The sequence below is a fragment of the Balaenoptera musculus genome, chromosome 13 (assembly GCF_009873245.2).
Source record: "Balaenoptera musculus isolate JJ_BM4_2016_0621 chromosome 13, mBalMus1.pri.v3, whole genome shotgun sequence".
Taxonomy (NCBI): domain Eukaryota; kingdom Metazoa; phylum Chordata; class Mammalia; order Artiodactyla; family Balaenopteridae; genus Balaenoptera; species Balaenoptera musculus.
Window position 1 is genome coordinate 82,455,970 of NC_045797.1, and position 288,358 is coordinate 82,744,327.

General features: G+C 40.9%; 3 protein-coding genes, 1 long non-coding RNA gene and 2 pseudogenes across 6 annotated transcripts; 1 reads left to right on the forward strand and 5 right to left on the reverse strand.

The window, feature by feature from the left end:
* Positions 1 to 26,069: 26,069 nt before the first annotated feature.
* LOC118906360 lies at positions 26,070 to 26,783 on the reverse strand. The gene is made up of 2 exons (XR_005022477.1): positions 26,597 to 26,783; positions 26,070 to 26,514 (listed from the first exon to the last, which is right to left on the reverse strand). It is a non-coding gene; the product is annotated as an uncharacterized LOC118906360 (long non-coding RNA).
* A 21,460-nt stretch (positions 26,784 to 48,243) lies between these two features.
* ROCK2 (Rho associated coiled-coil containing protein kinase 2) lies at positions 48,244 to 190,759 on the forward strand. Its single transcript, XM_036872594.1, is given in 36 exon segments — positions 48,244 to 48,866; positions 103,935 to 104,016; positions 105,042 to 105,142; positions 120,370 to 120,507; positions 131,967 to 132,227; positions 142,666 to 142,810; positions 145,187 to 145,325; positions 147,724 to 147,815; positions 148,640 to 148,684; positions 148,687 to 148,769; positions 148,771 to 148,799; positions 150,352 to 150,412; positions 151,005 to 151,016; positions 153,115 to 153,203; positions 153,353 to 153,390; positions 153,949 to 154,104; positions 154,199 to 154,290; positions 154,506 to 154,752; positions 155,141 to 155,247; positions 157,925 to 158,084; positions 160,667 to 160,827; positions 161,194 to 161,378; positions 166,722 to 166,791; positions 167,521 to 167,624; positions 167,791 to 167,977; positions 169,969 to 170,062; positions 170,157 to 170,251; positions 171,041 to 171,220; positions 171,733 to 171,901; positions 174,087 to 174,157; positions 175,160 to 175,248; positions 175,685 to 175,763; positions 176,813 to 177,074; positions 177,162 to 177,375; positions 185,988 to 186,085; positions 187,343 to 190,759. Coding segments are annotated over 35 exon segments (4,263 nt in total). The 5' UTR covers positions 48,244 to 48,725; the 3' UTR covers positions 186,073 to 186,085; positions 187,343 to 190,759.
* Positions 137,974 to 138,542, reverse strand: LOC118905694 (annotated as a pseudogene).
* On the reverse strand, positions 180,881 to 185,979 carry LOC118905693 (annotated as a pseudogene). The gene has a single exon (XR_005022322.1). The product of XR_005022322.1 is annotated as a pantothenate kinase 3-like (transcript).
* Positions 190,760 to 191,619: 860 nt separating the features above from the next.
* Positions 191,620 to 203,182, reverse strand: SLC66A3 (solute carrier family 66 member 3). 2 transcript variants are annotated; one of them, XM_036874034.1, is made up of 8 exons: positions 202,947 to 203,182; positions 200,319 to 200,401; positions 200,174 to 200,243; positions 197,623 to 197,680; positions 195,235 to 195,355; positions 194,457 to 194,498; positions 194,201 to 194,377; positions 191,620 to 192,757 (listed from the first exon to the last, which is right to left on the reverse strand). In XM_036874034.1, the coding sequence occupies exons 1-7, from the start codon at positions 203,087 to 203,089 to the stop codon at positions 194,235 to 194,237; spliced, it is 660 nt and encodes a 219-aa protein (XP_036729929.1). In that variant the 5' UTR covers positions 203,090 to 203,182; the 3' UTR covers positions 191,620 to 192,757; positions 194,201 to 194,234. The 2 variants fall into 2 exon arrangements, with proteins under 2 accessions (XP_036729929.1, XP_036729930.1); XM_036874035.1 differs by lacking the exon at positions 194,201 to 194,377.
* Positions 203,183 to 214,383: 11,201 nt separating this feature from the next.
* On the reverse strand, positions 214,384 to 219,837 carry C13H2orf50 (chromosome 13 C2orf50 homolog). The gene is given in 4 exon segments (XM_036872595.1): positions 214,384 to 214,692; positions 216,873 to 216,912; positions 219,597 to 219,633; positions 219,636 to 219,837. Coding segments are annotated over 4 exon segments (588 nt in total).
* Between the last annotated feature and the right edge of the window lie 68,521 nt (positions 219,838 to 288,358).

Consider the following 288,358-nt stretch of genomic DNA (forward strand, 5'->3'; position numbering starts at 1 on the left):
TCCCCCACCCCCCCAACAAGGACCATTATAGTTGGAAAGAAAAGGGGGAGCAGTTAATCGTGGTCTGGAGTCCTGTGTTAGGTCTGGGAAGGGTGTTATCTCTCCTCCACGTGCAGGGACTGGAGGAGATTTTTGCTCTAGAGTGATGGATTATGCCATCTTCCAAAGGCAAGTCTTTGAGTCTTCGATGTGTGCCTTCACCATTTCCTTTGCAATTTTGTGAATTCCCGGGCTTCTCACTCAAGGCCTTAAAACCAAAAACACAGTCCATAACAAATGAATTCTTAAAAATTGTTTATCCCTCACTTCCCTATCCATATGTCGCTGTATCTGATATGGCCTCAGATCCCAGCAAGCTGGGGCTACAAACTAAGGATGTATGTAACTTGTAATGACTCTGTGTCCCCACCTGCCCAATATACAGAAAATCCGAGCTCCTTCCCTGGACTCCCCTCTTCAAGTTCCATATTTACCTAATATTTTCTTACATGATTAACAGTTCTGAAAGATGCATCCTACAGCTAACATCAAAAATTAAAAGACAACTCTTGGAGCATCTCTGGGTCCAGGTCATGACGAGTGGTCTGACGGTCATTGCCTGCCCACGCGCAGGTTGAGTTCTTCCCAGAAGGTGTGTGCTCACCCCATTTCCCCACAGTTGAATTCTTTGCGCTGGTGCCATCGTGCATTGCTGAATCTTAAATGCGGATCTCAGTAACTCTCATCTAAATTTGTCTTCATAATCTTACACTGCACTGCAGCCTTGAGACAAAAATTATTTATATGCCAAAGACTGCCTCTCATATACCAATACATTAAAGTGCCATTAAAATCACCAAATCTCTCAGAATATATCTTAGATTCTTCTAAGTTAAGCAAGATTAATGCAATCAGTTCTTAACTAAAAAGTAATTTTTCCTCAGGCTCCAGAACAGCCATTCATCAAAAGCTCCTGGCTGATTTCCAAGAAAATCGGTTTATTTCCAGTAATAAGTAATTCAATTAAGAGGGAAAAAAAAAAAACAATGAAACTAGGAGTTTAACCAAATAGGAAATGCCAGTCTAGAATCCCAATATGCTGGTCAATTGTGAAGGTGCTCACGAGACCAAGGTTACAAGTTCACGTATGAAGATCACACGTCACCTGGGTGCTTTGCCTGCCTGTCAACAGCAGAAGAGAATTCACAAGAATTTTCAGAGTCGGGATATACTTAAATAAAAATTTTAGCTGTTCACTAAAAAAGAAAGTTATGTAATCAACTGTACAGATAAAAGGATGCTACTATCCATTAATTTTTCTTAAATTGTGGACATCAGCAAATAGCGGTTCTTTTATCCCCACAAAGCTGTTATTCAATCAACAGTACATTTTACAACCTCCAACATCTTAGAATGGGAGAAACACACTTCCCAGGCCCCTCCCAGTTGCGTTCCCTGGTCCATTGAATCAGTTCTCCTCCTCCCTGAGTTTCTTCTACTTTCCCTGACAGGTGAGCAGGGAAACGCAGGTGCTGGTGCTGAAGACCACAGTCAACACCTCGCTCATCACTGCCGCAGGGGGCTCCCTGCCTCTCCCTGCTGTCCCCGCTGCCTGGTCTCGGGCCCTCATGCCCATAGCAACTTAACAAGCTCCAGCCTTAACTGTTTTAGTAGTGGGCCACTCCTTAAGAATTCACTGGGAGAAAGGCATCCACAGTTAAATTTTTAAGAAACCACTGGACAAATTTATCTCATGTGATTTTGGTTCGAATGTTTTCTGACTCACTAACTATATTCTGCTTTTCATTTGAATTGAAATAGTCTTTTTTTTTTTTTCTTTATTTCACATGAAGGGACTGAATCAGAGAGAGGGTAAAAGGCTCAGCTAGGAATAGAATGAATCTAGCTCTTGACCAGTGGTTTGAGCTCCATCTCAGGACAGTTACATCAGAATCCCGGAGGAAAGCTCGGCTCAGACATAGGTATTTTTTAAAAAAGCTCTCTAAGTGATTCTAATGTGAATCCAGGCTGAGAACCAGTGATCTAGTGGAAAAAACATTAGGCTCTGAATCTAGGGACTCGGAGACTCTGTCAGTCACTTGAGCAAGCCACTTACTTCTTTGGGCCCAATTTTCAAAGCTGCAGAATAAAGGTTATGGAATGGAGAATCATTCAGTCCTTTCAGATCTGACACTCATGCTAATGGCAAGTCGTGTACATTGATATCTCAGTACAATGCTGATTAGGATTGCACTTTGGACTAAAATCACCCAAGTAAATCACAACCAAAAAAAGGAACCTCCTATCGCCAAGTGTACCAACTTTTCCCAGACCGCATTCTTTTCCCGAGCTTTGCAGCTTTGATGCCGTAGTCCCATCTCCTTGAATTCCTCCTCCCTAAATGCATCCATGGCATTGCATCCACTAGAAGGCACAAGCAAATACTTAAGTAAGGAATCAAAGGAATTCCGACCAGAGGTGAGGAAGGGAAATGGAAAGGGGCAGAGGAGTGATCACAGAGGAGAATCTCTTTGCGGCAACTGGAGGTGAGAGGCAAGCAAGGGGGCAGAGTCCTAACATCTCCCAGACGTTCAGCAGCATCCCTGGATGTATTGTCAGCAGATGGAACAGGCATGTAGGGAGGAGAGACAGCTTTGGCTGTGAACGTCATATGCCTCGTATTTTGGGTTTTGGTGGTTGTTTGTTTGTTTGTTTTTGTTTTATGGCTGAGCCACGCAGCTTGTGGGATCTTAGTTCCCTGACCAGGGATTGAACCTGGGGCCATGGCAGTGGAAGTGCCGAGTGCTAATAGCTGGACTGCCAGGAAATTCCCAACACTTAGTATTTTGGATCTGTTGAGTCTGAGGCACCAAAGTTTAAATAACTGCATCTTGAAGGGTGGGGTCTTAAGGACTTGAGAGATTCTTCCAGACATTTCACTCATGCTAAAGGCAAACTCTATGATGCTGTTTGCAGATGTCTAATGATAATGGAAAATTAGGCGTGCACTCTGGGAGAGGCCTATCAGGTTGATGGAATCTCCTCTTGCTCTTTTGACCTTCTTGTCAATTCCTTCATCCATGACACACTCACTCACTCATTCATTCATTCATTTATTCATCCCCCTCTCCTCTCAGTTTTCAAAACTCTGTATCTGGAACTCTTTTTTGGCCTTTATTTTCTACTTTGTATTTTGTCACCAGTGGACGTTAGGTGAGTGAATGGAATGAGAAAGTATGAGGGAGGCTACTTGTGACAGGTGCCCCCAGCAGGAAGAGATGGGTAGCAAGGACACGACCAGACCCCCTCCCCGCTTCAAAAAGAGAACATAAAAAACACAAAACAGACATAAAACTCAGTGAACTCTGTGCTCTCCAATGAAAATAACAGTCTTTGGGGGTGGTTAGTACAGGGGCAATAATAATAGCTGGCTTTTTGCTGCATCGTTGATAATAATGATACGTGCACATTCTGTTTGTCAGATGTGCTACTAAAAGCGCTCTGTATATTATGTATGTACATGATCTCTTTTAATCCTCACAACAACCCCAGGAGGTAAGAATTATTTTCTTTTTTTTTTTTGGTGGTGCTATGCACCTTGCAGGATCTTAGTTCTCAGACCAGGGATTGAACCCAGGCCCTCGGCAGTGAAAGCATGGGGTCCTAACCACCGGACTGCCAGGGAATTCCCTATTTTCATTTTATGTTTGAGGAAACTGAGTCTGAGAGGGTAGTTCACTTCTATAAGCTCGCACAACTGGGAATTCAAAGTTGGATCAATTTGACTCGAGGCCCAGACTCACCACTGAGCTGTCCTGCCACTGGCAGCATCGCTGTGGACAGTCCAGGAGGGTAAATGATGCTCTTACTACTGACCCTGATTCCTCCTTTCATTTTCTAGTCTCAGAAGGTGCAAAGATGTGTACTACCATTTGGAAAAGGTCCTCCCCAAATGGTCAGAATTTCAGTGCTTTTCAGCGCTCCATTGGTGAATCTTCAATTACCTGAAAGATTCACTTATATGTAGACTGTATCGCCCATCAGTGAAACAAATGAGGAATTACAGTAGTTTTCTTGAGATCAAACCGCCAGAAATGCACACAGAATACCAGGCATGAATGCACTGTAGTTTTGCACAAGAGAAGGATAACATATTCTGGTTTGTTTCCAAAACCCTGAGAAATCCTGTCCCAATTGTTTTAGCCTTCTGAGCCATGAAATCACTTTGGCCTGTTGGATTCAGAGAATAATCTATGATGACTCAATCCAAAGTCTGTCTCCTGGGCCCCTGTCAAAATTGAGTCACTAATTTTTTCATATATATAAATTGGATGATGTCCCCTGAAAGGCTTCCCTTTTCACCTGTCCCCTCCGCTGTCAGGCCGCTGCTCAGCCCAGGAACAAAATGTCCTGAAAGCATCAGATTAACCTCCTGTTTATTTACGCCTTTCCAACACTATGCCAATAAAGGCACTTGAACGTATAAATTGTAAATTCAGAGGTGGAGTTCAGGGTTTCAGATATGCTGTGCAGTGACCTTCTCTTCTTCTCCCTTAACTTGGCCATCAGGATAGAGCCAAGGGTCAAGGTAATTCATTAGACTTTCATGCTATCTTTTATTTTTGTCCTTCTGAGCCAAGAAAGCAGTATGAGAATGGTTAACAACATCAGTTTGGAATTAGAAGGAGTGTCCTTACATCCCGGCACTGTGCCTTCCACTTGAGCAAGTCACTTTGCTTTTTTGAGCTGAATCTGTACAGGGGGATTATAAGGTCTCCCTGCCATGTCCTTCCTTCTTTCCTGCTATTTTCCTTCCTTAAAAAGCCTTGCCCTGTCAGATGCCAAGGGGAGTACCTACACTTGAAGAGGAGGCTTTTAGTGCAGTATTTCTTTTTTGGCCGTGACGCATGGCTTGTGGGATTGTGGGTTCTTAGTTCTCTGACCAGGGGTTGAACCCGGGCCCCTGGCAGTGAAAGCACCGAGTCCTAATCACTGGACCGCCAGGGAATTCCCTAGTGCAGTATTTCTTATATTGCAAGTTCTCAAGAAATTAGTTATTCTAATTTTTAAGGTGGGCACAGGGGGCTCACAGGAGAACTGAGGGCCCAGCAATGCCCACAAAGGCCCCAGTGCTGCCATCAGGAGGGGGCCTCATGCTTTAACTGGCATAAGTTGGCTTTGGGTTTTGGTCAGTGTAGTGGGTTGACTAGTGTCTCCCCTCAAACTTCATGCCATCTGGACCCTCAGAATGTGAACTTATTTGAAAATAGAGTCTTTGCATATATAATTAGTTAGGTATCTCGAGATGAAATTATCCTGGATTTAGGGCGGGCCCCAAATCCAATGACTGGTGTCCTTTGAGGGACAGGAGAGGACACAGAGAGATGGAGGGCAGAAAGCCACATGAAGACAGAGGCAGAGATTAGAGTGCTGCTGCCACAATCAAGGAACGCCTGGGGCCCCCAAAGTTGGAAGCGGCAAGGAAGGATCCTCCCGTAGAGCCTTCTGAGGGAGTATGACCCTGTTGACACCTTGATTTAGGACTTCCAGCTTCCAGACTGTGTGAGAATTAAATTTGTATTGTTTTAAGCCACCCAGTTTGTGGTAATTTGTTACGACAGCCCTAGGAAACTAATACAGTCAGTCCCTGCTTTTTCACTGGAACATTTTGGCTTTGTCTTCCATTTGCTGTAAAGTTTGACCCATGATCATTTGAACAGCAAATGCTAATGATTAAATGACCTCCTGGTACCTGGGAAGAGCTTTGAGGAAGGAGGGGACAACCTCCCATGACACCCACACAAACACTGCCTACAAAATTAGGACCAAATTTCTTAGCGTGTCCTTCACTATTTGCATGATCTGAGCCAGCCCAATCTTTCCAGGGTCGGTTTAGTAGGAATACGCCTCATCCCACATCAGCGGCATGCAACTGTTCAGCTACCAGAATCTTCCTTGTCCTCTCCCATATCACTGATCCAAATCCCACTCATCCTCAAGTTTTAGGTTATCAGCCACCTCCTCCAGGAAGTACACCTTATTTTATCCTGTATTGGTAAGGATGGATTTTGGTGCAAGTTCAAAAAAACCCAACTCAAACTGATGTCAGCAAGAAGAGGAGTTTATTGTCTCATGTGACTGAAACACCAAAAATAAAAATGGTGTTAGGTAAGGAATATTATGGTGATTCAGGGACTCGTTTATTTCTGTCTCTTCATTCACCGTCTGCCTTCAACCTCATCTGAAGGCTGACTCATCTCATAGGTACTAAATAGCTTTCAGCAGCTCCTGGGGCTTTTTCCTTCACAACCAACAAAAAGAGTCTTCTTTGCAGCATTTCTAGCTGAAAGCTTGATCTTCACTCTGATTGGTCCAGCTTAGAGCACATGGTCACCCCTGAGCCAGTCACTGTGCCCAGGAAAACGGAGTGCACTGATTGGACAAGGTCGTCATGTGTTCAACGTCTGAGGCTGGGCGGGAGCATCCACTTCCCCGGAACCACGTGTCTCCCCAAAGGGAGCAGGAGGAATGGGTGCTGGGAGACAATCCAATGCCCATTAGGGTCACTCCCTCTTCTGTGTGCCTAATAAATTCGTCAGCAGTTCTGTTAAGGCACTGATCGTCCTTTTCGTGCATTTTATTCCATTATCTGTACCCCCAAGAAAAGTCCTTGGGACCGGAGATTGTGTGTTCCTCATACTTAGGTCTCAAGTTAGCCCGTTCAGATGGTTGTTGCCCAATAAAGTTTTGTTGAAGTGAGTTACACGTTTCTAAAAAGTTGTTTTCATACTTTCAAATTCCCAAAGGATCCTGTTACGTTGTTTTCTGCTCATTGATTAATCCCTTTCCCAGTAAGTAAGGCTAATCGCAGCCGCATTAAAAGCTCTCACGTGCTGTAACCTGATACATTTAGAATATTTGAGTCATTTAAAAACTAAGTCGGATGTCCACTGCGTTTTTTGTGTGTGAATGTGTGGACGGTTATAAATAGGCATGGAAAAACACTAGGGCTGTGAAATCAGTTGGCAGGGGCCCTGGATTTGGACCCCCAAATATAGCCTGCTGACAATTTGCCCCAGGCTTTTTTTTTTTCCACATAGTTCATCATTTCAAACATTCTGAGCGACCATGGTGAGTATTTGTTCAAACAGTACATTTTTTCCGCTTTGTCTTTTGGCCAGATATGTGGCTTTTTCTTTCAAAAGGGGTAAGGATCTCAGGCACAGATGAATATATACCCTGGCACTTGGCTATAATACAACTCTTTATAGGCAATCTGTCTTGTCTCCATGGGATTGGTTTAAATCTGGAAGCCTCTGGAAGACCTCCGTGTCACACTTGTGCTCCCACAGCTTCTACTGAGGCAAAGTCCCAGAGGGGGTGGGCCACAGACATTGTTTCCCCTTCAACAGAGCCAGACAGAAAAGGGGTGCTAATGAGTCTCTTGACAGGGGTGAACTCTGGGGACCCTCCCTTTCTGAGCTGCCTGGACCGCCGCAGAATGTCACCGTGCGTGCTGCAGCCCCCTGCCTTTTCCCAGCGTTGTCACACTGTTGTGTCACCTGTATTTCTCTCCCTTGCTCTCCCCTTCTCCAAAGCCCACACAGCTTTCCAAGGCCAGCCTCACTGCCGGATTTGACATGTCTGACTATAGTTAATTCAGCCATTTCCCAACGTAAGGTTGGTCTATGTCCAAGAGGTCCACTGAATCGCAGAGTTTGAGATCAGAACAGACTATTCCATGGGTACCATGTAATTAATGAGGGTTTAGATTCCTAGGCTAGACCATAGAAACCCACGTACCCCTGCTGTGCTAGTGATATCGTGGGTGAGACTTTGGGGTCAGCTTTGGAAAGGAAACAGACCACTGAGTCACCATTGTTTTTTCTGTAGCTCCAGGGGTATTGACTTCTGATTTCAAACAACGTGGGGCAGAGATCTCTGGACCACACAGAGGCCACTGATTAACCTTGCTAATCCTGGTGTCCCTCCCTTGTCAGCCTGGTGGAGAGAATGTGCTGGAAAAAAGGGACAGTGGAAATACGTGATGGATTAAGAGGCTGGACCGGAGCGGCAGGAGAAACCCTCAGAGGCATGCTCCTGTTCTGAATGGGCACAGAAAACTAACACCGTGCCCAGTAGGGCCACGGTCCTCACTCTCAGCTTGGGGGCAACCCCAGCCCACCTGGCCACACATACTCCACTAGCTATTTTCTTTCTGCCCGGAGCTTAGAGTAGCCTGAGTCCATACCAGCTCTCACTGAGTCAGACCCCACCTACCCTCTGCTCCCATGGGAGGGACCCTGGTACTCATGTGGCTTCAGCCAGGGCCCTGGGCTCTGCTCTCTGCAAACACAGCCCAGAGGCCGCAAGGGCAGGGCAGGGTCTGCTCGGGAAAGGGAGCTCCAAGGGGCTGCAGCACAGCCTTGGGCCCACTGTGGTCATCTGTCAAAATGTGGTGGCAGCAGCTCTGAGAATTGTGTATCTTGGTCAGAGTTTCATCTTTCAGCAGCATAGAACTTTGCAACAAAGGACACCAGCTTTGCCAAAGACTCAGTCACTGCTCCCGTGCTGGAGAGGAGAGGGATCAGAGGAGATCTCTGGGCAGGAACAACTTTATTACTATTATTACCTTTAATAATTCTAATAATAGAGTTACTATTGTACTTTTTATTCCCCAGAATATTTTCACCTATATTGACTCATTTAATTCTTACAATATCCTTCTGACGTAGGAGAGGCTGGGGTATTATATTCTCATTTAACGGGTGGAGAAACTGAGGCTCGGAAAGGATTGCTGACTCCGTAGGATCACACAGGAAATCAGACATGTTTCTTAAACTAAAAGGGATAGTAATAACAGCTATATCATCCAGGCTTCCAGCAGGAAACAGATGGCATTCTTCAAAGAGGTGATTCATGGGAGTGTAATAAAGGGACTATTTACAAAGGTATAAGCAGGGTCAGCGAAACCAGGATGGGAAAGTAAAGCATCCCGGGGCCAGCGAAAGCAGGAAAGCCCCTGCCACCCATGAGTCTGGAGAGGCAAAGAGAGGGAGCCGTTACTGGAATTCAGTGAGAGCTGTGCCGCAGGAGAAGGCCACGAGGCAGGAGCATTGCCAAGCCCGAGAAGTGAATACCCCATGGCCCTGATCTCCTGCCCCCTCCCATTTCCTGTAGGTGCCTCCCGTTGGCCAAACCCAACTGGAAGCCAGAGCAACTATGCCCGAGGATGCAGTTCGTGAGGTCAGCTTCCCACAGCTGAGAGCCAGCGTCCACGTGCTTGTGTAGGTACAAAATCAGCGCTGTCTCCTGGAGGGGAAGGAGACAAGCGGTGAGCCGGGGCAAGGAGCAGCTCTCCCCACGCAACACATTCTAATACGGCACTCCGAGGATTCTGAGAATTCTAAATTTGAACCCGGTCTTGCAGGTTACCAAGGTAGGAGGATGGAAGATAAGTTATTTAACACTTTGTTGGCTTTGTTGGTAACTTTCAAGTATTTATTTTCAAGTATTTATTTTAAACATAGGAATGTGGACCTCTCTGTGTAGGCTTGTCCTGGGCTACGTAAAGGTTAGGAGTGGGCCTAGAGACACATTTTGTTTGGGTTAGTGGATATATTAACATGTTTCAAAATCACTCCCATTAAGTTATTGCCAGCCATTCTGGGGGAGGAATGGCTTCTAGGCATCCTCTGAGGACCTGCTGTGTGGACCCACCAAGCATCGCAACAGAAAGTTGCAGGACTAAAAGCCGTAGTGTGAAATGAACACATGCTGGCTGCAAAAATATGGCGCTGTGGAGAAACAGCAAGTCAGAATAAGTCCAAGGAAAATTCTTCCAATCATGAATGCATAAGATTGCAAACAGAAAATTTTTTCCTTCTTGGCATCTACTCGAAACTATCAATAATAAAAAACAAACTTGGATCAACTGTGCCAGAGAACAGACTGAATCAACTTTATAATCTCTCTATAGAAAATGTTATAAAATCATTGTCCTATAAAGAGGCTACCAGTGTACACAGCCCAAAAAATGTAGGAAAAAGTATTATAGAAGCATATATTAATTAATAAAATAGGTTATTTTTCTGGATTTTGTGATGTTTGTAGTATTTGCGGTTTCTAAAAAAATTGTCATTTGTTGTGACTCCTTTCTCCTAAGTAAACATTTCCTTTCATATTCAATTTCGTATTTGTAAATTTTTATTCTTCTTCTTGAAGAGGCCCCTCCGAACTGGATAAGCTTCAGGCCCCACAAAACCTGGACCCACGCCTGAATTAATATTATGATTCTGAGCCCACGCATTATTTCATCCCATCTGTAGGGTGGACAAGATTGCCCCTGTTTTACAGCAAAGAAAAACGAAGGCCCAGAGACGAAGTCGCTGCTCGTTCTGATTCTGAAGGCTCTTCTCTCTGGATTCTGAGCTCTTCAGGCTCCGACTGCTTCTACCACCCGAGTCCCAGTGGGGAGAGGCGGAGGGAGACGAAATCGGAAGATGAGGCCTCGGGAAATCAGCCTCTGTTTGGAGGGCTCTGCACATCCCTGCAGCAGCCGAGGGCGGGGAGACGGGGTGCGCCTGGGGTGGCAGCGCAGGAACTGGGCCGAACAGCTTTAGCGGAGGACGAAACAGGGGCAGTTCGAGTCTCTGCATCCCAGACCAGGACCCTAGGCCTTCAGTTCATTGCCGGTGTGGCCTAACCCTGACGTCACAGAGACAGGGAGGAGGCTGGTGAAGGATCGGATCGGGTGTCAGGGCTTCCTCATTTCCTGAAACCGTCCGGCACAGAGACGTCTTTGCTGCTTAGAGCTGGGCCTGCCTCAGGTTCAGGATGGCCACTAAGGGCACCTGATTGGTCACTCATCTTTGGCTCTGGGCCCCTGGACTGCCCTTTGGCTAATCAAGGCTGTTGGAGCATTAAAAGCGTGGCCTCTTAGAGTAGAAGGAACCTAAATGTCACGGGATCCAGTGGTTCTCAGTTCCACCCTGAGGGAACGGAGAGCCAGTGAGGACAATAGAGTGACTTTTTTCCAAAAGCTAAATTTTTGTTTTGGCCACGTGGCTTGTGGGATCTCAGTTCCCCGACCAGGGATGGAACCCACGCCCCCTGCAATGGAAGGGCGCAGTCCTAACCACTGAACAAACAAGGAAGTCCCCCAAAAGCTAAATATACCCAGTTTAAACACTGTCCTTTTGCCTTAGATTGAGTCCTTTTTTTTTTTTTTTTTTTTGCTTTATTTGTTGTTAAAATTTCCTGTATGAAATGATAGTGATTGTGATAATATTTGCTAGCATTTCTTGAGTTTTGCCATTGTGCTGGGCCTTGTGCTAAAAGCTCTGCGCAGTTTGTCTCATTTCGTCACCGCAGGGGCTGAAGAGACAGATGCTGTTATATATTTTTTGATTCAATAAACATTTTTATAGAATTTTAAATCACTTTTTACCATTACTAAAAAATATATCGTTAAATAAAGCGTTTCAAAGTATTTTTCCATCCTTTATTCTTCATTGCCCTTGATTTCCTGTGACCAAATTTTTTTAATTGAAGTAGAGTTGACTTACAATGTTGTGTTAATTTCTGCTGTACAGCAAAGTGATTCAGTTATACACATATATACATTTTTAAAAATATTCTTTTCCAGTATGGTTTACCATGGGGTATTGAATACGGTTCTCTGTGCTATACATTAGGACCTTGTTGTTTATCCATTCTATATGTAGTAGCTTACATCTGCTAACCCCAACTTCCCACTCCATCCCAGCTCCCTCCCCCTTGGCAACCACAAGTCTGTTCCCTATGTCTGTGAGTCTGTTTCTGTTACATAAATAAGTTCATTTGTGTCATATTTCAGATTCCACATATAAGTGATATCATATGGTATTTGTCTTTTGCTTTCTGACTTACTTCACTTAGTACGATAATCTCTAAGTCCATCCATGTTGCTGCAAATATCATAATTTTGTTCTTTTTTATGGCTGAGTAGTATCCCATTGTATATATGTACCACATCCTCTTTAACCACTCTTCTGTTGATGGACATTTAGGTTGTTTCCATGTTTTGGCTATTGTAAATAGTGCTGCTATGAACATAGGGGGTGCGTGTATCCTTTTGAATTAGACTTTTGTCTGGATATATGCAAGAAGTGGGATTGCTGGATCATATGGTAGTTCTATTTTTAGTTTCTGAGGAACCTCCATACTGTTTTCCACAGTGGCTGCACCAACTTACATTCCCACCAACAGTGTAGGAGGGTTCCCTTTTCTCCACATTCTCTCCAGCATTTGTTATTTGTAGAGTTTTTAGTGATGGCCATTCTGACCTGTGTGAGGTGATACCTCATTGTGGTTTTGATTTGCATTTCTCTAATAATTAGTAACGTTGAGCAGATAGATGCTATTATTAATCCAATTTTACTTCCAAAGAAACTGAGACGTGAAGGTCAGGTTGGCACACATCCTGGGGGAGGATGTCATGGAGTCAGGACCTGAGCTTGGTGGTCTTGCACGCACTTCACCATCGCACCGTCCTTCCTCTGGAGATAACACAGTTTTTAAATGTTTATGCCCTTAGCTTACAAAATAAAAGTCTGGCAACCTAGGTTAGAGCCTCATGTGTTTTAAAGAACTTGTACTGGCTTGGAAATCTGGATGTCTGAGAGCCACTGAGCTAGCCACCTCTTTATTTGACAGGTACCAGGGAGAAATAGTTGAGTTACCAATGTCACCCAGCAGGCTGGAAGTAAAATTAGACAAAGAGAAGACCTGGCCGGGCAGATTTTCGGCATTTGTGAGACATGAAAATTTGGGAATTTCCTTTAAACTGGACAATGGTTGACTAAAGGAAAAGCAGCCTCTACAAATGAATTCAGAAAACAATTCTTGTAACCTATGTTTCCCCAGGGACATCCTGGCTTTGACATTGTATTTCTACACAGCTTCAGGAATGACTCCACATTCCTCAACAGAGTGGGAATTCCCGGCTCTGGGTTCCTACTGAATATGCTGCCTCACAAACAACACAGAAGTGTCTGCAGGCATGCTCTCCCCTCTCCCTCTGCGGGACCTTCCTCCCACTCCAAGAGCTGCTTTCCACTTGGCTGTCTCCATGGTGAAGGTGAGAGAAAGAAGGAGGTTAGATGGTTTCCATGGCAACAGCAAGGGAGAGCTCATTTCCTTGGTGATGATGAAGGTGAGGCAGTCAAGCTCAGAGTATCTGCCCCTCCCCAGCTCCCACCCTGCATAGGTCACACCTTGGGCTTCCTGGATTAGGGCCTTGCAGGGCAATCATGACAATCTGACAAGTGATGGACTATCCAGGCCAGGATCTGGGTCCAGGCAGACTTGGTTTGGGGCGTATTATTTCATCCTTTGAGCTCTCAATGGCCGCATCTGTAAAATGGGGCTGATAATAGGATCAGCCTCTTAGGGTTGTAAGGAAATAAACGGAAGGGTCAGTAAAATTTAACCGTTATTGTTGCAGGGTAACTATGATTGCCACACACTAACAACCATAATTATTGCAATGCAGAGGGGGAGGCAAGTTGGGTTTAATAAGACCATTTTAAAGATGAGAAAGCTGGAGCTCAGGGATGAGGAGTGACTCTGCCTGAGTCCCAGCATTGTTAAGAATCAGTACTAGAGGGCTTCCCTGGTGGCGCAGCAGTTGAGAATCTGCCTGCCAATGCAGGGGACACGGGTTCGGGCCCGGGTCTGGGAAGATCCCACATGCCGCGGAGCGACTAGGCCCGTGAGCCACAATTACTGAGCCTGCACGTCTGGAGCCTGTGCTCCGCAACAAGAGAGGCCACGATAGTGAGAGGCCTGTGCACCGCGATGAAGAGTGGCCCCCGCTTGCCACAACTAGAGAAAGCCCTCGCACAGAAATGAAAACCCAACACAGCCATAAATAAATAAATAAATAAATAAATAAAATTAAAAAAAAAAAAAAAAAAAGAATCAGTACTAGAGTGAAAGCCAGCTATCTGGGCTCGAAACCCAGTGCCATTTCCACTCCCCCACCCTGTCTTGCACAGGCAACACACTGACCCCTGGCTGGGCCTACCCCCCTTCCCTGCCTCAATCGGAGACCCTGAAAACAAAGCATCCAGGCCCTCCTCCTTCCCTGTGTCACTCATGGTTTGCACCACATGCCTGGACCAAGTCAACACAAGCATCTGGATGATTGTCAAAGCAATTAATAAGCAAAAAACAGGCATCGTGAATTAATTTAGTGAAGTCTTCCCATTACATAAATTACAGGGAATCAGTCTAGACTAAAGTCTGGGCTGCCGATGACTGACAGAATGTTCCAGTGTTTCTTTGAATGGTTCTGGCATCACACAGCCCCTGATGGCGTTCCTGAATCATACAATGTATGAATTATTAAGGTTTTACTTGTGTGATCCATTAGTTATTTAGACGATGATACATTGTTCTGGGAAGACTACTGGCTTTAGAACTAACCAGATTTGGAATCAAATCCTAAATTGTATTTAAAAGAAAAAAAGAAAAAAGAAAGAAAGAACCTGAAAAGACAAAAAAAAAAAATCCTAAATTCTACTACTTACTACCAATGTGATTTTGGATGCGTTAATTAACTTCCTGGAGCGTCACTTTCCTGTTTTCTAAAATGGGCATATAATACTATCTCCTGACAAATTGGTTGTGAAGTTTAGAGATAATATATATAAAACACCTGGTATATAACAGTCATTCAGCAACTGATAGTGTTTCTTATTGAACACAGAGATTCTCACCATCCCTCACAGTTGGTTGTATTTTCACCTCTCCTTAGTCCTCAGTTAGGCTGCGTGCTCATTGAAGCCAAGACTGGGCCTTCCAGGGCTCTGCACCAAGGTGAGCTCAGGAAAGGTTTGCTTGGTTGCCTTGGACGCAATGCAGGGGGAGTAGTGGGGTTTAATGACTTTAGCCAGCAGCCTAACCATCATTACCCAGGTCAGATAGCAAAGTGAGCTGCCTAGCTAAAAGCAGTCACAGCGTGATCTCCAAGGCTGGCTGGGAGCGCCCACTTTTTGGTCTGTCGATCACATCCACAGGGTTGGGTTCCTGCAGCAAGTTTGCACTACATGTTCCTCCCTAGTATCCTTGCCTAATTGCATCAGAAGTTAATGTCTGACCAAAACCTACCAATAAAATTGTATTTCCCTGGAATTTAGGATTGGGATCTTAGTATCTTGATGTGGTTAAATATAAACCCTGGAGTGGACAATTGGCAATTTGCTGTGATGAGGCACCTAATCCAGAATGTGCACACATTCACACACGTGCAGAAGTATGCATGCATACACACACACACATGCACGTGCACACACTGATGCACGGACGCAGAATTCAGGGACAGAAGTCCCAGATCATGCATCGGATCCCTTTCTGGGTCCTGGCAGCATTTCTGACCTTAGGTTTGGTGAAACACATTAAAATAAATTTCCCCTTCTGGCTTCGGTTGTTACTGTTGCTAAACTAGGTCATTATTTCTGTTCCTTGCAACCAGAGAATCCTAAATGATGTACTTCCTTTCAGCAGGGAGGCACCATGTGGAGGGCAGGGCACATGCAGTGATACCCTGAAGGAATCCAGGTACCCAGGGTCCACGCCTCAGGCTTTAGAAATAATAAAGTCACTCCCACCTGCTGAGCAAAAGGGTCATAACCTTTGTTTTCATCTGGGATCCCCCTCAACATCAAGATTCTGCAAAGGCAGGTAGACACCAGTTTTCAAGAGCCTCAGCGATTGCGTCCACTTAGTTATTGCCTTTCCCAGATGCCTGATAAGCTCGCTCCCCTCTTGGGGCAGAAGAGACTTGGAAAGATGAAATGCAACCCCGTACTACCTGCCAAGTTTTTGCCTAACCTACCTGTTAGGTTTTCTAACTAAATTTCGCTCCTGTGGAGGTAGGGAGTGATGCTTCCCTCTGAGCTGGAAGCAGCCCAGTGACAGCCTCCACAGTCAATGAGAAAGTCCCAGTGTTGTGGGATTGCCCCAGAAAACCAGCCTCCCCGCCTGCCCCAGAGAGTGAATTCAGAAGAACCTGAGAGAGCGCCCAAGATTGGGCACACTCAGAAGCCAGGGCCTCGCCAAAGTTTGTGCGGTTGTGTAGCTCGGAGAAGAGGAGCTTCCAGGGTGCCGGGCCACTCTTGCAGTCTCTGAAGGGCTTTCCTGTAGAAGAAGGGGGAGGTGGGTGCTGGTACAGGGTGGGTCCCCTGGAAAACAGACTCAGAAGAGTGTGCGCACAGGATGTTTGCTGAGGAGTGTCATGGAGGGGAGAGGAAGGAAGCAGGGCTGGGCAGGGGGAGAAGATGCGGCCTGACAGTTGCCTTGTCACCTCCACAGGGAACACGGGAGCCAGGATGACTTTCACATTTGTCTCCCTTGGGACTGAGCTGACCAGGCCTTTTTACTGTCCCCGTTGGGTGCAGCCATCACGGAAAGTGCATAACCTCGGACTAGCCAGCTCTCTCTGCCGCTGAAGCAGACCCTGAAGGGGCTGATAGCCGAGGTTTTTTGAAGACAGCACTCCCAGCCGCTGGGGAAGCGAGTCCTCCGGTGCAGGGGGTCTAGGTGGCACATCATGGTGTCCACCAAAGGGACCCTCGCTACAGAGGGCACACTAGGAACCAATCAGAAGAAGCTACTGGAAGCCAGATTCTAGCGCAGTATACCATGTTGGGGGCCCACCTGCTCCCCCTCTGAACCCATATTTATGAAGCGCCTACATAGGCAGGCCCTGTCCTCACAGAATGTGGTCTAGTAATTCCAGCGCAGAAGCACTATCTTACTGAGTGAGAGACATTAGCCTACAGAGGCGTAGGAGCTCAGGGTTTAGCTGAACTAAGAAATAAAATTTTAGCAAGTAAAGCTGTCATCACAAATTGGCTAGGCAGCATTGAAAAAGAGAAAAGAGAATAGAATGCTGGCCTGGGAATCAGAAAACCTGGATTTGAACCCAGGCTCTGCTGGCTATGTGAACTTGGTAAAGTCTCTAAGCCTCTCTGAGCTAAAGCTGAAAACAGCAATCACAACACCTGCTTTACAGGACTGATGCAAGATTAAAAGGCGAACACATATGGCTGGCACCACCCATGACAGAGAGCCAGGAGGCAGTGATAATTATTTGGCTGGCTTCCTTTCCCTGATAACCACTCAGCCACCAGGAATATTGTAAAAGTTATTGTTCTAACCAGAAGGGCCATAAACTGTTTTTTATAACCTAACGAAGGCCAGATGCCAGGCAGAGAACCAGAGAGCCAACGTTCAGTTCCGAAACCTTTGGAGCACACCAGTTGCTTGGTGTCTGATGATTTCCATTACCCAGGGTCCAGGGATAGGGAAGATTTACATACGTTATTTGGAGCTCTGGTTCAAATCTGGCCAAGCTCTGTTGGGACTTAGTCATCCTGACACTGGCCAGACAGCATCCTTATGAAATCGGATAAGCAATTACTATAAGCAATTCCAACACACACACACACACACACACACACACACACACAGAGTCTTACAATAGACAGATTTTCACAGATAACCATCTGTGAAACCAGCGGAGGCTCAGATTAAAAAAAAAACTCATCCTGAGGATGAGACAGAACCATCCACGGCCCAGATAATTAGGAGAACTGAAATCATCTTTGCCACCCAAGTTTGCAGAGAGTGGGAGGCAGCAGAATATTTTTATTCCTGATGCCCTAAAATGCTGTGCCATAAACAGAACAGCTGGAAGATCCCAAGACTAACAGCCTTATTTTTCCCCCAATTTCTTTTTCTTGCAGTAAAATTTATATAACATAAAATTTACCATCTTAACCATTTTTAAGTATACAGTTCAGTGGTATTACATACATCTATAATGTTGTGCAGTCATCACCACCATCCATCTCCAGAACTCTTTTCATCTTGTAAAACTAAAACTCTTATACTCACGGACTTCCCTGGTGGCACAGTGGTTAAGAATCCGCCTGCCAATGCAGGGGACACGGGTTCCAGCCCTGGTCAGGGAGGATCCCACATGCCACGGAGCAACTAAGCCTGTGCGCCACAACTACTGAAGCCCGCGCGCCTAGATCCTGTGCTCCGCAACAAGAGAAGCCACCGCAATGAGAAGCCTGCGCACAGCAACAAAGAGTAGCCCCCACTCGCTGCAACTAGAGAAAGCCCGCGCGCAGCAACAAAGACCCAATGCAACCAAAAATAAATAAATAAAATAAATAAATTTATTAAATAAATAAATAAAGCTCTGTACTCATTAAACAATAACTCTCCATTCCCTCCTTCCCCTCAGCCCCTGGCAACTACCATTTAATAGCCTTATTTTACAGGTGAGGAAAACAAAGCCCAGAGAGGGTCAGCAACTTGTCAGAAACACATAGGCCATCTGTGGCTGATTGAGGGCTCAACGCACATCCCGGGAGTCCTGGTCCATATCACTGCTCCGTACTTTCTCATAATGGTGGCACAGGAGGTACAGGGTGTGGTTGGCAGTTCTTTCCAGCAATGCCAGTCCTGAATATGCCCACAAGTCCTTACTAACATCCTATGTTATTTCTAGCTTTTCAAGCAGTGAAGAGAGATGGGGATGAAAGGTCAAAAGTAAAAAGCAAAATGGAGGCTGTCTTAGTTTCTTACAGTTGCCATGACAAAGTACCACACACTGTGTGGCTTAAACAACAGAAATGTATTGTCTCACAGCTCTGGAGGCTGGAAGTCCAAAATCACTGTTCCTTTTTAGAGCTGCAAGGGAGCATCTATTCCAGGCCTCCCTCCTTGGTTTGTAGATGGCCATCTTCGTCTCCATATGGCATCTGCCTCGTGTGTCTGTGTCCAAATTTCCCCCTTTCATAGGGAGACCAGGCATATTGGGTTAGGGGCCACCCTACCCCAGTATGACCTCATCTTTGTTAATTACATCTGCAATGGCCCTATGTCCAAATTGATTCACATTCTGAAGTACTAGGGAGTTAGGACTTCAGCATATGAATTGGGGGGGGGGCACATAATTCAACGCATAGCAGAGGCCCTCTCCTTTATGAATTGGTCCAGAGAGAGCAATAGACTTACAAGCTGATGAACTCAGACATAGACTCATGTATATTTGACAACATGATACATGACATCGTGGATCAAAAAGAAAAGGATGGTCTAGTCAATGAATAACCCAAATAACTCAGTATTCCACTCCTAGGCGTGCACACAAATCTAGTTAGTAAATGTGACACGGAGTTTTATATGAGAATATTCATTGCAGTATCATTTATAATGCCCAAAATCTATCCACAGGAGATAGATTTGTGTGTGGGTGGTTGTAATGGGTTGATTTGTGCCCCTCAAAGTTCATATGTTAAAGTCCTAACCCCCAGCACCTCAGAATGTGACTGTATGAGGACATAGTCCTTAAAGAGGTAATTAAGTTAAAATGAGGTCATGAGGGTGGTCCTAGTCCAGAATGACTGGTATCCTTATAAGAAGAGGACGTTAGAACATAGACAAGCACAGAAGGAAGACCATCGACCTGACTGATGTCCTTATAAGAAGGGAAAATTTGAACAAACAAAGAGACACCAGGGATGTGCATACACAGGAAAAAAGAGGACAGACGGAGGAGACGGCCAGCTACAAACCAAGGAGAGAGACCTCAGAAGAACCAACCCTGCCGACATCTCAATCTTGGGGACTTCTAGCCTCCAGAACTGTGAGAGAATAAGTGTCTGTGGTTTAAGCTGCCCAATCTGTAGTGCTTTGTTATGGAAGCCCCAGCAAACTAACACAGTGATATAAGTATGAAAATATGACTAGGAGTAATAAACACAAAATTCAAGACAGTGGTTACCTCTATGAGGAAGGAAGCAGAATTTGAGAGGGAGGAGTACTCAGAAGGCTTGGATTATCTTTGCAATATATATTTTTAACCATTTTTTAAATTGAAGTAGAGTTAATTTACAACATTGTGTTAGTTTCAGGTTTACAGCAAAGTGATTCAGCTATTCATATTATATGTATAATATTAATATATATACTTTTTCAGATTCTTTTCCATTATAGATTATTACAAGATATTGAATATAGTTCCCTGAACTATACAGTAAGTCCTCATTGTTTACCTATTTTATATAGAGTAATATGTATATGTTAATCCCAAACTTCTAATTTATCTCCCCCCACTATTCCCTTTGGTAATCATAAGTTTTTTTCTATGTCTGTGAGTCTATTTCTGTTTTGTAAATAAGTTCATTTGTATCATTTTTAAGACTCCACATATAAGTGATATCACATTATGTTTGTCTTTCTCTGTCTGACTTACTTCACTTAATGTGGTAATCTCTAGGTCCATCCATGTTGCTGCAAATGGCATTATTTCATTCTTTTTAATGGCTGAGTAATATTCCATTGTATATATGTACCACATCTTCTTTATCCATTCATCTGTCAATGGACATTTAGGTTGCTTCCATATCTTGGCTATCGTAAATAGTGTTGCTATGAACATTGGGGTGCGTGTATCTTTCTGAATTAGAGTTTTCTCCGGAGTATGCCCAGGAGTGAGATTGCTGGACCATATGGTAGTTCTATTTTTAGTTTGTTAAGGAACCTCCATACTGTTCTTCATAGTGGCTACACCAATTTACAATCCCACCGACAGTGTAGAAGGGTTCCTTTTTCTCCACACCCTCTCCAGCATTTATTATTTGTAGACTTTTTAGTGATGGCCATTCTGACTGGTATGAGGTGATTGCAATATTTTATTCTTTAAGCTGCATGGTGCGTACCTGAATGTTGTTATATTATTCTCTCTATTTTTTAATTTAAACCCACAAGAATAGGTGAGTGTGACTGCTGGCTGAGTACTCCCTCATTTCAAAGCATCCTAGCACACAGGGGCTCTAACTTGAACTCACCATGTGACCCTGGGTGAGTCACTTCTCTCTGGCCTCAGTTTCTCTAACTGTAAAATTAGAAGAATGAACGAATTCAATGTTTTCCAAAGTGTGTTCCACAGGACAGTAATTCCATGAGATTTTAAATATATATTCTACATTACAAAAGGGTTACCTGGTCAAATAATTTTCGGAAGGGTTACCAAAGATATAATCACATTATTTCACTACAGAAATTTCAAAGGTTTTTAATCATGAATAGGCCAACAGGGGGCTATGGCATGCAGACAACAGAGCACTCTTTTCAAAGAATAGTGATCAACTGCTTTTCTGTTCACTCACACATTGGTTCTGAAAGAACATCAGTAATTTTCTTCAGGGGTTATTTTGTGTAAACAAACATAGTTCAAATTTTAAATGCTAGAATGACAAACCCAACAGCGGTCTTGTATGTAACAGATCCTACTGAGTATGGCATGGGGCCTCCTAAGATGCAAAAGAGACTTTCCTGAAAACATGTTTGTTACAATGATTAGAAAAATATATTATTTCATTTTTAAAACACTAAGCTAAAAAATGAACTAAACAAAAACTAACCATCCCAAATTAACTGTGAGTTAAACTGTACATTTAAAAAAATCCATCAAGGTTTTCTTTTTATATTTTTACTGTGATGTACACACAGAAAAGGGCACAAAGTAAATGTATAGCTTAGTCAATATCCATTGCTCAGGTCAAGAAATGGAACACAGCCAGAACCTCGATGGGTCCTTGCAGTAAAGTCATGCTGAGGACTCTGCTTTGGTTCTGAGATGTAGGTGAGGCAAAGTTTTATCAGGTTCGTCCTGTGCTTTTCCTAAGAGCACAGGGACATCGAAGGCAGAAGTGCCTTCCATGAGTTAAGATGTTCCCAGTGATCTCTGCCTTCTTGGAAATGCCCTACAAGCATCATCTGTTTGAACAACATCCATGGGTCTTATGTAACACTGCGGAGGAAGCCACGGTCCATTCCAAAACCCAGTCTCTCTTTTACAGGGACACTCAGAGAAAGTTTTGGCCTGAGCGTCATTCCCGGAAAATGTCGGGCTCTTGCAAATCAACATGTATGCATTCTTTGGTCAGAAAAAGAAAACTAGGTAACTCAATACGTTCCTCCCTGCGTTTTAGCTGCCAGGAAATTAGACCCAAACTTGGGACCGCTTTAGAGTAATCAGCTTTTAGGACTGCTGACTTTAGGACTGCTGATGTCAGAGCCAGGGAACCCCTTAGAGAGCACGTGGTCCCATGCACACATATGGGGAGGTCAAGGCCCCCAGGATGTCACTGGGTTCCTCTCAGGTGACCAGTCACCCTGCCTCCCTGATAGAGTTTATTCCTAAGTGTGTCACTTTGCATCATTGGTCCTGGGAAGCTCCTTTGAATCTGGCTGGAAGTACAGAGCTAGCACAGATCAGAGCTGAACAAACGAGCACGGAGGTGGTCTTCCCACCACCCAAGGTGCGGCCGAGCCTTAAAGGATTTAAATTTTGTGTCTCCCCTGACAACTTGACAGTTCATCTGGTCCTCTAATCCTTGCTTCCCAAATGCTAGTCTAGGAGCCAGGGTCAGGACGTAAGAATGTTTTTCAGTCTGAAGCACGATCAGAAGAATAAGGCTGATGCAGTGAGTTCTTCAAGAAACTAAATTTATTCCCTTTTTTGGTTTTAAAAATACCTTTTATTTTATGAAATGATGGCACTGAAAATTATTTTATTGCCCTTTCAAGGCAAAACAAAATGTTGTCAACCCCACGTTAGCCACCTCCCAATTTTTTTTAAATAATTTTTTTGTGATGTGTGAAATTCACAAGTCTATGAGCCATTGTTCTAATGGCCTCTGACCAGTTGGACTGCCAGCCTGTGTCTGGAGACGATCCAGGACCCCAAGGCCCTTCGTGAGCTGCTTTTTCCCACTTTACCACATACTCTTCACAGTAAACACTCTGTGTTACTCTTGCTACATTGGATTACTGGCCATTTCTTTGACACTCATAGCCTCGGGACCCCTCGCTGCCTTTGAGATGGAGTTCTTCCTGCCCAGAATATCACTCTTCCCTGGCCTCCGTGGTCCAGCTTCATGAGAACCCTTGGCACAGTTAAATGAGCTATAAATGTTTGCAACCTGGTTGTGAGTGAGGAAACCCCACAGCCTCTGGGGAGCTTGACAGCCAGGTTTTCCTCCCACGAAGCCTTTCCAGAAGCTTCTTGTGGATGTCAGGCCTCTCTCCCTCCAGTGCATGGGCATTTTGTGCTCACGTTGTACACAACTGTGTTAGGGTCACACACGTCCTGTGAAGATCTGTGTACCTGAGAGTGGGGACCATGTCTTACTTGTCTTTGTATCCCCTGTGGCCTAGCGCGGTCTCTTGCGCACAGTATACACCCATTTCATGTTTATGGGACAAGAGAGTGAGCAAAGGAATGAGGGACTCAGTGTGCCCAGCTCTGGAAGTAGGCACAGGGCAGGATGTGGGATGGATGACCTACCCCTTTGAACTTTCTGCTCAGTGCTCAGCCAGGAGAGACAGTGGAACAGGCACTTGTGGGTGAAAGGGAGCCGTCTAGAAGAGCAGGCAAGAACCACATCTTTCCCTGCCTGCGTAAGGAGGCTAATAATAATGGATTGCCATTTATAAAGGTCCGATCTGGGCCAGGCACCGTTTATGGATTATCTCATTTGTTCTTCTTCTCAACCAAATAAAGTTAGAAACCTGGGGCTCAGAGAGATAAAATAACTTGTCCAGGGTTGTGCAGTTAATGAGTGCCTTAATGGGGGGGGGTGGCTACAGACAATGTTTGTGTCCCCCCAAAATTCATATGTTGAAAATCCAACCCTCAGCGTGATGGTATTGGGAGGTGGAGCCTTTGGGAGGTGATTAGGTCATGAGGGTGGAGCCCTCAGGGATGGGATTAGTGCCCCTATAAAGAGACCCCAGACAGCTCTCTCGCCCTTCTGTCATGTGAGGACACAGCGAGAAGATGGCCTTCTAAGAACCAGGAAGCAAATGTGCCACTGCCTTGATTTTGGACTTCTCAGCTTCCAGAACGGTAACAAATAAATGTTTGTTGTTTGAGTCTCTGAGTCTATGAGATTTTTGTTATAGCAGCCCAAAAGAACTAAGACACGGAGGCTCAATCTGACGCTAAAACCTGTTCTCATTCCCCTTGTAAGGAGGAAGAGCCAGCCTTGGGCCACACAGCACCCATGCCCAGGACCCACCGGCCCACCCACACTCTCCCTCTTCAGAGCACTGAGAAGAAAGTTCCCATGAGGTGCAGTGATGATTTGGGGGAAGGGATCAGTTATCACAGCAGACAATGTCACCACGTGCTGCTACAACAAACACAGTTATTTCGGATGCTGCAAGGCTTGGAAAAGCAAAGGGAGGAAGAGAAGCTTACTTTAGCCTGGGTTTATTTTTGTGACTAGGAGAGTGACAGTCATAGAAATACTACAGAGAGTTCAGAGCGTCTTGGAAAGGGAAATATTTGTGTTTTATCACTCGACCCAGAAACTCCGGCAGAGTGCTAATCTTTGATGGATTCTGTCTGCTTAACCGGCAAACTAATAATAAAAGTGATGGGGGTGGGGAGCATCGCCACACATCAAACGCCCCACCCCTGAGATGACGCCCAAGCCTGCATAAGCCCTTTCTGGGTGGCTTTGTCCACTGAGCGCAGTTAGACGGGTCATTGGCATCTGTAGCCCGGCAGCAAAGGAGGGGGATGAACAGTTCTCCGGGGAAGTGTGTGGCCGGGATCCTCATAATCAGAAAGTGAGTTTAGCTTTCAGCAGGCCCAGGTTCCTACCTTACCAAATTTTCTCATTTCCTTAACTGTTCTTTTCCTAATAATTCAAAGCTTGGGCAATAATCGTGCGTTCAGTAAATATTACGGAGCATCTACCAGAGGAATCTGGAACAGAAGTCAACCTGGGGGGTCAGAGGACCTCTCACTGTGCTTTTCTGACATTGGTTTTGGCTGGGACATCCTAGTTTACCCCAATAGCCCTTCCTGTCTCCAAGTACCAGGTAGAAAGGGCTCTTTCCCTCACCAAAGTTTCCTAGGTCACTCCTGGGGTGGGCCTGCCCCTGCCGGTGCCCTGCAGGCCACCTGACAGGGCTGGCCTTGCTAAGTCAGAGCTCGCCTGTGGTTCACTGAACAAGTGAGGCCGCTCAGGACCTGCCCCACACTGACCTTTTGTCTTTGTCTCCCCCGATAGCAGCTGGGAGATTTTTCCACTAAAAAAATTTTTTTTAATTCTAATAGGTCATTCTGTTACATAAATTTAAGCCCTAATAGAACATTCTGTTACAAGAAGACAGAGGGATACTTCAGGGAACAAAAGGGTCTCAAGAGTGACCGGAATCAGAAACAGGGAAGCTGTCGGAATTGTCTCTTGCGTGCTAGCGGTCATTGGGGGACAGTTCCGTCATGCGCTGTGTGACAAGCATCCTCTGATCATCTTTGCATACGGCCAGCGCGGCTGCCTCAGGCCTCCGTTGCCGGGCCTCCCATTCTAGGGCCCAGCAGAGGCTGAGTAGCATTTCCGAGTCAGCAATCAAAGCTTGGAGAGAGAATATCCTCCTGGCCCGGCTTGGGTCACTGGTCCATCTCTAGTCCAATTAACTAAAGCTTGGTGAGGCGAGGTCGCTGCCTGAACCTGCTGTAGGCAGGGTTAGTTCTCAAAGTAAAGGGGGTTTGGTGGCGGGGCAGGCACCCCGAAGTTGTCCAGAACAGCCCGTGACTTTATACAGAATGGATGGGTCTCAGCTATTGCTCTGTTTTAAAATATGGATGGTAACACCCGCCTCTTTTGAGTTTTTTGAGAACATGGGTCATACGTGCAAGGACTCGGCCGAGTCTAAGGGCTGGGTGGAGGCTGGTGACATTCTCCTGCGGGTAGTCGCCATGGCCAGCCCGGCGCTGATCCTGCCCCCTCCGCCCGCCAGAGCCGGGCGTGAGCATCTCAGTGCCTTGTGTGCCTTCAGCCCCACGCGCCCCCCGGCCTGGAGGCAGCGCCCAGCCCCGCCCGAGTCAAGGGCGGAGGTGCCAACTCCACGGCCACCCCTTTGGAGAGGCGCCCGGCTGTGCCCAGGTTGTCTCTGAAACACTAACTGTCTTACACACTCCGCAATGAGATGTGCTCCGCAGAAGCCCAGACCAGTATAAATAGGCCTCTTTATTCCCCTGCCTTCATGCTAAGAAAAAAGAACAGCAGAAGTGGGGAAGGACATTCCAGAAATGCCACAGAGAGACCGCTGTGAGCGCTGCGCTGTGTCCTCTGCAGGAAGCGCTTCACGGCAGAGACAGGAGCTGCAGCAGGAGACGGGGGCCACGCGCCAGCCCGGATGAGGAGACCCACTGCCCTCGGTTCTGAGGGGGAGCCCCGAGAGCAAGGCCGGGGGGCCCCAGGCCAGCTTGCTCCCCCCCGTGTCATGTTTTCTCTCCTTTAAGACGGTGGAGTCTGGCTGTGGCGTGTCATCCTGAACGGACTCCAAGGATGTCCGATCGCCCGAAGATCCATCGGGGGAGTGGCTGTTATTAGTTTTAAACAGACTCGTTTACAAGCAGAGTCTCCGTCCAAGCATATCAAGAATAAAGTCCTGCGAGATCGAGTCTCGTTAGTGTAAAAATTAATGATTCAAGATACAGTAGAAACTGAATAAAATTTGTCTTTATTCTTACTTTAAAAAAAGAGGATAAAGTCCTGCTTCTAACTGTAGACTTAATACTCAACAGGAAAATAGAACTTTTTCGGTTCTACAGCTGCCGAGGCCCGCACTGGGGACACCAAGTTGTAAAAGGAGGTCCCTCCTTGCGGGGCCTCATCCTCGGCTGGGGGTTTGTCAAGTCCCCCCCGACTGACTGGCATCTCGATGTGATGATCTCTTTAGGTTTGAGAAAGTAAAGGTGAAACCTCTGTAAATAACTTTTTCCCCTGATATGGACAAACTAAACACACACACACACACACACACACACACACACACGCACAGCCCTGCCACTAAGTCTCAATGAGTTGTATTTTTTTTTAGCTTCTCACTTAACAATTGGCATGTTGATTTGTACCCGGTGACCTCATTTGGGTACGAGGTTCAGGTTGCGAACAGTGTACGCCACTGCTTTGCTTCTTTTAAATCACAGAACACGGGGTCAGAAGTTTGGGTTTATTGTTAAGAGGCTGAAGAAAGGGACACACAGCTGGCGTGTGCCTGTGCTGTCTATTTCGGGAATGGGACTTCTGAGTCACCGACTAAATTAGACACAGGTGTTCTCGGCGTTGCTGGGGGGCCCTGCGCCTCGGCTCTGCTTTGTGAGATCCCAGGGACAAGGAGGGCTCCAGACGGCCAGGACCGGAAGGAAAGCACACAGGCACTCTTCAGACGAGGCTCCCAAAGTGGTATCTTCATAAGGAATAAGCCGTGGTCATTCCTTGGGAAGGTCTGGTTTCACATCCTGGTCCCAGAAGTTCTACTCTCTGATACATAAGGCAGCTCACCTATTTCAATTCTGTAGCCTATAAAATGGCACTAGTTCACAAATTGCAAGGTCATTATAGAAAAGAAAGATGGTGAGCATTAAGCGTCCCACACATAGTAGGTGCTTAACAAATAGTGTATGCTATTAATGGTATTCATTCTTGAACTGCCCTTTGTTAGTTCTGTCCTGCATCCCCAGATCCTCAGGCTAAGCTCTTGGAGGGCAAGGACTACTTTATTCATCTTTGAAATCCCCAAAGGACAGGAAGGCAGTAAGCGGCTGTCTGCAAACTCTCATGGGTGAACCGCACCCCCCAGCAGCTGGGACTCCTGCTGCCACCTTAGCCCTATCTTGACATACGCACCCATGGAATGTACTTCCAAACGCCCCTTCACACATCATGGTGTTGACCAGCAGGGTGAGAGACAGACAGGAAGCAAGCAGTAGAAACCTAAAAATGCATAGCTTATTTCAGTTGAAGTGTCAAATGCGTCATCAAGGAAGACCCCCAATGAAAGACCAGCGGGGGCTGCAGAGTTCTTGGTGCAAACGTGGCTGGGGTGTGGAAGGCTAGATGACTCTCCTTCATTCATTAAGTACGGTGAGGACCTACCATGTGCCAAGCACTGGGCTAGGCGCTACAGATGCAATGGAGAATGAGACATAGTCCAAAGGGCATCTAAACAAAGAAGAGCTAATTACAAAAGTCTCTGGGGCTCTAGAAGTCAGTGCAAAGCGCTCACAGAGGTTAGGGAAGGTGCCGGGGAGGGGCAGTCCAGCTGGGATCACAAGGTTGCGTTGGGGGAGGACTGGCCAGAGGAGGAAGGGCATTCCAGACACAGAGAACAGCACGCAAAAGGCCCCAAGACCCCTAGCTTGACCGGGGGCCTGGAAGCTTTCCGAAGCCCGCCATTATAGGGGCCGGCACTGGGGCCCACCTGCCGGATCCAGCTGTGGGTTCCCTGAGACGGTCTCCCGGGGGGGAGGCTGGGCATTTTAGGGAGCATGCTTCCTGGAGGTGACAGACACTCTGCACCCAGCCAGGAATGGAGGAGGTGAGTGAGAAATGACCCTCAAGGATGACAGCAGGGAAACCTGGAGGGACAGCTTCACCACAAGTGGGGACAGCCGGAATTCTGCCTCTTGTTCTGGAATGTCGGGCTAATGAAGGAGGACGTTGAGCCCCTTGTTGGCTGTCCCCTTGGCTGACGGAGGCCCAGACACCACAGGACGGCAGCGGATCAGATTCGGTTTCAAAGGTTAACTGTGTTACCACAGGGCTGGCACAGCCTTCAGACCAGGGAATGCTCGGATGCAGGCTTAGTCTCCAGCAGTGGGTGGAAATACCAGCATTCCTCTGTGACATCTTCCTGCCACCCCAGGCCTTAAAACACCACCGTCGAAGAGGCCGATGCATCCACGGGGCCTAGAGCAGGGCCTGGCAGAGGACAACACGCGACAGGTGTTTGCACCTGGAAGTGAACAAGGGGCAGAGCACAAGTGCCCACCTGTCTGCCCCTGTCCTCTCCCTGGGGCCTGCTCTGGGCAGACAACACAGGGGGCCACGGTGGAGGGAGAACCGGACCAGCGACAGGAGACCCAGGCCCAGGCCACTAATTATCTGCGTGACCCTCAGCACATCACTTTCCCTCCCAGAGTCTCCATTTTGTCTGCAAAATAGCACGGTTTGGTATCTGCCTGCCTGGCTCATAAAGTTACACGTGATGGTCAGTTGATATATGATGATGGGTGCGTACTTTGTAGCTGTAAAGAGAAGGTCGACTCTATTCAAGTACTTCCAAATATCTACTGTCTCGAGTTCAGGACTGTGGTTATTGTCATTAGCATGGCCAAGTGGGAAAGAGCGGGCAGCTTTCTTCCCAGGGAGAAGCAGTGCGTGCCCTCACTGCCGACTGGGGAAGCTGACTCCGGACACCAAGGACCATCGCAGGAAATTCACTGTTGTGGGTCCCTGAAGGGTCCTGCTCCCAGTGCGTCCCTGCTTGTGCAGGTAGCCAGAGGCCACATCAGGCCCCGACAGCAAGGGTGGGGCTCTCTGGGGTCAAAGTCAGAAAGAAACTTGGAACCCTGGGCTGCTAGGGCTAGGAGGGACTTTTGGATCAGATTCAGTAAATATTTGTTCAGTGCCACCAATATGCATCAGGCACCGGGTCAGGTGACTTATAGACATTAAACAGTCTGCATGACAACCTGGGCTGACGCATCATTGTTATCTCCATTTCATGAGTTCAGATGGGCTACACGGCCAGCCCAAGCGCCTTTAGCCCCACTCTCTACCCATTTGGATCCTCTCATTGCTTAGGTTTCTTCTCAGATGTCAGCTCCTCTGAGACGCCTTCCATGTTTCTTCTCTCCCACAGCTCCCGGATCTTGTACATAATAACTCTGTAATGACATACTTCTTTGTGTGTTGCCTCTTTTAACATCTACCTTTCCATATAGACTGTAAACACACGAACCAGAACTTTATTTTGTGCACCATGATTGTCCTAGTGCTACAGAGGCATTCAAGAAAACACTTGTTGAACAAACTATCAGAATAAATACAGGTATTAAAAACTTAAACGTACATCGTCTGATTTTTTAATTCATTCCTTTGTCATTTTTCACCACTCTTCTTTCGAGATATGAGATGAGAAATGATATTAGGGGTGGGACTCTTCAATAAGGCCACAAAAGTTCCCATAATCTTTCTCATCTTGAAATCATTGAGCATCTGGCTGCAAAGTGAGGCCAAGGTCTTCCAGCCAGTTCCTGGATCCACAATCGTCTCTGCCCATCTCATAATTTACACAGTCCCCACAGCCTTGCAGGCGCTCAGAGAATTCATCACGACCATGGCGTAAGCCAATTAACCTTGCTCTTTAACTATTTAAGACATGTAGATCGTGGCTGTTTCTGCGCTGGCAGAGAAGCACAGCTAGTCTAGAAAAACATCCAACCTGAATAGATTCCGCCAAAGCTCAGACCAGGCTGTCATTAATGTTATAAATGTGCATTCATGTTATAAATGTGCATTCATGTTAATTGCACCATTTCCCTGCTGGATATGCCCTCTTATCTTCCAACCCCTATCTTGGGAATTACCAGAGATAACCACCCAAGCTCTTACACTAACTCTGACACATAGTAGGTGCTTAGTAACTGCTGTCTCCCTTCTCTTCTCCATCTGTCAAGGGGCGGCCCTGGTCCTCGTCCACTCCACTCCAGCCCCCGAATGCGTCCCATCCTCTGAATTCCCACACCACTACCTCCTCCGCCTTCAATTGACTGGTAACTCAGCAAACTCTGAACTGAGACATTTATCCACCGAGCACGTGGGTCTCTAAATCCAGATGTTGGGCTTCTTGCAGACAGGGACTCAGCGTAATGCTTCATAGCCTAGCTATTCTTATCCCCAAAGAACATTGATTTCAGGCCTGGCCTTGCGTGCAATTGGTGCTCCATAAGTAAGGACCAGGCCTTAGAGCCTTTTAAAAACCAAGGCATCATGGATGTAGAACAGGCTAGGAAAGCATTTAAGTGTGAATCAGCTTTTCTTCCTTCTCGTTCTGAACTGGGTCTGTGATCCCATCACTATAACTCCAAACCCTCCTTCCCAGGGGATAGCATGGGCCTGGGAGGGTGCACAGAGCTTTAGGACTGGAGTTGGATCACAGTGGGAAAATCTATAGCGCATAAACCAAAGCTGAATTAGGGTGTCATGAGAGTTGAAGCAGAAGAGCAGAATTCTGTCCAAGGGGTTAGAGTGAAGCCAAAAATGTTTTCCAAAAGCCAGAAAGTCAGAAGTCGGTCACTCACTGAAATGTAGACAAGACTGGGAAAGACAGGGTAAGAAGAGCAGAAACAATGACTGAGAGAGACTTGTGAGCCTGAAGCTCGTTTTTATGGGTGTGGACTTGGGACATGGGAGGCCCAGCCCGCTTTGACGGCTTAGAATCCGAGGATGCCCACACAGGCCTCCCAGCTTCCCTTGGCTTTCTGGTGTCCAGACAAAAAGGGAACAAAGCCGTAGGCAAACGGAGGTACCTATTTCCTGTTTCATTAAAACTCTGTGAGTGCCTTTTCTCTCCCAGAATCTCTCTCACATTCTGGGCTCAGGCTGTGTCCAGGGCCCAGCCCCTGGCCCTCGGCCAACTTGCAAGATTCCATTTCAGTCTGGAGTTTGAAATTTGTCCTGTGCTGACGTTTTTGGTCAAACGGCTTAGTTGCGCTCACGTCCGGAATCCACCAAGTCTGCATTTTGCACAACTGCCCTCTCTTCACAAGGTGCTGTCTCAATTTTCGTGGAGAGCAGCTGAATATAACGAGAACTTTCAAACTAGAAATTGCCTGATTTTCCTCTGTGAGCTTCTGCCGGGGGAGGGCAGGGCTGAGGCTGCAGACACAGGAACTTATTCATCAGTCTCACTCAAAGGCTACAAATCGGTTCCTTATTCACAACAGGGAAAATGCTTTAATGAGCCCTCTTTTTGTTTTTCAAATCAGATATACAAATAAGCTGATAACAATTTTCAAAAATACAAAACAAGAATCACCAATTATGGGAGCGCCCTTGGCCTCTGAGTTCCTGCCTCACTGAGGAAATGGATTTGAAATGGCAAAGAGGAAACAAGGAGGTCAACTTTCATGTCTATTTTAGTTTTCCAGTGAAGTCCCGTTTCCTTTGGACTTCGTATAAACAAAGAGAGGACGGTTGTTAGTTTGGTTATTACAGATAACCCATGTCTTTAAAGTGTATGTCATTTATCTAAATGGGGAATCTAATAAATGACTCAACTTCTCCAAAATATAACTTCTCGCCTAATAATAAGAATAAACGCAGGTTTCATTTTATTGAGCAATTACTATGTAACAGGCATACATTTGAAACACTGTTGACTGGCTATGCTGTATCTGTTTCACACAGAAATCCTGTTCCTGAAAATCTATTGCAAAGAAATAAAATTGATTATGTAACAAAGGGGTAGTGTGTGTGTGTGTGTGTGTGTGTGTGTGTGTGTGTGTGTATGTGTTGCAGCCGAAACAAAGTGAATATCAATAAACATGGGAACAGATGAATAAAGTATGTTGCTTCCAAATCATAAAAAATCATGCAGCTATTAAAATGAGACCTTCTCCAGATGTCTAGGATGGATTTCCAGAACATATTGTTGAGTGAGAAAAGTAGGATGCATAAAATTGTGTGTAATACGATCTCTTTTTACAAATGACCAAAAACCTTTTATATGATTATGTGTATTCACTTAAGTGTATATATCAGTATGCTTTTATTATTGTATTATCATAGAGGAAGATATGGAAGGTACTTTCTAGGTTGTCAACATGGTTTGTGCGTGATGGGCCGTTGGCATGGGTTTGACAAGGAGCTGTAACAGGAGCTGTGACAGCAGTAGCGCTGACCAGAGCGGGAGGGAGGAGTCAAAACAGAGGAAAAGGAAAAAAAAGGACTCCAAGAAAGTTCACCTGGGTATATAATGTAATCATATCTATGTATTTGTGTAAAATTATCCAGGTCAGTTACAAGTAATGAAAATATTAGAGGGGCTGCCCTGGTGCTGCAGTGGTTAAGAATCCACTTGCCAATGCAGGGGACACAGTTTCGAGCCCTGGTCCGGGAAGATCCCACATGCCATGGAGCAACTAAGCCCGTGCGCCACAACTACTGAGCCTGTGCTCTAGAGCCCGTGAGCCACAACTACTGAAGCCCGCGCCTAGAGCCTGTGTTCTGCAACAAGAGAAGCCACTGCAATGAGAAGTCCGTGTACTGCAACGAAGAGTAGCCCCCGCTCGCTGCAAATAGAGAAAGCCCGCGCGCGGCAATGAAGACCCAACGTAGCCAATAAATAAATAAATAAATAAATAAATAAATAAATAAAATCTATTAAAAAAAAGAAAATAATAGAAATAATATTGACTTTTTCTCAACAATCTTCTGAAATAGTATTACTTTCCTCATTTTATAAATGAGGAACCTGATGATCTGATTTGCCATAGGCCAAGGCTATCTGATTCCAAAGCCTAAATTCTTTTCCTGAAAATACAATATGATGTATAGTCACTGTGAAGAAAAAATTCAAATATGATACTAAAGTAAAATGAAGATTGTAAGAATCACTAAAACCCAGAGGTACTGCTATTAAAATTTGGGGAAACAGCCCTCCAGACATTTCTCTATGCATATATAACCTTTTAACGTATATTACAAAATATGCTGATGTCACTCTCTGTTGAGGTTATGGCACCACATCCCTGAAGGATGTGACGTTTCCACTGTCACTCATTCTGAAAAGTGGATCATCCTGGGCAGGAAATAAGGCTGGTCTTAGGGTGAGGGAGGAGGAGACAGGCCCAGGACCTGCCCCGGGGTGCTCGAAGGGCTCCCTGTGGTGGGGGTGAGCTGCCTTGACCTGCAGGTGGCCAGCCACCCAAAACGTGCCTGGTGAGTGTGTGGGATGGACCGTGGACTGTGCCCCCCGGACAGCAGTGAAAGGAATTAGGAATGACCCTTTGGACAGGAGGGGGATGGAGGTCAGAGAGGATGCTGTTCCCGGGCGGAGCAGGTAGCTGACCTCAGAGCCACTCTTGACATGACCCCACCAGTCCTCAGTCACGCCTTCTGATAAGTGGGCTTCTGCTTACGTGCATAGAAGGGGCTGATCCACAAGAGCTGCCACAATTGTCCCCTAGTTGCTGCAGGAGGCCTCTTCTGGATGTGACATGGGCTGGAGAGTCCCCCCTTTTCTCCTGAGGAGACACTGAGGTGAAACAGAAGGCCTGTACCGGCCACCATGGAGGCAGCAAGTAGGGTGCAGAAGACGCACACGGGGCTGCAGAGGGACCCTGGCTGCCCAGAAGGCCACTGTTCTGGAAAGACACGGACCCCCATGTTAAATGACTGCAGCAAGACCACCCTGGAGGCAGTGGGCAGAAGCTGGCCTTCCACCGAGGGGAGCAGCTTCAAAGGACACAGCCAAGTTCATGTTCTTTGGGAGGTGGCAGCAAGGACATGCCTGTGAAGACTGATTCACAGACCAGGGACAGGTCTTGAGAGATATTTGGGTCACTTATATGTGGAATCTAAAAAAGCTGAACTCATAGAAACCGGGGCTGGGGGGTGGGGGAATCGGGGAGATGTTGGTCAAAGGATAGAAACTTGGAGTTAGAAGATGAATAAGTTCTGGGGACCCAATGCACAGCATGGTGATTATTGTTACCTATACTGTATTACATACTTGAAAGTTACTAAAAGACTAGATCTTAAACGTTCTTACCACAAAAAAGAAAGGAGAATCATGTGATGTAACTAAGGTGTTAGCTAACTCTAGGGAGGTAATCATATTTCAGTAACAAGTATATCAAATCAACATGTTGTACCTTAAACCTACACAGTGTTATATGTCAACTTTATATCAATTAAAAACATATTTGGGGGACAGAATCTCAAAGATAGAATCTTTCTTCTAATCTGGCTGATCTGGGGGCTCCTGGACATTAAGATTTGAATATTCAGGAAGGGTGACATTTTTGCATACCGAGCTGGTGAAGTGGGAAATGTCAATTACATGGATATAGACATACATATCCAAAATACAAATCTCATCATGTCACTGTCTGCTTAAAATCCACCAATGGCTTCCCTTGAGGCGGAGCCCAAACTCTGCAGCACAGACCCCAGGCCACATCCCTCCTGCGCACTCTACTGCAGGCTCACTGACGTCTCCCAGCTCCTTCCTTGGGTCTCCAGGCATTCACACACGCTTCTGCTTCTTCTTAAACCACTTCCTTCTCCAGCCACCTAGATAGTTTCTCTTCACCCTTAGAGGTTCAGCTTAAAACGTCACCTCCCCTGGGAAGTCCTCCTTCAGCCATCCCTCCTCCCAGATTAGATTCAGTCCTCCTGCTCAGTGTTCCTGTAATCAGTGCACTTATCACACTTTATGGACATGTTCTTCTCAGATAGGGATCCCTAGTGTTTCATATATTATAATTAGCACTTAATATCTGTTGAATGTTTGAATGATGAAGGTAAATAATTTTACACAAAGAGATCATGTTCTGTAATCTCTCTGTCTGCATTCAACAATGCTGTACGTCTGTCCTGAGCATGGCATTCAAGCGTTTGACAATCTAATCCTCGTCAGCTCTATCCTATCTGCTTTCCTCTACAGTGCTTAGCACACAAGAGGTACACAATAAGTGCTATTAAACCGCCCAAGTGCAATGTCCTTGGACCTTTCCACATTCTTTCCTTCCTTTAATGACACGCCTTTCTTCAGCCCCTGCCTGGCTACCTCCTACTTGTCCTCTGACGTCCCACTGAAATCCATCTCCGTGTGAAGCTGTCTCTGTCTCTTCCAGAGTAAGTCAGGCCTTGCCCTGTGGTCCCCTGCACCCTGCTGCTGTCTCCTCGTGGGTCCTAATGTGAACAACACAATATGTTTATCAAACTGGTTCTCCAACTCAACTCGGATCACGGATGGTGCTGGCACTGTGTCCTCTGCCATTTCTTGTCTCCAGCATCTAATACAGCCTCTGCCGCATAATTGACATTCAGCAAGTATTTGTTGAAGGAATGAATGAGCGAATGAATGAATGAAGTTTATAGTGTTGAATTTAGAAAACTACCAGGTTAGACTGCATGAACGATTGGAACCCATCCCAGTTTGCTGCTGCAGACCTACAGACCCTGTCAGTTGCGATCAGAATCAGAGAAATCAACCCAGCATGCTGGAACTGGGTGGAATCCTTTTTTGTATATGATGAAATTGAGGCCCTACATGTAAAGGTCACACAACAAATTGCATAGCAGTGAAGGTGGGCAAGATATCGAGATTGATACCCATGCGTTTCAAGGGTCATTATTCATCAGGATCTGATGTCACCTCTATTTCTGGTGACAGGTAATGCACTTTTTACTTCTTACCAAAATAATGATTATTTCTTAAAATTGTATGGCACTTCATAGCTTACCAAGTCCTGTACAGAAAAAACCTCTGAGTGAGGTATTTGCGGTTAAATAACTTGCCAAGATCATTCAGCATTTCAGCAACAGATCCAGGGCTCGCACTCAAGTTCTCTGGCTCTACGTCCAGTACACTTTCCAGGGTACAGTCTCTGCCGCCAACATCACAATAAATGGTGATTAAATATTGATTCTAGACTCACTCACGGGAAACACTAGCATTTCTAATCAATATCATCACTTACTATTTCTAAGAATTTTCTGAAGGAGACATAGACCAGACTTGTCAAACCTTTACATAAGAGAGCTGATAAAAACCTAAGGTAGGCTACTGGAGGAACCAGAATGTTGCGTGTGTACGTGTGTGCGTGTGTGTGTGTGTGCACTCATGTGTCTCTCAGGTGTGTCAGTGACTCTGCATGTGGAATACTTGGGGTTTTAGGGCACTCAAAATTGTGAATGTGAACACAATAAGCAAATCCCCATTGCATAATGTCTGCATAGAGTATGACCTTAAGTATTTGCCAACAAATTAACGTGCCTATGTTTAAAAATTCTCAAATAGTTCTTCTGCATTTAGCCAGTATTTCCACAGAATGACTTTTAAAAATTTAAATGTGTTTTCCAAATAACTAAGTCTATTCATTCATGCTTTCATTCAGTAAAGAATGAACACCTACTAGCTGCCAGACACATAGTTCATCCATGACACGGCAGTGAGCAAAACAGACAAACCCTTACCCTCGTGGAGTTTACATTCCTTTGGGATAGGAGAGAAGGCTCATAACCAAACACTAAGTTACATATTACATTAAGTGACAAGTGGTATGAAGAAAAGGAGCTTAGGCATGCCAGGGGTGAGTGGGGCTGCAATTTAAATCAAGGTTCAAGACAGTGATATTTAAACATAGCCCCGGGAACAAGAGGAATAAACTGTGAGGATCTCTTGGGGAAAATCTTAACTTTTTGAACAAACACTTATAATTTTACAATGATTTTTCTTTTCCCAAAGAGCTTATATACATTTCACTGTCTTCTAAGAGAGGATACAGCAGGTCATCTAACTTTTTTTTTGATAATTCAGGCACTTCTGTGATGATCAGTTTTGGACTATTGTGTAGTGATGTCCAGAGAGGTTGAGATTACGACATTCAGAGGACTATTTGCCCCTCCACCCAATGGCCCCAAATCTGTTTTCCTTTTGCACAGATTTTATATATGTCACCCACTCAGCTCTCGCATCTCGCAGTGTCTCTACATCACCACCCCCAAACTTTCATCTGCTGTTTCTAAGATGCCACTGGCTTGTTAGGGTTGGTTCCAGACGAAAAAGACTTGAGCAAAAGCCTAACATTTAATGCCAGTGCTTTATGACATATGCTCTGCCTATTCCCACGGGACCTGTTGTGCCCGTTTCATTGCTCTCAATTTCCTTTCTGACTGTCGGAATGCCAAAGAATTAAACCTCCTAATCTGGGAAATATTGCTAATTAAGACCTCATTTTCTTTCCTTTTAGAGCTCAGAACCGTTTTCTTTCTGATTTCAACAGATTATTTTTATATGAGGGAAGCTGATGCCTAAATTCCACCGATGTAGCCAAGACAGACTCAGATGGAGACATGTCTGTGGAAAAGATTCCCAGGAAATGATCTAAAAGGAGGGGACCCAGAATCATGGAGAACAGGGGCTATTTTAATTTTTTTTAACCAGTATGCCTCTTGCACACAACCGGCAATACTGGTTACAAAATTTAATACTGGCACAGAGGGGTACCAATAAATGACAGCTCTTATGCATGGCTATCAAGAAGAGTACTTCAAGTGAAATTCATGAAAAGTCCTGTGAGTAATGAGTAATAAATTACACATAGTAATGAGTAATAAATTCTTAGTATGGAATTCGGGGAGGGTGTTCAGAAGAGACATTTGAATAAAGCTTTGAAAGATGAAAGGTTTTCATAGGTAAACAAAGAGGAGGGGTTTTCTAGACTGAGGGAACGGCATGAACAAAGGCCAGTGGGGGGTGGAGGGGGTGGAGAACTCATAGTTTATGGACAAAAAAAATGAGAGAATAATTAGTCTAATGGAACTTTTCAAGGGCTTTTGAACTGAAACCTAGGCTCCTTCAGGTAATTCCTGCTTAAGATCCTGCTTTTTTCTCCTTTTCTTTCTCCAAGTTTATATTTTTACAACATTCACACTCAAAAAAATGATCAACTATCAATTAATAACTCACTTGCACTGGACTTTAGGGCGGACAGAGGAGCTGTGGGAAGTGAGGCTGAGAGTTACCAGGGACCAGACTGGGTTCGATGGGCCTGAACAGGTCTCTCTCCTTGGGGACTTGGAGCCCTGGGACCCTGCAAGGGAGAGCGAGACACAGCAGGCTGCGTTCTCCAAACTCAGGTGACGTGGCCTGGGGTTCTGAGGAACATCTTACAGGATGGGTGCCTCTTGGGGATACGCTGCTGCAGCTCAGTAAGAGGCTGTTGCCAACGTTTTTGTTTTTGTTTTTAAATAAATTTATTTATTTATTTATTTATGGCTGCGTTGGGTCTTCGTTGCTGTGCGTGGGCTTTCTGTAGTTGCGGCGAGCAGGGGCTGCTCTTCCCTTGCGGTGCGTGAGCTTCTCATTGCGGTGGCTTCTCTTGTTGCAGAGCACGGGCTCCAGGCACGTGGGTTTCCGTAGTTGTGGCTCGTGGGCTCACTAGTTGTGGCTCGCGGGCTCCAGAGCGCAGGCTCAGTAGTTGTGGCTCACGGGCTTAGTTGCTCTGCAGCATGTGGGATCTTCCTGGACCAGGGCTCGATCCCGTGTCTCCTGCGTTGGCAGGCTGACTCTTAACCACTGTGCCAGCAGGGAAGACCTTGCCAACGTTTTTGAGCTGGGACTAACATCAGCCACGGAGGAACATTTTGCAATGACCACCCTGTGAGCCACATGGTGTGGGCAGTGGTCAGGGGGCCACCCTGGGGAGCATTCACTAGAGGTGACGAGTCCTGTCCCCAGCAGTGGCAGTGAGGCTGATGTCTAGATGACCCCTTCACAGAGGCCCAGCCTGACTGCAGGCTGGCGCTGACTCCTCTTGATCTCTGGCCAAAGCCACAGAGGGTACAGAGCTGGGCAGCTGCCTCAGTTCCGCAGCTCTGAGGGGCCACACAGGGGTCAGAGGTCAGGCAAGCAGAAACCAAAGTGGTGCAAGTTCCGTTGTGCCCTCCCAGGAATGCTGTTCTCAGCAGAGGGGAAAGAGAGCTGGGAGCTCAGGCCCCGCCCGGGCAGGAGAGGCTTTTAGAGCCCACCATTGGGTCTACTTGACATATGGGGAGACTGAGGCCCGAGAATGAAGGGCCATGCCTAAACTCCCAGGGCTAGCCACGTTGTCAAATAACCCCATGTATCTTACAGTAGTTTGGGATTATTATTCTTATTGTTAATTTTCATAATTTTTTCCAAGTGCTTTGACTTGGTGTCTAGGGTCCTTCAAGGTAATATTCTTGCTCAAGAGCCAATAAACTTTTTGTCTGGATTGATACTTTTGCAGTAATTTAAAAAAATCACTTTCTTTTGATTATCTTGCCTTTGACTTTCCTGCAAACTAACAGATTTTAAAATGCAAGTAGGATGACGACAGGAACAAGCCTTTTGCCAAGATTTGAACAGTGCCAGAAATATCCCTTAGCACATGGTTTCCTCACCCAATAACATTCTCCTCAAAGAAAGGAATCACAAAAGGGAGAAGGCAGCTGCCATCAGGAGATGAAGACAGGGACCCCGATGGCAGTTCAGAGGGTTGAGTGGAGGAAACTAGAATCCTACTTCTCCACTGGCTTCCGGGGCCTTGAGGAAGTCAGACTCCTTCCTTTTGCAGTGTCAGTTCCTCAGCCTGATGTTCAAGGCCCCCTAAGATCCCACGAGAGACTTCTGTTCCAGCCGGATGTTTATTCTTGGCCACCAGAACTGACTGACCTCTCTCCCCTTCATCCCCTCCAGTCTCTGCTCACTGGAATGTCCTTCTACTGTTCTAGTTCTTACTATATTGTTCAGATCTCTGCCTCTGCCCTGAGTGCTTCCCTAATTTCTCCAATTCAAATTGTTGTATGTTTCTCTGGAATGCTTAGTCCTGATAGGATGTCCAAGCTGGATGGCCCCTTAGAGGTTATTAACTCAACTCTTTTGTTTTATAGAAGAGGAGATAGAGGCACAGCATGGGAAAATAATTTGCCTGCGATCACACAATTAACAAATGGAAAAACCGGCTCAGTTTTTCTGATTCTTGACCCATGATCATTGTATGATATCAAGAGAGTTAATGTTATCTATTACATTCATTCGCCATTTAATAAGAATTATAATAAATATTTTCATACCTAATACATTAACATCTTGTCATTAATTCTCGTACGTATTCATCTGTTCATTCAGCCAGCCAGCCATCCACCCACCCATCCATCCATCCATTCATTTATTCAAGCAGTCAACATTTATTGAGGGCCCATGTTCAAGCATGGTGCTAGATACTAAGTATTATTATTATTTTCATTTCAAAAGGGAAGAACCTAACACTCTAAGAAGTTCCATGTCATGTTCTAATTTGCTGAATGAGTTGGGTCTCAACAGGAAACAGAATTGTTTCAGGTGGTTTCCAGGAAGGAACTCTTTCCAGAGTTGTAGACAGGATTAAAGGAAGGCAAAGCATATTGAGGCTTCCAGGCATCAGCAACAATGAGAAGCTAGGGCCACAAGGGCAGGGGGAGGACCCACTGTTCCTGGATCCCAGTGAGAAGGGAATGCAGTGAGTGGTGGGGCTGCAGGTGTCAGGTACAGGGCTGCTACTAGAGGACGAGGCAGTGAGGAGGGGAAGAAACCCTGTTCTCCTTCCCAATGTCATTCCAGGGATGCCCTTTGGCTGAGCCCAGCCAGAAGACAGACAACAGGGGAGCCCAGGGGAGGTGGTCCATAGAGGCCAGTCCCTGGGGCATAGAGGAGGGTGAACAAGCAGAGGTATCCAGCTTAATATCTAGCTGGAAAGTGGGTGAGCTGGAATGTCACCTCTGTCTTCAGACTCCAAATCCTGTGCTTTCTTCTGTACCATGGGCTTGCTTGCATTTATGGCCTTATGTTCATTCATTCAGTCAACCCTTTGTTCAGGTAATAAGCTGAGTGCATACTCCTTGACAAGCCTTATATGTATGTCTCATTTCCCTCCCCAAATCATGAGGTCAATGACTTTGCCTTACTTATCTCCAAGTTCCCCTTCATATGTATGGTACGCACTCCACCCATGTGGTTGATGAATAAAGAGCTCCACTAAGTACCACTATGAATTGTGCTAAAGGATGCTGCCCCAGACTAAGCCTTACGCCTGCTCTCATTCTTTGAGGCAGGGGGAGGGGGTGTTGGTGCACCCATCCCTAAGTCACTTTCATGTTGTCTTGGAATGAGAATGTGGATTATACTTGAGGGCAGATGCTTCTGGCACTCTGGGAATTCACACCACTTCTGACAACACAAAGTTACGACACCCATGTCTTGCTTCCAGAGCATCTCTACTCTGCTGAGCTCTTCCCAGCTCTCAGCTCTGGCTGTGAAATCTCAGCGCCCCTTCTTTGAGGGTTGTGGTAAAGCAGATGAAAGTAGAGCTTGCCCTCTCCTTCAGACTTGTGGCTCACACCTCTTGGTTGAGGTGACCAGGTGATATATGTCAAGGTTTGAACGGCTTTCCCTTATAGGTCCTGCTGGGCTACAGCGAGCAATGAATGTGTGTAAACAGCCCAGCCCTGTTTAAACACTGTCAGTGAGAATGTCAACAAGAGAAGGAAAGATTTGAAGACTGTGGTCATTGGCATTCAGCTTCTGGTGGTTGCCACAATATATTTCTTTTTTTTTTTTTTCTGGAAAAGTGCAAAAGAATCACAAAGGACGATTCTGTTACTTGCTTCTTCTTTTTTTGCAAATTTATCTATTTTTTATGTACCTTAAGATAAATTCACAGCATTTAGATGCAATAGTCAATCTTGGTTACTTCCTTGGGGATGCCTAGTGAAATCTGGAGGTCATTTTTGATTCCTCCCTTTCTCTCCTCTTCCACGCCCAGAGTGAAAGCTGGGAATATCACAGGATATAAGAGGATAGACTTAGGATGCGAGCCAGGATCATATTTGTAGAGCATCCTCGCATATATTATTTTAACACTGGAATCAACTCTGTGGAGTAGCTTTTACAGATGGGGAAGCGGAGTTCAGCAAGGCTGAGTTACTTGCCCAAGGTCACATAACCCATAGATGGTGGCCCCAAACCCAGGACTCATGTGTCCATCATCTGCTTCTCCCATTGGGTTCTGCTGCTTCCGATAAGGGAGAAAATTAGGCCCCCCTCCAGCGGTGATCAGAACAAGCATCTACCTGATGAGGAGCTTTTAGATTCACCTGCTTCCAAGAGTTACTACCAAAAGTATTTAGAAAAATGGCCACAAAGAACCCTGCAAACAACAAGCGTGTGGATAGGTAGAAGAAAACTCTTGAAACCTCAGTGGACTAAATTTCAAGGTTCTGTAAAAACAGGGGCTTCCTCTCTACCCATTGTGGGCCTGTGACTTTTCTGGTGTCACTCTTAACAAACCACACTGCAGGTGGCATAACTACGGGCTTGTAATGAAATGCCTTTATTTGTTAAATAAAAAGAGACTTCTACTTGACCTCAGCCTGGGGCACCCTCTTCTCCTCGGCCCAGTTTTTCCCAGCTCTTATTCATCCTTTTAGATTTCATCAGAATTATTACTTTCTTTCTTTCTTTTTGGCTGCACCTCGCAGCTTGCAGGATCTCAGTTCCCTGACCAGGGATTGAACCCGGGCCTCCGCAGTGAAGGTGCCGAATCCTAACCACTGGACCACCAGGGAACTCCCGGAGAATTATTACTTTCCCACGAAGCTTCTCTGACCCCATCTGGACTAGGTCCCCCTCTTATAATTCTTTTCACATCTTACAATTTTCCTTTGTATGTAGCGCTTACCAAATTTGCAATTACCTATTCATTTGTATGGCTATTTGTGTCATATCTGTCCCCCCTGTTATATTATAAGCCTAATAAGGGCCCACAGGGATTATGTCTCTGCTGTTTACTACTGTGTGACAGGCACGTAGATATCTTCATTGAATGAATAAATCAATTGATGAAAGAAACAATGCCTGGTATCCTGTCAGTTCTGACAGGTGGGAAGGAATCAGCCTTTCTGGACTGCCCATTCAGGATGCTGAATGCGGTGGGAGCCTTATTTGTTCCTCACAGGAGAGAAACTGAAGCTCAGAGAGGTAAGTTAATTTGCCTGAGGTCACACAGCTAGTAAGGGACAGAGCTTGGCCTGGAATGAGGTTTCTGCAACTCTACTGTAAGTTCCTGCCACTCACTGCCTGTCTGAAGATATGGCCTTGACCAGCTTGCACCTCTGGCCACACAGCTCTGACTCGGGTGGGCTCACCTCCTCTGTGTTCACTTCATGAAGGGCCCAACTTCATTTAGAGACCAAGGCAGCAAATGGAATATTACAAGGGCAAGTTAGCCATCAAAGTGCCATTCTAAAGGCCAGGAAGTTTAAAGTGGTTCCTTATTTCACAATAAGGTGGGCTTTTAGGAAAACTAAGTGTTACCCTTGTATTCTAATGACCGAACACTTTACAGTTTTCTTCTCTGCATGCTTTGTAAGTTTTTAATTACTCGTGATCATAAACCACTTAATTACAAACGGTGGCCTGTGGATTATGGCACATCTCCCAAATTGGCCTCTTTCCACTTTGCTTTCTCATACTGCTGCTGAGTCCCAAGTCCCTCCCTCATCATGCCCATAATTGAAAAGTCCCCTAATGCCCATCATGGAGGTCACAGATCCAGAGGATGGTGGCTTCTGCCAGTATCTTCAATTTCAGCAAGTCCTGGAGGACAGCAGTGGCTTATGTGACATCACACAGCATGTTAGGACAGACTCTAGGTCTTCCCTGATCTGGCTTCAACTTACCTCCTCTGCTCTCTTTCTAACCACTCATGCCTCTACTCTCTAGTCATTGCTTACTTTTTCATTTACTTACCTCGTACTTTATTCCCTAGTTGTGGAGCGTGGGCTCAGTAGTTGTGGCCCACGGGCTTTGTTGCTCTGTGGCATATGGGATCTTCCCGGACCCAGGATCAAACACGTGTCCCCTGCACTGGCAGGCAGATTCTTAACCACTGCGCCACCAGGGAAGTCCCTGGAACAAAGTTTTTGTCCAACCTGTGCTCAGGACACATCAGAGAGAGCGTTCAAAAGGAATCAGTCAACCTGGGACAGAGTCACAGAGCAGCCAAAATCCTTCTAAGAAAAGCAAGCCCAGGGAGATCCTCTTTCTATGGGTCATTTGGGATGCGATGATTTTGGTATTATCAGGAAACTGCCATTTCCTCATAGCTTAATGCAATTTCGGTCCTCTGTGTGCCCTAAAAGCTGGGTTTAAAATCTTTCCCAATCCAGATACAAAACCCAGGAGCTGTAGAGGAAAATATTGGTAGATTTGACTTCATAAAAGGTAAAAATTTTGTGTGACAAAAGATACCAAAACCAAAACTGAATGACAGACTGGAAGAAAATAATTGCAAGCCGTAACACATATTTTAACATTCTAACAGAAGGAATATCTGTAATGCATAAAACCTCCTATAAATCAGTAAGAAAAAGACAAATCCAAAGGACAAAACATATAAGCAGGTAATTTCAGAAGAAATGGAAACACAAAATGCTCATCTTCAGTAGTAATTAAGGGAATACAAATTAAAACAGGATCCCATTTTGTTTGCCCATAAAATTGGCAAAAATTAAAAAGATTTATAATATTTAATATTGGCAAAGGTAAAGGGAAATTGGCAGTTTCTTCCATTGATAGTGAGAATGTAAACTGGTGTAGTCTTTTTAAAGGACGTTTTGGCAGTATTTGTCACTATTTAAAGTATGCCTACCCTTTATTACAACAATTTCACTTTTAGGAATCTATACTACTTAAATATGTCCACATGAAGGCAAAAATAGAAGGATGTCCACTGCAATAATGTTTGTGATAGTGAGAAAGCACTAATAATATCTAACATTTACTGGGGGCTAGCATTCTTCTAAGTGCTTTGTAACAAACATGATGAGGAAACTGAGACACACACAGCTAGTGTGTGGTAGTGGCAGGATTTTAGCCCAAGCAACGTTTCTAGAGCCTGTTCTTAACCACTATGCCCTCTAATAGAGGATAAATGAAAGTACGATACATCCACACTATGGAACATAGCACAGCAGTTAAAAAGAAAGAGGTCGATCTCTGTGTACAGACATGGAGATGTCTCTAAGACATATGATTAAAGGGAAAAAATCTGTTGCAAAACACTGTGATATGGTGTAACACTATATATGTGGGAAAAAGATACACATATGGGTGTATACAAATACATATGTATGAGAATGGATAAAGGCCTTGAATGATAAGAGAATGTGTGTGTGGGGAGATTTGGGAGAGTGATTTTTCAAGCTATGTTTATATATTTCTGGTTTGTGTGAACTTTTACAAGAATGTATTTGTGCTCTCTTTAGGTAAAACAAGAATTGTCGTACTGACCAAAAGAAATAAAGGTTTAACTCATATCAAGAGATTAGTCTTCTTTTCTTCCATGTAGACAATGGTGTAGGTCTTGAATAAAAATCTCCACTGTGGCTTTTTCTAGCCTATGTAAATGGCCATATGCAGAAGGTGTCCATTATCTGTGTCTTGTTGATCATTACCTTTTTCTTTTTAAGTAAGGTTTTCATGTCCAGTATGTGGGATCATGGCTTTCTCTTAGTCCACCAAGCTCCATAAAAATATATGGCCAGACAGTTGTTGAAAAATTAATTTGAAAACTGCACATGGTGTTCCTTTTGCTTTGCATATTATATTGTCATCAGGTAAAAGGATTGGTAATCATGGATTATCTCATTACTTTACTTCAGTGCAGAAGCAGGTGTAGTGTCTAGCTCACTCTGTCCTCTTGGTGTGGTCTGTGGAGGTATGAATGAGTCACTCAACATACACACTTAAAGGACTGACCTTTGACCAGAAGTCAGTGTTACTATCTGAGAGGAAAAAGCTGTATTGGATCCTCCAGGACCCCTTCCTGCCTAGTCCAAGTGAGGGTGGCTTTAACACAAAACGAATGATGAGACTCCTGGAAAACTCACTGAATTAAAATGTTACTTTTATAAGGTTAGGCCTTTGGAACTAGGTTGCCCTTTTATGGGCTTCTCTCTGACATGCTGGTGAGAAAGGTTCTTAAGATTTTTACTACTTAATGGATATCAGTGTAGATTTTTGGAGTGGCCCATCTATCTTATGACAGTTTTTCAGTTTTTGACATTGAAATGTTCTCTTAAGCATCTTCAAGGAAAAAAAAAAATCCCATTCACTTAAAAACAACTGTATTCACCTCTTGTTCTTACAGCTACTCATTTTACATAGTTTCGAGTAGTGTGTACAAACTAATTTTTGTCCTCGTTGTTTTATTCAACCTTATTTCCAATACATCTTTTCATGTACTTGCCAAAGTTTGACGTGCTTGACTTGAATCCTGCATACCTGCCAGGATTCCTTCTGTTAATGTGACAGAACTTGTTTGGATTATTCCCCAATTGTTGGACAATTGGGTCCATTCCCAGGTTTTGGTCATTACGAACATTCTGAATAGCCCTGCTATAAACATCTTTATGCAAGTTCTCCCCCCACCCCCCTTTGGATCATTTCCTTAGAAATGTACTTCCTTAAATGGGTTTACTGGGTCAAAGGGGCTCAATGAACAGTTTTACAGCTCTTGGCACATACTTTTCAGATTGCGCCCTGGGTGGATCTGACCAATGGCAAGGGCCGCGAGAGGCAGGAATGTGGACGGGCGGCCCCTATGACCGCCCCTCTTCCGCCCCCCCCAAAAGGCAAAGACCTCGAGAAGGTCTGCGGAGGGAAAGCATTTTTCTATCGCCCTCTTGTTCTCTTCAGGGTTGGTGTTGAAGCCCAGCTGGGAAGGCGACTGTTAGGGATGCGCAGAAAGGCTTCCGGGAGTCCAGGACTCCTGCCCTGGGGACAGAAGCAGCTCTTCCAGGCTCTCTTGCCCCAGGACTTGGATTCCAACCGCCCGTCCTCTTCGAGTTTCCGATTCCCAAGGCACACCCTCCCGGCCTTTCCACTAAAATCTTCGTGGCCCAGACAGGCCCCTTGCAAGCGCAGAGCTCTGCAGGCGAAGGCAGCGAGTGGCGGTCGCTATTATTTTGGCGCGGGTGATGCAAGGCCCGCATAGCTGCGCGCTGAGTCAGCTGGGGCCGGGCGGAGGCGGGGGGCGCGGACCGACCCATCCCCCTACTACAAGCCGCCCGCCGCCCCCCACCCCCCAGCCCCGCGCCGGGTGCGGCCGGGCCGGGCTGGGCCGGGTCGGGGCGGTGGGGGTGGGCCTCCGAGTCCGCGGGGTCGTCCGCCCGGGCAGAGTCAGGCGGGAGCGGAGCCGCGGGCCGACCGGAGCCCCCGGCGTGCCCTCCCCTCCCCCAGCTGGAGCTCACGGGTCAAGTGAGGCGGTGACCGCGCGCCCAGCCATTTACCCTCTGAGAACTCAAAAAGGGGGAGGAGGAAGCGGAGAAGAAAAGAGACTCAAAAAGGAGAAATGCGAAGCCAAACAGACAGGAGGAAACGATAAAAAACGAGGAAAGGGGCGAGAGGAGGCGGAGGCCGGCGGGCGGGGGAGTTGGCGCGCGCGCGCGGGGGCGGGTCGGGGCGCGCGCCGCGCGGGGCGGGGCGAGCGGGGGCGCGCCGGCAGCCGCGGGCCGAGGGGCTTGTGGGTAGCGGCTGCGCGCGGCCGTAGACAGGCGCCGCGCGGGAGTGTATGAGGGGCGCGGGCTTGTGGGACTGAGGCTGCCGACGGCGGTCATGGGAGCGGGCTGGGGGCGGCCGTAGTTGTCGGAGCCTGGGCTTCAGCTTCCCCGAGCCCCAGAGGGCGGGACAGTCCCGGCCCGGCGGTGGCGGCGCCACTTCCCCGCTCCCGCCCTCGGAGTCCTGAGGGAGCTCGCGGCGGAGGAACGGACCGGGCGGCGCGAATCTGACTGAGGGGCGGGGACGCCGTCTGTTCCTCGCCGTTCTCGGCCGGGCCTGGCCGGCCTCTCCGACACCCCCAGGTCCCGGGGCGCTGAGACCCGAAACCGGAGCTCGAGGCGGGCGGTGGGCCCGGGCGGAGCCCCGGCCGGAGCCGGCGGTTCGAGGGCGGCGCTAGGCCCCGAGGCGGCCGGGCCGGAGCGCGGGGAGCGGGGTGCGGGCCCGGCGGCGGCGGCGGCGGCATGAGCCGGCCCCCGCCGACGGGAAAGATGCCCGGAGCCCCCGAGGCGGTGTCGGGGGACGGCGCGGGCGTGAGCCGCCAGAGGAAGCTGGAGGCGCTCATCCGAGACCCTCGGTCGCCCATCAACGTGGAGAGCTTGCTGGTAGGTGGCCGGGGCCCGGGAGCCCTCTCTGCTGACCGCTCACACCGCCGATTCCCCCGACTGCCCACCCCTCCGTGCCCACCCGTCCGGGGGGGAGGTCTCGCCCCACCCCGCCCAGCTTCCGGCAGCCGGGGCCCGGGTCGGAGACCAAACATTTCTGCGACTAAGTTCCGGGAGTAGAGACCCACCTTTGATTCTTCCCTTCTGTCTCCTGGAGCCGGTGTCATCCCCGGCTGGCCCTTTCTTGGAGCTCTGGGAGGAAGCACCCCTCTTCTTCCCGCCTGCCCTGGGGGTTTGGGGAGGTAGGGTGGAAGGTACGCTGTCCTTCAGGCACCAGGCTAGCCCGTTTGCAGAGCGTCATGCTGCGTGGGGACGTGAGTCCGAGGAAGCGAGAAACCTGGGGCTGTCCCTATGGGCAGTACCCACCTGGGGTACAGGACAAAGAGTTCAGTCTGAAATCGTGAAACACACAGCTAAGGTTTTCCTGTTTTCAGTTGTGTTTGAACGTTACTAGTTGCAATTTAGTGCATTTTAATTTATGTAAATTTAATTTCCGAGATTATTGCACCAGAGCTAAAGAATCCATCTGAATTGTAGAATGGAATCAATCTCTCCTTTTCATTGTATCTCTTTCCTGAGATGGCCTTTGAAATCCAAATTGATAGCCACGTAACGTCTGCTAGTTGGCTTTGTTTAAGAAAGGGACATGATTTACAGATCAGAAACGCACTGTAGAATGCTTGTTTATTTCTTGTTTTTGTTAGGATAGACTATTGTATTTCATAGACTCTTTGATTAGTATGCAGTAGAGATGCATTTATGGGAAAAGGGGGTGTGGGTTTTTACCCTGGAGAGGAGAAGAAAGTGAAAAAGATGCGCTGGATGTTAAGTTAACCCTGGACGGCTAGAATTCAGGTAGATGACCCTTGGATCCTTCAGATATTCCCTTCCAGAACTCCCTTCCAGAACTTGTTCAGCTCTACTCCCTGACAGGAGAAATCTATTGACTGTATGATGAGAAAAACTGTCTCCTCCCTTTCCAGTGACTGACTGACTTTCCTTCAGAAGCCGTTGGTTATCCTTTGAGGTTTCTGGAATCATTTGCAGAGTGACTCAGTACCGTTTGGCTGAAGTGCAGGAACTGACTGAAGAGTGTCTTTCTGTACAATGCACAGAATGTAGTGATGTACTGTACTCTGTAAGACGCGTTTGACATTTCCTCTTCCCGGTTTTCATATTAGTGGGTTGTTCATCTGTTTTCATGGGAGCATGGCACTATGAATAGTGTTTAGAAGTCTTCAATTGGGGATAGGATTGGTTGCATGAAGGGCATAGCTTTTCCAAGGCCAAAGCAGAGACTCTGGGCTTCACTCCCAGCATTTTCGCTTTGGTATTTTGCTAGCAAAACTTTGACCTAAGGCCAGAAAGTTCAGTTAAAAATAGTACAGCAAATCTCAAGTATTCATCAAGTTCATATTCAACCTCAGATAGAAATTTTTTACACTTCACTTTCATCTCTTGGGTCTTTACTGATGTTCATCATAATTATTAGGGTTATTATGAGCTTGAGCCTAAGTTATTTATACATGGTAATGAGCATACATGCTTTTTTATTAAAGTGTTTTCTAAATTATTAAAATGAAGGCTGTTTTTAAAAAAGGAAGCATTACACATGCTCAGTAAACAATCTGGTCCATTCATTTATTGAGTGCCTAATACTGCCAAGACACTTTACACCTTTATTAAGGTAACACTACTGGTATGACATCAGATGCTGCTGACTGGACGGATTTTGTTTTTGCTCTTTTTAGCTGATTAACTGTTATGGTTCTGAGTTGCAGTAAATCTTATCAGGCCAAAAATTGTCCTTTACTCTTTGAGGTTGCTGGTGTTTTCTATTGCAAAATGACGAACTGAAGATTTTTTCTAAACCATGTTATAGTAAGTTAGCTTTAAAATCATGTGTATTTCACTGTATCAAGTAGTAGAACGAATTAATTTTTAGAATTGTGGTAACATGTACATAACATAAAATTTACTGTTTTAACCATTTTTAAGTGTATAGTTCAGTGGCATTGATTACATTCACATTATTGTGCAATATCACCGCTAGCCATCTCCAGGACTTTTTCATCTTTCCAGACAGAAATTCCAAGAATTAATTTTTAAAAGAGTGTTATAAAAACATATTTCCTGAAATAATGGTGCGGATCACTTTAAAAATTTGAAACCTTACCCTTTAGCCTTCATGTCACAATTGATCATTGATTTACTGCGAATGGCATTTCTTTTGGTTTTATTATAGAAAATATTTTTCCTTTAACAGAGAAAATTTAAAGTAATATAATCTGATAAAAACACAGTCATTAATCTTAGTTACTTATTCAGGAGCTTAGAAAGTACCATTTAAAATTGTATACTGCCTAAGATGACAAAAGTAAGAAGATGAAGTATACCAGAAATTACTGTATAATAGTTACTATATGGGTACTGTAGGCTAGGCCTAGAAGGTAAAACTATTTGTTGGAAAAAATATTATATAACATGTAAAGTGCTTAGCTCAATGCTTGGTACATAGTAGTGCTCGTTAAATTTAGCTACTTCTGTGTGCATTTAGCATATTTTTAGGTAAGTGCTTTATATTTCCTTTGAAAAGGAAAAGGTTTTATTGGCAACTATTTCTTGCTATAAAATTCTGAATGAGTAGCATTATCTTTTGAATTTGCCATCAGAAAAGTGCTAGCGATCATGAGGCATACCTAGAACTGGATTCCAAGACTGTCCGTATAGAGACTAAATTGTCTTTTTTTCTCTGCATCAGCTCGTTTTATGGAGGCTTTATATGGGTCCTTAAGATTAATCTGAAGAGAATATATCCCTTTGTGGTTGCAGATTGTGAGTTGCTTGGTATTATTTAAAAATAGAGTTTTGAGAGAGATTTGCTTCTGTAATACTTTTTTTTTTTTTTGGAGGGAAGGATTGTCAGTAGTGTGCTTTTGCAGTGTTTGAAACTTTCGGGTAAATACCCATGCTTTGTTGTCAAGACTAAGCTTCTGATACTGCTTACCCAAATGTTATGGTAAAAAGAATTGTCCTTTAGTGTTATGATGGAGAGATGTCTTTCTAAAGGTCTGTGCTTTTGTGTTTTGATTTATTTTTTTAGGAGAGTAAATGATTGTTATAACTTGTGGGATTCAGGCTTGGGTAAACTGTTCCGTAAGGCTGGTGTTGATGGGGAAAGGTGATTAAAAATTTACTTATGATTTTCAGCCACTTAGAATACAAAACACTTTGATTTTATTATACCTGTAAACTATGTGAAAATATTTCTTATCACAGTGCTAAGATTTTCAGCTTGGTGATGGTTATTTGCTTATTTAAAATAAAATTGTATGTGCATTTTTCCCCGACTATATAACAAGTGTGAATATGATAAAGATACAAAAGTGAAATAGAATAAAAATTGAATAAAGAAGGTTTTATATGTGTTGTTCTTTTGTGAAATAAACATTGGGCATTTATAGCATAAATGGGATTATATTACTTTGAAACTTGCATTTTGATGGTCAGGAAATCTTTAAAGAAAATGAATTAGCTAGAGAAGTTGAAAAAAGTAATGTATAGAATTTACTAGTTAGGTGAAGTTGAACCCCTTTGAAAGTACAGGTCCACAGTCCCTCCCCCACAGTTCTGATATATAAAGAGCTCTGAAAACCTAGTTTTTGGTAAAACTTATTTGATGTAACATCTGACCTGATCTGATGTTACAGTATTTTAGGCGATTCATCTCTCTTGGTGTAAATAGTAATAGCTTTCCCTGGAGAAATATTAGTGTTTGATTTCAGGGTGCTACCTCAGACTCCCCAGAGGGTTTTCGGGAATATACTGTATATAGTATATGTACTTTATTACTATTCGAAAATCCAAAAAATTCTGAATTTGGAAACATCTTGCCCCACGGTAAGGCCAACATAGACTAAGTAAGGAAATATTGACTTATATACACCTTAAATAGTTGTAAAGAAATAGTGCATAATTATCTTGAAGCCTAAGTTGTTGTTGTTGTTGTTGTTTTGGTTGAGTCCTGATCAGATAGCTCTCTTTTCCCATTTCAAATTCTGAAGTATTCTAAACATACTAAGAGAATATAGCATGCAGATATGAATTATGGAGCATAAAAAGCAAGCATTCCTGAAATCACTGCTCAAGTTAATGAATAGAACACTAACCTATTGAAGTTACCTGTATTCTGCTGCTGCTGAATTTAGTCTTCCTTCATCCTCTCTCATCTGCTACCTGGAACTTTTTTTTTTTTTTTATCATTTCCTTGCTTTATTTCATAGATTGCCACATTAGTATGTATTCCTAAACAATATTGTTTAGTTTTTCTTTTAACTTTATAAAGGGTTAACATTTGTATATATTCTTTTGTGACTTGCTTTTTCACTCAAAATTACTCACATTGTGGTTTATTAATTATCACTCATACCATAAACCATAATATATTGCTTCAATCTACTTGATGGATATTTAGATTATTTTTCATTTTTTTGCTATCATGGAAAGTGTTGTGATCATTCTGGGAGCCCATGTGAAGTTTCTGTGGGCTAGGATATATATCGAGGAGTGGAATTGTTGGGTTTTAATATATTCTATGTTCAGCTTAACAAGGTAGGGTTTAAGTTTTCCCCCAGCGTTTTACTGTGGAAAATTTCAAAGTATAGTGAAATTGAAAGAATTGATAATAAACATCCATATACTCATCACCTAATTAATAGCTTGCTATATTTGCTTTATTATATCTAGCCATCTCTTCATTCATCTGTCAATACATCTTTTGTTTTTGATTCATTTAAAGTAAGTTGCAGATGTGGTGCACTTCTCCATTAAACACTTAAGCATGCATTTCATTAAGTAGAGTTTTTTTCTTTAAAGATTAAATTTACATACAATGATACACAAATCTTAAATATCACATTGATGAGTTCTGACAAATGCACACACCTGTGTAATGCAAATCCTTATTGAGATATAGGACGCTCTTATCAACCTAGAAATCTCCCTCATATGCCTTTTCAGCTAATTCTACGCCCCATTCTCTTGGAGTCAGTCGCTCTTCTGATTTTTTTTGGGGGGTGTAACTAAAGATTACTTTAACCTTTTCTAGAACTTCATATAAATGGAATCCTTTATAGTATGTACTGTTTTATATCTGGCTTCTTTAGTTCAGCATAGTTTTTGAGACTAATTCATGTTATTTTGTGTATCAGCAGTTCCTTTTTTATTGCTAACTAGTGTTCCATTATGTGTATAAACCACAATTTATTAGGCATCTTCTGTTGATGGATGCCTGGGCTGTTTTCAGGTTTTGGCTATTTTGTATATATACTTCAGCTCTTAATAAACTTTGCTGTGAACAATCTTGTAGTAAGCCTTTGTGAGGACATATTTTCATTTCTCTTGAGTTAAATACCTACCTAGTAGTGGAATTACTAGGTCTTAGGGTAGGTGTATGTTTAGTTTTTTTAGAAAAATGTCAGACCTCTTCCCAAAATGGTCATATCATTTTACATTAACACGGCAACCTAGGAGAGTTCCAGTTCCTCTCCAACACTGAGTCTTAAGTTTTAGCCATTCTGTGGGTGGATAGTAGTATTTCATTGTGGCTTTAGTTTGCATTTCTCTGATGACGAATGAGGTACTTTTTTATGCACTTAACTGGCCATTTGTATATCTTCTTTTGTGAAGCATCTGTTCAGATCTTTTGCCCATTTGAAAAAATTGTGTTCTTTCTTTTTGAGCTGTACAAGCTCTTTATATATCCTAGATACCAGTTCTTTGTCAAATATGTGGCGTGTCTATTTCTTTAATCACATTTTTTCATGGTTATTGCTTTTTCTGCCTAAGAGACTGTTGCCTATCCCCATGTCACAAGCAATTTTCCTTTCCTTTCTTTTAGAAGCTTTATAGTTTTACTTTTAGGTCTAGGATATGTGTTAAGCCAGTTTTAGTGTGTGGTGTGAGTTTGGGGTCAGGGTTCATTTCTTTCCCTCATATTCCCCAAATCGACTATCGAACACCATTTTTTCCTAGGTTTATTGAGATATTATTGACATTTAACATTGACAGTTGATACACATGTATTGCCAACTGTTCACCACAGTAAGGTTAGTTAACACACCCTTTACCTCTCATAATTACCATGCTGTTGTTGTTGTTGTGTTGAGAATATTTAAGATCTACTCTCTTAGCAACTTTAGGGTCTACTATACAGTATCATTAACTATAGTCACCAGCACCAGTTTTCAAAAAAATATTTTTCTTTTCTCGTTGGATTGCCTTGTTTGGCACCTTTGTCGAAAATCAGTTTATTGATAGGTGCACTTTTTATTTGCTTTTTTATCACCTTAGTAACTACATCAAGGTCTTCAGTCATGGTTCGCCTGTTTAACCCATGGTCTGTTCAGAATTCTTTTTTAATTTTTTAATTTTTAATTTATATCATTTTACCTGAAGGAAATGGGCAGGCAACCATGGTTGAGACAGGGAAACATAGATTTTATTGTTTGAAGTGAGGAAAGATTTGTTATTTTTTAAATTATAAAAATAATATGTTCTTATTGTAGAAAATTTAGAGAATAAAGAAAGGTATAAATGCAAGTGACCCTTCTACATAGTCTCCTCGCATAGAGATAACCACTGTTTAACATTTTGGTGTAAATATCTGTCTGAAGAAATTAAAATGTAAAAGAAGTAAAATTACACTGTATATGTGTTTTGTCATTGTTGTTTTTAACACTTAATGAATAATAGAAGCTTTTATGTAGTCAAATTTATTAGTCTTCTCACTGTAGAGTGATTTCTGGCTTAGATGTCATGCTTAGGACATTCTCCATTATCAAGATTATGATATCATAGACCTGAATTCTCTTTTAGTACTCTAATGGTTTTATTTTTAATGTTACTTTTATTTCACTTGGAATTCTGATGGAAACTATGAAGTAGGGGTACAAAGATTTCATCAGGAGATTTGTCTAAGTATCAGCACTAGAGTTCCCAAAATATTAATTGGGAGCCTCTGTTTATATTTCTGTATTGTCATATAACTTTGTTTGGAGAGTGGTGCTTGGGGGAATAGAGAGGGTAATTATTATAGGTTTGGTCTCCACTTGAGCTTCTTGAGTTTCTTCATGGAAATTACAACTTTACAACTATACTTAAAATCCTATTCTGTGCTTATATATATATATATTCCAAAAATATATAAATATGAGCTGTTAGTGATAAGGGTTACTGGTAAAGGGAATGTGGATGACTGAGAGCAGCTTATTACAATATAGCCTTTGGGGGGAAGAAAACCACAAAATAACATTTTCATTGGTACCTTAGCTTATTTTATAGAGCTTAATATTTATTTATTTTAAATATTTATTTATTTATTTGGTTGCACCAGGTCTTAGTAGCACTGGCAGGCGGGCTGCCTAGTTGTGGCTCGCCAGTCCCTTAGATGTGGCACGCGAACTCTTAGTTGCAACGTGCATTTGGGATCTCGTTCCCTGACCAGGGATCGAACCCGGGCCCCCTGCATTGGGAGCACGGAGTCTCATCCATTGCGCCACCAGGGAAGTCCCTAATATTTAAATTGATGTGAAATCGTGGTGGCATTTGGGACTCTACTAAAACTGTCTCTTCTCACTTTATCCTTGATTGGAGTCATTCTCATTTCCTCTCATCTGTATCATCTGTACTTTTTTTTTTTCCTTTAAAGTGTGATTAAATTACAGGCATATATTTGTAAATTCTGCATGTCAGTGTCCCAGATGACCCTCACTTATCTTTTTAGAAAGCATTTGGGTTTAGCATTTCTGTGTGTGTATGTGTGTGTGTGTGTGTGTGTGTGTGAGAGAGAGAGAGAGACAGAGACAGAGAAAAAGGAAATATTGAGGTTCACTTTTGGTTCATCATTGATAATCTTTTGGGGAATGTTTCTAAGTCCAAGAATGATTATATGGTTTGTTGCTTCATTTTGGTAAGGTATGGAATTTTCAGGTCTGATATATGAAGTGCTCTATAATTTTTTTTTTGGTTATAGTTAACTGATCACTTAGTACTCAGTGTCTAATTTCTTTTATTCTCTAAAAGAGTTTCAGACTTTTTAAGTTATAAAGCAACTGATAGAAATTTTCTTCATTTTCAAGAGATTATAGACCTGGAACTAATTTTTAACATTTCATTGTTGGGGTTATTTTTTATGCCATGGAAATGAATAGCAGAGCCTCCTATTACTTTATTTAGATAGAAATGGAGCAGAGCAGGGTTTGCATTATCTTAATTACCTGGATGTTTGTGATGAGGAATGCTTAAGATACCAAGTTTTGTCTTATGTACTTCTTGGCTTTTGAGTTTATTTAATGGACAGAATACAAGCTCTTTTAGGACCTGGGTCTTTTTTGTCTTCCTCTTGGTATGTCTTGTAAATATTTGTTGAATAACTAACAAATAATTCTTTTTTAAGTAACAGGAGTGATAAACTGTAGAAATATATCCCTGCTTGAAGAGATACTAAAGTATTCCCGAAGTAAAAATTTTGGTATATGTCCTTGTCACTTATTTCTTATCTATCTATGGGAAGGAAGATAAGTAAACACGTGTATATGCAGAGAGGATATGGGTGGTAGAATTAATTGGAAGGTTTGGGTGGTAGAATTAATTAGAAGTCAAGCAGGAAAGTGAATTGTGATTTGAATATTTTCTGGATTGTGCTGAAGCAGTTTGTCTTGGAAAGTATTTAAGCTACTTTTATTCAGTGTTTTAGGTGAAGTAAAAACAGCTCGTGTGGACTGAACAACCTTTATCATTTATCATGTGTCTTCTGTTCTCTCTACCCCCTAACTTTTCTTCTGGTTAAACGTATCCAGTTCCTTCTTACGTACCTAGGTGATGCCTGTGTTGAAACAGCGTTTCATGAGTAAGGGCAAATGAAATGCTGGTGGTGTGTTCGCAGGGTGAAATTCCTTAAAATGGCATGTTGGCTGTGATTAATGGTAGGGCAATATTCGTTTAACAAAATTAAAAACAAAGCCAAAGGGCATGAGAGATTTTGGTCAGGATTCAAGAGTGTTATTACAAGTCACTATGAACGACTGTTTTGAAAACTTTTCAGATATTATCAGGCATTCTGATTACTAGCCCCAGCCCCAGCCAACCACTGATTCTGTTCTGTTTCTATAAAATTTTCTTTTCTGGAAATTCCATACAAGTAGAATGACACAATATGCAGTCATTTGTTCTGGCTTCTTTCACCTAGCATAATGTTTTTGAGGTTCATCTACGTTTTAGCATATATCAATATCTTGTTCTTTTAAATTGCTGAATAATATTCCATTGTATAGACATACCACATTTTGTTTATGAAATTACCTTAATGTTTTTATTTCTCTTGGCTAGATTGCAAGGAGTGGCATTGCTGGGTCATATGGTAAGCTTATGCTTAACTTTTAAGGAGTGAACAAAATGTTTTCCAAAGTGGCTGCACCATTTTACATTCCCACCAGCAATGTATGAGGGTTCCAGTTTCTCTACATCCTCAGAGAACACTTGGTGTGGTCTGTCTTTGTGATTATAGCCATTGTAGTGCATGTTGCTAATGACACATGAGACTGAACACTATTTCACGTGCTTGTCAATTTTGCTTGTTCTTTTGATATTTTACTAATATACCATGAGTGTGGTATATAAAAGTTTTTAAATTTTGTATGCTACAGGCGAATTCCGATGTTTAAAAATAGAATGTGAATAAATACAGATCACAGCCCTTTGTAGGTGGAATTATCCTACTGACTAGTGCCTCCGCTAGTGTCTCCACTAGTGCCTCCTAATTAATACTAGGCCTTTTTTTTTTTTAAACCTTGTTATGGTACCTTTTTCTTCCAAGTAATGTATGAGCCTTGGTGAGCTGTGTAGGCCCGCAGTAATGGCAGTAATGGCAGTAGAGTCTCTACTAGTTGCGTTATTCCTAAGCTAAAGTTGAAGTACTTCTGACACATATGGCCTTTAAATGTTTCTCCATTCTGCTTTGTGCTCATCTTTTCTTTTTTTATTATTTTGAGCATCTTGAAGTAAGCTTATTTCTCTCTTGTTGACTCAACATTCATCTTTATACTTTTCTGTTTTACATGAAGATCAGGCAACAATTCTGCGTATCAATTTAGTAACTTGGTTCCTTTGAGGGTGGATAACTATTGGTATTTAAAACGCTGTATATTACACTCGTCTTTTGGTTTATTCTTTGAGTACCCACCTGAATTTAACAACAAAAAAAATGTTCTTCTTGTTTGTAGGTGGCATTGGATATTGATTTTGGGGATTACATTATGTGCAAAGTTTTGGAACGTAACCAAAATAATATTCTTTTCAGATATAACGGTAACTGCCTTATTTGTGCATTCTGTATCAGGATATGACCCTACTGTTTCACCTTGTATTTCAGTATGATTCCTTTAGAAGTCATAAAAGTGTGCTTATTGAAATTGAAGTTTTCCCTTTAGCTTTAGTTTAGATGATTGTATTTTTTTTTTTTTTTTTTTTTAGTTTTTATTAAAGATAACCACACGTGGGGCTTTTTTTGAGCATTGAAGGGAAAATTTAGGAAATAATTCTTTTAATATTCAAGATGCTTTAATATATTAAAGATGAATTAAAAAATTTTTTGGTCATAGTGATATTTATTTTTCTACAGGGAAAGTGCACCAGCACAGTTGTCATGCACTTTGAGGCCTGCAAGGTGTAGTGAAATGTGTTTTTGTATGTTGAAACCCTGTAAAAGTATTTAAAGTATTATATGTCTGAACATTAGTATGATTTTGAAAAATGCTTTACCTTTTGGGGATAACTTATTATAGAGTTAAGAGTTTGTGGCACTTTAGACTTTTGTGCATTGAATAAATAGGGCCATATTTTTTTGTGTTACAGAGTGGATAAAGTTCAGGTTGAAGTTGAATGGTTAAAAATGGTGTATTATGCTTGACTAGTGTGCCTTTGTTAAAAGAATCAAAATTAAAAAAAATTTTTCTTCATGGACCATTAGATTTCATCAAGTGCTGCTAACAGGTCATATAACCAGCATCTATGGGAATTAGTAAAGAATAGAGGAAAAGATATCAAGATTGCGATTTTCTTTCAGGGAAATGATATGCCAAGTCAGAAATTGGGAAAAGAGATAATGCAAAATGTAGTATTAATGTTAATAACAATATTCCATCTATTCTAAATTGAGAAAAATTTGGAGTCTCCAGAATATTTGGAGTTGCTTTTAAATATCTAAAACACAGACTTTGAATTTTTGTACTGGCTTTTCCATGATTATATTTCCCAAAATATAATCACTGAAATTAGTATGCAAATGAAATGATGACGAATTTTTTCTATGAACTTTAAATGCATGGTATGATCCTACATTAGTTGCATTCAACGTGAAACAATTTTCTTTTTGTTTTACATTCTTTCAAAAAGGTAATCTTAAGCTTTAATTTAATAAATGCATTGAAAAAATTTCCCTACTGGATTAAAATAAAAAGGGAAAATATATTCATGTATCTGGAAATTTAAAAACTTAATTTAATACCAATACAGTTTATGTCTTAGCTCTTAGAGGTCCTCTTAGTTAAGATTTTTCTAATCTATATCTGCTAAAGCCGATGGCTAAGGCAGTAGTTTTCAAACCTCGTTATACATAGGACTCAACTAGAGATTTATAGAAATATTGATGCCTGGAATCCACCCTCACCCATTCCAATATAATTGGTATGTGGTGTGACCTGGGGATCGGGAGATTTAAAAGTTCCACATCTGATTCTCAAGTGCAGGAAAATGTGGGAACCACTGAGCTGAGAGGTGCAGTATTCAAAGATTGGCAGAGGGGCCATTGGGTCCAAAATGTATCTGAGAAAAGGAGGATTTTTTTTTTTCTTCTTTTATATTTGTGGCTCAGAGAGGCTTGAATGAAACCATAAAGTCAGAATTACCTGATGAAAGCCAGAATCACAGCTAGGGTGCTTGGTGGAAATGGTGTCAGATCTTGTGATTTAGATTGTCTGTAGTGGGGCCAGGAACTTGCATTTAAACAAGCATGTCAGTTGATTCTTTTTTTTGAAAAAATTAATTAATTAATTATTTTTGGCTGTGTTGGGTCTTTGTTGCTGTGCGTGGGCTTTCTTTAGTTGTGGCGTGCGGGGGCTACTCTTCGTTGTGGTGCGCGGGCTTCTCATTGTGGTTGCTTCTCTTGTTGTGGAGCATGGGCTCTAGGCGAGTGGGCTCAGTAGTTGTGGCTCCAGGGCTCTAGAGCGCAGGCTCAGTAGCTGTGGCGCACGGGCTTAGTTGCTCCGCGGCATGTGGGATCTTCCTAGACCAGGGCTCGAACCCATATTCGCTGCATTGTCAGGTGGATTCTTAAGCTCTGCGCCACCAGGGAAGTCCCATCTCAGTTGATTCTGATTTAGGTAATCTGCAGGTCAGAGTTTGAGAAACACTATGTGTTGCTTCTTATACTGATTGAAAAAAGCCAAAATCAAATGGTTGAGATCTCTGGCACACAGAATTGTATATGTGGGAAACGCTGGCATATGGAGGGATGCCAGATTTTCTGAAATATCAAGTGTCATCACATTGTATATCTTCTTTTAGAGCTCCATAGGAATCAGACCAAGGCTTTTCTTTTTCTCATTTTAGAAGAAAATTTAACTTGCTGAGGTTTTATGAAGGGAGAATCAGACAAGATACACCAAATAGAAATGAAAAAAATTTTATTGTGGTAAAATATACACAATACAAATTTCAATGTGGAAATGTTATCATTACATCTTACCCTTCAGTGGGAAATATAGTCTACAGAGACTTACTGTCCTCAAAATATATACTTCTGATGTTTTACATTTAACAAATGATGATGGGAAAATAGTGACAGTCTTTTTATTCCCTGACAGTTGATTTAATTTTGGAAGAAGAATTTCACTAGAAATGTATGGTCCTTCAGAGACTAGCACCTAAAGCAGGATGGTTTATGTCTGTGATTGTTATCTGTGTTGAAAAAAATAATAAAATCATTCAAAAATTATTTTGTGGTCTCTTTACAAGCAAGCAAAAAAATATTGTAAAATATTCAAAACCCTTATATTAAACTATTTTGAAATTTTATTTTCAAAGCAGCCTTCAAGTCATTGGTTACATTAATAGTCATCTTATTAACATGTTAGTGTTTAGATTTTTTAAAAGTATACATTCTTTGCGATTATTTCTCTTCACTTCATTTAAAATTAGAGATATCCAGATGATTCATAGGCAGTGGAAGATATCCATATTTTTCATTCACTAAAGTATTTGTATATCAGATTTCCTGTTCTTAGGCCATTTTAATTTTGGTGGTTAAGGGGTATGTGCATATTTCATAAATTTGAAAATTAAAATTTGCATTTATTGATTCTTGTCAAAATAGTAAAGCTCTTAGAGGAATAGCAGTTGTGACTTTTGTCTTTTTTTTGGTATTTGAAATCTTCAGCAACTCACTTTTTGTAGGTTTTATCTTGTGGCTAATAAAACTGCATAATTGTGGCCAAGGCACAATTAACTAATATTTATGAGACTAGGGTGATACATAAGAGTATCTTTAAAGCCCTAAAATTTTGTGACAGTTTATCTTTTAAAACATATGCATCCTTTCCAAATGATTGCTAAATAGAAAGATAACTACAAATGTGAAACATCTGAAATTGGGTGACCCTTCTTTTACTGCCTTAATATACTTCTACTATTGTCTTTAGAAGTTTGTTACATGTGATTTACTAACATTTCATTGGAAGTGTTTTTCTGATTTAGAAACATTTTACAGCTAGTGATTAGAATCCCTATTCCATATACCTCAGTATTTTATTGCTTTAGTCAGCGTTTCTAAATATTTGACAAAATGCAGTTTAATTTGAGACTTCATGATTCCTTATGCCATATCCATGCTAAAAGAATTTTAAGGCATTATTTCTGACTGTAGCTTAAGTGGAATATATTGCAAAATTTAAAATTAGAGTATGAATGTGTTTTGTTAATCTTATATTGAGGCTAGTGAAAAATTTAGTCACAAAAGCAAGATATTACATTATAAAAGAATGAGAAAACTGAACTAAAGGATTTTACTAGTAGTTCTGATAGAACTGTTTCTGCTGCAAGCATATATTTTTGTATAAAAGGGGAAGCTGTAAAATTACAAATTTTGAAGGCATTACTGAAAACAGATTTGTTTTCCACATTTAAGACATTTCCATAATAGGAAAACGATGGATGATACAAATAAAACTAAATTTAGAACTAATACAAGGGAACTCTAGTACAAAATTGGCTTATGAAATTTCCTTCAGAGGGAAGTCATAAAGTAAAACACTTACATATTTAAGAAGTTAATTACTGATTTTGGGGAGAGGGAGTTGTAGAGAGGGGACTGCTGTAAATTTTAGCATAAGGAAGTTTTGTCTTTCAAGATGATATGGAGAATGTAAGTCCCTGGCATAGTGTTTTACTGTGCTTTTTGTCCTCACTTGTAAACAGAATTTTTCAGTTTGGTCCAAGTTAAAACAAATTTGTGAAATAAAAGTTTAAAAAATCTGAACAATGACTTGCTTATTTCAAATTATTTTCTGTAAGTAAAATTCCATTGTAATAAGTCCATAAAAGGAATACTGTTTAAGCTGTATTCATATATGAAAATACAGATGAATTTTTTCCTTAGGAATTTTTTTTTTGGTCTAAGGTAGTAAAGATGGAAAAAAATGAAATGGCTGGATTCTTTTCAAGCGTATTTTTAGAAGAGAAGCAGAGTAGTATAATGGAGAGAATGCTGGATTTAGAGTCAGAAGACTGGTGTTAATTAATTAGGTGTTGCATTAATTATCTTTCTGTCCATGAGTGATAATTTACAAGACTCTATCTGTCCACCTCAAGGAGACGTGAAGATTAAATTCAGTGCGAAACTAACTATATGTGCTAGTTTCTGTAAACTGAACAGAACTTTAGCTGTTTTACAGGCAGTTGCAGAACTATGTGTAACACAGCCTATGTTTTATATATCTCTGTCTTCAAAAAGGTATGTGCATACAGAATCAGTCTCCTGATGTTAGCCTGATTTTTCCAAAAAGGTAGCACATTAATTTGCACATGCTTAGTTCTCTGAAGTATTAAATTAATGAATGAAAAGTGGTTGGCATTTTTATTTTTTAATTTACTGAGGATAATTCATTTCATTGGGTGAATATTTGCTTATATGCATTCTTTGGATTACTTTATTGCCCTGCAAATGTCACTTTTTCCCAACTGATGTTTATTGTTTTTCAGTAGGTATGATATTGAATTATCAAAACAGAGTCTGGTGTTCTTATGTAATGTTTAAGATTTCAGAAATCCTGACATAAATATATGAGGAAGAGTCATGACAGAATTTTTAAACCATTGCATTATTCACTTGCAAGAATATTAATTATGCTTTATATAAGGTTTACAGGAGAATTTGGGTTGCACCAACAGTTCTTAACTGTGGCTTGAATTTAGCAAATTTTGGCCTACATTTCTTTTTAAAAAAAATTAATTAATTAATTAATTAATTTTTGGTTGCGTTGGGTCTCAATTGCTGCGCGTGGACTTTCTCTAGTTGCAGCGAGCGGGAGCTACTCTTCGTCGCGGTGTGTGGGCTTCTCATTGCGGTGGCTTCTCTTGTTGCTGAGCACCGGCTCTAGGCGCACGGGCTTCAGTAGTTGTGGCTCGTGGGCTCTAGAGCGCAGGCTGAGTGGTTGTGGCTCACGGGCTTAGTTGCTCTGCGTCATGTGGGATCTTCCCGGACCAGGGCTCTGAACCAATGTCCCCTGCATTGGCAGGCGGATTCTTAACCACTGTGCCACCAGGGAAGTCCCCTGGCCTACATTTCTTAACACAGGTAAGTTTAGGAACAACGATGAAGTATAGTTTGGAAGATGTAAATTGCATATGTTATCCTGTATTACCTCTGATATAGATTCTGGTCTTTAGGTATACCACGGTAATTAAAAATTGATCATCTAGAAAAATATACCCAGGTAGCTTAATAGTATATGATCGTTCTGTATTGATGGTCACTGCAGTCAGTAACTGATTTTCTTGGCTCATGTAATTTCAGAGCTGATTTGGGGACTTAGGATCTGGTAACAGAGGTGGGTCTTATTATATAAGTCCATTGTCAACCGTTTAACAACCTCATGAATTTGGAATTTGTATTTCTACAGGCTAGAAAAACTGAATTGGTATCCAGACATAATTTTTTTTTCTTTTTTTAAAAAATCTTTTGGCTTCACCGCATGGCATCTGAGATCTTATTAGTTCCCAGGGATCAAACCCGCACCCCCTGAATTAGAAGCTCGGAGACTTAACCACTGGACTGCCAAGGAAGTCCCTATCCAGGCATAATTGAAATGAATATGGGGAGAGTTCTGTTGGTAGCCACTGTTATGGTGATACATTAAACACTTTCCCTGTTGTGGCATTTATGAGTTAGGAAATGAATTTTATCTACTTTTATTTATTTTTTTAATTTCAGTGTTTTTTCTTAGAGAGTCTTCAGCATAGACTGTTTTCTGTTTTGTGGTTGGTCTGTATGCTTAGGTGCCTATGTATCTGTCTCCATAATAGCAGGACATGGCTCACAGATGATGGGCTTTGGGGGATAGAGGCTTATCTTCAGAGATGTGAAAAGGAAGAGAGTGAACAGGACCAATCATCTTTTCACCAATAATTGAATATATCATGTTTTTTTATACTCTTAGCTTTTGTCTCTACCTGGAACGCTCTCTCTCCTCTGCTTTTGTCAATTTACAAAAAAAACAAAATAAACTTCATTTTTTAACTACAAAAGTAATACATGTCTATCTAAAAAATTAAAAATTATAGAAGTAAATGTAAGTTCTCTTCTTAGCCCTCTCTTTTTGATCTCAGTCTTCTGAGACAACCACTTTTTAACGCATCAGGGTATCACTTTCCCTTTCTCTGTGCATAATATAACAGCATATTGGTGTTTCATTTTCCCCCCGTTGCATTAAAAAAAACATACAGGGACTTCCCTGGCGGTCCATTGGTTAAGACTTAGCCCTCCAATGCAAGGGGTGCGGGTTCGATCCTTGGTCAGGGAGCTAAGATCCCACATGCCTCGCGGCCAAAAAACCAAAACATAAAAAAACCCCCAGAAGTAATATTGTAACAAATTCAATAAAGACTTTAAAAATGGTCCACTTCAAAAAAACTTTAAAAAAATTAAAAAGTAAAAAATAAAGCTTACAAGTACTTAAAAAAAAACACAAATATTTGTTGTTTTTTAAAAACCAAAATGCAACTATAACATATGTGTTGTTCTGTATTTGCTTTTTCTTCATTTATTTTAGAGGTCGTCCAGTCAGAATTTATAATTCACCTAGTTCTTTTTAAATGGTGTAGAGTATTCCATTATCTGGATTTGATATAATTTATTTTACTATTCCAATATTGATAGACATTTAGTTTATTTTCTTCCATTATAAACATTGCTGCAGTGAACATCATTATAAATATTTTTGTGCATGTATGTGAATATTTTTGTAGATTTCTAGAGATGGAATTGTTAAAGTGTGTGCACGTTTAAAATTCCAAAATAATCTCTGTTGCCTTTTTTAAAGGCTGTAGCAAATTGAACACTCCCAATAGTGATGAGAATACACACACGTACTCCCATATCTTTGTTAGGCTGAATAACATCAGCCTTTTATGTTATTTGCCAATCTGGTAGGCGAAAAAAGCCATTATGACCTTTTGTTTTTATATGTATTTCAGTGTTTGATTACTAATGAGATTGAGTACCCGCTGTTAATCATTTCTGGGTTTTAATTCTCCTTTAAGATCCACATTAAATTTATTTTCTCTGTGAGGTCTTCTCTAATCCCTACTTACCCCTCCTCTAACCCCAGGCAATGAATTTCTTCCTCTTTGCGCACGCAATACTTTGTATATATCTCTGTTGTAAATGATTTTAATCATATTGTATTATGATTATTTACTTATGATATGCCAGACCAGGAGCTCCTCCAGGGTTGTGACGGTGTAGTACACGTAGTATTCTTTTTTTTAAATAAATAAATAAATAAATAAATAAATTTATTTTTGGCTGTGTTGGGTCTTTGTTGCTGCGTGCAGGCTTTCTCTAGTTGTGGCGAGCGGGGGCTACTCTTTGTTGCGGTGTGCGGGCTTCTCATTGCGGTGGCTTCTCTTGCTGCGGAGCACGGGCTCTAGGGGCGTAGGCTTCAGTAGTTGTGGCTCGCGGGGCTCTGGAGCACAGGCTCAGTAGTTGTGGCTCACGGGCTCTAGAGTGCAGGCTCAGTAGTTGTGGCGCACGGGCTTAGTTGCTCCGCGGCATGTGGCATCTTCCTGGACCAGGGCTGGAACCTGTGTCCCCTGCGTTGGCAGGCGGATTCTTAACCACTGTGCCACCAGGGAAGCCCCTTCTTTGTTAACTTTTATATCTCAGTTTATTGGCAATATGGGGGCTAAAATCTAGTTTTTATGGTAATGGGGCATAAATGCTATAAAGATAATTTCTTTTCCTTTCATTTTTATTGACATATTATTGACATACAGCACTGCATAACTTTCGGATATACACATAATGTCTTGACTTACATACGTTGCAAACTGATTACACAGTAAGTTTAGCTAACATCCATCACCTTATATGGTTATGTAGTATTCATTTTTATGTCTCTTTTCAGTATCTAGCACAGAGCCTATAGCACTTAGTATGTGTTCAGGAAGTTTTATCAAATGGTTAGTCTGACTCCCAACTGGTAGTTTATATGTAAGGTTTGCTGCCTCCTTTTGTGGGGGAGGGAGAGGGTTGGCTCTTAACTTAATGGTAGTGGTTCTAGTTCAACCCCTTCATTTTACAAACCAGAAATCAGATCTAAAGGAGGGCTGTCTTATTTGGTTAATGAGATGTTTTTATTTATCACACTCTACTACTAGGTGTTGTGACATAGCACCTAGCGCTAAACATAGCAAAGCTCCAAACGGGGGGTTATCTGTGGTCAGGGACAAATGTTGATTTATATAATCTGAGATAGGTGGTACGCTTTTCTCAGTTCTTAACAGACCAAGCCTAACCAATGAGGCTTTTGCCTGATGGTCTTAGCATGTAGCCTTAAGCCAATACAATTCATCCAAATTTCATTTGGCTCCTTCCAAAAGAAGTCTGAGTCTTCTCACACACTAGAAACAGACTTTTCTAATTGCAGTTGTTACAGGCACTGGCAGACTCCTGAGAGGCCTGATGTCTTTTCTTCCAGAGAACTCTTGAAACCTGTTCTCTTAGCTACCTTCCCATGAAGTGACCCCACCAAATCACATTTCATTGTTGCCTTTCCTGCCTGAAGATATAAGACCTTATACACACACATCCCTTCTCACTCTTGTTCCCCTGCCTGTTCTTCCCCTGCTTTTTAAAAACTTTCCCACCCTTCTTCTAATCTTAACATAATCACTTGCATCTTCAAATTCTTTCCTGAATGTTACTTTTATATTTGTTTAAATAACACCTATCTTTCTCTGGAGAGAAGGCCCTCTTTTCTGGAACTTGTACCTGCTTTTACTCTCTACATATCTCAGTGTAGGAAAGGGTAGGAGGGGGTTTCCTTCGTTCTGCTGCAGTGCCTATAAAACCTTCCTGGTAAAATTCCTGTTGCTGAGTCTTGTGTAGTTACGGGTATACATCTTTTCTTGCTTACTGAAGACATAGGCTTCTGGCTTACAGACTTCCTTTTCCTGCAAGGTTGTGCCACCATTCCAGATGAAATCAGTGATTATGTGAACAGAGTACCCAGGTCCCTGGCTTCACACGGTTTCTTCATCTCTAGTGGTCTTTATCCTCACTTAATTCACTTGCTTATTCCCATGAAGCTACTCTGGACCTCACTATTACCTGAAATCAGCTTCTCCTTTGAGATCATTAATTTAAACTTCTTGCTCCTGACACTGATCCCTTACGCTTTTACTAAACCCACTCATCAGTGCTTCTACGATCTGCAGTTCCTTGACACCTCTCTCCACCAAATGCTTCCTTTATAAGCAGGCAAAAATCCATTGTCTGTCACTTCAAAACTCTTGATAGAATTTTCAGTTTCCTTGCTCTGTTGAATTTCTATCATATGCATCTGGTAAAACCTAGATTTTGGGTCGTTTTGTCTCTGTGGCTTACACAAAAGGTGTTTGTTGAGTACTGATGGAGAAAAATCACAAATTGCCCCGATTAGTGGTACTGGGAGTTCATGGTCTCCAGTCCCTGCAAGAGCTGTCAGGGCTGCAGAGCAATTCTTTTCATTCTCCACAGGGGCTATTTTAAACTTTTTTTTTCTTTCTTTCTTTAAACTTAAGAAACAAAGTATTCTCCACAGATGGTCTTCCTACTTCATGAGAAAATAGAAGCCATCAGAAGGAGATCCCTTAAATTTCCTGCTACTTGACTCATCGGTTTATCTCCTCTGTACCATTTGTTCTCCCTCTTCCTTCTGTTTCAGAGGATGAGATGTCCATCATTCTGTCTCAGCCTGATTCTCCAGCTGTGCTTTGGATCTCATTCTGTCCTTCCTGCTGATTAACTCTATTTTGTCTTTTAATTTTTCTCTTAATTCTGATTCTTTCTCATCTTGCTAAACTTGTTCTAATATCTCACCTAAAACAAAGCAAATAAACAAATTACTTCTAGAAAGAAATCTTAATTCTCTCTGCCTTCTGCCCCCTCCCCAGCAAAACAAAGCCCCAGACTTTTTTTCTGTTCACTCAATGCACTGCTGTCCATCTTCTCTCATCACTCAGCTAACACTGCTTGCTTCAAGGTCATGCTGACTTCCTTGTTGCTAAAGCTATCTTTTTTTTTTTTAAAGAAATTCACGTTCTTTTATTTATTTATTTATGACTGTGTTGAGCCTTCGTTTCTGTGTGAGGGCTTTCTCTAGTTGCGGCAAGTGGGGACCACTCTTCATCGCGGTGCGCGGGCCTCTCACCATCGCAGCCTCTCTTGTTGCGGAGCACAGGCTCCAGACGCGCAGGCTCAGTAATTGTGGCTCACGGGCCCAGTTGCTCCGTGGCATGTGGGATCTTCCCAGACCAGGGCTCGAACCCGTGTCCCCTGCATTGGCAGGCAGATTCTCAACCACTGCGCCACCAGGGAAGCCCTAAAGCTATCATTTTATTGAATATTCAGAAGTACTTAACATTTCTAGAATTACTGTCTTCTCTTGGCTTCTGTAACAGTTACTCAGAGCATCTCTAGTTGTTTCTTAGGCTCCTTTGCCTCTTTTTCCTCTCTGAGTGGGAACCCCTCCCCCCTTTTAATGCATTCTTTGTCTTCTTCTTAAGCTTGTATCAGTTTTAGGACTTTCTTTATCTTTTGTATGGTGCTGACTTCCCTTTTTCCATATGAAAATTTGCCTCTGAGATTCAGGCTCACACTTCCAGCCACCTACTTAGGCATCTCCACTTGTATACCATAGACACTTCAAGATCAACAAATCTCCAGCTATATTCTTTTTCTCTCTGCTCTTGTATCTTCATTTCCTTTAATGAGGAATCAGTGATTCTTTCCACTGTCCTAGCTTGGATCAAGCCAGAAATCTGGGTAACTGCATCCTTAATCTCACATTCAGTCAGTCACCAGATCCTGTCAGTGTTATCTCCTAAAAATCATTCACTTCTCACTGCTACTTTCTTATTTCAAGTGGTCATGTTTTTTCTAAATTGTTATGGTATTTTCTCCCTTGGTGTTCTTTCCTCCAGCATTTCTAGCCTTCTTTTTCTATTCTCCAGCCAAACTACTTATTACAAGATGCAAATCTAATCATGTTATTCTCAAATTTAAAGTACTTAAATGGCTAACTTCCCATTCATTCAGGGAAAAGTTCAATATGCTCATTCTTTCTTTTTTTTTTTTTAACATCTTTATTGGAGTATAATTGCTTTACAATGGTGTGTTAGTTTCTGCTGTATAACAAAGTGAATCAGCTATAAGTATACATATGTCCCTATATCCCCTTCCTCTTGTGTCTCCCTCCCACCCTCCCTATCCCACCCCTCTAGGTGGTCACAAAGCACCCTCCCTGTGCTATGTAGCCGCTTCCCACTAGCTATCTATTTTACATTTGGTAGTATATATATGTCCATGCCACTCTCTCACTTCATCCCAGCTTACCCTTCCCCCTCCCCGTGTCCTTAAGTCCATTCTCTACGTCTGCATCTTTATTCCTCTCCTGCCCCTAGGTTCTTCAGAACCAAAATGCTCATTATTTCTTACAAGATTGTTAATGATCTGACTTCTGCTGACTTCTCCAACCCTATTTCATGTCACTCCTTCCCTTCCTCCCCAATTCTACCCATATTAAATAACTTCATTTGAAACTGCTTCCTTCCCATCTCCAAGGTTTTTTTCTTTTTTCTAAATATGCAGATCCCTTTGCTTAGAATAAAAATGCTAACTCCACAAATATTACTGATATGCAGCATGTGGAAATATTGAATGCTTCCGCCGCATTGTACTTAGTTTGGTTTGAACTCTGATTCTGTATGGAGAGGACAAATTTATGTTTACAGTGATATTTTTCAGAAAGTGACCTAGTAATGTTAATTATAATGGACAGTTGGTTTATAGAACTCAAAAGAGGATTTCCTTAGAGAAGTGTTCCAGGTAGAGGTTGCTAATGTGAACTCATACTTCTTGTGAGCATTTCTGTCATGAGAAGTGTGTATAAAATATGGTTAATGGAAAACGGTAATATAAATGCTGGACATAAAACTTTCTTTAAACTCTAGAAAATAGATAAGTGAGTTCTTAATGGTAAGTACTTGAAACTTAGCATGTTGAATAGAGGCTTTTAAAAATCATGTATCATTGAAGTTATTGTCAGTAGCAATAATAATAATAATGATAATTATAATGAATAATAATAGTAATAATAATATTAGCAAGACATGTAGTTTTTGCTATGCAAGACATGTAGTTTTTGCTGTGTACCAGGCACTGTTCTGAAGTGCTTTATTAATTTGTTAGAGTTCTGTTTCATTTTTCCAGTAGCATCAAAATGACATGTTTTTTAAAAATATTGTCTTTCGAAATATGTATAAATTCAGATATGGTTTCAAATATTTCTAAAAAATTATGACCCCTTCTAGGTAGAACAGAGTTAGTTGCCTGCTTTTTGCAAACATAAGGAAAAAATCTGTTACCTGTCTGTATTAAAGTCACATTAAAGTCAAAAAGCCTGAGTAGCATATTATCTATTAGTATAATCTCACCAATTCTTTCAGTAAAGGTTTTACTTATTCTGTAGCTAAAAGATTTAGTAGTTTTTAGATTTAATATTTTACTGAGCACCTTTGTATGATGTCTCATTTGATATAACAATCTGTGAAATATGTGGGCAGATGTTATTCTTCATATTTATCTGAATGACGAGGAAACTGAGGTTCGGAGAGGTCTAAGTAATTTGTTCAAAGAAATGCAGCTAATAAATAGTAGAACTGGAAAAGAGTCTGTCTTTAGAGTTCCAAGATAGTGTTCTTAAGTAAAACTTCAAGCTCTTTATAAGAAATTGGTAGCTGTTATTTTTAGATGAGCTGGATAGATATCTTAGAAAAATAATATTAAATGTTTTGGGCTTCCCTGGTGGCGCAGCGGTTGAGAATCTGCCTGCCAATGCAGGGGACACGGGTTCGAGCCCTGGTCTGGGAGGATCCCACATGCCGCGGAGCAACTAAGCCCGTGAGCCACAGCTACTGAGCCTGCGCGTCTGGAGACTGTGCTCCGCAACAAGACAGGCCGCGACAGTGAGAGGCCCGCGCACCACGATGAAGAGTGGCCCCCGCTCGCCGCAACTAGAGAAAGGCCTCGCACAGAAAAGAAAGACTCAACACAGCCAAAAATAAATAAATAAATAAATAAGTCTTTAAAAAAAATTAAATGTTTTAACATTAAAAGGATTTCAAATTCAGAATATTTTAAAAATCAGTGATTGTTAACTTTTTCACCCTAAAATCCCCTTAGGTTTGGGTTGATCTTTTCCAAAAGGGAGTAGTGAGTTTTGTTTGTTTTGGTTTGGGTTTTTTTGTTTGTTTTGTTTTGTTTTTTATGTCTGTAAGTGGAGAGAGCATTTAATTCTGTATGATCTACACTTACTGGAGGGCTACAATATGATGGACAGTTCCAGAACAGTAAATTATCTAATGATCACTTTTTTATTTATACATCTTTTAAGGGTTTTTGTGGAACACTTGAATATGGATATGTGTGGGATTCTGCAGATTAATAAATCTTAAGATGATGAAGCTGCAACCAGAATCCTGGACTTTCATCTGTCTAGTTTTCTCTTGTTGGCACTGACCTTATTTTCATTGCTGGTGATGAGTAGCATTATCTCCCAAATTGCAAAGAATTACTGTAAGGAGGACTACTGTTGCTCTCTCTCATACTGGTTTGCTGTCAGACTTCAGGGTAGCTAAGTGGTGTATTTCAATTGAGATAGCCTTAAATTTTCTCTTATAGGTCTGGCTGGGATACACATGAAAATGGTAATGATGTCTTTTAAAATGAAGGAGGTGATGGAAGCTTCTATATTTTATTTATGTTTGGATAGCAAAATTGGTGAGAGGTGATAATGATTAAGAAATTACAGTGTTTTTAGAACTTACTAGTGTTAGTGTAGATATTGTTCACTGACCATTTGACCAAGTTAGGGAGGAAATGGAATGCATGACTCAGGAAAGAGGAAAGGAGCTCTTCACAACTGTGGTATCCTATAATGATAAAATTAGCAATTAAAAATATATATTTTTCTACCTCATAAAAGATAATGTTTGAGACATAGTTCAGGTACTTCCTAAGAAGTTATAGTTTATTTGGGAAGGTAAAGCTTATTGTCACATGGAAAGTTAAATGGTGAACTGAAGAGCAGTAAATGCAGTAATGTAAAATAGTGCCTTACTTGCTATTTGATCAGCAACAGTGAACACCATAAATTAAGAAAAGGTAGCAGTCACCAGACTTTGGAAATAGTAGAAAAGCATTATGAAGGAAGAGGGACTTGATTTGCATGTTGCAAGATGGTAATGATAACAGTGATAACAATGGTGATAGTAAGAATAACAAACACTTACATACATGTTATCTGTGGCAGTTCTATGTGTATTAACTCATTTGGTCCCCCCTACAGCTCTGTGAAAAAGATACTGTTACCTACTCGATCTTGGTGAACAGGACACTGAAGGAAGGAGGGGTTAAATAACTTGTCTAAGGCCACATTGCTTTTAAGTAGGGGAGCTGGGATTCTGCAGTATGGCTCCAGATACTTTGCTTGGGCTACACGGCATCTCACACAGTAGGATTGTAATAGACTGGGAGGAATGGGGAGGATAATCTTCTTCTGCCTTAATTGGTAGTGGGGAACATGTGTAGGCCTTTGGATGGACGTATTTCATTATATCTCTGAATGAAAAATAAGCTCTTATCCAGGCCACAAGCTTTGGTTCTGTGAAGTTTGGTCAAAATCTTTTTTTTTCTTCCAAGATAAAGTGTGTTTTCAGTGAGGAAAATTAAATAATTGGCACAGCAGATTTTTTTTTAAATAAAAAAGAAAACACGTTTTAACCTTTTTGAGTGGGATAATTTTTTTCCACCTGTGTCATTTTCATTATACTGTATTGATATTTGAGTAAAACTGTCTATTGAGAACAAATGTGTAACTATTTTGCATTTAAAAATCGGTACTCTGTAAATTTAGAAAATTAAAAATTTTGAAGAAAGGATTGTTGAAAATTGTTAAAAAACAGTGACATTGGATTAAAACAAATCAAAAGACCTAGTCATACCCTTGTGTATATGTATGTGTGTGTAAAACTTTATAGGACCACCAAAAAGAGTCCCCTTTCATATAGATGACTAAAAAATATTGGTCATACGTATTATGGAGGTATTGTTGCATAGCAACAAACATATATTGAAATGATATTGTTTCGAATATAAACATGGACTTGTTCCATTGTATATGTAATTTTAAATTTAAGAGTATCATGCTGTATCATCAAAACACATAAATTGCTTTAGCTGGGAACTCTCCCCCCATATTTATTATGAACATTTCTTTTGATAACACTTCCTTCATAAAAGTGATAGCCATTTAGCAGAGGCAGTATAACATAGTATCAGTATTTAAGGACTCAGGCTCTGAAGTCATATTTGGGTCTATTTTTTGTATTTACTGTGTCTCCTTATGAGTTACTTAACCTTCAAACTTAGTTTCGTCTCAGTAAAATGAGGGATAAGAATAACACATCTTTTAGGGGCTTTACTGGTGGCACAGTGGTTGAGAGTCTGCCTGCCAATGCAGGGCACACGGGTTCGAGCCCTGGTCTGGGAGGATCCCACATGCCGCGGAGCAACTAAGCCCGTGTTCCACAACTTCTGAGCCTGCGCGTCTGGAGCCTGTGCTCCGCAACAAGAGAGGCTGCGATAGTGAGAGGCCCGCGCACCGCGATGAAGAGTGGCCCCCGCTTGCCGCAACTAGAGAAAGCCCTCGCGCAGAAACGAAGACCCAACGCAGCCAAAAATAAATAAATAAATAAATAGAAAAAAAGTGAAATTCTTTAAAAAAAAAAAAAAAAGAATAGCACGTCTTTTATAAAGTTGTTAAGTTTAAATGAAGTAATCAAAAGCAGATAGTGACACATTTTGTGAGCCTTCAACAAATGCCAGGTTTGTTTGTTTATTATTGTGGTAAAAAATGCATAACATACAATCTACCATTTTAACCATTTCTAAGTGTACATTTCAGTAGTGTTAATAAGCACATTTGCATTGGTTTGCAACCAAGATCCAGAACTTTTTTCATCTTGGAAAACTGAAACTCCCTACCCTTTAAAAAACAGCTCTCTATTTTCTCCCCTTAGCCCTGGCAACCACCCTTCTACTTTGTCTCTATAAATTTGGCTACTCTAGGTACCTTATCTAAGTAGAATTGTACTTTTTGTGACTGGTTTATTTCACTTAGCATAATGCTGTCAAGGTTCATTCATGTTGTAGCATATGTTAGAATTTCCTTCTTTTTCAAGGCTGAATAATATTCCATTGTATGTATAGACCACACTTTGTTCATCCATTCATTTGTAGATGGACACTTGGGTTGCTTCCACCTTCTGGTTATTGTGAATAATGCTGCTGTGAACAGGGTTGTAGAGATATCTCTTGGAGACCCTGTTTTCAGTTCTTTTCAGTATATACCCAGAAGTGGCATTGCTAGATTACATGATGATTCTATTTTTAATTTTTTGAGAAACCACCATATTGTTTTCCATAGGGACCACACCATTTTACATTCCCACCAACAGTGAACAAGGGTTCCAGTTTCTCCACATCCTTGCCAACACTTGTTGTTTTGCAGTTTTTGGATTGTAGCTATCTTAATGAATGTGAGGTTCTTCTCTAATTTTTATTTATTTTCTTCTGCTTGTAGGCTTACTTTGTTCTTCTTTCTCTAGTTTTCGTAAGGAAGCTTAAGTTACTGAATTTAGATCTTTTCTTTATCTAAATTTGTATTTACTAGTATGTTTCTCTTTAAATACTGCTTTTGCTGCCACCCATGAATTTTGATAAATTGTATTTTTATTTAGTGACATCTGAATTTTTGGAAGATATTTTTGCTGTAAATAGTATTCTAAGTTGATAGTTTTTTGTTTTGGCACTTTAGGAATGTTGTTCTGCCGTCTTCTGACTTGCATCATTCCTCTGTCCATAATGTATTGGTTTTTTTTTTTCCCCACTCTCTCAAAAGAGTTTTAGTTGATCTGATTATGATATGCTTGCTGTAGTTTTCTTTATGTTTCTTGTTTTTGTCTTGGCTGAGCTTCTTGATCCTGTACAGTTTTTGGTTTTCATCAAATATAGAGAATTTCAGGCCTTTCAAGAATTTCTTCACATATTTTTCCCCCTTCTCTTCTTTTTCCCTCTCTGGCGATTCCAATTACCTGTATTTTAAGGTTACTTCATGTTGACCCACAACTTATTGATAGTCTATTCTTTTTTTTTGGTCTTTTTTTCCCTTTGCGTCTCATTTTGGTTAATTTCTGTTGCTGTGTCTTCAGGTTCCCTTGTCATTTCTTCTGCAATTTGGAATCTCCTGTTAGTCCTATTCAATGTATTTTTCATTTCACACATGATAGTTTTTACCTCTAGATTTTTGATTTGTGTCCTTTTTATATATTACATGCCTCTACTTAACATTTTCAGTCTTTCCCAAACCTCTTTTTTATTTATTCTGGTAAAATGGATATAACATGAAGTTTGCAATTCTAACCATTTTCAAGTGTATATACAATTCAGTGGCACTAAGTACATTCACAGTATTTTACAACCATTACCACAGTCTATTTCCAAAACTTTTTCATCACTTGAAACAGAAACCTGTAACCATTAGGCAATAATGACTCCCCATCCCTCCTTACCACCAGCCCCAGGTAACCTCTGTTATATTTTCTGTCTCTGAATCTGCCCACTCCAGATACCTCATGTAAGTGGAATCATACAATATTTGTTTTTTTGTGTTTGGCTTATTTCACTAATAATGTTTTCAAGGTTTCATTCATGTTGTAGCATCTATTAGTACTTTATTCCTTTTTTATATCCTGTAGCTTTTTGAACACAATGAATACAGTCATCTAACTGTTCTGATGCTCTTGTTTATTATTTGTATCATCTGTGTCATTTCCTGATCAGTTTTTTAAAATTTTGATTGGTGTGTAGTTAATTTACGACGTTGTGTTAGTTTCAGGTGTACAGCAAAGTGAATCAGTTATACATATCCACATATCCACTCTTTTTGAGATTCTTTTCCCATATAGGTCATTACAGAGTATTGAGTAGAGTTCCCTGTGCTATACAGTAGGTCCTTATTAGTTATCTATTTTATATATAGTAGTGTGTATATGTCAATCCCAGTCTCCCAATTTATCCCTCCCCCCCCAGTCCCCTGGTAACCATAAGTTTGTTTTCTACATCTGTAACTCTATTTCTGTTTGTAGATAAGATCAGTATTAACTGATTTTTTTGACATCTGTTTTTTGAGTTTTATTGATATAATTGACATACATCACTGTTTAAGTTTAAGGTATACAGCATAATGGTTTGACCTACATATCAGTATATTGTGAAATGACTACTGCAGTAAGTTTAGTTAAGCAATTGATTTTTTTGTACTTATTGTGTGTGGAGTTTTCCTGCTCCTTGGCTTTTACATGGTAACTTTTCATTGTTAGGTATTAACTGATTTTACCTTTTTTGCGTGCTAATATTTCTGTATTATTATAAATGGCCTTGAACTTTGTTCTAGGATGTGGTTGTGTTTCTCGATTCTTTTGTGTCTTGCTTTGTTGTGCAGGTAAAGAACAGTGGTTGATGTAGGGGTAATTTTTCCATGCTACTGAGGCAAAAACTCTTGAGTAATCTACCTCAAGCCCCGTGAATTGCAAGGTTTTACACTATGGCTAGTATGACAGGAACTATTTTCTACGCTCTGTCATCTCTCTCCTCTCTGGTAATCTGCCCTTTAAGCTGCCTTGGCCTCCCTGGGTTCTAGCTCCCATCTCCTCAGTCCAGGGTGACCGCTAGCCTCAGCCTAGGTTCTCTCTCCAGGAATTGGGCATCTGGAAACTGTCTTTAGGTGGTAAGCTGCAACCTTCTTAGGGCTCACTATTTCTTTCCTCTCAGGGATCACTGTCCTTAATTTTTATCCCGTGTCTTGAAAATTGTTGTTTCACTATTTTTCTTGGTTGTTTAGGTTGGGGGTGGGTAAGTGGGTAATTCCGGTCCCTATTACTCCATCTTGGCTAAAAGTGAAGTTTGTAGATATTTTAACTTAATCCCCTAAATGTTAAATAAAAATTCATTATCAGACTATGGTAAGACCTGTATGAAATAAATTTTATTATATGCCATAATTTATGTAAAGTGTTTATCACAGTGCTGGCACATGGCAGAACTGTTATCCTTATTATCTCATCAAAGGATCTAATGTTGGTGTTTTTCTTTAAATGTTAATTATTTAAGATGAGATCTAATCCAGTTAACTATAACTGCACCATGAGAGAGTGCTACTGAAGGGAGTTGGTGTAGTGGTAAAGAATATTGAGAAAGTAGATAAATTATAGCAGAGACTCCTATTGGCCCAAATATCTATTATATTCTACTTCTGTACTGGGAAAAACCCCAAGATTTACTTGGTTTGAACTGAATGTAATAAAGACTGTGTATGTGTACACACAACTATACACACATAAATGTACATGTTAACATATGTGTTAAAATACCTATATGTCAAAAAATATATATATATTTTAGCAGTTTTTGTTGCAGTGTGTGATTGCCCACACAAGTTGAGGCTTACAAAATGTGAACATAAGGGGTTTGTGAGTAGCATCGTGGAAGAATCCTTACAGGGAGCTTATGTATCCTTTTCTTGTCATTTGTTTTTAACGGCTCATGTTGGTGCTTGCTATCCCACATCATGATGTGGAAGCAGTGTATTGAGGTTGAGGTAACAAAGCTGAGAAACCTGGGTTCCTTGATGATCATTGACCCTTAACTGTTTTGAGGCAGACAAGAAGGCACTGAGGGAAGTTTTCTATCACTTGCAGCTGAACCTAATTTGAACTGATTAATTCCCATCATTTCCTTAATATTGCCAAGGAAATAAGGTGCTTAGAAATGTGTAGCGAAGGGCAGTTTGTTTGGTTTTTTAAAAATAATTTTAAAAAATTACTAGTTACTCTTTGTTAGAGTTCCTTTTATGTATGTCTTATGTTTTACAGACATCATTTCATTCCCTTCATGTCTTTTTTGCAACAATCCTGCAGTGTTGTAATATTATCTTTGTTTACTGATGCTATTGAGGTTCAGAGAAGTTATGTAACTTGGTAGTAGTTGCAGAGTTCATATTCCATTTCAAGTCTGTCTGACTCCAAAATCACACTTTTTTCAGTAAGCCATGCCTTTTCTAACACCTTTGTTTTAAATCTTTGTTTTTGAGACAACTTCTGGTTGGTAAATTAATCCCTTTACTTAGGGGGTACCCTGCGCAAGTGACTAATTGTTTTAGGCCACTATTTCTTTGGTTATTAATGAAGAATGAGAAGTTAAACTCCCCTGAATCTGCAGAGTTGAAAACTGCCATAAACCCTAGACTAGTGGTAATTCAACCTTAAGGTTTAGGTTTACATCATAGATGATGATTATTCTGAAGGTCTCAACCTAGCCTTTGCCTTAAGTCATTTAACTATTCTAGTGTTCTTTATCAATTAAAGATTTAGTTTTAGGCATGGTTAGCCTTAATTTACTGTACTTAAGATCTGAGGAATATAACTTGACTCTTCTAGTTTATTTGTAGATTCTTAATTTGTTGAGAAATTTTGATGCATTTTTGGTTTTCATTCTCTTGTTTTAGCCTAGTCTTATTGTTCAGTAATGACATGATAGTCACAGGACAAACACATCACATCCTAGGAGCGTAAGAGTGCCAAGAATTACTTAAAATACATGATCACATAAAACATTTACTTCTTAAAGAAATTTAATTTTTGTAATCTGTTATGAAAAATATTTTTAAAGCCTGGGTGTTCTAGAACTCGATTTACTTGTTATCTCTTAAGTGAAATAAAGGCTGATTGCATACCTGAAAGAGAAATTCACTGGTGGAAGAGACAGATGCCAGAACTATTGAGAATAAGCCCTTGTTTGTATAACCTTTTAGTTTGTTGAGTCTTTCCTTTTTTGGAGTACAGGAAATTAAAAAGTATGGAAGAATTTGCCATTCCCAGCTGGTCAGATGTTCACTATGCTGTAGAAATTCTTAACGCTACTTTTATTACTTTATAAATCTGGTATAATTTTTCTCTTTAGTTGATGAAGTATGGATGTAAATTTAACAAGGAAAGCTGTTTAAAATTGATAATATTATATATACAAATGTTGTGTAAATGCCATTGCCTCCATTGCCTCCCCTTCTGCCAACCTCTGATACTGGATATATATAGTTTTGTTTTTTCTTCTTTTGCGTTTACAGTACTTATCTACTTTTCTAACTTTTCGTGTTTGAGTGCTACCAGTTGAGGGTAGTTGTATTGAGTAGTTATTTTTAAGAGAGCTGCCTTAGAATTGTATCCAAATATGCCTCTGCCCAATATGGTAGCCACTAGCCACATGTGGCTTAGTTAATTAAATTAATTAAAATAAGTTCAGAATGGAATATTACTCAGCCATAAAAAGAAATGAAATGGAGGTATTTGTAGTGAGGTGGATGAAGTTAGAGTCTGTCATACAGAGTGAAGTAAGTCAGAAAGAGAAAAACAAATACAGTATGCTAACACATATATACGGAATCTAAGGAAAAAAAAAAAAAGGCCATGAAGAACCTAGTGGCAAGATGGGAATAAAGACACAGACCTACTAGAGAATGGACTTGAGGATATGGGGAGGGGGTGGGGTGAGATGTGACAGGGTAAGAGAGTGTCATGGACATATATACACTACCAAATGTAAAATAGATAGCTAGTGGGAAGCAGCCGCATAGCACAGGGATATCAGCTCGATGCTTTGTGACCACCTAGAGGGGTGGGATGGGGAGGGTGGGAGGGAGGGAGATGCAAGAGGGAAGAGAAATGGGAACATATTGTATATGTATAACTGATTCACTTTGTTATAAAGCAGAAGCTAACACACCATTGTAAGGCAATTATACTTCAATAAAGATGTTTAAAAAAAAAAAAAAAGTTCAGTTCCTCAGGTGCACTAGCCTTATTTCAAGTGCTCAATGGTCACATGTGGCTAGGGGCTACCATATTGGACAGCACAGAAATAGAGCATCTATTGAGTATCTGAAATGCCGATAATCAGATTGTGACCTAGTGCGATTCTTATTACTTTAGATATAGGTCATTTAATAATGTAATTATTGGTTCTGATTTTTAGCAGAGGTTGTTTAGAAAGGTGAGATCATTCGTTTCTACATATAAGCCTTCCTACATTTTGATGAAAGTTTTCTCACTATATTTTGAGGACGTTTTCAGAAGTCATTATATAGTGTTGCCTAGTTAGCAGATAGGACTTTGTTCTTTGTTAAATGCCTTGCCAGAAAAAAATTATGGATATCTTTTTAGGTGTTTATTACATTCCTGATTCTAGGAGTAATATGTGGTTATTATAGAAATTTGGAAATGTAAAGAGTAAAAAATAAAAATTTATAACCACTCCAGAGATAATTACTCTTACTGTGTTTTGGGTTTTTTTTTTTCCTCTGCTATTTTTCTGTTTTGCTAATTAAATCTTAAAATTTTTTTTAAACTGTTGAGAATGTACCTCATTGTCATTTTGTTCTTAACATGGTGGCATAAGGATTTCCCTAGATATTGTTAATTTTTTCTTAAACTTTAAAACAGGCACACCACAATATTGAATATAATTTGGACATAGTGTTCTGTGTAATGGTGCTTTTGTAACACTGATTACAGGGGTATGTCTGTAACTTGAATATAATCCTTTTAAGAAAATTTTTACCTTTTATAGTAATTATTTGCTTTAAGTTTTTGTCTTTTAGTAGCGTATAAGCCACTTGAGTTTAAGGACTATGCCTTAATTACCTTAGATCTTTTTTGCAATGAGACAGGATATAAATAAAGTTATTTTACTTATATTTGCATTTCCAATTTATAGCAATTGTACATGGCATATAGTTACTCATTATGTTTGATGAATTGAATTTAGATAATTGGATTATCCGTTTTCATAGGTTTTGCCTGTGGATGGGAATATGCATGAAATTTTAATAAAAGGATAATTCAGTTTTTAGGACATATTCCTTGCATTTAAGGACTATAGTCTCATTTGTAATATACTTTTTTTCCCCTTTATTTGTAGCTCTTGGGGATAGTTTTTGGATATGCCATTTAATGAGATGAATATTTTTTCAAGGACATCCGTATTTAAGCATCTTATTTGCCTGGCTTTATCACATGCCACAATATGGTTTAGCTATTTGAAGAACGTCTTCAGTGGCAAACATGAAACGGTGAATCATGGGTGCTGGGACACTGGCCAAATTTAATTATGATATGGCTTTTGTAACTTTTAAAAGTTGATTTCAACAGTTCTAATACATGGCAGCATGAAAAGCAAAATTAATAATTGTATAGTTAATATTTTGTTTTCTAAACTTACTGGATTTGATGTCCTGTAAAATGTGGAGGATATGAGACCTTATTTATGGAATATAGCACGTTATATGTTGAAAATTATATTGGTGCCAGCAAATGTAGTCCTAAACCATTCTTATGATATTTTAAATGTACTTAACAGTCCTGTGTTTCAGTGTATAATAGTGACTAAAAAGCCGGATATGCAAAGTCTGAATCAGTTCCTTTACAGAACATGTAGACAAAGCATATAGGTCAGTCAAAATTAAAATTGGTTAAAAAAAGAGCAGCAAATCAAAACACATTGTGGTAATGTTTTTAATTGCTACGTTGGACTATGAGGAGAGCATTATTGTTACTCTGAAATACATATTATTTTTTATTTTTTAAACTTTTTTAAAGATTTATTTATTGACTGATTGATCGATTGCTATGTTGGGTCTTAGTTTCTGTGCGAGGGCTTTCTCTAGTTGCGGCAAGCGGGGGCCACTCTTCATCGCGGTGCGCGGGCCTCTCACTATCGCGGCCTCTCTTGTTGAGGAGCACAGGCTCCAGACGCGCAGGCTCAGTAGTTGTGGCTCACGGGCCTAGTTGCTCCGCGGCATGTGGGATCTTCCCAGACCAGGGCTCGAACCCGTGTCCCCTGCATTAGCAGGCAGATTCTCAACCACTGTGCCACCAGGGAAGACCAGAAATGCATATTACTGACTGAATAGTTTTTTCTTATCCATTTAAAAATATCATAATATGTTTTATTCATTGAGCAGTATACTCTTTTCACATTCAAATCTACTTCATTCTTTTTTTTTTTTTTTGCGGGGGGAGAAAAATTAATGTTTTATTTCTGTTTACAATGGTATAATTTATTGAATTGCTATAAGTTATAAATAGCTTATGAGAAAAGAGAAAAAGTGTCCCTTATATCGAGAAAATAAAACATTAAAGAACTAGCAAAGTTTTAAACAAAACGGTTATAAAAATTTTATAATCATCCTCATCAGTTTATTCTGTCCTATTACTTCATTCTTCTTAATAGCTCTGTAGTATTCCATTGCATGTGTTATAGATTATTTATACATTACCCATACTAAAGGACTTTTAAGTCATTTTAATTACTTACATCTAAGTACCAAATGATATTCTTAAAATGCATGTTTATATATTTATGCAGGCTCTAGGAAAAGGCTAGAATTCATTTTTTGTTATTTCCCACATTTCAATTAGTGTTACACATTTTTACAATAAGAACAAAATATAAGTTTATGATTATAATGAAAAGCTTTCCTTTAAAAGTTGGTTAAATATTTGAGGGAAAAAATGAGGTATTTTCTCTCGTTATAACGTGCACCAAAATAAATTCCAAATAGACGGATTGGGGATAAAGGTAAAATATAAAACCATAAACAGCATGAAGCTATATGAAATGCCTATCCGATCTAAACATAACTGATATGAAAGCAATCATGAAGACAAAATAGTAGTTTTTATTTGCTGAAAGTGAACACAACTAAAAGAGAAAGAAAGTTAAAAGATAACAAACTGGGAAAAACCATATGCCCCAGAAGGTGGATAATGCAATAATATTCTTAATATAAAGAGCTTGTGTAAATTCACCATACAACCTCAAATATCAGTAGAAAAATGTTTTAAAGGTTTTAGGCAATTCACTAAAGGGCATAGTTGTGTCTAATCTGTCTATTGAATTCTTAATTTCATCTGTTTTTAAGTTTTAGAATTTTCATTTGATTATTTAATAAAATTTCAGGTTCTCTGCTGAAATTCTCCATCTTACTATCATGAACATATTAGTAGTGGTGATTTTGAAGTTTGTGTTAAATTTCTGGCTCTTTTGTGGGTCTGATTTTTAAATTTATTTATTTATTTATTTATTTTTGCTGTGTTGGGTCTTCGTCTCTGTGCGAGGGCTTTCTCTAGTTGCGGCGAGCGGGGGCTACTCTTAATCGCGGTGCGCGGGCCTCTCACTATCGCGGCCTCTCTTGTTGCGGAGCACAGGCTCCAGACGCGCAGGCTCAGTAATTGTGGCTCACGGGCCCAGTTGCTCCGCGGCATGTGGGATCCTCCCAGACCAGGGCTCGAACCCGTGTCCCCTGCATTGGCAGGCAGATTCTCAACCACTGCGCCACCAGGGAAGCCCCTGTGGGTCTGATATTTAAAAAAATTTTTTCTAGGTTTAATGATAGTTTTATCTCTGGTATGATTCCTAATGCTTGACTGACTGCTGGACATTGTATATGAACATCTGCTTAGATGATTTAGGCTCACCTCCTTGTGCCTCCTTCCCTTCTTTCCAATTTTAGTCTCAGTGGTAGGATTGGCTTGCAGCATTAAGTCGGTAGTTGGTGGAGGTAGAAATCTCCCTGTTACATTGTCCATGAATTACATGTTTCTTTTTTAAGCGTCTCAGTTCAGTGTACCAGATATTGGAATTTTAGGGGTTTGATATGTAGCAGTTATTCTTAGGCTGAATTCAGAGCCAGTTGAGAGAGGAGTAAATTAGGTAACTAAATGTATTATTGGTAAAATCTAGGATATAGGTTTAGATTTGGGACAGATTAGATTCATTGTCCTGAATAGATTTGGACTCTTCCAACAGATAGATCTCTCTCACAGAGGCAGAATCTTCCTTGCTGTGTTTATCACAAAAATGAGGATAGATGAGAATTAGTGTGTATCATTTATATGGGTCAAGATTCTAGTAAATTAAGTAATTTAGTGTAACTTAAAATAATTGTCAATAGCAGTTGTGCTCACTGTGTCTCTTATATACAACCTATGATTCTTGCGTCATATATTTTTATAAAGTTGGCTATAAAGCATGGGTTTATAGTAAGTTGTAATGTTGAACATGCTGAAATATAAAACATTTTGTGTTCTCAAGAATAATTACAAAATGGAATATTGTATGGTATTCATGCTTGCAGTATGATGACCTTTATATAAATCTGGTTATTTGCCTTTTATATTGAGAATTTATCTAGGAGTCAGAGACTTTTGTGCCCTCAGAATTCTCTCAGTGTTACATATACTACAATAATGTTGGCAGTTTTGAAGTCTGAAGTCTGAACCATATGACTAAGTACAGGAATCTCCCACTTAAAATTTGCTTGACTTTTAATCCCAACTCCAACTTTAACCTTTTAAAAGAAAACTTTTTTTATTGTAAGTAAGACTTTACAGTAATGGCCAAACTCATATTTAGGATTTCCTGAGGGTTGCAGTCAGTGGTAACACAGGTAACGCAAATATAGTTATACTACATCCCTTAAAAAATTCCCCAGATTTTGGGATCAGATTACCATAGTGTGGACTAAGTTAGAAGGAGAAATAAAACATGCCAATACTTGTTACAGGGAAGTTTACCAGGAAAAGAAAGTATCTTTAGGCCATCTTAGTTTGACTTTTATTTTACTTAATTAGTTCAGCCCATTCATAAAACCCCTCAAAAAATGTTGACACAGCTTTTATATTAAATGATTGGTTTCACACTTAGGAATGTTAAACTACCTTTTTGTGTTTTATGTTCTTTTATTTTTTGTTGTTGCTACTTTTTGGCAGTTGTTGAGGAGAGTGATTGAAATAAGGTTTCTGGGTATAGAACCCTAATTTGTAATATTATTTCTATTTGAAATTAGAATTGGATTTATACATTTGGATTTCATTCACTGTTAGTTTGTAAGATGGATGGGGGTCATGTGTGTAGCTAATTAATGATTATCAAACCATGTTTATTAATACATATATATGTACATGTGCCACATACATACAGTTTTGTGTGTATGTGTTTCATTTTTAGAAGTAGTGGGTTAGATTCAGATATGTTTGTATTAAGATATTATTGCCTGTCATTTTGGTGACAGTTGTTCAAGAAAGGAAGATCAGCTGTATTACCTAGTGCCATAGGAGAAAATAGCATTTATAAAGTGAGATGCTACTGATTTGACCACTTTATATTATATATAGAAACTGTTAGATCATTTTGCAGATTTTTGGACTTATACTTTTTTCTTAAATCCAAACAATTCAGTATGTTTTATTATACTGTAAACTACTTGAGATCATTGTGGTTAGCTTAATTATAGTCTTGGTATCAATAGTTTTTCAAGGAAATATGGTAATAAAATATCAGAGACCTCTACTTACGTATGTCCTGTGGTTCACACCATTGACTTAATATGAATATGAGTTTACCATCATTCTTTTTCCCAAGAGAAAACTTGTATCTGTATTTTTCAATCAAGTCTGATACAGCTAACTCTTGTCTGTCAGCATTTGGATTGTTTATACTGTATGTTGTACATGCTGTTGGTAGATATTTTCTTGCTGTATTAGCTGACTGCAATACTACAGCTTTGTTTCTGATGGAAATAGGTTTGCTCACTAAGCTCTTTAGAGCAGGGACATTATCTCATTCATCTGTGCTATAGACATATTTGTCAAAATGATATCCCAGAACTATCAAATTTAACAGTAGAGTTCTTTTTACCTGTTTTAGTATTCCTTTGCTATGATTGTGAAAGGAAACTTATTTTGTAATTGTATCTTAAGTCCTTTGTGTTCCAAGGACTTTGTGTACCTTCAGTCATTTACTAAATATTTATTTGCAACTACCATGTGCCAAGTCCTGGTTTAGGCCTGGATTAGGCCCTGGGAATGTAACAGTGAACAAAATAGATAAAAATTCCCTGCCATCAGTTTAGGTTTTAATGGGCAGCCAGATAATAATAAATAATTAAGATAATTGTATGTAAGATAGTGATTTATGGTAAAGAGAAAAGAGTAAAAAAAGGAGGAAGATATGACTATATAGGGTGTTAATAGTTTAGAAGGTGCCTTTTAAGTAAAAACCTGGTGGAAGTAGGAGAGCTGGGCATGCAGAAACGTGGATGTGAGCATTCCAGACAGAAGGAAATAGCAAATCCAAAGGCCATGAGTCAGGAACATGCCTTGGTGTGGTTTTTTAAAAAAACACTTTAAACTTGGTAACAATTTCAAACTACAGCAAAGTTAAAAAACACTTCTGTGTACACTTTGCTAGAGACCTCATTCAAGTTTTGTTAATTGCCCAAATAATGTCCTTGAGACAAAAAGGATCTAATCCAGGACCATGAATTGCATCCAGCTCTCATGTCTCTTTAATCTCCTTCAATTTGGAACAGTTCCTCAATCTCTCTCGATTTTCATTTGTTCACATACTGAAGATTACAAGCCACTCATTTTGTAGACTATCTCGCAATTTGGGTTGTCTAATGTTTCCTGATGACTAGACTCAAGATATGTATTTCTGGCTGCAGTTTCACAGAAGTTATGTTGTTTTCTTCTTAATGAATCCTTTTTGGTGGCATACAGTTTATCCTATTAGGTAGTGTTAACTTTAGATCACTTGATTAAAGATGATGTCTTTCAAGTTTCTAGTGCCTCCCACCCCATAATTAATAAGTATTTTGTGGGGAGATACTTTGAGACTATGTAAAATCATGTTTCTATTCCCACTTCAATCCACTAGTTTTAGCATCCATTGATGTTTTTCACCTAAATTAATTTTTACCATGGTGGTTGCCAAAGGGTGATATTCTGATTCAAGTGTTCCTTTGACTTTTATTAGTTGCCATTTTACTGGAAGAAAGAGAATTAATTAATATCTTTTTAACTTTTTAAAAAAATTTTTTTGGCTGCAGCATGTGGGATCTTAGTTCCCTGACCAGAGATCGAACCCGTGCCCCCTGCAGCAGAAGTGCAAAGTCCTAACCACTGGACAGCCAGGGAATTCCCTTTACTTTTTTTAAAAACTTGTATCTTGAAGTAATTATAAATTCACAGGAAGTTGCAAAAATAGTCCAGAATGGTCCTGCGTACCCTTCACCTAATTTCCTCCAATGTTTATATCTTACATAACTATAGTACATTAACAAAATGAGGATATTGACATTGATACAATGCATATGTATAGTTCTATGCAGTTTTATCATCTGTGCACCTCCTTACTTTTGGCACAAGGTCATCTTAAAATTTTCCTGTTCTAGTTCTGGAATCAGCTATTTCTCCAAGGAGCCCTAATTTTTTTTAGTGGAGAAGAGTATTTCAAAACCATGGTCTGTGTGGCAGGTAAGCTCATGGCTGGTGAACTGTCTCTGCATTCAGACCGTTGCAGTGGACAGGTCAAGGAAACATGGGGGTGTCTGTGTGTACACCCACATAGATATCTACATATATATTTTTATATGTCTTTATATATTGGAAATCACAAATTTACACTTACACCTCCAATTCAGCCCAACACCCTGTATTCATTCTAGCTCTTTTTTCCCCCACATTTGTACCTCTTCTCCCAAAATTAAGAGCTGGTTCCTATTATCATATAGTTACTAATTTGCTCAGTTCTTTCATATGCAGCCAGCTCACCACCCCACCGAACTGTGATGTTGCTCAGATGTACCGTCTTGTGAAGGCCCTGGCAGCTGCCGAACCACCTTCCTACTCTGTTCCACTTATTCCTTGTGTAGGGCCCCTGTTGTGATTTTAAAAACCTTTAGAAGGCCAGTGTGGCTGGAGTAGAATGAGTGAGAATGAAACTAATAGGGGATGAGGCTTGAGAGTTAACCAATTAAGTGGGTGAAGTATGATTATGAAGAGGCTCATAGGTCATAGCAGGGAATCTGCGCTTTACTCTCAATGAAATGGAAGGCATTGGAGGCTTTGAGTAGAGGAGTGATGGGATCATCTCTGTGTTCCTTGAAAATAATATGAAGGAGAAAGGAAGGGCAAAGCTGGAAGCAGGGAGACCTGATAAGTAGGCTTTTGCAATAATTCATAGGGTGGTGTCTTGAACTAGTGTGATGGTAGTAGGGGTAGTGAAAACTGGTGGAATTCTGAATTCATTTTGAAGACAATGCTGGCAGGATTTGTAGGTGTTTGGACTTAAGCTCTTGAAAGAAAGAAGTCAAGCTTGACGCCAGAGTTGTTGACCTGAGTATTTGGAAGGGTGGAATTGCCATTGACTGAGATGTGGAAGACTAAAAGAGGAAGTGGTTGCAGTGGAAGGAGGTAGGGGCACAATTTTGGATATTGTCATTTAAGATATTTATTAGACATCCTGAAGTGGAGATATGGGTCTAGAATTCAGAATTTTAAGTATCTTGAATAGCGATAATGAATTTGAAAGCCATCGGTACTTAAAGATGAGATGAGATCTCCTATGGAGTGAGTGTATTTAAAAGAGAAGAGGCCCAAGGACTGAGGAGAAAATCAGCAAAAGAGACGGAGAAAGGGCAACCAGAGAGATACATGGAAAAGTATGTGAATGCATTTTCATCAAAGTTAATGAAGAAAGATTTTAAAGATGTAGATAGATAAATGAAGGATTGTTTAAATAAGCTTATAGGTCAAGTAAAATGTGGATTGAGAAATGATAATTGGATTTGAAATGTGGAGGTCATTGATAAGCTTGAGAAAAACTTCTTAGATAGGGTGGTGGCGGTTGTGGTGGGCGGTGGTGGTGGTGGTTGGGAGGGATTGATTGGAGCGAGTTCTAAAGAGAATAGGAAGAGAAAAGATCGGGGGTGATAGCATAGATTTGTCTTTCAAGGAATTTCTCTATAAAGGCAAAGGGAGAAATAGAATGATAACTGTATGGGGAATAGAGTCAAGGGATTTTATTTTCTTAAGAGCAGAAGAAATAATATGCCAGTGGCAGTAATCAAATAGAGAATAAAAGATGAAGAGATGATAGGTTGGCTGTGATGGGGGCAGAGGGGAGTAATTACAGTGTTGTCTGTTAGGAGGTAGGAGGGGATGGGAGATGTAGTGTATGGGTGAGGGGTTGGCTGTAACTATGAATATAATGTACTGTAATGTAATTAATATATAATATAATGGCAGAAAAGAAAGAATATATGGGTACAAATGCGGGAATATGAACAGATTTGGTGATGAGAGCTTGTGTAAGTTCTCAGTTGATGTAAGAAGCCAAGATCTTAGCTGAGAATGAGGTTGGGAGAGGAGATTTTTGAGGTTTGAGAAGAGAGGAGAAAGTGTGAAATCATGAAGGAGAGTGGGAGAGAGAATGGACCAGGGAGATAGTCTAGGATTGTCAGTCAGCAGAGGGCCACTTGAGCATGGTTGTGTGTTTTTTAAGTCACATTTAGTTCTGGAGGCGCAAGTACTGAGTAGAGAGAGTTGGATTTCACCAGTGATGTACTTCTTCCAGGAGAGTATGATTAAGAGGAGTACGAGGGTAAGCACAGGGCAGTGACTATGATGATTGACTGGAATACGAATTATGTAAAGAGTAAACATAAGAGTGGAGAGGATGAAGGACAGTGGAAAATGATAGGATCTGGATTGAAGGTCCCTTTTGAGTCAAAAGATTGTTGGAGTTGAAGTATTAGAGTGAGCTAGAAAGATAAGAGGTGGTGGTCAATGAGTAGGATATTTAAAATTGAGATTATGAGGTGTTGCAATTATTGGTAATGATAAGGTTAAGGAGACCACACAAGTGGATTGTCCAGAGTATTAGGATATCTAGGAGTATAATGACATCACCAAGAATTATGACAGGATTAGTGTTAGAGAGTGTGTCAGTTAGCAAGGAACTAAAATCTTCAGAGACTGAGGGTCAGCGACGGTGGGTGGCGGGTGCATAAGAAGGGACGTGGTGGGTGGCTGATGATGTGTTTCAAAGCTCACAGTTTGCAGAAAGAGGAAGAGTGATCTAAGATTGACCACTAGAAGCAAAGAGAACATTTACCCCACCTGCAAGATCTACCATTTGAGAGGGTTGTAATGTAAGATAGGTAGTGTCATCAAGGGGAAAAGTAAGGTTTCAGCTAGAGCAGGAAGGTGAAAGGAATGGTCATAAAGAAGTTCAAGATAATAATTGAATTGCATATCTATGAATAATACTAACATAAATACCTACTTTCTTGCTTTACTAAGTGTAACTTATTTAATCTTAGATAATTGTATCACCAGTGTTTGAGGGCAGACTCTTACCTGTGTAAGGTTTTATGACAGAACCATTAGAGGAATCAAATTGAATTTGAAGAATTCTGTACTTAAGGAATTTACAGCTAATAGATGTGATAAGCACTGTGTAGGAATAACTGTTGTAAGTAGAAAGTGACATGTTCACTGAAGAACATGTAATATGTCAAATTTCAAAAGATAGGAAATTTTTATCCTGGCATATCAAGGAGGGCTTCATGGAAATAAACTGCATTTGAGCTGGTCTTGAAGCAGAGATAAGATTTGGCAAGTAGAGATGATCATGAAGAACATTTTCTTATGCTTAGCACTCAGTCGTGGTACATGGTTGCCCCTTGACGAATGATTAGTAAGTGTTGAATGTTCTGTGGTGAAAAGACTGATATAAGCCAAGTTATGAGGGTAGAAAGATCAGTGTGAAAGGTTAAAGTTTTGTTGGTCTGGGCAATGCTCTCGAATAGAGATATAATGTGAGTCAAATATAAAATTAAATTTTTCTGGTAGTCATATTTAAAAAAATAGAAAGGTGAAATTAATTTTAATAATGTATTTAACCCAGTATAACCCAAATATTATTTTAACATGTAAAAATATTAAAAAATATTAATGAGATATTTTACATTCTTATTTTGGTACTAAGTCTTTGAAATCCAGTGTGTATTTTATAGTTACAGCATATCTCAAGTTGGGCTATCGCATTTCAAGTGCTCAATGGCCACCCCGTAGCCAGTGGCTTCTGTATTGGACAGTACAGATCTAGAGCAAATATGAGTGAAGAATAGTAGAACAATGGGAAGTAAGATTGCAGAAGGTTGGTGGGGCCAGATGGCACAGAAGTTTGAATGCTAGTTAAGGGTTTTCTTTTCTAAGCATTTGTAAGCTGTCAAATAATTTTAAGGAGAGCATGAAATGCACAGATTTAGATTTCAAGAAGATTGACTACTTAATAGTAGGCTGGAGATGGGCTGGAGCAGTGGGTGATTAAAGGCAAGGAAACAAGTTAGTAGGTAATAAATAATCAGAATCTGAGCAAAGCATAATGGGGAATGGAGTAGAGAAGGAAGCACCTGTGAGACCTTAGAGGAAGTATCAGCAGTACAGAGGGAATGACTTGATGTAAAGGACAAAGAAAAGGATTTCTGAATCTGACTTACATAAAATGGCACTGCTTATTAGATATAGAGTAGGTAAGATTTGAATGAGAAAATATGAATTGTTTTGGATATGTTGATGCCAAGATGCTGGCTGAATATTTATTTACCCAACAGTCTTGGGGCATATATTCGCTACTTTAAATATGAAAAATAAAAATGTTTACCTTTAAGGATAATAAAAAATTCATTACATTTAAGGAATTTGTGATCTCCAAACTATTACTCTTGTATTCCATCAGTAAAAGAGTTTTGAAATATCTTCAAATAGACATGTCTTATTTATAATTTGTGTACATCTATTAAAATACTGTGTACGTTATAAAATACACATAAAACAGGAGTTCAAAAGTATAAGCTAAATCTATAAACATATTTTTGAGATATTTATGACACCAGAAAAACGTTTCTCATTAAATTAAATATGCTGAATTGCTTTGAAAAGTTTTGGCTTCATGTTGTTACAGTGAATTGAAGATCAGGTTTGAAGTTCAGTTTATTTTGCTACTGCGTTTTAAGGACTAGCAGGATTTTTTTTTTTTTAAATTTCACAAAGATATATGGATACAAGTGGAAGAAGCACAGTATATCAGTGGCTGCAGTTATTAATCACAACACTCATTTTCCAGTTCCGTCCACTAGTTATACAACTTTTTTGTGTGGTTGTTGAAATTCGGTTAGTAAATTGCTGTTTTCTCTGAGGCCAGTTCTTGAAAGCAAATCAGAAATAATTTATTTTTATATTTTAACATATGGCTGAACATCTTTAACTGGGTCAGAAAATTATGTTTTCAAATTTTAAAAACATGGATGTGAAAGTTAAAAAACAATTTTAATAGGCCAAGCATCTTATTATCTGCAAAATTCACATATGGGCGGAAACATTTCCAGACACACCCTTTTCAAAAATATTCCTTCCATAGCAAGAATTTCTTCTAAAGAGAAAGTTTTTCTTTTCTTTTCTCACTTGTTGTTAACATATTACCTTTACTGAGACAAAATCTATTAATTTTTCCTCCAAATGTTGGCCAGCATACTATAATAAGTGCTCATTATCATAGGCAAGATCAGATTTGGAACACTTGCCTTTTTATAGAATAGAAGAAAAATGGTAATTCATCTCTAAGTTCAATAGCTTTTAAAAGTTCATCGTGACAAGATAGCTAGAAAACTTTTATGTGAAATTAAAATTTTTGATGGTCGTTCTTCATCTCACTACAAAGAATTGAAAAATTCTGTTACACTTTAACAGTCTTATTTTTATAAATTTTACAGTGTTGATGACATAGCACTTTGTGCTCTTACGGGTTTAATTTCTTAGTTGTAAAAGCTGTTCAGTGAATGAATTGCATGTATATACTATATGTAATGTTCTAGAGGCAGTTTTGTATTTCAGCTGAAGTATCAGTTCTCTCAATGGTTACTGTTACAGAGGTTTTTCCTTCAAATATAGTTTTTTTTTTAAAATTTTATTTATTTATTTATTTATTTTTGGCTGTGTTGGGTCTTCGTTTCTGTGCGAGGGCTTTCTCTAGTTGCGGCAAGCGAGGGCCACTTTTCATCGCGGTGCGCGGGCCCCTTACCATCGAGGCCTCTCTTGTTGCGGAGCACAGGCTCCAGACGCGCAGGCTCAGTAATTGTGGCTCACGGGCCTAGCTGCTCTGCGGCATGTGGGATCCTCCCAGACCAGGGCTCGAACCCGTGTCCCCTGCATTGGCAGGCAAACTCTCAACCACTGCGCCACCAGGGAAGCCCCAAATATAGTTTTATTAAAGAAGTAATTTACTATTGAGAATACAGTATATTTTCATTACAACAGTATCCAACCATATTTTAACTGATCAGGTTAGAAAAAGTGTGTACTTTCTTCCAATTGTGTAGTAACCCTCTCTTATGGAGTAATTTATTTTGTTGCTTATTACATCAACTTTTCAATTTTTTTTTTCTGTGTGCGTTCCAAAGATACTTGGTCTCAAGAAAATGTATTTTAGTTTTTTACCATATTGTTTTTCATAACATTTCAGCCATTAGAAAAATCTAGTGTTTCCCAATGATGTCTGAATTAAAAACAAAAAAACAAAACCTTTTTTTGATGTTAAAGAAACAAACAAGTTTTATTTTTTTATTTTAATAAAAAATAAATTAAAAATAAAAATAATTTAAAAAAAGAAACAAAACTAAAACACAAGGCTTTCAAACATTTATCATTAAGCTCAATGAAAATTTGTAAAATTCTGAGTAGCACACAGGCATTAAATATGATGCAAATAATTATAGAGATTCTTTTTCATGTTCCTGTTGTTTAGGTTTTAAATTGTGATGGCTTCAGTCATTAACATGAAATATGAATTTCTGAAAAGCTTTGTGTTCTGCAAAAATCATGCACCATAAATAACACGGCTTATGAGAATAATAGAGTAGGAACAGACTGTGCAAAACCTATACAAATTTTAACCATAACACTAACAAAAACAATAATTCAAATAAAAATAGCAACAAAGTTAAATCTCTGCTGGCATTTGTACCCAGCATCACAGACATTTGAATATCTGTAGCCTTAAACCCTGAGGCTTGAGCTTTTTTCTTTGAGATTTAGGCCTATGAAGGCCTTTATTTCTATAGCCTTCTTTATCAGGTTTTTGTTTGTTTTTAACAAAAGAAAAATATCTTCTCAGCTTTTTCATCTGCACTTGTAACCTTACTAGATAGCTTAATGTCATGAACAGTGTAGGGGTTTTTGAAGCTACTATTTGTACTTTAGTAAGGCATTTCTGCGTTATATTTGGCTTTTTTCTTAATGTTATCCTATATTGCTAAGGCTTTCTCTTTGACTTGAGAAAGCTTGCCCATCATTTAAAAACATTAACAAGCTGGAAAAAATCACATATTTTACTTAATTGAATTATTCCCTTACTTTCCAGTTACATGTGGGATAATTTGTGTTACAGAAATCCAGATTATAGCAGTACATCATTAATGATTATGGATGTAATTCCATATTTCAAATAGGCTTTAGGTAATTTTTAATTTGGGGGGCAGTGATGTGATTAGCTTGCCATTGTTTTTAGCCCCATAGTTTGGGCAATAAGAGCTTATATAAGGAGTAGGTTAAGAGTTAATACTGCCATTTTCTTTCTGTTTGTACTAATTGCATTTTGGTATTATCTTAAATCTGTGATTATATACATTACATTCACTTTAAAAATAGCTTTATTGAGGTGTAATTGACATAAAATAAATTGTACATAATGAAATTGTACAGTTTGGTAAGCCTTGGCATATGTCTGCACCCCAAAATGGAATGCTTTTTAATCTGCTTGGTAATCTTTCTACTAGTAAAGTTTTAAAAATCTGGGTACATGTAAGCTGTAGTATGTCACAATTCAATGAAAGCTAACAAGAGTGAGATGTTGCTGAAAACCTCTATGTTAAACTTACAATTTTTTTTTTCTTTTTTTTTTCTTTTTTTTCTTTTTTTTTTTTAATTTTTGGCTGTGTTGGGTCTTCGTTTCTGTGCGAGGGCTTTCTCCAGTTGCGGCGAGCGGGGGCCACTCTTCATCGCGGTGCGCGGGCCTCTCACTGTCGCGGCCTCTCCCGTTGCGGAGCACAGGCTCCAGATGCGCAGGCTCAGTAGTTGTGGCTCACGGGCCCAGTTGCTCCGCGGCATGTGGGATCCTCCCAGACCAGGGCTCGAACCCGTGTGTCCTGCATTGGCAGGCAGATTCCTAACCACTGCGCCACCAGGGAAGCCCAAACTTACAATTTTTTAAGCTTAAATGTGTAAAATTGTAATATTTTCTTCTTGCACCTCAGTGGATCATCTTATACATTCCCATTGAGTACATTTACCCAACTTGGGAGATTTCTGAGGTCCGTTGGATATTTGTTGGACACTTGGAAATATGGTACTGAGTCCCAGGGTAGAAGTCAATAGAGCTATCAGCCATAGAAGATGGTTCTCAGAATAAAGTTCACATATGTGTTTGTTTCGCTAACTACTCCCTTTGAGTGTAGGAGAAATTATGGCTATTTGTGAGTTCCAATTAAGGATGATTTTATGTTCAGTGTTTTTAAGTAATTTTCTTTTAAACCAGTGATACTAACGTGTCTCTAAATTGACAAGAAATTGTTCCTACTTGAAGTACTGTTATTGCCAGAAATTGATCAATAAGCAGAGGAATTGTGTATGAAATGATGGTAATCAGCCTTTAGAAACTTTAGATTTGCCTAAACTATTAGTTTTCAAATTGTTTTAGCAATGAGACCTTTTCTCTGCCAAATAAAAATTTATAGACTACCAAAATGTAAAACAGACCAAAATATGGTGCATTAGATTCCCTTACCAAGACTTGCTCACTTCTTCTATTTGTAGGGAAGTGCACATACAGTGGACAAAAGAGAGATGGGACAGATATTGAATCTAAAAGGTTTTAATTTTTTTTTCTAATTTTTAGAAGTGTTACTAAAAAAAAAAAAATTCCCTCAGATGTGTAGAAGAAATACTGCTTCCTGGGTAAGGAAGAGGTACACCTTGCTTCTGTAGTTCTACTGAGAAGAATATTTTGCTTTTTCACTAAAAGTAGGTGGGCCAGGGACTTCCCTTGTAGTGCAGTGGTTAAGAATCCGCCTGCCAGTGCAGGGGACACAGGTTCGAGCCCTGGTCCGGGAAGATCCCACATGCCGCGGAGCAACTAAGCACATGTGCCACAACTACTGAGCCTGCGCTCTAGAGCCCGCGAGCCACAACTACTGAGCTCGTGTGCCACAACTACAGAAGCTTGTGCGCCTAGAGCCCGTGCTCCACAACAAGAGAAACCACCGCAGTGAGAAGCCCGCGCACCGCAATGAAGAGGAGCCCCCACTCGCCGCAACTAGAGAAAGCCCGCGCGCAGCAACGAAGACCCAACGCAGCCATAAATAGATAGATAGATAGATAGATAGGTGGGCCATTGAGTCTGTACAGCTACATAAGTAGTCAGAGGGAGAAAAGAGCATGTTCTTTAAAAACAACCACCAACAACTATTTTTGTTTTGCTGAAATGTTCTTCACTGTTCCTAGTGGTAGTTGTATGGGTAGCAGAAAGAGCTACTTCTGATTAAAACTTTTGCTTTTGTTATGTACCAAAATGGCTCTGTCCCAAAACACTTTTCCATTTCCTAATACATTCCTTTTCCAGTGCGGGTTTTTATGAGAATTAAATGAGAAGGTGATTCTACTCTCTCTGGCACAAAGTAGCTGCTTAATGAATGTTGATTTCCTAGTGTGATTTGTGGGTATATATTTTTGCCCTTTAATTTTCCTGTGAACTTGGTTTGTAAAGTACTTGGTTGTGCCTTAAGAAGTTCATTGTTTAGATTTGATTAATATTTGACTGGAAAACTGAGGATATTATGTTTGTGAGTATAATGGATGTGATACTGAAATATTTTCAGTGATTGTTTTTATGTGGGATATAAAATGAAAGAGTTAAATCTCTGTAGTTTTAAAAAATATTAGTGAGAACTGTAGTGACATATCAAATAATAGTGACATGTCTAATAATAGGGAAGGACAGTTTTGTGTTTGAAATTCTTTTAATTCCATCTCAGATTCACTCAGCAGTGCAGTTCCACTTCTCCTTTACAATTGCTGGATTGGTTTTAAAAATTACAAGAAACGTATTTTTCTTTACTTGGAAGATGGGATACAGAATATAAGGTTGTATGACTCCACAAGACCCCTTCCCTCCCAGCACTTCAAACACAAATAAGGATTTAAAAGTGTTTGGAGGATAAGTCTCTATAATAGAAAACCTTCGTTGAAATTTAGCAAACTTGGGGAGTTTTTAACTAATTTTTGTCTCATACTTCCTCTCTGATGAAGTAGACAGTATATTAGATAAGGTATGTGAAAATGCCTGAGAATAGTGATGGCATACAGGTTTTTAAATGTTTTACTGTTTATTTGCCCCTGTGATGTTTTTATCTTGTCAGTTAATTGATTGTTGTCCAGTACATCCAAAACAATTTTAATGATGTATAACACACACACACACACACACACACACACACACACAAAGTATATATACTATATGTATTGATATATAGCATGAAAGGCTTAAGATCAGTGGGAACTGTATTCTTTGTTCAGAGGTTCCCCTTCCCCACAATTCAGAGTTCAGGTTTTAAACAAGTTTTTGTTATAATATTCCCTTAACTGTTCTAAATATGAATTTTACTCTCTTAGACACCTATTACTTCATTAATGTACCACCTATATTGTTTTGTAGAGAGCTTTAAGAGCTGATTTTACTATAGCTATAGGTAAAGATTCATAAAAGCAAACCAGAAAACAGTTCTTACGCTTTGTTAAATTAGCTACTCAAGCTTATGGTGAAGTTAACTTATATCACACAAAATATGTACAGGACACTTTCACCCAGTACTCTTTAATTTCTTATTTTCCTAGATAACTTTTTTTTCCTTCAAATATTCTTTTTTGATAGGGGACAGGATAAATTTAGTTTGTCATTAATTTGGTTGACAGACCTTAAACTAATGTACTTACAAAGCTATATTGTAAAATAAGCATTACGTATTTTATTCATCTGATGTTGATAAATGATAGCAGATTAGTTAATATTACTTAGATTTTTCTAGGTGAAATAGAAAGTGTACTATAAAAAATAATATGGCATATACATAAGATTCAGAACGTTTTCTGCATGCATATAGGGGGCTTTAAAATCTATATTTTATACGCTAGCGATGGATTTGTTTGGCCCCACTGTTTTTACTTTTGTGTTTGTATTTGGAGTTGTAATAACAGAAGACGAAAATGTAAATATTACAAATTCATTTACATGACACTTCCTGGTCACTTATCTGTACAGCAGATACACAGAAATATGTTTCCTATTTTGTTGTCTTAACTTTAAAATGTGGATATTGTTCAGTACTCTGTTAGAGGAATAACTTTATTAACTTTAATTTCAGTAATAAAGTATAAATGTATCAGAAAATTCTAATTCTGTCACTTATAAAATGTATTGGCTGGGGCAGGTTTTTTAACCTCTGTAAACTTCAGTTTCTGTGCCTACTAAATGTGAGTATAATAAGAGTACCTAGTTTATACATTGTTGTGAGGATTAAAATGTTGATTGCTTGAGCTGTGCTCAGCACATGGTATAAAGTAGTCAAGAAAAGTTCCTATTATTAATAATAAATACTGTATTGACCTGTGTAATTTAGTTATAGTTTTTGGTAGATAGACTGTAAGGTATCACATAACTTATGGTCAAGTTGAATGCTTGGTATTATTTAGGGTCTATGAATGTGAACTCACAGTAACATTTTTTTTTTTTAATTTGGCCGCGCACTGCGGCTTGTGGGATCTCAGTTCCCCAACCAGGGATTGAACCTGCGCCCTCATCAGTGAAAGTGCGGAGTCCTAACCACTGGACCACCAGGGAATTCCCAGTAACATCTTAAAGGAGGTTTTTGTTTTGTTTTTTAAACATGCAGCAATTATAGAAAAACAAGTGCTAAGAAAGTGGTGAACGGTGGTTTGGAAATAACAAATTTATGATCTAAATAGCTTTTATAGAAGTCACTGATGACCTCAAAGTGTCTAATGTCTCAGTCTTGATTTACTTGACTTACCAGTCATATTGATTTTGTGGATCACTCTCTCCCTCTTTGCTACATGCTTCACCTGGCTTCCAAGATACCACAGCAGTCTTGATTTTCTCCCTCCTTTACTGCTTGCTTCTCAGTCTCCTGTACTCCACAGTCTCTTAATAAGTGGTGTATCCCAGGACTCAGTCCTTGGTCCTTTTTTATTTGTCTACACTCACTCCTTTAGTGATCTTATCCAGTTTTATGGCTTTAAATACCACCCATATACTCACAACTCATAACATTATGAAACTTTCAGCTAAAAGATAATTTGCTGCATTTAACAATTGAAATTCCTAGAAGGATGTCTCCATCATTTTGCTTATCACTTTAGACATTCCAGGTTGGTGAAGTCTTTCCAACCTCCTTCCTTTTTTTTCTTTTTTCTTTTTCTTTTTTTTCTCGGTGGATGCATTTTATTTGGAGATTTAAAAACAATTAGATATTTAGAAGCAGTTTATAGTGAGAGTAAAATCAAGTCCAATACTTCATTCCTTCATGGCAACTAAAGTATAAAAGGCTCTGTGTTCAGGAAAAGTTAGGAAAATAGGCCATTCTATACATACTTTTTTCCACCATGATGATTGTAATGGGAAAAATTGGGTGTTGGCTTGTACCTGTTTATTCAGAAAGAGAGTAGGATAAATCACTTTTCTCTCTGCTGTCCTCTGGTGCTAACTTTTTACATACAGGCAACCCAAGTCAGTTCCAGTATTACAGCTGATTCACATATTTTAAACCAGTGATATTAGAGATGCGGGAGATCTGGTAACTGGGCAAGCTCTGGGGGCTTAGCTTAAGATTTTCTTTAAAGCTGTGTCTGATCTACCTCGTTATGCAGTTTCATATGAAACTTGGGCAATAAGATTTTTTTTTAGTGTCTTTTTAGGAGCTGGGATTTTCACTCCAGCTACCGTTTTCCCAGTAATCAGTCTGGTTTTCGCCCATTACCACATTTCGGTTCTTTTAATTCTCAATTATTGGTCTTAACAGCTTTCTGCCCTGAAATCCAGTAGATCTTTGTGATTTTAGCTCCTACTTTAGCTCCTACATTGCTTAGCATTTTTCTTTCTCGTTCTTGAATGTTTTGTGGTGGTGGTGTTTTTTTCCTTTCAGTGGGGCTATGACTTTTTAATGTTCTCCTGTCATTTCTGTGCATTTGAAAGTAGGGAAAGGGACAAATAGTGTTAATTTTCTTCATTGCTTTGAAGTTTTGGTTGTAGGCTTTTCTTTAATATAAGTTTTATTCTTTTAAAAGTTTCTTTATCTTAGCTTTAGTATCACTTTCTATGAAAAGAATCACAGTTGAAATCACAAGACACTGAAAAAAAATCTTACCTCCTAAGGTTTATATGAAACTGCTTAACGAGGATGGTCATAGACATAGGCTTTCATTCAAGTCTTGAGGTAATCCAGCAACTGTAACTCAGTATCAATTTTGTGTACTGAAAATTCTAGTATCTTTTAAAAATTCAGAATTTGTTTCTTAAAAAGTGGTACTAAATAGAATAAGTTTCAAATGTAAAAATTTATAAACATAGAACCTTAAGTATAAATGTAAATATATAGATATGTATTACCCCTACATTATCTTCTGATGTAAATTATTAGCAAATTAAGGTATTTTTTAGTATTATTCAAAAATAAATATTACCAAAAAAACTTACTGCACAAATGAAATAGTATGTGATCTTTAAGAAATGGTTTAAAAAAAACAAAATAGTATTATTGTTGAGTTGAGCAACTGTTCAAATGTTCCAACTGCTGAAAAAGCTCTCTGACTCTACACTAGTGGGGTATATTATGGGAAAATATTTATAAACTGATTCCAGTTTTTTCTTGTTTATTTCATCTTTGTGTAACTCCATTTCTCTGTGATAACTTTCAGTTCTTCTAGAATTAGTAAATTAAAAACTCAAGTTACCTTTCTAAGTTTTGCGTGTAATTTTCCCCACATTTTCTCCCTACCCAGATCCTCAGAAGTTCTCTTTATTACTGTTTTGTTTTCTGCAATCCTCCAGGTTCCTTCTTTCCCCTTCCAAGCTTCCACTGGTGGTTAAGATGAGGGAGATGAGTTAAGTATATTGAACCTCTAAGATTTAGGTAGTATTTTGCTACATCGTTTTCTAAGAGCAAGACCTTGGGCATGCCAAAGTCACTTAATCTCTCTAAACTTTAGTTTGTTTATTTTTTTAAATGAGAATATGTCCTTCTGCCCTCCTCAGTTACTTGGGGATGAAACAATATATGCACTAGTGTTTTAAAAATACTGTTTTCTTCACAAGCATATCCATTGAGTAATTTGAGACTTGGTTTGTTTCTTACTAGTTTTTTTCACTCCCACCAACTTATATGTATGTACTTTTTCATATTTTGATTATAAATTTAATGCATGCTTGTTGTAGAAAGTCTGGAAAATACAGAAAACTTACAGAAGAAAATAGAAACCTGAACAGTGCATCATCCTGTTTTCATGTTTTTAGGGGAAATTTAGTTTTGAGCCTGAATTTCCTGAGGGTAAAGATAGTTAGTGTCTCACTTGTTTTTAGAGTTTCTATTTGTATACACTAGGCACAAAATTAATGCTTGTTGAATGAATGGGAACTTAGTCTGGGTGTATTTCTTAAAGTAAAAAGCTAGGTAAAATTTTACTGGACATTGGAAGAGAGAAAAGACATCTGACTAGCAAAAATAATAGTGGATGCATATTTTAAAATGACATTTTTCTCTTGGCTAAAACTACAGTGGAAAACATGATAGGGTCAACCCTAATATTCTCTGGCAGAAGTTAGGAAACTATTTAAAGCTATTGGATATGGTGCCACTGGGGGCAATTTCAAATCAAGGTGGATTAACATTAACTCAGTGAGAGCAAAACAATAAAATTTAAAGGCTTTTTATCTTGAATGCTTGAAAATTGTAACAACTTTCTTTTTTCTCTTTTTATTTTTTTGTTAAACAGGATGGCTTAAATTCCTTGGTCCTTGATTTGGATTTCCCTGCTTTGAGGAAAAACAAAAATATAGATAATTTCTTAAATAGATGTAAGTATGTGTAAACTTCATATTTGATCATATGACTCTACTTTTGATAAGAGATTTATGTTTAATATTATTACAGTCCACAAACTTATAACTTAACTTACTAAATTTAAATTGTTTTTAGTTTTCCATTTGATTTATTTAAATACTAATATTCTTTATTTCAAAGCAGAATTGCCAAATCAATTAAAGTATGTAAAGTAGGTAAAGTTCAAGGTTTTGATTAAAATAAGATTGCTTAGAATTTCAGGACAGGTCATTTATGGCAGTTCCAAGAGAAGTTTTCAATTAATGTTAACAACTCTAAGACTTAGCTTTACATTACCCAGAAGACTTAATGAGCTTTATGTTTGTATAAATGTAGACATTTCAGTCTAGTTAATGAAAGATAATATGATAACAGATATTGCCATAAACGTAGTAACTATTAATATATGCCAGTATTGATGTTGCAATGAAGTTGTAAATGAAGTTGAATTCTGAGAATAAGAAATTCTCAAAATAATTGTATACACTTTATGTGAACACAGTATGCTCTTTAATTTGGAATTAATCAGAGACTAGGCTGTTTTCCTAATTAAAAAATCTTATCTATAGTTATCAAATCTACAATACGTGATTACTGTTTTTCAAAGAAGTAAGCTACCAACATTCATGATTGAGATTAGCCTTGCGTACTTTCATAGCACCTTTCTGCAGTGATTCAGAGTGTACTCCAGGATTGCCTGGATCGTCACAGTTTCAGCTGTCATATAACTTGCCAAGCAACAGAGTCAGAAACAGAATAGTTTAACTGCTACTTTTTGGTAGTCATTAATGTGTTTATATTTGTTAAACCAGAGAGTTTTTGTCCTTTGATGTAAAGTGTATGTGTCTTAGAGTTTTAAATAGCAACATTTAAAAACTGACGGATTTAGCTGGAAACAAAGCCCAGTTTCTTGAAATAAAAATTTGTTTACAAATATGGTGATTATTTTAAAAGGTTGCTTATAAATGTGATTGATATTATGGTGATCTTTTTACTGTAGATGAGAAAATTGTGAAAAAGATCAGAGGTCTACAGATGAAGGCAGAAGACTACGATGTTGTAAAAGTTATTGGAAGAGGTGCTTTTGGTGAAGTCCAGTTGGTAAGAAAGAATTTGCTTTGTTCTTTTTATTATTTCTTTTAATGACATGGTTTTGTGAAACATTATCAGTGGCCCTTGAGTAAATCTAATTTCTGTGTCCAACCATGCCAGAAAATTAGTTTTATGAACTTGGTCAAGTCATTCCATCTCTGAGAGCCTCAGTATCTTCATCTATAAAAAGAGATAATTGTGCTGTAAATACCAGGTCTTTTCCAGCTCTGAAACACTGGGATTTAGAATAAGGCCAACTTGGCTTCACTCATGATCTGCCTAGCAGTTAATATTCTTCCAGAACTACTGTGTTTTTATTTAGTATGTTCAGATTAATAACATCTCTGCTTAATTAACTGAGATTTATTTAGATATACGAGAAACCCAACAAAGGCATTTTAATAACTGAAAGTAAATATAAAATTTACCTTTGTAGGCCAAAGTGGTAGCACTGGAAATACTTCTAAATGTTTGCAAATATTTCAAATATTTTATTTATATTATTATTATATGAAGAACTATAATGTAATATTCCTATTTTCATCACCCGAATATGAAACTCTTCTTTTTTTTTTTCTTCTTACAGTTAAACTATGGAGTCAAATTCTGTTTTTAACTTAATAGTGCTTTACTCTTTTTGATGGAGCACCAAGAAAAACTGACTATGTGCCAGCATGGGTTTCTCTAGGAACAAATCATGACAGACTAACCTTTTGTCTTTTTCTCTTTCGTTCTTTCTTTCTTTGATAGGTTTATTGAACTTGTAGATCAGGATAGTGCAATAGGTGTAATATACATCCATAAGATATTTGAAAGAGTCTGACATACTTAGGATGATACGGAGAAGTGTCAACGAATAAGCATATGGATAGGGAGCTTTATAACTACGTTAATAGCTGTATTCTAAGGAGCCCGATGAAGGCATGAATGGTTCCTTGGACAGAGATCCCCAAGGTCAGGTTTTAGGATTCTTTCCTCTCCTATTAAACATTTTATTAATGACTTGTATGGAGGCAATGGTGGCATGTTGAATAACTTTGCAAATGAGTTAAAACTGAAGTATGAAGATGAGCCAAAACCCAGAAATCATCACATGGGGAGGTCATTAGCCAAATAGAAGAAGTGAAATTTAACCAGGATAATAACCTGTACTTGGGTGTGAAGAACTCAAGGAATAGATTGCTTAACAGTGATTATGAATTAAAGAACAGTTTTCCTGAATGTAAACCAGGCAAAAGTCATCGGTGATGTGGCTACCCAAAATAGTAAAGTTTGGACTGCTGTAATAAATTTCTAAGATAATAGAGATAGGTTTTTCTCTAATTTGAGATGACTGGGCCATACCTGGCATATTCAATCCACTCTAGATGCCCTGTTGCCCTGTTTTAAAAGGGACGAATAATGCTCAAGCACTTGAAATAATGCCATCTGAGGTATGGTTGAAGGAATTGAGCCGTTGATTGGGAGTAGATTTGAAGAATGGGCTGCCTTCGAAAGTAATGAGGTTTTGTTTTTGTTTTACTTTTGTTCTTAGTGAAAGTGCTGAAGCTTCAGCTGGTAGAATGCTCTAGTGGGTAGGGTGGGAGATTAGATTACATGAGAGTTGATATGAAAGTTTCTATAAGATAGGGAAATTATAAAGTAGTTGAATCCTAGCTCTGCCATGGTCAAACTCAAAAGATCATGGTGAGTTCAGACAGATTTCTCAATCTCTCTGAGTTCCAACCTGTAGAATACAGATAATAACAACTATGTTATGGGGGTTGTTATAGGAAACTAAATGAATTAACAAAATAAATAAGCCTGGTTGTAGTGTTCTCTGACTGTTAACCGTTATTATTATTTAGTATTTGATATAGGAGTCATACTATTGTGTGCATGTTTCAAATACAATACATGTATTTGAAACAGGCACATTGTTTCTTCATACTTATTTCATTGTGGTTAGGGAATAAACACTAGAATTTGAAGTTGTATTTTTGGAGGGAAATATGACAGACCTTGACTTGTCATGTTTTTGTGTCAGGGTAGTCATTGTTCTGTGTTAGATTAATTTGATCATTAAAGTTCAATATGTTAAAGGAAAGGAAAACAGAAACAGAGGCTTTTGTTTTTGTTGTTAATTTCCATCCCGTATTTCATTTTGGCCACAGGATATGCAGAAACAAAGTCATATGTTTTTAAAAATGAAAAATATTTCAACGTTCCACTAATTCGATGACCTGACCTGAGAGCTTGTACATGTTTGTTTTGGCTTTAGTTCTTGGTTGTTACCTTAGGCAGGGACTCTTAAAAAGAAGAATGAGATTGAAAAGGGAAAGCCCAAGTGCTTCTCCCATAGCCTTTTGAAGTTGATTCGTATGTGGAAGATAAGTTAGTTAGGCAGATACGTAGGGAATGTTCCATATTTGGCACATCTTTATGATTATTTTTCCTAGTCATCTGAAGAAAGTGTTACAGTAGTAGGTACAAATGTGTCTTCCCTTGTGAAATGCTTTTTCTGGTCAAGTAAAGATATGTTGTCACAGAGGACCTACCAATCAATTTCCACGTAGAAAATTCTCATTGTAAAAGTAACTTCGGTATGTCACAGCAACTATACCACAGTATAAGAGCTAGGGTCCAGACTACCTACGGTTGAATTCTGACTCTTTCGCTATCTAGCTGTGACTTCAGACAAGTTACTTAATCTCTCTGTGCTTAGTTTCTTATCTGTTAATGAAGATAACAATAGTGTTTATACCTCATGAGATTACTGGAAGAATTAAATGTGACAATATATATAAAAAGCATTTGGAACAGTTCCTGGAATATATTCAATAGTAAGTGTTTAGTAAATGTTAGCAATTAATTGTCAGACATAAAACAGCGCATTTATCTATATCCATCAATGAAATAGTTAATCAGGATCTGTTATGTTCCAGGAGCTGTGCTAGCCTCTAAAGATACAGTAATATAGCCTCTATCTTGCTGAAAATGGTAGTTTTGTGGAGGAGAGGAAGAATTTTACTTTAAACAAGTAAAGTTTTTTCAGATTACAATAAATGCTATGAAGGAAAAGATCTGGATGCTCTGAGAGAGAATAATGGAGGAATGTGCCTTACTCAGACTGGGCAGTTAGGAAAGGTCTTGCTGTGAGAAAGTGACATTTGAGTTAAGTTAAAGGAGTTGGCCACATGAAGAAGTGGGGATAGAGTGGGAGTTAAAATACAGAGGGAATACATGTGAAAATGTCATCAGTCAGGAAAGTGACAAGTCATTTAATTTATTTGGGTGTAGATTTCCTCATCAGAAAAGGCATTTCTTGTGGATTGAAAAGTTCTATAATCCCAGGAGGGCAAAATTTGTTCAGCTTGTTGTCTTTTGTCTTTTTTTCCCCTATCTACAGAGGAGATGTACATTTATGTTTTTATATCATGAAAGGTCCACAACAATGGATGGTTTTATCTAATATCCCTCTTGTTTTTGGATTCTACTCTTTTGGAATATTTTATCACATCTCATTTTGATGGAACATAGTACGAGTCAGTATAATATATTGATTAAGAGCATGTACTCTGGTGACTTCCATGGTGGTCCAGTGATTAAGACTCTGCGCCTCCACTGCAGGGGTGCAGGTTCCATCCCTGGTCGGGGAGCTAACATCCCACATGCTGTGAGGTGTGGCCAAAAAAAAAAAAGGTGAATCAAGGATTTTGAAATGAATTTATAAATAAATGTGAAACTGGCTTTAAAAAAAAAAAGAGCATGTACTCTAGAGCTAGACCTCTCAACTACCTAACTTCTTTGTTGACTTAGTGTCCTCATTTGTAAAGTGAAGATAATAATAGTTCATTATTCATAGGTTGCTATGAGTGTGAAATGAGCTAATATATGGAAAATATCTAGAATAGTATCTGACACATAGTGAATAGGTAATAAATTGTAGGCTAAAATTGGAGCCTGCTGGAAAAGCAGTTAAGGTCCTTTTAAAGACTCATTTACTAATTTCACATATTGGCTTAACAAAACATGTTTTTATAGTTAAGGTAGTAATGTTCAACTTTTAATAGATATTTTGCATAAAGTACTCTGGTACTGTGGAAAAACAGTCAAAGCCATCTACTTTTGTTTCTGTTCTGTGGTATGCAGATGTCCTGTCATCAAAGGTTTCATTTCTTTATCTTGGAGTGGCACTAATAATAGAACTTTTATAAGAGGTTTTGTGAGGACTAAATTATGTTATACATATGTGGTACTTATCATGGACGTGGCACATTGTAGGTATCAAGTAAATACTAGCTGTTGTCACTATTGTCAGTTTCTGTGGATTTATGGCATTAAATGAGTTTTAATTTGGAATAAATAATCAGAAGTCTTGTTCTTACTTTCATATATATTTATGTATGTTAATTTGCTAGGGCTGCCATAGCAAAATACCACAGACTGTGCTTAAACAACAGAAATTTATTTCCTTACAGTTCTGGAGGCTAGAAGTTCAAGATCAAAGTGTTAGCATGTTTAGTTTCTTCCAAGGTCTCTCTCCATGGCTTGCAGATGGCCACCTTCTCACTGTGTCCTCACATGGTCTTTCCTCTGTGCATGCACATCCCTGGTGTGTCGCTCTGTATGTCCTTCATCACCTCTTCTCGTAAGGACTCCAGTCAGGTTGGATTAGCACCATCCCTAACTGCCTCTTTTTAACTTAATCATGTCTTTAAAGGCCCTGTCTCCAAATACAGTCACATTCTGAGGTACTAGAGGTTAGAGCTTCAAAATGTGAATTGTGGGTGAGGGGGACACATGATTCACCCCACTACAGTATGTATGTATGTATGTATGTTAGGATGAACTTTTCAGTGAGATAACCTTTTGACCATGGTATGCATGCTTACTTTTTTTGTTTATGTTTATTAACTTTTCTTGGACACTAATTCTCTTTTCTTTGAAAAAGAAAGTTATAAATTCTAGCCTTGCAAATGTCTTAAGGTAAAAATACAGTCTTCCTCTCTATTAGTAGAATATACATTGTTCTTCAGATATTCCTTTGGTTAGTTGATTAACAAATGTTTATTAAATGTCAAGTATCATCATAAACATATAACTATCGTCAACACGTTAAACAGGTAAACTACTCAGACAAGGCACCTTTACATTCATGGAGCTTTTGTTTTGAAACTGTTATAGTTTCAGAAAGAAATTGTGGTCTGGGTTCTAAAAGTAGAGTTATAAATTAATCTTCTTAAATGTAATGCGTGTATGTTAGGAATTACTTATATATGATTCTTTACTCGGGGGAGATGTATAAAAACAAGTTTTCATGGTAGCAGTGGAAATATTTTTATTTTGAAGTTATATCTTATTATTTTGGAGTTTGGAAACCTTTAATTGGTTTTGCGATATTGTCTACTCATTCTCCTTAAGAAAATGTGACATTAAATTTTTTCTTGGTGGTTTTATTTAAAGCTACACAGATTAGTATATGAATGTATTCTCATTCTCAAAGGTCTAAGTTACTTAGAATTAGGTAAAATATGAAAATCTCTATCATGTCTTCTCTCGATTCCCATTTTCAAACATAAAGGTAACCAGCCTGTTGGTAATCTTTTAGTGCTTTGATGATTAGAAATATTTGGGGACTGTTGCAAAACTAGTGTCAAATTATTTTCAGTGGATATTTATATTTTATTCTAATTATTTTCATTCTAGGAAAGTTGAAACCTTTCCGTATTGAGTTATAAAAATTGCATCAATGCTAATTATTCTCCCTTGAAATTAAAAATTATTTTATTTATACATCAAATATGTTCATAGTAGAATAATAAAATAAACCAACATTATACTTTTTAAAATCACCTGCAGTCCCACTACTGAGAGATAACTACTTTTATTACTTTGATGTATCGCTTTCCAACTTTTCTGTTTCTAAAGATATGTGTAATATATGTATATTAAGGGACCATATTATGTACATGGTTTTACAACCTGTGTTTTTTTATGCAACAGTAAATAGTAACACACGCTTGTATAACAGTTACAACATGCCAGGCAGGCTGCTAAGCAATTGGTATATAGTAACCAGTCTTTACAACAGTCTTTCTAGATGGTATAACTACTGTTATTCCCATTTTACAGATGGGGAAATTCAGGTAGATAAGATAAATGACTTGCGAGAGTTCACACAGCTGCTAAATGGTTGAACTGAGATTTGAACTTAGGCAGAGGACTCCAGAGTCCATTCTCTTTGCTCTATGGCCATAACCAGTTTTCTGTGCCAATATAGACTTTGTATGTAATTTTATTGGCTACATGGTGTTTCACTATCATCTTAACCTCTTACAAGTATTCAGTTCTCCTTTCTTGAAACACCATTTTTTCTACATTACTGGCTCTTCCTTCTCAGTTTCCTTAGTGGTTCATTCTCCACCTGACTTGTAAGTATTGTAGTTCCCAAAGGCTAGGCTCTTATTTTTTTTGATCTGCATTTTCTCCCAAGGCAAGTTCATGCAGTCCTCTAACTTTAAATACGATCCATGTGATGTCAAGGCTCAAATTTATAGCTACTGCTCAGAACTTTCTACTTTGCTTTCCAAACTCATATTCATGGTAGCTTATTTGACAACTCCATTAAGATGTATCACAGACATCTAAAACATGTGAAATTAGAATGCTTGATTCCCTCTCTAACTTTGCTCTTCCTCCACAAATCTGTTCCTTCTCTTATTTTCCCATCTTAATAAATAAATGACTCTAGCATCAACCCAGTTGATGCTCAAGCCAAAAAATTGGGAGTCATTATTGATTTCTCTTCCCCTCATTTCTTATATTTGATTTTTCAGTAAGTCCTGCTCATAATATTTCTCTAGTCTCTCCACTTTTTGGGGGGTATTCACTGCCACCGCCTTTCTCCAAGATACCCTTTCATTCCCAGTCAGGTATGAGGGCCTACTTTGTGTCCTGCTTTGTTTTCTACTTCTGCTAACAGTTTCACCATTGTACTATTGATTTTGGATTGGGAGTGCTGATGGAGAAAATACCAAGACTGGATTTATTAAATCTTCTGCAGATTCATGCTCTCCAAGCTCAGCTGAACCCACATTACTATTTGGCAAACTTTTTTCCCCATACTTCATAGCCTTGTATTTTCACATACCACTCCTACGCCAATAAGGGTATAATAGAATCAACTATGGGGCTTTTCTAACATACATGCTTTGTTTCATTTTGTTTTCTTTATTTCCCCACTTCTCTATAATGAGATACATGAAGGTGGGAAGTATAGATCTATCTAATACAAACTGCTGCCAAATTGACCCTTCTGAAATACATTCATTGTATCTCTCCTTTGCATTTTATGGCCCCCTTGCCTACTAAATGAAGCATGAAGTCTTCATCCCGGCCTTCTAGGCCCTCTTATTTAAGATATCACCAATTAATCTTTTTAACCCTTATTTTCCATCATGCTATCCTTTCTGAGCAGGCTACTTATTTCAGCGCATGCTCTTGTTTACTTGTCTGTTCCTCCAAAAATGTTGTTTCACTCACTCTCAGTACTTATTTTAAAAGAGAAGTTTCCTGATTCCTTTTGCTTTCCTTCCTACCCTTTGAGTGTGCCCTCTCTCGTCTGCATCTTTTAATTATGATTGCTTTCTTTAATTTCCCATATTATGCCTTGTGCTGTAGTTTATATGTATACTTCTTTGAATCTTTTTATATTGTAAATTTTTTGAGGGCAGGAACTGTGTCTTTTCAATACTTTTGGCATTCCCATCAGGAGCTCATAGCTGTGTGTCTGAAAATAGTTCACCTATATCTGGGAAGATGATCTTCTTTAGTCAAGTACACAGTTTAGTAGGAATGTCTGTAGAGCAACAGGGAGAAAGGGGGGAACCCTCACCATGGAGCCATTTGTTAATTCAGTCTTGAACATTGGTAAAGGACGTGTTTGTACAGCTAGATCATATCTGTGATTGGATTTTTCTTGTCTTTTTATGTCCTGTACAACACAGAACCTGAAATGTAGAAAGTTTTCATTGATGTGAATTGACTGTGATTATTCCTGATCCCTGGGCTCAGGTGCTCCCTGGGGATCCAGAATGCTAAGGGGATACAGATTCTCAGTGATAGAACTCAAGGCTGATATGAGATGAGGATCTTGTTCTTTGTTTTTTTTTTTAAATCTCCTGCTGGCTTGCTCTTAATTTAAATGGTTTTAAACTAAGGTTTTAAAGTGGAACCAACCAGAAGGAAAGAGTGTATGGGAAATGATTCTCTAACACTTGTCATGTAAACTCAGGTTTTTTAGTCCTCTTTGGAGTAAAACAGTCTCCTTGCTGGTTACAGGGTTATTTCTGATTTGTAAAAATTATCTCCCTTCCTCCATGTTTTGGTAATTCCTGTATTCCCCCATTCAATCTTAGCTGCCACAACCAGACCTGGCAGAGAGCAGGAGGACATGCTTTTCTTGTGTCTTTAGTGGAAACCCCAGCAGCACACAATAACTGTTCCAGATCTGTCAAATAGATGCATTGATTCTTTTTGTAAAAATAATCTATTGTAATTTTTGATATCAAAAATAAATTTTAGGGCTTCCCTGGTGGCGCAGTGGTTGAGAATCTGCCTGCCAATGCAGGGGACATGGGTTCGAGCCCTGGTCTGGGAGGATCCCACATGCCACGGAGCAACTAGGCCCGTGAGCCACAATTACTGAGCCTGCGCGTCTGGAGCCTGTGCTCCGCAACAAGAGAGGCCGCGATAATGAGAGGCCCGTGCACCGTGATGAAGAGTGGCCCCCACTTGCCACAACTGGAGAAAGCCCTCGCACAGAAACGAAGACCCAACACAGCCATAAATAAATAAATAAATAAATAAATAAAATTTAAAAAAAAATAGTAAAAATTAAAAAAAAATAAATAAATAAAATTTAAAGCCTGAAATGGGGCATTTTGGTTAGAATGAGTTTCAAAAGTTTTTGTCCACAAGTGTTCTAGGAGATCTAGGTCCATTTTAGGACTTTTTCAAACATGTCTCTAGCTACACTTAGGAATGTTTCATCTACTTTAAAAAAATTTTTTTTAAAGAAGTACATATTAGCTATAAAAAACACAAACAAATCTAAGAAAATAAAAATCCCTCAGAATTCCATCAGCTGAGATAAAACTGTTAACTGTTTTGACCCTTATTATCTTTTTTTTTTTTCCACATACATACAGTCAATTAGCTGGTACTTTTGCATTCATCCACTTTTAAAATTAGAAACTAGGAATATAGCAATTTTTTCTCTAACAGATAGAGACATTGGAAGAGAAGCAATGTTTTTGTCCTTTAGGTAATCATGGACTAGTGACATAGGGGAGACACATGTAAAGTTTCATAACAGAATGAACTGAGTTCCATTTGTCTATGGTGGAATTAGCTAACATTTTCATTGACTATATTCTGTGTGCTAAGTATTTATATTCATTATCTTGTTTTATCTTTTCAACAATTCTGTGAGATTCTTAAGTAGATGAATTCACTGAAATTTAGAGAGATTAAGTGAATTGGCCACATAATTCATAAATAGTTAGGACTTTTGCCCAGGTTTGTTGACATCTACATCCATGCTTTTAAGCAGTACTCTCTGCATTGTTGTAATGAATCGCTACTATATCTATTTATCCATCCATATTGAATAAAGGAGAAAGAGCTAGAGAACAAAGGGGAACGTACAGAGATGCTGAGGAAGATTATAATAGAATCATTCAGAAGGAGATATCCTCACAAGGAAGGTCAGTGGAAACCAGCTTTCCTGAAATAACAGTGCTTTACTGTAGTACTTTGTAATACTAGTACTAATGTATTTTAAGGTATGAGGCAGACGTTTGGCATGAATACAACTATTGCCTCTTAATGTTTGTTCTGTAGATAAAGTCAAAGACTACAAGCTGGTGGTTCCTGACTCTTGTGTTATGAGCCTGTAAAGTGTTCAATTACAGTAGTTTAAATGAAATTCAGGCCTCATTAACTAGAACATCTAACCAAAATTGTCTTTATTTATTAAAAGTTTTATAGATCTCATAGCTATAATTTTGCTGAATTTGTTAAATTGGATAATTCAGCATTGTGCCAACCACTAGGCAGCCTCACAAATGAAAGTTTGTATTGTATTCTGTTCTTAAAGGAGCTTATGAAGCAGACATGTACACAACTAATTTTGATATTAGATTATTGTAAGCATTTTGGAAACACAGAAAGGGAAACCGTTTTGCATAAAGAATCACCAAGAATAAAGCACCAAGAACAGGCATTTTTCTCATGTTCAGAAAATCATCTTATGCCTGTGTTGTTGTTTATTTGAATGAACGGCTCTTTTCTCTAGGTTTGTTTTTGTTTAGTTAATTCATATATAAAAGATTAAACATAAATAAATGTTTAACTATTTCCTACTAGCTGACAAATATCTTTTAGTTTCTGTTCATAGCTGTTCTTTATAGCAGAATTCTTAAAACTCTTGTCATGGTCTGAGTCAAACATAAATAATATTATGGTATAAATTAATTGGCTCTTACTGTTATATGATTGCTTTTTCTAATGAAGTTAAGATAACATTCAAATCCGATTTATTCTTAGAATAAGTGAACATTTGAAGAATGGCATAAATACAGAAGCGAGAGTACCTTGGCTGTCTCTTTTTAGTAATGTTTTAAACTTTAAAAAAAAACCCACAACATTTTATTAAAAGCATTGCTGGACTGAGCATTTGCTTTGAGATAATTTGCTAAGTAAGAATCTGGTCTATCTACTGTGGAAGGGATTTCTACTTTTAAGACTAGGATCCTTCATCCTCTAATCCCCCACCCTCCCACCCATGTTTTCGTATTGCTTTCCCATATATTTATCTTCAGCATTCTATAAATGGCATAACACCATACAAATCAAAGGAATTGTTTTTCCAGTTTAGTAATTTAATATAGAAGATGGATATAATCTGTGACCCTCATCATAACTTATTTGGCCCTTGGCATATAGGAATCTTTTCATGTAAAGTTACAGTATATCAAAACACTTTAAATTTCAAAATATTTTAAAATACTTTAAATTTCAAAGTATTTCAAAATAATAAGTGATATAACCCATTGATATAATAACCTTTCTAATTATAATTTGATTAGGCAGTTTTCATCCTGGGCTGTATTTTCTTTCTATCCATATGGATGTTTTATTTATTTGTTATATAAAGTACTGAGAAGGGATGTTAAAATTTCCAGCTGAAATTAGGATTTGCCTGTTTCTTTCTTTAGTTCTGTCAATTTTTGCTTCATGAGTTTTTAAGTTTATTTATTAGATACAAACATATTTAGAATTTTTAATGCCTTCCTGATGAATTATTACTCCTTTTATCTGAATTATCCTTTTTTTCTCTTTGCCTTGAAGTCTACTTTGTTATTAATATTGCTCTGTCTACTTTCTTATCCTTGCTGTTTGCATGGTGTATCTTTTCCTATCTTTTTATTTTTAAGCTGTTTGATCTTATATTTAAAATATATGAGGTTAGGTTTTGCTCTTTAATTCTCATAATCTCTGCCTGTGAATTGTGTGTTTAGTCCGTTTATATTTACACATATTTCAGACTGTTTAAAATTGTCTTGTAGGCCCTTAAGTCTCTATTCATTTTCATTTATTCATCTTTCTCTTTATTCTCTAGATTGATTTGTGTTCAGGTTCACTGAATGTCCTTCTATCTCTATTCTCTGTTAAGCCCTTCCAAAGAATTTTACATTTTAGTTATTTTTCAGTTATAGAATCTCCAATTGGTTCTTTTTTTAGTTTCCATTTCTCTGTTGGTATTTACTTCTGTTCATTCATTGAGACTATTTTTTCCTTTTTTTCTTTAACATACTGTCTTTTAGGTCTTTGGACATATTTATAAGAAATATTTAAAGTATTTGTTAGCTAAATCCAACATCTTTTGGGGATGTTTGCTATTGACTGCTTTTTTCTTGATGATGAGTCACATTTTCCTCTTTGCCTGTCAGGTAATTTTTAAATTATGTACAGGTCCTTTTTGATATGTGATAGAGACTCAATTTTGTTATTTTTCTTTGACAAGTGTTGATTTTCATTTTAATAAGCTGTCCAGTTACTTGCTGATAACCCTTAACTTTTGGAGCCTTAGTTTTTTACTTTGTAAATGTAGATGTGTTTAAAGACCAAGTTGTTTCCCAAGTCCTTTTAAGGACTCCAGACTCTACTCCCCTTTTGATCTTTTAGGGTTTGGTATTATAAGGCTTTGTTAGGTAGTGCTAGAGTAGGCCTTGCTTTAGAGCATGGTTCTTTCTCCTAAGATGTCTCACCTTGATGTCCAGGAAATCATCAAGGTTTCTCCACTCTTTTTTTTGGCTGGAAATCGAATGTGCCTGCAATGCTGTTTAACATCTGGTGACTCTGTTTTGTTATCAACCCCATTGCAGTTGCTCTCTGGTATACCTTTGCTATTTCCTCTTTGGATAATCCCTACCTTTGTTGAGCTTACATTCTAATATGGGACTCAGACAGTACAATGGAACAGCATCAAAAAATTGCAAGTTATGATGTCTTCTCAGAAGAAAACAAATCGAGTTGTGGGGTAGAGAACAATGAGTCTGTTTCCCCCACATCTGCAGTAACTTCCTTCACTGTAGTCTTGAACCCCTCAAAATCGTCCATGAGGGTTGGAATCAACTTCTTCCAAACTCCTGTTAATGTTGGTATTTTGACCTCTTCCCTTGAGTAACGAATGTCCTTCTGGCATCTAGAGTAGTGAATGCTTTCCAGAAAGTTTTTAGTTGACTATGCCCAGATCCATCAGGGGAATTGCTGTCTATGGCAGCTATAGCCTTACAAAATGTATTTCTTAAATAATAAGTCTTGAAAGTCGAAATGACTCTTTGGTCCATGGGCAGCAGAATGGATGTTGTGTTAGCAAGCATGAAAACAACATTAATATCATCGTACATCTCCATCAGAGCTCTTGGGTGACCAGGTGCATTGTTAATGAGAAATAATAATTTGAAAGGAATCTTTTTTCTGAGCATAGGTCTCACCAGTGGGCTTAAAATATTTAGTAAACTATGTTGTTAACAGATGTGCTGTCATCTAGACTTCATTGTTCCATTTATAAGGCATAGACAGTAGATTGGCATAATTCTTACAGGCCCTAGGATTTTCGGAATGGTAAAGGAACATTGGCTTCAACTTAAAAGCCACCAGCTGCATTAGCTCCTATCGTGAGAGTCAGCCTGTACTTTGAAGCTTTGAAGACAGATATTGACTTCTCCTGTCTAACTATGAAAGTCCTAGATGGCTTCTTCTTCCAGTATAAGGCTATTTCATGTACAGGGAAGATCTGTTGGTTAGCGTAGCCACCTTCATTAATTATCTCAGCTAGACCTTTTGGATAACTTGCTGCATCTCCTACATTAGCGCTTGCTGATTCACCTTGCTCTTTGACATTATGGGGAAAGTTCACTGGCAACCAACTTCTGCTAGCTTCAGACTTCTCTTCTGCAGCTTCCTCACCTTTCTCAGCCTTCATAGAATTGAAGAGAGTTACAGCCTTGCTCTGGATTACGCTTTGGCTTATGGGAATGTTGTGGCTGGTTTGATCTTCTATTCAGACCACCTAAACTTTCTCCATATCAGCAATAAGGCTGTTTTGCATTCTTATCATTTGTGTGTTCACTGGGGTAACACTTTTAATTTCCTTCAAGAACTTTTTCTTTGCATTCACAACTTGGCTAACTGGTGCAAGAGGCCTAGCTTTCAACTTCTCTTGGCTTTCATCATGCCTTTCTTACTAAGTCTAATCATTTCTAGCTTTTGCTTTAAAATGAGAGATGTGGGACTCTTCCTTCCATCTGAACACCTACAGGCCATTGCAGGATCATTAATTGGCCTAATTTCGATATTGTTGTGTCTCAGAGAATAAGGAGGCCCAAGATGAGGGAAAGAGACAGGGGAACAGCAGGTGAATGGAGCAGTCAGAGTGCATAAAACATTTATTGATTAAGTTTGCTGTCTTATATGAGCATGGTTTGGGGCACCCCAGAACAGTTACTGATCACAGATCACCATAACAAATATAATAATGACAATGAAAAAGTCTGAAGTATTTTGAGAATTACCAAAATGTGAGACAGAGACATGAAGTAAGCAAATGCTATTGGAAAAATGGCACCAACAGACTTGCTCGACACAGTGTTGCCACAAACCTTCAATTTGTAAAAAATGTAATATTTACAAAGTACAGTAAGTCAAAGTGCAATAAAACAACGTATGCCTGTAAAAAATGTCGGACCAGGGTGGTATCAGCGGAGGTAGTTAGAAATGGCTGGGTTCTGAAACTGTTTGAAGGTAGGACTGACGTGATTTGCTGATGAGTTTTTATGAGCTATATGAGAAAAAGAGGAGCCAGAGGTTTATAGCCAGAGCAGTTAGAAGAATGAAGATGCCATTTACTAAAATAGGGAAGACTATAGGAGAAATAAACTCAGGGGTGAAGATTTGGAGTTCAGTTTTGGTCATCCTACTAGATATCCAAGTATAAATGTTAGCAGTTATTATTTATTATTAATTATCCAGTAGATGTTAACTTTTATAATCATTCATTAAATATTTATTGGCTCTGTGGTAGAGTTTGCTATGTTATATTCTAGAATTTAAATGATGGTCAAAAATGGACACTGTCCTTGCCCTTACGGAATTAGCAGTCTAATGAAGAAGATAAGAATTGATCAAATAACCATATTATTGGTAGTTTTTCCCTTAAAAAAAAATAAGCTTTTAAATAGGATACCTAGGAAGAAATAAGGATGACTTAACAAAATCACAAATAACCCTTGATATCTAAATTTACTAGGTTCTTATGGTCAGATCGTGATGGATACATGTACATATCTTACAAGTTTCTCATTTAACAACATCTTATTCTTAAAATTGGTTAGCTTAATTAACAGGGAATGAAGCTTCATGAATTCAGTTTTATTTAGATGAAATGAGGTAGTTATATATTGAATCTAGCATTTAAAGGTATTGTATATTTCATGAAATATTTAGGCTGTGGGGAATTTTCTCCTCTCTTTCATTAAAAATGTTATGTTTTTACTTTTTATTAGTTAGCTAAGGATCATTTTGTTTGTAACTAAAGTCTTTTAAGAACAGCATTGTAGTATGATCTGTTGTTCACCATTTTCTCATAAAATTAAAGAATTAATTCTTGTGTTTTAAAAAATCAACAGGTTCGTCATAAGGCATCACAGAAAGTTTATGCTATGAAGCTTCTTAGTAAGTTTGAAATGATAAAAAGGTCAGATTCTGCTTTTTTCTGGGAGGAAAGAGATATTATGGCCTTTGCCAACAGTCCCTGGGTGGTTCAGGTAAGCATACTAACTTTTATAAGTTTATTTCCCCTTTTTATAAGTGCTTATTATTTTTAAGAATTGATTTTGCATGCTGAAAGTCCTACATCTCATTCACATAATGACAGTGCAGTTATTTTTTAATAAGATCTGATTCATTACACTTGTTTAATCTTCCTAAATAGTGTGTTATATAGAAATGACATGTAATACTTAATTGTTGTATAAAAGCAAGTATTACTTGCAACTTTCTCTTTTTTAATTCCTTTATAAAGAATTGGATTGATTACCAATATGCCATTGTTCTCCACCTACTCTTTCTCATGATTTACATAATAGGAACAATAATCAGCTTATCTTGAAGAGGGGGAAAAATTCTACATTAAAATTTTTGAAAATTCTCTTATTACCTATAATGTAAGACATTCTTGGGATTCCTAATTCAGCCTTTTATTTGACTGTGAAGTAAGGAATTTACTTGGTTACCCAGTAGTACAGGTCACAGAGGAAGGACAGGATAAATACTTTATTCTTTCCCTGTATTTACCAGTTTTCAAAATAAGGGATTAGTTTACTTTTATCCTCAAAGGTGACCAATTTGGGAGAAGTATCAGTTTAAACTCATGGACTTAAAACCTATTTGATGTGTTTCAGTCCTTTATCTTATTCATACTCAAATTGTGACATCTTTGGCAGTGATCATGTTCAGGTTGGCTCTGAGTCCTTTTGACAGAGCCTTAGTTAGTCTTCGATAGCTAGCTTGCCGTCTTGACACATAACAGAGTGTTCCAGACCTGTCTTGTACATTTTCTGTCCTTCTCATGGAGTTAACCTTGCTTGTAGGTCCATCTTTTGTACATGTGTGAATATTTCTTTAGAATAGATTCCTAGCATTGGAATTGCTAGGACATATGGTGTGCACATTGGGCATTTTGTTTGATATTGCCAAATTGCCTTGTAAAGAAAGGTTTTTTACAAGTTTATATTACACTCTAATTGTCCAATAGATGTTTTATTTCACTAAATTTTTAGCAAATGCTGCATATTGTAATTATTTTAAATTTTTATTAGTTGCATCCTTGAGAAATAAGATGTTATTGTGTTAAGTTGCATTTTTTTATTATGAGGTTCAGCATATTTCGTATGCTTATTAGTAATTTGTATTCCTTCTCCACTGCTTATCCCATTTTCTAATGTGTTGTTTTGCTTTTTAAAAATTGGTTTGTTAGCATGTTAATACATTATGGATATTAATCCTTTGTTATATATGTTGGAAATATATTCTCTTGGACTATTGTCTGTTGTTTATTGAATTTTTAAATTTAGATGTAGTCACATCTGTAGATTGTATATTTTAATTTTTGCTGGCAACACTTTCCCCATCCCTAAGATGAGGAGTTTATAATCCCCAAGATTATAAAAATATTCTCTTATACTTTCTTTAACTTTTTATATTTTTATTTTTTCGGGGGGGTTCTATTTCTAAGTCACTAGGAATTTATTATTTTTATTATGAAGTAGGATTTGTTTTTCCCAAATGGGTAGCCAGTTTCCCCAGTGCCATTTGTGGAAAAGCCCATGTTTTCCCCATGAAGTAAATGAAAGGTCCTGTATATCATTCATGTGTATTCATGTATACACATGAATTTCTCTTTTGACTGTTTGCCATTACTTTGATTTGTTATTGGTTTATACACTAAAATCATTGTTTTAATTTCTGTAGTTTTTCATTTATTTTGGTATCTGGTAGGGCATGTCTCCTCTCATTATTCTCCTTTTATAATAGTTTTTTGGCAGTTCTTAAAATTTTTCTCTATAAAGTTAGAATCAGCCTTTCATTCTGTTAAAAAATACAGTTAAAATTTTGACTTGCATTGCTTTAATTGGTAGGCTTTTTTTGGGGGGGTGGGTTGTTTTTATTATTTTGAACTATTAGGTCTTCCCATAACAATAATAGTATATCTCTTTGTATAGAGATTGATCTTCAGTAAAGCCATATTACTTTTTCCCCCAAAATAGGATCAGAAGAAACTTATGTATAAGAAAATAATTTTTAAAATATGTAGATATTCAACATACGAAAGAAAAATAGAATTGGCTCGGTCTTTCAGTGTAGCATTGAATAGTAGAAATTTTTCATCCTTTTTTATTTTAAACTTCAGTGGGTAGAGCTCTGATGGTTAACTATTAAATCTGATGTTTGCTGAAGCTTTCTGGTTAAGACAGTAAAGGATTTGGCCTGCCCATCTGTTCTTAGCTTATCAAATATTTTTTATCAGGAGTAATGTTAAAGTATTTGAAATGTTTCCTTCATCATCTTTTGAGATGGTTTTCTTGCTTAAGCTGTTATTATAGTACACACAAAAAATAAATTTCAGGGTAGTGTAAAATCTAAAGTAAGTGCTATTTGCTATAGTATGATATTTTCAATAGAATACCAAATTTGACTTACTTACATTTTAAGTAATTATCCATCTATTTGCATAAGTGACATATGACCTTTAATTTAATTTAATTTATTTTTAACATAGGCTCTTCTGGTTGGTTTTCATATCATAGTGAGATCACCCTAACAGACACAGTTGAAAAGCACACCACTTTCTTCTGAGCTTTGGTACAGTTTATATAAAGTAGAAACTATTCATTCCATGAGGCTTGTTTGAACTTGCCTGCAAATCTTTCAAGGAAAAATTTCAGTGTATTTAATGATATATTTTTTAATTTTTAAAATTTATCATGATACATTTCAAACATATCCCAAAGAAGAAAGAAAGTATATTGAATCCCCATGTATTGTTCACTCAGCTTCAACAGCAGTCATGGCGAGTCTTGTTTCAGTCACACCAGAAATTGGCAAACTTTTTTTTGTAAAGAACTAGATAGTAAATATTTTAGGCTTTGTGGCCCAAGAGGCAAAATCAAAGATATTATGTAGGTACTTACATAACAAGCAAACAAATTTGTACAAATTTTTTATTGAAGAAATTCAAAATATAATAATACAATTGAAAAAATACAGGCCTATTAGGGAGAAGAGTGAAATTATTTTCTGAGGCAATAACAGTTTGCAAAATTGGGGTTCACAATTAGTGTTTCCTATCAAAATCGATTGTAGATGTTCTATTAATACTGATGTATAAAAAGATTTTACATATTTATCTTATCAGAAAATATATTTTCACACAGCTAGTTACTGCTAAATACTATCATCCACCAGCATATGATTTATTTTTTATCAGTAGGCTTTAGTTTTAGACAGTTTTAAAAATTTACAGAAAAATTGAGCAGATGGTAGAGAACTCCCGTATACCCCCTGTACCGTTTCCCCTATCACTAACATCTTGCTTTAGTAAGGTACATTGTTACAATGAATGAACCAATATTGATACATTATTAGTAACTAAAGTCCATAATTTATTCAGATTTTTCCTAGTTTTTGCCAAATGTGCTTTTTCTGTTCCAGGATCAACCAAGATAGCATGTTACATTTAGTTATCATATCTTCTTAGGCTCCTCTTGGCTGTGACAGTTTCTGACTTTTCTTGTTTTTGATGACCTTTATAGCTTTGAGAATACTTCTCAGTTTTATTGTAGGATGTGTATGCTCTGTTACTGGAATTCGATGTTTTCCTCATTATTTAGACCAGGGTTATGGGTTTTTGAGAGAAAAACTACAGAGGTAAAGTGCCATTTTCATCACATCATATCAAGGGTACATACTACTCTATCATTTGTGACTCTTGATGTTGACCTTGAGTACGTAGTTTTGATTGAGCGTATCTGTCACTTGGAAGGCGTTTACAGAATTCTGTTAAATTCTTCTCTTGATGTTTACCTTTTAGCACTGTCATTACATTGCAGGTTAATCAATTCCAATTGAAGGTTGGGTAGAAGCTTCTCAGTTGCAAAGTTCAAATGGATTTTTTAATGGATATTTCCTTTGCACTTACATTCATGTCCAAAAAATGCTGCTGGAACTGTGAGACTGTAGTCTGAGATCAGAAAGTATATCCACTGCAAATTTGTGTAGGAATGGAGATCTCATGTATTGTTTTGATTCTGATAGCATGGGAAAGTATATACAGTAGCTTGATGTTAGTTGTCATAAAAATGATTGTGTCATAGAATAAGTTTTGCATATAGCGCTGTTTTGCCTTGCCATTTTAGGTCATTTAGGTATTAAGAAACATTATCAAGTTGCAGCTAAAGCTAATTTCCAAAGCTATTCAGTTCAGTCATAGTGGTTGAGGGTGGTTCTTGATCAGACAAATTTCAGTCTCACCTCTGAGCTCAAATAATTGCAGTAAAACTTTACCACTGCTAAGCCATTGAACTGCTGTGTAGCAGGGTTAGTCAGGATATTCAGCTTCTATTTCTGGCAAAAATTCACAGAACTGATGGTGATGGTTAAGTCAACAAGGGCAAATAACACCATCAATACTACTTATTTATTAACACATGAGATTCAAATATATTTTCCACACTGTACCTGTTGATCAATATTACGAAAAATAACCATAGACTTTGAACAGCATACATTTTCACAAGCTTTGTAAATTTGTCCAACTAAGCCTTATTCTGTTCCACATATATTTTTACCAGCATCTGTTGTAACACACCTTACCAGGTATTACTTCAGGTTGTACTGAATTAATGTTTGCTCAACTTCTTTTAAGGTATTTTTTTCTGTAGTTGATCTATGCGGACTGTTCATAGAGGCTAATTCTGTATTCAACTTCAAACTTGGCACTCCTCCAATAAATAGTAACTACTGAATAGTATTAATAATATCTGTTGACTCATCAAGAGTCAAGGAAAAACACTTGAAATCATTTGTCTTGTTTTTAAATTGATGATTAATATTGCTCCCAGTGTTTTCAACTCTTTGAGCAACTATTGTTGCTGAAAGATTTAGTCTTAAAGTTGATTTTCTCTAGACACATTTTTTCAGCTGATGCAAAACCAACCAAACGCAATTTAAGTATTCACCATTGGTAAATAGCTTTTCTTGCTTGTCTAACAAATAAGGCATCTTGAAACTTTCTTTGGTTTCAGTCTTACACACATTTAGCAAATTTTACCATACTTAATTTTAATCTTTTAATTTTGAAGTACTAAACATTACAAGAACTGTTGAAATACTTTTTAAAAATATTTATTTTATTGAAATATAGTTGATTTACAATGTTGTGTTAGTTTCTACTGTACAGCAAAGTGATTGAAATACTTTTTGTTCTCCGGCCCAATCTTTTTTCCCTGCCTTTCTTCTGAGAGATAGCTGCTATCCTAAAATTAATTTATGCCATTTCTGTGTTTAAATTTCTCCCTCCCTCCTTCCCAACTGGATCGTCTACCAACCTTTTAACTTTTCATATGATTGTTGACTGATTCAGGTTTTTAAATTTCTTGAGTCTGTTTATATTTTCTGTGACTCTGTCTTCTCTTTCACTTTTCTGTTGAATGGCATATTTGTAAACTTTTTGGTCGTAACGTGTTTTTCGTTTTATTTACAAAATATACTTTTTGGCTTTCTTTTTAGTTATTTCCTGCTTAAAAAAATTTTTTTTCTAGCTACTGTTTTCTTTGGGTTTATATTGTTCTTTTCTAGTTTCTTTACCTTCCTGACTTTTATTGTCAGTCCTTATTTTCCAATACAGATATCTCTGTTTGAATATTGGATAATGGGAGGATAAGGAGAGATACCTATAAACTCATTTGAAGTTATAAGTTTCTCTTTGAGTTCTGCTTATTTTTTTAAAATGGTTTTATTTGTAACATGCATAGAAAAGTACATAAAAAAGCAGCAGAATGATTTATTGCAAAGGAAACACCCATGTATTCACAACTCAGGTCAAAAATAAACATTGCCAGTATGTACTCGGTTAAGTCCCCTTGTGCTCTTTCCCAATCACTACCTCCATGTGTTCCCCCCAAAATAAACGTTCTTCTGGCTTTATTAGTAATTGTTTCATTGTTTTCTTTCCAGTATACCACCTAAACAAGCACTCAGAAACTATATTTTTCCTGTTTATTGAACTTTATATAAGTGAAACCATTGAATATCTCTTATCCAGGTTACTCCAGTTTATTGGTGAGATTTATTACGTTTTCATAGTTGAATATTCTCTTTTGTGAAATGCCTGTTTAAGTCTCTTGCTCGTTTTCCCATTAGGTTGTCTGTCAGTTGAAAAAAAAGATTTGTAGGAATTGTTTTTATTTTGGATATGAACCCTGACTGGCTTCTTAGACCTCTGGGTTTACAGATTTTACCAAGTTTGAGAAAATTGTGACCACTATTTTCTCAAATATTTTTTCTGTCTCACTTTCCATCCATTTACCCCTCAACCCCTTTCTCAGACTACAGTTACACATATGTAATTTGCTTGATGTTGTCCCACAGGTAACTGATACTGTTTTTTTTCTTTCCCCAGTCTGTTTTTGTTTTTGTTTTTCAGGTGTGCTTCATTTTGTATAGTTTTTATGCTGTGTCTCAGCAGTCCCCAACCTTTTAGGCACCAGGGACCGGTTTCATGGAAAATAGTTTTTCCACGGACGGGGTGGGGGTGGAGGGGATGGTTCAGGCGGTGCTGTCAGCAGCAGGTGAAGCTTCGCTCACTCACCGGCCCGCCGCTCACCTCCTGCTGTTTGGCCTGGTTCCTAACAGGCCGTGGACTGGTACCAGTCAGTGGCCTGGGGTGGGGGGACGGGGGGACCCCTGCTGTGTCTTTAAGTTCACTGATCTTTTTTTCTGCAGTGTTCAATCAAACTTTAATCCCATCGCATCTGGCTTTCTTCAACAAAATTGTTTTGAGATTTATCCGTGATGCGATATATCAATAGTTCATTTCTTTTTATTGCAGAATAGTATTCCATTGTGTGGATATATGACAGTTTGTTTATCTGTTCATCTGTTCATAGACATTTGGGTTGTTTCCAGTTTTCGTATCTTACAAATAATTAAATTGTTTGCGATCAACTTGTACAATTAAATGATTTTTAGGAAATTTATGGAGTTGTGAACCCATCACTAAAACCTGATTTTTAGAACATTTCATCATCCCCAAATGATCACTTATACCTACTTACAGTCATTTCCCATTCCCCTCCAGCCCCAGGTAACCACAAGTGTGCTTTCTGTCTCCAGAATTTGCCTTTTCTGGACATTTCAGAAAAATGGAATCATACAACATGTTGTCTCTTTCCCTTAGTATACTATTTTTGAAGTTCATGCACATTGTAGAATGTCTTGTATTTCATTTCTTTTTAATGCTGAATAGCATAGCCAAGCTATGCTATGTGGTTTAATCAAGAATGTATTTGGTGTTTGTTCTCAGTTCTTAGCACAAGAGCTTCAAAAGCTCTTGGATTTCCTGAGTGTTAAGAGTGTCTTTGTTATGCTAATGAGACAACTTCTGGTGGCCTTTTGATAACTTTTGGATGAGATGAGGACTGATCATTAGAAAGAATGAGCACGTGATTAGAGGATTGGGACTTTCAGCCTTCCATCCTTCGGGGTACTGGAAGGGGGTTGGAAATTGAGTTTAATCGCATGGCCCATGATTTAATTAATCATGCCTATATAATGAGACCCTAATAAAAGCTGTGGACATTGACACTCAGTGGAGCTTCCTGGTTGGTGAAGACATTGGTGTACTGGGATGGTGATTCACCCTGATTCCACAAGGAGAAGTTGCAGGAGCTCTGTTCCCTCCCAGACCTCATCTTATGTGTATCCTTTACAGTAAGACTTTGATCATATATATGGTGCTCTCCTGTATTCTTTGAGTCAACCCAGTGAATTATCGAACCTGAGTGGGTCATGGGAACTCCAGAATTTGTAGTTAGTTAATCAGAAATGCTGGTGGCTTGGGGACTTCCAAAGTACAGAAGGACAGCTGATGTCTGAAGTGAGGGGCTTGTGAAGGACTGGCCTCTTAGCCTGTGGCATGTGATGCTAACCCTAGGTGCCTGGCACCAGAGTTGTGTTGCAGTACACGCAGCTGCGCTGGAGAGAGTATGTGGACACACCCCGTTATGTCTGTCCCTCTGCCATTTGAGGGACATTTGAATTGTTTCCACTTGGGGCTATTATAAATAGTGAATAGTGCTGCTATGAACATTTGCATACAAGTCTTTTGTGGACATATTTCATTTCTCTTGGGTAGGTACCTGAGAGTGGAATTCTTAGTTATGTGGGAAATTTATGTTTAACTTTTTAAGAAATTGCCAAACTGTTTCCCAAAGTGGCTGTGACATTTTACGTTCTTACCAGCATAGATGAGGTTCCAGTTTCTCCATATTCTTGCCAACAGTTGATGTTTTCTGTTGTTTTTATTATGGCCATTCTGGTGGGTATAAAGTGGGATCTCATTGTGGTTTTAATTAGAATTTCCCCAATGACTAACATCTTTTCATGTGCTTATTGACCACTCATGTATCTTTGGTGAGATGTCTATTCACATTTTTGCCCTTTAAAAAATTATGTACTTGCCTTATTGTTGAGTTGTAGGAGTCCTTTATGTAGTCTAGATACTTTATCATATATATCACTTGTTAGTATTTTTTCCAACCTGTGATTTGTCTTTTCATTTTTTAATAGGATTTTTTTGAAGCCAGAAAATTTTTATTTTGATCAAATCTTATGTGTCAGTTTTTCATTTTGTCAATTGTGTTTTTGGTGTTAGAAGAAATCTTTGCCTAATCCAAGGTGATAAAATATTTTTCTCCTTTGTTTTTTCATAAGGTTTTTCTAGTTTTAACTCTTAAATTTAGTCCTGTGATCTATTTTGAGTTAATTTTTGAGTATGATGTGAAGTAGGGGTCTAAAAATGTTCATATTTTTGTCTTTGAATATCCAATTGTTCAAGCACCATTTATTGAAAAGACTGTTCTTTCACCACTAAATTACTCTGGCACCTTTGTTTAAAAAAAAAATCTCTTGACCTATAAATATAAGGGTTATTTCTAGGCTGTCACTTCTGTTCCATTGATCTATATGTCTGTCCTTATACCATACCAATACTGTCCTGAAAACATTAGTTTTGTTTTGAGTTTTGAAACTGGGAAGTATAAGTGCTCCTGCTTTATTCTGTTGTAAGATAGTTTTGGCTCCTCTGGGTTATTTGCATTTCCATAGAAATTTTATTATCAATTTGTTAATTTCTGGAAAAAAAACTTGCTGGGATTTAGAGTTTGCATTGATTCTGTGGATCAGTTTGGAGAGAATTGCCGTCTTTATACTATTGTCTTTCTATCCAGGAACATGAGTGTGTCTCTCCATTTATATACATCTTTCCTTTTGTCATTTAGAGTTAATAGCATCACACACACACACACACACACACTTTCTCAATTTGGTAACCAGCCTTATGCCTTTTCATCCCTTTCTTCCCTGCATCTCACTACCTTCCATTTTTTTTTTTTTTAAATTTATTTATTTATTTATTTATGGCTGTGTTGGGTCTTCGTTTCTGTGCGAGGGCTTTCTCCAGTTGCGGCAAGCGGGGGGCCACTCTTCATCGCGGTGCGCGGGCCTCTCACTATCGTGGCCTCTCTTGTTGCGGAGCACAGGCTCCAGACACGCAGGCTCAGCAGTTGTGGCTCACGGGCCCAGTTGCTCCGCGGTATGTGGGATCTTCCCAGACCAGGGCTCGAACCCATGTCCCCTGCATTGGCAGGCAGATTCTCAACCACTGCGCCACCAGGGAAGCCCCTCACTACCTTCCATTTTAAAATTATTCTGATTTTGGCTTGACTCTCTCAAATAAATATTTAATTTTATGTCAGTAATAAGCTTTTCTGGATTCTTTATTTGTCCCTTTTTCTTAGGTCTCACGTAATTCTCTTACTTGGATTTATTCATTGTGTCAAACTATATCCTTGAACAGTTCTTTCAGAAGTGGTTTGTTATCAGATTTCTAAGAATATGAATGATGTAATACATATTTATTTTGCCATCTTATTGATTTTTTTAAACTGCCGTATTCTAGGATCAAAATTATTTTCCTTGAAAGTTTCGAAGATACAGCTCTGTTTTTTGTATTCTGTGTTGGCTGAGATGTTTGTTGACAATATGATTTATGTTTTTGTACATAAGGTACTTTTTGTCTTTGGAAACTCTTAGAATTTTTCTGTTGGATTTCTGAGAGTTTAGCACTGACTGTCTTAGTTTCTCTCTTGTTTCATTTGAGATCTTTCAATCTTAGATTTTTGACTTTATTCATTTCTAGAAGTTTTTGTTTGCTATTTCTTTTTTTTCTTTTTCTTCTGGTCTATTTTCTCTCTTCCAGACTGCTTTTAGATGTCGGAGCTTTGCTAACATTGCTCTGTTTTTCATCTCTGAATCCTTCAGTGTCTTCAGAGAAAGTTACTTTGCTCAATTTTCAAGCTCTGTAATTTGTTTTTCACGTATCATCAGTTGTATATTTAATTCCAAAGCTTCAGATTTTTTCCCCATATCATCCTATTGTTTAATTGATGTTACTCTTTTGAGGGTATTGATTTTTACATTTTTAAAGCTGTTCTTAGTTTGTCCTATTTTAAGCATTTCCTTGACTGTTAACTTTCTGTTTCTTGAATTGCTTTGCCTCTATTTCATGATACTGATTTTTTCTGAAATGTTGATTCTTGGTTTTGTTCTTTTTCCTATTTGTGGAAATCTTTTCTGTTTACATTGGTTGCTTTCAGGAGGGGTGGGACATGTCGTTGGGTGAAATGTACAGATACCTTTCCTTCTGAATTTGTGGTTTCTCTTGTCTCTCCAGGGGATCAGTAGCAACCTAGCTTGGTGTCCTATTTCTCTGGTCCCAGTGCCACTGCTTTAGTCTGAGTACAGGTATCACTGCCACTTGCTGTTGATTATGAGCAAGATGATGGGGAAGGGAAGAGAGGAGAAGGCCCAGTTCCAAATGTGGCTACAAATTACTCTTCCCAGTGGTATGGGACTTACTCCCTCTTCTTATATCTATTGAATCTGGTATTTTAGGTTTTTCTAAACCTCTCCTGCTTCCTCAGCTCTCTTCTTTGTGAGTTATGTGCAGTAATTTGTTTTGTTTTCAGAAAGCTGGGCATTTTTTTATTATCTATTCTTTTGTCATTCTTTCACCTTTTATGTTCCTCATTCTTAATCTGTTTCTCTTTTAAAATATTTCTATTTAAGTAGATTCCTGTATTCTCCAAGAGGGAAAATGATACATTTATGCATATTTTGTTAGTAAGCATGAAGAAGATACCCATATAAAAGTTTTATTTGATAACGTTTTTTCCATTAAAGATGTCCAAATCTAAAATCACAGATTTCCTAAAGTTTAACTCTGTTTTGGTTATACAATAATTTATCTTTTTCAATAGCAGTAATAGCTTTGGGGTTTTGTTCTCTTAATGGTTTTGGTTTTCTTTCTTTCTCTCTTTCGTTCTTTCATTTCTTTTCTTTTTTTAAATTAAAAAAAATTTTTTTTCCTTCTTGTTTTGTTTTCCAGCTCTTTTGTGCCTTTCAAGATGATAAGTATCTGTACATGGTAATGGAGTACATGCCTGGTGGAGACCTTGTAAACCTTATGAGTAACTATGATGTACCTGAAAAATGGGCCAAATTTTATACTGCTGAAGTTGTTCTTGCTTTGGATGCCATACACTCCATGGGTTTAATTCACAGAGATGTGAAGCCTGACAACATGCTCTTGGATAAACATGGACATCTAAAATTAGCAGATTTTGGCACATGTATGAAGATGGATGAAGTAAGTAACAAGCAAGTAAAAAAAAAAATGCTAGTTTTTTGAGAGACAAAAATAAAGGAACACTTGAAATCTGGACTTCATAGATTTAAACAAAGATAAATTTAGTTTTGCTAACTGTGTAATGACTCAGGCAAGGTAATAAAATATCCAAATCAAAACATTTACTTACTAATCATTCATATAGTTGTAGAGTACTTTGTTTGTAGATTTGGTGAATCCAAGAGAAATAAGAACTCAAATAACTAGTTATCAGATAAATAGTTATCTTCCTCATAGAATCTTGACAAACATTTGCTACCAGTCAAAACTAGTTCATGTATATAATGATCTAGGTGAAGAAGTAGGACACAAAATATAAATTAAGGTACATGGGTATTTCTATCATCATTATTATTTCTGTATTTTTCCTTTAAAAAAAGAGGTAAGGTAGAAATTTACCAACTCCTACCAACCCCATCTGTATCAACCACATAGAATAAACTTGGGGGCAAGTTTATTGTTGTGCTTTACCTGTTGAACAATTCATATTATGATTAATTGATTCAGTAGCATTAACTTCATAGCTAACTATGGTGTTGATTTATTTTTGTTGCAAAATTTATATCCCTTGTCTTTTTCTCTGTAAGTGTACTGTAATTCCTGGCAGTAATTCCTAATGGGGAGGGATCATGTTTTATTTCCTATGTATTCTTGTTAATTATCTTGTCAATATGTTTATTTTGAATTAAGCTGATTTTCTTTTCTCTTTACTTCTTAACTTATTTATGCCTCCTGTGTGATATTCACTTTTATTCATTGTCCTACCATCATCAGTGATCCATAGTCTTCCAAGCTCAGCTCAGACTTTTACCTCATATAGAAAGTGCTGCCTGATAACCCTGACCTGACTGATCACTCTCTGTCATAATTTCCATAACGTTACTTATTTAGAATTTGTGCTGTACTTCACAGGCCACTTTTATCTATCTAGGATTGTACGCTCTGTCTGCCCAGCTAAAATGTAACGTCCCTTTGGTTCTTTGGTCTTCTTCATAGAGTATTACTATGTTTGTGTTCTGCATACATTAATGTTTAGTAGGTAGAGTATTTGATTGTACCCAAAGCTCCCTCTTGTGGTATTTATCATTCTACAGTATGAAGTGATTAACAGTGAAAATCGTATTTAATGAAAATAAAGTAGAAATAATTTTCTAATAGAATGCTAAACTTTTTAATGTCTGTTATACATAACGAATGATGTTTATGTGCTGCACATCTATGAGTGTATTCTGATTTTCATTAAACCGAAAACTTTTGGGAGGGTGCAGAGAAATCTCACCACGTGTTTTTAGGATAGGTAAAGGTGGTTAAGGAAAGAAGGTGTAGAGGGTGAGAGTAGAAGAACAGGACAGAATATGTTGTTTACAAGATAATTTTATAAGCATGTAAGTGAATACTAAATTCAGCTATTTAAATATCTTAAATTGTCTCTTTATAAGGCAAAATAAAAATATGGTATATATAATTTTGTTTACTATTTTTAATTCAGGTACGTATAGTTCCGTTAATTATGCTCCTTGGCTCACAGCTTATTGTCATTAGTAGTATACACAAAGGCCCCATCTTGTTTTGTTTTTTTTTAATTGTTTTTCCCCTTTCAGTTTTTGTCTTATTCTCTTTTCCCCTAATACACAGCCATTGTAATGTGTTTATAAGCTCTTAGAGACTATTAGTATAGTGTACTTATGTATAAATAGTATAACGGATTGTTGTCATTTTCTTGTTAACATTTTTCATGCAACATTGTTTTATGTCTATTCCTGATATATGTAAAGTAGCTCACTGCTTTTTGGTATTCCATAGTATCTCTTAATTTTACTTATTATTCCCCCTCATGTTGGATTCCTAAGTCACATCCAGCTCCCTGTTACCAACAGTACCATGTTGAACATTTTCATACGTGTCTCGTGTCTGTCTATTTGGACAAGGGTTTCCTCTAAATATAAACCCTAGAAGTGAGACTACGATCTCAGAGGATACATGAAGTATTACCTGGTCTCCAGAATGGCTGTAAATGTTATCACCTCTTGCTAATAGTGCATGAGAGATCCTGTCTCCCCGTATCCTCACTCACCTTTCCTTTTATTCACTCTCTAAATCTTACTAAATTCCATTGGTGTGTAAAGTAGTATCTTTTAAACTTTTTATTAATCTTAACAGTTGATGTCAAACCTTTTTCCATATACTTCTCAGTCTCCTTTGTGAATTAACCTGTGTTGTGTATCTTTTGACCCTTTAAAAATTGGTGGTTTGTTGATGTGGAAGGATTCCTTATATAATCTAGATACTGGTTCAACAGATATCACTGATAATCATCTTCCAGTGTGCTACTCATCTGTATCTTTGAACAGAAATCCTTAATTATGATGTAGTCAAATATATTTGTTAATATTGAACTTTTAGAATGTTGTTTGTTTTACGCCAAACCCCCGTTCCTCCAGTAATATTAATAGTGAGAGTAATTATGTAATGTTGAAGAACAAAGGAATTTTTAATTAAAACTATAGTACGTAGAATTTATAATTTTGTTATGTTAGTTGTTAATGTGAATAGTGTTATTGCAAGTTTCAGCTTCATCACTTTGTTTGCCTTTGATTATTATTATGGTCTTAGAGCCATTAGAAATATTCATAGTTTCATTCTTATTCATCTATATATCTATAGAAGGGATTGGCAAACTAGAGCACAGGGCCAAATCTGGCCTGTGGCTTGGTTTTGTATAGTTTCTGTGCTAAAAATGTTTTTTCCATTTTTAAAAAATTGTTTTTAAAAAGAAGATTATGCAATAGAGACCCTATGTGTCTCATAAAGCCTAAAATATTTACTATCTGGCTCTTTATAGAAAAAGTTTGCCAACCCTTTATCTGTAATAAAGACAGAGATGCTCGAATTATTTTTTAGCTCTTCTGGCTTCATGTAAAACATTATTCCATGGATAAAGGCAAAATAGAATACAACTATAAAATTATAACCTTATATAAGGACTAAAATTGTTACTATCACTAATAAGAGTAATGCTGTTTCATTAAATTCTGTCATTGATAGATTGCAGATTACATAATTTTCTGGGTGTTGTTATTCTTTTTCTCCCTGAAATAAATATCTGGGTGTGAGTGAAAGTCACAGTTAGTATATTTACATCTAGATTATCTCAGTGACAGTCAAGGAGTACTGCTATTTAAAATTACCTGCATTGATCAGACAAGTTGACTTCCCTCTATGTCTGTCATTATGCATTTCATAGCAACCTTTACCTCCTTTTAAGGCACAATTTTACATTAATATTTTAAATTACTGAAAATAGTATAAGATTTTATCCATTAATATTCTAGTGTATACCATTGGATTAGATTGAAGCTATAAATTTTTAAAAGCTAGCAGGTAAAATGTTAGTGTTCTTAACCCTTCTACAAGTGACATCAATTTTTAAGATACAGGCATTTCTACTCATGTTTCTGAAAAGCCCTGTTTTCTGTAAAATTATACATTTAAAAGGACAGGTTTATGGGAGCAATAGGGACCGACCATTCAAAAGCTATGCAGCTTTGTAACCAGAGCCCAAAGGAAATTATAACTGGTATCCAGGAAGATGATTGGAATAACAGGCAGCTTTGCGCCTGTGTGTGCTGCAAAGTGCAAATGGAAATGGAGTTCTGAAGCAACTGGGCTGTCTTCTAGATAGAGCACAAGAAGCAGGACCTTACACTAGCCAGCAGTCTTACAAGGCAGGGAGGGGACACGCCTCTCTGAGAAAGTAGCCCCTGGTTCAAGTGCTCATTTTTTTTTTTTTTAATAAATTTATTTATTTATTTTTGGCTGCGTTGGGTATTCGTTTCTGTGCGAGGGCTTTCTGTAGTTGCGGCGAGCGGGGGCCACTCTTCATCGCAGTGCGCGGGCCTCTCACTATCGCGGTCTCTCTTGCTGCGGAGCACAGGCTCCAGATGCGCAGGCTCAGCAATTGTGGCTCACGGGCCCAGTTGCTCTGCGGCATGTGGGATCTTCCCAGACCAGGGCTCGAACCCGTGTCCCCTGCATTGGCAGGCAGATTCTCAACCACTGCGCCACCAGGGAAGCCCCAAGTGCTCATTTTTTTGTTAAAATGGACTGAATACGCTCCAGACTATGTAGTAGTCAAGCTGAAGCTTTCAGTGCTTCTGATAATTAAGAATTTCACTTACAGGAGTAAGTGAAATGCCTCACAGGAGGCTTTTGTTTTTCTTTTTATAACTTAAAAAAAAAACTAATTTATTTTTAGCTGCGTTGAGTCTTTGTTGCTGCGGGGGCTTTCTCTAGTTGCAGCGAGCAGGGGCTACTCTTCTTTGTGGTGCGCGGGCTTCCCATTGCGGTGGCTTCTCTTGTTGCAGAGCACGGGCTCTAGGCGCGCAGGCTTCAGTAGTTGTGGCACAAGGGCTCAGTACTTGTGGCTCGTGGGCTCTAGAGCGCAGGCTCAGTAGTTGTGGCGCACAGGCTTAGTTGCTCCGCAGCATGTGGGATCTTCCCAGACTGCGGCTCGAACCCGTCTCCTGCATTGGCAGGCAGATTCTTAAGCACTGCGCCACCAGGGAAGTCTGGACGGCAGGCATTTTGAATAATTTCTTAGACTAACTCCAAGATTTGTGATTGACCGATTTTGTGTTTTCAGTAAATCTCGTGGCTTATGATATTTTGTCAGTTATAAAACACTCATGTATTTAGCAAACACACACTATCTGATCCATTTAAGATAAAGTACTTTTGAAGAAGCTTTTGAAAATGCATACCTGTTTATGTTGCTCTCCAGCTTGAAACCCTTTAGTAGATTTCTGTCACCTACTGAATAAAGTTCAAATTCCTTAGGTAGTCATCTGAAGCCTCTTATGGTGATATGATCCCTGCCTACTTTTTCACCCTCATTCTGTATCATTTGACCTCTTGTACCTTGTGGTTCAGAGGTCTTAAATTACATACAGTTCTTTTTATACCATGGTATGTTAGGATTCCTGGCCTTCATATATCCTGTTGAATATACTCTGCTTGGCAAATTCCTACTCACACATTGAAACTCAGTCCAGAGTTTGCTTACCTTGTGAAGGCTTTTTAAATTGACTTCTATGTCTTTCCCCAAATGTACCCTTTAGGGAGCATTTCTTTTCTTTATTTCTTTTTTCCTCCCTCCCTCCCTCCCTCCCTTCCTTCCATCTGTTGAACACTTATCTTATATTTTCTCTGTCCCAGGCCTGGAATCAAACACTTCTCCAAGAAGCTCTAATTCCTTTTATTTAAGAATGGTATTTAAAAATCAGTATTTGGGTGCTGGATGTACTCATTGCTCCTGGAGTGTCATTATTTCTAGGCTCTGTCAGTGGATGTGTGTATATTGTATATACTGTGTCTACTAACTCACATGCACACACATGTTCATATTTAATTCTGTACCTATCTGTCTGTATATAAAGTGTATTAAAAATTATGAGTTCATATGATACTTCTGATTCTAGTCCTGCACCACAGGGTTCATTCTAGTCTTCCTCCTTTCTGTTTCGTGATTACTTCTTTGGATAGTGAGAAAACTGGCTCTCATTATCTACACTACAACTGTTTTCCAAAGTAACCTAGGTCAGTTCTTTTCCTCTCTGCCCTCTTTGGTGTGGTTATGTTATTAATTTATGAAACAGGTCCATTTCTTTTTTTTTTTTTCACTTTTATTTGCATCTATTTTTTGCAGCATTTATTCCCAGGCCATAAGTTTTTGTTTCTTCAATTTCTTCTGGGATATCTTTTTCTTCTGGGCAACCTCCTCTTCTGGTTTAGGAACAGTCTGTTCTTTTTCAGTAAGGATCATCTCAGTGTGGCAGGGAGAGCTCATGTATGGGTTAATCCAACCATGAGCTCTGTAAGTCCTGCGCCGCATCTTGGGGGCTTTATTCACCTGGATATGCTCAATGACCAGAGAATCTACATCTAAGCCCTTAAGTTCAGCATTACTCTCTGCATTTTTGAGCATGTACAGTAAAAATTCAGCACTCTTTTTGGGCCACCGACCCTGCATCCAGCCCCACTGTTTGGCCTGGGCACACCTACCAACTCCACCATTGTAACGACGGAATGGCACACATTGCTTCTTTAAAGTGACATCCTTCAGATACTTGGTGGCTTTTCAGATATGCATACCCTTAATGGCCTGGACCGTTTCACGAGTGTTCTTAAAGTGAACACGAAGATTTGAACCTCTCGACTTGCATGATTTTGTGGGGTTTTCTGGGTCAAGTGAATAGCGAACCATTTTTAGAGGTTACCTCAGGCCACTTACTGGAAAAGCCAGGTCCATTTCTTACTGTTTGTATTCCATTTAGAGTTGTACCACATCTGGTTGATTTTGTTTATTTGTTTTTTGGATATGTGAAGCATATCTTCTGGTTTAAGAGTCAGAACTATACAAATTGCATGCTCAGAGAAGGATCACCCCCTCCTTATCCCACCATCCCATTCCTGTACTTGCTTCTTTCTACCCTTTTCCCACTCACCCCCTGTAGGTAAACCAATCTCTTTAGTTTGTGGTTTAGGCTTCCTTTATTTCTGTATTTTAACCTTCCTGTATTTCCTACATTTGTCATAAATGTAGATTTTATATTTATATAATCTGAGAACTTCCCCATGAGATAGTTTTTAAATATCTTTCCCAAATGTTTATTTAAAAAAATTTTAACTCTCAATAGGTGGTTGCCAAAGATGGTGGTTAGAATATTAATTTTTCAAAAACAGAGTACCAATAACACGGTTTACCTAGTAAAAGTTCTTTACTCCTACCGAAGTATTTATTCTACAAGTAATCGGTTATTCAAACTGATCTCCATCTTACCTTTCCCAACTTCATCAGTGTGAAACTTTACATTTAGCTGATTTGGACTTCACTGCATTTCTTGAACCTGTTTTATATAAAGTATTCTTGTTCCTTTGTTTTTGCTCTTTTTTCTGTCTAAGCTACCATACCAACCCTCTCTCTGCAGTCTAACTTGTCCGCCAATTCTTTTTTGTATCTTATTCTTTGCTCTCCTTCTTCTGAACCTTTGAATGCTAAATAATTTTTCTTTTAGTGGCACTTTTGTGTCTGGCCAGGTTTTAGCTCTTTTTTTTTTTTTTAACATCTTTATTGAAGTATAATTGCTTTACAATGGTGTGTTAGTTTCTGCTTTAAAACAAAGTGAATCAGTTATACATATACATATGTTCCCATATCTCTTCCCTCTTGCATCTCCCTCCCTCCCACCCTCCCTATCCCACCCCTCTAGGTGGTCACAAAGCACCGAGCTGATCTCCCTGTGCTATGCGGCTGCTTCCCACTAGCTATCTGTTTTACAATTGGTAGTGTATATATGTCCATGACACTCTCTCACCCTGTCACATCTCACCCCTCCCCCTCCCCATATCCTCAAGTCCATTCTTTAGTAGGTCTGTGTCTTTATTCCCATCTTGCCACTAGGTTCTTCATGACCTTTTTTTTTTTTTTTTTCCCTTAGATTCCATATATATGTGTTAACATTCTGTATTTGTTTTTCTCTTTCTGACTTACTTCACTCTGTATGACAGACTCTAACTCCATCCACCTCATTACAAATACCTCCATTTCATTTCTTTTTATGGCTGAGTAATATTCCATTGTATATATGTGCCACATCTTCTTTATCCATTCATCTGATGATGGACACTTAGGTTGCTTCCATGTCCTGGCTATTGTAAATAGAGCTGCAATGAACATTGTGGTACATGACTCTTTTTGAATTATGGCTTTCTCAGGGTATATGCCCAGTAGTGGGATTGCTGGGTCGTATGGTAGTCCTATTTTTAGTTTTTTAAGGAACCTCCATTGTGGCTGTATCAATTTACATTCCCACCAACAGTGCAAGAGTGTTCCCTTTTCTCCACACCCTCTCCAGCATTTATTGTTTCTAGATTTTTTGATGATGGCCATTCTGACCGGTGTGAGATGATACCTCATTGTAGTTTTGATTTGCATTTCTCTAATGATTAAGGATGTTGAGCATTCTTTCATGTGTCTGTTGGCCATCTGTATATCTTCTTTGGAGATATGTCTATTTAGGTCTTCTGCCCATTTTTGGATTGGGTTGTTTGTTTTTTTGTTATTGAGCTGCATGAGCTGCTTGTAAATCTTGGAGATTAATCCTTTGTCAGTTGCTTCATTTGCAAATATTTTCTCCCATTCTGAGGGTTGTCTTTTGGTCTTGTTTATGGTTTCCTTTGCTGTGCAAAAGCTTTTAAGTTTCATTAGGTCCCATTTGTTTATTTGTGTTTTTATCTCCATTTCTCTAGGAGCTGGGTCAAAAAGGATCTTGCTGCGATTTATGTCATAGAGTGTTCTGCCTATGTTTTCCTCTAAGAGTTTGATAGTGTCTGGCCTTACACTTAGGTCTTTAATCCATTTTGAGTTTATTTTTGTGTATGGTGTCAGGGAGTGTTCTAATTTCATACTTTTACGTGTACCTGTCCAGTTTTCCCAGCACCACTTATTGAAGAGACTGTCTTTTCTCCACTGTATATGCTCGCCTCCTTTATCGAAGATAAGGTGACCATATGTGCGTGGGTTTATCTCTGGGCTTTCTGTCCTGTTCCATTGATCTATATTTCTGTTTTTGTGCCAGTACCAAACTGTCTTGATTACTGTAACTTTGTAATATAGTCTGAAGTCAGGGAGCCTGATTCCTCCAGCTCCATTTTTCGTTCTCAAGATTGCTTTGGCTATTCGGGGTCTTTTGTGTCTCCATACAAATTGTGCAATTTTTTGTTCTAGTTCTGTGAAAAATGCCTGTGGTAGTTTGATAGGGATTGCATTGAATCTGTAGATTGCTTTGGGTAGTAGAGTCATTTTCACAATGTTGATTCTTCCAATCCAAGAACATGGTATATCTCTCCATCTATTTGTATCATCTTTAATTTCTTTCATCAGTGTCCTATCAGGTTTTAGCTCTTAAGTCTCACAAGATTCATTTTTTTGAAGTCTAATTTATATGGATACATGTGAAATAAAGAGATTTTACTTATCCTAGTAAGTCTCTATGAATTTTTCCTTCAGTAGAAGTCTAAAATGTAGGATAGCTAATGATAAAAATTAATTTTATAACCTGCCTTTTGTAGTCAGGCACTGTCATCTTCATTTTTTATCCTAAGTAATAACCCTTACAGAGTATTACCATCATAATTTGCTCAATTATTTCCAAATTTTTTATTTTATTAATTTATATTCAAACTAAAATGACCTCTATTTGCTGAATACTTGGGAAAATAAAATCATTGAGTTATTTCTGCTGATTTGAGGAAAGAAAAGATTGCTTCTAAAATTAATCTCTCATGTTTAACATACATTTTATTGCATTTAAATAAAAGCATTTATATAAATCATGTTTATAAAATACATTGAACTTCCTTTTTCCAAGGGGGTCATAATACTTAGTATTTTGGTAGTTGTATAGCTTCCTTATAAGGAACGTAGGTGACACACTTTTTAACCAGGCAGGTAAAGGAAATGAAGGGCATTTAAGTTAATCTATAAAGTCTTTGCATGTTTGTACATAGCTGGAGGTGAACAGGTACTGTTTAGCAGCACACTACTATATACTGTCGTGATTTAATCTTGCAGCATATACACAAACATACACACACACATACATGCTGCAAAATACACACACGTAGATAATATCTACAGTGGTTCTTGTCCTTGTCAAAAAGACATAAGATAGGGATTATCTTACTACCCACTGAAACTAAACACAGAAAAAGGTGTTTTTAATCATTTTGCCAAATATCTTGATACCACAGCTCCACATTTCTAAACATGCAGCTTGGAGGTGTAGCTTTCAAACTATTAAGATCTTTTGATTTAAACATTTGATCTATTTCCCCCCATTTTTTTCTTGGTATAATAAGAACCATTTTTTAATACAACCTCCAAAACTGGGGCCTTAGTAATTTTCATTACTGCAGTTTCTTTGGAAACATCAAAGTTTCCTTTCTCTAAAGATTCTTTTCTTTTCCCCGGGTCAGGTGCCTTAAGACCACATTTTGTACTTCTCTTGTAACTGCTTCATGGTGTAAGAAAAAGAAACAAAAGATGTTGATTTGCATGGAATTCCCATGGAATTAACCACCTTTTTCTTCTTCCATTGATGAAGCCTCCTGTATTTTAGAGTTGGAAAATTATCCCTGATCTCCCATAATCCAGACATTTTTATGCATTTCATAATGCATTTATCCCCTGTCCTCCCAAAGCCATGTCAGCAATGAAGGTCTATTGGTAGCCATGTGTAGTCGCTGTATATGTAATAATAAATGAATTAGTTGCGCTTATGTGTGTGTGTGTTTACAGACATTTTATACACATTTTTTTTTCTCTCTGCACTTTACCCAGACAGGCATGGTGCATTGTGATACAGCAGTTGGAACACCTGATTATATATCACCTGAGGTCCTGAAATCACAAGGGGGTGATGGTTACTATGGGCGAGAATGTGATTGGTGGTCTGTGGGTGTTTTCCTTTTTGAGATGCTGGTGGGTAAGTAAATTGTTCTTTTTTCAAAACTCATCTCATAACACTTTAGTTCTAAGTCAAGAATGTGAGACTATAAAAAAATGAATTGCTTGTGTTCTAGGGAAAAAGTAGTAGTTCTGAAAACTGAATTAGTAGTGTCTGATATGACAGATTATTGATTGGAAAATTAAAACCAAGCCTCATTCTAGCACAGTAATTGAGTAGAATATGAAAGGAATTGAAAGTCTACTGCTAGGAAATATTCCTCCAATAGACCTTTTGTATTAAGAAAATATTAGAACAAGAAGCAAGTTTATAGTTGCAGTGGGTCTTCATTCTAAGATTTTCTTAATCAGGAGTATTTGTTGTAAATATTTTAATTATAAGGCTGTTATTAGTTCTAATAATAATAAGGAACTGAAAGTACTCTTAGTTTATGTAATTGTTATGTAATTAATTTTGTGCACTGTGTTTCTCATATTTATTTCTTGTATATATATTTGGTTTGTAATTCTAGTCAAATAAATCATAAATATAGTTATTGACCATTTGACTATCAAGATAAATATATTTTATAATAATATTTCAATCTTAGAAAACTCAGAGGCAAATTAAATAATTTCTTTTACTTTGACCAGATCAAAATTTGAAAGGCTCAAGTGTTTCAAAACTTTTCTTTACATCATTGATTTCATTTTTAAGATTTCCTATTCCTAAGTACTAGGGTCACAAAAATATCTTCTGGCCAAGGAAGCCAGTGGCTGACTCCCTGGTTTCAGGTTGAGGGAGATGTAGCAAAATTCTACTTTAAGAGGCAAATGTGTTAAGGCTAATAGCATTATATGAAATGACTTTAGAATTGAAAATATAGTTTTAGAAGTTGGGGAATTTATTTTCTAGAAGATGACTAAAAGAAATTAGTAGTGGAAATCTGTAAAATCTGTATAGTAACTGAGTATGTTTACTGCTAAAAAAAAATCAGTACAAATTTAAATAACAATTAGTCATGGAACTTTTTTGTGGTTAAAGTGCCTTCTCTTGATGACCATATGTGTATGTGTAGCACTGATCTTGCTATGCGTAGTCTCATGTCCTTCTATGACCTACTTTGTTTTGGGTCTTTGTCTTTGTAGTGGGTCTCTTTGTACACACTATGTGTCCTCAGGTAGCTATCTATTCTCCCCACCTCTAGGCCCTATCTGATGATTCATTAGGTGTGTCTTGTAATCTTTTGAAAGTAGAATATATTCCATCATTTGCCTAGACTCTCCCAGGGGTTTAAAAAATAATATACTTTGGAGGAAGTCACCTGGGTTTGAAGAGACCATTTAAATTCCTGCTGCTGTTTTCAGCCTGAGAGCTGAATTTAATGAGTTTGAATGGCACTGATTTGCAGTATTCTGAGCCTACTCTGGTGCTTGCTCATCAGGTTGGTTGACTGGACTTCATTTAAAGGAGTCTACTGCAGTTAAAAGTTGCACTAGAAAAATCTTGAATTCAAAACTCTCCTCTGCCACCCTTGGAAAACAAAAACTAACTACCTGAACACTCCTTTTTGGCTGATTTGGGAAAGTCTGATTTGTACTAAGGTGACTTGTGGTTGAGGCATACTGGCAGGGCCTTTAACTCTTGTGGCTTTAGATGAATACTGGCCAAGATGATGCCGTGAACTTTTTCTGTCTTTACACTTGCTTCAATGCCTATTTATCACAGTCATCAGTCAGCAGGAACACTGCATTAGGAGGCTGTTTCTGCCGTTTTCAACTCTAGCTATGTGTCATCTTAGGCAAATCACATGTCATCTGTCTGGGTCTGGCTTCCTCATGTGTAAAATAATAGGGCTGATCTAACTCTGAGAGCTGCACTGTCCAGTCTATCATGATGAACGTGGTTTATGTCTGCACTGTTTAGCATGGTAGGCACCTGCCGTATCGAGCACTTGAAATATGGCTAGTGTGACTAGGGAACTGAATTTTTCATTTTATTTAATTGTAATTAATTAAACTTTGAAGTGCCAATTGTAGCTAGTGACTACTGTATTGTATAACATAAAAGGTTGATTTAGCTTAAGCGCTAACTGATCTGACCCCACCTAGTAATCTTTTAAATTATCCAGTAAATTGGTTTTTTTCCCCATTATGTATTTAAAAACCCAACAAATTCTACAGTTAGTATTGATTTTATTTTGCTCTTAAAAGTTCATGGTATAATCATGGTATGATTATAATTTAAATATATTCTTGGTGTGCGCCTGTTTGTTTTGACTGAGATTCCTGGCCCATAGACCTTTTCGTTCTTCCATGCATGTGACAAATTTAAACTTAACATATTTAAATATTAGGTGAAAAATGTTTAATTTGCATTCTCTGTTACACTGTGTCTTTTTTCTTGGAACTTTAGGGGATACTCCATTTTATGCAGATTCACTGGTAGGAACATATAGCAAAATTATGGATCATAAAAACTCACTATGTTTCCCCGAAGATGCAGAAATTTCTAAACATGCGAAGAATCTCATCTGTGCCTTCTTAACAGATAGGTAATATACATTGAATTTCTTTATAGAGAATCCTTTTAACTTTTGGATTTGTAGAAATGAAAGCATACCTAACTCTTATGTACATATAAAATCAATCTTTTTATCCAAATTGCATTTAATTCTGGTTTAGCCTTTTCCTACTGCTAAGCCTGGTGTTGGGTTACCCTTGTCATTTTGTATGTGCAGCCTAATGGTAATCTAACTCTGATCTTAACCCTCATGTCTAAAAAGGAAAAAAATAGAACTTGGTAAAATAATGCATTTAAGAGAAATAAAACTTCTGTATTATTCATATTTTATCCTCTAAGGTGATTAAGCCATACTGCTCTTGATTGTACAACTTTTGAGAAGAGAACATTTTTGTGCAGATAAATACTCAAAAGTTAATAATCTTAAAAACTATCTGTGTTTGATTTGGGAGTGCCTCCTTCCCAACCCTTTTAAATTTGCATTTGAATATGAGCAAGTCCATCCTGGAAATTCTATATTTCTTGAAACAAACTAGATGAACATTGTTGTGAAAACCTGCCTTAAAAAGAGAAGCTAGAAAGCTATTTGAAGTTTCTTCCTTGCCCTCTCTATTCTGTTCTTTTCTGGTTTCCCATTTTATATTTGTAATAGGAGTCATCCTATTAAAGGACTAGCACATATAAGTGGGTGCTTCCACCTCAGTCCAGACTTACCTCACTAGCTTTATGATTTTAGGAAAATTATTTTACTTGTTGGGCAAATAATGTTACTCATCCTTAAATGATGGGATCAGATTAGGTGATAACTAAGAACATTTCTTGCCCTAAGATGCTATGATTCCTCAGCACACCTTATTATTGCCTGTTAGCCAGTTGCTGTTACAACCAGTACTGCAGTGACTATCCTTATACATTTATCTTTGCATACTTTTTGTAGGATAAATCTTAAAGGTGGAATTCTAGGAGATACATTTTAAAATTGACCTACTTGAGTTACAAATTTGACCCCCAGAGAAGAAGTCACATCAGGGTATATTTCCATTATTAATAATTGTTTCCCTCATTCTTGCCAAACTAAGTATTATGAATTATTTCTTTTCCATACAAAGCAAGAAAATTATATTTTTCCTCATTAGACAGCTTAATCATTTTTATATGTTTATCAATCATTTGTAAAATAAAACTTTGATTATTAATTACATGATTAATGAATAATACATGGTGATAAACTCAAAATAGTGTTTGATTTGAGGACTAGATGGAGTTGATGGGAATGACCATAATTTGTGCTGAAGGGTAAAATATAAACAGGATACAGCATATGCTAATGAAAGGAGTACCATTAATGAAATATTTGCCTTAGCAATTTATGGGGGGAGTGGTTGCAGTCTAAGGAATGACTGTAGGTGGAGAAAAGATAGTTTGAAAAGAATTTAATGCCATCAGTGTGGCTAAGAGCACTTCCTTCTAAACTTTACAGGTTTTCTTGTTTATATTAAACATAGCTCCAGGGACATATAAAAAATGTTTTTTATTTCCATATAGTCTTCACTGAAGACTCAACAGGTCAAAGAATGAAATTATTAGTAACACTTTTTGGTATTCAGAATGATAATTTTAATATAAATGTAATATATATTTATATTTAACAATTTATATTTAATATAGATGTAGATATATCCAGAGTAAACATGGATAGCTTCAACATAATATGTGAGTTCTTTTTAAGAAAGGAGGGGGCTTCCCTGTGGCGCAGTGGTTGAGATCTGCCTGCCAATGCAGGGGACACGGGTTCGAGCCCTGGTCTGGGAAGATCCCACATGCCGCAGAGCAACTGGGCCCGTGAGCCACAATTACTGAGCCTGCGCGTCTGGAGCCTGTGCTCTGCAACAAGAGAGGCCGTGATAGTGAGAGGCCCGCGCACCACGATGAAGAGTGGCCCCCGCTTGCCACAACTAGAGAAAGTCCTCACAGAGAAACGAAGACCCAACACAGCCATAAATAAAATAAATAAATAAATTAAAAAAAAAAAAAAGAAAGGAGGAGGATTTTTTAAAACAACATTTATTAGAAAGGTTTTAAAAAACTCTTCTATGCCAAAGTTAAACCTCCATCCCATTTTAGCCCCTAAAGTTAGTCATGTGGTTTTGCACACGCAGATGATTTTTTTCATTGAAAATCTCGTACTTTCATTTGACACAAAACAGGTGGAAACATATTCCCTTTCCATGGCGTTTACTATCTAGACCAATCATATACTATAAAATTAGATTGCTTATTTTTGAACAACATTTAAGCTGAAGCTTTTAATAAAGATATCTTAAACTCATTTCTGATCCTGATTTTGATCCTTGTTGAGATAAGAGTTAATATTTTTGTATTTATATAATGTTACTCTTTATAATACAGTTTTTAACTGCATTGTTTAGGGAGGTACGACTTGGAAGAAATGGGGTAGAAGAAATCAAACAACATCCTTTCTTTAAGAATGATCAATGGAATTGGGATAACATAAGAGAGAGTAAGTCAATAAATTTAAATATTTCCATTTCATCACATTTTAAATCTCATAAATTCATTCCTCTTCTGAATTAACAAGCATGTCTGTACACTTAATGCTAACTAATTTTTAAATTGAGAGGTTTCATTTCAATTTGTTCTGAAGCAGTATTTATAACTAAATTAATATTACCTCACTATCTTAGCAAACTAATATGTCTTTATTTCCCAGTGCTTTTATGATAAACATAGGTTTCTTAATTTGTCAAGCTAAGTTTTATGGACCTCAGTAATTTTCAGAATTGGGGAAATACAATTCTTTAATTCAGATGTTTGAATTAATAAATCAGTAATTAGTTACTTATGGAGACCATACTCTGGTGAATACTAGAGTAAGCATAGTAATTCATTTAAACTTCATGTATATTTAACATTAATTCATTTGAAGAGTAAGAAATATTTCTACTTAAAGAAGGTAGAAAACTGAAGACTAAAGAACGTATATGCAAGTTATTGCTGCTTGTAACTTTAGCACCTAGAATAATATCATCCTGCTTTCCTTGTTTGATTGATTTATCTATATTTAAAACCAATCTAATATAATAATAAAACACATAAAATTTCAATTCTTTGAAATGATAAAACAAAATCTGTTACTAAAATATTCTATAGTAATCATAATAATATAGTATTGTGTTAATGAATCAAATATCAATATGTAATATGTTTATATCACATATTATTAATAATATATAATTACTAATATAAAACAAAACAGGGGTCGTTTATTATAATTTTAAATCAGATATATTATTATTAAATAATTTGTTTCTTTTCTTTTAATAGCGGCAGCTCCTGTGGTACCTGAACTCAGCAGTGACATAGACAGCAGCAATTTGATGACATTGAAGATGATAAAGGAGATGTAAGAAACCTTCCCAATTCCTAAAGCTTTGTGGGAAATCAGCTGCCTTTTAATAGGATTTACCTACTATAGAGAAAATTTGTATGTGATTTGTTTTTAACATTTTTATTGTTTTCAGCATCTGGCTATAAGAGTTGTCTTACTTCGAGACTCTGAATTATAGAAGATAAGTGTTAATTTGTTTTAAAATTGAGTTTTTCATAGAAATTTTATATGATATTAATTTACAAATGAATGTAAGGCAATGTTCTGTGTTCTTTGGGGGATATAGAGTAAGACCAAACACCTACTTTTGAAGGAGCTTGTCAACTAATAAGGGATATAGGAGAATTATATAGTCATAATGAAGGGTAAAATTTGATATTTGCCTTAAGAAAGGTACCAAAAAGATATGAGATGGTTCAGAAGAAAAATAAAAGTCACGTCTCTTTGGGACGAGGGTAGGGGGAAGTCAGGTAAGACCTCAGGGAAGAGGTAGCATCTTAGCCAAGTCTAAAGTTAAGAAAGGGTTTTGAGTGGCTGAGTTGCAAGGAGGTTAGGTGAGTATAGTGGGGAGGTGAATAGTGGAAGCAAAAGTTTGGAATGTAAGCATACTTTGGGAGCAGAGTGGTATAGTCCAGTAGGGTTCAAACATAGGGCATATATATATCACTGTATCATGACCATTTGGAGGATTTAATGGGACTGTGATTTTCTTGCCTGTAATCCCTCCATGTAGTGCAGAGCCTGGCACAAGATCATTCAATACATATTGGTCAACTGGAGTGAGTATTGGGTATAAAATTAGAAAACAGACTAGAGTTGGAGTTTAGGGGAAGCATAATGCAACAGATGATTGTTGTGTGCTGTGCTAAGGGACTTTTGACTTTGACAGGCAGTGAAGAGCCACTGAAAACTGTTGAACAGTTGAATGAAGTGTTAAAGACGTTTGAGAAACATATATTTGAGAAATATTTGGTATTTCCATGTGTGTAATGGTCGGGGTGATCAACCATTATGGTTTCCCCAGGACTGAGGGGTTTCCTGGGATGTGGTGTGGGACTTTCATGCTAAAACCAAGAAAATCCCAGGCGAACCAGGATGAGTTATTCACCCTGCTAAGGACAGTGTTCTGAAAACTACTGTAGTGCTGACTAAACTGAGGACATCAGTGCCAGGAGAAGCCCAAGCATGTTTATACACAGTGAGGAAGGACCCAGCTAAGCGAGAAATTGGCAGTTCGATAGAAGTGATGATTTGTGTATTAAGACCTGGAGATCAAGAGATGTTATTTTTGAAAAGGAGGAGAGCTGTCTCTTTCTAGAAGATTCCTAGAAAAAAAAGAATAAGATAGTTACAGGAACTCAAAATGAGATGAATAGGGAGAAAAGTGTAGTTCTATTTAGTGACTCCAGTCTCAACGATGTTAAAGACTACAACATCCGCTTAAGAGCGAGAGGCAAGAAATATTTATCATTTTAAATGATTGAAAATGTTATACATCTCTAGAGGGGAAAATATTACTTCATTTTAAATATGTTGAAGTGAAAAGAAAGAGAATCTGTGGTTGGAATTTAATTCTGAGAATAACTTGGTATTAGAAAATGAGTTAAAATGACATGCAAAAGAATTTATTTCCTGCCTTTCCTTCTAGGTTATTAAGTGACTCTCCATCTTGTAAAGAAAATGATTCAATACAATCAAGGAAAAACGAAGTATGTATAAATTTTTACTACTCTATACGTGTTCAAATATTTTAGTAATATCCCTGTAGTTTTAAAGTTCACTTGATGCTACTTTTAGATGGCATTCCTTCTTGCAATCCAGTTCAGCATAACATTGAAGTGATTCATTTATTTGACAAGTATCACTGTGTGAGATCCAATGGCTAGTGAAAAGATGACTTATACATGGCTTTAGGTTTAGTTTTAGTAGCAAAAGTGATAGAATTAGGTTTACAAACAGCTGTATTTTCTACCAGTTAGAAAATTTTATGATCTTAGTACTATAAAAGAGTACAGATAATAAGCTGTAAGGATATAGAAATAGTAGATAATTTAAATTTTGACTATTTAGCAATGAATTCATGTAAAGGATAATTTTATCAAAATGTTACAATATTTTGTGACCTCTATACAAAGCTAAATCATGAACACACATACACATAAATGAGGATGCTAAACATTTTTCTCTTCAAAACCTATAAAAGCTAAAAAAAATTAGTTGGGTAATTTTGGTATGATTTGTGTTTTAGGAATTTTACAAAGCATAACAAGCATTTTAATGTTTTTGTTTTGTTTTAAATAGGAGAGTCAAGAGGTATGTTGATGTCAAATATGTTGAAAAACAGGAAAATCTCATCACTCTAGCGATGTTTTGTTATAATCATATTCCACCTAGCATTTGGAGTACTACACCTACCCAAGAGAGAAGTTCTCAACCTTTTTTCTACCAAGTATTCTTTTTATTATTGCACCTATGGATCTGTTGTTTAAAATATATATTATGTAATTTTCTTGTTTTTATTTATTAAGGATATATAAGTAGCAGCAAGGACTTTTGATTAGCATATGATAACTAGTGTGATCAAATTATACTAATATAGTAGCAGCCAAAAGCTGTTAAACTTGACTAGTTCATTGGCCTGTATTTTCTTACTAGGGAAGTATACAGTTTTGCTTAAGGTATATGAAATATTTAAGAAATCATGGAGAACTTAATCACTAGAAAGAATAGTGGAAAGAACATTGGCCATGGAATCTAATAGATCAGGATCTTTTGGGGCACTGCCACTTATTAGCTATGCTATCTTGGCCCAGCTGTTCACCTTTTTTGGATTTCAGTTTCTTTATTGAATAGATATAATACTACCCATCTTTTTAGGGGTTTTGTTAGGATTAATGAGACAGTATTTGTAAAGTGCCTGCCACTGTACCTAAAACACAAAAGGAACTTGAAAAGTTAAATCCTTTATAAAGGCAGTAAGCCTCCCAAAATGAATTATTTAATACTTTCGATAATTTTAGTTTGTTTAAAGCCCGACATATCTGGCCTTATGGCAAGATGACTTGTAATTAATTAGTTGTCATTTATCCAAAAGAGTTATTGTTGACAACTTTTCACAGTATTGTGCCTGGCACAGTGTAGGAAGATATAAAGAAGAGCTTTTATATATCTTTTCTTGAGGGAAAATTGGTATGTAACATTACATAAGTTTCAGGTGTACAACATTATGATTCTCCTTCTGTATTCATTGCAAAGTGATCATTATCAAAAGTCTAGTAATCATCCATCACCATACACTTGACCCCATTCACTCACTTCATCCAGCCCTAACCACCTTTTCCTCTGGTAATGACCAGTCTGTTCCCTGTCTTTGAGTTTGTCTTTGTTTTTGTTTTATTTTCTTTCCTTTTCTGTGTGTGTGTGTTTGTTTCCGCATGAGTGATACCATATGGTTTTTGTCTTTCACTTTTTGACTTATTTCTAATACCCTCAAGGTTCATCCATGTTGCAAATGGCAAGATTTCACTTTTTTTTTATGGCTGAGTAGTGGTTTCCACTGTGTATATATACCACATCTTCTTTATTCATTGATCCACCAGTGGATACTCAGGTTGTTTCCATAACTTGGGTGCATATATCTTTTTGAATTAGTGTTTTCATATTCTTCAGATAAATACTCAGAAGTGGAATAGCTGGATTGTATGGGAATTCTATCCTTATCTTTTGAAGAATCTCCATACTGTTCTCCATAGTGGCTGTACCAATTTACATCCCCACCAACACTGCACCAGGGTTCCCTTTTCTCCACATGCTCTCCACTATTTGTTATTTTTGTCTTTTTGATGATAGCCATTCTGTCAGGTGTGAGGTGATATCTTATTATGGTTTTCATTTGCATTTCCCTAATAATTAGTGATGTTGAACATCTTTTCATAGATCTCTTGGCTATCTGCATGTCTCCTTTGGAAAAATGGGAAGAGCTTTTATTATTTTTAAGAAAAGTAATATGTTTTTGAGCGTGTTCAGTCAAATATTCTAAATATTTGTTTCAGATGTAGACCTTTTATCTTTATAAGCACAAATGGTGACAGTATTTTCGAATAAATAATCTACAAAAGAACGATGGAGGGTATCAAAGGATGTCCTTTGTTCATAATGAATGAGAAACTTGGTGTCATAGAAGAATTCTGCCAAGATTGGAGCTTTTTATTCTTATGTTTACATAGTGTGTTCATACATACATGTGTACTGTAATAGAAAGCAAGAGATGGAGGATTTTTTCTCTCTGTCAATAAAAATCACATTAAGAAGGTACAAAAACTGTACCTATATTAAGTTGAAAGGAAAGAGATTATCATTGTTTTCTTTAAGCCTCTCATCTTTTAAATATGATCAGACTTTATAATTATAGTTTTTTTTTTCTGACCATTCAAACTACACATTAGAAGAACACCTTAGCAGTGAGATACAAGCCAAAGAGGAACTAGAGCAGAAGTGCAGTATGTTTTGTAGATAATTAAGTGTTATATTTTAAAATGTAAGTTTATTTTCTACAAAGAAGCTACAAAGTAATTATATGATAATTTTAATTTATGTCATGTCTTTATTGTCAGGAGAGAATTTTTACTGTTGCCTTTGAAATTCTTTCGATCTGTTACTCGCCTAGAGGTAGCAAGGCTCGAAGAAGGTAAGTCGCTCTGTGCTTTTATTAACATTTTTGTTCATAAAAAGTTTTGATGCCTGACTTATCTACAGAGTTCTTTTAGTGCCATATTAATACATATCTTGTTATATAGTAAAATCTACCTTGTAGCATTGGTGGACAGGACTCTCAGATTATAGGATAACCATGATAATAGGCTTCATTTTGTTATGTTTTTGCAAATGAGTCAATTTAGTATGTGTAGATATTTCAAGTAAAAAGAAAATTGCACTCATATTACTTATATGGCTTAAAAATAGAAATTGACAATTGTTTCTTTTTTTATTCAGACCCATAGTTTGTATTAAGTAAAGATGGTTCAGTGGTGATGGAATGTTACAGAAATTTTGACTTTCAATAGTAAACAAAACACTTGTGGTCTTGATTATTTAAGAATAGTGTGCTATTTAAAAAATATGGAAAACATTGTAGTTTTAACAAAAGGGCAGTTAATAGCTTTTTTAAAGGTCTTTTTTATTGCTTGATGTAACTGAAATATTTTTTGTTTTCGTTTGATTTTTATACATACTTTCCTTTGATAATAACTTCAAGCATTATTTCAGATTACCTTAAGGAAAAATGTGGAATCAGCATTAAGACAATTAGAAAGAGAAAAGGCGCTTCTTCAGCACAAAAATGCAGAATATCAGCGGAAAGCTGATCAAGAAGCAGACAAGAAGCGAAATTTGGAGAATGATGGTTTGTGGTGTAGAATATTAAATACTAAGAGAAAAAGTTTGTGTGTATGTGTGTGTTGTGTTGAAGCTTACCACTAAAATGCTTTTTATCACAGTTAACAGTTTAAAAGATCAACTTGAAGATTTGAAAAAAAGGAATCAGAACTCTCAAATATCCACTGAGAAAGTGAATCAACTCCAGAGACAAGTAGGTTGATCCCAATTTATAAGGATATTGAATTTTATTTATGACTGTTAACATTTGTTTTAATTGGCAGTGTTACAAAAAGGAAATCATTAGGAAGATATTTTTAGGTTTTTGTTTATTTTAAATAGTTTGTAATGGGGTAATAAATTGAAGGTATTTTTATCATATATACCTGTGTTTGTTTGTTGTTTGTTTGGTTTTGAATGGAATAACAGCTGGATGAAACCAATGCTTTGCTGCGAACAGAATCTGATACTGCAGCCCGGCTAAGAAAAACCCAGGCAGAAAGTTCAAAACAGATTCAACAGCTGGAATCTAACAATAGAGATCTACAAGATAAAAATTGCCTGCTGGAGACTGCCAAGTTAAAACTTGAAAAGGAATTTATCAATCTTCAGTCAGTGCTAGAATCTGAAAGGAGGGACCGAACCCATGGATCAGAGATTATTAATGATTTACAAGGTATTAAAGTAGATATTGCACTTAAGTTCATCTTAATGATTTGTGTTTTGGGAATAACCTTAGATGATGGATAATGTGCTAGAATGGTACATGTCTGAATATACTACTCTGTTATGTAAGGTTAGCATATTAGAAATACATTGTTACAAAATTTTATGAATGAAAGATTTACTTTCAAATAGTATGAAGTATTTTAAGTAACAAACCACTTCTAAAGGTGGTAGATTGGATTCCAGTCGAATTAACTCTAAAGCCCTATACCAACAATTATAGAAGTTCTGCTCATAAATAACAACTTTAAGGAATGAGGTGAATTCCAAATTTTTTACTCTAAGTTTAATATATATACTATATGAGTTTATTGTTTTTAAAAATGTTTCAATTTTAGGTAGAATATCTGGCCTAGAAGAAGATTTAAAGAATGGCAAAATCTTATTAGCAAAAGTAGAGATTGAGAAGAGACAACTACAGGAGAGACTTACTGATTTGGAAAAGGTAAAACATGTTATGTTTTACGTTTGTGTAAGTAAATGACTAGACAGTCTCGGGTTGAAAAACTTACTCTAAAATAAGGAAAATTAGTAACTGAAATATTTCCAACACTCATGTACTTTCCTATATTCACACTTGGTTATGTAGATTAGGGATGTGTATTTTAAGGCTTACCATAACACTATACAAGCAGCCCTTTAGATGTTAGATGCTTATGAAGGGAGAATCTCTCTTGGGGTGTATAATGAGGATGCTTCTTCCTGGGCATCCAAGGAAAATGCAAATTTTGACTTACAATATATCTTTTTTTTAAAAAAATTAATTTATTTTATTTATTTATTTTTGGCTGCATTGGGTCTTTGTTGCTGTGTGCGGGGGGCTACTCTTCGTTGCGGTGAGCGGGCTTCTCATTGCAGTGGCTTCTCTTGTTGTGGAGCATGGGCTCTAGGCGCACAGGCTTCAGTAGTCCTGGCTCATGGGCTGTAGAGCGCAGGCTCAGTAGTTGTGGCTCGCGAGCTTAGTTGCTCCGCGGCATGTGGGATCTTCCTAGACCAGGGATCGAACCCGTGTCCCCTGCATTGTCAGGTGGATTCTTAACCACTGCGCCACCAGGGAAGCCCATCTTACAATATGTCTTTAAAACGACGTAAAGTTATCACGACTTTTCATTTAGAAGTTTACCAAAAAGTTCTATAAGCCAGGGATAATTTTTAGGCTCTGTGCAGTTAATATTTTATTTTCATTCACTTATTTATTCATTCATTTAAGTATTTAATGTATCATATGTGGTAGAAATATCAGGATGCAGTTCTTCCCCTTAACAATCTCACAGTCTAATGGGTAATTTCTAAAGTAATAATAAAGTACACAGATAATTCTAATGCAGTGTGGTAAGTAGAATGAGAGGTATGGGCAGGGTATATTGGGCACACAGAATGAATTCCCAATCTGACAGGGCAGGATTGGTTGACAGGGTAAAGTTGGGGAGGACAGCATGGGCAAAAGGCACAGAGGATAGAAAATAAAAAAGTCATAGTCAGTTTATTTAAATGCAAACCATTCAGTATTTCTGGAGTAAAGAGCAGGGGTCAACAAATTTTAATCTTTTAAGGGAAAGACAGTAAATACTTTAGACTTTGCAGGCCATATGGTCTCTGCTGCAGCAAAAGGAATGGGCATGGCTATGATCTAATGAAATTTTACAAAAATAGACGTCAGGCTAAAATTGGCCTGAAAACCTAATGTTAAAGTGTGATGAATTCACTGGCCTGAGTGAGGCTACAGAGCCAGGCATGAGCCAGGCCATGCAAGATGTTGAATACTCTGTTAACAACACTTAGTTGCTCTAAGTAATGGACTAGCCACTGAAGGGCTTTTAAGTTGGATGATTTTATTAGAGGAACATTTAAGATAGATCATTATGTACCATGTGGAAACTAGGTTTGAGGAGGACACGATGACGTAGGTAGATTAGTCAGAGGCTTTTTCAGTAACCTAGATAATGGAGACTTAACTAGTACAGTAGTTCAAAGGATGGAAAATAAGGATGAATCTGAGAAATATTTGGAGGAGGAATATTTGAGAACACTTAGTGATTGATTAGATATGGCATGTGAATAGTACTCAAGAATGAGTTTTGGGTTCCTAGTTTGTGACGAAGTCTATAGTGGTACCATTAATTAATAAAGAATAAAGGAAAAATAGCTGTTTTAGAGGAGACAGTGATAAATCCATTTTAGTCCTAAGTTGAGGTGCCTGTGAGACAGCCAAATTAGGATGTCTACAAAGAAGTAAGCTATGGTAGTAGCAGCTAGAAATATTTGAGAGTCATCGATACAGAAGTAACTCAAACCATGTGACTGGAAGAGCCCATCTGCAAAGAGATTGCGTAGAGCATTGGTTTTTCAGAGCAGAGTAAATTACTCTGTTGGTGGATTGTGTAGTTTGAAAAAAATCATTTTTATTCTTGAAAAACAAAAGAAATACCTATATTTACAATATAAATTGTAGAAAACAAAGAATTAGAAAATCTTTTGAGGATATATGGAAAATAGACTGACTTCTATTAAAGATTCTCAACTTAAAACAAGTCTCCTATGTGGAAAATAAGGGTGAATAGTAGAGGATCCTGAGATTTCTTTTTTTTTTTTTTTTAGATATAGCAAAGGGAAACATTAGGTATGTTTTAAAAGTTTGAGAAGTAATAATGTAGGAAGAGGAGAAGCATTATGGCTAAAGAACACTACTCCAGAGAACACCCAACATTTCAGGGGCAGCTGGGAGAAAACTTCACATGCAACAGAAAAGATGAGAGCAGGATGGGGAGAGCCAAGTGAGTTCAGTGTCAGGTATGTCAAGGAAATAGTTTCAAGGGCGACAGTGAGTTCAAATGAAATAAAGACTATAAATGTCTGTTGAATTTGATATTGAGATATCATTTGTCACTTTATTGAGCTCAAGCAATCTCAATGAAGATCTCAAAACAGTAGAGCGGAGATGTGGGAGATGGGTACAGAGGGAAGTGAACAGGTAGAGTACATCGATTACTTTTACAAGAAGTTTGAAGATCGGAGAGAACATGTTGAACATTATTAGTAAACCTGCTTAAAAAAAAGACTACGTTTTTGAAATTGCAAGCCAGTCTTTTTTGTTGATAGCTGCCATTTAAAATCTTTAATAGGAGAAGAACAACATGGAAATAGATATGACATACCAACTAAAAGTTATACAGCAGAGCTTAGAACAAGAAGAGGCTGAACATAAGGCTACAAAAGCACGGCTGGCAGATAAAAATAAGATTTATGAATCCATTGAAGAAGCTAAATCAGAAGCCATGAAAGGTACGCATTTTCATAAGAGGGTTTTCAGCAACATTTTACAGAATTGATTTTGTATTCAACTCTGATTTTGAAAAATATTTTAAAAAGTATTAGGAAAGCTTTACATATATGTTTTTCCTTGAAGGCAGCAGCCATTTCTAAGGTAGTAAGCCCCCAACACAGAATTACTCAACCAAATTTCTAGATCAGATAGAAGTTAATAGTTCAGTGCTATCAACAGTGGCAGGCGTGCAGAGTGCGAAGCTCTAGATACATCTATTCAGATTTGGGGGATATGCTCTTTTTATAATATTTAGTTTGACATTTCACCAGCCGGTGTTACAAAAGTCTTGCGAGTTTATAGAATATATGTTCACTGAATATTTTGAAATCTGGCATGATAAAGATACTAGCTAGATTTGGTCAAAGTCACACAATACTAATGAGTGTAGGGTAAGATAACAAAGTGAACTTTTCCACAAACCAAGCCCGTATCTTGGAATTAATTGTCTTTTAGATAATTTCTTGTCTTCCAAACTGACTGTTCATATATGATGGATTTGAAATTCCAAAGGAAATAAAGTATTCTTGTCAAAGATTTATAAAACTCTTAAACAGAAATTTCACTTCATATTAAAGCATAACATTTATTAATAACTTAGCAATAAATAGCCTTTAAACTATTGAATGTAATTAAAATTGGAGATTTTTTTTTTTAAACAGTTTAGTTTAAGGCATTGATTCTAGATGATAAAAGATGAAATGAGTGCTTTATTTAGAAATATCTAACAAGAAAGTTAGTGGGCCATGTTTCCCTGTCCATGGCCTAAAAAGACAAAGTTGAATTTCTTTTGAGGTCATAATTTAGATGCAATAAAATGCAAACATTTTTCACATTTGTAACACACACATATAATCACTACCCAAAACAAGATACAGAATCTTTATTTTCCTCATCTCAGTGAGTTCACTCATGCCTCTTTCTATTCTCTGTGCCCACATTAGGGTGATTAGTTTTTAAAATGAGTACATTTGTTTATAGATTATTCTCTGAAGTGTTGAAAATAAACCAATTTAGCATAATAATAACTCATTTTTTAAAATTCCTTTTTACAGCTGTAACGTAAGATACAGATGACTTTCATATTTTGTATGAATACACAAAACTTACATTTTATAGATCGTACTCACATCTGGTATAAAGCCTTTGGTCTTTTCCAATGCATGTCATTGCATTGCATTCTTTGTTTAAGAATATGGCTTAGCAATGAATTACTACTTATGTGACTTTCTCTAGTTACTTATCCTTTTTGTGCCTTGTTTCCTGTAAAGGGACAATTACTGTATTAGGTTGTTGTGAAAACCAAGTATAATGATACCTGAAAAGTGCTTAGAAATGCTAGCTATTTTTAGTAGTGTGTAAAAAATGGTTTCATTTTTCTACACTTTTGAAGACAGTTCATTAAAAACTGAAAATTCATAAGGTTTAATTTTTACCCAATATAACTTTGTAATAAATGATCATTAGAGGTTGAACATTAGGTATGAAGGAGCAGAAGAATTTATTGAATTTGAACAGATTTTCTAATCAGTACATCAGTAATCCTTTACATGTAATAACTTGCAGTTAATATGAAATCACTTGATTAGACATAAACTTTGCTCTTCACTTTGAGATTGAAAAAAGGTCTTTAGAAGTCTTTTCTGATTAATAAAACACATTAAAAGTTTGTTGCAAATCATTTAGAAAATATAGGAAAATAAAAAGTAAAGATTAACCAGAATGCTACTAAATCAGGATGATATTTTGTATATTTTCTCAATTTCCTCTACTGTTTTGGTTTTTTTCCTTTTAAAAAATATTGTGAACATTTTCTTAGGTCACTGAAAATTCTCCTGTGTGAGCACTTATCAAGTGCTTGCCGTATCCAGGCAGCATTTAAGTACTACACATATGTTAATGCAGAATCTTTGCAAAATCCCTATGGGTGTAGGTGCTATTATCACCATTCTAGAGATAAGAAAACTGAGCCTCAGAGAGGTTAATTAAGTTGGCTAGTCAAATAATTAGGAAGTGTCAGAACCAGGATTTAAACTCAGGAAGTTTGGTTCTAGAGTCCTGTCCTCTGCCAACTCCCTAAAACATATATTTTCATCCTCTGCATAGTAATATGCTAATATAGAAAGAGCCATTGAAGTCATAGGATCTACCTCTATAATGATTAGGATCTTGCTTAATGTTTTTAGGCAGGAAGAGTAACACTGAGAAGCACAGAGTAGCAGAAAAATAAATCTTTATTTAAAAAGATGTAAATGTCTTTTAGAAACACAAGTAAAGGCAGAATTATTTTGCTTTCATTAAAATGGATGTAATATTGTGGAGTGTGGTAGAATTTTATACCCTGCAAATGAAACACCTAATTTTCAAGCATGAAATTGTTGACATTTCAATTATATTAAGAGGAGAGATGAAAATATTAAATTGGAAATTTAAAAAATTATTAAGGCAGCATCATGTACTGTAATTTTTATTAGCACTGTGTCATGTATTTGATATGCTTCTTTTGTTTGATTCATGATTATGTCCATTTTTGTGGCAATAGAAATGGAGAAAAAGCTCTTGGAGGAAAGAACTTTAAAACAGAAAGTAGAGAACTTGTTGCTGGAGGCTGAGAAAAGATGCTCTATATTAGACTGTGACCTCAAACAGTCACAGCAGAAAATAAACGAACTCCTCAAACAGAAAGATGTGCTAAATGAGGATGTAAGTGTGAAGTTTACTAATAAATAATAGTAAACTATTTAATGAATTAATAGTAAACTAGGTTTATTTATAAAGTTTCAGTGATGGTTTTATAATTTAAAATTTTTTCTTGTAAAATAATATTCCATAATCTTTAAATTTTACCGAATTTGGATGATATACTAAATGAATCATGATTAAAACATTTTTAAAGACCATATTTTATTTTAAAAATATGTCATTATGGAAAATCCAAGAAATACTTTATTTTGAAGTGAATTAACTGTTTAAGGGGAAAAATCTGTTTTATATCATCATATTTACTGCCAGCTTCATTGATAGAAAGTCAAAATAATTTACTTACATACCAATAACACTATTTTTTAGGTTAGAAACTTGACATTAAAAATAGAGCAGGAAACTCAGAAGCGCTGCCTTACACAAAATGACTTGAAGATGCAAACACAGCAAGTTAACACACTAAAAATGTCAGAAAAGCAGTTGAAACAAGAGAATAATCATCTCCTAGAAATGAAAATGAGCTTGGAAAAACAGAACGCTGAACTTCGAAAGTAAGTTAATTGTTTGAGACAAAATTTACTAATATGCACAACTATCCACGTGTAAATTATCTTAATTTTGATTTATCTGGGGATTTTCTTTTGACCCTTTTATTTTCTTGACCACATTTTCTCTTTCTTTCTGTTTTAAGTAATGTGTTAAGTGCCACTGTTGTCCTTTAAAAAGATTTTATTTGCTTCCCCGACAGTTTTTTTTACTGCCACCTTATAATATAATATATAGAGTGTTGGTGTTGAAGAAGAAGAAAATGTCTGGGATTTGTACTCCATGCTCTTAGGATTTTTCCTCAGGACTATCCCTCAAGCATAAGTGCTTTTTGTTTGTTTCTTTAGTTTCTGGGACTTGGAAATGTTTGACTGTTAAACAAACACCATATAAAATTTTAAATCATTTTTTAGGATACACTCTAGTGCTATATTTAATTTACTTAGAAAATAGAAAACATTGGTAAAATACTTTTAAAGTATGCAGTAATATACTGTTAACATTTACCCCATCAGTCATTAGTAGTATTAATTAGTTCTTCCCAATCATGACCAAAGGTCATATTGGATTCCAGTTATTTGATAGGAGGCAGAGTGAAAAGAAAATAAGCTTCGGGGCCAGACAGATCAAGGTGTGAATCCCATTTCCACTACTTACTAGCTGATCACCTTTGGGCAAAATATTTTAACCTCTCCGAACCTTTTGTCACACCTACAGAAGGGGGGCAGTAATAGCTTCCTTGTTAGGGATCTTGTAAAGCAGGGGTCCCCAACCCCCAGGCCACGGACTAGTACCGGTCCACAGCCTGTTAGGAACCGGGCCGCACAGCAGGAGGGGAGCGGCAGGAGTGAGTGAGCGAAGAAGCTTCGTCTGCTGCTCCCCATCGCCCCCCGTCGCTGGCGTTACCGCCTGAACCATCCCCCCACCCCGCCCTGGTCTGTGGAAAAATTGTCTTCCATGAAACCAGTTCCTGGTGGCAAAAAGGTTGGGGCCACTGTTGTAAAGGATAACAATGACTTATTTACAGCATCTAGCACATAGTAAATGGTAGGGACCATTATTACTACAACTGTTACTATTACTAGTATGTCTACTATAGGACTATTACTTTGTTCCTATCACTTTTGCTAATTGCCTGCTTTTTATATACCTGTGACAGGTCAGTAAGATTGACACTGCTTAGGAAAGGATGGTCAAATATTCAAATATTGACACTTCCTAGGAAAGGATGGTCAAAAAGAGTTTGTTCTTTTTGCTGATCTATTGCCTGGGTAAACCTAGACTCTTAAACTTCATGAGATTTTAACTTTTAAAAATTGGAACTAGAAACTTGAACAGTATTCAGGCATCTTTGTCCAATATTTTTTTGTTCTTTGTTTTTTCCCCTGTGTGTTAGCTTTATTCTTCCCTCTCATTTTTTTATTTAACAGAAAACTTGGTCCTTCAAGAAGGACAAACTCTAGAGATATGTCTTATAGCTTCATTTATGTGGAGCGACCCTGATTTGGCTTTTCTGGATCTCTAAGTCCTGAGATGGAACTCATTTGCCTGGCTTTGGTCAGGAGCCTAAACTGTGGATCCTCAGTTTTAGGGAACACAGTCTTTAAAACTATTTGACTGCACAGCTATTCTCCATAGTATTTATTCTAATAGCAATGTTTATATGAATACAAGAGCTAGTTAAATATCTAGACTGTGTTTTCTTCTCCTGTTCTAATTACTCTTTGTTTATACCTAATTTATGCTACTTAGTATATATGCCTATTATTTTCTTCATAAGTGCACTTGATCTATTGTTCTTAATCCCTCAGTTCCTAACCCCTCCTCGCAAAGATACCCACATCTGCTGTCCTAATCACCTAACAGAGTATAAATTCATTGAATGGCAAAAAAAAAAAAGAAAAACCACACTTATATTTTGCTATCTCCAACCCTTGATTAATTTCTTGCACATAAGACATCCTCAATAAGTGTTGCATGAATGAATGCATATCTATCATGTGTAAGGCACTGATAACCACTATGGGAGATTCAAAGATAAGTCAGATGTATTTCCTACCCTTAAGCTTACTAGCATTTTATCAGAAATTATTCCTTAGGAAGAGGTAAGGCAAGTACATAAATAATTGGAATACAAAGTTAAATATATATATATGCAATGAGAATTTACATATGAAGTGCTATGTAGGCTTGCACTTGAAAATGGCCAACGTAGACTTCTTTTCTTCCTTCCAAGATTCCAGTAAAACTCTAGTAGAGGAATTTTTTAAATGTGTAAACCCACATCATGTCATTCCAGTGGATTGGAGGACAGGAAATTAGTTAATGAGATAGTGGCAGGTGGGTGGAAACCTTCTGCCTAATGAAGTAGAGCAGCGGAAGCAAGAGCCAGGAGTATATATGAAGTGGGATATAGGTGAAGAAGAAAAATGTTTCATTATTCAAAGCAAATACCTTGGAGGGCTGGAGTAAGATGTGATGTTATAAATGGAGCAATCTGCTGTTCATACTCTGCCACTACCCCTTGCACAAATGTCTGTATTCAGGCATTGCCACCACTAGGGTTCCTACAGAGCATTCCCTCTGAAGAAATGGGGCATACCCTCTGTGGATAATTAGAACAGCTAGTGTGGGGTCAGCAGCTCAGAGAAAAGCCTTTCTCATTCTGGCATTTAGTGGTCTTCCTGTTTATGACTGACTTCCTAAGCCTCTCATTTTAAACTGAAGTTTGCTATTTAGAAAACCCCTCCCCTGTACCCAGAGATTAAAATTTCTGATGCCTCCTGGTTACTCATCACTAGGCATTTGAGGAAAGCCTGCAGTATGAAAGAGAAAGACTATGATAAAGAAGAAGAAAAAGTGCCACCAGATGAAACATATATCAAAGAATAGAAGAGAACTTAACAAAAAGAAAGCACAAATTTTAAAAACCTGCTGGTAATAATTAGTACTGATCAAAGATTCTAGGAGATACTACTTCCATTAAACAAGAACCTGACATAATAAAGGACAGCCAGAATAGGAAGGAGCTCTTGAAGATGAAAAATTATTGCCAATGTAAACTTATTAGAAGGGTTCGAAGAAAAAAATCAAAGAAATTTCACAAAACATAGAACAAGAAGGAATAACTAGAAGATATGAGAGAAAAGCTAAGACACAGACAGACTGTTCCAGGAGTTCTAGCACCAAAGAATTCCAGAGAAACCCAGGGGAAGAAATTATTAAAGAAATAATAGAAAAGAATTTCCTATAGCTGGAAAAGAAGTCTTTAAATTGAAAGGACCCAGCAAAGATACATGAAAAAAAGACTCACATTTAGACATGTTCTTATGGCAATAGGAAATGGAGGTTTGATTATGTCACTTAGACCAGTGATACAACTACATTAGGGATGGTAAGAGCTAAATTCTCACATCTGGCAGCAGGGAATTGGTAAATAATTAAAATGTATGTCAAGAAATAAGCTGAGATGTGGCGGTAACCACCAAAAAGAACAATACACAGAAATGAAACAAAGTGATTTTCTCTAGGGGAATAGGGTTAGTTAGCCCATGGATGGATATGGATAGGAGACTTAGGATTTTTTCTGTGCTAGTCTGTACTATCTAATTGTAACCATGTGCATATTATGTGGTTACTTTCTGAAAAATATTTTTTCTTAAATACCTAATGAATGTTGAGCTTTAAAAGTTACATATAATGAATGGTAGCTCTTCAAGAAGATCATGATATTAAAATTACACTGGGGTTTGCTGCAAGCGGGCTTAGCTGGTGATGATGATTTTAAATTTTTAAAACTTGTTCTTTCATATGTTATTAATTAGTATCTTTCACATTTTCCGCTCAGAGAAATAAAAATCATGATTCTTTAATAATACACTCATCAATAATAAAATAGAGAATTTACACAATTAAGTGACATTGAGTGATAATTTCCCTTTTATCCAGAAGTTGAAGGGCCAAGTAAGTAAACAAAGTGACCAAATTATATTAAATGCAAATAAGGATGAAAGTCCTAAGTAATATTAAATTGAAGATGGTGTGATTAAATCATTTAATCTTTCTGAGTTTTTTCTTGCTATCTACATTTTTATTTTATTTTATTTTATTTTTTTGGCCCTGCAGCATGTGGGATCTTAGTTCCCCAACCAGGGATCAAACCCATGTCTCCTGCAGTGGGAGCGTGGAGTCTTAACCACTGGACTGCCGGGGAAGTCCAGCTGTATACATTTTTTAAATATCTAATAGGTAGTAAAATATTTTCTCACTATAAAATATTCAGAACTATATTAAAAGATAAAGAGAAAACAATATAAGGTCTCCTTTATGAATGCAGACATAGTTAATCTCTACAGAGGTAATATATCTTAACAGTCTGTTACTTGAAAAATCCTTCCACACCCTTTTCTGTGCCTGTACCTGTACATGTATACCATATTTATAGGGTTGAGTTTTTTGTAGATTTTATTTTGTGTTTTTTGTTTTTTAATTGTATCGTATGTTGTGTTGTTCTCCAACTTTTTTTTTTTCCCCCTTAGCTTTGACTTGGAATAACTGTAATACATATATTTTGTTAATAAGCCTAGACTTTAACTTATTTCAACCCAACCTCTTAAATGCATTGTTAGGCTCATTTTTTATTTTATTTATTTTTTTATTTAATTTTTTTCTTTATTGAAGATTAAAATATGTACAGAAAAAGTAAACAAATGGTAAGTGTAGAACTCAGTAATTTTTACAAAGTGTTCAAATCTGTGCAGTTAACCATTTACATTTAGATATAAAAACCTATACTGTTTACCTCCTTGCAGGCCCCCTCCCAGTCATTTCTTCACTCATTCTAAGATAATCAATTTTCAGGTGCTCTTTTAATTCTGCTACTTGGTTGGCATAAATGGCTGGTCACAAATGCATGCCTGAGAATATGTGATTTAGTGTTACTGGTTTAATATAGCACTATTTGGTCTCAGAATCCCTTTATACTCTTAAAAATTATTGAGGACCCCAAAGAGTTTTTGCTCCTGTGAGTTATATCTAATGTTATTTTTTGTGTTAGAAATTGAAACTGAGAAAATTTTAAAACACAAGAGCATACAAGCACACATTTCATTAGCTGTTGGAGTGATGAAATCATCATATGTCATACAGCCTCAAGAAAAGCCCATATACACTGAGATAATTAAAGCTTTAAAAATAGCAATGATTCTTAGTATTATGAAAATAATTTTACCTCATGAATCCTCTGAAAGGGTCTCAGTACTCCCACGGGTTTCCTAGACCACATTTTAAGAGTTGCTGGCTTAATATGTGTCTAACTTATTTAAACCTTTGATTCAATGTCCCCACAGAGAACGTCAAGATGCAGATGGGCAAATGAAAGAGCTCCAAGATCAGCTTGAAGCAGAGCAGTATTTCTCAGTAAGTTCCAGACGTGTTACTTTGAAAATTGTTGTATTTGTAGAATTTAAAAAAAATTTTTGCTGCAAAACCAGGAGACTGATCTTGTCTTTAGAATAGATTCTTATAGCAACCCCAGACAGAATTTTGGATGAATGTTTTGTACCACACACATACAAAAGGAACACCTGGGCAAGAGACTGTAGATAGTTTAACAGAAATCCATTGTCATTGCTAAAAAAATGGTTCTAGGCACATACTCATACCCTATGAAGTTGATTAAAAGCATTGATTTTTGAGGAAGAATATATTTTCATAATGAAAGAAAGAAAATTGTCATTTTAACCTTTGTACTTTTTGAGATCAGTTTCAAAATATGAAGTAGTAACTGTCACCTCTGTTTCATTGATTTTAAGCCAATAAAATTTTCTTGTCTAAATTAGTAATATTTTTTTTTGCCTCTTCATCCTATCAATCTGTGTCATTTAATGAGAAATTTCACTGTGCTATCCAGTTGAAAATCATGCTTCTAAATTATTAGCTGAATTTTTATTAGTTAATTGGCTGATTACCAGAAAATAGAAAAGCTCATTAAACTATTAATTTGCTCATGGGCTCAACATTACTGTTTTGTGAGCATATTTGTATGTGCTCAACTGGACTTTTTGTCTGGATAGCTTTTGAATGTAGAAATAATATTCCTGATGATGATGATGATGATACATATTTCTATTATATTTTGCTATTTAGACCCTCTATAAAACACAGGTTAGGGAACTTAAAGAAGAATGTGAAGAAAAGACCAAACTTTGTAAAGAATTACAGCAGAAGAAACAGGAATTACAGGATGAAAGGTAAGGATAAGATCCTTGTCCCTTTTGTTCATAGCCATGAACCCTACTCCTAGAACAGTACCTGCTATATACTCCAAATAAAAATTTGTTGATGAAGTGAATTAGACAAAAATTTGACTTTGTAGTAAAAAATTGAACATTAAAATTTTATCCCTCTAAAATGTAGGGACTCCTTGGCTGCTCAACTGGAGATTACCTTAACCAAAGCAGATTCTGAGCAACTGGCTCGCTCAATTGCTGAAGAACAATATTCTGATTTGGAAAAAGAGAAAATCATGAAAGAGCTGGAGATCAAAGAGATGATGGCTAGACACAAACAGGAACTCACTGAAAAAGATGCTACAATTGCGTCTGTAAGTAAATGCTTGTTCTTTTTGGTTCTAATTAAATTACTGTATCATAAATCTTCCTTAGAAATACTAAGAAAGTAACATAGATCTAAATGAAAAAGTGTATATGCTGGCTACAAGATATTTGACCTAGTGAACCATCAGCTTCTCAGTGTTTGGCAGAGAGAGGCTCAAAAAAAAACTACTTCCAATGGCTTCACCTGTTGGTAAATTCAGAGTTAAAGGACTAAAGTGAAAGGGAAATACCAAAAAGAAAACAGTTTGTCTTTTTTTCCTTGTTAAACCAGTCTTAGTTTAAAAGAACCTTAAAACTAATCATGAAGATTAGTTTAATCATGAAGGATAGTCATATGTAGGTTGAAAAAATTGCAAGAAAAATTTCAAATGGAAGTAAAATATCAAGTAGTTGAGTTTGCCTTATCAATTATCCAGACCTATTAAAATGCTACAGTAATTTAAAAGTTTGGCACTAGAACAGGGATATTTAATCCTGTTCAGTGGAAATGAGTAGGGGGGCCAGAAATAGATTCATCATGCACATACAGGAACTTGGCATACGGTGTCAGTGGCAGTATACAAATCAATGGGAAAGGATACAGATTTAATAAATGGTTTTGGAATAACTACATTTTTATGTGGAAAGGAATAAAATTAGTTTCTTGTTATCATTTACCATATACAGTGGTAAATTCTAGCTATCTTAAGAACTTTAAATATGAAAAATAAAATTTTTTCAATATTAAAATGTAATCCAAAATTTACTTATAACAGAAGATAACAAATAAATGACAGGGAAAAGATATTTGTAATGTATTTATTGAACAAGGGATTAGTATCTAGAATATAAGTGGAACTCCTACAATTCAATACGAAAAAGTTAAATAATCCAAAGGAAAAATTGGCCAAAAAAGAAAACCTAAAAATATGAGCAGATGTTTAACCTCACTAATTTTTAGGAAAAGGCTGGATAAAATAACTTTGAAATACCATTCCATACCCATCATTTTGGCAAAAATTCAGTATCTGACTACTTTCAAATGTTTGAAGGATGTCTGGAAAATGGCATTCTTATTTACTGCTATCCAGAGTGTAAATTTAATATGGCACACTATAGTATAGTAAATAGTATGGCAATTTCCAGTAAATTTTAAATATTCATATAATCCAAAGAAAGTCCATAATAAGATAAATGTGCTAGAGGAATTCAGACACAATACTACTAGCAGCATAAATGTTTGTAATAGCAAAAAAATCAAATGTTATATTAATAGATGAATGAATGGATAAATGAAATGTGGTAGAAGATAGAACTACTATATCAGTTAAAATGAATTAATTAGGTCTTTATGTAGATCAACAATTTAATTCTTAATATAATGTTGAGTGAAAGCAATTACAGAAAGATAAATGCAATATGATGCTATTTATGGACAGTTTAAAATCACATAAGACCTCATTATATTATTTCACATATATGTAATAAAAGTATACAATCATGGATGGGAAGGATGAACACATAATTCACAATAAAATGTCCTTCAGGAAGGAAGAAGAGGAATAGGATTTGAAGTGAATACCAAAGAATGTCAACTTCTTTAGTAAAATTTTATTTTCTGTTTTAAAGCAATGTTCGGTAAGAAATTAAATTATGATTTTAAAATGTATTCTGCATGATGGAATGCAGAGCTTTGTTATAGTATTTGCTTTTTTTAGTTTACTAAATTGTTTTTCATTTAAAATACTGCTAAGGATTTTTGAAAGAGGGCAATTTTTTGGCTTCCTTGGGTGCATATGAAGGTCGGTATGGTTAGCAAAATTTTCATCAAGGGTGAAGTTTGGTAAGGTAGGACAAAGGCAGGAAGTGTAGAGATAGATGTACTTAGAAAAACAAGAGTTTTAGCAACATTCTAGCATATTTTCATTTTGAAGTACTGCTTTAAAACTTAACATTTTGTAAATTAGGATATGATTTTTGTTCTACTTTCATTTCTTAGCTCGAAGAAACTAATAGGACACTGACTAGTGATGTTGCCAATCTTGCAAATGAGAAAGAAGAATTAAATAACAAATGGAAAGATGCCCAAGAGCGTATGTACTAATAAGAATAACATTTAGTTTCAGTATGCCTAATGCTTGTCAGTTGCTGAATTATCAGTATAATTTTTACATTTTTCTGTTTCAGAACTATCAAGGTTGAAGGATGAAGAGATAAGTGCCGCAGCTATTAAAGCACAGTTTGAGAAGCAGCTGTTAACAGAGAGAACACTCAAAACTCAGGTGTGTATAATATGCTCTAAATATGATTTTGAAATTTTTCTTCGTTTACCTTTTTTACATTTTACTTCTAACATTACAGATTGGCTGTAGCAGTCATTGTTGGTATCAGTACTTGTGAACTGTCAGGATTATGTGATTTTTACCAGGTTGGGAGAAGCTAGATTTGATTAACATTGTTGAGTTCAGTGTTTATTAAAGTTTTTCTTAATTTTTCCATATGGAATCACAGTCCATCCTAATTTTTTATTGTAATCTGATAAATTTTTCTGCTTTTAAGAAACGGTAGAGAATGACCATTTGCTGACAGCCTGAAAAAGGGTCACTCTGAAAAGGCACCATGATTATTAACTCTTCTTTTTCTCAGCTCTCATGATTGTATATACAGCATGAATACTTGTGGGGTCCGAGATGCTCTGCTCTGTGGTTGGACACATGTTGTATTTTATTAGTGTGATGCCAATGCACAACTCTCTTCTAGGGTAAAAGAAGATCTGCCTTGTAGAAGTCTTTCTTGGAACTAAAAACCCAAAGTGGTAGAAGGTGACATTAGAGTGAACCTATACACATTTAAAATTACGGTTCTCAGAAAATATGAGAGTGAAAAAGTAATAGAGTATTGTTTGGAAAAGGATGATGAGTAATGAAGAGGGTGTATTTTTTAATATAGAAAGTGTTTCTTTGTGGCCCTGTGTGTAGGGAAGGTTTTGTAACTTGCTATTGGTGAATGACCAAGAAATCATCAACATAATTTATTTTATTTATTTACATACTTATCTTTATGTTTTTAAGGCTGTGAATAAGTTGGCCGAGATCATGAATCGGAAAGAACCTGTCAAGCGTGGTAGTGACACAGATGTGCGGAGAAAAGAAAAGGAGAATAGAAAGCTACATATGGAGCTTAAATCTGAACGTGAAAAACTGACCCAGCAGATGATCAAGTATCAGAAAGAACTGAATGAAATGCAGGCTGTAAGAATACTTTTTGAAGACTTCTTTTTAAGAAGTAGAATTATTTTCATGTCTGTATATATTTTATAGCTTATGGAGCATTTCTATTAATAATTACAGTAGTCACCCCTTATGCAAGGGAGATATGTTCCAGGACCCCCAGTGGGTACCTGAAACCACAGATAGTACTGAACTCTATACGTACTATATTTTTTCCTATACTATAAGGGGGTGGGTAGCATATACAGTGTGAATAAGCTGGACAAAGGGATGATTAACATCCCAGGCAAGCAGAGCCAAGCAATGTGAGATTTCATCACACTACTCAGAAATGGCATGTAATTTAAAATTTATGAATTGTTTATTTCCGGAATTTTCCATTTAATATTTTCAGACTGCATTTGACCTTGGATAACTGAAACCACAGAAAGTAAAACCTTGGATTAGGAGAGACTACTGTATTATTGAACTAGGAAGCAAAATTATAAGATGTATAACATCCAGTTAATTTAACGTAATTTGATTTCTTGTAGCAAATAGCTGAAGAGAGTCAGATTCGAATTGAACTACAGATGACACTGGACAGTAAAGACAGTGACATTGAGCAGTTGCGGTCCCAGCTCCAGGCCTTGCATATTGGTCTGGATAGTTCCAGTATAGGCAGCGGACCAGGGGATGCTGAAGCAGATGATGGGTTTCCAGGTACAGATTTGTTTCCAGCCCTTATGTTTACTTTTGTCTTAAGTTAAATCAATTGATTGTTTTAAGACATTGACTGACTGCTCTTGAGGAAAAATATTTGTCATTTCTTTAAGGGAAAACCTACTCCTTAGAGTGGAGGTTCCAATGACAATTTAAACTATTTTATTTATTTATTTTTCACAAAATTTTTTATTTAAAAATACAAATGTAAATTTCACATATTTAGTTATTTAAATTAACTCTTTATATATTGTACATAGCTCTCTTTTAAGGCTTTCATTTTATTTTTTCTTAACTTCTTTCTGCATTCTTACTTCCTTTTATGTTGGGTGTTCAGTTCATATCACTCAGTCACACACTATGGAATCCATGTCATTCACCTACCAACGTTCCTCTACTTCTCTCAATATTGCCACTAAGCCTTCCAGTTCTCATATGCTTCTTGACTCTGATTCTGACTCAGAAGAAGAATCTGTGCCTTACTTACCTATTTCATCGGAACCTAATGGTACAGGTGATATCCTGAAAGTCTTTCGCCTCTGGGTTTTTTTTCCACTACCCATAATTTTAGTCCTTTTGAAAAATTGTTGTAACATTAACTAATATTCACTAACTCTAACAAGTTGCTCAGTTAACAAGTCTCAGTTAAAAAGAAACTGCTGCATGAACAAAGAATTTGTTTTTTAAAGTATTTTCACATGGCATTGCTATTACAATTGATAGATTTATTTTTTCAGCTTACAAGAAATAGAGCGGTACTTTATATCATTTAAGAACATACGGTTTCACTCTCTGTTTCTTCCATTTTTAACCAAGAAGAAATTCTTTCTGAAGTTTCATATCAAGAATGACAGTACAGAAAAAGCACGTGTAGACTGTTTTAGAGGATGTGTTTAGGTTTTCCTTGCGTCAACATTGTGCTAGGCCTTAAGAAAAGCATAAGACAATTTGACCTGATCCTTGTGCTGAAAAGATTTATAGTTTAAGTGAAGAAACCAGATGGAAAACCCTTAAACTGTTATGTTTAACACAAAGTTAGTGTGAGTACAAAAAACGTTTAAAGTAAATGCCACAGGAAAGTAGTGTATAAGCAGTTGAACGTAAAGTAAAATTTAATCTATTAGTTGAATTCAAAGTAAACTAGCTATATTTATTTACATTGTTGTCACATTTCCCAGGTATATATCAGTATAAATCATAGGTGATTATACTGAAGTTGTTTCAGATCTTAGCAATAAAATTATTTCAGTCTTACCCATATTGTTAGAGGTCATCTGATTAGTCCCTTGAATTGGCATAGGACCATGTCCAGACAGTTGAGAATATGGCTGTTTTTAATGACAGCATTTCTGTTCATGGAGTCTGGAAGGTTATTGATGTGAGAGAGAGAGTATAAGCCTTGGAGTCAGAGACGTGTCCCCATGTGACCTTCTGTGGGGTTGTTGTGAGGGTTAACGAAGATTTATGTAAAGTGTCTAGCACAGTTCAGACACATAGTAGATGTTAAGTGATAGGCACTTTTATTATTAGCATAACCTCCAAAAATGCTTATTTCACTAAAATAAACTGATCAAATACCATTAGAACAAATTCTAAGGGTTCAGAGAGTTTCCTTGGTTGAACTAGAACTTTATTGATTTTAGTATTTTGGAATTTAGGAATCTTTTGGTTTATTGCTGCTTATTAGCCATATTTGATCTGTAATTTACACAGTTTTATTTCATTATATTATAGCCATTCTAAAAGTCCATTTTCTCTGAACACGTAATTACTCACTTAAAATGTTTTCTCTTCAAAGAAGATGTGCACTATACCTGTAATTAGGCCTTCTTCCAAAGGAAAAATAGAGGATTCTAATTCAGGTGTACTGGTGAGAATAGAGAGCTGCTTTTCTTTTTTGCAACTTTTCTGTGGAACTTTGCAAATGCATGAATTTAATTAACAGGGCATTTGACGTTATAAACTACAGGATATGTATTTCCAGTGTGATATAACCTGGATTTTGTTTTGCATTGTATAACTTGCTTATACTGATCCTGCATTATTATTATATTTTAGATGATGTATAATGGTAAATTCTGAACGGCATATTTGATTTGTGACTTTCATATTAAAAGTTTATTAAATTCCTCATTTTCTTAAGAGACTTGTTATATTTATTCTCATATCTTGTGCTTATTTATAGAATCAAGACTAGAAGGATGGCTTTCATTGCCTGTGCGAAACAACACTAAGAAATTTGGTTGGGTTAAAAAGGTATTTGAAAATGGTTCTTTTGTTTTGCTTTTGGTTTAGCTACAGCCATTTCACTTTTGTGGTTGTAAGATATATATAACTAGAACTTTTAGACACATAAAACTTGTTTGCACTTTCTGATTTGGAATAATATAACTTTATGTATCTTTTTTTTTAACTTTATGTATCTTTGTGGGAAAAAAAAACGTTTTCATCACTACCGTGTTGTTAATAATAAAATAGTTTTTGGTGTTAGGAAAATAGAAGCCTGTTGACCTTGGTGCTTTTGTTGTTTCAGTGGGAAAACAACTCTGGATATGACAGAAAGTCCCATTTGTTTCTTTTCCTCTGGTACTATGATTATCGACATTATGTTCGTTTTTGATAAGTGTCTTATTAGCCTTAGGCTGTTATAACAAAATGCCACAGACTGAGTAGCTTGTCAACAACAGAAATTAATTTCTCATGGTTCTGAAGGCTGGAAGTTCAAGATCAAGGTGCCAGCCAGCATGGCTGGGTTCTGGTGAAGGTCCTCTTCCAGGCTGCAGACTTCTTGCTCTGTCCTCATGGTGGAAGGTGTAGGAATTTCCCTGGAACCCCTTTTATAACGGCACTAATCCCATTCATGAGGGCTCTGGTGTCATGACCTAATCAACTTCCAAAGACCCCTCTTCCTAATACCATCCCATTAGGTGTTAGGATTTAACATATGAATTCGGGGGAATACAAACATTCAAACCATAGCAATAAGGTTACTTATGCTATTGGATCTTGAAGTGAAATCAGTCCAAAAAATATTTGAATTTATTCCCCCCCGCCCCCCCAATTTGCTTGTTTAAAGTATGTACATTTATTGTTATTTTGAGGAAGACTTTTTTAAGGATACATTAAGATAACTTTTTAGGTATTTAATTTATATTTTCTATGATTTTTATTGCTAATATAGAATTTATTTTCAAAGAAAAATGAATAAGATATATATTAACTTCAATCATTAATTCCTTTCCTCTTTCTTTTTAACAGTATGTGATTGTAAGCAGTAAGAAGATCCTTTTCTATGACAGTGAACAGGATAAAGAACAATCTAATCCTTACATGGTTTTAGATATAGAGTAAGTATTTTTATTAGAATATTTAGGAACTTTATCTTTTAAAGTTTAAGAGTAACGTGACCTTTTCATCAAGTTAGTGTAATTTATTAGTCATATAGTACAATGTATATACTCCTATAGTATAGCTGCTAGCATACTGTTGTTACATTTTCTTATTTTGCTTCATACAGATGAAAGTCTGGGATATAGAGTTGGCTAAAACGTCTTTATTTCATGGGTCTTTAATATGTTGTTTTCTGAAACTAATTAGAAAATTTCTGACTTACTGGAAATTTCTCAAAAAGCAAGGAGTGATTGAATTTATAGAGCAGGATATTCTCTGACCTTCTAACAAGGGTCAAAGTAGTCAGTTGTAATTTCTGACATAAGTATAGGATAACTAATATAATTTGATCCGTTGGTAATACTTTACTCCTTTATTAAAAATCTTTTATAGCAAGTTATTTCATGTCCGACCAGTTACACAGACAGATGTATATAGAGCAGATGCTAAAGAAATTCCAAGGATATTCCAGGTAAACCGTTTTATTTTGTGGTTTGTTTGTTTTGTTTTTTCACCTTTATACATTCTCAGCATGACATGACATAACAAATTTCTTTATTCTTGGGGCTTTTTCAGATTATCTTTCAATTTTAGTCCCATTTAAAGGTGGTTTGTTCCTTTGTGACTTTCATGCTTATGCTATTTAGATGCATCTTAATTCTTCTCTCCATTTTACTTGTTAAACTCTGTAGTGTGTTTATATCATGTTTCTAGCCTTTGCTGTGTATCCTTTTGTTCAAGGTTGGTTATGATATTTTTTGAGCATGAATGTTCTCCTGTTTTTAGTTTTATGCTCAGCTCTCTAGAAAGTTAAAAAAATTGCTTGTGAAGTTAAATTTTGCCCCCAGGAGCCCTTTTACTTCCAATTTAAGGTGAAGACAAATTCTCCCCTTTATTACTTCCATTTTAAAATTAGTCAAACCAACAATTACTGAGTTCCTTCTGTGTAAAAGCCATTGTGCTTGGTGTACTGTGGGAAAGTTGGCTGCTTACTTTCTGAATGCTTAGAATGTTTATTTGGAGTATATTATACATCCTTTCCTCTTTTCCTTTCTTCCTCAACTCTCCAAATACAAATCTTTTCAATTAAAGCTATATTTGCAGTTATCACCAAGTTGTCTATTTTTGAGAATCACAGAGCCTCAATTCATACAATTGCCACATCTCTTCAGGTGTTTTGAACATTCCCTCCCAGAAAAACTTTCTAACACTAATCAAGTGCAGATTTACCTTTTGCTAGCCTATTCTGATAAAATTGCTGAAACATAGGAAGATAACATGGAGAAAATAAGGAGGCTTCATTTGAACAGGATTGATTCTTTTGAAATGTGAACCAAAGTGCCTGGCTAATGACTTTTCTCATCTGAGCTCTTGATTTGAACCTACTAGCATTAGAACATCAAATGCATTTTCTTCTCATTGAATAGTTTAGGCTAATTTTATTTACACTATAAGAATCATTATTACATAAAAAATAACCTATGTTTGAGGATCATTCATTGTTCTTTTTGGTGTTTATAGATTCTGTATGCCAATGAAGGGGAAAGTAAGAAGGAACAAGAATTTCCAGTGGAGCCGGTGGGAGAAAAATCAAATTATATTTGCCACAAGGGACATGAATTTATTCCTACTCTGTATCATTTCCCAACCAATTGTGAGGCATGTATGAAGCCATTGTGGCATATGTTTAAACCTCCTCCTGCTTTAGAGTGCCGTCGCTGTCACATTAAATGTCATAAAGATCACATGGATAAAAAGGAGGAAATTATAGCACCTTGCAAAGGTAAATAGTAAATTACTTGCTCCATCAATATTATTTATGTTCAGATCATTTTAAACATATTAATCTTTTTCAAATATTTCTTTATAGTGTATTATGATATTTCATCGGCAAAGAATCTATTGTTATTAGCAAATTCTACAGAAGAGCAGCAGAAGTGGGTTAGTCGGTTAGTGAAAAAGATACCTAAAAAGCCTCCAGCTCCAGACCCTTTTGCACGGTCATCTCCTAGAACTTCAATGAAAATACAACAAAACCAGTCTATTAGGCGGCCAAGTCGACAGCTTGCCCCAAACAAACCAAGGTAATAAATTAAAGTGTGGTAAAACTTAAAGTGTTTAAAAAAATATTTTGCTATTTATACTCAAATTACAGACTTTTCTAATTGCAATTTTTCTTTGGTATTTTCATGATCTATGGAATACCAAATGTTTGAAACTATTTCATTGTGCATGTCTCATTCATTTATTCAGCTGGATGTAATAAATTTACTTACTAAATCACACACATATATTAAATTCAACCAAAAATATATGAAGGGCTCATTTTTGTCACGTATATGTATTGGGTTGGCCAAAAAGTTCATTCGGGTTTTCCCATAAGAATGAACTTTTTGGCTAACCCAATACATAATCATAATATTTTAGTATTTTATAAGCACATTGACTTAACTTATTGATTTAGTAGACAGGATGCACACACAGACCTTTAAGTGTCAGGTACACACATGGTTTTTATTATTGCAAACCTCTTAAACCTCTTTTATGTTAGAGACTTGTGGGGGCAGGACTGAAATCTTAATTCAGATCTATATGTTTAAAATAATAACTTGTCTCAGATTTAAAGAGTAATACAGATCAGCTTTAAAAATGCAAAGATTAACTAATGAATATAGTGGGCCTTTTTTATAATTGAGGTGGAGTTGGGAATATGGAGTAATGATAGAGATTATTATTGCACAAAAACACTTTGACGGAGCCATTTTCATATAGCTGCATTATAGGAATTTTTGATTCAGAGTAACCATTTCTTGACTTACTAGCTAATACAGTATTTATAAATAAATACTGCTATTCATTGAAATGAACATGAAGATTTGTTTAGCTAAAGGATAAAGTATATACTTAGATCATGTATCTGATTTCAAGTGTCCTTTTTGTTCCCTAACACAGGACCTTCAGTATATGAATAATGATGTGCATTGGCTGTATTATCAGAAATATTTTCATTCTAGCCACAACATCATGTATGAAACTGTTCTTGAAACTAATATCTCAAGGAAATAATTTAGAATGGCAAAGGTAGAATTGGTGTTTCAGCAGTGAAAATGTTGAATTTTTGTGTGAGATATGATAAAACTAAATATTGTAGAATTAGCGATTATATGATAGTAATTGACCTGAAGAAACTCAAAGAATTCAGAGACACTGAAGGTCATTCCATGTACCCTGTGCAAAACATCTAAAAATTAAATTTCTGTTATTAATATTGTAGAACCATTAATGCATAAATGCCAAGCTATTTTAATACCTGACAATATATAGTGCTTTATAGCTTTCAATGTGCTTCCATATGTTGGGTTGGCCAAAAAGTTCGTTTGGGTTTTTCCGTAAGATGTTATGGAAAAACTCGAATGAACTTTTTGGCCAACCCAATATATTCTCTTAACTTTCTATATATTTTTTCATTTGATCTTTAAAATACTCATGGAGTAGAATAGGTATTACTCTTTTTCTTTTTGAGACTCTAGAAAGGAAGATAATTTGTTAGATTCAAGACTAAGAGCTATAGTTTTTTTAGTATATTTTATTCTTTTGTGCTATTTGACAAGTTAATGATTTCACTACATGTGTTAAGACGTAAGTTTACGAAGCAGTTTTCAGACCAAGTGAGGCATGTTTTCAATTATGTAAGTTTTCATGTTCGCTGACTTATAATTTTCTTGCCCCCCAGTTCAGCATTATGATTTATTTGAAAGCACATTTACTTTTGATTTTTGTTACTTTTTTTTTAGTTCTGGCCCTGCCCTTCGAATCATTCTTCACTGATTTTTTTTAATACATTTTACATAGCAACAGTAAGTAATAGGGATTTCTTTCTCTCACAACTATGCATGTAGATAAAACTAATACCAAAACTGACTGTAAAATGTACAGGGTTTTTTTTTGAAATTTTAAAATCTAATACGCTCTTTAAAATTTTAAATGTAAAGATGCGCAAATTTAAAATACAGTTTTGCATTTTATTATGCCTCTGCAACATTATTTCCATTGCTTTTAACATCTGTGCCTCCATTGCTTCATTAACTCATAAAATTGCATCTGTGTCTATCTTTAGGTGAATAACCCTACATTTTGCATTCCATTTTGGGTGTCACATTTTATGAGTAGCATACACAAATTGGAAGGTATACAGAAGAGAATTACTGAGGGAGTAGTGGGTCATTTGAAGGTGTTACATACACATGTAGCAAGTGAAGGAACTAAGGATATTTTAGTCTTCTGAGGAAGTGTTTTGAAAGGATGGGAGATCATAAATAACAATAAAGAGTTAAAGGATTTTTCCTTGGAAGAACCAAGCAGAGGGGCATATTTTTCAGTCAGCTGGGAAGAACTATCAAGCAGTCAGATTTGCAAAATTGAAAGAATTGGCTTGATCTAGAATAGTGAGTGCCCTGTCGCCACAGGTGTGCACCTGATTTAGATGACTGCTTGGCAGAACTGTGAGGGAGCAGCGCTCCTTGATCCGTCCTGTGTATGCAGTCTGATGTCGCATAGCATGGCTCTCGGGGAGTTAAGCATTGGACTGGATGGTCTGCAGTACCCTACTAATTTATAACTTACTCCTGTGGACAAACGGGTAGAGCTTTAAACGATTATCCAAGAAAACCTAGGAACTGAATTTCTGGTGTGTATCACCAGTAATGTAATATCTAGCTCTTCATTTGTGTTTATTTAATATTAGTCTTAGCACTAGTCAGTCTAGCTTTAGTTGAACTAACTCACATGCTGTCTTTCTTAAAACAATGTTTGGCTTCATTAGACATCATCAAATATATATATTTCTATACACACTAAAACATAGTACCCATAAATATTCATCTGATCTTTTTTTTTTTTTTTATTCCTTTGTTAACAACTGCATCATTATATTTTTTTCCTTTGGCTTCTGTGACGTTCTTTGTTCTGATTCTCCTTTTACCTCTCTTTGCAGCACTTCCCTTTTTCTGTAGTGAAGTGCTTTAAAGTAGTAAATGTTAGCTACTATTATTATATAAAATAACAATTTTATTATATAAAATAATTTTTGAGGGCATATTATAATATGCTAGGCACTCTTCTGAGAGCTTTAACTGTACTAACTCATTCATTCTCATAACCACCCTGTGATTTAGCTATTTATGTCTATATTTTACAGATGAGGAAACTAAGGCGCAGAAACATTGTGTGCCCAAGGTCACACAGCTAATAAGTAGCAGAGCCATGAGTTTAGATCCAGATAGTCTAGTTCCAGATCCTGCATTCTCAACTGTAATACTTCACTGCCTCACAGTGATTCAAGTAGACTTGAATTAATTGACAGTTTATAAAGCAACATATAGAAATGCTATTCTAGAAGAATGTTTCCTCGGTAATTTTGAGTTAAAATACTATGCTGGAAAAGTAAGAAATTTGTGAATAAAATGCCTACTTTTGATGAAGACAGTTTGGAGAGATCTTAATTTGTTCCAGTGCAAGACACAAAATACTGGTCCCTGCTAAGGGCATTTCCCTTTAATTATCTTTTTCTTTAAAGATTTTTTAAAATTATTTAAGCCACATAGAAAAGTATAAAGCAAAAATGCAACCAATACTAGTTTATTCAGTTTTAAGAAATAAAGCATTGCCAATACAGTTAAAACTTAAGGGTGGGGGGAGCTATTATTTTATCATTATCTCATCTTTATTTTTTCCAGTTCTAAATATTAGCACATTAATAGACTAATTGGGAAAAAAAAAATAAAGTTATATACAACTTGGTGTCAAAAATAAATCCATAAATGAAGTAGAAGGAAATAGGGGAATATGTATCTGATCTTGGATTAGAGAAGAACTTCCTAATAATAAAAGCAAAGAAAGAAAATAAAAAGATTGACTAACCAAAAATTAAAGCCTTGTAGATTTAAAAACACCACATATTTTACAATACATCTGCGAAAGATGGGTTAGTATCTTTGTGCATGGAGTTCTTATATAAGTCATTTAGAAAAAGGGAATTGACTCTTCCCAATATAAAAATTAGTGAGGAACATATAGGCATTACCATGAATATGAAAAAGTGATCAACCTGATTACTAAGCAAAGAAATTAAAATTAAAACTATATTGTAAAACTATTCTCACCTGCCAAAGTAGTAAGGATTAAGAAACTTAGTATTGGTAAGATGTAAAGAAACAAGCCCAGTTGTGCTGCTAAGTAGAACTCAAAACTAAATGCTAGTAGAACTCAAAACTAAAACCCTTCTGAAGCAGTCTTTGGCAATAAGTTTTACAGGCCTGAAGTGTATACCCATTGATCAATTAATGGATGAGCATAGACAATCAAACAGATAATTACAATACTGTTTAACATGTTGTTTATTATGGAGGCATGAACAAGTGTTATGGGAGAACAAAGGAAAGCATAGGGAATTCTGCCATTAAAACATCAAGAACGGTCTCAAAAAAATGGCGGATAAGTAACTTCCCAGGCAAAGAAATAAGGTAAAAGACAGCTTTAGGCAAAATGTTATGTGTAGAGGCACTAGTTGTCAGAATTACCTATGTGTTTGTAATGTTGTATTGGGTTAGGGTGGGGAGAGGGTAATAACAGGAAGTGGTAGAAGATGACACTGGAGAGAAAGCTCTGAGCCAGATTGAAAAGGACCATGTTCACTATGCTATAGGAGTTTTGATTTTGTTCTGATAGAAGGCTTTCAACAAGAGATTAGTATGTTTTGACTTAATGAGATCCTGAACTAAAGTATTGACAGTGAAAATGGAGAGAAGAAACCAAGTTAAAGAAAGATTCTTTTTTTGGGGGGGGGGGGACTATTAATGCTTTTATTACCAGAATGTATGAAACATTGATCCTTTTATAATTCTGCAATACAGCCTCAGATTCCCATAGTTTCAAAACAACTCGTCTTTTAAATTTCCATAACATCCGTTTAGAATAAATGATTTTGTTGCTGTTCACAGTAGAAGACAGTCTTTAGCTTTGATGGTTCAGACCTAATTAAACAGAAATGGCTAACTTTGGGCCTAAGATAAATGTGGTATAGAGAGAAGAGCACAGAACCCTACCAATAACCCTACACATAAACCATACTCCATTCAAATAGTCCTGGGACCTCACTGAACGGACTTTCAAATAAGTAATTAAGCCTCCAATTAAAAAACATTTTAAAATGTACTATCTGATAAACTTAAAATACAAAAAATGAAGTATCACCAATTATGTGCATTTTCTAGGATTCATTTTAAAATTCAGACTAATGTTTAACAATAGTATTTCAATTAAATTATGACATTTGAAAAAGGTTATACTTCTGGGGAAAGATCACATAAACATGCTTTTTGGGAGAAGATATGTTTGGAAAACAACAGTAATGGATAATTAATATTGCTTTAACATTTCTAAAATCACATAAAGATGATCATCTCTGATTGCCATTTCAGTAAGTTTCGATGCAGGGTGTGTTACTGTCCACTTACTAGTAACCAAAGCACACATAGAACAGACTTGTAACAAATACTCAGAATCAGTTCTTTTCATGAGCTAAACATTTCTGAGACTTTAAGATTCATGTTTGAACATACAGTACTCCAATGTTGGCTACATAAAATAAAATAAACAGAAGATCTTTTTCAGAGGAGGCTCAATCATCAGAGGCTGTATTGCATTTAAGGATTTAACACTGGCTATATACAGAAGGGAGAGTATTTCACTTAGAAATACTTCACATTACTGAAGCTCTCTTTTTAATATGGCAACATAGAGCAGCTAACCATTCTGACACTTAAAAATCAACAGGAATAGTGCTACTCTTTTATCCTTTGGTTCCCAGTGACAAATAATGCAGTAATAACACCTCTGGTCTTCATTTCCTCTCGAATGACATTTATTAACAGAGAGAAACCCGATGCTTAGCTGAAATTTGGCAGCCCAAGAAGTGTACCAACTGCTCCAGAATACCCCTCATGCTCTAGAAACAGTGCTTTCAGTTGACCTTTTGACAGTAATCCAGTGCATATGCCAAAAGTTTCATCGAGAGAGTATTGACACGTAAAGTTTCCAACAAAGACAACTCTGTTTATTTTCTCATTAACAGCCCACATTCGTGCCACAGAACCAATGTTATTGGTGATAGTAACTAATGTAGCTCTTGCTAGATGTTGTTTACTAACATATTCTCGCTTCTCCTTATAAATCATATTCCCAAAACTAGATGCTACAGCCCAACCAGGCAGACCAAATCTTTCATAATCTCTTCTGTAAATATCACGGACCAGCTTGTCAGCTTTGTGCTGTCACCTTTGGATGCCATTTCAAGAGCCTCTTCAAAACTTTCACAGCCAGTCAATAAACTACATAAACCCAGAAAGGTGCCCCCTCCAAGGCTTGTCCCAGTTGCTCGTTCATAGTTGTCTTTGGAATGGACTGCTAAAATACTGACTCCAGAACCAGTGTTTATTACCAGCAGCGGGTAGGGGTCAGCCAGGTTGAAAGGCATCTTTTGGCATCTCTCAGGTTCTGAGGCATTAGCAAAATAATAGCACTCTGCTTGTCCATTGAAACTGACAGGATCTATATACAGCAAGCCCTTTACAAGGCAGTCAGCTTCATCCAGTTTGTGCAGGTGGAGCTTTCCAACTGTGTGAAAATCGTTTTCAGACTTGTCAGCACCACCTCCTGTAGCACATAGCACCGTGTGTAATGTTGAGAAGTTTTTCTCTCTTCCCCTTTGGATAAAAGTAGGCAGGTCCTGGGTTGGAAATCTGATAAAGTGCAAGTTCCTTCTCCAGCCAAAAAGTGTTAAATCTTTCAGTTCAAGGTGTACATCCCGAATACCAGTGGATCCATAGGCTACATTAGGAGTCACGTATTTCCGGATACTTTTTAAGCTCTCAACTTCTTCTTCCTCTGCTGTGATATCGATAGGTTCAAAATATGAGCGCTTTACCAGAGTTCCCCCGATGTCCATGACAAACCATGGGAAAGAGGGTTTCTTGGCATCCTTGATCTTCATGAGGTCGGCCCGAGGGGCGAGAGGCGGCCTCGGTTCGGAGCGCAGAGGGCTGTGGCGGCGACTCCGGCGGTGGCAGGGCCGCTTCCTCCCCTCGGGCCGGGCCGGGCGGGGCGGGGGCGCCTGAGACGAGGCCCCGGCCCAGGGCTCGGCCCCCCACCCCCGCGAGGGGCGGCCGGGACCGAGCGAGCAGGGGAAGCCGCAGGCCTTGTTTGCCGCCCCAAACGAAAGGCCCCGGCCCCGGAGCCGCCGCCGCAGTACTCTAAAGAAAGATTCTTAAATTGAAATGACAAGAATTAGATGACTGAGTGGGAGGGGAGGAGGGAGAGGTTTTAAGGGAAGTCTTGTCGTGCATTACACTGATAGCCTAGTGATGAGACTTTTAAAATTTGAAGATTGCGACATGGGCACACACTCCACACGTTCTTCAAAGGTTTCGGAAGGATATGAAATGCAGATTTTTCATAAAGTATGCTAAAACGGGGGCGTGGATACCCAGGAAGGCTTACTGATCTCAGTCTCCCAAGTAGTAGAGTTGAAACCATAGCTATAAGTTACTTTACATGTAAGCCTAAAAAAATGAGTATGAGTATATACTAGGCTGTGATATATTTTAAGTGAATAAATAACTATATCTAAGTTTGTGTGCTTATTAATCAAATATTCTGCGTTTAGCACATATTGGAGTAATTTGAGTCGGGTAATCATCCATCAACCTACTCTGTCAATGATTCTCAAAGTCAACCAGCTGCATCAGAATTCATCTCAGAATTCATCTTAAAATGCAAATACTTCCCCCACCCCCCCCCACCCCCGGTTTAACTAGATCAGGATCTCTTGAGATGAAGCCTGGGAATATGCATTATACATAGCACTGGGTAAATCATACACACTAAAGCTTAAGAACCACTGACATAGTGACCATAGATGGGTCCTTGGCACAAATGTATTCATGAACGTCACAGTTATAAACAATGAGAAAGTTACTCCTATTTTTAAAAATAAAAATGATTGCACTATTAGATGGTTGGGTTGGGTTGGAAAGAAAAGACCACATATACCCCTGTTCTAAGTCCAGTTTATTTGGCCAAGATAAGTTGCTAATGCTGCTTATCTACCTGTGTTTTTCCCTTTATCTGTAGTTTTTTTATGAAAGGCTTAACTTTTGGTGACCTATTGAAAAAGTAGGGTCCTGCTGGAATTGAGAAAGCTACATTCTTAATATTACTCACCTTTCATACTAGGGCTTATGGTACAATTCTGCGAAAATGTGAGCTAACTGGGCACTTTTGTGAAGGGAACATTGACACATACTGAGCTTTCAGTTCTTAAATCAAACTGGGCGTCAGGGTGGTTACGTCTTCATGTGGGCCCAGTGGAAAGAAGATTGTGTCTTACCCCTAAACATTATCTCTGTCCTCAGTTCTCTGGTAGTTTGGAAAGCATACCTGGTCAACATGATTATATGCATTTGCATGTAAAGAGAAAGAAGATTTCCCTGTGTGCTTCCGTCTTAATTTTAAACATGTTGTTATCAATGAAGGGAAAGTTAAAATGCTTACAGCACAAGTGTGATTTTTTGATCATAGCATATTAAACTGTCGTTTCTAAAGAGTGTTAGAGTATAAATTTGCAAACCTCCTGTTGCAGATTGCTTGATTTGGCATTTAAAGACTGGGATTGGTCATTTGATGACGTTGATGGTGGTGATGATGACGATGTTTTTGATTTCTGAAGAAGTAAATGGGGTAAATCGAAACATGAGAGATGAGTTGTTCTAGTATTTCCAAGTAGTGCATGTGGTTTGCACTTTGGGTTTTCATTATTTTTGACCAGTTTGAAATTTTATTAAGTTGTTTTTGATAGTACTTATTTGAAAAGTAGTTTTCAGACAAGTTTCTAACTGAAATTTCCATGTTAAGTATAAAAGTGAAATGCTATGTTCAGATTCTTTATTGGCTATATATTTTCAATGCAGTTGGAATTGTAATTTTTTATCTTAGGAATGAAACATGTAGAAATAACAAATGGAGCTAATTCTGGTACTTTCTGTTCATTCCAAAGAAGCCATATGCAGAGAAGTAAAATTTACAGTGTTTTCAAGTTCCTACAACTGTATTAGTTTGTGAACATAGCATGGGATTCCTTTCTCCCTCCACCCCTCTCTCCTTCCCTCCTCTTTCCTTCTTTCTAACTTGCAAGAATTAAAACCATAAAAACTTTGTAAGTCTAATAAATGCTGTGAACTAGCTGTTTCTGATCTGGCTTTTTTTGTGATGTGAAATGTTTACTTTTTGAAAATTTAATGTTACTCTTGCTGAGGAATGCTAATGGTATATGCTGTGAAAGCTCTTGTGCTTTTAGAAAATGTGGTTTGGTTAATAGTGGCTAACAGAGATTTGAATGAAAATTGAAACTCGTGAGTTAAACCTTTTATATGGAATGAATTTAAAAGAAGTAATGTCTATCTTAACCTAAGCAACATGTTGCAAAATACATACTTAAATCACACATTGGGATCTGTTTATAACCAGGATTTACAGAGTATTTTTTACATATATTTACTACAACGTGTTTGTTCCCATTTCATAGATTTAAAAAATGTGGCATAGGGTCAAACAGTCAAGTAGAACCTGGTCCATAAGTGCACTCTTCTTTCAGCTACATGAGGCAGCGAACAGTTAAACCCCAAGTCAAACTTGACATTCACTTGAATTATTCAGTGACATATTGTCTCACCCTAATATTCAGTTAACCATATTAAAACTTGTGTGTCATGTTTGTGGCCAGTGTGAGAAAATATGAGGAAGAATATAATTGCATGTACCTAAAAAATAAGAAAAGTAATACAGTAAATATGTTTTATGCATGATTCAGGTGTTAAAAGTATAGTAGTTGGAAGACTATATTGTTTGACGTAAATGGAATGCCTTTTCAAAGAACTGATAACAATCTCTTAAATTATTTCACTGTATCAACTAACTTTATTTTCCTTTTCTTTCCAGCTAACTGCCTTCTATGAATGCAGTCATTATTCAAGGTGATCATATTCTTACAGTTGAAACAAGACTGAAATATGATGGCCCAAAATTTATTAAAAAGCTATATTTTCCTGAGAGACCGACACACACATATATGTTCCCTTTATTCCTGCAATATAAATTCTAAATGTTGGATAGATTTTTCTGGGCTCCTTTGGAGCAACAAGTTGAACCAACAGTGATTGGTTAATAGAGTAAGAGTATCATGTGCAACTCTTCCAAACTTGTTCCATAAAGCTCTCTCAGCATCACTCACACTACATTGCATAAAAGGACTGAGAAGAGTTAAAGAAATCATCTTTTCAGCTTCAGCAGAGAGATTTCACCAGCACATTTGCCAGAAGAATCTGGGAATGGATTCCACTACAGTGATATAGACTGCATCTTTAAGAAGTGACCATTATACTGTGTATGTGTGTGTGTGTGTGTGTGTAGATGTATATATACACATGCGCGCACACACACACACACACACACACACATACATCTATATAGTACTGTAATACTGCAAGAGGGTTTTTTTAACTTCCCACTTTATTTTTTTATAAACATTAATCAGATATCATTACTTACTGCAGTTGCAACTATGCATTTGTATAAAGCCATAATGTTGGAGTTTATATCACTCATTTGTGTGTACCTGATGGAAGCTGCATGTTCATGTTTAAGCAATTACTGTAACAAGAAGTTTGAAGTTAATTATATCAGTTTCCTAATGCTTCATAATAGGCAACTTTACCCATTTTGAATGCCTTAATTTAATTTTTTTCAAAATCTCCACCCTTTTCTGTATTAAAAAAAAAAAAAAAAGAACAAGTGTTTACCAGCTCTTAGGATGCAAATTTGCTTTGCAGAAGAAAAATAGTGCACTATTTTTACACATAATAGTTAACAATGTCAGCCTATTTTGATTGTATAAGAGAATTTTTTTTTTTAAGTATTGGTGATAGTAATGGATAGTATTGGAACTAATATATCTTTTATGTATATCTATTATTCATCCAACCCTTTTTACAGACCTCAGTATTAGTGTGTGACTATGAAATGTTTTCTTTTAATTTCCTGGCTACCCTAGGTATGTTTTTATTTCTGATAAAGATATTTGTGACTATTTTTACATTTTCACACTCAAGATTCAAAAATTATCTCAAATACAAAGAAAACTAGGACATACTGTAGATATATTTTAAATATTTAAATGTGATCCCTTAAACACACAACTGTGTATGGCAATATTTCAGTATTGGGTTAAGAAAACTGGTGACTGGGAAGAAGTTGCCTCAAAGGCACTTAACTTGATTTTTACTTTTTTAAATGCTGTTAAAGTTACAGTTTATGCAGGACTATTCCTGCTTTATTTCTCATTATCCCAGAAAAGTGTATGTTTTATACTGCTACAGTGTACATCAGTAAGAATCAAGTTAAAAAAATTATGTAGTCTTTTATCAGTCTTTCTTTATATACATACACATACACAGAGTTTGGTGTGATATTGAAATACATCATCTAATATTTCTATGAAGGAAGTAGACATTTTTCATTGATTCCTTCTGGGGTCAGTGTAGGGTGTTTAAAGAGTTAGATCCCCAATTATAGATACTATTGTGGAAATTGAAGAGTGGCCTTTGGCTACTGATGTATTGAAACTGAATCTTGTTATTACATTATCCAGGCTGCACTCTTTCATGCTGTCTGTGCTAAAACTAGATATGCATGCCATTTCCCTTGCAGGTATGTTCTGGTTTGGGGACGCAGCTCTTTCTTTTTTTTTTTTTTTTTTAAGTAAGATTAAAAAATGAAAAATATATAAAATTTATATAGAATAAATATTTCCATTCATTAGACTTGTTAAAAGGAGACTGAATTAATATTTTATATAAAGATTTTGTTACACTATGGGAGGCTCTATCATATTATTCTGAATTGGAGAGTATATATATATATATATATATTTTTAATAAACTTTATTAAGGTGAAATAATTTGAAGTTTACACATGAGTAATTGAAATATTTGAGTAAAAATGGCAAAAGTTTAAATTTTGAATGCTGTATATATTAAAGAATATGGAGAATCATGGTGTGATGCAACTATACGAGGAAAATTAATGTGAAGTTTTTTTTGGGGGAAAAAAGATATCCTAAGGGGCGAAAAAAATCTCTCCATGAAGAGTCTTCACATTATATGGTTTGACATAAGGATTTATAAGGTTGTTTGTTCAACTAATGGAAATGTGCTTAATAAAAAATTCTGACCTTGGGTAAGAATTTGCTTTATACCCTGTTGCTGGTTTCATGTACATACATGAGTGCATACACCCATCCAAATGCTCTCTTCCCAACACTCATTAAATATGACATTGACTTGGTTTAACAGCCTGATTTTGTGCCAGCTTCTCTTTTTCTTGAGGCTCCAAAACTTCCAAGATAAATTTAAGACCAAAAGTTGCTTATTTCGTCACACCTTGATTTCTCCTAGAGCCATAAATACCTCCTTTTGAGAACTAAGAAGTAGTGAATACTGGGATTTTCTTAGTTGGATTTTTTTACTTTTGTGGGAATAGTGAGACAAAGTAGAAGGAAAACTGATGCCAGGATTACTGTTGAGGATTACTGTATAGTGCATTTTTGAAAAGTATTAATTAAAAAAATGCTATCTAGAAGCAACATTTTAAAAAATCTGTCAAAGTTTAAAATGCTCTGGAGCTAACTAAAGGATAAGTATACCAATACATCTAAAATAAAGGTTAGTGTTTTTAAAACTAACCTATGCTAGAGTTACACCATTCTGGCTCTGAAGGAGCTCCTTTATCCCAGTTTATGTGCAGATCCTCAAGAAGAAATACTCTAGGTTGCCAAACCACAATTTAAGAAGTTACGCTGCTGCTGTTAATCTATTCTTACAGGATTTGGGTGGTAAAATAGAGAAACTTGGACACTATATTACCTTATTGAAACATACTTTAAATAACATGTTTTAAAAATCCGATGAAAGCAAGTCACTTCTGAGCTTCTCGGTCTCTGTTGACACTGCTACTGACTCACCGCTCCTCCCCTGGGATAAGATGTCAGTTTCCCTATATTGTGAAGATACCGTAGCTGGTTTGTAAAGCACTTTGAAGATAAGCACTGTGTGACAGTGCTGAATATTATGCTTGGGGGGCCTCTCCTTGATTCCCTTCCCCATAATAGTTGTGTTTGGAATTGTAATAAGTTATGAACTGCATGGTTTAGATAATCATGAATATTTGATCAGCTGTCCCTTGAACAAAAATCATACCCCCCTGATATTTTTTAATTTTGTTGCATCTTTGTAGTAATGTAATTGTATTTTATGCCTGCTTTTTATATTAAAAAATTAAATAAAAGAAATTAAGACATAAGCATTTTCATACTTTTCCTGTGAAATAGTCCTGGAATGCTGCAACCTTCTAAAATTTATCCCCCAAAATTACCTACCCTGAAAGATGGGTATAGCAAAGAAGTCTCAACTAAGGTTACCGACTTGGGAATCTTCAGCCCTATCATTTAATCCATGGAGAATACAAAATCGAATTTCAACTAGACGTTTGTGTCTGACTTAATGTCAGTATTTTAAGGGGCATGCAAACTTGAGAATCTCATTTGAGTGTCGAGGATAAGGAAAAGAGGCAGGGAGCCTGTTTTGTTAGGAATACTGTGCTGACAGGTGGTTTTCTAGAAAGCACTTTTTTGGGGTCTTTTCTAGGATACTTGCTAACTATCTGATCTGGCACAGGTTATTCAGTCTGGGCTTCAGTGTTTTCATCTGTAAAATGGAGATTGTTTACTTATAGGATTGTTGCGGGATTAAGTATGATGATGTGTATAGAATATCGGGTAGCTCTAATGTTTGTTTCTTTCCCTCCCAAAGGGGAAAAATGGAGAACTCTTCACCTAGGATAGTATATTTTCTTCAAGGAGTTGCTTTAAGCATTGACAAAGTATATCTAAATAAAATATGCTGTACTAAAAATCACATAATTTATACTAATGGTCAGATTATAACTGCATATGAGAAAAGACTCATTTGAATTTTTTTAAATGATAACTGATTTTTAAAACTACAGAGTGATTTATTATTTACTTTTAGATGCCATGTTTCTCTTCCTGCTGGTCCCAAGCAGTAGTTCTAAAAGGATTAACCACAGTTTATATTTTTTAAAACTGCACTTTACATAACCTAAAACTAATCACATTTAAACAATTGAGTTTTAAGACTCAGAAGAGTTCAAAATAAAGTTTATTTTACATAGGAAACAAACATTTTCTAGGAAGCATCATTTACTTACTGCATATAATAGAATAATGCCATTCAATTATTTAGGAGAAAGAGAGTTCTTAAAATGTTAGAGTTGATAAGCTTTTACAGGAAAACACAGTGTACAGTAATCTTAACATCATGTTCAGAGTATGATACTATAATGAGAATAAAATCCATAAGAACTTGGTAGACCCCAGCAATACCCTGCACTGCACATACTTTCAATAGGCAAAACCTGGTCGAGGTCAGCTGTATTTTGTACCAAATTCCAGTAACGGTATTGTGTAGGTGTGATCCTTTTAAAAACAGCAGCATTGTGCTTGAATCAGAAAGTATATTGGGATTGCCTCTTCATGAGTAGAGACTGCAGGTACCTTTTGTTACAAATTACTTGAAGGCACGGTATGAAGTTAAAGGATTACTTTGGTATATGAATTCAAGCCAGTTACATTTTTGCTTGCCTTCATATCCTTGCTGTAACCTAAGGAGGTATTACACGGTAATATGATACAATAAAGCCATCCTGTTATGTCTATATTACAATTAAACAGTAGTCCCAGAAAGTGAACTCTGGTAATTTATTACAATTCCACTTGAGCAAAATCCCACTCCATTCATGTTTGTCTGTGTTACGGAGAGGATTTATTTTTTAAAAGATTGTGAAAGCTGAGAAGTAGATGTAGTTAGCTCTTTGGAGGGAACTTAATCATGACTTGAAGAATAACGGTCAACGCTGTCTCCTCAAAATGGGCTTCTTGGGAGGTTTCCATCAATCACCAGCCTTATCAGAACTGCAGATGTCTGAGCCCTACCTTAACCTAATGAAGTGGGGACAGGGATTTTAAAAATCGATGTTTTTAAACAAGTGTTTAAGCGGGCTCTTCCAAGTCTAAAATACCTTTGGCACAGTTGGCTAAATTTATAAAAGACCTGGTTTAGCAATGAGCTTTTTTTTCCTTTGGTTCAGTTATTCAAAATCCACTTTGTGTGTGGGAATAATATATCCATCATTCAGATTTCACATCGGTCTTGCGGTAGTGAAGTATTGTAGCTGCTACCCATATATTTAAGGCCAGCATGATCACAAAACGTATAAGAACTGAAATCGGTCAAAAAGAAGTATGTGTTAAAAAATACTGTTTTCACATAAAACAAAATCACCACCTCTAAGGAGAACCCCCCCGCCCCCCGCCAAATGAAACAGAACTATGGATCATGTGGACTTTTGAACAACTTTGGTTCCAAATATTTCTGGAAAAATGATCTTCCTATCATGACTACCTGTGGTCACTTGGCCTGATTTCATGAATAATTTCATCCTAAATGCTTAATTTGGAGGAATCTGACTCTGGTTGGTAAATACTACAACTTTTTAAAACCCCGTTACTCATTTTTCAAGTCTTGAGGATGGTGGTGTCTCAGAACATTCCATGTTGATTAAGCAAAGGTGGTACACCGCACTCAGTTAAGGTAATTGTGAAAAACTAGCCCAAACGTCAAAGCATGTTTTATATTGAGGTAACCATGAAAATGTGGCTCTTTGTTAAAAAGAAAAAAATAACCTTAGTGACTTGACAAACACTCTCCTGATAAATAAGGTTTATGAAATTTAATGTATCTTTGGGGTTGTAAAACACTTTTAAGATAGCTAAACTGTTTTTAAAAGATTATTCTCAGATATATTGATCACTTTCAGGAACAGCTGTCACCTTAGATACAGAACAAATCACAATTAACATGCGGTTTGTTTTGTTGTTTAATTATGGTTTGACTCTCCTTTCCAAGCAGAGAATTCTTGAAGTCCTGTAGGGAAGACTCAGGTCTCTCTTTTCCTTTCCCCACTTGACCCAAGTTTATGCTTTGGCCAGAACACTTTTACTCCTCTCAGAGCTGATGGAAAGCATTTGAACCAAAGATAAAAACCTCCGGGAAGGGACTAGCAAATGCATCATTCTGTTCCATAGTGATATTTCTCAGACAATGATTAGCTTATTTAAAAGGTCTACACACAAGGGACATATTTCTAGTCTTCATAGAATGGGTGACACCACCTGTTTTAATCATTTTTCCAAAAATTTATATGCTTAATTTGGGAGTTGAAAACTCAACCTAAGGAATTAATGAAATTCTCTTTAGGTTAACCCAAGTATATTTTATTTCCTCCTCCATCACAGTATTCCTTTAAAAAGAACAGAACAAGGACATGGAGTCGAATGATTACGTCACTCCCTTTCCTGCTGCTTGTGGGCAATTCTCTGAGGCTCTGGACCATCCGGCCACTACCACCTCCTTCCCTCTCATTAGACTCACCCCTGTGCTCTCACGCCAGCCCTACTGGTGCTCTCTCCATCCTCTTTGCTCATGACCTCCACACATGCTGCTCCTTGTAACAGTCTCTTCCCTCCTCCCGATCTCTCTCTCCTTCAAATTAATCTCCCCAGCTCCCTCCAACCAGGTCAGGTTCCCATGTCAGGTGCTCATCCTGTCCTACTTTTTCAAAAAATGTTTCACAATATTTTTCAATAGTTAATTGTGTGATTACCTCACTGTTCATTTCCACTGCTGGTGTGGAAGCTTCACGAAGATAGGAATCTACTATCTTGTGCATATTCTATCCCAGGTACAGCAAGTAGATGCTTAATACTATACATGGTGACTGATGAGGACCAGGAATATATTGTCGCTGGCCTCCGGCGGGGCGAAGTGGCTCCGTTAAACCCTAAGACAATTTACAAGTGAAGGAGGCACAGATGGCATAAAATTCAAAAAGGAAGTGGGCAGAAAAATAGTTTGCTTACTTGTAAGATCACTGGTGGTCATTAAAGTTGTCATTATTCTTGCTGTAAAAGCAAAATTTCAGCAATAAATATCAACTTCTCAGACATTTTGGTATTTAGCTAATATCTTTCCGTTTTAAATGCAGGAATATGTGCTAACTGTTCTTGAAAGATTTGGGTAGAAGAGAACCCTCGATGGAGAAACTGGTCCTTTAAGATACAGACGCAACATGAAGAAGTATAATTCAAATATCTAAAACTAGTAAATCTAATTAATGTATTAGCTCTGAATTTTTTAAATGTTCCTACCTAAATATAGCATATATTCATTTTAGGTAGTTCCTGCAAGAATCCAAATGAACAGTGGAAATTCTAAAGTTGAGACCAAACACTATGGCTCCAGAAAAACTCCACTGCTGCAAATCATATTCATTCGCAAAAGGCAATGTATGATCCTCATCTCTTTAATCTGTTACATCATAAACATTCACATTTTTAAAACAAGCTAGTGGATTCAATACAACCAAACTCGTGATGCTTTTCAAACAACAAGAGAGGACTGTTAATATTAGGCCAGATTTTTGGAGAAAAGTGTGCTTTCACATTTTTTTAGCAACTTGCAGAAAATGGAGAGTGGTGTGCATTAAATCAGCCTTGTAAATATGGATACACAGGAGGGTCTATCTGAATAGTTACTTGCAAAGGATTTAGGCTCAAGGGTCTATGACATACCGCACTCCTCCGGGTAGACACCCCACGCCGACCAAGGACACCCCACCAATTAGAGGCTTGTTCTCACCCGCACAGGTATATGAAGCGAGGCTCCACGTGAGAGCACTCACGGCTCCTGAGTCCCTGCTTTTCCACAGGTACTGGAGCTGTGCAAACTTACTGGCTGCACTGATGAAAGTACAGAAATTCTGTTTGAAGATAAAACAGGAGGAAGTTAGGAGTTCCTTAGTTTCACCAGAAACTAGATACACCAGATACTTAAAGCATTCTTTTTCTTTCTGGCTGCGTCGTGTGGCTTGCGGAAAAGCACTGAGTCCTAACCACTGGACCACCAGGGAATTCCCTGAAATCGCTTTTGAAGCCAAATTTTCATGTCAAGTGATAACCAACTTGCACAAGGACAAAACCCAAGTTTCCCGATAAAGAATGGACGCAGCAGTGGGACATTTATGTATAACCCACCAATTCCACTGCTTAGTGAGTAACTGATGGGCAGCAGGTCGTTGGAAGCTGAGAGTTAAGAAAGAATCTGCAACGACTACAAAGGCTTATCTGTCCCCACCTGCCAAAAACAAACAGATGTATAGATAGTATGGTGTTTTTAGAGCCTGTGGGGAACCATGCTGCGTTGCACTGACAGACTCATCCACCCAAAGCAGCAAGCTGGAGCGCTTCGGCTCTGAGTTTCTGGCTGTTCTGATGAGCTACGTGGTGAGGCTCCTGCCCTCTGGTCCCCAGCGAGGCAAGAGTATAGCACCCTCCACCCTAAGCCGGGCCCAGGCTGCCGTTCACCAGGCTTTCCATCAGCTGAAACACCCCGTCAACTGGTTTCCAGGAGAAAACGCCATCTTTAGAATCATGAAGTGGTCTTGTTTGGGGGCATAACCAAGGCCTGCACAATCTTATGATACACATTCAACTGCAGATTATTAGGTTTTCCCGTAACACAGAGTCTAGTAGAGAACAGGACGGGAGAGAAGAAGCGTGCTCAGGCTGTTGCGCCGGTCATTTTTAAGTACTTGAATCATGTCTTTGTGAATGAACTAAGAGGAGGTGACTTATCAATTTATCTAACCACAAAAGCACAGTGTAGGACTTCCGTGGAAACCATCTGTCGGTCTGAAATGGGACTCGCTCTTGAAAGCCATAGAACCGTAAACCTTCTATAACTTGGCTTTTTCATGAATTCAAACAGCATCCCTCCCCTACAGGATCCTAGGGTTTGCTGCCCCGCGGGAGCTCTGAAACCCAAGCGCTTTCTCCTCTCTGGGGCTCCAGGACCCTCAAGCCAGCCACCCTGTGCCGAGGCCCCAGTGGCTGCTGTTGAGTTGGCACCCAGGAAACACGTGTTGTGGACAGTCCCTGCTTGACAAGGGAAAAAGGAAACTACAGTTTATGAACTATTAGAGCATCACCGTGTGGTCAGAATAGAGCATTCGCTGAGAAGGGAACAGAAGAAACAGAAAAACCCGAAGCCTTCGGCCTCTGGGCCTGACTCCTGACGAGCCTGTAGCAGCATATTCCCGGGATGATGTTCCTGGGGGTGAAGGGACACCCCCCCCCACAAACAACCAGACCTGCACCCACGTGACCACAGTGGCAGCTCCGGAGAGCCTAGAGATGCCCTATGTGTAGGGTGGCCAGATTTAGCAAACATACAGGACACCCAGTTAAATTTGAATTTCAAGTCAACGACAAATAATTTTTTAGCACAAGTTTGTCCCACGGAATATTTGGGACATAATTATACTAAAGAATTCTTCGTTGTCAGCGTGGTAACCCTACTAATCTGCTTTCCGTATGTCATAAGGTTGAGAGCCAAGTCCACTTTCCGACTAGATGCTGGAGGGAGAATGGGTGGAAGTTCAGGAGTCTGGGTGTGGCAGGCGGTGACCACGATTAGTTCTGCTCCTTCTTTTCCCACTGGGTGGAAAAGTTCACGTCAGCCACCGTTTGATCTGTGGTCAAATGCTTCCGGACCCACTGCCAGAATCCTATTCTCACAGCAGGGAATTTCTGGCCCTTAACCAAGGAAGGAAAAAGAGTATAGGGCTTACCCTTTTCCAAGGAAGAAAAAAAAAAGTGTTTGGCGGGGGAGCAAAGTTAGAAAAATAATGAGTACGTGGCCCATGTGTAATTATTAACCTGATAATAACCTAAAACTCTTTAATTTATGTTCAGTTCTTCATTCTACTACTACCTACCCGATCCCAATCTGGTTCTCTAGGGCCCCAAAAAAGGGAAGTAAAAAAATTGTGCCGTACATTTAAGTGAGAATAATGTTTTTAATATTTGGATAGCACTAGGCTTTCATCCCACTATCCTTTGGTACAGCTGAAAAATGAGCAGGTTGAACATTTGATCTGTAAAGTTTTTTGCAGGGCAGGTGGCGTGGAGAGGAGAGGTAGACAGACTGCTGTGAACACACTTTCTTCTCCAGGGGCAATTTACTCACCATGGCCAGATCTATGATCCACTTCTGCAGGGTGAGGAGGAACCAAGCAGACACATAGCTTACCACGTGCTAAGGGACACAGCAGTGGCTCGGCCGGCAGCTCCACTCCCCTCCCAACCCCGTGCGTGTGGAAACAAACCGAGGCCAGAGAGGTTACATACCTAAGCTAAGTGTGGAACTGGGAACAACAGCTCTGCTAGACCTCGTCAGATTCAGAAAAGACAAAAATGATCCAAGTGAACACCTTCTAGGAGTTCAAAAGCACAGAAGCAGATTCTGGAAGAAAATTACAAAGAACCCTGTGTTCTCGGACCGATCCTAGGGCTGGGAACGTCCCAGATGATTTTAACTGCCGGTTTAACTCCTGAGCATGCAGACCTCTCCAACGTAATGTCAACAGTGAAGCACTTAGGTTCAAATGATATAGCAGGCGTCTTCTGCAAAACTGGCGTCACGTGAAGCTGTTTCCTGATTTCCTCTTTCCCACTAACTCCAGTGTAAAAATGACGCGGCTGGGGTGAGCAATGCTAGGAGATGGGAGGAATGATAATGGCTCTTCATCAAGCTCAGTGATGCTGCAGGAAGAGAGCCCGGCTAGAGAAGCAGAAGCAAACACAGGGAGGTGGTGACCAGGCCAGGGAGGGGACGGCCAGGAGCCTCTGCTGTGAGCTTGGGCAAGTTATTTTCCTTCTCTGGGCCTTGGTTTGCTTATCTGCAAAATGGACTTAACATTCCTTGCCCTATCTACCTCCTCATGGCTTTGTGGCACATCGTAGGGACCCAACAGGCAGCTGTGATTATAATTAATAACATTATTTAAATGAAGAGATTGAAACAGACAATGCCCTGTGCTCAAAGTCAGTAGAACTAGATACTAGTCAACACCAGAAAGGCAGCCTGAATCTAGGTGGATGGAATCCTGCTTTTTGAACACTCTCTAATTCAAGTCTTAAACTAATGTTGCCCAATTTTGTACCATTGCACCTCATTCCATTCATTCCAACTATACATTTTATAAAACTTCAGCAGTAGTACCAGCAATTGAGATCCTAGAGATTTGTAGAGTGGCCAGATTGAGCAAATAAAAATACAGGACACCAAGTTAAATTTGAATTGCAGATCAACAACAAATACTTTTTTAGCATAAGTATGTCCTGTGTAATATCTGGGACATACTATTACTTTTTTAAAAAATGCATTGTTACTATGGCTGCCCTGCTTATCGGCTCTCTGTACAAGTCACAACTGGCAGAAGGAGGCCATAAAACATCTTGCTGATACTACAGAGTTGCCATCAGTACCTAAGTTTTCTAATCTACAGCCTCACCATTTGCACAAAGATAAGCTGTTGCATTTTATTTAAAAAGTAAATCACACAATGCTTTTCATTTCTTCAAAGTACTCTGTTTTCAAAAACCTTTAACCAGCTGGGGCTGACCTTGAAGTGTTGAGGGGCAGTAGAGCCACACGATCCCTCTTTTTTGCAGAGGGAAACTGAGTCAGGAGGCTTACAACTCCATTGAACAGCAGAGGGTCAGGACTCAGTCCGCGCCCATCTCCCCTCTGCAGACAGGCTTTTAGCACGAGAGCCACCACGACCCTGCCACCTCCTCAGCTTGTCCTGTGCTCCTGGTATTTTCGTTCTGGAAACAACCCTAAAAGGTAGGCATTATGATCCCTCTTCACAGATGGGGCGACTGCAGCTTAGAGGCCAGTGCCCAAGGCCACCCAGATGGCAGTGGCACTGGGAGTTCCCACCACTCCACACCCACCTCCTCACATGCTCAGCGCACCTGGCCGTCCCCTCCCTCTTTCCTCCACCCTGAAGACATATAAATAAACAGCTCAGATCATTTCACAGATGTGGCAGGATTAACTGACTGCCATTTAAAAGGCTTTCTTGGCCTTTTAAGGAGAGTGAAGTTCAACAAGAGAATAAAAGAGTTTTTACAAGGAGAGTGAAGATGGAAGGCTGGCCCTCGTTCACAGAAGATGCTGAGTGATGTTAGCAGGGATAGGTCTGTGTGACTGACCAGAATCCACGGAGACCTTCCTAATGTCTTGACTTTCACTTTGAACCAGCCATCAGGAGCCCAGACCCACCAACAGGCAGTAAGAAGCCAAGCTGACCAGGTGTGTTAGCGGCAGCGTGTTACACGCCAGACATGCTCGTTATTACATGGGGACATTTTTGGGGAAGGAAGAAATATCTCCCTTCCCCTAAAGAATACATTTGGACAATGTCGCTCTTAGCAGGAGTGCTTCTGCAGCTCAGCAGTGAGGTACTAAGTCTACCTGGTGGGTCAGGGCACCATGGGGCTCCCTGGTCTCAGAGGGGTGGCCCTTGGGCAGGGACTGTTCTAGAGCATCTCTAGGCTGTGGAGATATTTGCTCACATGGAATCTTGCATTGGGGATTTTTTTTTTTTTTTTTTTTTTTTTTTAGTTTAACCAAAAGAATACATATCTGGTAAAGGACCCTGCTTAATAACATCCTGTTAGCAAGGAACACCCCCAGTTCCATCTCGGATTCTCAGATGCTGAAAGGATACAGGACGATGTACGGTGCTGCCCGTTTCACATCCCCCTTGAAATGGAAGACACACAGCAGGAGGATGAGATCTGGAAAAGAAAGGCTCTGAGTGAGAGGGAGGAGGGGCCCCGAGGGCCGAGGCTGGGCACAGGGGCGTCGGTTACCTTGTGCGATGAGGATGGGGTACTCCAGGTAGGTCAGCAGTGGGTACTCGTAGTAACACTGGTACCGGAGAAAGACCAGGAACCTGGGGAGAGGGAGGGCGCATCTGAGCTCGGACCAACCTGACCCACAGCCCGGAGGCCTGGCCGCCACCCAGGAGCACAGGTTCGTTTGCAAAACCCTAGAACTGGTGGCGGGAGTCTGCAAATGTCAAGGAGGGAGGTACAGAATAAGAAGGGTGAAACATCAATTTTTAATCATCTCCCTGATTTCTGAAGCTGGGCACTGGTGTCTGTCAAGTCCCTTGGATGGTCAGTTACAGACAAATTTTATGAATTTTACAGAACCACCGACCAGGATGAGAAGAGACAGGGTTTTCTGGACCCGGGCCTGCCTGTCTCTGAGGCTGGGCTCTTTCGAGATCCCAGGCAGATCCCTCAGAAGGTCGCACCCAAGCAGCCGCACAGGCCGAGAAAGATATCTGAGGGGGGCCGAGAGCCATCCCTGGGTGGGGTTCCTGGGCAGGGCTTCTAAGTGACTGAGCACGTAGGGCCCAGCAGCGAGCTGGGGAGGCCATGTTTTGAAGACGAAGGACATCCCTAGATGAGCCTGGTGGCCTCCCAGAGTGCTGCCCAGGCTGGCGGTGGGGACAGAAGGGACAACTCTTCAGTTCCTCAAGAAAATTCGAGCTCTGGAGAGGCTTCGGCTTGGAAGGGTGGGAGACACAGACACCAGAGTCCCACTCCTCTCAGAAGAAGAGGCCCCAGCTTCCTGCCTTCCCAGCTCACACCCTGGCCAGCCAACTCCCTCAGAATCGAAATGCCCACACTGTCCCCTCAGGGTCTGTCTCCGTCCCCGCACCCAGGCTGTGAGGACCCCTCAGGCCCCCTGGGTGAGCCAGAACCCACAGACCACGTGGACGTAATGGCTCACACCTTTCAAGCCAGGATGTGGTGTTAACAAAGCCCCACGCCCTCACCCAGGCGGCACTCTGGGTGACCCCAGCCAGCGCTTGCCCCTCCACTGCCTGCTGAGCCACCTTCTCGAGGCTGCCAGGCCTGGTCCCGCAGGCATCACCTGCTGAGTGTGGAGCCCTAAGTGGAGTGCAGACTCCAGGGCTAGGGTGCTGGGCTCACAATCCCCGGCTGTTACTAACCTCTGGGGCCTCGGCTTCCCCATCTGTGAAATGGGGACAACATGCGCTGTATCTGCACACACGGATGCTTTAAGCATGTTACCTAAGGTCATGTCTTCTGCCTCTTTCTCTGGCCTCACTGCTTCCAGTTCAGCCTCCAGGCTTCTGATCACAGGCCCCCTGCCTGGAGGGCCCCTTTCTCTACGTGGTTACCTCCTCTCCTCCCTGAGGACACCAAGGTGGCTCCCCTCCTGCGGCGCAGATCAGGGCCTCCCCTGCCCCGAATGGGGAACTTCTCCTCCTAGTAATTATCTGCTTTCCTCAGAGGACTGGGGTCGCTCTGAGGCAGGATGTGCTTCCCCAAGGGGCCTGTGGCTCAAATACATCCTACGGTTGACCCCTCAGATGGGGGTGTCCCAGGCGGGACCCCGCAGGTCCACGGGTGGCCCCTCACCCCTTGTGCCCTGGAGGTCTCCTGTTTCTCCCTCTCTCCCCCCTGCCTTCCTTCTGGCCCGGGAAACCGGGGTCCTCAAGCCCGGGAAACCGGGGTCCACTGCCCCTCCGAGGAGTGCTTCCGCTGAGGACCGGCCCTCAGAGCCGCCGGAGGGTAACTGGGGTCCCCGGGCTGTCGAGGAGCAGAGGGGAGGGGGCCCGGCCTTGCAGGGCGAGGAGCTAGACTGCTGGGTTCACGTCTTCCCCACCAAGTCTTACAACTCTGTTTTTCACCGTTCAGGTCTTTATTATTATTATTACTTTGCTTATTTAGAAGAGTACTTTTAAATTTTTTTTTAATTGAGGTATATTTGACATACAAGATTATATTAGTTTCAGGTGTACAACATAACGATTCAATATTTGTACATATTGTGAAATGATCACCACAATAAGTCTAGTTAACATCCGTCACGTTCAGGTTTTTAAATACTGGATCAGGGCACCCATTCCCGATTTTGATAGAAAAACCGGCTCTTGGAGCAGTCTCGGCTCCCGCTTTTCAAGCGCCAGTTAAAGCCCAAGTCCCGGTCAAGTCCTCCTCTCCCTCCAAAAAGCTCTACGTTCTCTGACACCCCGCGCCCCCCGCCCGCAAAGGTGTAACTTTTAAAAGCCAGAGGGTCCAACCCCTCATTTTACAAGCGAGGAAACCGAGACCCGAGAACGGAGGGGGGGATGGTGGGGGGTGGCTTTAGGGAGGATGCAGATGAGAGAGCCTCGACGTGCAAGCGGCCTTGCTCTAAGCTGGATGGTTAGTTTTGTCACTAATGGTTGGAGTGATGATTTCCTTGAGTGTCGGTTTTCTCATCTGTAAAATGGGCGTGCGCCGTCTTTCGTTACCGCGCAAGGCTGGGGGAAGCAGCAAATTCAGAGAGGAAGTGAGCGGCCCGGGCAGGCGCTACTCCCGGCGGCCCGCGCTTTCGGCCCCGCTTCCCCCGCCCCTACTGTATTAGAGTCGAGGGTCTCCCGGGCTCCCGTCGGCTCCAGATCGCCCCGGCCTTACCCAGCCAGCTCCAGAAGTAGGCTCGAGAGGCTGATGCCCCGCGCGCTGCGCGCCCCCAGCACGGCGAAGATCTGCGGCAGCTTGAGCGTCGCGCACACGCCCAACACGCTCCAGTTGCAGAACCACAGCAACCGCGTCTCCATGGCGCCGGCGGGGCTGGGACTCCGGGACTCAGCGGATCCGGCCGCCGCGCGAAGGGGTTGCCGCTCAGCACTCGGCCGCCGGGCTCCCCCGGTCCTTCCGCCTTCCCTTCTCCCCTCCCCGGGCCGCCCAGTCGGGGTCCGCCCCTCCGCCCCGATCTCCGCCCCGAAGCCCGCCCAGGGTCCCCTCTCCCGCCCCTTTGTCCGCTCGGCGCCTGTCTCGCCCCGACGCCTCCCCAGGTCCGCCCCGTCCCCGCAGTCGCTCCGCCCCTCCCCGCTGGCCCGGCGGGAGCGGGATGGGAGCGCTGCGCCTGGAGCCGCCCCTCACGGGTCCAGACGGTCGGGGTCCGCTCCGCTTACCTCCCAGTCGTCCGTCCCCGACCTCGCCCCGACCCCTCCCCAGGCCCTCTCCCTCCGCCCCGGGGTCCGCCCCTTGCCCGAGAGGCAGGTCAACGCTGACCTTTGCGTGATCTGACCGCTGCTGATTCACTTTTCCGTGTTAAACCAACTCGTGCAGTTCTGAGCCTGCGGGCGATGTCTCCCGCTTTCCCACGGGTTGGATGGGCAGAAATTGAACCGCAGGAGGGCAAAGGGGCACCCCTCACGGGGGAATGGGCCATTTTGTTGGGATTTTTCACTCCTGAAAAGTGTTTTCCTTTCTTTTTCTCACTAAGCATTTCAGAGGTAAAAACTTAAAACGACCCAACTTAGTTTCTGTGCGTCCACCTCGATTTACAGACGGAGAAACAGTCCTTGCGGGACCGCGCTTTCCTCCAGCCGAGAGTGGGGACGTGTCCTCCCCAAGGGCAGGAGGCTTCCTTCCTGAGGGCTTGGTCCTTAACCCCGAAGACTCCCCTCCAGAGACGTGCACTTAAGAGTGAAATTTTTTCTTAAGGAGGTAAAAATAGATTTCTATTGACAAAAGAAGGTAACTTAGACTGCGGGGCTGGGGGTGCATTTTCAGGCTCAAAATGGTATAGGTACTGAGTCAAGGTTACAACGAAACAGAAAAGTCACAAAAATGCAATGCCAGAAACCACTGTAAAGAAAAAAATGCTGCCTGCCTTTCCAGTTCTATAGGATCAAGCCTGTTAGCCACTGCACTTGCCCACCACCAGTGTGCCCTGAGGGGAATTCAGGATGGAGAAAACCAGGAAGCATTCTGTGCGTTAGATTTACTGACCTTTTAGCTAGTTAAGATGCATGTTTAAGGAAAAACGTCTAATGACCCCAGATTCTTGCATCTTCCTGTACAGAGAAAAGCCCTAAAATCATTAACTTGAGACATCTGTTCTTTGTGCTTGGCAGTCATCTTGTGATGCTTGACTACATGTTTTTCCCAGCAAAAAAGTTCATATATATCCTGGCTCTCCCTTATCTCTTCTGAGCAGTTCCTTAGAGCTATCTGAGAAGTTGTCTCCCAGGCTATGGTCCTCAATAAGGTCCCCAAATAAAACTTAACTCACGTCTCTTTTTGAATTATGGTTTTCTCAGAGTATATACCCAGTAGTGGGATTGCTGTGTCATATGGTAATTCTATTTTTAGTTTTTTAAGGAACCTCCATACTGTTCTCCATAGTGGTTGCATCATTTTGCATTCCCACCAACAGTGCAGGAGGGTTCCCTTTTCACCACACCCTCTCCCCCAGCATTTATTGTTTCTAGATTTTTCGATAATGGCCATTCTGACTGGTGTGAGGTGATACCTCACTGTAGTTTTGATTTGCATTTCTCTAATAATTAGTGATGTTGAGCATCTTTTCATGTGCCTCTTGGCCATCTGTATGTCATCTCTGGTGAAATGCCTATTTAGGTCTTCTGCCTATTTTTGGATTGGGTTGTTTGTTTTTTTGATATTGAGATGAACCTAGTGGCAGGGCAGGAATAAAGATGTAGACATAGAGAATGGACTTGAGGACATGGGGAGGGGGAAGGGTAAGGTGGGATGAAGTGAGGGAGTAGCATGGACATATATACACTACCAAATGTAAATTAGACAGCTAGTGGGAAGCAGCCGCATAGCACAGGGAGATCAGCTCGGTGCTTTGTGACCACCTAGAGGGGTGGGATAGGGAGGGTGGGAGGGAGGCTCAAGTGGGAGGGGATATGGGGATATATGTATGCATATGGCTGGTTCACTTTGTTGTACAACAGAAACTAACACAGTATTGTGAAGCAATTATACTCCAATAAAGACCTACTTTAAAAAATAAAATCATTTCAAAAACCAAGAAAAAAAAAACTTAACTCACAACTTTTACCGTGTGTGTTTTTCTTTCAGTGGACACCATTATTGCTGGTTTTGTGCTGTGAACCTCAGCAGGGCATTTGAGGCTTTCCCTCTGTCTGCCCCACCTTCCGTCCCTGATCCTCCAGCCCACACTTGGCCATCATCCCCACCCGCTGGGAAAACCCAGAAGGTATTGAGTTCTTTCTCCATGGCTAAGGGAGAATGGGATGCATTAGAAAGAACTCTTTCAGAGGAAAACAAAGAGTGTGTGTGTCAGTGGGTCTAGTCCTTGTCTTCTAGAGATCCTGAAATATTTACAGATGAAATAATATGTCTGGAACATGCTTCAAAATATTGGGGTTTTGGGTCGTAGGGTGGGGATGTAGATGAAACGAGAAGAGCAGTGAGCTGATAATTTTTGAAGTTGGTGATGGGTATATGGGGGATTATTATACTAGACTCTCTACTTCTGCATAGGTTTGATAAGTTCCATATTAAAAAGTTTAAAAACAAAAGAGAGGATGTGCATGAAGTGCTGTGACTCTGAATGTGCGGATTCTGAGCTCCAGAAAGTTGAGGGAGCCCGAGTTCCGGGACTAGATCTAGTCCTGGTGTAACTGATCTGGGTTCTGGGACTCCTGAAGCAATAGAAATCAATAAGAAGCCAGACGAGAAGTTCAGGCGAGGCTTTACTGGGACATGGGTCCCAGCAGATTGGTGGGTCGATCCAGAAGGGTGGCTTAGGTGGTCTGCCCACCCCCTTGGCGGTGCCGTGTGCAGGGGTCATGCGTGAAACCCTGCTTTTGCCCCCAGCACCTCAGAAGTGGCAGTTGAATTTTGGCCTTTTTGTATCTTATTGTTCATACTCTGCCCCAACTGCACAAGCATGCAGTTATTTTTGGTCCCTTAAAGTGTCTTTGTATTTTGTTGCTCAAGGAGACGTTTGTCCAGGTGCAAGCTCTCCAATAAAGGGTCCCAGGTCCCACCCTGTCTCACTGGGACTGGATGTGCTTATTGCTCTTGAGATGACATTGCTTTTGCCCTCTCAGGAGACTCTTTGTGTGTGTGTGTGTGTGTGTGTGTGTGTGTGTGTGTGTGTGTGTGTGTGTGTGTATTATATTTGTCTGCTTGGGCTGCCTTAACAAAATACCACAGACTGGGTGAGTTAAACAACAGGAATTTATTTTCTCACAGTTCTGGAGGCTGGAAGTCCAAGATCAAGGTGCCAGCAGGACTGGTTTCTGATGAGACCTGTCTCCTCGGCTTGTAGATGGCTGTCTTCTCGCTGTGGCCTCATGTGGCCTTTCCTCTGTGTGTACATCCCTGGTGTCTCTCTCTCTTATTATAAGGACACCCATCCTATTGGATTAGGGCTCCACACTTATGACCTCACTTAATCTTGATTACCTCTTTAAAGGCCTTGTCTCCAATTTTATCACATTGTGGGTTAAGGCTTCAACATGTGAGTTTTGGGGGAGCACAATTCAGTCCACAATAGACATATATATATATGTTCATATGCGCTCTGTACATACCCACATACCCACATACATTTATATATATATAAAATGCACACTGAGCTGAGAAGCACTGGCTAGAGCACTGAGGATGGAGACTGCCCTCCCTGTAGGACTCCGTCATAAACATTGATTCCTTGGCCAAACTTCTGCTACGTGCGTAACGGACCCAGTGACTTCAAAATGCCACTCCCTGACATCCATTTTTTTTTCGAATCTTTGAATTTTATTTTATTTATTTTTTTATACAGCAGGTTCTTATTAGTTATCCATTTTATACATATCAGTGTCTACATGTCAATCCCAATCTCCCAATTCATCCCACCACCACCTCCCCCCACTTTCCCACCTGGGTGTCCATACGTTTGTTCTCTACATCTGTGCCTCTGTATTACTCAGCCCTAAAAAGGAACGAAATTGGGTCATTTGTAGAGACGTGGATGGATCTAGAGACTGTCATAAAGAGTGAAGTAAGTCAGAAAGAGAAAAACAAATATGGTATATTAACGCATATATGTGGAACCTAGAAAAATGGTACAGATGGACCGGTTTGCAGGCCTGACATCCATTTAAAGTGCAGCTCACCTTCAAAGACAGCCAAGTGACTCAGTACAGGAGCAGCTTCCTTCCGGCTGGCTGCATGGAAGACCCTGTTGCACCAGCTTATAAAATCAAGTAACCTTGAGAGCAGCCCACCCCGCCCTCACCACAGCCTTTGGGAACGAAAGAGTCAACATCACTCTTCTTCGAGTCACAGATCTGTGTGCCTGGGAGCTCACTCTCTGTGGAAAATTCAAAATGAGTCCCATGAGCCACCCAGACAGAGTCCCGGGAGATGACAGAATGTTCTGGAACTTTGAGGGGTCCAGAAGGGGTCTCTGCCGAGAAGAGTCTGTCAGTGAGGGTTCGACTACAGACCACAGAATCTTCCTCCTTAGGCAGCTGGTCATATTTGGAGGCGCTAAGCGGAGTGCGGGGTCACTGGAAGGACGAGGTGCAGGTGTGAGGAAGAGTCCCTCAGGAACAGCTTCCAGAACCTCCTGCCAGCCTTCCCCTTTGGGAACCATAAATTTGTTTTCTTTATCTGTGAGTCTGTCTCTGTTTTGTAGATAAGTTCATTTGTACTAGTTTTTAGATTCCACATATAAGTGATATCATATAGTATTTGTCTTTCTCTGTCTGACTTAATTCACTTAGTATGATCATGTCTAGGTCCATCCATGTTGCTGCAAATGGCATTATTTCATTCTTTTTTATGACCAAGTAGTATTCCATCATATATATATGCATGCAACATCTCCTTTATCCATTCACCTGCCGACGGACACTTAGGTTCCTTCTTTGTCTTGGCTATTATAAATAGTGCTGCTATGAACACTGGGGTGCATTTATCTTTTTGAATTAGAGTTTTCATCTTTTCCGGATATATGCCCAGGAGTAGGGCTGCTGGATCATACGGTAACTCTATTTTTAGTTTTTTGAGGAACCTCCACACTGTTTTCCACGGTGGCTGCACCGATTTACATTCCTACCAGCAGTGTAGGAGGGTTCCCTTTTCTCCACACCCTCTCCAGCATTTATCATTTGTAGACTTTTTGATGATGACCATTCTGACCAGTGTGAGGTGATACCTCATTGTAGTTTTGGTTTGCGTTTCTCTAATAATTAGAAATGTTGAGCACCTTTTCATGTGCTTTTTGGCCATCTGTATGTCTACTTTGGAGAAATGTCTATTTAGGTCTTCTGTCCATTTTTTCGATTGGGTTGTTTGTTGTTTTGCTATTGAGTTGTATGAGCTGTTTGTACATTTTGGAAATTAAGCCCTTGTCAGTTGCATCATTTGCAAATATTTTCTCCCAATCAGCAGGCTGTCTTGTCGTTTTGTTTATGGTTTCCTTTGCTGGGCAAAAGCTTATAAGTTTGATTAGGTCCCATTTGTTTATTTTGAAGCAAAGAGCTTTCTTACAAGCATCAGAGGCTTATCAACAGCAGCAGTGACAACTATAGCCGTGGCTAGAATCTGTTGAGTGCCTGCTGTGTGCCAGGTGTTTGACTTTCGTTAAGTTGTTCCACTTATCTGTCGAAGCAAGGAGGCTGTCCCCATGTCGAGGTGGTCCTGGCTGGGAGTTCCTAGTCCTGCCACACGGCTGTGGCTCCTTCTTCTCCCTCCCCCCACCCCCGTCTTGGACTCTGTTTATCTTGTTGCCCCAGGACCAGCATAGGAGAGCTGCTTCAGCCTGGGGCCCAGCCCACCCCTGCTGTTCTGGGAGTGCTGGCTGCCTGAGGGATGTCTCTGAAACCCGGGACGGGACGTGGGCTGTAGGACTTGGGTGTCGCGTACACCTCTACTGTCCCCCCAGCATGGCCCTCACAGGCTGTATGATCTTGGGCAAGCCCTTGACTCTCCTTGGCCTCAGTTTCTTCATTTTAAAATAGGGGAAACCATACCCACCTCGTAAGGTTATTGAGAGATACACAGTTGGTGCTCAAAATATGGTAGTTCCCTACCACGTGCAAACTAGCAAAACGTTTTGGGGATTTGTGGGCACTGGCTTTGCTCCTGAAGCAGCGGGGGAGAGTGGCCCAAGGTGGAGTCAGGTGTGGGCCCTGTAGGAAGGTGTGCGGGTCCCAGCCCCCATGTCCCAGCTGGGACATCCCACTAGCACGATGGCGGATCTTCAGGGCTTCTCTGTATCCTCAGGAAGGTGGGGAGTGCTAGGATTGGGGGCGGGGAGGTTCTTCAGTGCACACCCACTGGGATATCGCTGCAGCCCATAATAAGTGTCCTCATCTGAAAGAAACATTGCCTCTTCCCCTCTACACGGTTACATGGACGCAGCCTGTCACATGAACCTGACCCCATTCCCAGGGCCACAGCTGACTGGAGCAGGGCAACTCCCTGACTGAAGTAGGCCTGGAAATACCTTCCCAGGGACCTTGGCATCAAGCACTAACTGACTCCGTTCTCACCCTGGCTCTTCAATAGGGAAGCCGTCAACTCAGGGGCCATTGGTCATGGCCATTCCCCTCACCCCTGCTTTTATTTGAAGATTCCCAAACCCGTAGAAAGGTTACAAGAATAGTTCAATGAATACCCATATGCTCTTCACTTAAGTGTATCAGTTGCTAACATTTTTATCCACCTTTGCTTCACCTGTCTTTCGACTTACACACCACCCACATTTTGTTGTTGTCGTTCAACCATATTCGAGTTAGTAACAGACATGTGGCTTTACCCGTAAATACTTCCGCATACATCTTGCAGGGACGAAGGTGTTCTTCTACCTAACCCAGGTATAATTATCACCCTGTGCAAATTTAACCCTGATACAGTGCTATTAGCTAATACTTAGCTCATGTTATCTGATATTTAGTCCATTATCTGATATTTAGTCTCACAGTGTCCTTTAGAGCTGGTCACAACCTTAAACGCAGGTCACCTTTGATCTGGATCACGTCCTCAGTTGTCCTTTGTCTTTTATGACATTGATGTCTTGCAGGGAACCTGGTGTTTCTTCAGTTACCCTCAGGTTGGGTGAGGCAGCTGGGAGTACTCCCTGGGTGAGTCTCCGCCTCTGTGGGTCCCACCAGGAGACTCATGATGTCAGCAGCCTATGATGGGGAGGTTACATTTAATAAGTATTTGGTTAAGGTGGAATCTCCCAGATTTCACCACCTGCCGCTCCCTAAGACTCTCTGACCCAGTGGTTACAGCGTCTTTTATGGATTCTTGCTTAAATCAATTAGTTATAAAATGGTAACTTTCTGTTTATATCATTTCTTCTGTATTCTTCAGTTGAGAAGAGCTTTTCTTCCTCTACTTAAAATTTTAAAAATTATTGGTATGAACTTGTGGATTCTTTATTAGTAGCATTGTTCTCGGGTGGGATTTGTGGGGACTGGCTTTGCTCTCACAGGTGCAGTCAGAGATGAACGGCATTTAGATGCTCAAATTATCCCAAATTTAGCCCGTGGGAGCCCATTCAGGTGGGCACTTATGTCCCTTTGACATTTTTCCCTCCTGTTTTGAACACTTCCTTACTTTCTGGCACAGGAAGGCGCCCTGGGCTGGTGTTCCCTGGGCAGTGGTCATTTTTTAATCACATGGAAGCAGGGATGCTGGTTTGGCCATGGAGAGGAGAGTGAGGCCGGCGTGCTCAGAGAAGCAGTGATAAAAGTTGACGAAAGAAGCCTTCAGGCTCCGCTCTGGCTCATCAGCCCTGATTCCAGTCCTTCCCAGAACCTGCTGCTTCCTAGCCCCTGGGTTCTGAGATGCCCCCATTTACCTGTTGATAATGCCCCTTCTTGCCTTGGCTGGTGCTGACCCTGCAGGCTTGGTGCACACAGCCTCCTTTGCTCTGGCCCAAACAAGGCATGAGGCTGGCGTCGGGGCCACAGACAGACATCAGTGTGCACCTAGTGTCTAAGCCCCCACAGGCTGAGAGGGCCAGGGTCCCCAGCCCCAGGGTGGGGTCAGGCATAAGCTGGAGCAGGAACAGGACCAGGTGCTTGGCTCTAGAAGGGCTTGTCCAAGTCTGGACAGACCAGGTCTGGGATCCTTTGAGTCCAAGGACTTTGCATGCAGCCGGAGACCCAGGGCTCTATTTCAAATGTTTTTTTTTTTTAAAACTCATATTGGCACCTCTCTTTATGCCCTTTCTTTAAAATTATTTATTTATTTTTGGCTGTGTTGGGTCTTCGTTTCTGCGCAAGGGCTTTCTCCAGTTGCGGCGAGTGGGGGCCACTCTTCATCGCGGTGCGCGGGCCTCTCACTATCGCGGCCCCTCCCATTGCAGGGCACAAGCTCCAGACGCGCAGGCTCAGTAGCTGTGGCTCACGGGCCCAGTTGCTCCGCGGCATGTGGGATCTTCCCAGACCAGGGCTCGAACCCGTGTCCCCTGCATTGGCAGGCAGACTCTCAACCACTGCGCCACCAGGGAAGCCCCTCAGATGTTGTTTTAAGTGTCTTACAGAACACTCCTGTCCAAAGCTTGTGGAATCGGTCAGGTGTTTGCCCTCTGACCCTCCTGCTGGGGGTGAAGTATGCTTTTTTGCCCTAGTGAGGCTGGGGCTGGCCACGTGGTTATCGGATGGGGTGGTTATCGGATGGGGTGTACGGAAGCCTTGCCTGGTCTGGCTCTTGGGCTCTAGTGACGTGCCATGAGAAGAGCACTCCCAGGAAGCTGCTGGTCCGAGAGCACGAGAGACACGTGCACGGACGTGAACCCCGTCCGAAGCTTGGAGCCAAGTCCAGCTGAGCCCCAGCCCCATGTGGACCTGTGAGCAAGAAATGGGCTGGTGTGTCCCACTGCATGAGTGTACCAACTCTCTAAAAGAGCCCCCAAAGCTCTGTGATTCAGGGCTCACCGAATGCTCAGAGCACGGAGCCATTAGCTGGGGATGTCCTAGGAATCTGTCTCCCCTCCCCCATCGACGTAGAGACTGAGGCCTGGAGAGGAGATGGTGTGAGATGGGATCCCAACTCTTTGCTAGCTGTGGGACCCGGACCAGCTTGAATGAAGTCTTTGGCTTAGTTTCCAAATCTCTCAGATGGTGACAATAATACTTAGAAAGGAGGCGATTTGGGTGATGCGCCAGGCACAGCGTCTGTGCGCAATACACCGCACCGTCTCCGGGTGGCCGTGCTCCAGGAAGTGTGAGCCAGCCGGCCTCCTGCCTTCCCTCCTGGAGCAGGCATCTGCATCCATATTTAACCTCGCTTTCTCTCACTTCCTGGGAGTTCCCAGAATACCTCTTGCTTTGACCCTCTGTCTCTAATGGAAATAACTTTATTGTGTTGTTTTTATTTTCTGGGCATAAACATAAAATGGAGCATCCTTATGGCAAAAATGCAGATAGAGTCTTTAAGGAGCCACCAGCAGCTGTCTTTGACCAGCCCAGTCCAAGGGGGGACACTTGTCCATCCTGTGATGCTGCCACGATGTGACCTTGACCCTGACTGTGCTGACCACTGACTTTTGCCCAGGCATGTGATCTCAGATTGGACAGGGAACCCAGCTTCCGTCTCAGACTCTGAAAAAGAAGGCTGCAGCCTCCAGGTCCAAGTGCAAAGGGCTGTGTCCTGTTGTGGGTGACCTTGTCTCTTCCCAGCTGGGTCAGAATCAGGCCTGGTTTGTTCCATTACACTTTGCAGGAGTCAAGGGTTGGCAGTGAAGTGGGGTGGGCTTTATGTTGTGTGGAAATAGTGCGTCCTAAGTAACTTCTGATAACATTGAGGGCCTATTCTTGGGGGTGATCAAGGATTCTGCAGATTGGAAAACAGTTCCTTCGTAAAGTTTACTCGGGCTGCTAACACGACCCTTGGGAGGGGAAGGAGACCAGCACTTAGCAAGTGTCCCCTTCCTTCCAGGCCCTGGGCCAGCACTGCTCACGTGAGCGTCACCTGGACCCCAGGCTCCCTGCTTCCCTTTCTGGCCCTAGCCCAGGTCCAGGTGCCTCTCTGTCTGCCCCACAGCACAGAGGATGTGGGATGGATCCAGGGAACCTGTGACGGCGGCCAGCACCACCTCGACTCAGGTCCCCTGTAGGCAGGCCCCCCCCTCTTGGCTCTAGCTTCACTCTGACCCCCCTGACCATTACACGGGTAACAAAGGAGATGGAGACCCTGACCGGAGAGCCGACCCTCTCAGCAGCCCCTGTCTGAGGACCCGCATCCTCCCCGGGTGACCACACCAGGATGGTGCTCTCCCCCCCGAGAGAGGGCCGTCCTCTGCAAACACATCCTCGTACCGTGTTGCAGGCACTGCTCTAAACAATTACACAGGGTAACTCATTCAATCCTCACAGCAACCTTACAAAATCTACCATTTTATCCCTATACGTGGTAGGCAGAAAAGCGGCTCCCCCAAGATGTCCATGGGACCATGCATATGTCACCTTGCACGCAAAAGGGATTTTGCAGATGTGATTAAATTAAGGACCATGAGCTGGAGAGATTGTCTTGGATGATCAGGGCGAGTCAGTGTAATCACAGGGTCCTTAAAAGATGGGGGGCGGGAGAGAGAAAGAGAGATTTGAAGCTACCACGCTGCTGCCCTTGAGGATGAAGGAGCCACGGGCCAAGGAATGTCAGCAGCTTCCAGAAGTTGGAAAAGGTGAGGAATCAGACTACTCCAGCCTCCAGAAAGGAATGCAGCCCTGCCAACGCCTTGAGTTCAGTCCAGTGAGACCCACTTTGGATTTCTGACCTCCAGGACTGCAAGATAACATGTATGTGTTGTTTTGAGGCTCTCAGTTTGTGGTCACTGGTTACAGCAGCGACAGGAAACGAACACACCATGCTACAGGTGGGGAAACGGTGGCGCAGAGGCTCCAGCAACGTGCCCAAGGCTGCAGCTGCTCAGAGTCAGGAGCAGGACCCGAACCCAGTGGACGGTGCTCCTGACCACACGCAGGGCCCCGTCTCATGGGGCCCTGACCCTTCGGGAAGCCCCCCTGTTGCCGGTTATATGGCCTTGGGCAGGTCCTTGAGTCCTCTCCATGTCGGGTGCGGAGATGAGCCAGGAGCCCTCTTAAGGCTCACGTGGGACTCAGGGATAACGACCCCTGGCTGTACGCAGGGTGCTGTCCGGGGCACAAGTGCCGGACCCACAGCGGTGTCCCCGCCGCCCCACACCCACCAGGGGCAGGCCCGCCCGGCCCTCCTCCTGGATGGGCTGCAGCTCGTCTTCCAGCTCCTTCTTCCGGATTCCTTCCACAAAGAAGAAGTCCAGGCTGATGAGGGCTTTCCCCAGGGGCGTGTCCACCCTGCTGCCCACAGCCTGGCTCGTGGAACTGGGGACTGTGTCAGAGAAGAGAGGCACGTACCCCAGCAGCTTCACGGGCCCCTTCTTGTTGCCCTGAGGAGAGGGGACAGTTAGGGTCACCGGCTGCGGGAAAACAGGAGGGGCCTGAGCGGGGAAGAGAAGGGAGCCGGGAGAAGATGGCCTCTGCAGGAAGCATCCCCTGGGTGATCCGATCCCAGATTCCGCTCTGGACCCGGAACTCAACTCTCCAGCCGAGAGAGGCTCGCTTCCTCCTCCTCGCACCCAGGGCTCCTTACACAGGTGCTTCCAGGACCCCCTCACCGGGATGCTTGAGCAGCCGAGGGAGGGACCACGTCCTAACCCCTCCTCCACCCCACCCCCCAGGCCTAAGACGCTGCCTCACACGTGGTGGGGACGCCATGGGGTGGTTTTGGTTTTTGGTTGAGTTTTACTGGAAATCTAACACACACACAGAAAAGTACACCAGTCACAACTGTACAGCTCAGCCAGCGCCCACGCGGTGAGTGCCATGCAGCCCCGCCTGGGCCAGGAAATAGGACGTGACCCACCTCAGATGCCGCCTTTAACCCCTCCGTCACTGCCCCGACCTCCAAGGCGACCTGGTCTTGACTTGTGGGTTTGCCTGGCGTTGAACTTTACCTGACAGGTCCCGGTCTCTTCCCTCTGGCTCCTTTCTCTCAAGAACGTGTTCCTGAGGTTCCCCTGTGTTCCCGCGTGCGGTGTCAGCTGCTTGGCTCTCAGTGCTGAACGGTGTTCCGCCGTGTGATTTGGGCGAATACTCCGCAAGTTACTTATCTGCTCTGCCACGGGGGCATTTGGGTTTGTTTCCAGTTTTGGGGTCTTAGGAGCGGTGCTGCCCTGGACATGCTGTCTGGTGACTTCTGACACTGATGGATGGAGGAGTGAGTAAATGTCTGAGTTATGACTAATCTGATAAGCCTTCCCTGCCCTTGTTTATAGTTAACTTCGTGCTGCCCCGTGTCAAACAGAAGAGACAGGACCAGTCTTAAGAAATAGGATCCGGGCTCTCAGCTGGCAAAGTCCATGCCGAGGTGGCCCCATTGTCTGGGCAGGCCAAGGGTTTCAGGGGTCAGGTTGCTCATACACAGCCCGGGGCAGGGAGAGGCTCTGTAGCCTGCGAGCCTGGGCCAGGGGCTCAGAGTAGGAACTCAGGCCCCATGAACTAAATCTTCGATCGCAGGGCAGACAGCAACACCTCAAGGCCAGCCGTACAGATGTCAAAGCGTCCCTAAACCCCACAAGGGCCATGCCAGTGTGGCCACCACCTTGGTTGGCTTGTTACACTGCTTGGCTTCCAATCTGGTTCTCTAACCATGCTTTATACAGCCAGATTCCTTCTCCCATTTGTTCATTCCTCCAACATGAACTGAGTGCTAAATAGTTACTGGGTGCTGGGGGTGTTTGTGCAGTAATGAAGCCATCTTTATTCTTTCGCCAAGGGAGCCCACGGCCAGGTGAGATTGCTCGTTGCACAATTACACGATGTTCCCAAGGAACGGGTTAGATGTGCCAGTGAGTGAAGACCACAGTGGTCCGGTCATGCTTGCTCAGGAGGGGGAGATTTCTCAGAAGGAGCCACTTGAGCGGGGTCTTGAAGGATGAATAGGAGGCCATCAGGCTGACAAAGTAGGAAGGGAATTTCAGGCAGGGGAACTGCATGCACAGAGGCATGGATAAAAGAGAGCCTGTGGGTCACCGTGGGGTGAGCGAGGAGGACGGGGAGGGAGGCAAGGTTGGATCATGGGAAGTGTAAACCATCCTGAAAAATGCAGATTTACTGAAGGATTTTAAGCCAGGGAGAGATATAGTCAGTTCTGCAGTTTAGGAAAATCACTCTGGTGGAGGATGGACTGTCGGTGGTGATATTAGACACAGGGAATTAGTTTACAAAGTGTGTTCACCCAAACTCATTCTCCTTGTGGCGCCAACCCCACTCACTCTACAATGCTGACATCCTCAGGCAGAGGAAAACATTTCAGCAGCTCATGCCTGTCGTTTCCAATGGGTTCGTCTTAACTAAAATCAAGAAACACTGGGGAAAAGTAATTTCTAAATACTCTACGTAAGTCTTTTCTTTCCCACCAGACCCCGAGTTTCTTGACACAAGGTTGTATTTTATTGGTCTCTGTACATTTCAGCATCAAGCACACAGTAGGTCCTCAATAAACATTAGATGAATAAATAAACATTCTAAGTGCAAGTATGTTGGACAGGAATGTGGTTTGTCTTACCATGGGGTCATAGCCTTTCAGGAAACTCCAATTCTGAGCCCTGGAAAGAAAACACGGTGGCAGTGTGAGCCTTCCCTGTGACATTTTGACCATGATTGTCCCCGGGTCACAGGAATCAGTTGCTGCCACGGATGCATGGATTACATCATGGAGGAACTAAAATCAGTAAGTGGAACAGATGCCAAGGATCAACAAGTGTTTATGGTGGAGCCTGTAAAATGAACACACATTTCAATGGAGCGGAAACTCTGATGCCAGAGGGTGTAGCAGGTGCGTCAGGAACCCGGATGCCGTCTCACCCTGTGCCGGGGTCTGCTGGGGTATCTGCCAGTATTTTGTGAAGAAAAACCAGTTTTCACTTCCCCAAAGCCTGGTAACCTTCCAGTGTGTGTGGCAGAGGAAGGTAGGGCGGGGGAGGGAAAGTGACAATGAGAAAAATGGCGTCAGCTCTGCTGGTAGTTTAATTTTTAATCTATTTTTTGAAAGTCAAACAATTCTCTAAGACTTGGAAGAAAAGCAGGTTTCTCTGCCCCAATCCTCAGAGCCCGTGAGATCCACAACCTAGAGTCAGTTTCTTAGCTGTCTCTTCAAGCCTTTCATGTCCATATTCTGAAAGAATAAACCTGCACTGCCATTTCTTGAGGTCCTAAAAATGTAAGCTTATCTATTGGCTTTCTACTATGGGAGATTATGAATTAGCATTCTTGACCCTTTCTTCTTCCCCATTTCTTCCAAAATCATTGCATTATAGATTTTGGTTCACTTGATATGTATTGTTTATATCCTTCTAGTTATATAAATACTGTTCATTGATGAACTAATTATACTACTTACTGCATAATATGACCCCAGTTCCTTTCTTTGTACAGCTTAGAATTTTTTCTAGCGTTAATAATGATATTTTCCCTGATTATCTTAGGTTTCTATGTACTGATCATTGATTCCAAACTCTCCAAATAAATTGTAAGGCTCCCTCTCAATATTATTTTCCACACAATCAAATGCATCAGGTCATGAACAATTTCTTTTAAATGTTTTCTCCAGGGAATTCCCTGGCAGTCCTGTGGTTGGAACTTGGCGCTCTCACTGCCAGGACCCTGGTTTCGATCCCTGGTCTGGGAACTAGGCCACGCAGCGTGGCCAAAAAAAAAAAAAAAAGTTTTCTCCAGAGCCCGAGCCCTGGGACCCTGGGTCGTCCCCCTCCCTGGGGTTGGCTGCTCTCCAGGACCACCATGCTGGGACTCTCCTCATTGTGGACCCTGTGCCTTCCTTGCTTGTTTTCCCTCCTGTGGTTGTGAAGCACATCCTCCAGTATCTGTGCATTCATGTATTTCTGTGGTTCTGGAAAATTCTCATTTTCTCTTCAAGTAGTTCATGTCCCCCATTCTCTCCTTGGGGAGCTCAGTTTGAAGGTATGTTGGACCTTCTTGCCCTGTTCTCTAGGATTTTAGCTCTTCTTTCATGGTTTCCATTGTACTGTTCTTCTGAGTAATTTATTTTTCTTTTTCCTTTTTTCAAAAAGAAAACTTCCTTTATTCTATTATTAGCTGGAAAAATTAAATGGCACTAGATGGTCCTGTCTTTGTAAACGTCCCCTATACCCCAACACACATGCACACACACACACACACACACCACACACACACGCACACTCTCTCTCTCTCTCTCCAATTCATCAGCAATGCTCGCGATTCTACCACCAAAACATTCCTTGCATTCTTCCACGGACCTCCAGCTACACTTCGCCCGCGCTCAGGACGCCACGGACTCGCCCTGCTGCCCCCAGCTTCTTAACCGTCACTCTGCTCCTCACCCCTGCCCACCATTTCAGTTCCTTCTAAGCATAGCGGCCAGACTGGTCATTTAAACTGTAAATCGGTCACATCAGGCTCTCGCTTAAGACCCTCCAGGGCGTCTCATGACATTCGAAGAAAAGTACCTGGACTTTAATAAGTGTGTGGGCGTTTCCTCCTTCTCCTCATCCCCAGGCTCTTGTCCCTTCATCACCGCCTTGGCCACATGCACATTCTTTATGTGGTGGTGGTTTTTTCTTTTTTAAATACACCAGACTCCTCCGCGGCCCCTTCTCGTGCTCCAGGTCTCAGCCTGGATGCCGCCAGCTCGGAGGGGCCTCCGTGAGCTCCTGGGAAAGCAAGGCGTGCGCTCTGCCCAGCCCGTTTCTCCCGACACCAGCCACACTTGGCTCCTGCTTGTGCCTCCGTTGCTTTTTGGCTGCCGTGTCCTGAGCGTGAGGGCTCCGTGCAGCCAGGACCGGGCCCGTCTTGCCCCCCACGGCAGCCTGACAGGGCGGCTCTCCTAGGAACTTCTGGGCTGAGCGATGCTTGAAGGCGCGTCCTTTGCTGGGTCGGAGGGCCAGCATTCCTCCCCAGGCTGCAGCCACGGCTTCACGGCTGCCCCTACCCACAGGCGCACTTCATCCCTTGAGCTCCAGCTGGGGGGCTTACTGCAGAGGGCTGATGGGCTCCCGGGATGCACCGCCCCCCTTGCCGGGCCCTGCTCTTCACTCTGCTGAGTCTGGCCAAGGCTGGGCTCCCTCACCTCCCCCGGCCCAGGTTCTCCCCCCTCAGCCCACGCGCTTTCCCACCGCCGCCCTTTGCCTGGCTTACTCCCTCTCACCCCTGTCTCTGGTCTCTCTTTCTCCAGAAGCTTCCTAGACCCTGAGTTAGGTGCGGGGTGCCTCTGGGGGGGGGGCAGGGCACTCACCAGCGCCGCTGGCTCCTCGTCTCGGCCTCTAGACGCCCCTCCACAGCTGGTCCCGCTGCACACCGTCAGCTCCTGGGGTCGCCCGCTTGGCCGTCGGGGCCTGGGGGGCGCCAGCAGGGCTCCTACCCACCGCAGGGCCGCCCCGGGCAGCGGAGGAGACAAAGGCTGGCGGCCTGGTTGAAGGCTGTCGGTACCCAGCTGATGTGGTTCTCTGGAGCTCGGGGCGGGGGTGGCTTCCCATGGGTGCAGGGGTGTGTGTGTGTGTGTGAGACACCTGAGCCCCAGGGTCGGGTGGAGAGAGCTCCTGGTCTGTGCCATGCCCAGCTCAGCTGCCCCTCAGCTCTGCCCCCTGCTCCCCCCATCCCCCTGCTGGAGACCTCAGTACAGCATGGGGGAGTGGAGAGGGACCAAAGCCCTGACCTCTGGACAGTAAGAAAAGACATGGGGTTCTAGACAGGACATGTGGGTTTGGGCCCAGGCACATGACCTTGGGCAGCCCTGGCCCATTCGGGGGTGTGTGAAGGGGCAACAATAATCCTGATCCGCCCCCTGGTGGAAGCCGTGGGGCTCGCAGGAGAAGATGGACGGGAGGCGCTTTGTGAACTGGAGTGTGGCGCTTTGTTTCTCTCTTGGAATCATGGAAGCGGTTACGAGTACACGCCAGGCAAGGGACAATTAGTGATGCTGCACCATTAATACCTGCTCTTCTGCATCAACCTGGAGGGTTACAAAGTGTTGCCCTTGATCTTGCTTAACCCCTCCAATCATGCAAGGCAGGCGTTTCCAACCCCATTCTACAGATGAGGAAACTGAGGCCCTCACCAGCAAGATAAGTGACTGCCCAAGGTCACTCCGTTACTAGCTGAAGCCGGGCCTTAAGGTTGACTCCTCAGAAGGAAACAAGGAGAGCGCCGGGTGGGGACTCCCATTCGGAACCTTGCGCCCCGCTTCTGCTCTGACGCATGCAGCCCGGTGCGCCCCGAGCTCCCGGGCCTCTCTTGCTCGGGTCTCCTCAGCCGCCGCCCCCCGTGGCTTCTGCCCTGGGCACGCCACACTTCTGGGGCTCTCGGCTCCTTCCTACCCCCTGTGTGTTGGCAGAGTCACGGTTCTTTCCATGAAACTTTTCTGTGGGCTGACCCAGCTGGGCGTGGTGCGCCCACCTCTGCATGACTGGGAAGCAGACGCTGGGGCGGATGGCCACACACACACACACACACACACACGGAGCCCTGCTACGTGGAGGGTGCATGTAGCGCCCCAGCGTGCGGGCACAGGTGCAGCCAACATACCAACCCTCCTCCGTGTGCCCCGCCCTGGGCACCTCTTCTGGATTCTGCTCTCATGAAGGAGGTGCCAAGGAGTTGGGTCTTCATGGGTGAAAAGGATTTACCAGCTGGAAAAACTGGGGCAAATGCAAAAGCTTGGATGCAAGAGAGAACACTGGTATTTGAGCAGTGGCATTGGGGCTGGAGGGGGGCCCCAGGCCCCGGGTTGTTTGGAGCTGTGTCGAGAGCTCGTGCACAGCGGGGACATTGCTGCCTTCAAGCCACAGGGCAAAGAAGATCAGGAAAGGACAAGCAGGTGAAGTGACATGGCCGTGGTCCAGGTGAGAGGAGGTGGTGGAGCCCATGCTGGCCTTGGTAGAGGGCTGGAGCGGAGGAGACGGGGTGAGAGCCGCCGGGCCACAAAGAGCTGCCAGCACTTGTATGAGGAAGGAACTGAGCGGGTGTGACCTGCTGGGACATCAGTGTAAAAGCAGAGGCTGTGGGGCTGGGACCCTGTCTCTCTTCCTCCCTCTGTTCTTCCTCCAGAGCTGGGATGAGAACGGCTGGCATTTGGTGACTTTGAAGTTTTTCTCCAAAAAACATGAACTGAAAACCCCTGGGGCCCAGGAACAGGCTTCCCTGGTGGTTGTTCTCGCTTGGGTGTTTGTGACCCTAGCACAGCCAGGACAGGCCCCTGCTGTGCCTGAGGAGTGGCGGCTCTGACCTCCTGGAACCTCTGGAAGGGGTCCCGTGAGTGCCTTTGGAGAGCACAGTGCCTGCTACGTGGAAAACCACTCATAAGGCTGACTGCGGACTGTGGTCCAGAGTAGCTTGGAACAGCCTGGAACAGCTGTGCAGTTTGCTCAGGTACCTTGGCCCGGGTCCCCCGGCCACATGCTCCAGAGCTAAGGAACAGGACCAAAGAGGCCAGCAGGGACATCCAGGGTGACCAAGTGCCTGATGCATGGAGAGGCTGAATATTTCCATGGGACTGATCGATGGTAGAGGGATGGACCGATATCAACAGAGCACATACAATAGGTGTTAATTGTAAATCTAGGGGATGGGTATATGGACGTTCACTGTACCAGTCTTTCAACTTTATTATGTGTTTAGAAATTCCCAAAATAAAACGTTGATGGGAAAAAAGATTGCACCTGCCAGTCTAGCTTGAACACATTTTCTTTCCACAGTCACTGCCCTGGAAGAGCGTCCAGATTCAGTCTGGGCGGGTCTCACTGAGCCCCAGCCCGGGACGACCCTCCACGCAGCCTCCCCAGCCCCGTGGGATCAGGACACCGGCTCCGGTCCCAGCTCTGCCAGTGACTTGCCAGGTGTCCCAGAGCAAGTCATTGCCCCCTGCACACCTCACGACTTGGGATATAACTTTACACATGACTTTCTGAGAGAGGACAAAAATCCCTGGATTTGGGGGGTTGCTGGAGCTGTATTTTATCGGGTTTATCTCAACCCCAAGAAGGACCTTAACCGCAGTGCTGGTGGATCCGTACAGCCTGGGCTCAGGTGTGCAGTGAGAGGCACTGCGGACTCGGCCAGGTGGGTGCAGCACCCGGCGGCGAGGTCCCCAAAGCCGGGGGAGGCCCCGCCGGGCTGGGCAGGTGGGGGCGGGGCTTGCTCCAGGAGCCCCGCCCGCTTCGTGTAGACTCCGCCCCTTCCATGTTGGCCGTCTAGAGAGAGTCCTTAACTGTAGTTCTCCACTGCGGGGAAGGGCAGAGGGCCCGAGAGCCTCGGTGGGAGCCCTTGCAGCAGGTTTAAAGAGCTGAGCAAGCGTCGGGAGGGAGCAGAAATGAGGGTCAGCGGAGGAGAGGGCGGGGATGGGGGAAGAAGCGGGGCTCGGGGAAGGCAGGGGCGCTGCCAGGAAATGCTTGTCTGCATCTTTCAGGCCTCCTTCTTCTCCGCTACCCCTCCCTTTCCCGGATAAAAATTTTGGCTCAACACTAATCCCCTTTTCCCTGCGTGCACACACACCTTGAAGGCTTTATAAAAGGCGGTGAAAATAAAGAAAGGATTCAGGGCCACCGTTCACACCTTTCCAGCTGCTCCTACCAAGTCCCCAGAAAGTTTCTTAGTTTACTAGGACAGCATCATGAAAGGTAATTTATCTGCAGCTAAATCGACACTCCTTTGTCATCCAACCCAGCCCAACCACTTTCACTTTTGAAAACTCACTTTCCATCTTACTGCTTGTTATATACTTGCTGTCAATGTCCCCACCATTTTGTATGCTGCTTAAAAAAAGGTAACCTATTGGAAACATCTTTTCGTGTTTCTCTTTTCATACCTCTCCCTTTAATCCGTTTCTTAGAGTTGATATACCTTAATTTACTTAGCCATTTTTTCTGTTCTTGGGCATTTATTTTGTTTTCGGGTGTGGCATTAGCTGTGATGAATATCTTCCTGCCTCTGTTTCTTTCTGTTGCATTGTTTCAACAGGACACATTCCCCGAATGGGATTGTGGGTCAAAGCACACAGACATTTTAATGACTTTCAGTGTATAGAGCAGTGTTGCTCTCCAGCAAGGCCTGAATGTGTTGGCTTTACTGGTCTTGCCAGAACTGGGAGCTGGGTGGTGTGTCGGGGTCTCCAAGGCCACCCCAGGTTGATGATTGGCTAGGAGGACTCACAGGGCTCAGCCTATGGTGATACTCACGGCTGTGATTTATTATGGCAAAAGGAAACAAAGCAAAAATCAGCAAAGGGAAAAGGCACGTGATTTGAAGTCCAGAGGAAACCAGGCACAAGCTTCCAGAACCCTCATCCGGTGGAGTCACATGGATGAGCTTGATTCCCCGGCAGCGAGTTGTGGCAACACATGTGAAACGTTGTCCACCAGAGAGGCCCCTTGGAGACTCAGCTCCCAGGGGGCTGGTCACGCAGGCACCCTCTGCCTAGCACATACCAAAATCCCAGACTCCCGGAAGGAAAGCAAGGGCTCCGCTTAAACCGTATTGGGGCACAAACTGGTTATGCACAGTGAGCCGTTCTTTTCAGGGGATGGAGGGGACCCTCCCGAAATCCAGGGTCCCAGACACCAGCGAAGGGCCAGTCTTATGAGCAGCCCTTCTGAGGACAGCAGTCTCAGGCCTGCTGTGTCAAGTCTTCTGTGCTTGTGCCACGTGGCTGCCTAACACAACCTCCCCCCCGTGTCCCCCAGGAGCGTCCTTGAAAATTTCCAGCAATTAGGCGCTCTACATTTTCAATACCAATCTAGGCTCTGGGAGATAATTTAAATATTCCCTGATAGGTAATTACATTAAAAATAGCACTTGTGTAGCACTTCAGGACTGAGAGTGTGCCCACCTGCATTTCTCCCTGACGCATCACGACAGCCTTGGGCGGAGGGCTGATCATGGCTGGATTTGGGTGCAGAGCCTGGGGGCTCAGAAAAATCACCACCCTCACTGCTTACATGGGCAGGAGATGTGGTGCCAGGACCAGAGCCCCTGCTGACTGCCATTTTTGGTCTCTTCTTAAATTGTTATTTGCAGAGGAAAAGCATCCCTCATAAACAGTCTTACTTTGGCTATGCAAAAAAGAAACTCAGTGGTTGATACGCTGGAGGCTCTGGATTCCTGGAAGTTGGGAGCATTGGAAAAAATATTCTGGACCATTGTCTTTATTTTCTTTATTGTTTTCTATGTTCTGTAACTTCCCACTAATAGGCAGCTGAGTGCGTTTCAGGAGAAAGAAGTTGAATTGGGGATGATTGCAATACTTATCTGGGGCAGCAGGGGGCAGCCTGTAGCCTTGCATCCTCTGTTGGGCCTAGAAACACCAGGTACCTCTCCAACAGTCTTCCCAGGGCTCCCGAAAGAAGCCAGGCGTCTTTCAGGTTTGAGGCACTGTGAGAATGAGTGTGACGTCCAGAGAAGGTGTCCGTGATGGAACCCAGCAGCGGGCCTGAGGGAAGACGTGCCAGGCACAGAGCCCTCGGTGAGCAGTGGCTCAGGGCTGGGGTGAGGCTTTAACAACAGGTAGGGGCCTGGCCCAGCCAGTCGGAAAGGACCGGAGGCCTCCCGCTTGCAGGTGTGCAGAGGTGAGGGGGTGGAGGAGCAGGGCCAGCTCTTTTCCGGTTGGTTTGGGGGGATATCAATATTTTAACAGCTGCACCAGTACTTACAGTCGGAATATTAGCCCAGGTGCCTTCCAGCCCAAGTGCCGTGGTGTCAGTGGCTCACAGGATTGGTTTTTTTCCCAAGACAAGGGGACAAACTACACTATAATAGCGGACCAGACCGCCTTGGCTTTGGCCTTCTGAGCTCCCATCTGAGTCCTCATGGCTTATCCCCCTGCCCCCCACTGACTCATGCAGGTCGGGGTCCCCAGGAGCCCGGGCTGGCAGACCTCACGCCTGCTCCAGGCTTGGCTCCCACGTGGTCTCTGACCTGGGCTGTGCTGGAGCTGGAGCGGTTGGGCAGGTTGGGGGAGGGGGTGTGGAAGAGAGCACCTGGCCAGGTACAGAGCGCAGGATTTGTGTCAGGCCGACTCCATCCTAGCTCCGGCCTCACCCTCAGTGTGACCTTGGCTGAGCCACTTCATCTGTCTTCCTCCCCTGTAGTCCCTGTGCTGGGTGACTTCGTGCTGGTGTCTGATTTGTCTTCACCCCAACTTACAGATGAAGAAACAGAGGCTCCGAGAGCTTGCCTGCGCTCTTGAAGCCAGAAAGTTGTGCAGCTTGGGGTCAATCTCACATCAGTTCCTCCCAGGACCCGTGTTCTCTGACCTCTCTTTACTCCCTCTCCAAGTGGGAATCTCCTGTTCTTTTCTAAAGGAAGGAGATTTTTAGAGGAAAAGGAAAAGATTCCTTTTCTAAAGGAAGCCTTGTTAAAGGAAAACATCTGACAGTGATTTTTGAGGAAGAAGGAATATTTGAAGCAAATGCTGGGGGATACAAGAGTTAGGTTTCGGGCTGCACAACCAAATTAGGTGGGAAAATATTTTGTTTACTGATGGAACTTTCACGATTTCCTGCTTATTGTTTTGCCAATATTAGCCTTGTTTTAATTACTGCAAAGGCCAACAGCTGCCTCAGACACATTGGTTCTACAAATTAGCGGGGAATCTGTAAATCAGAAGGGGTCCCAGGGAGACGCCACAAACTCAGCCCGGGCCCAGGAAAGCCCCTTAAAATGCTGCAGCTGCTTGTGGAAGAAAGGTGCTTTGCTCCAGGTTATCAACTCTCACGGCATCTGGCGTCTGAATTATGGGTGATTAGTGCCTCCCGGGAGAGAGGATGTGTTTGCATTTGCATCTTGTAAATTCTCCCGGGAAAAAGGGCACTAGAAGGGGATGCCTCCTGCATTTTGCATCAGGTCTGAAATCCACTTAGTGACTTTACCTGCAGAAAGGTGGTAAAATAATGGTGGTTATGAGCAAGCACTTAGGGGTCAGACCTGGATGCAAGCGCTAGCTCCTGCCCTCGCTAGCACTCAGAATGCTGAGAGCAGCTCTGCTGGTGAAGGCCCTGGTTTGCAGATAGCTGTCGGACAAGCTTCTTTATGGGGCAGACTCTGTCTCAATCCCCTTTCTGCTACTTATAGTTTTCCTGTCTCAATCCCTGTCTTACCCCCTCGGAGGAAGGTGGTAATAACAGCAGTCACCCCAGAGGGTCACGGCAACATGCAATGTCCCAAAGCATGTGTAAAGCTCTTAGCAAACTGCCTGGCAGCTATTAAGAGTAGTGCTGGCTAATACTGTCGTGATTCCGTGGCAGCCTCCCCGTAGAGTAGCCCCAGGAGCATTCCTGCAGCCCCAATGCTGGCTTTACGGGGCTTGCTGCAGCCAGGAACCCAAGGCCATCTTGGAAAAGAGCCTCGTGATTGGCCTTGTGCTGGGGGATTCTAGGGAGAGTGTTAGTCATTTTGCAGCTGCCCGATGGCCTTGCCTAGGTTTCTTTGTTGTTGTTCTGTTAGCTTCATCCATGTCCTGTTGGAAACCCGTTTACCTCGGTTTGCCTGCCAGCAGGGCGAATTTTCACTTTCTCAATGATTATATGGATCTTAGCTATCAAAGCCTTGGGTCTCACTGAAGCCAACACATGATCATTCTTCCCAATAGAAACTGGAGCGAAACCTTCCCACAGCCTTATGACTGCACCTGGGCTCCAGCTGCACCAGGCTGGCCCTACCCTACATCTCTGTGCTTCCTGCACCCTGGGACTCTCTCTGTGGTTGGCTCTTACGTGACATTCAGGTCTCAGCTCAAACCCCATCCCTTTCATGACTTCCTAATAACGAGCTCCCATCCGGCTCTCTGCCAGCCTGTCTCATCACTATTTTCTTCTTAGCATTATTATCTCAAATTATTTTGTTCACTGTCTGTTTCCTTCACTAGAGACAAAACACCATAAATGCATCTCCAGCTAGAATGGTGCCTGGCATGTAGTAGGTAATCAGTAAACAGTTGTGGAAGGAAGGAAGGAGGAAGGAATATCCCTACACATGACTCTTCCCTGTTTGATCCATAGGATTCTAAGGGGTTGGAAGAGGAGCTTGACATCCTGGGTCTGGCATCCCTCTCAAGCCAGTGGTCCCTTTTTTAAAAAATTTATTTATTTATTTTTGGCTGTGTTGGGTCTTCGTTTCTGTGCGAGGGCTTTCTCTAGTTGTGGCAAGTGGGGGCCACTCTTCATCGCAGTGCGCGGGCCTCTCACTGTCGCGGCCTCTCTTGTTGAGGAGCACAAGCTCCAGACACGCAGGCTCAGTAATTGTGGCTCACGGGCCTAGTTGCTCCGCGGCATGTGGGATCTTCCCAGACCAGGGCTCGAACCCGTGTCCCCTGCATTGGCAGGCGGATTCTCAACCACTGCGCCACCAGGGAAGCCCGCCAGTGGTCCCTCTTGCAGCACCCTTCCCGTGCCTCTGTTGAGCCATATCCATTGCAGAGAGCTCTCCATTGTGACATGCCTGGTGCTCTCCCGTTAGAAATGGCTTTCTTAGAGAGGGTCTGAACTTCTCCATTCTGCCCCTAGAACTGCTGAGAACAAGATTCAAGATGACCTTCTAAGTAACTGAGGGTGTCTCTCAGACTTCCAGTGAGTCAGCTTTTCTCTAGGCCAAGCCCCCAGTCTCTTTAAACATTCCTCCTATGACATGGGTGCTTCTAAGTGCTTCAACGTCATCTCTATCAGGGACCCTGAAACATTTGAAGGATGCCCTTCAGAGGTACAATAATAAGGAAAATACCTACCATCAAAAGGATGTTGTGAGCATTAAGTGGGATAATACACGTAAAGGATTTAAGTACAAGGTAAGTACTCAATAAAGGTTAATCTTATGACACATGGCTGGGATTTATCTTGGAAATCCTATATTCCTTGGGCTGAGGGCATGTCACTCCAAAGAGAATTTGCTCTTGTTTCTGCACGTGGGGAACCATCAAGACAAGGCCACTCATAGATACTTTCTTGACTTTGGTTTTCAGGCCAAACAGTGTCAATTCAAACCCCAAACCCAATGAGGGCAGGTAAGTAGATATGGATTCTCATAGGGGCCTCTCTTTCCCACTTAGCAAGTGGGAGTTGAGACATAGGTTTCCTTGTCATCTCGTTTTGTTAAGTTTTTCATTACACCTTGTCACTGAGGGTATGACCTCCAAGGATCCTGCATTTCTAAGGAGTCTCATTTCCAAGTCCCTACCTCGTGCAGGTCCACGGTTTTGTTCTGGTTTCTAAACAGCGTGAACATCAAGCCTCCTTGTTTCCGAACTTGGCAAATGTCCCCAACGGGCAGGAGCTTGAGTTCTCAGCTTCGCCTCTGTTTTTGGCTCCTGGGGATTTCTTTTACTTGATTGCATGCATGGCTATGCGTTTAAGAGGATATTTATCATATATTACCCACGATTTGTAGGTGTTTTGTGGCAATAGGCTTTTCAGATAATGGAGATTTCCGTGTCGCTGGAGACAAAAAGATCTAGATAGATTTTATGACTAACTCAAACCCACGCAGCCTGAACAGAGCTAGACCACACCCCCCCTCTGTTACACCCTGCTAACATGTAGGCTGACCTGTGGGTAAAAGCATGCTTCCCATTAGGCCTTTGGAGATACCACATCTGGCTCAGAGACCCTACCAGCACCTTCATGGGCCTATAGGTATGTGGACAACTTGGGCTGGGAAGTGTGGTTTGGTGACACCAGCCTCCCTTATCGTCACACTGAGGCCACCAATTACCATCTGTCATTGTTTATCTCTAGATTCTGCTGCTTCTTTTGTTTTTACAAAGAATTGTGGAATGAGGTGGACAATTTTTCTTGCTAAAATAAAGATGATTTAGCTCCTTGCCTTCCCCAGGGCTGTCATCCTAACAACCTCATTAAAGTGAAATGAGATTGGTTCCCAGTGACTGTTCACCAGGTCCCAGCAATTAGCTCTTTTTTTCCCACTAATCATTTAAAAAGTACACCATTCTGCAGGAAGAAATATTTGCAAATGATGCGACGGTCAAGGGCTTAATCTCCAAAATATACAAACAGCTCATACAACTCAACAACAAAATGAGCAACCCAATCGAAAAATGGGCAGAAGAACTTAACAGACATTTCTCCAAAGAAGACATACAGATAGCCAGTAGGCACAAGAAAAGATGCTCAACATCACTAATTATTAGAGGAATGCAAATCAAAACTACAATGAGGTACCACCCACACCAGTCAGAATGGCCATCATTAAAAAGTCTACAAATAACAAACGCTGGAGAGGGTGTGGAGAAGAGGGAACCCTCCTACACTGTTGGTGGGAATGTAAGTTGGTGCAGCCACTGCAGAAAGCAATATGGAGGTTCCTTAGAAAACTAAAAGTAGAATTACCATATGACCCAGCAATCCCACTCCTGGACATATATCCAGACAAAACTATAATTCAGAATGATAAAAGCACCCCTATGTTCATAGCAGCACTATTCACAATAGCCAAGACATGGAAGCAACCTAAATGTCCATTAACAGATGAATGGATAAAAAAGATGTGGTATATATATACAATGGAATACTACTCAGCCATAAAAAAGAACAAAATAATGCCATTTGCAGCAACACGGATGCAACTAGAGATTATCATACTAAGTGAAGTAAGTCAGAAAGAGAAAGACAAATACCATATGATATCACTTATATGTGGAATCTATAATATGGCACAGATGAACCTATCTACAAAACAGAAACAGACTTACAGACATAGAGAACAGACTTGTGGTTATCAAGGCAGGGGAGGGAGAGGGAAGGATTGGGAGTTTGGGGTGAGTAGATGCAAACTATTACATTTAGAATGGATAAACAACAAGGTCCTACTGTATAGCACAGGGAACTATATTCAATATCCTGGGGTAAACCATAATAGAAAAGAATATTAAAAAGGAAGGTTTATATGTGTATAACTGAGTCACTTTGCTGTACAGCAGAAATTAGCACAACACTGTAAATCAACTATACTTCAATAAAAAAACTAAAACTGAAAAAAATTTTTTTAAATTACATCATTCTGGAATTTTGCTCAAAACTGGTCAGTCTTGCTAGTTTGTTTCTAGATTGCACCGTTTCTCCATTCTTAAAAACTGGATCACATATTCCTGTCCTCAGTCTACTGCCCCCTTTCTTCCTCTCTTGATTTGTTACGTGTTCTTGCATTTGATCTGTAATGAGGGCTCAAACTCTTTCACTTTCCTGGGCTACGAACTGTCTAGTTCTGAAACTGTGAAATTAGTTAATGTGACCAGAAACATTTTTTTTTTTACCATCTCTCTCTTATCTGGAATGATGATAATGCAATGCCTACGATGTGAGAAGTCTGGTAACAGAGTGTGTGGATCAGAGTTGAAGTTGCATCAGTAGGCCAGATTAAGGACTAAGCTATTAAAAAAAAAAAGCCCCCCACGTGGAACGAGTAGGATTCAGGTTAAACCTCAGGACCGGGAAAGGGAAGGGGGTGGGGACTAACAGTTATTATTTAACTCCTTTCTTTCCCAGGCCACATGCCAGACCCTTCCACAAATCCTACAGCCACCGGAAGCCTCAGACACTGCAGTGTGGCCTGACTAGGATGGTGGAGAGCTGCCTACAGCTGGTTTTGTAACCTGTGGAATTTAATTATTTGTTCATTGTACATTCATGTATGGACCCATCAATCTTTTAAATATATTTTATTTTATTTTTATTTCTTGGTATATACAAAGTAACTGCCCCCTCTGGTTCAGTTTTCCAATCTGTAAGCCAAGGTGAAGGGGTGGGCTAAATAGTATCTTGGGGACCTTCTAACTCCAAGTTATATCTCCAGCTACTGCAATGTGGAAAAACTAAGGTCGGACAGAAAGGGGGCCCAGGTCAGCAAGGGGTCTGACTTCTGTCCTCAGTGGAGACAGGGCAAGCACTGGTGCTGATTTTCCCCACTGTCATGTCTGTGTTGGGCTCATGGGCACTTTTTCTTTTAAACTGGGAAGGTGATTGTAGGATGGCAGAGTTGAGCGGACAGGTAGCTTGGTTGTTGGTGTGTAAGTCGGAAGTGCTGCCCTGGTCCTTCCCTACCCTCTCTTTCTGTGCTGTTCCTTAGCCTTCCAAGGAGCCCAGAAAATCATTGCAAATGTACAGCAAGATTCTAGTAAAGCAAAGAAATTCTGTTAACAAAAATATTTCTTTTAATATTTTAATTGGGAATGCAGGCAGCTGTTAGAGGCTCTGAAGCTGAATTCCAAAAGTAAGGCAGAGTGACTGACAATCTGGGCACATTTTGACATGGAATTTCCCTTTACTGTTCACAGATGGGAGTTGGCTCGGGGGTGGGGGTGGTGACCGTGAAACAATGTGGTGCATCGGAGGGTCCCCGTAAGGCAGTGTGGTCCTCCCAGGAGCTCACCCCCTGCGAGGGACACGAGGGCTGCATGAGGACCATCCTCAGAGCTGGGCCAAGTCCGCAGGCACATCTTCTGCGTGAGCCCATAATGTTCATTACTATCTTCATCCCGTTCATCCACTCCCCGCCCACTGCGCCCAGCGAGCCTTCCAGCTGCCGCCAACCTGAGCATCGCACGCAGCTTGTAAGAGTCACTCCTCTGCCCATACTTCAAGCCCCTTCGAGACTTGGCCCCTGCCCTCCCTCTCCACCCCCTACTGCTTCCCCATCGTCCTCCCTTTGCTCCAGACACACTAAACCTCTTGTCATTCCCAAGATGTGTCAGGAGCACCTGCAGTGTCATCTTCCCGGAAGATCATCCTCCCACAGGACTCACCGTCCGGTACCCCAGCCCCAATCCGGGTTCCAACCTCTCCTTTCTGGACAGCCCCTCTCCCCCGCAGCCTGGGACTTCCCCTGTCTCACGCCCCGCCCCGTACTGCAGGCACTTGCTTGTCTCTCTCTCCCCACCTGGGTTTGAGCAGCTTGAGGGCAGGGAGCTGCAATCCCGAGTTCCTGGGTGTCGCTGGCACGTAGCATGAGCCTGGCCTAGAGCAGAGGCCCAACAAATCTCTCTCAAGTGGAGGAATGAATAAAAACTGAAAAGAGCTAAAAGTCACCCAAGCCAAGGCTTATACACCAGGAGGTCACCAAAGCAGGATGAACTATCAGCGGGAGGAAGTTCCCACATCTGCTCATAAAAGGAATCAGGGGCGGTTTCTGGAAGCTTCTGAGCAAGGGCATCATCCTTGGAGCAAGTGTGTCCTTTCACTATGTGACAGTAGGGGGGACCCTCCTTTGACTGCCGTGTGTGGTGTGTTGGGGGCCCATCTCCCCAAGCAGGGTGGGTCCCCCAGGAAGCTCGCCCTGAGACAGAGAATGAGTTCAGGCAGGTTAGTGAGGGCAGTGCTCTGGGATCATGGTCCATGGGAGGAGAGAGGGCCGCCCTGCTGGCCAGACGGAGAAGGTCGGTAGCGATGCCTAACAGTGGGCGCGGGGGATCTCAGCTACTCCCCGGGGGTGCTCTGCAGCCCTTCCAAATTCCCTAAGTTGGAGCAGGGGCCAGGCCTTTACACCCCCATGATGACCATCATGGGATGCAGGCTGCCCCCACCCGCAAGGAGGGGCATGTTATGGGTTCAGCTGTGGCCCTCCAAAAAGATGTGTTGAATTCCTAAGGTCCCGGCACCTCTGAATATGCAAGAATCTGCTACAGAAAAATAGGGCTCACAGGGATCTTATGACTGTGGGGCAGTGTAGGTAAGAGACGTGCTGTCAGAAATGAAATCCAAAGTAGGCTGAGTGCTTTTCATTCATTAATTCATTTATTCACACAGTTTTGTCATTTTACAAATATTTATTGAGCACCTGCTATGTGCTGTATTAGTGGCACACCAGGGGCACACAAAGGAGGTGTCATGAGCCCCTCAGCCAGGCGCTAAATGGCTTTTCTGGGGTTACCAGCCAGTCAGGGCAGGGCAAGGACAAGAACTGGGGTCTCCTGGCTCCTGCCTTTCTATGCTTCTATGGATGAACCTGCTTTCTTTTCCCATAGGATCTAGACTAGTAGCTTCATTCCCCGCGTGCCTGCCATGGCCCTGGCCACACGCACTAGATGTAATGTGATGGCATAATTATAGAAATGGATAACACCCCGAGCTTCCTTAACCCCCCTGCTCTAATCATACACAACCCCAGAACACATTGTAATAATTTGTCATCCATTTTCCAAGGTAGAAGGCACTAACTCTTAATTATAAGCCAAGGCTAGAGATGAGTAAATAAATATGCATGCCAGTCTGAATGCTATAATTAGAACTACCATTTGACTAAAGAAAAGTGGAGACGTTTTAATTCCAGGCCTCTGCTTGAATGTTGAGTTGCTGCTGGGGAATAGCCCATGTGTGTTAACACTTTAAGTTCTGAGCAGGCGGTAGCAGAGTAAGAAGGCAGCTTTGTGTAAGTGGGGCTGGGATGTACCCTACATGGCACTAGATATTTCACTTCTGTGTTTATTTCCCGAAGCCAAGTTAACATGATGATTAGTATTTTTCAGACATTTCTGACAGATACTTTGGATGATAATTTTGCATAAAAATGTCTAGCACTATTTGTATAACAGGTTGGCATCATTCATTGGCAACAATGAGTTGGGTGAGAATGGGGTGGACATACACAATCTATTCATTTAATATTTTTTCTCAAGTACCCACTCTATGCCAGACACTGTTCTAGGCAGTGATGAACACAAATGACTTGGACCTAGAGATTGTCATACTGAGTGAAGTAAGTCAGACAGAGAAAGACAAATAACCTATGATACCACTTATATGTAGAATCTGAAAAAATGGTACAAATGAACCTATTTACAAAACAGAAAATGAGTCACAGATGTAGAAAACAAACTTATGGTTACCAAGATGGAAAGTGGGGGGAGGGATAAATTGGGAGATTGGGATTGACATACACACACTACTATGTATGAAATAGATAACTAATAAGGACCTACTGTACAGCGCAGGGAACTCTACTCAGTACTCTGTAATGACCTATATGGGAAAAGAATCTAAAAAAGAGTGGCTATATGTATAACTGATTCACTTTGCTGTACAGCAGAAACTAACTAAACATTGTAAATCAACTATACTCCAATAAAAATTGATTTAAAAAAACCACAAACGACTTGGCTTTCATGGAGCTTACTTTTTAGTGAATGGAGACATACAAGAAAACAATAAACAAGTATGTAGCTAAGTACATAATACATATAAAATGTTGCCTTGTGATAAGTGCTGCAAAGAAATATAAGTCAGGAGCAGGGGAGAGAGAGCAAAGGAGGTGGGTGCTGTCTTAGGTAGGGTGACTGGGGAAGATTCGGATGAAGTGCCATTGCAGCGGAGACCTGAATGAAACGAGGGAGCGATGGGGATACACGGAGAAGGAGTGTTCAAGCAGAGGAAACAGCAAGTGCAAAGGCCCTGAGGCAGCTGAGGCTGGAGTCTGCCCGGTGTGTCCCAAGACCAGCAAGAAGGCCAGTGTGCCTGGAGAAGAGTGAACCAGGGGAGGAGGTCAGGAAATAAGATCAGAGAGGAAGCAGGGGACAGATCAGTAGCCTGAGGGCCACAGCGCGGATGTGGATTTTACTGTGAGCACGATGGGAGACATCGAAGGGTTTTGGGCAAAGGAGTGATGTGATTCAACTTCAGTTTGAAAAGGATCCTTCTGGCTTTGTGTGGAGGATGGATTTCGGCGGGGAGGCGGGTAAGGAGGCCGCCGCCAGGGGACGCTGCTGCGCCTCTTCTTGTTGGGGCGCCGCAGCACGTGGTTCAGGAGCAGGTCGGGAGCCAGGCTGTCGGCCCCAGTCACGGCTGTTTGGTCCTGGACAAGCTGCTGAACCTCTTTGCGCCCCATTTGCTCACCTGTAAAATGGGGATAGTACTGTCACCTTCCTCGGTGGTTCTCAAAGTGTGGCCCTCAGGCCAGCCACAACATCTTCACCCAGGAAATTACCGGAAGTGCACATTATCAAGCCCCACCCTAGACCTGCTGTTTCAGAAACCCGGGGGGTGGGATTGCCAAATAAATTACAGGACATCCAGGTAGACTTGAATTTTAGATAGACGATGGATATTACCCATGCAATATTTGAGGCATACTTATCTACGTCTGGGGGGACCCAGCAATCAGTGTTTTAAGAGGTCCTCCAGGTGATCCTGATGGACCCTGACATCGAACACTGATGTTCCTCACGGTGGTTCTGGAGGCTTCTGGAAGCTTAGCACAGTGCCTGGCACCGGGCTGGCATGCGGTAGCTGTCACTATGAGCCCCGAGCACTGGCTGATGCCAGGGACTTTGGAGCCTCGAGATGGAGTGACTTGGCTGAGGGCACGGCAGGTGGGATCTCTTCCCTCGGAGGACTCTTCCGTGGCTCAGGTGCTGGAACGCGTGGAGACGTGCAAAGTGCCCTCACCCGGTTGCCTGAAATCGTTCTTCTCCCTCCCTCTGTCGGGCTGATGATGGGATCTGAAGGGGGTGCACACCCTCCCCCTAGGCTCAGGGATTTGGAACTGTGTGGGGTCTCCTAATTTTGCAATGACAATTTCCCTAATTCAGTGACCAAAAGGTACACGGTCTAAAATTCAGCTTGCTAATGACGGCGCTGGTGAGAATAGTTTTCTCTTTCTAGATTGTTTTGGTCAGCTCTGCCCAGCTCTTAGACTGAGGAGTCAGTGCGGGGGGCCTGAAAGAATTACCCTCATAAATGTTAACTTAAGTGGGTCAGAAAATAGGGGTGACGTTTGTTCCCGAAGACAGTGAAGAAAATGCACTTCTTGGTCTCATTGGGGATAACAGACACGTATATCCTAATTAGGTTCTGGGAGAAGATGGCAGCTGATGTGTCCAGTGTGCGATTGATAAATTCCACTTAGGTGGGTTTGGAAAGAAAGATTTCAGTTATGAGGGATAATCACCTGTTAGCTGAATTTTCTTTTCTCCTGGCTCCTCAGTGGCTAAGCGCACCATTAGACCCGATAAGTGCTGCTATTTGTTCACGGACTCACAGCCATCTGAAAATCTGGTGCCATAGCGGCCCGCACACAGGGTTTGTATGGGGAAGGTATTAAGATAGTAACGCGTGGGAAAGCCCCTCCCTGAGCCTGGCACTTAACAAGTACTTAGTAAGCACTGTCTTCACAAATCGTTAATCTGGACAGCCGTTCATCGAAGAACTGCTTTTCTCTGTAGTGGAAAGAATGGATGCTAGGTTATTGTCTGTGAAGACCTTGTGTTGCCCAGAAGCATTGCTTGTGGTAATACGACGCTATGCATTGGAATAAATCGGAAATTAAGGCTTTTTTTAAAATTGCAGGAATATATATGTTTAAGCTTCTCAAACTTGAATGTCCATAGGAATCAGCAGATCTCGGTGGGGCTTGAGATTCTGCATTTCTAACAAGGTCCAGATGATTCCGGGGCTTCTAGTCTGGACCCACACTTCCAGATGGGGAGATGTCCGGCTACCAGCATCACAAGGGCATGACTGGTGTTAGTACAGCGGTGAGCTCTGGAGGGCAAGGCCTATCTGAAACGTCGTATGCTCTGGGGTGATGGGGGTGATGGATACGAAGTGACAGAATGAACAAGTTTGATGTCTGGCACTCACTGTGCAATTAATAATTGTTCATTACTTTACATGACTAAACCAGGAGGAACCGGGTATACCTTAAACCCTATAATAAAAATTTAGTTTTATCCCACAGAAAGATCATAGCTGACTCTGATTTATAACCCAATCTCTTCCACGATAGGATTCCCTTTAAGGAGTCAGCTCTTCTAAACACATTTCAAGCAGGATGCACTGATCGGTTTTTCAGATTTTAGGAATCCACTCATTGCTTATGTGTGCGTGCACCTCCGCGGGCTCAGGAGCGTGTCCTGGTGTTTCCCCCGGACGTGGGCTCATCAGCTCTGCCGACGCAGGTGCTGCTTATGGCAGGATAACTTGTCCTCTCTCATTTCCCAGGCCCCACGGGTACCTGTCTGCTTGGGCCCCTCCCGTGTTCTGATCCTTTCTCCCAGAGACACTGATTTGAGGGAACTGCCTGCAGTTTGATGCACAGTACTTTCCCGTTGTCTCCTCCTTGGCTCCCCTTTACCAGGACAGCTCTTCCCAGCCTGTGTGAGCAGGCGTGGGGCTGAGGGAGGCAACAATGGATGCCTTCTTTAAAAAAAATTTAGCTATAATGTACATACCATAACATTCACCTGTTTCAAGTATACAGTTCAGTGGTTTTAAGGATATTGATTAAGTTGGGCAACCATCACCACTGCCTACTTTCAGGACATTTTCTTCGCCTCCAAAAGGACCCTGTCCCTATTAGCAGTCATTCCCCATCTTCCCTCCCCCCAGCACCCAGCACCCCCTAATCTTTCTGTCTGTATGCATTGCCTAGTTTGATCATTTCTTATAACTGGAATTCATACAATATGTGGCTCTTTGTTTCTGGCTTCTCTCCCTTAGCATAATGTTTTCAAGGCTCATCCATGTTGCAGCCTATGTCAATACCTCATTATTTTTTTATTTTAATAAATTTATTTATTTATTTATTTATTTTTGGCTGCGTTGGGTCTTCATTGCTGCACACGGGCTTCTCATCGCGGTGGCTTCTCCTGTTGTGGAGCATGGGCTCTAGGCGCGCAGGCTTCAGTAGTTGTGGCTCACGGGCTCAGTAGTTGTGGCTCGTGGACTCTAGAGCACGGGCTCAGTAGTTGTGGCGCACGGGCTTAGTTGCTCTGTGGCATGTGGGATCTTCCTGAACTAGGGCTGGAACCTGTGTCCCCTGCATTGGCAAGTGGATTCTTAACCACTGCACCACCAGGGAAATCCCCAGTACTTCATTGCTTTTTATGGATGAAAACTTCCCATTATATGGATCTAAACCCATGCTCGTAGCAGCATTATTCACAATAGCTAAAACGTGGACGCAATCCAAGTATCCACTGACAGATGAATAGACAAACAAAATACGGTCCATACGTACAATGGGATATTATTCAGCCATAAAAGTGAAGGAAATTCTGTCATATGCTACAACATGGATGAATCTTGAGGACATTATGCTACATGAAGTGTCAGTCATAAAAAGACAAACAGTGAATGATTTCATTTATCTGAGGTACTTAGGGTAGTCAAATCATAGCAACAGAAAGTAGAATGGTGGTTGCCAGGGACCACGAGGGTGAGAGATGGAGAGTTATTGTTAAATGGAGACAGAGTTTCACTTTATAAGACAAAAATCTGGAGATGGATGGTGGTGATGGTTGCAGAACATTGTGAATGTACTTAATATTACTGAGCTGTACAATTAAAAATGGTTAAGATGGTAAATTTTGTGTTATGTGTGTTTTACCACAATAAAAATATTTTGAAAAAAAAAATTGAGGGGAAGTTGGCAGAGTTTCCAGAAGTCAAGCAAGGAAAAGACATGGTAATGTTGAACTTGTTGGAATTTGCAGTATTACTTTTTTGGCCAAACTATAGACAACGGATGTTTTAAGAAAGAAAGACAGGGAGGAATGGTGAAATCTTGTTTTCTGCATAATTTCTGTTATGAAAATTAAAATGAATCTGCAGAGCTTATCTGTTACAAGTGCAATTTTGCAGTCTTTTTCTAAGGGAGAGATTCACACTGTAGTTATACTGGGGGAAATGTGCTTTAAAATTCATTGTTATTAATCCTTTGGAATTCACTCTTTCTCCCTTCAAAAGCCAGCATTCTGTTTGCTCTGGCATACCCAGTGCTTTTGTAGCAGGGATTCTGTGCTGTGTGAAAAGCAGCTGACTCTTTCCTATATGTCCAGCTCCAAAGAAAGCTGGCTGGACTCGTGGTAAATTGGATTCATTTCTTTGGTAATTGTGGAAGCAAGCCCTGGGAATATTGAATTTATTATCATGCTGCCTTACACGTGTACAGATCTGAAAAACCATTACTGAAAAAATACAAGCTTGTAATTTCCTTAATTACCCATCTGAGAGGCTCTTCTGCACCTGGACAGTTTTTAAAAATACTTGTAGGGAAATGGTGAGCGAGGTGCCGATGTATTACTGAGGTGAGTTATAATGATCCAGAGACAAGCGGAGAGGTAATAAAGGAGAAGTGAAACAAATGTGGCAGATCCATTGGGCTAATAGCTACCATCTACCCAGCCCATTTGGGGGACCCATTGTGTACTAAGATATGTTTTTAAGATTGTGGAATCCATAAATTTCTACAAAGCAATTGGGAAAAAACAGGAAACAGAGAGGAACCTTTGGGTTTTGCCAACACCAAAATGCCTCTCTGTTCATCATGCATTTCAAGAGTTGCCCAGATAGAGACAATCTAGTTTGATATCTGTACCTTTTTTCTTAAACAATGAGCCCTCTCTCTTGCACAAAGTTCTGGATTTTAAGCAGGCTAACTGAAATTGTGAACATTTTGCAACTTCATTAGCAAGTTTTTAAAAGGGTCTTGAGGAAATAAAATCGTAGTCAATAAATGTAGACAAAGCTTTTTTGCCTAGGCATGATGCGACAGATCTCAGATACCTTGGGAGAATTTTTAGGGATTAAAAGAGGATCCAACTTACACATGAGAGTGAGCACTTAGCAAAAATGATTCAAAAGCCCAGTGACTTTATAGACTGAAAGTTTATGTCCCCTTAGATCCAAATGTTGAAATCCTAAGCCCCAGTGTGATGGTATTGGGAGGTGGGGCCTTTGGGAGGTGATTAGGTTGTACCATGGGTTTAATCTGTGTAAGACCAACATCCAAGTTGTATGGAGTCTATTACACTTTCTCATCACAGAGCTGGGGTGTTCCTGAGCCCCTGCCTGTAATTCCAGGTTTGTGTACGGTGAGTGCTGTACTTGTCTGCTCTCCCCACCCCCAGGCGACTCCCCAGCTACATCTGTCATCAGCAGCACTATTTTAATGACGGAGTGCTTTTAGTTTAGCATCTCAGAACCTTTTCAGTGAAGGTTCCAGAACTGACTGTCTTAATGGAAATAGCAAGTCTGCATCCCAGTAAAAATGGAGAACAGAAGATGACAGGGCTAGGCAAAGGGAGGGACTGGGAGAACATTTCCCAGATTATCAGGAGCTAGACCCCAACTCCTCATGTAGAAAAACCCTGATCCTTGTCTGGCCCTGTCTCCCGGCAGGGGGCCCTGGGGGAAGGGTGGTGGATCAACTAAGCCTCTGACTGCTTGGTGGAGCGAGGTTGCTGAAGGAAGTGGCAGCTCACAGGGATGTGGGGTTTGGAAACCACGAAGATGTGAAGCTAAGAGAGCAGGTGTCAGGGAGCGGGGAGGATGGAGGCCTCTGGGCCAGGAGGTTGGTGGATGCTGCAGAAACTCCTAGTTGCCCATCTTGAAAGCTCTCTCCCCTTCTTGCTTAACACCTGAAGTCTTATTTTAGGGGATGAGGTGGAACCGAACTCAGGTTTGGCTGCTCTCCTCTCAGAAGCCAATAATTGAGAGGCAAAGGTTGGTAGGAAGGAAAGTTGCTTTCATCAGAAAGCCGGCAATCTGGGGTGAAGTTGGACTCGTGTCCAGAGACCAACTCTGAAGATTCTGCTCAGCCATGACAATTTTTAAAGGGGAAACAATCTCAGTTAATCATTAAGGTAGGAGATCAGATTCTTTGTCATTTTCCCATTGTGCGCAGACCTGCTGACTTCTCCTGATCTTCCTTTGGATGCTATCTTGCCTGCGTGGTCCACTTGCAAATTTGCTAAGGGGGAAGCCAAGGGTAGAGAGGCAATCATTCTTTTTTTTTTTTTTCTTAACATTTTTATTGGAGTATAATTGCTTTACAATGGTGTGTTAGTTTCTGCTTTATAACAAAGTGAATCAATTATACATATACATATATCCCCATATCTCTTCCATCTTGCGTCTCCCTCCCACCCTCCCTATCCCACCCTTCTAGCTGGTCACAAAGCACCGAGCTGATCTCCCTGTGCTATGCAACTGCTTCCCACTAGCTATCTATTTTACATTTGGTAGTGTATATAAGTCCATGCCACTCTCACACATTGTCCCAGCTTACCCTTCCCCCTCCCTGTGTCCTCAAGTCCATTCTCTAGTAGGTCTATGTCTTTATTCCCATCTTGCCCCTAGGTTCTTCATGACCATTTTTTTTTTTTTTAGATTCCATATATATGTGTTAGCATACGGTATTTGTTTTTCTCTTTCTGACTTACTTCACTCTGTATGACAGTCTCTAGGTCCATCCACCTCACTACAAATAACTCAATTTCGTTTCTTTTTATGGCTGAGTAATATTCCATTGTATATATGTGCCACATCTTCTTTATCCATTCATCTATCGATGGACACTTAGGTTGCTTCCATGTCCTGGCTGTTGTAAATAGAGCTGCAATGAACATGGTGGTACATGACTCTTTTTGAATTATGGTTTTCTCAGGGTATATGCCCAGTAGTGGGAGGCAATCATTCTTTAACTACTTAATTCTTCATTCTTACTCCTTTTGATCCAGGAAAGGAACAAACAGGTTACGCAAGGCATTGCATACATTTAGTAGAACAGATGTCAGGAGTTAGGTTAAATGTTACCTAGTGATTTCATTTTTATAATTAAGGTTTAAGGGCAACAGAAATAGGCAAGCAAGAAAGGGGCAAAAGAGCTGCTTACAGCTTTTTGGGTTGGGTCTAGCAGAGAGAGGGTACTTCCCAGAATCATTTGTAGATGGGTGGCTGTGTGACGGAGTTATGGCGGTGTCTAGGTGGTATGTAGTGGGAGTTTTGCGGTGGGGCTTCAGGTAAAGCTTCAGGTGAGGAGGGGGTTGACTCTGCTGGCTGACACCATTTGAGATCCATGTCCGCCTTTTTCTACCTGCAATACAGACAAGATGCTTGAGTGGCAGCAGCCGCCTCTCCTGGGACTCCTTGAGGATAGTTGAAGGATGATAAGCCCCTAAGAGAGAAGGGCTCTAAGGAATTGATAACCTTGGGGCGCTCACTGTGCCGGCCTCGGGCTGCCCACCACTGGACTTTTCAGGAGAGGAAAAGAAAACAGTATTTTGCTTGAGCCACTATTATCTGGGCTTTTCTGAGAGTGAAGGGAACCAGTGATCTGAGAGCTCCTTCTATCTCCTGGGCTCTCAAATCCCAGGGGCGTGAAGTGGGAAGGCCAGAGGGTAGTTGGCTCTGATACCAGAGTTGGGGTGTTATCACATCCCACATCATAAGTATGGGAGGGACCTCGGAAAGGATGGAGCAGAAGCAGGTGTGGTTTCCAGTGTGGGTGGGTGCTTACTAAACAGTTGTACTGTCTATTCCTCCTTCCGACTGATACGTGATTTTACGAAAATAATCTCTCTTTGTCACATGGCCACATGCCCTGCCAAGCCAGTTACTCTGCTGTCACCTCCTTACAGCAATGGGTTAGGAATGGGCCCGTTGTGAACTTCTTCCCAATGATGTATGGGAGAGGTTGTCTCCCATGGGCCTCAGTGGAAGTCTTACTCACCGAAAGAAATGTATAGAAAGACGTGCTCTTCTTGCCCTGTTCCACGGGACATGATGGTGTGTCCTTGAGGTACCAGCACTGCATCAGCTATCTTGTCACTTTGAGGGGAGCCAAGCCAATGTGGCGAGCTGCACACAGCAGAGAGCAGAGCAGGAAGATGGGGGAGAACCTGGGTTAGCCAGCCCTGGAGCTGTCCTAGCCTGTCCTAGCCTGTATTTATCTTTATGTTAGGTCATAAATCTCCCTTACTGCTAAGCCAGTGGAGTCAGGGTTTTCTATTACTTGCAGTCAAAAATTCCCTGATGAGTGTTGTTTTTTTTTTTATTGAGGTATAGTTGATTTACAGTATTATATTAGTTTCAGGTGTACAACAGAGTGATTCAATATTTTTACAGATTATACTTCTTTTAAATTTATAATATTACAAAACAATAGCTATATTTCACTGTGCTGTATAATATATCCTGTTGCTTATCTATTTTACACACAGTGGTTTGAATCGCTTAATCCCATACCCCTCCCCTGCCCCTCCCTCCTTCCCTCTCCCCACTGGTAACCACTAGTGTGTTCTCTATATCTGTGAGTCTGTTTCTGTTTTGTCATATACGTTCATTTGTTTTCTTTTTTAGAGTCCACATATAAGTGATAACACAGAGTATTTGTCTTTGTCTGACCTGTTTCACTAAGCATAATGCTCTCAAAATCCACCCACGTTGTTGCAAATGGCAGAATTTCATTCTTTTTTTTTATGGCTAACAGTCCATTGTGTGTATGCATATATATATACACGTATATCACATCTTCTTTATTCGTTCATCTGTTGATGGGCACTTAGGGTGCTTCCATCTCTTGGCTATTGTAAATAACGCTGCAGTGAACATCGGAATGCACTGATATGTGTTTTCAAAGAGGGTATGATAATAACTGCCATAGATGTATGAAATAAACTTATGTCAAAGATTTTCCTTAATTCATTTATTAATGGGGGAACCAGCAAGACGTTACAATAGTTCAAAGGAAAATTCAGAGACAAACACAAACAAGTAATGCTAAAAAAGATTTTATAGGTAGATTCAAACTTGCCTTTTTACAGGAAAGGGAGGGGGGGGCGGAAAGCCATTGTCCTTCTAGATAGAGTTAATTGGCATATCTATGGACAAGAAACATTTGGATTGCTGATGTTAGTTATAATTTACAGAACTGTAAAACAGCTTAAATAAAATTAAAGGTGTAAACCCCACAGAATGAGAAAATCCAGGATAGACAACGCTTACTTTTCCCTTGAAGACACCCAGTAATCATTTTGGTCTCTTTCAAAGTTTTTCACATATGAGTCATATCTGTCAAATCTAAAACATGCATTACCCGTGTTCCCCAATCCTTTTTCCTAGTCTGAATGCCCTGATGATTTTAGTTACTTCTCAGGCTGTTTTATGATTTATCTTTCTGTGGCTCTTAGCCTCCAGGAAAGCAGTACTACTGTCAATTCCTCTTTTAAGCACAGTTGCATGCCAGTGGCTGAGCTTTACAAGCAGGGGCTGTAAGTAAGTCATGATGGACAATCCTTCCCTCCTCCTTGACGGAGAAGATGTTTATGGATTAAAGATGGATTTCTACTTGGCTTCTGTGTTCTGTGTTGGATGCATTTTTGGCCATAGATCAATCATTTCTGTTTCTAATATTTTCAAGTAATCACCCAGGCTAATGATTTCCAAATTCTTGCTTGATGTGATACTGAATCACAGGTTTAGTGTGACAAGAACTTTCTACCTTATGTCCACACTGCCTCTAATAAAAGTTATGAATAACATCTATCTTTAAAGTGGCTTAAGATCAGTTTTGCCTCTTTGCAGACATTCCTAATGGTGATGGAGGCCCCTCACAGACCCCCCAAGTGCAGCGATCAGTGGCAGAGAGGACTGAATAATCCTGCTACAGCTCCCAGATGGCACTCATTTCCTCTCGGCCTTGACTCCATTGTCCAGACAGACCCAACTGTTACTCTCCTCCACTGACAGAAAGTAGTTATTCTTCCCCAGTCAGGTTTTTAATTCAACAAAGATTTAGGGAGCACCTACTATGTGACAGGCCAAGTCCCAGGTGTTTATTCACCATGGTGACTGAGAGAATCATGGTTCCTGCCCTTGGGAAACCTACCTTTTATTATAAAAAGAGAAGAAGCTGGGCAGATGATTCAGAGGAGCCTGTCAGGAAGCAGTTTAGGTACAGGAAAGAGGGTTAGGACGGGCTTTCGCCTGGGGAGACACAGCGGGATTGGAGAGAAAGGGAAGGATGAGGGTATTTAGGAAGTAGAATTGATAGAATTTTTTATAGCCTTTTTCTAGGAAATTCCATAATTTACCTTTAGAAAAGATGCTGACTTCATGTATTTGTTGGTCTGTAAAGGATTATATGGGCATGGAGGAAAATATGAATGTGTACATGCTAAATTCTTTTTTTTTAAAATGGCTTTCATTCTTTTTTTTTTTTAAATCTTTACGAACTCTTTATTTATTTATTTATTTATTTATTTATTTATTTATTTATTTATTTATTTATTTATGGCTGTGTTGGGTCTTCATTTCTCTGCGAGGACTTTCTCTAGTTGTGGCAAGCGGGGGCCACTCTTCATCGCGGTGCGCGGGCCTCTCACTATCGCGGCCTCTCTTGTTGCGGAGCACAGGCTCCAGACGCGCAGGCTCAGTAATTGTGGCTCACGGGCCCAGCTGCTCCGCGGCATGTGGGATCTTCCCAGACCAGGGCTCGAGCCCGTGCCCCCTGCATTGGCAGGCAGATTCTCAACCACTGCGCCACCAGGGAAGCCCCATGCTAAATTCTTAATTTGGGTTTTGTGGGTATAATATTAGCCTGGGTTCTCAAATCTGTATTAGTCTGGGTTTTCCGGAGAAACAGACCAAGAGGATACAGTTGGGGGGGGACAGGGGAGCCATAAGCCAAAAAGAAAAAAAGACCAGTAAAACAACAGTATGGTTCATAGATTGATATGGTCCCACTTAAGCATTTTTGTAAAAATTTGATGTGTATATATGCACAAGAGAAAGTTAAAAAATAGGTTTAAAAGGACTTTGGGGGCTTCCCTAGTGGCGCAGTGGTTGAGAATCTGCCTGCCAATGCAGGGGACACGGGTTCGAGCCCTGGTCTGGGAAGATCCCACGTGCCGCGGAGCAACTGGGCCCGTGAGCCACAATTACTGAGCCTGCGCGTCTGGAGCCTGTGCTCCGCAACAAGAGAGGCCGCAACAGTGAGAGGCCCGTGCACCGCGATGAAGAGTGGTCCCCGCTTGCCACAACTAGAGAAAGCCCTTGCACAGAAATGAAGACCCAACACAGTCATAAAAATAAATAATAAATAAATAAATAAATTTAAAAGGACTTTGGGACCACTTGTCCCATCTCGTGATTAATTTATGTCATTGCTGAGACAAATGGGCGATGGCTTGATAAAGACCTGAAATGGCTAACTGGATATCTAGGATGGGTATTTGATTCCCTACTGGTAGGAGTTCAAGAGTGCTTAGTCTTCCTGTGTCTGCTCACTTGAACCACATGTTTGTGTCCCTCCCTGCACCCCCATTCCCATTAGAATGGAGGTGGGACCTGCAAATTACTCCTTGGAAGAGTAGCTCTGGGACTTGAATTAGACTAAAGTGTACATGACTACTATCAGATCTGTGTACTGATTTTGGGTGGAGGAGTGGAAAGAGCACCAGGAATGAAAGGCTTAGAAGAGAGTCTGTCATTCAGTGGGTTGAAGGGTCAAGAAGAGAGGTTATAGAGAAACTCCTGGCTTTGCCAGCTTTGCTAAGGGAGGCAGCTGCGTGCAGTAAGGAAAACAAGTACCGATGTGGGTTCAAGTCTCACTGCGTCACTTATTTGCTGAGTAACCTTGGGCAGGTGACTTAACCTCTCTGGGGATAAAGGTGCCTACCTCACATGGCCATTTAGAGTTAAATGTGGTAACATATGTCGTCCAACCACAGAGGAGGTGCTGGCTGGTGTCATGCAGGAGTTTTTCCTGTTCCTCCTGTTCGGGTGCTCTGAGAGTCGACGGCAGCTTCTTCTTTCTCGTTCTAGATGAACCCACAGTCAGACAGGGGTTCACTGGCAGATCTGATCACCTGCTGGCCGCACTTTCCTCAGCCTGCAGGAACCTGATGGGGGCCTGTCTGGTGCTGTTTCTGCCTCAGACACCCCAAGCAGCTGGGAGAGGGCGAGCAGAGCTGAGTATCAGAGTGTGTGTGTGTGTGTGTGAGAGAGAGAGAGAGAGAGAGAGAGAGAGATAGAGAGCGTGTGCTTGTGAAGCCCTCACCACAGTGCTTAGCCCTGATAGGTGCCCAGTAAGTGGTCACTGATAATCGTGACGGCGATGATGCTGGAAGGGGTCTGGGAGTGGGGAGTGAATTTGGATCATCCCTTTGACCCACCACCTGTCTGGAGAGGGGCTCAGCAGGCTTTCTTCCACAGGCAGGTCCTCTGCAGAGCTTCAGGACCCTGCGTAATCAGCCCGCCTCTCTCAGCGACCAGGCCCCCAGCAGCGCCTCTGGTCTGGCCCCGGGTCCCCTCCCTGTCCCAGGGCCGGGCCACGGTTCTCCTTGCCTGGTCCCTGTTCCCCGGGTCTGGACCGACTCTCCGGCTCCCAGCACTTCCCCCCACCCCGCACTGTCCTTCCCAGCCCCCGCCAGCACCACCGCCTCACCTCGTCCGGCATCTCCTATGCTCCTTCCTCCCTCGCAGCTCTATCCTGCCTTCCACGCGTCGCAGGAGATGCTCTGCTCCAGATGAGGGTCACCACGAGCCTGCAAACAGGAGGCAGGGAAACAGTTCTGCTTCTGAACGGTGGCTCCGTGTCTTTGTGATAAAGGACCGACAGTTGAGTGTTGACCTCACCTGCTATTTTGTCCCTGTGGTTGGAGCTGACGGTGGCGGCGAGTACAACACAGACACGTGGTTTCATCTGATTTCGAGGAAGAGTGAGGGGCGAGGCGGTCCCGCTGCCCTCGCAGCTCCGAGAGCTGCTGCCGCCTTGCTGCAGCTCTGCTTGCCCGCTGTGGTTTGTTGACTGTTTTCAATATTTATTGCCTAATGAAATGACAAACTGCATTGGATGCAGCTGTCTTGTCAAGGAGGAAGCAAAGTAATTAAGCGCTAACACACCATTGTAAAGCAATTTTACTCCAATAAAGATGTTAAAAAAAATCAATAAAATAAAATGGATAGACTAAATTATGTTAAATTGAAAAAAAAAATTATATTGCTTCAATCCCCCAGGCTGTGCTCGCTCCTTGTAAATTGAATGACTATAAAAGATCCCAGAGCCGGCCTGATAAATGGCCCGTCACATCCTACAGGAAGGGAACTCCACGGTCACCAAGACCTTCTGGGCTTCTAATGTCAAAAGTGACAAAGGGACCACGCTTTCCTCATTAATCATAATCACTTGTCACCCACTGGTGACAGAAGGTCCGGGTGGGGCTGCTCATTTGCCTAATCTGCTAAAGATGCCTGGGTCAGGGTGGCCATAAGCTCCCGCGGGGCAGGGGCCCCTGGAGGCCAGGTTTGGGAAACGGCAAAACCCAGGGCACAGCCTCTCCAGGTCTCCTCCAGACCCTGGCCCAGCCCAGGTGTCTGCGCCCTGTTGTGTGACAGGCCAGACGTGACCTTCCCAAGCCGGCACCCCTCCCCCAGCACACCCACCCTTCTCCTCATTTCTGGCGCCATAACCCAGCCCATTCCTGGCTCATTAGGTCAGTTTTAGTTCTTGTTTTTGAATGTGGTACAATACACATTACATGATAGTTATCAGTTTAACCATTTGTCAAGGGCACAATTCAGTGGCATTGAATATATTCACAATGTTATGCAACCATCAACATTAACTATACCCCAAACCTTATCATCCCAACATGAACTCTGTGCCCAACAAACAATAACTCTCCCTTCCCCTTCCTCCCAGCCTCTGGCAACCACCATTCGACTCTCTGTCTCTATGATTTGACTGCTCCGAGGACCTCTTATAAGTGGAATCATGCAATATCTGTCTTTTGGTGACTCATTTATTTCACTTAGCGTTGTGTCCTCAAGGTTCGTCCATGTTGTAGCATGGGTCAGAATTTCCTTCCTTTTTCAGGCTGACTAGTGTCCCACTGTATGTATAGATCACATTTTGTTTGTCCATCCACCTGTCGCTCAGGCTGTGGGGAGTGGCACCCTGGCCAGGTGAAGGGGGCTGCAGGGTGGGCTTTGTTTCTTGCCTTTGGGCAGCTGCTCCCGGCACTTAGCCCCCTGCATTGGTTTCCCCTCCTGCCCTTCACGTCCCCACCTACTCCGGCTTTCCCTTCAATCCGTCTCCCTTCCTCCGTCTTCCATGTTCGTCCCAGGACTTGCCTGCCCCCTCCGTTCCTCTGGAGCTCTCACCTGGCCACCTCTGATGCCCTCTCTCACCAACCCTCACACCCTTTCTTCTTCTGGCTGCGTGGCCCTGCCCACTCCAGCTCAGTCCCTCGGAGAAGGGAGGTGGATCCTCAGAGACATTATCCCGAGTCACCCTGCTGGCAACTGTTCTGGGACTCCAGCCCCGGTCACTGTGGGCCCCTTACAGGTGAGAAGTCTTACAGGTGAGGCCGCGAGGGGCTGAGTGACCCAGCAGGGCCGTGGGCCAGCTTGAGGCAGAGAGGTGGCCATGGCACCTCTGTTCCTGGATAAGACAGCGGGAATTCTTCCCACGGCTCCATGTGCTGTCTCCAAACTATATACTTCCAGGGGCACGATCACCCATTATTGCTGCCATTTTAAATTTTACACCGGGTCAGAGTGAGACAAATGGAAAGGAAAGCAGCTGGGCTGTTTATTAGAAAAGAGAGCGTGCCAGCTGCAGACAACAGCCGAGGGCGACACTGGCCTCTGAATAAAAACCAGCCTCACCACACACTTCCACTGGCGTGAAGAGCACAGTGGGTGACATAATTAAACCTGCCTGCATCTGACTAGGCTTTTTTTGCTCTGGTTTCTTCTTTGTTTTTCATTTTGGGAAGGGGTGCTGGGGGGAGTGCTCTCTGAGCTGAACAGCTGCACAGAGAAAGTCACAAGGTGATCAAACGGGTCTTATGCTGAACGTGCTTGGGCTTCTCTCCACGTGGCGTATGAAGGAGAAGCAAAGCAGGCCTGAAACTTATCCTTTCTTCCTTTTATTTCTTTTGGCTTTTGAGTCATTGCTAAGAAAGTTCTTCCCACTCCCAGAGTATGGAGGAGTTTACCCATATTTTCTTCTAGTACTTGAAGGTTTTTATGTTTTGCATTTATGTCTCTTTTCGATTTGGTGTCTATCCTGGTGTTGATTAATGAGAAAGGGACCCAGTTTTATCATTTTTTCTTGTTTACCCAGTTATTCCTCTTGTTAAAAAGTTCATCTTTTCCCCACTGACTTGGGAGGCTGCCTTTATTTTATACCATGTCTGGATCTATAATTTAATTTTTCTATTCTGTTCCGTTGGTCCATCTTCATTCACTAATATCATACTATTTTGGTTGAAGAGATTATAACTGGTACATATATAGTGACCCTTGAACAAGTTGGAGGTTAAAGGCACTGACTTTTCTCAAAGTCAAAACTCCAAGTCCTGCTTTTTCTGCCTCAAAAACAGAGGGATTGATAAATGACTCACCCAAGGGCGGGAAGCTGAAACAGTTTGGATAGAATCAAGACTCAAACTCCAGTTCTTTTGATTCCACTTACCGTGATCTCTAATCGAGCACAGAGTTTTCTCCCCACACTTAATTTAAAGATCTGTCTAATGAAAATATGGATACTATATTGAAAAAAATCCATGTATAAAGTGGACCCACACAGTTCAGACTGTGTTGTTCAAGATCAGGTGTGACTCTTTTTTGTTGTTCTTCTTTTTAAAAAATTTTCCTGGCTACTCTCACTTACTTCTTCTTCCAAATGAACTTCAGAATCAACTCGTGCATTTACATCTATAACTTAATTTAGGGAGAACTAACATCTTTACGAAGCTGAGTTTCCCTGTCAAAGGACATAGGATGTCCTTCTGTTTGTTTATGTTTCCCTTTGTCTTCTCAATGGTACTTTCTAGTCTTTTTCTTATACAGGTTTTGGACTTTGTGAAGACAGAGAAACTCCTGCTCAGATAGATCTTCAGTTAGGAACAGGTGGTTAGTCGACAGCCTCCAGCAGGTAGCTTTGCCCAGGGTAAGAGTCTGTACCCAATTCCAATGCGTGTGTGAGTCTTCCCACACCAGTGAGCAATTCTCCGACACCAGCTGGGTGTCCTATAATTCAACCCAGTTCTGACACTACCTTCCTGGAGAGAGCGTCCCATCCCATAGATTGAGGGCTCGGTCCTGCAGACTGCTCCCCCGTCTTCAACACGGACACAGATGCCAGGCAAGAGTCCAGGTTATCACCTGTGCTTTTGAATGGCTATAGATCTGAGATTCCAACGACCTTCTCCTAGGGTTGGATTAATTTGCTAGACCAGGTCATAGAACTAAGAGACACATTTTACTTACTAGATCACCAGTTTATTATAAAAGGAAATAACTCAGGAACAGCCAGATAGAAGAGATGCACGGGGCGAGGGAAAGGGCCCAGAGCTTCCATGCCCACTCCAGGCGCACCATTCTTCCTGCATCTCTGTATTCACCAACCCGGAAGCTCTCTGAACCCAGTTCTTTCGGGATTTTATGGAGCCTTCATTAAAAAGGCATGATTGATTCAATTATTGGCCATTGGCAATTGATTCAACCTTGAGTCCCTTTCCTCTCCCTGGGGGGGGTGGGTCGTGGGAGGTGGTGTAGGACTGGAAGACCAGACCCTCTAATGACAGATTCGTTCTCCTGGCAACCAGCCCCATCCTTGAGTGTTTTCCAAAAGTGCCTTCGTTGACATAACAAAAGACACCTTTGTTGCTCTCATCGCTTAGGAAATTCCAAGGGTTTTAGGGGCTCTTCCAGAAAGGGGAACTGACGAGACCAAATACATACTTCTTATTATAAATCACAAAATAGCACACAGGATCCGTCTCAGCTTTTGTGCCAATTACAGTGTTCTCAGGACACCCCGAGGCAATCAGCTGAGCAAGGCCAGGATGAGAGCCTGGCCATTTCTGCCCAACACAGGACAACTCTAACTCCGGGTCTGTGGGTTTTCCCTGTCCCATCTGCCTCGTCTGCTTTCAGCTTTTTGCTCTTGACTCTGTCTTGGCATCTGCTTTCCAGAGAAACCACACTGCAATGAACATTTATTTTTAAATGTTCAAGTTTACACTTGAGTATATCTTCTTTCCTTTTTTATTATGTGAATGGAATACCATTTAAAGTGGACTTTGTTTTAACATATGGAAGTTACTGATTTTTCTATACAGTATTCATTTTATAACCTACTTTTTCTAAATTCTTATTGTTTGTAGTTTTCCCACTGGTGTTTTGGGGTTTTTCCACACACACACACACACACACACACACACAAATCATTAGTGGACAGAGTTTTACCTCTTCCTTTCTAAATCTTATGCCTCTTCTTGTTTCCTCTTGCCTAATTGCATTGGCTAATACTCCAACACAATGCTAAATAGTAATGGTAGTAAAAGGCATCCTTGTCTTATTCTTAACTTTAGCGAAAATCTTCTAGTGTTTTCCATTTAATGTAATGTTGGATTTTACATGTATATATATTTTCCATATATATGTATATATGAAATCATATTAAGAAAATATTCTTGAATTCCTATTTTACTGATTATTTAACATGAATGAGTTTTGGATTTTGCCAACTGCCTCTTCAGTAATTTTGCTTCTTAGCACTATTAATATTATGGATTACATTAATGAATTTCCTAATATTGAATCAACCTTGCGTTTCTGGGATAAACTGCATTTGATCATAATGTATCATTTTTTAACAAGCTGTTGGGTTCTGTCTGCTAATATTCTAGTTAAGATTTTTATACTGGTGTTCATGAGCGAGATGGGTCTGTGTGGGGTTTTTTTTAAACAAGTGCATCAGGTGTATGGATTAATATTATGCTCATTTCACATCATTTGGAATAATCCTTTCTTTTTCTATATTCTAGAGTAATGTAAGTAACATTGGGATTATCTGAGCATAAGAGGTTTGGTAGAATTTGCCCGTGAAACCATCTGGGCCTGGTTTGTTTTGAGGGAAAGGGGAGGTGGTGTGGGGCTCATGAACTACTTTGTATTTTCAGAATTGTCTCCTCTCCCATCAATTTTGGTAAATTGTAATTTTTGTAGACTATTATCCATTTTATAAAAGTCTTCCTGAAGCCCGCGCGCCTAGAGCCTGCGCTCCGCAACAAGAGAAGCCACCGCAACGAGAAGACCGTGCACCACAACGAAGAGTAGCCCCTGCTCGCCGCAACTAGAGAAAGACTGCATGCAGCAATGAAGACCCAATGCAGCCAAAAATAAATAAACAAAATAAATAAATTTATTTTTAAAAAAAGTCTTCAAATTTATTTGCATAGAATTTTGCGAAGTCATCTCACCTTTTGTATCTGTTGTGATGTTTATATCCTTCTTGTCATTTCTGATTTTTCATATTTGTGTTTTCTTTCCTGATTATGTTACCTAGTGGTTTGTCTATTTTCTCGTCTATTTTTTCCCTAATGTACCAGATTTTTGATTATTATAACTACTGCTTTATTCTAACTCTTTAAATCATGTTTTATCTTTAAGCAATTTCTCCTGTTTTCTTTTAGTTTACTCTGTTTTCAAGCCTTTTGAATTTGTATTTAATTCATTGTCTTTATTTTCCCCATTTATATTATTATTATAATTTAATATATACATTTTTTCTGACAATTGCTTTTGCAATATCCCATTGATTCTGATATATCATGTTTTCATTCCATTATTTTCAAGATATTGTGTAAACTCCTTTTGTAGCTCCCATTTGTCCTAAGAATTGTTTAATAGTATGTATTTTAATTCCAGGTAGCAGGGCTTTTTTGTTAATTTTATTAGTAATGTTACAACTCTTGTGTTATGATCAGAGGGTGTTGTTTGTACAATTTCCATTCTGAGAGATTCACTAAGATTTTCTTTGTGGCCTAAGAGAGTTAATTTATATAAATGTGCTATCACACTATTATTTATCATTGTTGGATAGCTGATGCCAATTAGATGAGAAAGAAAAATGAAGCATACAGATTAGATAAACAGCGGTAAAACTATCACTACTGTGAGATGTTATCATTATTTAGCTGAAAAACCCAAAAGAACCAACAAAAAACTATATAAATCAATACCCTTCAAATATATATATATAAACATAGTGTAGGACTAGTTATATAGTTTGTAAGCATTTGTGTATAAAAAATATGCATCTACCGGATATATTTAGCCATGCAAAGATTCTCTCTGGAGGGACACCCAAGAAGGGGAACCACTGGTTGCTTCTGCAGGGAGAAATGGGGTCTGATTTAGAGCAGGGGTCCCACCCCTGGGCCGTGGAGTGGTACCGGTTGGTGTCCTGTTAGGAACCGGGCCACACAGCAGGAGGTGAAGGGTGGGCTAGCGAGCAAAGCTTCATCTGTATTTACAGCCGCTCCCCATCCCTCGAATTACCGCCTGAGCTCCGTCTCCTGTCGGATCAGCGGGGGCATTAGATTCTTATAGGAGCGCGAACCCTACTGTGAACTCCGCATGCGAGGGATCTAGGTTGCGTGCTCCTTATGAGAATCTAATGCCTGATGATCTGAGGTGGAGCTGAGGCGGTGATGTTAGCACTGGGGAGTGGCTGCAAATACAGATTATCATTAGCAGAGAGGTGTGACTGCACAGAGACCATAATAAATCAATTGCTTGCAGACTCATATCAAAACCCTATCAGTGAATGGCAAGTGACAATTAAGCTGCAACTAGTGGCAGGCTTTATAGTGGCAAGTGAGCTGATGTACTTCAACTGTACAGCTGCATCTGGTGGCAGGCTTTAAGTCAGAATACGACACTTATTTTAGTCCCCGTGTAGCCCGTCCATTATTTTATTCACCACTTCCATCCGTGCCTCTTTCCCACACTGCACACTTGTCTCAGTCACAGTTTTGGTAAGCTCACAAGCTAACCCTAGCAAAATGAGTAAAAAACGAACGTCGCTGGAGAGCTTCTGTGAAAAGGGGGAAAGACCCAATGATGAGACAGCAGAAGACTCTAAGACTGCCAATAAAAGAAAGCTGCATTTAAAAGAAAATACCAAGATTCCTACTTAAATTATGGGTTCGTTGCAACAGGTGATTCACATTCTCCAAGCCCGCTTTGTATAATATGTGGCGACTGGCTATCCAACGAAGCCATGAAATCTTCAAAACTACTTCGCCACATGGAGACCAAGCACCCTGCGTTAAAAGACAAGCCTTTGGAGTTTAAAAAAAAAAAAAAGTAAACACGAAGAACAGAAGCAATTATTGAAGGCCACCACTTCATCAAATGTGTCTGCACTGAGAGCCTTATTCTTAGTGGCTAACCGCATTGCTAAAACTAAGAAGCCCCTTACTATTGGTGAAGAGTTGATCCTGCCTGCTGCTAAGGACATTTGTTGTGAAATTTTAGGAGAGACTGCAGTTCAAAAGGTGGCACGTGTTCCTCTTTCAGCTAGCACCATAACTAGATGAATTGACGAAATAGCAGGGGATATTGAAGCACAATTGTTAGAGAGGATTAATGAGTCACCGTGGTACGCAATCCAGGTTGACGAGTCTACCGATGTTGACAACAAGGCAACAATGCTTGTTTCTGTTTGATATATTTTTCAGGAGGATGTGCATGAGGATGTGTTATGTGCACTTTTGTTGCCAACCAACACCACAGCTGCAGAACTATTCAAGTCTTTGAATGACTACACATCAGGAAAACTGAATTGGTCATTTTGTGTCAGTATATGCACAGACGGAGCGGCTGCCATGACTGGATGGCTTTCTGGTTTCACTACTCGGGTCAAAGAGGTCGCTTCTGGATGTGAATCTACGCACTGTGTCATCCATAGAGAAATGCTGGCTAGCCGAAAAATGTCACCTGAACTTAACAACTTTTTGCAGGATGTGATTAAAATTATCAACCACATTAAAGTACATGCCCTTAACTCACGTCTGTTCGTGCAGCTCTGTGAGGAGATGGACGCAGAGCACACACGTCTTCTCTTATACACAGAAGTGAGATGGCTTTCTAAAGGTAGATCACTGGCCAGAGTTTCTGAGTTATGAGAGTCGCTCCAGAGATTTCTTTTAGAAAAACAGTCACCACTGGCAGCACATTTCAGTGACACAGAATGGGTCACAAAACTTGCTCACTGGTGTGACATATTCAACCTGCTGAAGGAACTCAGTCTGTCACTTCAGAGGAGAATGACAACTGTATTCAAGTCGGCAGAGAAAGTGGCTGCATTCAAAGCCAAACTGGAATTATGGGAGCCACGGGTGAACATTGGGATTTTTGTCATGTTTCAAACATTAGTAGAGATTTTGAAAGAGACTGAGCCAGGGCCTTCTTTCTCCCAGCTGGTGCATGATCACCTATCTCAGCTTTCAAAAGAGTTTGAGCATTACTTCCCAACCACAAAAGACCCCCGAACTGGGAAGGAATGGATCCACTACCCATTTGTGAATAAGCCAGGTGAATTGACTTTGTCTGTATTAGAAGAGGATCCACTGCTTGAGATGGCAAATGACGGTGCCCTCAAAAGTATGTTTGAGACAACTTCAAATCTCCTTACGTTCCGGATTAAAGTCAAGGCGGAATAGCCTGAGATTGCCACAGAAGCACTGAAAAGCCTGCTTCCATTTCCAGCATCCTATCCTTGTGAAGCAGGGTTTTCTGCAGTGACAGCAACCAAAACGAGATTACGGAGTAGACGGGACATAAAGCAACACGCTTCGGGTGTCACTGTCTCCCATCACCCCCAGATGGGACCATCTAGTTGCAGGAAAACAAGCTCAGGGCTCCCACTGATTCTGCATTTTGGTGAGCTGTATAATTATTTCATTATATATTACTATGTAATAATAATAAAGTGCACAATAAATGTAATGCTTTTGAATCATCCCGAAACCATGTCCCCACCAGTCCGTGGAAAAATTGTCTCCCACAAAACCAGGCCCTGGTGCCAAAAATGTTGGGGACCGCTACTTTAGAGCTAAAACCTAGTCATGGTAGCCTTTCCCTGTGGCCCACAGAAATATTAGTGTGACCAGGAAATCCAGGCATCTAGGAAGAAAAGAGGTCCAAGAAAAATTGTGAAGAATAGGAAGAGAGGTGCTCTGTGCTTAGACTGCAGAACAGGGGCTCTCAGGGTGGGAGGAGAGGCTTCATGCTTCTGCCCAGGAGAGGAGACCGGGAGATGAGATGGAAGTGGGGTGAGTCCTGAGTTCCTTCTGCTGTAAAGAAGAGGCGACTTGAGATTGGATGATAGCAATCCCTTATAGCAGATTTCATCTCTCCAGTTGTCTTTGAACAGACGGTGTTTGCTCACTCGTTTTCCTGAAGGAACTGTGGAAAACAAGCTGATGTGTTTATGACTGTGGACTTAATGGCAAAAAAAAACCCCATCATTTGGGGACCATTCTAAGGGCAGAGCTTTTGTTTGGGAACTTTTCTTTTTAAAGAGAGAAAAGTCAGGTGTTTGCTCTTGAAGCTTTGAAAGCTTTTTTATGCTCTTGCTTTAAACAGTGTTGTTAATGGAATGAGAGCTTTTTTTCCTCCAATAATGGTCTATTATTGCTTCAGAAACCCACGTCTTTAGAAATGCCATGGTTTCTCTTTGCCAGCCCCGATTCCATCATTGATGGGGCCACCTGAATTTCTAAGCGCTAATGCCAGACTTTCTCTTAAATGTTGAAAATGCACGGCCGCTTGGAATTATCCTGACAAATTATCCTTTCTTTGAAGAGAAAGCTAAGCCATAAGCCTTTTTGGTAACACTGTGAGAGCTGAAATAATTCCTCAGGCCGGCCATTTGCTGGCGCTCCCGTGGAAGGCCCCTGGGCTTGGAGCCGGAAGTCTTTTTATCAAGCCCTGGATTCACCATGAGCTTGTTCTGTGAACTTGAGTGAATCACCCGACCCTCTCATCTTAGTTTGTTCATCTGTTGGAGAGGAGAATACACATCCTGTCTCATAGCACCGCTGGAAAGTTTGAAAACAAAATTACATGTACAATTAAATGGTACAGTGCTTGGCAGGTGATAAAGGTCCTGTGTCCATTTCTAGTTTAGGGCAAAGTTGTCCACACAAAGACCCGTGGAATCATCTTGGAAACTCAAAACGAAACAAAAACACACAAAATCCTGACCAGCACAGGTCCCTGTGCCTGCCCCGCACCGATTCTCGCGCTTCTGTACAGTCTCTCCGTGCGCTGGCGTTTGAGATCCACGGGCCCAGAGTGTTTAAAGTTACAAAACGGTGACCACCAGACACGTCTCCTGCTGTGCACATTCCCCACGCCAATATTCAGCCCCTAGCCACAGCACTGCCAGAAAAGCCTCCTTGGAATTTATCATGGCAGAAGAAATTTCCTCAAAAAGGAATATAATCTCAAAAACGGAAACATCGGTATTCCCAGGAGGTAAAATTCAAACAGGAACAATTTATGTTAAACACAAGACAGGCTGGAACTCACGCTTTGTAATACCTTGTCAACACCTGAAGAAGTTCTCCAGAAAAGCTTCCTGGGGAGGCTTGGTGTCCCTACTCTGACGGTCCCCACGAGGTAATGGTTACCCCGGCCAGTCCCCCGAAGTCTGGAGAGGGACCCACACTAACTCCACTCCGGGACACCAGACACCACGCACCACGCACGCGACTGGACCGTCCCCAGACCTGCGCCTAAGCCAGAGCATGAGTGGAGGCCCACAGTCCCTGGCCTAGTACCAACTGTTCAATAGAACATTCCCTAGTCTCCTTCCCTGACACCTGTGCCTGGAAGGCAAGGTTTGCTTTTCTATTTCTTGGGCGATTCTCACGGGTTTCATGAGAAAAGTGGCTGTGCTATGACTGCTGGCCCCAGGCCTCGCCCGCCTCTGATGTCTGCCCTTCTCTCCTCTCCCCGCATCGGGAGAGACCGGAGCCTGTGAATGAGAAGCCTCAGCTGTCACAGCCTCCCAGGGGCCACCACTAAGCTTCCCCTGGGCCTGGCAGTGTGCACGCCCAGTGCCCCCTTCGGGAGGGTGGGCCTGCAGCAGACTTGGGGTCATTTGGGTGGGAATTCTGGGACCCTGGGCACCTGGCACTTGGTCCGGGAGAGGGAAGGCACGGGCTCCAGGTGGGCACAGCATTGGCTTGAGCCATGGTGAAGGTCAGAGCAGCACCGCTGAAACATAGGGCCAAGGGCAGCGTCCACAGGCAAAGCTCACCTGACTTCAGGTGCAATAAGGGGTCATCCAGGACGTAGAGGGGTCGCCAAGGGCCCCTACACACAGTCGATGGCGGGGGGGGGGCGGGAATTAGGGACCTGTTCTTGGCAGGTAAGAAGCAGGATTTGAAAGAGGGCTTCAAAGATGAGTCAGGATCATCCAGGCCAAGAGGGAGTGTTGATGGGGAGGGTATTTTAGACAGAGGGAAAACCTCCTTCAAAGGAACGGAGGTGTGAGAAAATATACAACGTTCAGAGAAACCACATCTGATTCTTGTGAACAAGATGTGTGCTGGGGTGGGCCGTTGAGGGGAGGGGGAGTGATCGCTTCACGGACATCACCACGAAGGGGACGGGGAGCCGCTGAATTAAAAGCAACACTGAGAAATAGGAGAAGAGGTCAGAGCATCCTTGGGTAATGTATATTTTCACACACACACAAAGTGCTCTTACAACGTGGGCAGTTGTCATTGTATTTGCAAATTCTGTGAAGCAACATCTTATGCCCGAGCATGGATACTAAAACCATCTGAGGCTTAAAGTTTAGATACTACATTAATTTTTATGTTTTAGTGGTTTTTTTTAAGCTACAGAATAACAAAGAAACAGTTCCTGCAAGAATTTTGTTTTCAAGAACTGCGTTTATTAGAAGATTTTATAGCACTGGAAGTTTTCACAGGCTTCATAAGCCACAATATTGTTCCAAATAAGTAAATCCAAGTCCTGCCCCAGGATATTAAGAACAAATAGCACAGAAATCTTTCTTTTTCTCATTTTCATTTATATTACTCAACAGGCTTTTAGGAGTGCTTATTGGTGGAATGAATCTGAACAGAGGAGGCCACTGGAGGGGAGGAAAATGTGAGTTGTGAATATGACTTTTCTACCAAACAAAATGAAATGGAATTTAAATCCAATATAATAAACCCCATAGGGCACACCTATTGTCTTGGTGCAGCAGAATTCCTCTGTAACGGCTGTGCTGTTGGCATTCACACTCCTTGCTTATAGTGACTAAAAATGAAATGGTACAGAAGGCAGAAAGAAGTGCTTGGAACCCAGCAGGGGAAAGTGGGCAGCTGACTCCTGATTCAAAATCCATCTCTCCTTCATCTTGGCTGATTTTGTCTAGGTATCCACTTCACCCCATGGGATTCAGGGAAGGTCATTCTCCTTTTCTGTGACTGGTTTAGGTATGAAATTGAGAAACAACTCTTCTTCTAGCCCTTGTTAGATTTGGATGTGATGGCTAGACAGCTGCAGCCATCTTGCAACCATGAGGAGAACTAGCCCAAAGATAGGTCAACAAAGGGGAAGGTGCAAAGAACTGGGGTCTTTGAAGATGTTACCGAGTCACTGAATTAAACAATCCTGGACCCATCTTGCCTTGGAAAGCTTTATTAGGTAAGATAATACATTTTTTCCCCCTGCAACTGACAGCATCCTTACCAACAGAGAAGGAAATGAACTCTTCTAATCTCCCCATATCTCTCTTCTTGTATCTTTATGCAGGTAGTAAGTTCATTAACGTGAAAGTTCTGGTGGGATCTTTGGAGACTGGTGGATGTCTTTGCCTTAGAGAGGATAAGGGAAATTCTGTAACTAATGACAACTGAAAAAAGCAAGAGAGGTCAGCTCAGATAGCTTATAATCTCACCCAATATAATGTTTATGTACATACCTATATTCTTCATACCAGGAGCTAGAGTGGTGATATAAAAAGAGCACTGGACTTTAAGTCCAAAGACTAAATTCTAGATTCTGCTTTTCACTAGCTCTATGAGAGATCTTGTGAAGGGTGTTTTGCCTTCTCTGGGCCTCAGTCTTCTCTTTTTAGAAAGAGAGGTTTGTATAACACTATCTCTGGGGTCCCTTCTGGCTCTCACAGTCAGTGACTCTAGAACCCTTTACCCACTTGTGTCTTCTGAGAGTGTGACAGCATCACCTGCCCCCTCTAGAGCAGGGGACAGATTTCTCCCCTCTATTTGTTGCTGTGCTAATGGAGGCACATGACCTAGAATATTTGGACCAGGATTAAGTCCTAATGATATTCATCCCTTGGATTTTATTTTATTTTTAAAAAATTTTTAAATTTTTGGCTGCGTTGGGTCTTTGTTGCTGCATGCAGGCTTTCTCTAGTTGTGGCGAGCGGGGGCTACTCTTCGTTGCGGTGCGCGGGCTTCTCATTGGAGTGGCTTCTCTTGTTGTGGAGCACAGCCTCTGGGCATGCAGACTTCAGTGGTTGCAGCACGCAGGCTCAGTAGACTTGCAGGCTCTAGAGCGCGAGCTCAGTAATTGTGCCGCGTGGGCTTCAGTAGTTGTGGTGTGCGGGCTCTAGAGCACAGGCTCAGTAGTTGTGGCACACGGGCTTCAGTAGTTATGGTTCACAGGCTCTAGAGCACAGGCTCAGTAGTTGTGGCACACGGGTTTAGTTGCTCCGCGGCAAGTGGGATCTTCCCAGACTAGGGATCGAACCCATGTCCCCTGCATTGGCAGGCGGATTCTTAACCACTGCACCACCAGGGAAGTCCCTTCCCTTGGATTTTAAATCTGTGTCTTTCTGGGGGTTTGACGTAATGCTGACTTGAGAAACTCAAGAGGGCTGAGACGTGCTGTATAAATAATGGCAGGTATATAGAGCGGTGCTCAAAACTATCATTAGTATTAGTCTTTCTCGTTTATCTGTGCAAATATTCTGCCTGGTACCTTGACACAGGAATTTCCTACTTCCTGAGCATTTTGAATAAAGGCAGCAAAACCCTTGCGGGCAGGCCCAAATTGATTGATCTCTGTTCATATCTAGCAACTGTACTGTAAGAATTAAATATGTGCTAGTGCAACTGATCAAAATGAGGGGAACTGAACGGGTTCACTGTCAATTCTTGGTTCTGGAAATGAGAAGAGAGCTTGATGCCCTGACGCCTTCCTCACCTCATCTCCCCTATCGTCTGCACTTGCTCTCTGCCTACCAGCCACGCTGAGCTTTCTTCCTTAGCTCAAAACAGTCATTCTCCCTTCTGCCTCAGGACATTTGCACAAGCCTTTGCCTCTTCCTGGACCACTCTTCTCTCTGCCCCACATACCCCAGCCCAGTTAACTCCCACTTGTGTTTCAGGACTCAGATCTAACATCCATCCATTCAATATTTATTGTCTTGGTCAGTTTGAGCTGCTATAACAAAGTACCATAGACTGGAGCTTAAACAACAAACACTTTTTTCACACAGTTCTGGAGGCTGGAAGGTCCAAGATCAAGGTACTGGCAAATTAGGTGTCTGGTGAGGACCTGCTTCCTGGTTCATAGATGGTTGTCTTTTCACCCTGGCCTCACAGGATGGAAAGAGAGGGCGAGAGAGCTCTCTGGGTTCCCTTTTATAAGGACACTAATCCCGTTCATGAGGGTGGAAACTCCCAAAGGCCCCGCCTCCTAATAGCATCACACCGGGGTTAGGATTTCAACACATGAATTTTTTTGAGGGGGACACAAACATTCAGTCCGTTGTGTTTATTGAGCACGTACTATGTGCAAGACCCAGGGCTCGTGGCCGTGAATCCTCCCTTGCCATCCTCACCTTCATCCTCATGCGAGTCCTGGCCCCTTCCTTCACTGACTTCATCATAGTTTGAAATAACACCATTTGTGCAATTATTTGATTTGTATCTGAGTCTGGCAGGCTGGACCGTCACACCTCTGCTGGCAGCACCCTGTCCCTGTGTTCTACACTGGGCTGTTGGCACGTGCTCAGGGCCTGGCACATCATAGGTACTCGACACTTTTTTTGAATGAATAAATTTTTGAAGAGATTTTGTCGTAACCTAGTCAATGCACAGGACATGAATGGGCTTGCCTTCCTCAGAACCTCTTTCCACAGGGACTTTTGAGGGTAGAGGGAACCCACCCTGTGTACAGATGTGTGTCTGAGGACTTGTATGTTCTTTCATGGTCCGGGGCAGAGATCCTGATCTAAAATATCAGGGATCTGTGTGTTTTAAATGCAAATTTCTTCAATCTTTCCTCGGTATTTTGACCTTAAAAAAAGCACCGGCACAAATGTCAGGTTTTTGTTTGTTGGAGAGACTGTGGGTGGTCCAGGTTTGGGACTGAGCCTGTGTAGTCCCTGCATGGGAAGAAGCATGCCGGTTGGCTTTGTTCTCCGCGGGTAGATTGTTCTGGAACCTGAAGAGGAGACAGACAGGTATTCGATAGAATAATCACAAAAACGTCTCTGTCACAAAGTTTCTTCCTGTGATTGTTCACAGGAATCTTCCCTGTTTGAAAAGGATGAGTAAAAGAAGACATTCATGTTATTTGATTGAATGGAAGCTGTTGGAGCTTCCTGGGTAAAGCAGTCATTGATAACTTTTTTAGATTTTAGGGGGAAAATGAGGACGTATTTCAATTAAATGGTGATGATCAACAAACTTCCTGGCCAAAGTTACACTGGAGACACCATTTCTTTTTACCTTGCTCAGACAGGACCATGTGGGCTGCCTTTCTCTGTGTGGCTCTTTCTTCCTTTCAAACTGCCAAGGATGAGTACTTATTTTACAGATGAGGCAATGGAGGTAGAAGGACAAGAGGTGACTTGTCTGAAGTCCCACACCTGCAAAGTGGTACAGCTAAGAATCTAAGCCTCAGGCCTCTTTCTTCTGCCTCCAGATGCTTTTCATTTGAAACCAGCGTGAGTCACGATGAGAGAGCTGGCAGGAGGGATGGGATGGATAATCCTAGGAGGATAGCTCAGCTCAGGTCGCAGGAGACCAGCACCCAGGAGAGCAGCTGTTGAGAGCGAACTTCAGGTGACTGGACCCTGCCTTTTGGGAAAACAAAACCACCAGCACCTTGGACGTCTATACATGGTTCAGAGCAGGAGGCGGGGTTAACATGGGGACAAAGGTGTTTGCGACTCATCCAGCAGGGGTCAGAGCCTTGCTTTAAATGTGCTTTTGATTGGGAAAGTATTTCTACCGATTTCAATTTTAACGATTCTTATAGCACAGGGAACTATATTCTATATCCTGTAATAAACCATAATGGAAAAGAATATGAAAAAGAATAGAAATATGTATAACTGAATCACTTTGCTGTATAGTAGAAATTAACATTGGAAATTAACTATACTTCAATAAAAATAAATGTAAAAAATTAAAATAAAAATTCTTCTCCTAAAAGCTTTGCATCCTGTCCAGGTGGGCTTTTAGGTATATAATTCATATTCATCCATTCATTTGGCAAACTGATGTTCTACTATATTCACGCTGCCTTGGTAAACCCTATAGGACTGAGCCCTGTAGTTAATCTGTATCTCTACTCGACTTCTTCTCCCCAGATGGATACCTCCTCTACCCATTCCACCCAGGAAAGGTCAGCTTTTGGTTTGCCGACTCCATTTTAAATTTTAAGAATAAAAGTTACAGTGAATGACATATTCCATGCACTTTATGTGAATTATCTTCTTTAATGTATTTTGCTTCATGGTCTCCCTTAATTTCATTCTTACAACCCTGTGATTTTCTCTTATTCCCATTCACAGATAAGGAAACCAACACTCGAAAAGACCAAACCGTTCGCACAAGGTCTCAGGGTCCTCTTAGGGCAGAGGCAGATCCAGAATGCGGGTCAGGTCTGCTTTTTTCCAAGCCTCTGCTCTTAACCACCACACTATACAGGCAGACCTCATTTTATTGCACTTTGAAGATACTGTGTTTTTTGCAGATTGAAGGTTTGTGGCAATCCTGCATCGAGCAAGTCTATTGGTGCCATTTTTCCAAAAGCATTTGCTCACTTCCTGCCCCTCTGTCACATTTTGGTAATTTTTGAAATATTTCAAACCCTCCATCAGCAAAAAGATTATGACTTTCTGAAGGCTCAGGTGTTGGTTAGAATTTTCTTCGCAATAAAGTAGTTTTTAATTACTGGATGTACATTTTTATTTCGGACATAACGCTATCGCACACTTAATAGACTACAGTATAGTGTAAACATAAATTTTCTATGCACTGGGAAACCAGAAAATTCGTGTGGCTCCTTTTATTGCAATATTTGCTTTGTTGTGCTGGTCGGGAACGAAACCTCAATGTCTCTGAGGCGTACTTGTTCTATCTCCCACAGTGACAAAGCTCAGAATATGAGCCATTATCAGTAATGTGTACCTCACAAAGTATTAGTTCAATAATACTAGCAATTCTACATCTCTTAAGCATTTTACAATTTGCAAAGCATTTTGAAGTATGCTATGTGTCTGGGTGCTCGTAACGACCCTACGAAATAGGTCTTATCTTCTCCAGTTTATAAAAGAGGAAATTGGAGGTATTTGTTCCACGACATCTAGCTCGGTGGGTGGCGGGGTGATGGTTTGAACTCAGGTCCTCCACCTGTTGAGCCTGTGGTTTCTCCGATACCACAAGCAGAGTCTCCTTGACACCCAATGAGAGCAGGGCGTTGGGGAACAAGGACATGGGGACACACACACGCACACACGCGCTCTCAGAGCACCAGGGCCTGTTACTGCATGTTACTGCCTGTCCTTGGAGTCCTTTTTCAGACATTTCAGTGTGAAAAGGGAAGATCCTAAGATGTTATGGCATTAAACGCTACAAACAGTAAAAGTTGCTAATTATCTGAAAAGTTTATGTGTGATGGATTTTTTAATCTTATTTAATTAAAGTTCATCTTGTTTTTGGATAGCCAGATAAAAATGCTTTGTTATTCCATCTAAATCTCAAACGCACACTGAAAAACCTCAAACTCACACATTAAGGACCAATACTGCTTCTCCAGGTAACTCAGCAAACATTACAAAATCCACTTGCACAAGAATCTACTACCCCACGTCTACACACCTCTCCATGGGTCTGCCCATTATGTGGGAAAAAAATACCTATTGGCACTTTTAATGCTTTCCCCCAAAGAACACCTCTAACCAAGCAGAAGCAGTCTGATCCCCCAGCTGGAATGATCTAAGTGGAATTTAATATTTTTAAATGATGTCTTGATAGTTGTCGAAATTCCTGGGCTTCTGCTGTGACTTGACAGCTTGGTAATTGCTAATTCGCTTTTATGCTAATTTAACTCGATCCTATTTGATGGTTTTCCTGTTAAACTCTAAGATTCGTTGATTGAGTCAGGGTTCCTCCTCCAGCCTGACTGGATGGAGGGTGTGGAGGTCAGGGGCTCCTGCAGCACCTGCAGCCCTGGCACCTCACACAGGAAGATGGTCAGTACATATGCATTTTGTGGGTAAAGGCTGTAAAAGGGTGTGTGATTTTCCAAAAGGGAAATCGGTGATTCTTCAGCCCTGCAAGCATTCATTTACAGCTGTCACAGGCAGACGATTTAATTGAAAGAATATAAGTTTTAGAGTAAGACAGAGCTGGGTTCAAATCATTTCTCTGCCATTTTACTAGCTGAGTGACTTTGGGAAAATTACTTAACCTCCCTGGGTGTGTTTCCTCATCTACAATATGCAAATAGTGTATCTACCTTAGGATGTTGGGTGTATTTAAAGAATTAAGATATTTTGGGACTTCCCTGGTGGTGTAGTGGTTGGGAATCTGCCTGCCAATGCAGGGGACACGGGTTCCAGGCCTGGTCCAGGAAGATCTCACATGCTGTGGAGCAACTAAGCCCGCGAGCCACAACTACTGAGCCCGTGTGCCACAACTACTGAAGCCCACACGCCTAGAGCCCGTGCTCCGCAACAAGAGAAGCCACTGCAGTGAGAAGCCCGTACACTGCAGCAAAGAGTAACCCCCGCTCGTTGCAACTAGAGAAAGCCCGCGCGCAGCAGCAAAGACCCAATGCAGCCAAAAATAAATAAATAAATTTATAAAGAATTAATACACTGAAATACCCATGGCAGTGTAACTATGGCACGTGGTATTCAAGAAACACTGGCTTCATTTTCCTTTTCTCCTTTTAAGCAATTGGGATGCTGTTTTCTGCTGTTTCGTTACATTCCTTCCTTTTCCCCAAAGTGCAAGGAGATGAACAAGCACAGCTTCCATCCTCAAAGGTCTAACGGGCAATGGAGGCACAGAAGTGACACGGGGGCTCCAGGGGGCGGCGAGGTTGAGTCCAGACTTCCTGCAGAGCCGTTGGCACTTGGGTGGCATGTAGGAGGAGACCAGAAAGCATCCGTGGACCTCCCACCCAACATGCACCCCTCTTTTATCCTAGAAACAATTCCTCTCCTTAGCGCCAACTCTCAATTCTGGACCCATGAACGAGGATCTATGTCACCTTCTTTCTTTCCAAGTGTACAGTGAAAACAGTAGGACCTTAGAATAAAAATCTGTTGCATGAAATGAAGTGTAGCAGAAAATGGTATACAAGAAATAAAGACTTCCCTTTTATCCTGTTATTCATGATTTTTATTTAGAGTCGTCATTCTCCTGAGGCGGTAGAAACTTAATTTTGGTCAAACAGGGGTCTCCTCTTTCTCCTTGGGTAGCATCTAGGTACCGAGGGGCTTAGGTCAAAGCACCACGTGTCCACATGGACGCCCGCGGTCCGCTGCTCCTGCGGCCGCTGCCGTGTCCTCCGTCCCTCCCAAGTGTCAGAGCCCACAGGTCGACATCACTCTCTCATCCACGCTCGCTCGGGCCACGCCTGCCCGGTAATTGCCCCCCTCCCCCTGCAGGGTCCCCCCATCACCTGCAGGGCCACGCTACTTTTTGGGGTCCTCTATGACTGTGTCGTCCTTGGCGGCCAGGCAGCTGCCCCCCTCTGGGTCTTCCTGCCTCCTGGACACCCTTGAGGAACCAGCCTCAGGCTTCCTTTGCTTGGGGTCCCGCCTCTCTATCTGGGATTTTGCTCAGATCCTGGCCTCTTTGATTGTGCGTACTAGGTTGCACTTTGGATGTCTCCTAACTCGGGACAAAAACAGAATCTACCCCTCTCCGCAAGGCCAGGCTGGAGAATTACTTCGAGACAAAATGTAGAAAACACAGGTCTTCTCTTCAGACCCTCCTCCTTTCACAGCTGGTTCCACCAGCAATACGTGTGTTCTAAACACAAGAGGAGGGCTTTCTGGCCAGTCCCCGAGCTCCAGGTGGGTGTTCTTTGTAGACAGGTATGAGCACTGTATCTTGGGTGTGTGGGTTTGGGGCAGGATGAAGGGGAGACCCCAGAACTTGCCTCCAACCCTCCCTCTGTTCTAAAGCAGGACACACACTGGTTTCACATTTTTACTTCTCTGGCCATTTGTTTCTTCTCGTTTTCTATTTTTAAACAGGTTTTAAAAATGCCTGGGATGGTTCTTTTTTTAAGATGGAAATATAAATCTTCTTGACATGACGTGGAATTTTAACCACAGAAAAGAGCACAAGGTCTTCCCAGAACATATTTTGAGAAGGTACCTTTGCCTTTTCAATCACCATATTCCTGGGGAGCTCTCCCCTCCAGTCCTTCCTGCCCCCACCTCTCAGCTAAGGCTCTCCTCCTCCAGGGAGCTTTCCCTGGTTGCCCGGTCAGCAGCGGGGGCTCGCGGCTGTGAGTCTGTGCAGCACCCCCTCTATATCACCGTCTTAGTCTCATCAGGCTGCCATAACAAAATACCACAGACTGGGTGGGTGGCTTACACAACAGACATTTATTTCTCACAGTTCTGGAGGCTGAAGTTCAAGATCAAGGTGCTGGTGGATTCTGTTTCTGGTGAGCACATTCTACCTGGCTTGCAGATGGCGACCTTCTCCCTGTTATCTTCACCTGGCCTTTCTTTGGTGCGTGCACAGTGGCAGAAAGAGAGAGAAAGAGAGAGAGCGAGAGGGAGAGGGAGAGAGAGAGAAATCTCTCTCCCTCCCTCTTATAAAGCCATCAATCCTTTCAGATTAGGACTCCACCCTTATGGCCTCATTTCACCTTAATTACCTCCTAAAAGCCCAATCTCCAAATACAATCACTTTGGGAGTTACAGCTGCGACACACGAATTTGGGGGGGACACATCTTGGTCCATAGCAATGGCTCTCACATCTCCTCTGCCTTGGGGATTAGCTCCTTAGCAATACACAGGCCTTTCCTGTGAGCTCAGTGGTGTTGGAGGGCCCAGCAGACAAGTGTCTATCTTGGCCATCTTGACCTCCGTCCCGTGTCTGGCCTCTCTGGGGTCTGCCCTCAGTGCTGACCCAGGCTCTTGGGTTGGGCTCAGTCCTCTGGCCCTGGCGCCTCTTCCTGTCTTTGGTAAGGATCCCCCCCATCTCCCCATCAATTGGCTGTGGACAGTAAAGCCCATCCTCCTTCCAAACGGCTGGACTCCCCTCTCCTCCAGCCCCCTTCCCCGCAGGTGGAGTTTAGGGCGTGGAGGGGGTTCTCACAACCTAGCATCTCAATTAGCACCGTGGGCTTGGGGGGCCAGCAGGCCTTCCCCCGGGGCCCGACTGTGAAGCCACTGGCTCAGCACACACCCCAGCTGCCCCTTCAAGCTGGGTCTCCTCTTCAGGAAGCGGGTGATGCCCCAGCTCACAAGGTCTGGGGGCACCGACTGTGAGGATATACGGCACGTACTCTGGGTGCGGTAACTTTTAACTACCCGTGTACACGTGCTTGAAGACATCCGTGTCCCGCTGCTGACAGTCTCCACGGTAGCGGTCTGTCTCTGTCACCTCCTTGCAGGCTCTCCTAAAATACCCGTTTCCTGCAGGCCTTTCATTTTAAGCTTTGGTGAGCAGGGAGGTAATCCCATCATCTCTTGACCCCCTTCTGTACTCTCACTGTTTTTACATATTATCTGCAAACAATATGGAAATTGTTCCAAGTTTATCCATCAGGAGAGGGACGAGATGGCTGCTGGTCCGCCTGCAGTGGCACTGTTAACGTCACACCTGGTCTCGCAGTTTCTGGGCTGCTGTGTTTCCTGGCTGAGCAGATAACCAGGTCAGGCCCAGCTGCTTGCCCTGCTCCAGGGATTTAATGGAGGTTAAGAAAGAATGTCAGGTTTCCCCAGTCCCTTGTCATTGGAAGCAGGAACAATACTGGGGTTTCCATCCTGGAGATTTGCCTTGGGAGGTGTGTTCATTTGTGCAGGGCTGAGGATTTACAGACACCTGTTTTTAATTTTTTTTTTACATAAATTTGTTTTGGAATAATTTGGGGATTTACAGAAGAGTTGCCAAGATACAGCACAGAGAGCTTCTGTATACCCCTCCTTGGTTCCCCTATGAATATCTTACACGACCATGGTTCCTGTGTCGCAGCTAAGAAACTGACATTGGTACATTACTGTTAATGAACCCCTGCCTTTATTTGGATTGCACCAATTTTTCTATTAAAGTTCTCTTTCTGTTCCAAGATCCAATCCCGGACACATGTTGCAGTTTGTTGTCACTCTGTCCCTGTCTTTTCTGGTCTGTGACAATTTCTCAGTCTTTCCTTCTCACTGCCCCCCTCCTTGCTTTCCTTTCTTTTTTCTTTTTTTAACTTTGGTAAAATATATATAGCATAAAATTTATCATTTCAGCCATTTTAAACACACAATTCACTGGCATTAATACATTCACAGTGTTGTGCAAACATCACTGTTGTTTATTTCCTGAACTTCTTTTTTTTTAAATCATCCTGAATAGAAACCCTGTACCCATTAAATAATAACCCCCAATTCTCTTCCCCTCACCCTATAACCTCTATTCCACTTTCTGTCTCTGTGAATCTGTCTCTAGGCACCTCATGTAAGTGGAATCATAGAACAGTTCTCTTTCTGTGTCTGGCTTATTTTGCTTATCATAATGTTTTAAAGGTTCATTTACATTGTATCACCTATCAAAAGGAATTTTTAGAGCTGAACAGTATTCCATTGTATGCATACAGCACATTTTGTTTATCCATTCATCTGTTGAGGGACACCTGGGCTATTGTGAATAATGCTACTATGAACATGGGTGCACAAGCATCCATTTGAGTCCCTGCCCTCAGTTCTTTTGGGTTTACACCTAGGAATGGGATTGCTGGATCTTATGATAATCCTACGTTTAACTTTTTGAGGAACCGCCATACTGTTTTCCACACTTTCCTTCTTTTCTAGGACCTTGATCACCTTGAGTAACTGGCTAAGTATTCTGTAATACGTTCCCCCAATCTAGGTTTGTGTAACGTTTTTCTCATGATTAGACTGGGGTTTTGTTATTTTGGAAAGAATACGACAGAGGTGAAGTGCCTTTCTCCTCACAGCACATCTGGGGCTGCATGAGATGCACATGACGTCACTGGTGATATTAACCTCCATCACGTGGTTGAGATGGTGTCTGCCAGGTTTCTCCACTGTAAAGGTACCATTTCCCTTCCCTTGATCTGCTCTTGAAGGGGGGTCACTAAGTCCAGAGGCTCTCAAGGGGAGGAGGGTTAATTCCACCTCTTAGATGGGTAGTTTGTACTTATATTACTTGGAATTCTTCCATATGGGAGATTAGTCTCTTCTCCCATTTATTTACTAACTCAAGTGTTTTTTTTATATCAGTATGGACCCATGCCTATTTATTTTATACTTTGGATGGTAATCCAGGACTACATTATAAATTTTGTTGCTCAAATCGTTCCAGCTTTTGGCTCTTTAAAGTTGCCTCTGTGTTCCTTGGACATGCCCCATTCTTTTTTTGCTGTTTTTCATTTTTGAACACTGCATTACTTTCTGATACTATAGGATACTTCAGGCTTATCTTGTGTTTTCCCCTGCTTCATCTCTAGAATCAGTGATTTCTCCAAGGAACCCTGTTTCCTTTTTTTTGAAGAATCATATTTAGAAATGAGGCTCTTGGCTCTGGATGGGAGACACCTGCATTTTGAAGGAAGTTTAGTTAATATTTATTGACTGCCCTTATCACCAGCAGATGTAGCCTGAGACCCCAAAAAACAGAGGTCAGCAACGATGAACACGGACCAAAAATGTTATTACCTAAAGGAATAGGTGCTGGGTGCAAGGCTTGTCTCATTTTGGGGGATAGGCATCTAAAAGCCTCACTTTTCAAAGCTGTCTTTGTGGGTCAGGGCACAAGGTGAGGGCTTGGATGTCAGAGCCCACATTGTAGAGATCTGCTGCCAGTTAAGCTGAGTTGTTTCAGCCCATGTAGGTAGGTCACAAACACCCAAAGTTAAGCCATCCTGAGATGTGGGCAGCAGGAAGGTGGAACTTCCCGTAACATGTCAGGTCAGGGCTGAGAGTACAGAAAGGTAGACAGGCTGGAAGGAGAGATGACCAAACACAAATCCCAAACAATGACCCTTCAGTGAGCGTCCTTGTAGGACTATGGGCCACAGAACTGGAAACTGGGATCTTCCCCAAAGATCTAGGCTGTTGGGTGTCAGGTACAAGTGGGACCTGGCAGGTGGGTGGTAGATCAGACCTGGTGTGTCAGCTCAGGTGAGAAAGGTGTGCCATCTGATCTCGCTCGTGTTTTCTGTCAGGTGTGGGCTGAGGCAGGTGATGCTGCATGAGGCGGTGGATCCATGTCCTGCAGGGAAAGCCCTGCAGGAAACTGGGCTTCCAGATCTCCCGGCAGCTCCAATTTCCCCTCTGAGGAGCTACCCCCTCTTAGAAGATAGGATCTAGAGCATACGCCATCCCCAATGCATCATAATATAAAACTCGTGGAGGTGCCCACATACATCAATGGCAGGAAGAGGGGTGGGGTTTGTTTTATGACCTGGTAAATCTGGATCATTTATTTTGATTCACCTTACATCTAACTCTACCCAATTTTAGTATATGTGCTGCCAAAGTGAGCACTAACTCTACCCAATAATGAGAGATGTGTATGCATAAATTTGGCTGGCTTAAGCCCTAGGAATTTTCTAGTGCAATTTTAAAAGTTTCTTATTACCTCCCTAGAGTCATTGCCTTTATTTTATAAGTCTGGTCAGAAAATCTTGGACATTTGAAAGATTTTTTTCTTGGCCTGAAAAACAGCTTTCAGTATTGGAATGGGGTGGAATCTCCCTGGCATTGTTCATGCCTGGGCTATGGCACAGCTTCCGGAAGGGTCTGTCAATTATTTCTCAGCAGGGCTGGCTGGAGCTTGTGCAGACTGCACTGTGGGACTGAGATAAGAAAAAACCCCAATTTTTCATAATTAAAAATACTCCCTCCTTGATTTTCAAATGAGGAAGAAAAAGGAAGTCTTCTGTCCAATACATTTACAGATGCATTCTTAACATCTGACTATAAGGTTAATATTAACCCATTTGTTCAGTCATTCAACAAATATTCATTTACAGAAAGCCATCCCTGCCTTTTGCAGAACAGCTGCTGGAGGCCATGCCCTGTGCTTGGCACTGGGAAGAGAGAACGTGGTTCCTGCCTTCACTGGCTGAGAGCCCCGTGGGGCAGGTGCTACCCAGAGGGAGAGAAGAGAGGAAAGAGGGATGGAGCATGAAAGAAGGGAGATGCTTTTATGATGGGCTCCTTGGATGACTTACTAGACATTAACAATATGGCTGGGTTCTGATTCAAAACGGTAAACCTAGCATATATATTTATCTCTCCTGCCTCCAAAATCACCACTGGAATAATATTAAAGAAATGTAAAATTAACAACAAAGGGGAGGGTGTGTGCAGAAAAACTACCAGAAGGCAAGAGATTTTTATGGGTTTCAAGAAAATGGATAGCAGACAGCACTGGGTAAAGCAGAGTGGAGAAAGCTGCTCTCGGAATAGCCCAGGAAAGGGCTGCAGTGGAAATGGCAGCTGTTCTTGCCCTCCGAGCCTGGGTGGGGATAGAGGGTTAAATGCGGGGCACATACAGACATAGAGACAGTGTGCCAGCTGGCAGTAAAAGAAGAGAAACACTTACTAAAAAGCTGAACTATCGACCAGGGCAGGGCTGGATCTTGTAGCCTGAGCTCTGCACACCAGAATAAAAGCATCCTAGCCTGGGTGTGAGAGTGGGCACTGCCACATTTGTCTGCTTCTCACCCTTGAATCTCAAAATAAAGTCTGCCATACATATGCTTTCACCCAGATCTCATATATCTAGTGCCCAGGCACCCAGGGAAAACCACACAGAGCCACACAGAAGAGGAGGAAATTCAGGATAGTGATTTCCATAATTCAACCAAGTCCTTCATTTATAAATATAAGTAGACAACTAAATATCACTAGGCATTTAAAAAAACAAACAGTATAAGAGAAGGGCACCAACAGGAACAAATACGAGAGGAAACAGAAGTGAACAAAAGATAACTTCAAAAAAATATTTGGCATCTCAGTGTGATTTAATAAAATACTGTTTCCATAAAATAAGAACCAGAGGCCATGAAAAAGAACAGAAAGGAGATGGCGGAATTTCTGGGGAATCCAGACCAAGGCCATTCTTTCCCTTTTCCTCTGGGAGAAAACTCCAGAAGAAAGTGTGGATTATGTTAGGACTCACCAATAGACTCTATTCTGGGATAGTCCAACCTCAGCAGCACAAGGATTGAAATCTAACGAGAGAGATTTCAGATTTTTTAAATGAGGTATAATTGGCATATTATAAACTATATCCACTGAAGTGTACGATTCAAAAGCTTTTAGTATGTTTATGAACATGAGCAACCAACACCCCTTCTAGACAGTTTCATTACTGCTGAAAGAGACCCTGTACCCGCTGACTGTCACTCCCTGTTCCCCTGCCCCCCTAGTCTCTGGCAACAACTGATCTTCACACTGAGTTTAAGCAAAGGATTTTTTTTTTTAAAGATTATTATTATTTTTAAAATTTATTTATTTACTTTTGGCTGTGTTGGGTCTTCGTTTCTGTGCGAGGGCTTTCTCTAGTTGCGGCAAGTGGGGGTCACTCTTCATCGCGGTCCGCGGGCCTCTCACTGTCGCGGCCTCTCTTGTTGCGGAGCACAGGCTCCAGACGCGCAGGCTCAGTAGTTGTGGCTCACGGGCCCAGTCGCTCCGCGACATGTGGGATCTTCCCAGACCAGGGCTCGAACCCGTGTTCCCTGCATTGGCAGGCAGATTCTCAACCACTGCGCCACCAGGGAAGCCCTAAGCATAGGGTTTTGATTACAAGATACACTTTAATTTTTAAAAACCTTAATTTCTTCTGCCCCCAGAGAAATTCTATTAATGTAATTCAGCACATTAACAGAGTAAAAGAATACAGTGATCTCAATAGGTGTATTAAAAGCATTTGATAAAATTTAACATCCACTTATAATTTTTTTTTAAAATAAATTTATTTATTTTATTTATTTTTATTTTTGGCTGCTTTGGGCCTTCGCTGCTGTGCGTGGGCTCTCTCTGGCCGCGGCGAGCGGGGGCTACTCCTCATTGCGGTGCGCGGGCCTCTCACTGCAGCGGCCTCTCCCATCGCGGAGCACGGGCCCCAGGGGTGTGGGCCTCAGTAGCTGCGGCACGTGGGCCCAGCAGCCGTGCCCCACGAGCTCCAGAGCGCAGGCTTAACAGTTGTGGCGCACAAGCCCAGGTGCTCCGCGGCATGTGGGATCCTCCCAGATCAGGGCTCGAACCCGCGTCCCCTGCACTGGCAGGCAGATTCCCAACCACTGCGCCACCAGGGAAGCCCCAGGTTTTTATTTATAGCCTTTATTTGGAAAATATCCTTATTAAAATTTTAAAAATTTTTATATAATTATTAAAAGTCACTTTCAATTTACAGTTTTTACGAAATATTGGCCACATTCCCCATATGGTACAATACATCCTGTAGGCTATCTCACACCCACTAGTTGCCCCTCTCCCTTCCCCATGCCATATTGCCTCCCACCCCCACTGGTCATCACTAGATTGTTCTCTATATCTGTGAGTCTGCTTCTTTTTTGTTATATTCACTAGTTTGTTGTAGTTTTAATATTCCACATGTAAGTGATATCATATAGTATTTGTCTTTCTCTGTCTGGCTTATTTCACCTAGCATAATGCCTTCTAAGTCCATCCATGTTGCTTCAAATGGTAAAATCTCATTCTTTTTTTATGGCTGAGTAGTATTCCATTCTGTGTGTGTGTGTGTGTGTGTGTGTGTGTGTGTGTGTATGCGTGTATATCTGTATATCTCTCTATCTATCCTCTATCTATCCATCTATCTATTTATCTATCTCACACCTTTATCCATTCATCTGTTGAAGGACACTTAGGTTGCTTCCATATCTTGGCAATTGTAAATAAGGCTGCTACAAACATTGGGGTGCATGTATTTTTTTGAATTAGTTTTTTTGGGTTTTTTTTTTTTCAGATATATATCCAGGAGTGAAATTGCTGGGTCATATGGTAGTTCTATTTTTGGTTTTTTGAGAAACCTCCATACTGTTTTCCACAGTGGATGCACCAATTTACACTTCCACCAATAGTGCACAAGGGTTCCCTTTTCTCCACATCCTTGCTAACATTTGTTATTTGTGTTCGTTTTGATGATAATCATTTTGACAGGTGTGAGGTGATATGTCATTGTGGTTTTGATTTGCATTTCCCTGGCCATTAGTGATGTTGAGCATCTTTTCATGTGCCTGTTGGCCATCTGCATTTCCTCTTTGGGAAAATGTCTATTCAGTTCTTCTGCCCATTTTTAAATTGGGTTGTTTGTTTTTTTAGATGTTGAGTTGTATGAGCTGTTTATGTATTTTGGATATTAATCCCTTGTCAGTCATATCATTTGCAAACATTTTCTCCTATTCAGTAGGTTGTCTTTTCATTTTGTCTATGGTTTCCTTTGCTGTGCAAAAGCTTTTAAGTTTGATTAGGTCCCATTTGTTTATTGATTATTTTTGCTTTTATTTCCTTTACTTTAGGAGACAGATCCAAAAAAATATTGCTTCAACTTATGTCGAAGAGTGTTCTACCTATGTTTTCCTCTAGGAGTTTTAGAGTATCTAGTTTACATTTAGGTCTTTACTCCATTTTGAGTTAATTTTTCTGTATGGCATTAGAGAATGTTCTAATTTCATTCTTTCACATGTAGCTGTCCAGTTTTCCCAACACCACTTATTGAAGAGACTGTCTTTTCTCCACTGGATATTCTTGCCTCCTTTGTCGTAGATTAATTGACCTTAAATTAATGCGTGGATTATTTTTTAAATTAAATGCATGGATTATTTTTTAAATTAAAAAACTGTATTTCCTTAGACCATACATCAGACAGCTATAAAAGGTCACTTAAAACAGAATACCATCTCGGACAGCTATAAAAACAAACAAAAGTAAACCCAGCAACCTAGAAATAAATCTAAAAAAAGATATGCATGATTTTTGTGGAGAAAATGGTAACATTTACTGAGTGACATTTTGGAAAACCTAGAGATATGTCATGTTCATTGATAGACTCAATATCATAAAGATATGAATTCTCCCAAAACTGATCCATAGATTAAATATAATTTTCATTTTATAGATTAAAAAAATTTTAAACTCCAATAGGATTTTAAAGTTAAACTCAATGAGATTATTCTAAAATCTACATAGAAGAATAATAGACTAAGAACACTCAAGAACTCGTTGGGGGAAAACCAGATCGGGCGGGGGCAGTGGTGTGTGGGGCGGAGCTTGCCCTCTGGATCCCCAAGCATGTCACACAGCAAGGGCTACTAAGGCAGTTTTGTGTTGACTCGGAGATGGCCATGCAGAGCTCAGGGAGCAGAACAGAGAGGGTCCAACAAGTCTTGCCCGTGTGTGGGAATGTGATGTCGGCAGAGCTGGCACTGAAGGTCAGTGAAGGAAGGATGAACTATCTAATGAATGGAGTTGGGGTAATTCTGACTCCCCAGGACTTTAAGATAATAAATCTGTGTTTTTCAAAGCCGCTGGTTTGTGGAGAGGTGTTACAGCAGCCATAGGAAAAAAATACGGTGGCCTTGCCCCTCCATGTGGAATGTGCTATCTGTTTTCTTTGGGTCTCAGTCAAAACTTCCATTTCAAATAATTCTGAAACCAGAATTCTATATCCAGCCAAATGATCATGAAGCTTATGGGAAAATGAAGACATTTTCCTACAAGGAAGGCGTTAAAAACATTTATCTCCTGTACATTAAGAGAAACACACACAGACACACAGCTACATAAGGATGAACTCTAGCAAACTTAAAGAAGGGATCTACTAAAATCAAAGCATGAGCTCCAGGAAACTGGATCTAATTCAGGTGTATGAGGGAAATAAATGTCAGGAACACAGCTTTGCAGTGGGCCTGGAAAACAGGAAAGAAAGGAAGAGATTAAAGAATGACTTTAAGAACACAGCAGTTTCGTGTTGAGGTGTCAAATCATCAAGCAGGGAGCAAGAGGAAGTGTCTGTGGCCGGGTTAGGTACCGTCAGGTTGTAGCTATGCAAAGATGGTTAAAGCTGATGTGCTACTGCTCTCCCAGTAGCTGGAGTAAAACACAGGGCCAAGAGGATTTGAAGTAATGCAAAACCATGTCTGGTAAAAATGTTAAATCAACAGTGGCTTAAACCCAACTTTGTTACTATGTATCTATCTTTTAAACATACTTCTGAGTTCTGTTTCTTTGTTCACGATTTTGCATGTCTCTTCATGAGTGAAATTTTTTTCACGTGTTAGTAGGTAGTAGCAAGGTTATTCTGACATAAAATCAATTGGGGACAGTATCATATTTTCCGAATCTCTAGAAGAGTTTTAGATTGGAACTATTTCTTCTGGAATGATAGATAGAACTCACTGGTGAATCTGTATGATGGGGAATTTTCTTTGGCTTTAATTATGGATTCGATTCCTTTCATCATTAAATAACTATTTATGTTTTTTACTTCTTTTGTCTATTTTGATAAGTTCCTTTTTTTAATAGAAAGTTTTTCATTTTTCTAAATTTTCCAAGTTATTGACATATAAAGTTGTTCACACTTTTTTCTCATTAACCTTTTAAGAACTGGAGGATCTATGGTTATGTCCCTTTTACCATTTTTGATACTGGTTATTTATGCTTTCTCCCTTTGGAAGAAGCTGGTGAGATTGGTCATGAAACAAAGAAATAAATAAGGAATTTTTTTAAAAAAGAACAAAGTAGTTTCTGTTCAGCAAGCTCTCTGATAAAGAACCAGGAAGATCCTACTGATAAAGAAACACAGTTATTTTTCTCTCAAAAGTAAAAAAGAACTAGAGGGCTTCCCTGGTGGCACAGTGGTTAAGAATCCGCCTGCCAATGTAGGGGACACGGGTTTGAGCCCTGGTCCGGGAAGATCCCACATGCTGCGGAGCAACTAAGTCCGTGCACCACAACTACTGAGCCCACGTGCCACAGCTACTGGAGCCTGCACGCCTAGAGCCTGTGCTCCGCAGCAAGAGAAGCCACTGCAATGAGAGGCCTGTGCACCGCAACGAAGAGTAGCCCCCGCTCGCTGCGACTAAAAAGAAAGCTCGCCCGCAGCAACAAAGACCCAATGCAGCCAAAAAATAAATAAATAAATAAATTAATTAATTAAAAAAAAAAAAGAACTAGAAACCCAAGAAAAACAAAAAATGGTACAAGAAAGTTGTGGCAGATACTGAATCCACTTGATCTGTGGACACAGAATACTCCCTTCTTCCATCATGGGAAATTATACACAAGAATTCTTGTGTACAGACATGAATCCTGCCACGTTCACTTTACAAATTTCAGGCTGTACATGACAGTCAACATTCTTTGATTAGATGAATTAAAAGAGAAAGTAAAATGAGGATTTTATGACCCACTTTGTGTTGACAGCTGAGGAATTTCCTGCCAGAATGTGATGGGAGAGGGGAGCAGCCGGAAATGCTGTGCAGGGCGAGTTACCTGACAAACAGAATTGTCCCTGCCATTTGTACCTGACAGCGTAGCATCCCTGGTACCAAGATGTGGGCTTTGAGTCCAGCTGATTTTGTTGTGGAAACTTGGCCTCTGTTCACCGGTGCCGAATAGAAACGTGGAGACAGAGTTTTGGGTGAAGTAGCAAAGAATAGGTTTACTGCTTTGCCAGGCAAAGGGGGCCACAGCGGGCTAATGCCCTCAAGAGTGTGTCCCTTTCTGGAGAGGGTAGTGAGGAGTCAAGGAGCGGGGAGTGATCAGCTCATGGCCATTCTTCTGATTGGTTGGTGACGAGGTAATAGGGAGTCAGCATTATCCACCTTCTGGTTCCAAACGGTCTGGGGTCTACGTGCTTGTGGACAGCATACAGTTCACTCCTCCCACCTAATGGGGGTTTCAGTATCTGCAAAACAGCTCAGAGGAGATGGCTCAGTATATTATCTACAGTCCTTGAGGAGGAACTAAAGGTCCTTGACTTTGTTTAATGGCTAAAGTATTATTATTTTGTCTTGCTTGACTCTTTTCCTTTCTTTCTGCATTTTGTCACTTCTCCGATTAAATTTATTCTTTGACTAAAGTTTTTCTACAGACAAAAGGCAGGCGGAGGACATGGGGGGGAGTCAATTTTGGGAAAGTCTCATAGGGTCCTGCTCGGTTACAATTTCAGAAATCCACAGGGAACACGCCCATTGCAGTTGGTTGCTGTGGAGTATTAATCATTTTACATATCAGATTTGACCCATGTTATAAGCTTCTTTGCTTCCTTTCAGAAGACAGGAATGGCCACACAGACAGACATGGGGCGACCATGAACCTGGTGTGCAGGACGGCAGGTGGGGGGATCCAAGGATACAGACCTGCCAGAGGTAGCACCACCTCATGGGGAGGAAGCTTCTAATAACATGGAATTATGTTTCCTTCTCTATGTATTGAATCACCCTTCTTTACCGACGATAATATTTGTATAATTATAATATCAACTCTATTGACTTTAGTTTTTTAAAATGAACCTATAGGCAATTAAGTTGTTGATACAGGGTTAATTATAGATACATAATTATCTAGATATAGATAATTAATAAACATAGTAATATTATAAGGCCTGAAAAATTAAAAGTAATGATAGTGCTGACAAAACAGGGAGCCTGGAAGATGGAGCAGGGGAGGGTAGCGTCGGAGAAACATTTCCTTCACCTTACGTAGTAGAAAACTGAGGAACACTGTCTATAGTTGTTGAAACAAGAGATAGAGGTTTCTGTTTATTTTTAGAGTCAAATGCATTAAATTAATCCAACAAAAACTATTGTTATAACTAAGAAAATTCTGGAAGATAAGAGAGGTAAAACATAGTGTGAGCTAAATATTTATTTTTAGAGTCAAATGCATTAAATTAATCCAACAGAAACTATTGTTATAACTAAGAAAATTCTGGAAGATAAGAGAGGTAAAAGATAGTGTGAGCTAAATATTTCATCTGTAGAGTCAGGAGTCAAATTGCAAAACAGTGATATTTGTATATTGTCAGGGGAACCAAGGCTAGGTGATGGGGAGAGATAGGGGACATTTCATCTTCTAAATATCATGCTTGGTTTTTTAATTTTTTTAACCATGTGTGAATATTTTTTTTTTCTCTTGCTCTGTCTCTCTCCCTTTTTCTTTCTCTCACAGATCCAAACACTCTGTGAATGTTAAACAATAAAAAGCAGCTGTTCTCTTTCAAAACGTGGCCTCTTGAAATGTGAAGATGTGTGAATGGGGCCTGCAGGGAGACAGGCAGCACAGCAGGTGATAAAGCAAAGGACCCGCCAGGTGGGCGGTGGGCGCGGTCCTGCAGGAGGCTACAGGATGCCTCTTACTGAGGATGCGTGTGGGATAGACAGCTGGGTCAGGAATCACGTCTGCCTCTGGTTCTGTGCACCTGTCTCACCCCGTCTGAGCGCTGAGGGCGGGGTCCCCGCTTGGGGCCACTCACAGCTCATCTGGCGTGCGAGCTTTCTCCCACGCCTTATAGCCCGCTCTGGAACCTTCTTCTCTGACTCGGAGGCCAGCTCCTCCATCAGAGGGGATGCAGGATCATCAGTCCCATGTCTGAAAGCTTTGGGGAAAGGTTCACTCTGATCCATCCTGGTTGTTTGCTTTGTTCCTGTGCCCCCCCACCTCACCCCACCCCTGCCCCAGAAGCCACGAAGTCATCCCTGGGAGGTCCCAGTGTGACCAGAGGCCTGAGGGGAGGGAGGAGGGAGTAGGGACAGCTTGGAACATCTTCTCAGGGACTGGATGCTGGGGTAGCGGAGCGACAAGGTCTGATTTCTACTTGAGAGAGACCACAGCATCCCAGGGGAGCAGAGCCTGGCAGGACCCACTGGAGGAGGGAAGACCAGCTTGCCCCTTCCCAGTGACACAGGCAGGAGGTGATGGGGCCCGCAGAGGCAGAGCTGTCATGAGGCCGAAGGACGAATCAAGTTTCCCTGGATCGGGGAGGACTGACTTCACCTCCTCCAGGACCCTCACGGCTGCCTTGTGAGAGATGCGTTTACAACTGAGGTTCTGGGGTCAGGTGCAAACGTGGGCTCGTGTCCGGCCACGCACACCTTTGTCCAGAGAATAGCGACCGAGAGGTAGTGCGGACGGCAGGACACACCAGGTGCATGAGACCTTGACCGGGTCCAAAGCTGGAGTCCAGCCCCACCCTCACTGGGCTCTGTGCTCTGACCTCTCGGATGAGCCCCCGCTCCATCACTGGAGATTTTCAGAAGTTAAATTCAAAGTTGCTGGTGGTTTTGAGTCACCTTTTCTTCTTCTTCTTTTTTTTTTTCAATAACGACTCCTGAGTGAAAATTAGGCTGCTGTGTGGGTAGCTGTTAAGGGTGCCTCACTTCCACTCCGGAGAGCTGCCCACACAGCAGATTTTAGTAGCACTTGAAGTGGGACCTGATTTTGCCTCTCAGCTGCTGTATTAAAATAAAAAGCCCTTAAGCTGATTATAAGGATACTAATTTAAATGTACGGATACCACTTCCGTGACGGGAGAAACGTCTTCATTGATTCTCTGAGACCTCATGTCCTCTATGGGGATGCACGTCACATCCACCTTCTGATGCTTTCTGGCACAGAATGGTCTGGGGTGGGGAAGGGCAGCTGTGGAAAGAACACTGGGTGGAGAGTCAGGAGCCTGGGGGTCGAGCCCGGCTCTGATGCTGACTTGCTGTGTGAGTTGTTTTCTTTTTTTTTAATATTTATTTATCTATTTATTTGGCTGCGTGGGGTCTTAGTTGTGGCACGCGGGACCTTTATTGCAGCACGCGGGATCTTTAGTTGCGGCATGCGGGATCTTTAGTTGCGGCACGCGGGATCTAGTTCCCTGACCAGGGATCGAACCCGGGGCCCCTGCATTGGGAGCGTGGAGTCTTAGCCACTGAACCACCAGGGAAGTCCCGGCTGTGTGACTTAAGGGGCATCCCAGCTCTGTTCTCGTGGGGACATTCACATCTGCTTGTTACCCCGAGGCCATGTTACCCCGAGGCCACGTTACCCCCAGGACTGGATGAGTTAACGGAGGACAAAACTTTGTCCCCTCACTGAGCCCTGGTTTATCACCATTCCTCACCCTTGATGCCTTTTGGGGGTGGGGGGCTCCTGCTTTTGCCCCATCCCAAGTTTCTTCGGGCTCCTTTGGAAGATTTCTATGCCTTCACCTCCTGTCAATCAGCCTGTCGTAACAGCCTCTCAGCTAGTCTTGTTTCTCTTTGGTCCACCTTCAGGTGACGGCCTGAGCGATCTCTCTAGCATGCAGGTCTGAGAGTACGACTCCCTTGCTTAAAAGAGAAGTCTTCAGGCTTTGCTTGGAGCTCCAGTTTGGCGTTCAAGGCTCTCCTTGCTCTTCCAAACTGCCTGCAAGCTTCTTCTCACCCTCTGGGTGGAAGCCTTCAAGTCTCCTCCGGGCGACAGAAGCACTCAGACCTCTCCAGGCAGGTGGAAGTGTGAAGTCCCTCAGCTCCCGGGGGCGCCGGGGCACCGCACGGAGCCTCCATCTTATTCCCTTTCGTACTGAATAACTGTGACCCACCCTCTCTGCGCCAGGCTGTGAGGCTCGGGGGGTCGGTGACGGGGCTAAGACATCGCGGTAGCCTTGTAGGCACACAGAGGCGTTTGTTGAGTGAATGAACGAACGAATGATCTAAGGAGCCCCTTCTGTTGAGAATATTCTTTTCCTTCTACTGAGCGTTCTAGATTTAGCTGTGAGCCACACCTTCTGGGGGTGATTCCCGGGACCCCCGGCAGGGAGATGTGAGTCCCCTCTAGGTCCCTGGGTAGACTCCTGTCTCAGCACCAGCAAAGGTTGATTTCACTGACTTGCTCGTACAATCCTGGCGTTTCCCCACCTACTCCCATTCCTGTGGCGTAGGGTGAGCCCGGGAACCTGGTGGGGCAGTCATGATGCCGGTCTTTTTATCTCTAGAACCTGGGCTTTAACCAGGGGCTCGGGGGAGTGTCCTCAGTGGCTGCCTATAGCAGAAGGTGACCCACACAACCTGTAGAGGGTTGGGGGGGGTGGCCAATGCCCCACCAGTCTGTTCTCTGTTAAGGTTGGCAAAGGATGACAGGGCACGGGAGGTGCTCCTTCCCGAGGTCACCTGCCCTCCGCCCCCATCAGCCTGTACCAGACCGGCCCCTCTGGATGGCAAGGTGAGGGCGTGCTCTTCTTTCCAAGGGGGCGCGGCAAAGCGCAGAGGGTATTACGGGGTCAGAGCCCAAACGCTGTGCTGTCCCCGTAGCCGCTCCCTTGAACTGCCTCTGGATACAGCTCATTCCACTTCTGACCTGTCTCTCTCACCTCCAGGTCTTCTGCTCACCTGGAGACCCAGGTGTGACGGGTGGGGCGATGGACTCTAGGCCCACGTGTAGGAGGACATGTCAGTGCTAACGTCAGCACGCCTTGCCCAGGGCGAGCATCTATGTTTCTTAGCTGCATCACGGTCTAACCTCATATTGAGGAAAGGCCGTGTCTCCTCTTGCCTCTGGGGTTGCGCCCTTGGGGAATAACATAATAATAATGTTATCGTGCCAAGGAGGTTTGGCTCTTTCTTGCCCTCCCTGGCCTGGCTGCCTTTCCAGAGAAATAACATTAGCTGTCCATGCTTTTTCTCCTTGCCACGTGGGTGACATGGTCCCATCTCTGGAGCATCTGTTCTGATGAAATTCTATTGGCTTCCCTTTCTTCTTCTAATGGTGGTGGGAGGGGACAATTTGCTGGTTTACTGTGTACCTAGTTGTTGCCTCTCCTAAACTTGAGGGTTGGTGCATTGCTTACTGGCTCCTCTATTCCCAGGGACCAACACAGGACTTGATTCCGAGTATGTACTCAGTAGATGTCTGTGGAGTGAGTGAACGAATGAGCCAATGAATGCAGGGGAACGGGGGTCAATTATCAGTGAGGAAAAAGAAAACGGAGGTGGGTCTGTGAAGGTGGGATTCCTTGCCCAGCCCAGGCGGCCGGGAAAGGAAGGAGACTGAAAGAGAGCCAGTGTGGCTGCAGAGAGAAGGGAGGGCCGGGTACACGGAGAGTCCTTCGCAGCCTCCTGGAGGCAGACAGGCAGGCTTTTCTGGCCAGCGTCTCCCCTCCCTCTGGTTGTTTCCCGAGGTGCGTGGCAGGCAGCCGGAAGAGGAGCAACGCTGGCTGAGTTGGGGCAGGGTTGCCCCAGGCAGACCGTAAGCGCAGACTTTATGCTCCCCGAGGTTTCCCACGGCAGCCAGTTAGCTGTCTTCTCGGTGAGGTGAGAGCTATTCTCCTTCCCCCAGCCAAGGGCAGGGGCTCTACGAGAACCACTTGTAAATACGAGGGGCACCTGCAAGCAGGGGGGCTGCATTCCACCCCTGGCTGGGGGTCTGCTTGGACAGTGACTGCTGGTCTGGTGCGATGCTGGGAGCAGGGGACAAGGAAGGAGGGAGAACAGCAGGGTGAGACGGCGACGGGGTGACGCGGCCTGTGTCCCCACCACCGGCTAAGGACGCTTGAGCCTCCTGGGAGCTGAGCAGACTTGGAGGAAGGTGGCGGCCCCGGATCCATCTGCCAGTGTCCTGCCCAAGAGAGCTGCCTGCTGGGGCACGGGTCCCCTGGGGGTGGAAAAGGAGGCTGGAGACTGAGCTGGAGCCACCAGCGCCGTGTAGGGTGGGAAGGTCTTCATGGGAACCCAGGCATGTGCTGGCGAGAGTGCCCTTTGGACACCAGGGGCACAGGGGGTAACGCTGGGCATTCAGGGTAGGCAGAGAAACTGCGGAGAGGCCACAGCCCTCTGTCCCTCTGTCCCCACCCCTTCCATCCCAGAGAGGTGAGTTGGGTCAGTGGTGGAGGAAGCCTGTGGGACCCTCTGCCCGGCTCTTCTCTGCCAGAGACCCTAGGACCACCTTGGGGTGGGGTGAGGACCGGGGGCGAGAGACCAAGGCAAAAAATGGACAGGGGGGCTTCCCTGGTGGCACAGTGGTTAAGAATCCGCCTGCCAATGCAGGGGACACGGGTGCGAGCCCGGGTCCGGGAGGATCCCACATGCCGCGGAGCAACTGGGCCCGTGCGCCACAACTACTGAGTCTGCGCTCTAGAGCCCGCGAGCCACAACTACTGAGCCCGCGTGCCATAACTACTGAAGCCTGCGCACCTAGAGCCCGTGCTCCGCAACAAGAGAAGCCACTGCAATGAGAAGCCCGTGCACTGCAAGGAAGAGCAGCCCTCGCTCGCCGCAACTAGAGAAAGCCTGCGCGCAGCAACGAAGACCCAACGCGGCCAAAAATAAATAAAAAAAAAAAAAAAAAAAAAAAAAAACTACGGACGGGATTTGGTCCCTTTAGTGGACTTTTCCAATCACCAAGAGTGGCTGAAATGTTCTGAGATTTGGTCAGGCTGTAATTAAGGGAGCAGGAAAAGGAGGATTTGACCCAACACCGTTGGTGGGAGATCATGAAGAAAAGTAGAACCGGTCCATGTTGATTCCTTTCTCCACACGCGGCTGCACGCTGCTCATCAGAATGCAGAGATGCTGCATCCCCTCGCTGACCCCCCAGGGGCCTCGTGAGTTGGAGATTGTTGGCCCTATTGTCACAGGGGTAAGCACTGAGGTCCAGAGAGGTCAGGACCTTGGCCAGAGCTGCACAGCGTGGGAGGAGCCAAGCAGAGATTAAACACAGAGCTGTCAGACTCCAAAGCCCAGCGCACGGGAATGTCATTTACTGAGCATCTGTTAGGTACCTTTTGCTTTTCCTGGGTTCTCTTCCAACTGGGAGGCCAGCCTTGTTTTATTGTACCAGGAAAGATATTGAGTCTCAGACAGGTAGGTAACCACCCAGGAGTACTGTGCAGGCAAGTATGAGGCTGCAGTTTGCACCCCAGTTGGTCTACCTGCAGATCCAGGTCTTTCCGCAGTATTCCCAGCTGCTCCATCCAGGGTCCTGCAGGACGTTTAGCATCGCCCAGCTTGGAAGCCTCGGTCTGATCCCAAAAGTGCCTGATTGCTTTGACCTTCAGGCTCAGCTATTTCTTCTGATTTTGGAAATTGCTCTTCACCCCAGAACTTTGCGGTTGGGTCTGAAACCACAGGGTGCCGTGATTGGAGAAAGAGAGCCTGGACCCAATCAGACAAGTGCTGACCCTCCCGCACCCATGAGCAAGCCCTCTCCGCAGGACCTTCCCGCCTGCCTGCCTTCTGAAGGTGGACTGGGGGTAGCATGGTTAAAAAGAAGAAACAGTTAGTCCAAAGAATGCCACTTGAAAGTCTGTTAAAAATAAACGCTGAGGCTCTTTCCTTTTGTAAGTGCCCTCATTTGAAATCTCTGTCACTTCGGGGTGTGTTGCCTCAGCGACACTGCCTCGTCTGGGATGGGGGAGATGGACGTGTTCCTGGATGGAGCGGAGTGCACTCATGGGTACTTGCTGATATGGGCTTTAATTACAAGTCTTCCGACATAAAGTTTTGCTTTTAAAAACTGGAAGCATGCCAGCAAATACATAATATTTGCCTCAAAGTACTAAATTCCCAGAATTAGTCTTCAGCTGTATCTTGGTCGACGTCTGGAGATTCTTGGGAGTCCTTCTGGGTCCTCTGAGGTTCTACCTTCACTTCCTGACTTCACCTTTTCCCTGCTTTTAATTTTGAACAGAGTATCTGTGAAGCCAAAGAAATTGTCTCGTATCTGAAGTCAGAAAGGCTGGGTCTGTGTCCCAGCTCCGTCGTTCTCTGACCATGATGACCTTGGGCAAACCTACTCATTTTTTGGAGGCTTGTCCTCGCCCTCTCTAAGGATTCAGGGCAGCTTGGCAGAGTTGTGGGAAGACGAAAAGGCTCAACTGGCAATCGTGCAGTACTTGGAGCCCATTAAATGCTTGTTCATTCATACAATCTGATTTCTTTTGAATTTTCTTTTGAAGTTCTTCTTGCTTGTTCTATTCCAAGTCTTTGTTATCT

What these genes read in the sequence shown, in the direction of transcription:
- SLC66A3 (XM_036874034.1), bottom strand. Translation starts at nt 203,089, where the DNA reads ATGGAGACGCGGTTGCTGTGGTTCTGCAACTGGAGCGTGTTGGGCGTG. An exon ending in GGATCATAGATCTGGCCATG is followed by an intron (nt 195,356 to 197,622) that starts GTGAGTAAATTG and finishes ATCTTCAAACAG; the next exon opens with AATTTCTGTACTTTCATCAG. An exon ending in GACCACCAGTGATCTTACAA is followed by an intron (nt 194,378 to 194,456) that starts GTAAGCAAACTA and finishes AAATTGTCTTAG; the next exon opens with GGTTTAACGGAGCCACTTCG.